Below are 212253 nucleotides of genomic sequence, written 5' to 3'. Positions count from 1 at the left end.
GACCAGCTCCTTTGGCGGTTGACCAGGTGGCATCCTTCTTGGTTGCCGGAAGCAGCTCAGTCGACTCCATTAGACATTAATGGCAGTGTGTTTAGTTATTTTGAGGGGACAGCAAATTTACACTGTTATACAAGCTGTACACTGACTTCTTTACATTGTATCAAAGTGTCATATCTTCAGTTTTGTCCCATGAAAAGATATAATAAAATATTTACAAAAATATGAGGGGTGTACTCACTTTTGTGAGATACTGTATATACATATATATATAGCCTATATATACATATATACACACACACACGCACGTATATGTGGCGGCGCTGAAACGAGTGTTAAAATGTCGGTGCAGGAAAACAAAAAACTTAAGAGAATTCGACTGTCCCTCACAAAAACTGTAAAGTTTTAGTGGTTAAATTGCGTTTTCTACGCCTTTTCAGACAGGAGGAGATTTGTTTGGCTATGCCTAGAAAACAACGTTGTTACCAGTGTGGAGACCGTCAGAGTTTTATCAAGGACAAAAATTCCACCTTCAGCTGCCAGCCCATCTCATACCTTTCTGTTGTAAAAATTACAGTGTATTGTCTAAGTCTTCTAAGTGAATAGGGTATAGGTTAATCAGTGTGCACGCACCGTCTTTCTAACAATGCGTCCATGAATCCGGGTATAGCCCATTCAAATGTCATGTAGCCTAACTTTTTATACAATTTAGACAGCACAGAATAATTAAACTACTTTAACGCATTTATTTATACAACCACATATTTCCCACATTTTGACATCAGTGATGCAGTGAAGATACAGCCTCTTCATTTCTTGACGCCAACCCTCCCCATTAATTCGGGCTTCGTACAGGTGTTATGCCGAAAAACGCATCCCTGCCGTAGAATGCACGCCTGTCTCTAAATGACCAATTGGTCGCTGATCTGAAACGAGTTGAGCTACTTTGTCTAGTTAGGCTACCGTAGTGCTAATCGACAGCCCTAACCCTAACTCTTACCCTAACCCCCTAAAACTTTTACCCTAACCCAACCCCCTAAGACCCGAATCCCAAAACGGTGGAACTGCGCATGCGCAAAAAGGCTCGACAGTACGTCTCGATAGGTAGCTCACCTCGTCAGAACACCGGCACCTAGTTGAGCTGGCTTGCTCCCTTAAGTGGCTGGGTTAGGCTAAACTATATACATATTTACAGACTACAATAAAACATCCGGAAATATGTAGTCTGGCGAAATTGCAAACAAACAAATTTAAAGGCTCACGTCATATAATCGGGCTATATACAGTCGTCAGGCGGACAAGGACGTTAGGCAGCCTTTAGATCCTACCCATTATGTAGGGTGACCAGATAATCCATGTCAGGGAGGACACTTTGAGCTACTTCGGGTTTTACTTTCAAATTAAAAGGCTCCTGTGCTCGGCTAAATAGTTCAGCTCTTCTTGTGCTTTGACTGGTTTGTTTCCTTGACTGAAAGACTCATCCAGCTGTTTCATATCAACATTAGTGACACATGCATGATTATAGGAGACTGACCAATCAGCACACAGCAAGAACTCAGTGCTCAAGTCAAATCCAGGTCCGTTTAATTGAAATGGTAATTTACAATTCCTGTCCTAGCTCAGAGTGTCCTCCCTGACATGGATTATCTGGTCACCCTACCATTATGCACTGCAGTTTTTTGCAAATTCCTCAAACAGAAAACCATTAAATACAAAAGGAACAGCTTAGTTTGACTTCAAAACATTACTATGTATTACATTTTAAGTTTTTGTAGGGATTTTACAGGTTTTTTTTCTAAAAATTACACCATACACCCACCATAATAAGAATGTATACCAAAAATGACCGATATATAAAATCGCAAGTCATTGGTAATATATAAATAACATATTCTAGCTGTCAAAAGCTACGGAAAAACTTTTATAGTGTAACTTTATGTGCATTTAGTATATGGGATGGTCCTCTTTTGGCTGGGGGGAGGGCCCGGGCCCAGAGGTGGTGGCCCCGCCCACCCCGCCTTTAGCTCCGCCCCTGCTTCTATCAGAAATAAATACCACATTGAAAACTGGCTTAAAAGACATATAGCATTATAGACATTATTGCAAGTGCCCAAAGAACATTATTACTGAGGTCCTCCAACGTACGTTTTGATTCATGCGATTCGTATTATCTCCCTCCTCCTGTTTGAAAAACTTTACTGTGATTACACAACGCAAATCAAACCGCTATTAATAGTGCTGTGATCCAATGGCGTTGAGCATTGTTAAATTTACAGGCGACGATTGACAATGTTCTGATCCAACAGAGTTGGGCATTGTCAGACTGACAGTATTCCAACCCAATGGAGTTGGGGGGGGGGGGGCAGGTGCCATCCGGTGCCACCCCTTTGGACACACCCCTGCTCCCCAGGGTTACAGTCCCTTCACCTGTGACTGGCCAAATTCAGAAGCATTCAATCATTTGTTGACGGTACTACACTTATTGAACTCGTCACCAGTAATCATGAACCTACATACAGAACTTATGTAGCAGAGCTGATGGTCTTGGGCCACAACAGTAATTTCATCCCAAACATCAATGAAACAAAGGGATTGTCGACTTCCAAAGGTGCAATAGGAGTCATGCAGCAATCGCCACTAACAGCTTTTCAGTTGAGACTGTGAGCAAATTTCAAGTCCTGCAGTTTAGAGATCTGAGAGGCTAAGGTAAATAAACACAAAATAAATGCCTCACAAATGAATCAGGACCTTCACTTTAGGCGTCTAGGAAAGTCGGACATGAGCAAGGTCAAATTCAATTTCTTTTACAATACCATCGAAAGTGCGCTTGGCAACAATTAGGTATGATGGGGGAACAGCTCAAGGCAGGAAGATTGGGCCAAAAGATCATAAGGAACAAAAGTACCCTCCATCCACGAGATATACCAATTAGACAGCTGCTGTAACTACTCAAATCAGCCAGACCAAAAGCTGTTCTCACTCCTACCAGATTGAAGAATGTCTTCCCTTAAGCCATCTGCATCGTCAATAAATGAATCCGCTCTACTGCAGTATTACAGGCATCTGCACTGCATGTGTCCTGTCTATTATGTTTTTTTGCACTGAATGTGGCTGATCAAAGACAATGCACTTGTTGCAGATAATAAAATATCTTCAGTTTTGAAACTCCAGGAGATCACTGATATTTTCCAAATAGTATGCATTAGTTGTGGTGCTGTATCTGATTTGCAAGTATATAGTGTATATAGTATATAGTGTTTGATGTAATATCAGGATAAAATGATTTGATACGACTTTCAATGTAAAATTGATCATTAAATGTTTTGAGAGCTTTGACTTTGCCATGAACTCTTGAAAAAAAATCCACCTTGAACAAATTACCCATACAGGAGAAAAAAAATCTCAGTATTGTTTTTGATTGTTTTATTATAAATACGACAAAAAGGAAACCATGTTCTTTTAATTTACAGTTATTGATCTTTATATATTGGCATCAGTTAATATTTAACCGATTCTGAACAAACACTTCGTGTAAATTTAAGTTTCGACGTACACATAAAACAGCAGATAGAGACTTAACTTATGCAATCAGAAGTATTTTCCAACCAAATGGAATTAATTACAAAACAAAACAGTACTTTAAGATAACAGAAACAGTGCCGCTCTTATATTAGAATATATCCCAACCAGTGCACCATTTAAAAATGAAATGCAGTGGGATTGCATGACTTTCAAATTATAAAGCAAAAATATATAAATAAACCAAATTAACTGTACAGTCCTGACCCATCAGCCTCATTACCATGCAAAGACGCCACCGTGTTCAGTCTGGGATGACCTCTGTACAAATACCTATGGCAAAAAAGGCGAATCATCAGGTACTTTGCATATTTTATTTGTCTTTTTTTTACTTTGAATTCACACGCCCTATTTTACATCTTTGCAATAAAACATGGTTACAATAGCTTTAGGATTATACAGATCCAAAAAAAAAAAAAAAAGTTCAGTTCATCACTTTTGGATGCGATCAACCATCTTCAAGTGTGGTTGTGTGTGTCCACGTACATCTGAGTGTGGGTGCAGACATGTTTATCCAGACCACACCATCGACCCACCCCCCCCCCCCCCCATGAACCATAGACCCAACCCTATCTATGTCTGCACACCCTACGCTACAAAACTTGATATTGCTTACCATCCCATGGTCGTATTGGGCTTCAGTTCATCCAAACGGAAGTGTGCTCTGCCCAGGACTAACCCTGCTAACCCCAGCATCCAGTGTTGTTTTTACATCCAAAGAGACTAACGGCAATGAAGTAGATCTGCGAAGCTGATATGAAATTCAACCAGCAGTTTCACCGAGTCAAGGTCTGGGTCGTTACTCCAAACTCAGAACTTTTAACCTGAAAACCTTAAGGAGCCCTGGGCAACACTGGGGGACTGACAGATAACTAGCTGCGTCAATTATTAATAATATATTTCCAGACTGTCAACCGCCAGTACCACTTCATCAATTCACTGGGATTTCAACTCACTTGTCTTACTGTATGCAGATGAGAAACTGGCTATAGGTGTACCCCAAGTACAGTACTCCATGGCAGCTGGCTATAGGTGTACCCCAAGTACAGTACTCCATGGCAGCTGGCTATAGGTGTACCCCAAGTACAGTACTCCATGGCAGCTGGCTATAGGTGTACCCCAAGTACAGTACTCCATGGCAGCTGGCTATAGGTGTACCCCAAGTACAGTACTCCATGGCAGCTGGCTATAGGTGTACCCCAAGTACAGTACTCCATGGCAGCTGGCTATAGGTGTACCCCAAGTACAGTACTCCATGGCAGCTGGCTATAGGTGTACCCCAAGTACAGTACTCCATGGCAGCTGGCTATAGGTGTACCCCAAGTACAGTACTCCATGGCAGCTGGCTATAGGTGTACCCCAAGTACAGTACTCCATGGCAGCTGGCTATAGGTGTACCCCAAGTACAGTACTCCATGGCAGCTGGCTATAGGTGTACCCCAAGTACAGTACTCCATGGCAGCTGGCTATAGGTGTACCCCAAGTACAGTACTCCATGGCAGCTGGCTATAGGTGTACCCCAAGTACAGTACTCCATGGCAGCTGGCTATAGGTGTACCCCAAGTACAGTACTCCATGGCAGCTGGCTATAGGTGTACCCCAAGTACAGTACTCCATGGCAGCACGGCCACCAGATACAGCAAAAAGACATTATTTCAGTTGACCTCCACTGAGCGTTCGTCAAAGTAAGACACAGTCTTCCATTATCGTCAGTCACCATCTTTTTCACCTTCATCACAACAGTAAAATATTTTACTTATAGTAAATGAGTAATAAATAAAGTTGGACAAGACAAGAAGAAATTAACAAGAAAAAAATCCCACAAATAATGCTATGTTGAAGTAGAGGAACAAATGTTTTTCCTCCAGACATATGTTTGTTTTTTATGTCACAGAGGTGACACTCTGCCAGACTATTTCACCTCAAAAACATAAGGAACCAAAGTAGATTGGCTTCTTTCACTGTATATTTGACCATTGCGCCCACAGTGATGTGTGAAATCGGTCCCCTGAGTAATCTGCCCTCAGAATCTCAGTATGCCAATCCGAAGGATGTCTGTCAAAACACAACTTTTCTACTAAAAGGGGAGTTTGACAGACATCTCTTCGTGTTCAGACGTGATTCAGGTGTCCAAGGGTACAAGGGTACAGGATAGGACACCAATCACGGGGGAAATATTTGAAATATGAACTACGACTAGATAAGACAACAGGACAGGTGTCTTTGGTGAAATTCTTGCACACCTGTAACATTCACTTTCGTCAATCTCATATGTACTTCTGTCACGAAATGACCATCCTCCTCAGGTTTGAAACCTCAAGGACCACGGTGGTCTGACCACGTTCCCTGTGAACATGCAGCACTAACAGAAACGCAGCTGGTGTGAAGCTGGGGAGAGCAGAAATAAACACGCAGAAAAGAAAAGGTGGAGCCGTTTAGACCAGATACCTATTACCGGGCCCTAGAGGACGTTAGCTGGGAGGGTCACCGAAGTCTTGGTAAATGTCACACTTCGTTAAATGTCTTTTTTAAATGTGTGAGTTTTGTGTTTCTCGAATATTCTTCTCTCTCATGTCAGTTTCTTTCCAGGTTGCCCGGGGGGTGGGGGTCCACTACCCACCCGGCCATGGCCCCCAGAGGTGTGAGGTGAGTGGGGGGTTTATTAAGGGGGTGAGCTTACAGTCCAGCATCCTCTGCCCCTCCATCAGTATCGGTTCTGGTGCTCGTAATGCCATCGGTTAAAATCGATGTTAAATGCCACGATGCTCCCAGAGGCCATTCCTGTGATCAGCGTCCTGCAGTAGGTGAAAGCAATGGCATCAGATCACACCAATCAGAGACGTGACAACATGCTGACAACATACTAAAGGGCCAATGAGCTGACACCATGATTCGGAGCTGTGTCAAACGTTTATATACTGGGTTGTAATAATGCAGCCTTACATAGCCCTGACAAACACATGCACCAAGACGCCTAGTGTTACATTAGTGCAATTTTCATTACAACACCCTGTTAGTCACCCCACACAAAGCCTGTTGAAATCAACAGGGCCTAAATGAATGAGTGAGTGGACAGGAAGTGGAGGCAGGAAGTTGAAGCAATCTGACCTTTGATCGTGAGATAGGTCCATGGCACGGATTCCGGCGTCACATCCAGGGTAGATGTAGAGTTGCTTAAAGTCGCAGGCTTGCCACACTTCAACCACCCCATTGTCTCCTCCTGTCACTAGATTTTGTCCATCGCTACTCAGAAGGACGGCCTGCAGGGGGAGGCAGAGAATAATTTCAAGGGAAAGGCGTACCAGTTGAGTACTCTGTGTCTCTGACTCTTTATACTCAACTGGTTAGTTGAAACAAAACCTTGGTCTATATTTGTACTTTCTGGACCTGGACTTTCCACCTCTCTCTGTTATAGATTACTTTTGTGAGTAACTTCCCCATAACTGCTCGCCAGAGGGGAGCCTTAGACTGGAGGAAGCCCAGTTGGGAAAAATACATCAGGGTAGCCAGAATTCTTTGCTACGCCCTAATCACAGCCACTGCTAGAAACACATTAGTATGAGAAACCCTTCCTGGAGTCCGAGCTTGTGCTTGACTGCCCCTAGATCGAGTTCCGTAAGTGGTAACATAACACACTGCTGCCGGTGGAGGACGTACCCGAGTGCAGTCGTTAATCTCCATCTGAGCCAGCAGCTTGCCATTGATGCTGAAGTTGCAGAAGCGGCCTCGCTCATAGTAGATGATGCAGTGGCCCTCACTGGACACGGCGATGAGACGGGGCCTCACACAGTGCTCAGGGCCCTCAAGGGCCCTCAACAGGTCCCCTGTGATAGTGTGCACTAGGCAGGGTCCCTCTGTCCCCACACACACACACACACACACACAGACACACACACACATTACTCATGTCTCTTCAGCAGGATTGCAGCATCACATATAAACTTGTAAATATAGTTATTTTCATATAATGGTGTACTGATGCATTTAAATGCATTTTAACGCATTTTACAGCAATCAGGTTGCTAAGCAAAATGGATACTAAGTGAAAATCACTGTAGTCTAGGCATGACTGCGACTGCTTACGACTTTACTTCAGCCTTCCATACTCAGTTTCTTTTATCTTTCATGAAGTGGACATTTTTAATGACATTTTGTACATTCCACAATTTCTGCAATGCTAAGCACTTCTTGTCCCATTTGAATAAATGTGACTGAAGAGGACAATCGGACTGGTTCTGCCGTCTGACCTTTGGCCCCGCTGATGACCAGACCCAGCTCGGCACAGACAGACACACAGACCACCTCATGGTCATGGCCAGTCAGGACCGCTCTCGGAGCAGGGTAGTCACCTGGGGAATAAAGTACAGGGCATGAGGTTTTATATTAGCTGGTAAACATTTGAGTTCTTACACAGCCATGAAATTATGTTGAAGCTTAAATTTGGTATTGTTCTATGTATCCGTTGGTAGTACTATAATTAGTTTGTATACTGAAAACTTTACATTTTAAATTAAACCTAGTGTGTATTTTAAATGTAGTTTATGCTCCACCACTTCAGTTCAGTGCAATACAAACTAAAGTAGTAATTAAAAGTACAGTGGCAATGCACTCCTTGGCACCTGCTGATCACTCCACTAAAAAGATTATTTGTATACGCAAATCAGAAGTTCTCCACTAGAGGGCACCAATCTGTCTTTTATTCAGCACTGATACCCAGTCATCACGCAGCGTGGACCAGTGAACCACAGGAAACATTCTCAACATTATTCCAGCAGGGTTCAATATGTTTTATACACCCGCCCCCCCCAAAAAAAAGAACCTTTAGACAGCATCACTGGATAATCATTCCATTAGAACAAGCACTGGAAAACATCAGCATAAATGGACAGAAACATGTATCACAGCAATCGCTGATCAGTATTCAGGTGCGGCAGCTTGTTTGCTGTCCGTGGTTCTCCGCTCCTCACTGACGTGTCCCCTGGCAGCTACTGCTCGCTTACTTTCCTTCCTTCCACAGTGCGCAGTGAGCAGTTAACCCGCATAGCCGGGGGACTCCGATTAACTCACTTCTGGAAGCAAGACAAAGGAATCGTGACCCCCCCACCCTCACCCTCCCCCCACCACCACCCCCACCACTAATTGGAGGCAACCGAGCTGAAATTCTTAATTAACTAACAGGCTGTTCTTCTGTTAATTTCGTTAAAAAAAAAAAAAAAAACATAATGAAATGGCGACACCTCAGCCTTTGAAGCTGACGTGTCTGACACCAAGTAACACAAGGATCTCTCGCATCTCCCCAGTGCTAATCCTCCTCACCTCCATTACTACCAGTGCGCAGTCAGCTGCTGTTCACGAACCGGCCGGTGTTTCCTCCACGCTAACTTTACACAGTGTCCCTATTGTGTACTTGTGTTCGTGACGCTGTTTCACAGTGTTTTCACACTGTTTCACACTGCAAGTTAGTGGTACGCTTTTCAGGGTTGATTACCTGACTTGGCATCTATTAGGACCCGTGCAACATTATGGTCAGCAAACAATGTGTTTATAAGTGTACAGTGCTGTTACAGTTTGGTAGCAATGTCTGGTCTAAGTTCAGGGCCTGGAAAACGTGGCCCGTGTTTGTAGTCCTCTGCCTTTCAAGGCCGTGACCAACTCACTGTTGTTGGGGTTGTCCCCGATGATGTGGTGTCTTCCGCTCCAGTACCACAACAGCAGCGTGGCATCCCGGGACCCTGACACGATGTAACAGTCGCCCCCGATGTAGGACTCGGAGCGGGCCAGGCACGTCACCACATCCCAGTGGCCGAACACGATCTGGGTCAGCTTCCCTGAGGGTGAAGAGGGGCACAGCCACATGAAGGCTCCGCCCACCATCCTCAACCAGTCACAGCTGAAGATCGCTCTGCCTGACATCTACATCCAATAGCAAGAAGATCATTTAATGATACTCTGCTGCCCCTTAACACCCATGGGGCATGGAAGCCTGAGAGTCAGTCTCCGTGCGGCTTTCCCAAGAGAGCAGAATTCCCAGAATGCCGTCTCAGCTGCACATTAAACATGCTTTTCTCAGAATGGCAAAAAAGACGCTCATTTTATCTTTTTAATTGTATTATGCCACAAAAATAGCCCAAATACCTTAATCCAGTGTTTCCCAACACAGTCCTCAGGGACCCCCAGACGTCTGCATTTTTGCTCCCTCCCAGCTCCCTGCCAGACAGTCTAGCCCAGGAAAAATGTTGACCGACTGGGGGGTTCTCGAGAACCGGGTTGGGAAACACTGCCTTAATCGGTACACAGAACTGGTTTACAGAATTTGTTCCATTTCCCCCACCAGAGTGATCAATTCCATTTGTGCAACCAAGCCCCTGTTTTGCAGTGGGGTCTGGACGGGGGTGGGAACACCTCAGCGTACCCGTCTCCGTGGAGTAGACGCGGAAGCTCTTGTCCCAGAATCCGCACACCAGGATGTAGCGGTTGTCGGCTGTCACCACAAAACAGTGTGTATTGATCTGGATGCTCTGGTCCACCAGGTCTGTGATCTGCCTTTTGTTGATCCCAGAATTATTAGCTGATGATGAAGGGAGAAAGATTACTGAGTGGGTCAACTGAGCAGAGGCTGGAAATTATTCAATCCAATGAGAATGCAGGCATCACTTCTAACCCCGCCCCCTACTCTGGTACCCAATGGGGTACATCACAGACTCACCAATCAGAGGGTCCATTTCAATCGGCAAATGATGAGCCTGTTCCAGAGAGTATCCTGGAGCTCCCCTGAGACCTACCAGCCAATGAGGACACTCATTCAGTGTCTGTCACACACACACATACCTTGTACCTATCACATAAACATGTAGTAAAATGCAGACACTTTTGTCCAAAGCAACTTGCAAGTGAGGCAAAAAGCATATAATCAACATACACACTGTCAAGGAGTCGACTAGGCATGAGTGCAGCTATGATGAGCTTCCAGTGAATGCCATACTGGAGCAAGAACGAACTATACATCTTCCAAGCAAAGCAAAACCTAGTAAGACTACTATGCAATGAGTAGAAAACACAACAGTAAGACCATTAAGGGGACACTGTGCCAGAGTAATATCAGGGTGGGAGACATATTCCGGCAACAAAAACGGGTTTCAGTCGTGCAAAAAGCCTTGTATGTATTACATGCATAGTCAGTAGAATGCACAGTACCCGACATGCATGACCGAGACCCCTTCTTTGTCGCACACAAAAATGCGGATTCCCACAATACACCACTCCTAGGGACATTAGTGTTCACTAGTGTTAACGCTGGGGTAGACAAAACAAGGTGGCCCCAGTGACAAGAGCTGAGGAACTGCTGGTCCAAGGTGTAGAGCCCTCACCACTGGCGGCACGACCCTGAACTCACCCACGGTGTTGTGCCAGCGGTTGACGGCGAAGAGGCGGCTGCAGGTGACGGTGACGGCAGCGGGGACGCTGAGGTGGGGCAGCGTGTTGGCCGCCACGTGGGTGACCGGCGAGTTGGACGGGAACTTGAGCACCATGATGACGTCCTGCTGCATCTGGTCCTTGAACATGAGGGCACTCTGTGGAAGGAAACACTGTTGAGTAGAAGAGAGAAAGGAAGAGCATGTGTGGGGAGGGGGGGATGAAGGGAAGAAGAGGTAAGGAGAGAGAGGAGTGGAGCGATAGGAGAAAGGGAGACAGAATGGAGAGAGGCAATTAGTGTGGAGGTTTTGAGGTAAAACAAGGTACAGACACTGGGGAGGGCAGCAGGCCTGGGGGTGGGCTGTGGCATGAGTGACCTACAGAGTGGTACCAGCTCCGAGTCCGGTCCACCTTCCGGCCCACGGTACCAGGAGGGCCAGAGGGGATCAGGTGGAGCGGAGATGGAGAGTGACAAAAATCAGGCTGATAACGAGGTACGTGCTGGGCAGGACGACTCGGCACTCACGAGCTGGGGACAGTCCGTGGAGCCAGATGCCCAAGAGCAATGCTGAGTGTGAGTGAGTGTATGACAGAACAGCAGATATTAACTACATTTCCTACCACAATCCCCTACATCACCTCATCCCTTACGCAGTGTTCACTGGCTCCCATCGGGGAAATCCAGTCACTATATTGTATTTGCAAGTGAGTTTATATTACATTGGCTTTTGTTGCACACTTAAGATCTCTACTTAACGTTAAGATCCATGACTCAGCGAAAAACTGCAGAACTCTACGGATTCTTGCTTCTGTTTGCTGCAGTCATGTGACTCAGCCCCTCCCACCATGAAACACGAAAACGAAAGTGTGGAATGAAGCACAGTTTTAGTTTACATGAGGCATGAGGATGGGGGGTGGTGGGTGGTGGGTGGTTGGGCATTCAGAGGGGTCTCACCAAGTGCATGGCAGAACTCCTGGGTGGGTGGGGCTCAATTAACAATTGAGAGGGGGTCTGTCCCAAGGTCTGGATCTGGATCTCCATAGCCTGTAGAGAAATGGGGAGAGGAGTTGGAAGGTACATTTACATGCACACTAAGGAAATCAAATTATTGTGTTAGTCCAACTAAAACTGGACTTTTAAAGTACATGAAAACATGTTAGTCCGACTGAAATCGTACTAAACCGAATTTCTCACCCAGGTAATGCAACTGTCAGTCGATTTACTCCCGCATGTATACGATCAATCAGACTCATACTGCCTTAAGCACTCTGCACATAAGTCTGTCCTGATCTTGTTGCATCTGTTCTTCCGACCGGATCACAATTAAAGCTTGTGTTACTTCATTTGCACCCATTTTTAATTAGATTTTTTTTTTTTTTTACGTGTGTGACATAATAGGTCAACCGGAAAAAGCCCAATACTAACAAGCTGAGCGGAGCCATATCGCCACCTATCGTAGCGGAGTCAGACATACTTCAGTCAATAAATCGATTCCCCTCCCATGCATGTATACTGGGACAAGGGCAGCAGTCCAATTAAATGCCGTCATTGAGCTTTAACCGTAGCTTGACTTAGCTGTGCATGTAAACGTACTGACTGAGGGAACGAAAGAAGGGATGGAAAGAGGAGTGGAATGAATCTGTACACACAGTCAATACACTTCAACAACATCAATCGAGTGCCATAGGCTAACGCACCCCCCAATTTCATCCAGGACTAGCGGTGGGGGAGAAGTGCGAGTGAGGGTGTGTAGGGGGACATGCTGGGTCGGGTCACCGGGCTTCCCGCTCCCACAATCTCCCATCTGGCAGGCAGCAGAGCTCCTGTCCGTCAGTGTTAACAGGGAGGAGAGGAGCCAACCCCCATTAGTGCACTTCAGCTGAGCAAGGCCCCACCAACAGAAACTAACCAGGTCTGACAGGACGGCGTGGACCAAAACAGGCCACTTGGGGGCAGGGCGTGTTTGACAGAGAGGAAGGATTCTAAGGAAAAGAATGTTCCCGTGGTGCATTATGGGTCCGAAGGGTATGGGAAATGGGGATATGGTGAAGCAGAAATATTCTGAAAAACAACAGGAAAAACATCTGTCAAAGAAAGTGTTTATGTGACTCTCAGACTGTAAACGCTCCTTGTAAGGCGAAAATACTGCTGTGGGTAAGGAACAGGGCAAACATAAAGAACAGAAAGTAAACAAAAATACTGTTGTAGGTGTGTGTGCATGTATAAGTAATTCAAAGGTATACAATACTGTGCCAAAGTCTCAGGGAGTCAAAGAAAATGTTTTGATTATTTATCAGGGTAGTAAGTGTATATTTGCTCAGAAAAAAATAACATTAGATCATATACAAATGAAAAGCAACACAACTTCTGTTCTCCAGAACGTTACTGATATCTTGTTGGATGGCTAGATGACATAACATCATAGTTTTACACCAACATAAAGATCAGTTAAGAATCATTTTGTGGGACTACCTAAGACTTTTGCACAGTACTGTATTAATATGACTTGCACACCCTGGAAAAAAACTCGATTGCTTAATTATCTTTGGCCATTTGTGTATTTTCATTTTCCTTGACTGCCTCATTTCTACGAATGTCTTTTGCATAGTACTGTGTGTGTATGTGTATATATATATATATATATATATATACACACACACACACACACACACACACACACACACACACACACACAACTAGCCGGTCAGGGTCATAATTGAGTGCCAAGACCTATACCCTGATGGGGTGCCAGTCAATTACAGGACAACCCCCCCCCCCCCCAATTCATGGCTGAAATACAGTGAACCCATCACAAGATCCAAGGCCATATGGAACCAATCAGCAGTCATTTCCTCCACAGACGGGGGGTGGTACTCCCTCTCACTCTGGAGAGTAACCTTTCCATAGGTTTGGCGGCTGATTTACATCCGGATAGCAGGCGGAAGCCAGGTGCCGGGACCCATGACGACTTCAATCACTCAAACACCTGAAAGCAGGGGCTGAGAGCGGAGCCCTCCAGTGGGTGGGGGTGGGGGCTCTCGTCTCAGTCCCCCAGGACACAAAAACCATGCGAAACTGTGACATCGTTAACACCGCTGAGCTGGGTGCCGTCGGGCTTCGGAATGAGGGTGGCGGCAGGCAGAGGTGTGATTCCTCGCCTTCGTTAACCTCCAGAGAAATGTCATCAGCTAACGGGCATGAATTTTAATGTGAGACCACAGAAACACATACATCTGCGTTTCCCCAGTTTAAAACATTGCAGGTTCAGGAGAAGACATGCATGAAAACTACCTGCTCGATAGCAGTGCCATTGCAGGAGAGGTGGCTTTTGTCTGCTAAACAGGGCGAATTTCCCATCGTTTGCTTCAACATATTTCATTCACATGCTCCCATATACGATTAAACACCATTTTCACTTAAGGAAACCCATCACACCAGGACAAACTCGGCAGGGTGCGGCCCACAGGGCCGCCACAGTCTGCCATTTGACAGATGGCTCCACCCACTTAATTAAGCCATCATGCAGTGAATGGTGTACCACCACTGGGCAGGAAATGCAGCACAAACACGCATCCATCTCACATATATGTTATGTCACATGCTGATCTGTCTAGAGGAGATTTTGTCAGACTTTGCACACACAAATGTCACTGCACAATTAGACTTCCTGGTATGTAATACAGTGAACACTGCAAATATACATCCAACCATTCATCCACCTTCCATAACCAGGTTAGGGTAAGTCTAGACAAGGGAGACACCCTGGATAGGCTACACACACACACAGATGCAGACACACCGACACACACACAGATGCAGACACACCGACACACACACACACACACACACACACACCATTTTTTGTTGTTTTGAGATGAGACCTCCAACAGCCTAAAGTCAAGCTTCCTTATCATCATGTTACACTACTGGGAACCAAAACTCACTCAGTCCTCATGGAATCCAACAAAAGAGCTTTCATTACATTTCTAAACATTTCTAACATTTTTCTCAAATGCCCACAGATATTTTTTTGAAAATGTTTCCTATGGAAAGAATGAGTTTGGGAAATTTGCTCTTAAATTATACTAGATTGCATAACTGCATCTTTTTGAATGTAGGAGGAAAGTCACGCAAACATGCAGAGGAGGTGTAAACTCCATACGCACAGAACGAGGGAGGATTCAGACCCCCAAAGAGAGGCGACCCAACGTAAGTGGTACCCACCTATCACACAACCCCACCCTGGCAGAGTGGACTCAGGGCAGCCTACCTGCCTCTATGGGGCCTGCATGCTGCTCGCTGGATAAAGATAGTAGTGCGGCTGGCAGGACATGAATGGTTTGTTATAGACGGAGCAGATGGTGAGTGTCACCGGGCGGGTGGGAGGAGCTGAGAATGGGCCCAGTGCTGCAGGCCAGCTGCTGTAGGCTCACCGGCTTTGGAGCCTTGGCATTAACGGAGTCCGTGGAGGACTGGGAGGGCAGCAGCCTGCCTCTCAGAGCTTACCTGAGGTGGTCAGGCCCTTACAACTCCGCAGAGGATATGATGGGAAGAGCTTCTGTTCTACCCTGCAGTAACCTGCCTGCAACCCCACCCAGGTACACCGCAACCCCGCCCAGGTACACCGCAACCCCGCCCAACACCACCGCAACCCCGGCCAACACCACCGCAACCCCGGCCAACACCACCGCAACCAACACAGGCCTGTTCACCGCTGGACAGTGAGTCAACTATCTCAGTCGCTCCCTGTAATGAAACATCTGACACTGAGAGCTGCTTTTCTTCCAATGAATGACTGTGTTCAAGCCTCACTTGTAACCAGAATGATCCTTTTCTCCAAACCATACTTATTATCAATGTTATTTATACAAGTAACTGTTGTTTTTCCACATGTTGAGTAATTCTGGAATCCCCCATATGACTGCCACTTTTACAAGCAAATGAAATTTCATGTGGCACCCAGACCGAACCATTAATTAAGGTTGCGGGGGGGGGGGGGGGGGCTCACCTCTCTCATCAGGGAGTCAGTGATGCTGTCCAGGTTGATGGAGCCCTCATAGGTCATGTAGTGAAAGACGTTAAGGGCGCGCACCGCTTCAGGGCCTCGCTGCTTGTAGCCGAAAATCAGGTCAATCCACTGATGGAGCTGACAGGACACAAACTCGCTCTCCAGGGCCTGGGGGCGGGGGGAGGGGGGGGGCAATTAAGTCCAAAAAGAAAGACAAAAAAGCAGGGAGCCATGAACAAGTGAGCATCTGGGCAGAGAAGAACAGGGTTATGCTGTAAACACAGGGAGGCGGATGCGTCCAGCCTCAGGAACATGACACGCAGAGGCTGAGGTCATCACCATGGCAACCTCTGACATGGAGGGCGCCATCGTCAGACAAGCTTGCTAGGCTTCCTGCACTGCCGGCCCGCTCGGCATAACACGCTGAGCCGCTCGCCCCTGTCTCACCCTGCCGGTGACGGCGGTGCTACGGCTAACACGGCACGGGCCGAGGTGCCCGTGGGGCACGTCGCCATGGCAACAGATGACAGACAAAGAGATGGGAACGCTGGGGACCACAGGAAGCAGAGAGTGGATTAGGGGGGGGCAAAGGAGAAGGACAATGAAGAGAAAAATGAATATGAAATGAAAAGAAAGAACAGTAATAGGGTGGGGGGGGAGAGGAGAAAGGAGGAAAGTACGATGGAACAATGTGGCTTTGTTCTTTTTCAATGCTGTTTATTTCTCTCCTACTCCAGAAGACACAATACTGCAGCTCGACACACATACAGACACACACACACTCCGGACATTACAGCCTCACTGTCGTCCTCACATAGGTCTGCACCTGAACGACAGCGGCCAGGTGACTATCGGGGTACCAGTCCCTGTGAGTCCTCTGCCTTCGTGTGACACTCTAATAAGTCAAAACACACCCCTTCCACATCACACCCTGGATCTGTGCCTTTGGTCTGCGCTCGTTTCAGGGTTTGCAAGCAACTGGCCTCTGGGTGCAGTGAGTAAAGGCAGCGAGTACAGGGAGCACTGGGAGTGAGTACAAAGACTGATTACAGACAGTGTAAGTACTGAGTATAGGCAGCAATTACAAAGAGTGTAAGGACTGACTACAGAGAGTGATTACAGACAGTTTAAGTACTGAGTATAGGGAGTGATTACAGAGAGTTCCAAACGATCTTGATGCGCCAAATGGCCTCCTCTCGTTTGTAAATTTCTTATGTTCTTATGAGTGTAAGAACTGGGTACAGAGTGATTACAGAAAGTGTAAGGACTGATTACAGGGAGTGATTACAGAAAATGTAAGGACTAAGACTATAAGGACTATAAGAAGCGACTACAGAGTATAAGTACTGAGTCCAGGGAATGATTTCAAGTAGTGTAAGGAAATATGCATAGGGCTTGAGAAAAGGAAGCGGGCATAATAAGGAAGTAAAAGGATATAAAGACAGTACAAGAATGGGGTATGTGGCACCTAAGATGCATTCTGTAGAGCCTGTGAGATCTACACCTCCCTACTGCTCTACCCCCCTGACACGATGAGATACATTCCCAGCATGTCCCATGAGCTGTCAGGCTTACAGGGCAGTCCAGTCTGCATCATGGCCCTGTCATCTTGGGCTGGCCAGGGTGGCACATAGCTTCCATAGGGGCTTTGTGGATCAGTCAGAAGTAGCAGGACACAGTGCCCATTCAGTCACTTGTTTCTTTAAAGACACGGGGAGCGATTCCGCAGGAGCCCGACAGCACCGATCACGGCCATCCCTACGGCCGGGACACTCACCATCCGGTTGATACGGACAAAGTCCTCCGGCTTCTTGGCCCAGGGGGGCAGCCCCACGTCGCCCGCCACTGCCCGCTCCTCCCTCTGCCCCAGGTTGTACGCATTGCTGTTGACGAACATTTCCGGGAGGTAGTAGAACTCAGGGATGAGCTCCTGTTAACGACAAAGAAAAAACATCACAAAGGATTAACTGACCTACTGACTAAACACCATTCCAGTTCATCATTTTAGCTGAGCACCATATTGACCTGACAACCTTCTTTTCTTGATTACCATGCAGATTACCAACAGAGTTCTTGCCAGCAGCAATTCTAACCCCACGATGTTCCACCTGGCAGCCATTATGGCTCTACTACATTCCTGCTGGTATCCATTGCAAGCGGGAATGTTGGGTGCCATTCTGGCTCTATGACACTGTACGGCATTGTAGCTTCAAGGTGTCAGAGCAAGATTTCTGATAACACAGAATCTCAGTAAGGAGACCCATGTGTCCATACAGGGTTCAGAAAACCCCATTACAAATAAGTGCTGAAGATGTCCCAAAACCCTCAACTCATGGTGCTCAGCAGCCTGCTCTAGGAGGTCTTCTACAAATATGCACCCAAAAACTTGAGAAGGCGACTTTAATGGGTATTGAAACCCTGAAAAAAACCTAGATTGCCTCACCACAGCCCCTCTAATCTGCCTCATCCACAGCTCCAACCCCATCCCCCCTCAGGAGATTTTAACCCGCAGAGAGCCCATTTCTGGCCAGTGGTCATTAAGTGTATCACTTTACATTATGTCACCTCTGTCAAAACGTGTCTCTGCTGAGCTGTGGGAGGTCTCCCTGCCAGCAGTGTTTAGATGGTTTAACAGAAGGCGGGTTTAACAGAACCCTGCAGAGGTGGATAGTTCAGATCCAGAAAGTAAAAATCCAGACCAAGCTTTTGTTGCAACCAACCAGTTGTGCTGTTAAGTAAGTGTTAGAGAGTATGTGACAGGTTGGTTGAAACAAAATCTTGGTCTGGATTTTTACTTTCTGGACCTGAACTATTCACCTCTGGTACTCTGAATACACAACTAGCCCACATCCAGATTGTGTTATCAACGAATCTGGGAGAAAGAACCACTGCAGGATTTTGAGGACGCAAATTCAGCCTGGAAAGACTTTCTGCAAGCGGCGCTGGGATGCCTGGGACAATGATCAGTTCTGCCCTGACCTCTGTCCTGCTGACCCAACTTCTCATGGCAGCTGGCCTCACATACGATATAATTTAGCTGACACTAAAAAATGCGTTATTATCTTAAATTATATTTAGCGAAGGTGACACATGTAATCAGAAAATTCCTAAGGAATTTGTCCTTCTGTTCATTAACTCTGATATTCCCTCACTAGGTTATTAGTCCGTATAATAAATTTTAGGAATAAGACACTATCACTGTGGTTCTTTTAACACACTGTAAATTTGCCCAGTTTTGTTCTCCTCACCTTGACATCAGACGTGTCCCGCTGGCAGGTTCTCCAGGAGCGGGAGATGGAGGAGAAGGTGCGGTCAGGATGGTCAAACTTGTTTTCGTTGGCATTGAGGAAAAATGTGGTAAATGGTTCCTGTGCAGGAGAGAGAGGGGGTTTAGCGACTATAATACACGAGATCCAAAAAGTTGCTGATAATGGAGGGGGGGGGTTGGGAGTCCATCTTCTTACTGGAAATTGAGTTTAATGCAGATTTACACAGCAATTAATTTCTATGGCAGTATGGTAGAAACACTATCAAGTGCGGGGGTTGGAATTCAATTTTAAAAATTCAATTTGTAGTGATATAAATAAGCTTCTCTGTCAGGCGTTCAGCCTGCCGTGCTGCATGAAAGGTAACGAACTTCCCCTAAGCCGCAGAAATCAGGTTCCGCTACAGTTTCCAGCAGAACTATTAAAATGAGATTTAAATTCGATTTAAACTCCAGTAACTCAGCCGATCAAAGTCGCGCTAAATCAGCCCTTAAAGGATTCCAGCGATTAAAACTCCGGCTTGTAAGCTGTAACCAAGTGACAGTGATGAAATAAAACGGGCAAATATGCAGACGCATTTACATAACGTCAGCCAGACAGACAATCAGTGTTTACATACAGCCAGATGGCTAATTCATATTGTGGAATGTGCCTGACTGACGGGGGGGGGTGGGGGGGGGGGACGGCAGCGTGGCCACTGGAACACAGAGGAAGGGAGAGTATTGGTGTGTCCGCATCATGTGTCTCAGTCGGGTACAAAATAACAACAAAACAAGAGAAAATGTATCTCTTCTACTGTATTTCTTGTTCTGTGACCTTTTACTCCCAAGAGAAAAAAAAAACACAAAACACAAGAGCCTCGACAGCCCCTTCGCCTCCTGACGGCCCCTTCGCCTCCTGACGGCCCCTTCGCCTCCTGACGGCCCCTTCGCCTCCTGACGGCCCCTTCGCCTCCTGATGACACGCCTGCAACTGTGTTCATTATCACATCCACTCCCTGCTCGGAGGCTCTGCATATCACTCCTTTTAATTGGCTCCCATTTTCCCTTCCTAGAAGAAGCGATTCAAATCAGGGCAGACACCTCGCCCAGTGTGGGGTCCGAGGGGGGGGCCCAAGCATGGCGCTCTCGCACCAGTCATCCTCATCATCGTCAACTTCCTCCTCATCATCCGCTCTTAACAGAAGCCATTCCTTCCTACAGCTTGAAGATTGTCTGGCGTCTCAACCACCAAGTAAAGGGACAAGATTAGCAGACAGAAAACCCTATCACCCACTCCTCCACGGCTGGGGGGCCAACACACCGTAGCCATGACAACATATGGATCTGTCATACTTGGCCTTCGGAGATGTGAAGCACACTGCAAAACTCCACTGGATTCTCAAAAAGACTCCAGAGGTTGTTTTATCATACAAGTTTCAGTCAGGTATATATTCTGGGTCTACATCTATTGCACTGAATGATATGTAGGTTTCTGTGCCGGTTTAAGAAGTGGATTAACTTCAGGCCTGACGATGGGATGGATTTGGTTTGGGACCCAGCGGATTGCACTCACTATCCTGACGAGCCAGTGCAGTGTGGTGGAGGCTGTAGAATACAAGGAGATGTACTGGTAGGGAGGGCTCTGCTCGTCCTCCCAGGTCTCGTATCGCTCTGCGTAGAAGACGGCGCGCTTGGGGTTCAAGGCCCCAACCGGCTGCAGAAAGAAAGAGAGAGAGAGAGAGAGAGAGAGAGGGAACAATAATTCATTATCACATCTGGTTCCGCTGGATGGATTCACACATTCATGATTTGTTTGTCTGTGATGGGTTGGTGCTCTCTCCTGGATTTCCTGCCTTGTGCCCTCAGCTTTTGGGATAGGCCCCAGACCCTGCATAGGACATGCCAGTGTAGAAAATGGAGGCATGAAGGGATGGATGGATGGATGGATGGATGGATGGATGGATGATTTGTCCAAAGAATTCAAAAATTCCATATTTGTGTTACGCAACGGCATATTCCTTGGGAAAGGGAGTTCTATTTATGGCTGCACCCCCCACCCCACCCCACCCCACCCCCCTAGCAATTCTGAAGCTGCAATCGGTGACTCACCAAAAGTGCCACCTACAGTTTGGCCCAGCAGCAGAGCTGTAAACTGAGCTCGCAGACTGACATCGCTAACCTCTGCGTGAGGTGCCTCTCGGTCCCGGGGTGAAACAGGGAGGCGGAGTAGGCGCTATATGCTGACCTAAATTCAGCAGAGTCACGCTAGACGTCCAGAGTCTAGCCTGTCTTCCCAGGCCCCTAATGGCTGCAGTGGAGACGGGAGGGTTTAATGTGAGGATTTGACTGCGAGGCCCCAGTATGCTTGCAGCAGCCCAAAAAAACGATCTCTCCGGGGGTATCTGCAGGGACATCCTGGGGATTTGGCTATAGGGGCAGAAGGTAATCCACCCAGCTTAACCCCAGATTGTTTTGTCCATTTACAACAACATGTTAGACGATGGGGGGAGGTGGGGGGGCGTTTGATGTCAAACACAGCTCCAGGTCCATTCTGACAGCGGGAATGGCGGATAAGGAGCGCCTGCTGCACACCCAAGTGCCCCCCGCTGATGATGTCATTCGCAGCAGACGCAGCTCGACTGTTGGAAAACCCAGAGGCGCCAACCAGCTTTTCCCAGCATTTGCAGGCAGACAAAAGGTGGCCATTATCACTTCATCATGGGCCCTGGCTCCTCCGAAGGCTTTATGGCAGCCATCTTGACCCAGCACTGCCAGCGAAACCAAAACAGGCCGCACAAAACCACTACAGAACTGGGTGTATCGCTCAGACTGCTTAGCAAAAATGGAATAAAAACTGGAACAAATAGTTTCAGCAGCACTGAGTAAAACACTCAGGCGAGTATACTGAAATGAAAAGAAACATCCACAGAGAGCTCCATGATGGGATTTAAGTGAGTATACTGAAATGAAAAGAAACATCCACAGAGAGCTCCATGATGGGATTTAAGTGAGTATACTGAAATGAAAAGAAAGAGCTCCATGATGGGATTTAAGCGAGTATACTGAAATGAAAAGAAACATCCACAGAGAGCTCCATGATGGGATTTAAGCGAGTATACTGAAATGAAAAGAAACATCCACAGAGAGCTCCATGATGGGATTTAAGCGAGTATACTGAAATGAAAAGAAACATCCACAGAGAGCTCCATGATGGGATTTAAGTGAGTATACTGAAATGAAAAGAAACATCCACAGAGAGCTCCATGATGGGATTTAAGTGAGTATACTGAAATGAAAAGAAAGAGCTCCATGATGGGATTTAAGCGAGTATACTGAAATGAAAAGAAACATCCACAGAGAGCTCCATGATGGGATTTAAGCGAGTATACTGAAATGAAAAGAAACATCCACAGAGAGCTCCATGATGGGATTTAAGCGAGTATACTGAAATGAAAAGAAACATCCACAGAGAGCTCCATGATGGGATTTAAGCGAGTATACTGAAATGAAAAGAAACATCCACAGAGAGCTCCATGATGGGATTTAAGACCTCTGCTGTTTAAAAACAATCGTCAGAATTGGGGAAGCAAATTTATATCACAGTTTTGAGAACTGGGCCCAGGGGTCCAAGGGTTGTGAAGGCTGAACTACCTTGAATAGTATGACCTCCCTTTCATCTCCCTTTAAGAACCATCCTCAGTGAGGCTAACACGATCAGACTGGCCCGGGGGGGGGGGGTGGGGGGGGGTTATTGGGATCCAGGGCAATTTACGAGGTGATAACAGCCCAGACTAACAGCACTGAGGCCGCTTCTGGCTGGACAGGTAGCCGCAGAGAGTCTCAAATACTGTGGGGCCGGTCAGAGTGCAAGCCTGGCGCTGCGCTGTCGGGCCAGAACCTCAACTCCAGATCTGAAACTAAGGCCCGTTCAGCACATATTTCAGTGTCAGTCCTTCCCAGGTCAGTGCAACGAAAAGCACAGTAACTGAACCTCTGTATGTAGGCAAAATGTTGAGAGGACAATGACAGCAATAGAGTTACACAATTTTTGGTGGTGATAAATAAAAAATGAGGATGGGGGGTGACCTGGGGGTGTTCCATGAAGCAGGATTTCTCATTTAACTTAAGTTAGAAAGTCATGATCACCCAATAAGAGTTTAGGTAAGGAACATTCCTACTGGACAATCCTTCTAGCCTAAGTTAACCCAGCTAACTGAGAAATCCTGCTTTGTTTAACACCCCCCTGGTTCTACAATGGACAGCCCTCTACTCACCTTTCTCAAAAATTACCTCTTTAATCATACATGATAAACAGGAGTACAGTGGGTATCTGCTGGAAGCGTCTAGGATCTAGATGTTTCTTTCTCAGGTTCAGAAGCAATGATACTTCAATCTGGGCTGTCTGACCTCAGCTCAGTCCAATAAACCAGAGCCATGAGATAACACTGCGGTAATGAGAGCTATCGAGCATCCAGGATGTGATGCACACAGCTCTAGATAAAGAGCATTGTGGTCACAACCAATCTGCTGTCTCAGAGACTGACAGCATGGACGAGAAGTACCTCTTCAATGTGAACACCACCCCCCCATCCTCCCCCAGGTTCGGTGATTCTGTCACTTGTACACCAGTGACATTCATATTGCCATTATTTGCACAGTACTTTCCAGATCAGGAACGCGGCCCGTCTGTCATTTGGTGTTACCGTCACAACGGAGGCCGAGGGAGACGTGTGAAACGCCTCCGTGCGGCAGGTGAACTTGTTCTGAAGGAACAGACACGTCTGCGTGCTTTAATTAAGGGTAGGTGGGAACCACTCACAAGGAACAACAGAGACTAGGAAATGACACTAATACCCAACAGAAGCTGAACGTTGCATTTTGTCATTCTTGTAAAATATATTTCGGTTGACTTGATTTACTGCGTCCCTCCTTTTTTCTTGCACTTCTTATGCAGATTTATGAGACAAGAGGACACGTGTACATGGAGTGTGAAGCAGATGACCAAGAAAACAGCTGCCACAGGGTGGACCTACCTTTGAGAGATCTCTGAAGTTCCCGGGCAGGGTGAGATCCAGCTCCTCAGACTCGTAGTTGGTGAGGACCCAGGGAAAGACAGGGTACTGGTTCAGGTCATTGTAGGTCCGTCCTGGGGGGGGGGGGGGGAGAGAGAATGGTGAGGGTAGGAGGGGGCTGTAGCTATGAAGCGAGAGGAGAATGTTGGGTTCACGACGGAGAGGACTTGAGCCTGATATTGACCCTGTCATCTGAGATGCTGTCCTCACAAGTGAATCAAAGTGAAGGCATGGAAGTTAATATCTGGGAGCCTCACAACGTGTACAGCACATCTGTACAGCCAGTCATGTTAGACTAAGTGTGGTCAACCATTCGATAGGGAGCTGAAACTGAGGTTTTAGCTCAACTGGAAAATATTCCTTGGTGGTGTGCAGCTCCTTTTAAGTTTATTTCATAACGGTCCTACAGCGCCTGACGGGACAGCCGTGGAGGTTACCATGGAGATGTCCCACATCGACAGCTTTGCCTCTCCATCTCAAGCCATTGTAGCGTTTTTTTGTCTTAATTGACAATGTTTTTGGTTTTGCCCATGTTTAGTGCTGCAAGAGCTTAAACTATCGAATACGTTCTCATATTCGAATACTGAATTTTATTTCTGGAATATTTCCTTCCACCACAAAGGTACTGAAACGTCATCTGGAGAATTCTCCCATACTGTTTGGGTGAGTGCGATCAGTGCTTGCACCCACCATCTACTCTGTTTACTTGGTCGTATGTTATGTGTGGTTGTGTTACAAATGAGAAAAACTATACTGGTGCCACTCCGTGGTCAGAATATGAACTACATGTGAATTTTGGGTATTAATGAGTTATTCATATGCAGATTTTTCTTCAGTTTTTTTTTTCCTTTTTTTTTTTTACTGTTCATTCCCTCGGGGTTGAAGTCAGAGGGCTTCCGTCCAGGGACACAGTGATAGACACGTGACTTCATTCTCACAAAATGTGCGAAGCCTTTCCTTGGGTACGCACCTAAGCTAATTACACGGCGTTAGCATATTAAAAGCGGGGAGTGGGTCCCTCTGAGGGAGGCCGACGGAGGTCAGAGTAGGAGGCCTGACAGGAGCAGAGACGGCACCGGGGTGACGGGGACGCTAATGACGGCGAAGCAGCGTTTAATTAGGGCCCCGCTGCCCGCATGACAACACCCCCCACCCCCAACCCCATCGCGCCCGTCATGACGAGACAGCGACACCCTGACACCCTACATCCCTCCCCACCCTGGGGGTTATTAGACTTTTTTTCCCAGCACATTTGCAGTGCGACTCCAGAGCTAATTAGACGACCGGCGGCCATGGATTTGCGATCACATGGCGAGAAGGGGGGCGGTGAAGGCGTCTGGCGTCCGCAGCTCACATCTCTATAAATCTCTGCCTCCGATTATGGAGGACGTGGGCTCACAGGTCAAAGTAAATGCAGAACAACTCAAGGGGAACGATTCAGGGGATTCCATTGCATGCTGGGAAATACACAGGGATTGACATAACTGGTACGCAAGTACACATTCACCTTTAAAAGTGATGCGCGTGGCAATCGATTGTTGTAACAGTATGTATCATTTTTAAAGGTGAATGCGTACCTGCATACCAGTTATGTCAATACCTGGAAATACGGTATGCCTTATTAAAAAGGAATCATTCAATAAATAGTGATGCCACGGCAAGTGTGTGAAAGTGAATTCTGAAGCTCAGGGCAGGCGTGATAAAGCTTAATTTGTAAAAACCATGCTTCTAAGGACAATGTGATTATGAAGACTCCTTCGTATAAGTGTGGCCTCCACTCCGCTGGTGTCGCAGGTGTAATCCTACCCTGAGGGACAGCCAAACCCCCCCAGGAGCGTCAGGATGGGGTGGGGTGGGGGGTTCACAGCTTGCTGTCAACCTCTCCTATTGCCAGGCGCTTGATGGCAGAGCCACGAAAATGAGGTTTTGTTGTTATTGTTTCCAGACACAGAGGGAAAACGCCTTGTTGAGTGTAATAAAGTCTCAGCTCCAGATGGGGCTGTCATCGGTGGCAGTGATGGGGGGGTGGGGGTGGGGGGGGGTGGGGGGTAAAGCACCTGGGGACAGCACACGCAGAAGGGAATCAATCACGCAAGCATGCACACACACGGGGGTGGGAAGGGACCGCACTCACCTGCAATGGTGTTGAGGAACATGAGATACTCAAAGTTGGAAATCTCTCGCCTCTGCCAACGCTGGGTCATGTTGGAGGACTTAAAGAGCTGCCGCGGGGTGGCTAAAGAAATCCGTCTGTGAGGGAGGAGGGACAATCAGACCAGCATTGCCCCCAAGCCATGCCTTCTCGCTCGGCCAGAGGACAGTGGTGGGACAGTAGGGGTATGTTACAGGGAAAATGCCGAACACATACGCAAGAATAGATGATGCTATATTGTTGTTTCAGGCAGAGCCTGATACATACGCCCACTGAAACAAGCACACGGAGTGGATTTTAATAGGTTTGTGTCAAGTATACCCTACCTGGCTTGGGGAAGGCCGTAGCTGGTCCCTACACCCACCCTCGGTAGGCTGTAGACCACCTTCTTTACTGTGGCCTGGTCAGGGAAGTTGAACATGACCGAAGCTGGGAGGGGGGAGGGCATACCAAGGATAGTTAGTTAGTTATAGTGCAAAAATCAACACCGACGACGAAGATAGACCAAATTGGAGGGTCTAGACCAGATTCTCTTACTTCTGTTGGCCATAAAGACCTCCAGGGCCGTGTTCTGCAGCAGGTAGCGGCGGGAGAAGACTGCCCGGATCTCGCTGAACATCCACTTGCCATGCAGGCCCTCGGAGTACGCCAAGACCTGCAGAGGCAAGCACAGGGGGACCGTCGGTGCCATGTCCGCGCCTCCCGGTTTGACGTCCGCGCCATGTTCCGACCCCCGACATGCCAGGCGGGGAACACGAAACACGAATAGCCTTCTGACTCTTCACCGGAGTGAAGTGAGCGCAGTTTGACACGTGGTCGCCCCGGCCGGCGATCGGATTTCAGTGAAATTAGCCATGATTACTGCGTGATTACCATCACTCAGACCATATGTTTATATAAACCCGCAGTTAGACTCTTAGCAGTTACTCAAAAGCAGCATTCTTTTCAACTTCAGTTATGCTGGCAGTAATGCGATACTGATGGGGAGCTCTGAGAAGCAGATGACCTGGACCCTGTTTTTTAAAAATTGCTTTTAACTGACCCCTGCTCTCAGCCAAGTTTTCGGGCTCCGTCGGCACGGCGACTGTGGTAATGGCGTAGTTCCCGAGTTTTAACAAGGTGCAAATCTCTGTGACTCTGGCAGAGAGGCAGACAGTGAGCTTGCGGAGAGGAGGGGGCGGAGTGGGGGAGGAGTATTAGTCAACTGCCATCGCTCACGGTTGTCGACATCCTGGACAGAATTCCTTGTTACGTGCGGCTGATCCGACATATTGCCCGTACCTCTTCATTCTGCACTGTACCCCGCACGCACGCACGCGCACACACACACACACACACACACACACACACAGATGAATAAATCATTACCAACCAGAACGGTGCCCGACAAAAATGTGACTTGACAGGACGAGGCGCGGGGTCATTAGGAAGCTACACGGCTTCCTGACTGCAGCTTCAAGGGAAGGGGGTCGTGATGTACGAGACCCCCCCCCCCCCCCATACATATACACAATCTCTCAGAGAAAAGAGCGAATTAAATTCTGTCCCAATAGTCACATGACAGTTCATCAAACTTAATCAGAATTCTGAACAATAGATCCACAAACTCCTGGGGTTAAACAGAGTGCCTGGGGTGTTACGGGTCAGAAATGCCAGTGTTATTGTCCCAAGCCAAAATGCTCCTGCTCAAATAGCTGCAATGGTCACAAGAGGACAGGAGAACTGGGCTGACTGCGGCACAATTGTTCTCTGAGGGAGTAATGAAGAACTCAAAGTGAAAGTCAAGGTTTGGCCTACAGGTGCCCCCCCCCCCCCCCCAACCTACAGCTGGTTAACCTTACCCCAAGCATCAGGTTCTAATTAAGTTCTAGGGATCAAGGTGCTGTGTCCAAGACATCATTACAGAACAGATCTCTCTGCAAGCTGCCCCTGTGGGTCACAAAGTCCTGCTGTAAACTATGACCAGTGGTATCTGTTTCTATCCCGGGAGATGGAGCTCCTGCAGGACAACTGAAAGGGGGGAGGATGATGTTTTTCTTTGGGGGGTGGGGGGTGGTATTTGGATTGTTCTCGCTACTAAAACAGGCCATAACACCATGGGGTTAGGCTGGTCATCCAGCACCTCCAGAACAAACGGTGTTGAAAGCTTACAGTAGTCTAGGGGAGTTCTATGGAGGATTTGGGGGGGCTGGCTACCCCCCCACCCCCCATGCTGAAAGATGGGAAAAGGCACGCTTCCAGAGGACACATTCCCAGCAGCGGAGCCCCAGTCAGAATGCCTTCCTGCTGATCTCATACACTGTCTCATTTCCATCCAAACGAAAGTAACATCATACTCACTGAGGAAGCTCAGGCAGCCAGACAAGCGGCACACAGGCTGCGGGGCTGCGTCCCAGCGGCAGGACCGGCGCTGTACGCTCAGCACACAGCGCAGAACCGGCAGGGATTCAGTGTAAATGGGCCTAAGCGTGCGAGTGTACCGTATGCCCGAGTCCGGGCTGGACACTGAACAGAAGCAGCTGATGCAGAGAAGAGGGATCTTGTTGAGAGGAAATGGACTTAAACACAGCGAGGAGGTATGAAGACAAGAGCAAACCCATTCAGCAGCCACATGTGGGAAAAATGCACATGAAAAGGGAAAAAATGTCACAGTAAACCCTTTAAGCATAGCAGCCAGAGGTCAGGGTCTGGGAGTAAAATAACAAAACAATCAGCCTTGAATAGGATTCTGAAAAAAACATGTAATTTTAATGGTCTGCTCACCTGAGTTCCACTGGCACGTTCACACCCCTCACAGCATGTAAATGCCATTTTTACCTACTGGCTTCACTGATGTTCCTTCACCGCTGTGTGCAACTTCTGTGACGTTATAGGGCCTGACTGCTAAGTGCACCTCTGTCCTGGAATGGGGCTCACACGCGTGCTAGTGCTGTATCTAAATACGCACCTTCAAACAATGTCCAGATACCTATTACAGGATAGTTCCCGAAGCCCTGGATCACACTGGGCATTGACTTTTTTTAATTTTTTAAAAATATATGCATGAACAATTAAAACTCTGAAAATGTGTGGCCTTCACCTGCTGCCTAAAAGTGCCTTGGGGGGGAGGGTGGGTGTTTTTCCCTGCTTGGTCACAATGGAGGTCAGAACACACCACAATGGATGGGATGAAAATCTCATTTTCTGGTAGGCATTAAGAAAAGCCCCCTTACAACACAACCCCCCTGCGAAATTTAGGGTACCCCTCTACTGGTGCTGTCCGAGACCAGTCGAGCGTGTCAGGGGAATGACTAGTGCCTCCAGCACAGCACCCCCCCAAGACGGGCCAAACAGCTGGATTAATCAGCCCCCAGCAAGGAAACAGACACACGACTAGCCTGTCACTATGGCTGATATTGAAGTGGGGACTGCCGACCAGTCCTCTAAGCCTGAAATTGCTGTTTGCAGCAACATGACTTATGCTCATCATCATCATCATCATCATCGTCGTCATCATAATACACCAACAGCTGCATAACTACTGCAGCAATCTGCTTAAGAGGGCCGTTTCCGGCACCGGAACCCGTGCTCCCCCAAACGCTGGTGAGTTCGTGCACGGTAGAGAGATGGCGGTGGCTCAGCGGGCTCCTCAAAGCCAATGAGCCTCACTTGTCCTTCATTAATTCCCCCCCCCCACCATCCCCCCAGCACCTTTGTTTTGACTGTGCCCTCCACGAGAATGTAACACTGACACTGCCATCCATTATCCTTTTGTCCACATGAAACGGCTCAATATGTTACAGGCTCCTCTCATAATTCTTCCTGCCGTCAGCAGTATATCATCCAGAAAACACCCCCCCTCCCCCCCCCACAGACCACAGTCCATAAAGATCATAGACACCGCCAAAAAGAAGAGGGTAGGAATCACTGGGGTGCTTTTTTTCCGTTTCCCTGGAGCTCATCTGTCATGGGTGTCGGTGACCAGCACAAACATAGAAAAGTGGGAGGGGCTTTCACTAACCAGTAGTGTGACCCCCCCATGCTACCATGTAATGACCTGAGGCAAACCGATTAAGCCATACCTGCCACGCTGCCCATGATCGGCCAATGGGTACCAGTGCTAACCAGTACGCCTCGGGTGGTTGGACTGCACGCTCCCAGAAAGGGCATGGATCACATCCCAGACAGGAGCAAAACAGATCAAACCCCATACAATGAGGAGACCAAGGAACTGTCATGTGGCTGGATAGATAAACAGATACACTTTACTGATCCCAAGTGGGAGATAGTGGACTGACTAATCTGGCCAATCACACCAAACACAAGGCAATCAAGGCAATCCAAGCAGCCTCCATCAGTGCTGGAGACCTGATTGGTACTCTCTTCTTTGTCAAACTATAAAAAAGAGAGAAATGTAAGCTGTTTCCAAGGATTTTGTATAAACAAACAATTTTTTTTCCTAGTGGTGAAGTGAATATTACAGGAGAGTAAAATAATCCCCCCCCCCATACCTGAATAACAGACACAGGTGTTATCCCATCATTCTCTGAGGCAGAGTGAGTTTAGGACAAACTTTGAATGAAATGATGTATTCAGTCAAAACACTTGTGTGGGCCACACAGCGCCATACTTGGGGATCCACACTGACGATTAAAATCTTAGCTTAAATCCTGCCCATGACCCCAGTGTCTGGAATCTGCTGACGGTTCCCACTGATCCGGGGTCAGCGTGAGGTGGCAGCTCTGGAGCTGGAGGTCGTGTTGACTGGTTAGCTAGCTCCTCAGCTTCAGAGCCTTTACAGGAACTACTGGCCAACTGCCAACCGAGCTCTATTTTGTTACATAGGTTGTTAAGCTGAGAGTCCCAGAGGAATGAGAACTCTCTGTACATTGCTTAGACCATGGCCAAGGGTCTGAGGTCTGTATTCCGCTGAATTCCATCAAGCAAGCAGCACATTTTAAACCAAAGCTCCTTCGATTTCATCCCACGACATTTCAGACTGCAATCACCTTCTTTCATTGCTCAGCCGAATTTCCTAACCCACTGAATGAAGAAATTAAAGGTTGCCACCAACTACATAAGGAATTACTTGCTACATTTGTTCAGGGAAGTGGAAAACGACTATAGTGCCATTTGTTTGCTTGTTTATACCCCCGAAATGAGCATCATGTGATTCCCCGCTATGTAACCTGCCCCCGCCTCCTCGCCTGTCATCAGGAAGTACGCTGATCTAAGATTCAGGTGGAGCTTTGGTGGGCATGGAGACCAACAGGGTTTTTGAGGGGATGGTGAAGGTCTGCTGCCATCGCGTCAAATTAACGCCTCCACGGCAATTCAGCTACAAAGCCCCGAGCTGCAAATTCACTGGCAAAATTGGAGGTGTGACCCCAACCCGTTTCGCAGGTGGCATGCGAAAGCAGCCTCTACCTGAGCCGGATGACACACGACAGCGGCAGGACTGTGACAGTCATAAGTCCGATCCAAAAGACGTTTGCCCTGTTAACAAACACAAAGATCGGTACACCAAGTGCAAACAACAGTGTCTCGTTTCAGATCAGCCATTTCACAAGAGAGTGAAGGAGCATTGACGGGATACAGAGGGAGCCACACTTTGGCACCAACAAGCCAGTAACAGGTAAGGCCTCAAATTAGGCCTGGGTATCAAGTTAGTTGCAACTGCCCTGCAGATGTGCCCTCCTTAGGACCTAAAATGCATTTTATCTTGCCTTTTCATTGAGCTGAAGTCTCTAAGAATAGCTATGAACAGAAAAATTTTTTAAACTTGCTGGGAGAGTGTTTTATGTGTACAGTCAGCATCCCGGGTGACTGTTAAGCATCATATCTATATGCTGCAACAGCAAATTACATAATCTCAAATAGACTCTAGTTAGAACTCTCAGCATCTCCTAAATGGGACAATTACTCATCATTCCCAACAGCATTTAAGCAGCATGCAGCATATTGGTGAATGAAGTGTGTGAATCCGACACTAGAGAATTCTGTTGTACCACTGAAAAAAAGGCAACAGTGCATATTATTGTGCCAGTATGCCCACAGCTGTGTCAGTGTTTACAAGGAGGTCAACCTGGCATAAAATGGGAAACCCCCCCCCCCCCCCCCCCCACCGCACACACTTCCTATGCCTCTAAACCTCCCCAAGATAAACAAACAAATATACAGACATCTATTGCAAGAAGATCAATCAAGTTAATTGCAAAACTTGCGGGAGGGGGGCTAATAACAACAATCATGATAATATCTAATTATGTTGGGGGGTGCGAATGGAGGATTAATAGCAGACAGGTGGAGAATGTGATGCAATTATAGGATCCGAAATTAGTTCATAGCCTGCAGGCAAACCTTGGCAAAGTGAGGGGGGGGGAGGCAGGGAGGAGGGGGGAGGGGATGAAAAGCCAGCAGAAAGCTACAGAACAACACAAAGTAAGCGCTGACTGTTTAACTGAGGAACGTGAAGAAGGTACTTTGCTGAGCCCAGATGAAAGGAGAGCAGAAGCCACACAACCAGTCAGAGGGTCACCGCCCTGCCTCCTGTGGCATTTAGTAACGGAAAGTCAGCCATTCTGCTCAGCCTGGCTCTTCCTGTTGTCCCAGACCCGTTTCTTCTATTGCCCTTCGTAAGAAGAGTATGGGGGCAAGTAGAAAACCTAATAAATTACTGGTTTAGATTTCAACTCATCTGTTATTTGGGTATAACCAACCAGGCTTCTACAGACAAGCCATCTCTCGTTTTTGATCGATTGTCTCATACTCTCAGCCTGCAGAACTCTAAGGCAGGGCTGGCCATATCTGGCCAGCTGTTCAAACCCAGGTGTGAGGACTCTTCTGCCAACCAGTCCTCTAATTAGTAATTTAGTTAGCAGTGAAAACCCACATATTCAACGACTCTCCTCTAAGTACTGGACCAGCTCTTGGTAATAGTAACATGGGGACGCCATGTTGGTTGATGAGGTTTGTGGACCTGACAGACCCCACTCTTCCACGTGTCTCATGCGGCATCCCATCTGCTCCTGGCTGTGCTCTGCCTCTCCATCCCACTCCTCACGTGCACAGTGACGATAAACCACATCATGGGAATCAGGGAGAAACGCTGCAGGTTCTGAAGGTCCACAGAGCCCAAGCCGGCCAGCCCCGAGCTCCTCTAAGTGGCCAGTGGTAAACAAGACCCAGGGCCAAAAACACGACCCAGTCTTCCCCAAAGGAGTGTCAAACCGAACCCCTTCCGTATCATGGGCTGAACACGCATTACAGATCTGTCCAGAGGGCTACCCCAAAATGAGCCACAGATCAGCCATCCTGCCACTCCTGTCTTACGCATGATGCCGTGTCACCCTGAACACACACTTAACCTCCAGTCAGAGACACCCGCATTTACTGGGGCCCCATAACAAATCGGGATTCACTCACACTATTTATCTCACTCCCAATTTCAAACCCACCACCTCCTCCCATCAAACTTTTCATCAATGTCACCAAGTTGACTGACGAGGGGGAGGAGTGGCAGGTGCAGGAGATGGGTGGGCGGGGCCATGGAACATCCCACATCCCATTTGCTCATGCAACAAGCAGCCGCTGATAGTGAACAGCACGTGTGTGACTGATTACCCATCAATAGAACACCCGTCCTGCAGACGGCGGTAAAAGAACAGGGAGGCAGCAGTGTAGGCCTGCAAATCATTGAGAAAACAAGCCAGGCCTCAGTGGCCTAACTAATGAGGCTCCGCCCCCTACATGCCAGGTCCCGCCCTCGGCCGCACACACACCAGCTGCCCAGGGCACACAATGAGGCGTGAGCACCCTGTTCATGAACTCCCACCGCTACTGCGGAGAGTCCATAAAACGGCCGGCAGGCATGACAGGGCGTGGCGGGGGGGATGGGGGGGGGTCAGCACCCCACAGCACGGACCAGCAGATGACACAGATGGAGCAGAAACCGCACACAAAAGGCGAAGTCTTTGTTCAAGCCGGGACTCCTTTCAAGAGCCACTCAAGCAACAAATTAGGGAAATGGGGCCAATAGGCGTGTGTGTGTGTGTGTATGTCTGTGTTCTCTGCTCTTTTCTCTGGCCCAGACCCTCGACACAGTCAGTAAAATCAGATTTACGCCCGGCTGCTGCAGGACTGCTCTCCGACATGCTTGTTAAAGGCAAGGCTCTCAAAAGGAGGGCAAACAATTAGATGAGCACGGCTGCTACTGAAACGAGGTAAGCGCTTTGTTACGGATCAGTGGACTAGAACAGCCCCAGCAAAAAAAAGAAAAAACAAACAAAAAAAGACTTGCAAATCTGTTACATTTCTGTTGGAACAGTTGCAGGTTATGGTCAGGTTTGCATTAGGCCCATCGCTGATGGTGCTTCTGTAACAGAGACAAACGTTTCAAATTCAGAACAAAGAGGAGGCAGATCAACAAGCCCAGACAAGCTGTTTTCAGATTTCTTTATATTAAAAACTTGACCTGTGAGCGATCTATACTTGCTTTACTGGATGGCACTGCGTAGCTCCTGCCCCAATACCGCTTACACTCGTACCTGGGCTTTCACTGGAAGCTCAGCCTATCTGCTCTTATGCCTAATCGACTCTTTGACAGGCGTATGCTTGTAATACGCCATTTGCCTCACTTGTACGTCACTTTTTTATATAAAAGAACCTGCTTACAATACAGATGCTCCTCATGTTACAATGTTGCAACTTTTCAATAGAGCGATAGTGAAGCACATTAATGGCAGCATCCACCCAGCCATGCTTCCAGTCTCTGTAGCTACAGAGTTTAACAATGTATCAGTGTATAAGGTGCTTTTTTCTGTTTAACCAAACTTTCCCAAGCCCATTATGTCTACACAGTTTCTTCCCCCAAGCCATCAGACTCCTGAACAATTAGAGACTGGACTCATACACACACACACACACACACACACACACACACACACACACACACACACACACACACACACACACACACACACACACACACACACACACACACACACACACCTTTATACAGTCCACTACCTCAGTAACATTTTGCACAACCCATTGCACTGTTGCACTTTACACTTAGCTTGTCTTACCTACTACCATCTCTTCTATTTCTTCTATTGCACTTTTTGTCTGGTGTAGCACTGTTTTTGCAATGTCTGCACTTTTTGCACACTTGCACTTTATGTAGTATTGTGCGGATGTAGTGTTATATGTAGCACTATGGTCCTGGAGGAAGGCCGTCTCGTTTCACTATGTACTGTATTACTGTATATGGTTGAAACGACAATAAAAGCCACTTGACATTCCAAAGTGTGTCATATCATATTATATTCATATTCCACCTATGATATTTTCAACTTATGATGAGTTCATCGGAATGTCACCTCATCGTAAGTCGAGGAGTATCTGTAAAATCAACGTGTAAATGAATATGAGACCTGAATGCAGACATTTGCCTTCACACAGACCGAGCGTTAGCAACCCGCTAACATTCGTGACGCATGCTCCTCCTTCCCTGCTCGTCCTTGTTCCTTCGTATGTGTTTGTCTGTGATGATCCAAAACTTCTTTGGCACACGCCACAGACAATTAAGACTCAGATTCTTTTGCATTTTTAAATGACATGAAATTACATGAATTATGAATTAGCCAAAGCAGGACAACGACACATATTCTTCAGTACGGTACCCAAGGGGAAGATTATGAAAGGCACGATCTTATTAATCCCATTTAAAGCCAGCTTTCGGTTTTCTCCACATGACACACACGGGACTGTCTGAGGACACCCACAACCTCTCTGCTGCAAAGCGTCAGCCTGCTTCACCCCTCCCCCAGTGCCTGCCCACTAAGAAAATCTGCATACAGAAGCATTTGTCATCATTACCTCCAGCAACGACAGTTACCACTAAGCATCTCTGATCCCGAGGACCAGCAATCATGAAGCAGTCACCATTCATTTGGGCTCATCTGCAGGCACATGCGTGCACACACACACACACACACACACACACACACACACACACTGGCATCTAGCCAAGAACACTGGTTATCCCTAACCTTCTAATTTCATACAAATTTAAGCCACAGCAATCACAGACACATTAGCTACTCAGCAGCAACTAAGAAGAATGTGACAATGAGTGTGTGTGTGTGTATGTGTGTGTTTGTGTGGAGGGTCAGGCAGGTAAATGATGGTGGTTTAAACAGTCCTACCCAGACGCACAGATTAATCACCCAGTCTTCAGGGACTCTTTCATACTTTCACACAATCACTTCGATCCTGGCGCTGAGACAATGGAGCAGTAAAGCGCTTAGGGAAGCTGTCACAGGATGACCCTCAAAGCGCAGGGACACACAGGGACCTCGCCAGCGGCAAATTAAAAACAAGCCAGGGGTAGGGTGAGCATGGAGGGGCCTCAGCAGCCTCACACACACACGGAGAAGACAACAAAAGACGTACGACGAGACTCGCACTCGGTTACCATGCCCCCCCCCAGGCGGCATATCTATGACTCTCAGCCCTAACTGAGCAGAGAGAAGGCATCTCTACAGAACAGGTGAGAACCAGGGGAACATCTGCCCACCACCTTTATCGTTTAGCCATTTATTTACTTTACCATGGATTTCATCAGCCACTCTGATCACTGCCCAGCTCCCGGTGCGAAAAGAAAACGAATAATACAAAGAAAACAACAAGCAATAGACAAAAACTGTGAGCATATCAAAAAGTGCATGCGGCAGGGGGTGAAAAGTTTAATCCCGCACCCTCAATAGTGTCCACTTCAGCGGTGACGGCTCAGATCTTGGGAACAAGTGGATTTGCTTTCACGAGCTGCACCAGACGCCCCTAAAGCCCCGTTCTTTCACAGCATTAGGAAAGCGGCTTTAAAATAATCACACCACACATGAGATCGTGATCAACAAGCCGGTAATCGGCACTTTGACCCTGCGGATGATCCACGTGCTGCTGTCTGCAGCCTTCTGAGGTCCCACTCGCACACAGCTAGTGCAGTGTGGAGGTGAGGACACCCCCAGAAAGGTGAGCTGTGAATGCAGAACTGCCCCAATTTGCCATCTGGTATGAAGACAGCTAAGGGAAGAGGGTGAGCGGTATGGCAGAGCCCTATTATCTAGGATAACTGAAGACCATGACTCAGAGTTCCTGAAGTCAGGTCCCTGCTTTCTGTAGAGCGATAATGACACGTCCTTCATCTTTGATGGGCATAATACGCGAGTCTAAAATGGGCTAAGTACGGCAGAACCTGGGACATGGTCTTAAATGTACCATCCAAACCCAAATCAAAAGTTTTTAGCATATTTTAACGATTGCCAGAGTTTTGAAAAGCCAGAAGTCTTCTGGAAGAGAACGGCCAAAAGTAAGAAGGTTAAAATCCCAACAAGCAGCTGACATCCCATCTCGCACCTTTCGTGCAAGAACGGAGCCCAGCCTGACCCCATCCGGACCGGACCCATCTGTGCCAAGTCTGGATCACTGGCACCTCTGGGCACATGACTTTGGTTAGCAATCAACACTCTGGCCCTGAGAGGCCTTCTAGGGTCCCGCATGACAAGGGAGAAGGAGGAGATAGTTAGGTCAGGAGGAAGGGGGATAAAGGTTCCCCACAGTAGGGGGGGGGGGGGGTGCAGGCCTGCACAGCGTTTTTCGGATATCAGCGTCTGAAACAGATACTGAACGTCCAACCTGGTCTGGATCTAATAAAAGATGTTACCTGCTGAGAATGCAGAGACGACAAAACCAGTGAAAATCAGTTTGCGGAATGAAGAGGGAGAGAAGTAAACCTTTTACTGCTATTTCTATGTAGAGGAAAAATCTAAATCAAGCCAAAAGCAAGCCAAGAGAAAAAAAGCAAAATAAGAATATTTTTGGTTATAAGCATGTATTTACAATGCGGCAGTCTGAGTCTGATGTTTTATCTTCATGGAATCTAAGAATCTCAAGAGAGCCACCACAGACTGCTTTATGAAGCATTACATCGCGGCAGAATACAGTCAGTCACACTGTGAAAGTAACAATTATTCATTGGAACAAAGCAAATTAAAATGGGTCCAAACTGCCTTTAAGGACACCCCCCTCCATTTCTGCTCAGCTTTCTGGCGCTCCGGAAAATGCTTCAGCCAATAACCGACATACACTAGAGAAAATTGTTAAAATAATGAGGATAAATTAAACCACGCAAAAGGAGAAGGGGCAACACCCCCCCCCCCCCCCCCCATTTTTTAGTGGCTATTGGGGATACCCACACAACAGTCCAAAACCGGAATCAAACCACGTTCCAATGTTCGAAAACGGGGGGTGCTTTTCGGTGTGCCTGACTGTGCATTTTCCTTATGAACATTATTATGACATAATGAATAATATTAGACATTATAAAGCAGTATTTAACATGTACAGATTAGCACAATATGGTTTTTTCACATTACAATACTAAAAAAAAAAAAACAAATATAAAAAATATCGCTTTATTGTTTTTTTATGTGCGATTAAGAGCACATAACTGCTAAAAGCTTTCTCTGGGTAAAATAAATACAAACAAACCGTTCGTCTTAAAGATTTAAGACGCGTCTTTAAGATTTAACGCGCTCAGATTTGAATTGCGTTTAAAGTGCATCTTATAAAAGACATTTGAATCCGAATAGGGAGGCGACATTCTTAATGCCTATTCTTTGATGTAAAAAAAAAACTACGCACAAACCAGCAATAATCCATAATACGATGAACATCGGGAGAACCAGCCATCGTTTAATAACGAAATTTATTAAATACTCAGACATCTTAGGAAATGGTTATTTGAATAATGTAGGCCGACAAATATATATTTTACACTAACTGTTGTACAATACAAGTAGTTTTATATAGATTCAAAAATCAGGTTTACGAGTAAAAGTACATCGATGATTGTTCTGACCAATTGTGATCCAGTAAACCAATTTATATTTACAAGACAGGAACAGTATTTTATTGTGTTTGTGCCTCTTGTATTTTGTGAATTGTAGATAAACTATTTTATTTTAACCAGTGAAGATCGCAAAATGAAAACTGCCCTCTAAGCCTCAAGATAAAAACACTAAACAGATTTTAAATAAAACAAAACACAGTATGAAGTAGCAGCTACAATAACTGAGAAGTTAAACACGAGTGCTGTGTCACTTCTTCACAATCAGACAGCGACAGTTTACCTAGCTGCGAGTAGGGTGAGGTGTTACGGCGTGAAAAGGCCGAAAATAAAGGTACCATATGATTTAAGCGTAGACAAGTTACCGTCAATACTATACAACAAAACTATATAAAACAAAAATCATTAAAAATCTTACAACAAAATAATTTTAAAAAATCTTTAAAAACGATACCTGAAACATCACAAAATAAATACTAATGAAGAATTTAAAAACACTCATTACCACAACAAACTGGATTTCAACCCTACATACATGTTAAACGAATTTTTCTATAATAACACGTCTAAGGTGAAAATTAAATGTTTTTAATCAAAAGCAAAACAAAAAAGAATACTTTTACTATAACAACGGGGTAAAGAATTTCAGAAATATATTCTGCACGTAATTCAGACGAGCCCATAAATGTGACCTTCTATAGTTTATAATTACGCTGCTCCGCATCCGCAAACACACGCTTAAACTGCCGCTCGTCAAATTGCATGGGCGTGTTCGCGCGGATTGATGCACTCCTCTCCTTAAGAGTGATTATGTATCGAGAGAAATTATTAATTTAACGGTCGATAAACTACACGCAATGACGAATGCGAAGCCGATTGGGCTCCTCCTGCAGTACCCCTCCCTTAATAATCTTGCTGGCGCTCGTCCCCGCTTTTAAACACAGCACCACGAGCGCAAGCACGAGCGCGATGCTCTTCCTCTTCACCAAGTAGCAGAGCGGTAAGCACAGATCATATAAACAAAACAGGAAGGAAAGGCTGTTTTTCCCACTACTTCAAATTATGCATGGGTCCAGTTGTAATTCTTGTCGCCTCGTGATTAACTTCTAATTACCGCAACTCAGAATTAAAGGATTTACCTTGAAAGGCTGTCTGTGGTAAAGGCTGATGGATTTACAGCGAGCGCGATCTGAGTAGGTTTGCTTTTATTTTAAAGACTCGTTTTTTAAAAAATTGTTTACTTTGTTCTCTAACATTGGCCCCAGTGCGCAACAGCCGCGTTGGATCCCACAAATTACTGCGAGACTCCGGTGTACAATCCGGATCTCTGCCCAAACATGATAGCGGCTCAGGCCAAGCTGGTGTATCACCTGAACAAGTATTATAACGAAAAATGCCAGTCTCGGAAAGCCGCGATCTCAAAGACAATCAGGGAAGTATGCAAGGTGGTGTCGGACGTCCTGAAGGAGGTGGAAGTTCAGGAGCCCCGTTTCATCAGCTCCCTAAATGAAATTGAGAACCGTTACGAGGGTCTGGAGGTAATTTCGCCGACTGAATTTGAGGTAGTCCTTTATTTAAATCAAATGGGAGTCTTCAACTTCGTGGACGACGGTTCGCTTCCAGGCTGTGCGGTGCTGAAGCTCAGCGACGGCCGAAAGCGGAGCATGTCCCTCTGGGTCGAGTTCATCACCGCCTCGGGGTACCTTTCGGCCCGTAAGATCCGGTCCCGGTTTCAGACCCTTGTGGCGCAGGCAGTGGATAAATGCAGCTACAGGGACGTCGTCAAGATGGTGGCTGACACCAGCGAGGTAAAATTGCGGATCAGAGACAGATACGTGGTGCAGATCACCCCGGCTTTCAAGTGCACCGGAATATGGCCGCGTAGCGCTGCGCACTGGCCTCTGCCCCACATCCCATGGCCCGGACCAAACAGGGTGGCAGAGGTCAAAGCCGAAGGCTTCAACCTTTTATCCAAGGAATGCTACTCGATAAATGGGAAGCAGAGCTCGGCCGAAAGCGATGCCTGGGTCTTGCAGTTTACCGAAGCCGAGAACCGTCTAATCCTTGGAGGGTGTCGGAAGAAGTGTCTGTCCGTTCTTAAGGCTCTGCGCGACCGTCACCTTGAACTTCCAGGACAGCCGCTCAATAACTATCACATGAAAACGCTGGTGTCGTATGAGTGTGAAAAGCACCCCCGGGAATCGGACTGGGACGAAAACTGCCTGGGAGACCGCCTGAACGGTATTCTCTTACAGCTCATTTCGTGCCTGCAGTGTCGCAAGTGCCCGCATTACTTTCTGCCAAATTTAGACCTATTCCAAGGCAAACCAACTTCAGCCCTCGAAAACTCAGCTAAACAGACGTGGAGATTGGCGAGGGAAATACTCACCAACCCCAAAAGCCTGGAAAAACTCTAAACTGAAATAAAAGTATTTTTAAAAATCAGAAGATGCGCCCGCGTACATCAGTCGGTATGTCTTGTGGCCTGCGTATTTTCAACTGATAGCAGGGAATTATTTTGCCAATATTTCTGTTAGTAACGTGAAGTGAGCCAAACATATCATCCGTGGACTACAAAAACATTTAACATTTTTTTGTCCAGATAAAACCAACCACGGCTACAGCAATCATATACTAACAGATGGGTCGATGTCGCCATACATTTGCCCGGTCTCGACACGCTTATTTTCTTTGTACAAAACCTTTTGAGAATTTCGGAATGATTCCGTTTATACCGTATTCTTAATTGCATAGATTGTGTTCCAGTTGTTTAAAATGGTGGATGTTTTGTGGCATACATTGAAATTAAATATTCGCTATTTCAACCGTTTTATAGTTGCCATTAAATCAATATAAAAAGTAATAATATTTTTAACTTTGCCTACATTGTCCTTCAAAAGTGCTTAAGAGTTTACATTTCTATGCTAAAGTTGTAACATTCCATGAATATACTTGAAATTTTATTTAAATATATTCGAACATGAATTTGTCTGTTTATATGATTATGTCTGAATATATTACCATTTAATATTTGGTAAAAAATGCACTTGAAATGCACTGGAGTATTACATTGTGATTTTTCTTACATTTTCTGTGTTTGAATTTATTTAAAAACAAAAAAGTATTACTTGTGTCCGAAATCGATATTAAAATTGCTGCGTACTTTGATGATTAAACAAAAACCACACTTTTAGTTGTGTGTGTCTGTTTATCTGTAGCTCTGGCAAAATTGCAGCAAAATTAAGTTGGTAATATTTTATTTTTTACTTAAACATAGGAGTAAAGTTAATATTGGTAAATTCAATGTTAACAGTCTGAGAACCGAGTAGAACCATACATATTACATCACACGCCTAGAGTTTTATAGAAATACAAAAAAATCATTTAAAAAAATTAAGAAAATCCTACTTAATCTATTATTTTAATACTGCAGACCTAAATAATGAATGTAGCCTATATTTTAATTAGTGAAATATTTTAAGAAAAAAGACGAAATGCAAATCAAAATATACTGACTTTTCCTGTAAAAATTCAGTAGGTATGACCGAATATGCGATGAGCCCGTTAAGCAGACGTGCCATTATTTTTTATTTCCGTCTAACTTTTTTTTCTGTGCAAGTGAAAATACACACAAAATAATGACTTGTTCCAGTTCCCTACAGGTGTCAGCCGGTCATAAACACATACAGACAGTACTTAAAACAGTCGCACTAGCTCGCGCGTCCCGTTTTCGTAAATCCAGAAAGATTTTTATGAGCGTACGGTCCCCCGAGACAGCCACGCTGTTATTTCTGCTCGCCAGAGAGGTTGTTGTTCAGGCCTATTACTCAGATATTTATTACGATACAGTAAAATATACGGGTCATCGCATTTATTAACCTTGTTTATTAGGGATGACTGAATTGGAACCATTCTGTTTATTCGGGATTGATGTTTTTGCACAGGCTGTCAACACCTTCGCAGTAAATGTATAATGAATCACCGGGAAGGGAAGGATATCTTCAGCCTATACGTCGCGCAAGTACAAAACAAAAATAATTTCAACACAACGGCATTAGGTGATGGGAGAAAAATGCAGCGAACACACTTACTTTTGCGTCGATCTTCTTGAATGCGGGATCATCTTCGTCCACCTCGAAATAGATCTCGGTTGTAGTGATGGAAAGCGTGCCGCGAGCTACTACGACTGGGGCCACGAGCTGAGCAGGGGTGCTGAGGACCACGGGCCCTGGAAAGTGACAGGGCAAAATGAGTAAGATAGTGCGCACGCCTGCAATATGGCTGCAAGAACGGATGCAATTCAAACTCTGGGTTAATAATTTTTAAAGAAATGATAAATGTTCTAAATATAAATACAATAAAAAGAATATAAAAAAGGTCTAAAATAAGTTATGCACATGAAAAGGTTATTATATGAGAACAATTCTGCAGCAGAGTAACAACTGAAATTCAAAGTTCGACAGAACCATAGGTCCTAATATAACGGAACTATATTCATCATTGATCGTGATGTTCTAAGAAGCAACAAAGTCAAGATTAAAAGACAGTTAAGCTACCCCGTATGAAACACGTTTATTCATTCACAAGGCATACCCTATTGTATAGCAAGTATAATAATTATACTTAGATACTTTATAATTTCATACTTTGTGGCTATAAATATGTTATAATTGAAAGACAATCGGTAAAGCGCATTAAACCTATCAAATATGTTCTTAAATCTCTGAACATTGTTTTTCCCCCCAGAGACTTCAAGATTACTTTCTGGAAAAAAAATCCATAACCGTTTGGTTCGTGGGCCACGCTAAGTCTATTTTGAATATTTAACGCGAATATGTTAAACTATCTGTGCACGATTAAGGCAGCATACGTAAACATTTTCCACTTTCTGGTAGGCTGTTACTATACAGTCACGAGGCTAGGAATCCCGAACCGCATACCAAAAGCTCATTCTGGGCCACCAACCCCAATACTGCTGGCATGTTTAAGGTCCACTGTCCACGTGTGGACCCCCTAAATCATACAGGGCATCGACCAAATTTACAGCGCCCTCGCTGCTATACTGTGTTACAACCACTTCGGTGACTTAATAGTAAGGAATCTAACTATGCGCTTTAATAATAGTAAGTTACAATGTTTTGCGCCGTACCCAGCAGGCTAACGACAGTAGTCATTTGATGACTATTCCCTGTTGGTTATACGTTCTTTAACCCTCAGTCTTCTGGCATGTTGCACTAAACAATAGAGATGCATACAAAATAATCGTTATCTTAAAATTAGTGTATTTATCGATCTAGACTTTTAAGAGCAAGCTTGTCTCTTTATGTAGGTTACTCAATCATTAAACCCGGAACGTTTGGTAAATTACAAGTGGGTTTGGGTTTCATCTCCCACAGGAGTCTTTCGCGGCGGCGTTGGGCACGTCCCCGTCGCCTTCCACAGATCTTTCTCGTATTACCGTGATAGGCAGACGTTCTCTTGCGTCTTCCACAGTCTTTTTCAACTAATGCTTTGTACAATTAATCATTATATAGTTGAATATCTTATTTAATAGAAGATGAAAGGACCCATTTTAGAAAAGTTCCATGTTATTTATCAGATAAGATTACGGTCGCTTTAAAAATCACACAGCCTAATATTTTACGCAACCATTCAGGATAAATACATCAGTAAAAGAAATGTGAAATGAACACCGCTTCGAATATATAATTATATATTTTCCTTCATTCAAATACAAAAAGTTTCATATTAGAAAAAACTAAAATGATCAACCATTTAAAGCATCTATAACATTTACGACAAATTACACGGGTAACGTTTATTTTTATTTTGTTTAAATGTGTCACTTATTCCGAAAACATGTAGGCCCAGTACATGCTTTTCGATTTTACTAACTTATATTATTGATTAATTCCTGTTAGCGTTTAAATTATAAGTTTCCGTACTTCCCAATTCTACTAATTCTACTAATATCTTACAATAAATTTTGCGTTTCAGCTCCCCCTTCCCGTTTCATCCATCGACGCGTTTCAGCCGCATAGAACTGGGGCCGCCCCGGGGATTCCGTGCAAGTATGAAATAGTGCATCATCTTAATGGACTTATCCCGCCCAAAAAGAGATTCGGTGATAATCGCATCTGGGTAAGATTCTCACAATTAGGATATACAATTAAAATGTTAACACCGAATTTAACAAATCAACCTCGATGTCCCAAATTCTGCGCTTTGTTCATCTGCGTCCGAAAATTATCCATCTGGCTCAAAAACCTGCAAAATCATGAAATTAAGGAACCTTTAATGTCGTTAAAATACTCAACTCCAGCAACCCAAAGTCCAGGCCTAAATAATCGTACATTTTTAAAATGACTAGCCTGATAATCGAAAAAGAACATTTGTAACAGAAATTGGCTAAAATAATTTACCGGGACAACATGTTGCGGGAACTCAAAAAAAGAAAAAACACCACAGGCACTGAAATCGAAGTTTTAGAGTGTGACGCACAGCGATCAAATTTTAAAATAGAATTCGAAGCGTTCCAAAAACGGTTCAATCCCGGTAAACGATGGTAGGCTTATTATTTACATATAAACCAGTGTATGATAATTTTACTAGCAGGAATAATATGAGAATTTAGTCGTTTGTGTCATTGTGTCAGACTTTATAGAGTACTTTTTAAAAAAATAAAAGTTAGCCTACTTTATTACTTTAATACAACCACAGGGCTGATATAATTGCGTTTTACCCTCATTTCAAGCTGATTTTAATATAAACATGTTAATAGACCTATAGCTATTTGCATATAATCCATAATCATTGGTATGCCTAATGTTATTATTCAATTTACTGTTAAAATCAACTTTTCAAATTGAAATTTTTTATTGAAACATACTGAGGAAAATGCGCCAAACGATCGCAAAATAACATTTACTTAATTACATTTAACATCTGTTGTAAAGTCAACCGGCATGGGAGGAATTTTTCACCCCCCACCTTACCCACCCAGCCCCCATTAGAAGATAGCATGATAAACAATGAAATTAGCTAAAACAGGTGCTGGTCTGTACCTCTCCACCACGGAGTCGCATGTTAAATGACAGTCATCTGCAGAACAGACCGCAGCCGTTCAATCAGCCACTGCAGCGGTGCCACCAGTGCGCCCACAGAACCGCACTGGGAATGGGAGCTGGGCGTTATGGGAAACAGCACTATTAAACAAAGTGGCCAGAAAAGGCTATTTAGTCTTAAAGATTTTTTTATTTCTGTTTATTTAAGAATATATGAAAAATTAAATGCGAAATTTAAATTCCAAATATGTTTTTACATTGTACATTCATTTTGTACTCTAATGCATCACAGCATTAGAAAAAAAAAATCTTTCAATGCCACCAGGGTCATAACCTGTTAAAGCTGGTTTTCTCCAAAGAAGCTTAAAAATTCCACCAATTTATGCAGTGAATGATGAAGCAAAGTATTTCAGATTTAGTGCTGTTCTCCAGGAAATATCCTTTGGGTCCCTCATGATTTAACCCAGCTACATTTACCTTACAGACTCCTTAACCTCCATTCCATTACATGCAGACTTTGGGGAGAGTCTGACATGCTCCTGGACCAATGGCAAAATGTGTAAAGGGAACCAAGAGCCCAGCAAGCCTGAGGAGTGGGATCACTCTGCTGATTTGTAGGAGTATCTGAACTGCAAAAATATTAAGTCAGTGAAGAACTCCCAGAACGGCTCTTAGAAAGCTCAAAGCAGCCTGTTTTAGCTTCTCACTGCTGAATGGCACATAGATGTTAATGCCACAAAAAATACTACTGATCATGGGTCATCACTGTGATGAATTCTGTAAGACATTTTGATCAAAATGCAATATATATCATGGATATGGTATTTAAAAGCATAACCTACAAAAATACGAGTGTATGGACAGGTTGACGATCCTTGCTAATGGCTAAAAGTCACCATATGTTTTAATAAGTTTGCAGGATCCTGATAAGAATGAGAGGGAGGCACGAACGAGCAATGTCAAATAACCATAACCATTCAGTCAGGAGGCTGCCCTCTAGTTCTGTTTCTCCCAGTTCGGGGACCCTCAGACGGTCCATGTTCGGTGGGAGCAAAAAACGTGGACTGTCTGCAGGACCCCTAGGACCGGATTAGACTCCACTGATCTAGTTTAATGTACAAACAAGCCATCCTCAGTGTCAACCAGGAAAGCAACCAAACTGACATGATAGTGCTGGGCTGAGGCTCAGCTTCCCACAGCCATACCCAAAAGAACCTGCAAATCGGCAGGAAGGAACAAACTATGGGGTGCGATAGTAATGCTCTACATGCAGAGGATGAAAAGAAGCATACGTCTAATACCAGGACAATCGAGCCCAGCCACGGTCACAGGGCTTCACTGTCCCACGCATGACCCTAAACAGTGAGTCTACCAGTACACAGCTGCAGATTCCTTCTCTCAAGTGGCTGTTTCCAGACTCTGCCGTGACTCCCCAGCTGCCCTGCTCGTTCCCTCATGTCAGGCGAGAGCAGCCGTGCGTCTTCATACCCCCCAGGCAAAATCTAAGGTAATCCTTGAGTCACTCAATTCCCAACTCCTTGGCGTCCGACGTCATTCCACGAATGACTTCCCTTTCAGTCACCCAAAGCACAGCGCTCACAGTGGTGAGAAAATGAATCACACACAATGCAGCCCCAAGCGCAGAAAAAAAGTTTAGTCAAATCCCAAAAGGCTAAATCCAGAACATAAGTACATACAAATGTTTATCGGTGTCTCTTTACCACAAACTTCTAAGGCTCATAATTATTTAAATTCCCTGGGAACTGTGTAAGTGATTCAGATACTGGCTGAAACAGCTCTTTCCACATTAATTCATTAATGAATAAATAAAATTGTTAGTTTCTGGTGACATGTTCTCAGCGGTGGTTTGGTTTTCGGAGGCTGAGATTTCTATCATCAATGGTGATAAATCATTTAGTTTTAAACAGATTAGTTGATCAGGATTTTCAACTACTAATAGGATCAGTTAATCAACGTGACTAAAGTATCTGGACTCTTCAGACATTATGGCTGCAAATCAGGTGGTCTGGTCAACTAGTTCCAGATACTACAGTACATCCATGAAGTGGACTGCTTGATTGAAATTGTTAGTTTATTTCCAAAATCTTCGGTGTCCAGTTTCAAAATTAGGGGACAGAATGATTCTTGTCCAAATGTTGTGCATCGACACAAAGAAACAACTTGCCTCTGGAGATAAACATGCGGGGATGAAAAGGCACTAAAACAAAAAACAAATAGATACTGTTACTGTGAAGTACATCAGAGTAGCACTGCCTAACTGGAAGAAGCCAGCAGGGGCTGTAGCTGAAGAACAAGGACCATGAGGAAGCTGATTTAGGCTAAGGGGGGGTGGGGCAGAAGAAACACCACAACACTATCTCACCAACTGCCTCCCAAATACTGCAAATATTGCAACATTACCCTATTATTATTATAATTATTTTTATCGCCATTATCATCATCATTCAATTTGTTACATTCTGTTGAGTAATTACATAATGCGGCATTATTACATAATGTTTTGTTACAGGGTGTTGAGTATGAAGTTGGAATAGAACAAATCTTTAGTTTGGTGTAGGACCTCTCACCTGCTAGATTGTCCATCTCCTTTTCCTGCAGCAGACTAACAGCATCGTCATCCCCTTCCAGCATAAGCTCTGTATCCGGATTCTGGTTGACCACCGTCTGGCTGCGGAAGCCCTTCTTGGACCGGACTACATCGTCATCCTCAGAACCTGCGGCATTCAGGAGGGAGGAAAGCTTTGAGTCAGACACAGGACAGTGCAAGAAGGTCAACGAATAGCGGCTGAAACCCAAAGTGAGTATAAGCATCACAGAGGTCATTGTTCCACCAATGAAAAACCCATGTGAATCTTTGGGGTTGGGGGGGGACAACAGAATATCATAAAACATGTCTATAGGAACATAATAACTCAAATCATCTCACAAATATATTTGGTCATGCTTTCCATTAAGTGCATCTTCACATACTTACAACATACTCTGCTTATTAATGTTCTAGTACAAGTCACTATGAATGCATTATAAAGGTATTATGAAGGTGCACTTAATGTAAAGCATTACCATATATTCTCATGCATCTCCTTAATCGCCAATAAAAGTAGATTCTCCCAGGGATCAAATTACTATGTGGGATCTTATGTACATTAGGGAGGCCGAGTAGCTATTGGATCAAGAGCTGAATGGGGCGACAGTCTGGACAGGTGTCTCCAGAGCCCATTAGAGAAGTGCATGTAGGAAAGAAGAACCAGGAATACTAACTGCAGCACATCTTACAGCTCACAGCTCATCTACCGCACCCGGATGCCTTTGTCTTTAAAAGTTAAACTTGTAGAGCAGAACAATTGAGTAAAACAATCCTGATAAGAGCTACAAACACCCCCAGTGCGCCCGGGGAATATGTCCCTTGTCTTAAAGAGGTTTTTTTTTCTCTTTTTGACAGCCACCTACACTGTAACCTGCCAAAAGAACATGGATCACAAACCGTTTCATCAGATGAAATGGAAGAAGCTCCAACATTTTGGAAATGAGTCTCACAAACCGTAGCTTCAACTAGCGGAAGCGGAGAAAACGGGACGTTGTGTAAGACTGCTGTTACGGAAACTTTCAAGCAGGAAAATTAGATCTGTGGAAATGTAACCCAAATAGCTGCTGCAGACTGTCATGTCGTAAAGTGAAGAGGCCACGCAATATGAATGTGACTGTCGGGGCTAAAACCAACACCCAACCAAAGACGGGTAAAGATACATCAGTGTTTAGCATTTATGGGTTTTCTGCATGTTACTAGGCAAATAAAAATGATCTTTAACCAATATCACCCACAGAGAGAAAAAAATTAAAACAGACACAGGATAGAGATTACACAGAGAATATGCAGATTTCCTATTTTCAGACAAGATCTGAGCAGAATAGTGGATAAGAGGGTTAGGACTGATCAGCAGGTTGCCAGTTCAAATCCGTTCGGATAAAAACACGTGCAAAATAAAGAACATAAAATGTCTAAATATCAGGTTCTCGTTATGTTTGTAATGCATTTACATAGCTTATGCGATTTTTACTGGTCATTTATGCCTAGTTGGCTCCTTGACAGCTGCATGCCTGTAATGTGCCAAATTTGTATCTCGCTTTCGACAAATGATACTTTTAAATAAATAAATGTAAATGTATACTCAAGCACTTATAAGAGAGGCTTTGAAGTAGCAAAGCCCAACTCCGCCAATCATCACAAAGCCTAAGCATAACAACACACACACAGCACTTTGAATTATTTTATTCCCATTTTAATATTGAACATGCTATTGGGGGGGGTGGGGGGGCTACTGGAAGAGGAAAGAAAAATGGTATGAGGACCTGAAAGACTTGTACCAGATATTTATCTCTGTTTGTTTTTTGGTCAATGTGTGGTTCTCACAGAGGGAGACGTCCAAACGTGTGGGTGGAAGGGTGATGTTTGTTCTTGGGTAACTTGGTAGCACAGCAGTTCAGTGATCTCATCACCACAATAACAACATGTCTGCCAGCGGGGTAAATATTATGATTACGCACACGCAAACACAGACACGCATGCGTGCGATCAGTGCCAAGCTCAGGCAGCAGCTTGGAGCAGTAGCAGGAACCCAACAGGGCCACCCAAATCTTGGATTACCATGGACAGGTTTGTGGTTTCCAGAAAATTCCATAAAGGCTTCCCCACTCCTAATCCATGTTACAAGTCAGACACCAGAACCATTATAGCCCATCAGGTTCAATTTACACTCAGATAAAGCCATATACAGACATTTCAAGGGTTACATTCCAATAATTGTAAGGTGAAAATATCGCAAGGTGAAAATGCATTTTAATACAGTGCACCTAACCTAACACCATAGCCTAGCCTAGCCTAAAACATGCTTAGAAAATTTACAATACCCTACAGCTGGGCAAAATCATTAACAGACAGCCTATTTTATAATAATGTGTTGAATATCTCATGTAACTTATTGAATAATATACTGAAAGTGGAAAAGCCAAAATGGAACTGGAATACCCATCGTAACGTCAAAATATAACACAGACCGTCGTAACCCAGGGAGAGTCTGTACACAGAAAAGCAAATTGTTGGATGGGCAAAGAGTCACGCCCTCAGAAAGGGAGCTTCATGAACTCCTCTATGGAGAGAGGGAGAGCTGAATTACTACAGACGCAGCCAAGACAAACAAACATACAAAGATAAAAATCAGTTCTCTAAACTCAAAATTGTTTACATGAAAAAAGCATTAAATAGGGCATTAAATAAACACTCCCTCCAATGTCCCCTAACACACTATAATTAACCTATTAACTGAATCAAGCTAGAAGAGTGGTCTTTATGTGGATCCTCATCTCCACTAATAAAATAAGCACATCGTGTCACATGGTTTGGAGGTGTGTATAAGCCCCAGGTCTGCTTGTGTGACTCTAGCAAATGGTTTTCGGTTTTCATAGAGTCACATCGAAGAGGTTTCCCTGTTCTGTTGTGCATGAATGGGTGGTGGTTATGTGGAAGGACCAAGTTTCATAGCCCCTTTGCTTCTCCCAGGCCGAGTTTACACTCTACCCCCCACCGCTCATCTCCATGATGACATGCTTTAATGCTGGAGCACAAGCCAGGAAATGTAATCGGTGGAGTTTTATCACAATAGTACTTCACAGAACAAGAATAAAGTATAAAAAAAAACATCTGTTTTTCAAGATTACTCAAGGCCCTGCTTTTCCCATATTAAATGACATTAAATCAGCAAAAAAAAAAAAAAAAATTTAGCCACCCGAGAAGAAACCAAACTGGATTGAAAAATCACTATAATTGAAAAGTTTGCACTGCGAGGTGGCACGCTCACTTGAGCAAGGGGGCTACCACTGCTGCCTCACACCCCCATGCCTCGGGGTTTGAATCCATCCTGCTCTGCATGAGTTCGCATGTTCTACTCGTCTTCACTGGGTTCCCTCTGATTGGTGTGTGGGTTGCCCATGGGGTGACGTACTCTGATTGGTGTGTGGATTGCCCATGGGGTGATGTACTCTATCACAGACTGGTGTTCCCCTGCCCTGTGCTCTATATTCCCTGGCCTCCAAGGGTCCTACATGCAACCTTGTATAAACTACATGCTTTTCACTGCATGCTATCATAAGAAATAATTTACACCCAGCATATTTTTATAATCCCAAAATAACCATCTACAAATGCATAATTATTTAAAGAAACAGATTGTGTTCCTGACACAGAGGCTCACAGCACACTGTCTGATTAAAGAATAGCCCAGACTCTTCCTCAGTTACGCTACTCATATTAACATATATCCAGTTTCAGCTTCCATTTCCTGACCAGTGTGGAGTAGTCGTGTTGACGGCCTTATCGTTTAATGTATGGTTACGGGGTTAGGGGTGTGGGGGTAGGTGGCCCACCCAGAGTAAAATCACAAACCAGACAGAGAGAGCATTCAACAATATTCATTCTCACTAGACAATCAGCCAGGGTTTGGGTACACCATAAAGCTCCCTTCAAAGGTTAGTGGTCTAAGATATCTAACATAGAAACCAAGTCATGTCAAACAACCACCTGCATACTATTAACAAATTTATCAATAAATCAATTAAAATGAAACTGAAGCATACTGATAAAGTGCTCAATAACCTTTACAGTAAGAGCTCCTCTAGATCTCAAACTGCAAGTATATTCTTACACCTTTCCCACTTGGACACATGCCTGTCCTGGGTTGGGCTGCTCCGCTGTCCAAGGGGCCCGACATGGCCGTAAAGCTGCCTTATGTCATTGATTTCCTCAACCAGCTCTGAACCATTACATTTTTTCCACTTCTGCTCAGTTTCTAACAGCGGAGGAGCAAAGGAAATGGACAGCTCACTCCCCGCATGACAGAACGAAGCAGATCATCTCCTCGCTTTTGAAAGAATGAAGATGTAGTGAAAATGGAGAGGTGACCACTTAATCATCTGGAGGACTTCAGAGGAGACCCAAGTAAGATCAGAGCAAAGCCAATTCCGTTGCATGACAGGCCTATAAATTATTCCTCTCGTTAGAATCGCCAGGAGGCTACAGGATTTCAGCAAGTTCTCAATCATCGATGCTGTTGTGCTGCTTGCAGGCAGATCTGCAGACACATGAACGTAAATGGTGGAAATGACAATCAACATACAAGAGTATATCTCAAATTGCATGCCCTGCATATGGAGTCTTTTTCTACCCAAAACAATGAGCAAAATTTCCCTAACCTAGTATGTCCAGCTATCATCAACAGATGGATCAAGTATTTGAACCTGTGGTTCAGGCACTCAGAAAACTTTGGCACCAAATATCTTAAGCCATATTTACCACTTTGCTTCTCCAGCACACAAGCCCATAAAGCAGGTGTCAAAATCCTGATGGATACTGACGACCATCAACTCGTCTAACTTTCCCTAACTGGGAGCACCGAGATTAACATCTTCTTTAAGCATGAGAGCTTCAGTCATCCATCTCACAGGAGACCACAGCGTCAGCTGATGACTCAGACTTTGGAGAAAAGCACGCAATTTGAAACCTAAAAGGTTTTAGATTTTCTGATTGTACTGAAAGGTCACTTCCTGATCAGCCGCGTCACTTTCTGTGCTCTGAGATCTCAGAGAGACTCCAGGGCTCAAACATTTCAAAGCTGCTGTCCCAGTGAGAGGGAAAAGGAGCATTTAAAGCTGCATTCAAAAAGAATTTATGTATGATGGAGTGCTTTTGGCTGACCATTACATGAGCAGGTCTTAAGGGACGTGTAACAAACATCTAAAAGCATCCACAACACTTCTCCAGCAGGCTTTTAATGTCCCGTATCATGGAAGACTGTGGCGTAAACATACACGCACACACATGTTTGTATGCATATGTTTACGGGGACTCTACATTCATTTCCACAGGCGTAACCCAACAATGACATCCTTAACTCCTACCTATTCCTAACCTTAACCATAAGTAGCCAAACAAAATAAAAGAGCATTTTTAATTTAGCGATAGCATTCACAGATTTTTATAAAACTTAGTTTCCCTTTGTGGGTACCGAAAAAATGGTCAAAATAACAGTTTTTTTATCATATTGTGGGGACATTTGGTCATAGCCTAGCCTAGCGTACCTTAAACATGCTAATATGCTTAGACATTTGGTCTCCACAATGTAATACATACATACATAACCCCCCCCCCCCACACACACACACACACACACATGCACACAAACACACACACATGTAGGGTAAACATATCCTTATGGGAACTGCTCATTCATTTCAATGGGAAAAATGCTAACGCTAACTATGACAACCTTAACCCCCACCCTGCCCTAACCATAACCATAAGTAACCTAACAAAATACAAGAGTTTTTGCATTTTTAGTTTTTTCATAGCAGTAACTGATTTTTATAAAATAGACACACACACACACACACACACATACACAACAACTGATGACAGCAGTTTAAATTTTCTCATTTAGTGCATACTACATTAATGGGAATACACAGATTCACAGACAACAAATTCAGAACAGAAAAACAGAAAATACAAAAGAATCCTTTGAGGGGAAGAACACAACACATTTTTTCCGGAAACACTCCACCCCCCATGCCTTAAGCAAATGTTTCATCTCTGAAAGTCTACAATTTAAACAGTGAGACCGAAAAATCAAATTATTTTTAACAATGGCATCTGTCATGGCGGCCAGCTGACCTCCGTCATAGACAGCAGACTGATCACGCGTGTTGTCATGCTTGGGTTTGCAATTGTTCCTACATTCCACATGTTACATTTAGGCTCAGTTTGCAGGGCGTTTAATGACCCTAAAATCAAATGGGCAAACAAAGTCAGCATCAGAAGGTAAAATTGTTGCGTATTATTTGTTATCATTGTTGTTATTGTGCATTGTTGTGTTTTTGATTTTTATTATTTATTTACCTTTCCACCATATTTATAGCTGTCTGATGCTCTGAGGAATTGAAATTTCGTTTCATGTGTGTGAAATGAGAAAAACTTGACTTGATCAAGCATTAAGGAGCACTCCATGACTTCCCTCCCTGATTTCTGGTGTTGGCAGGGTTGGAAAAGTTGTGTGTTGGGTTAATGTTTAATTAATGTTGGCTGGTATTTGACAGCCATTATGGCAACAAATAGGGGAAAATTGCAGTAGGCTATTGCATGGAATGAGGTAGCACAATGACATGACACTGGTGAACACAGGATGAGGGCGGGAGAGATTCTCATTCAGGAGCAGAATGGAAAAAAAATAAATTGCTTGTTAACACTTTCTATGAATGCCACGTCTATAAGAGTTCTGGCGTTGAAACATGATGCATGACGGACCGCATAAAACAGTCTTACTTTGAGACGTCTTCTAAGTGGTGAATGAGCCGATAAAAGTGCTGACTGTCCAGTGCAATAACCTCCATTATTTTAGAAGTTTAGTGCCTTTAGCTTTGCTGCTTTTGAATATTAATGAAGTTTAAAAATTGGCAGGCATTATCGGTCAAATTTGACCCGTTGGACCGATGGTGATATCTTGATTCTTAAAAAAATATCGGTCAATACTGATATGTTAACGAAATATGCCACACGTCTCCAACTATGCCCACAGAGGATGCAGGCTCTCACCAACGTGGTAAGAATTCTCTCACTTCTCTGCATGAAAAGCTACCGTGAGAGCTTCAGAAAGGGCAGAGCGCAGCTGGGTATTACAAGGGTACAGATGGACAATGTGAACGTGCTACTGAGGAGAGAGCCTGCCAGACGGGCGGAGACCGGTTACCGCGCACGGAATCTGAACAGTGGAACTTACACTCCACTTTTTGGTATTACCATGGCAACGTAGAAATCCGTAGCACACTGTGGTATTTCTCTGATGACAGTAAGCAGGTGAGAGGGGTTGCCAGGCAGAGACACTGACCATAATCCTCCAGGGCCTTCAGCGTGGCGTCGGCGTGGGTGGAGCCGAAGGCGTTGCGGACGAACCGGCGCCGTCTCCGCAGGTCGTCCTCCCAGTAGTCCAAGCGCCAGAAGTCATGTAGTTGGCTGCAGAGAGAGGAAATTGAGGGCAGAGGTTAGGGATGGAGTTGGCCCCACATTCAGGTTTCCATAAGGGTACGTTTCTGTTTTTTTAATTGACCACCTAACCAGGGAATGTAACTGTAATTGGAAATACAGATGCACAGAAACTTGTGGACTATGTAATATATGTTAGTGCACCTCCAGGACATGACTGGTGAGGTGGGGGGGGGGGGGGCTTCATTCCTTAGGTAAAACAGCGAACCTCAGTTTTGATACATTACATCATATTATAACCTGTTTTGAAAGACTTGCAGTTATCAGTTACCCAAGACCCAAAGATGTATTGGCCTTTTTTTTTTTTATACCACAGAGGCAACCAGTCCTGCACCAAACTGCTAGGGAAGGCATTGCTACACCTTACTCCACCAAGGGACATCCAGCAGAGGGCAGTACCCATTCACTGCCATGCCGCCATGTACTGTAACAGGGCCAAACCGGGGTCAAAGGTCACATATGAGAAGCAAACAAAACCCCCCCCCCCAAGGAAAAAAGCAGAACCAAACACAGTCAACAAAGAAGGAAGGTGACTCGTTATGTCCTATGGACAGAGTTGATCTACTCAGGCCCAAAGAACCACTCTCCTGACTCTCATCTGTGACTCAGGTTAGGCCTCTGAGTCTGCGGCAGGAATGTTACTGGTTCGAATCAGCAGAATTGTCACATTGAGCCCTTCAGCAAGGCCTGAAAAATGCACTAGGGACACCGGATAAAAGCTTAACTCTGTGCTCGGACCCCCAAGCTATGCTCCCAGCTGTACATGTGTGTGCCTTTATGTCTCAAAGGAGAGTGGGATGAGATATAAGAAATAAAGCATTTCTATATACCTGTACAACAGGCAAATAAAGCAGCAAATCAAACAATGAAGCCTGAATGCAGACGGCAGAGGTTAGCGATCACAGCAGGGGACAAAGGTTTCACGTGGAAAGGTGGAAGCATAAAACACAAGCCAGTCCCACCTCCTTCACGAGGAGGCATGATTAAAATAACCCGCTGAAAAATTCATCGGATCGACTCCCAAAGCTCCCAGAGCAACTCGTGGAAAATTGCATTTTTATTCATTATTAATAATGCAGAATTGGGACAGCTGGATAATAAAAAAACACACACAGACACAAGAACACAGACGGCTCCATGATTGCAGCAACGACAGCGAGGAGCTGCGTGATGTTACGGCTCGCAGCTAATGCAAACCATTAAGCACCAGCATGGGCGTTCAGTTACTAAGTGGTTTTCAGTTTCGGGGGGGTGGGGTGGGGGTGGGGGTTTACCAATTTCAAAGGCCTGCACCATTTCTGCACAAATGGGGGGGGCTGGACAAAACTGCAATTAAGCAACACCCCCTCTGAAATTCAGTTTAGAAACAGTCAAAACAAGAGCAGTGATTCAGATCAGTGTTAGAGCAGATGACTGCAGCAGAGAGCAAGAGAGAATCTCCCAGCAGTATGGACACGTGCAGTTCGTCTCCGTCACAAGCAGGCCTTGAGGGTGGGGACTGGAGAGGGATCTGTTAGCCACCCCCTCCCCGTTTTGCATCTTCAAGTTTCATTAATAGGAACATTGACATAATGAGGACATCTATCCTTCATCCAACAAACCAAACAAAGACAATGGGATGGTTCTTTTACAGATGAATCTCCTAACCACACACATTCAAACATAGCAACACGCACACAATATACACTAAGCACAAAATATAACACAGATGGTTAAAGATAATTAAGCTATCAAGTTTCTTCAGGGTGTGCCAGTCAATTTACACAGCAGTATTCAAAAGTCTTAGGCAGTCCAAGAAAACAACGTTTAAATGATCTTCTTGTTGGCGTAACACTATGATATTATGTCTGTAAAAGTGTGTCAGCTTAACCATGTGGAGCTGGTGGAGAAATTTAACAAACACTTAGAATGGCTGAGATGCCCCTGAGGAGAGGTTTGGGAACCAATGCTGTGATCAGTAATGTTTTGGAGAACAGAAGAAACTGTTTTTGCTCTTTTAATTTTTTATTGTTAGTGCTAATTTGCATTTGTTCCAATGTTAAACTGTGTTCTTTTTGAGCATACACACACACACACACACACTTGCATGTCTACAAACTGCAGACATTACAGCAACACTTGGATCAGCCAGTTCACAGAGCACAGTGCCAATCCCAAGTTCGTCTGTGGGTCTCTGGTCAGGATTCTCAAAAACGCTCAGCTAAGAAATAGGAGAAGAGAAAGTGAAAGAGAAAGACAGACCTGGGACTGTCTGGAAGCCAAAAGGCCAAAAGCCAATCATACCTGTATAAGCAACAAGACAAACGGCCATTCTCGATAGGGAAAGACTGGGCAGGCCTCTCTGTTAAATGACATCATTTTCCATTTCCATTAGAGCAGCGGGGTTTAACTGAACCAGAACACTTGCTAAGAAACTGATCTCTCGTCTTTAAACAAAATTAAACACTCCAGAAACTGCCAACACAAAATTACAGAGAATGATGAACAAACTGATTCTAATCCTCTCGTCTTTATCCAGTACATGTGTTTTTTTTTTGTTGCCAGTGGTTATTCAGAGGGGGAAAATATAAACGGAGCTTTAAAAATTAAAAATTCAAGACTGACTGTGACTTGCACTCAAAAATAAATAAAAATAAATCTCCAGACCTATGCAAAGTTCGCCAATGCCTGTCCTGTGTGTCTTTGAAAGCGTGAATGTGTCTATAGGTTTCCTCATTTAAATAATAAATTAACGTAATATAGATGCCAAGAATGGTTGCTATTAATATTCAGATGTTTTTTATATTATCTGGACTGACGTCAAGCCATTTGTTGCATGTGTTTGTGCGTTTCATCTCAGAGCACCTCGACCGTCATTACATCAGGCCTGGCTGTGGAACAATCAGCCAGAGGCAGGGGTGTCAGAGGGGCATGGATACCCTGGCAGATGGGGGGGGGGGGCAACACATTACAGGGGCACCTGAACACGAAAAATTATGTATATGCACGGAGAATATCAAGTCTACGCTCTGCAAATAGCATCATGGGGATTCCCCCCTTTTGGTAAATTTAACAGTGGGGTCCCCCCTGCTTGGTATTTCTTCAGACTGAAAGTGACACCCCTACTGGGGTGCCCCAATGTGATATTTTGTCAGGGCCTCAGAATCCCTGGCCATACGATGACCGAAACTGCTTCGAGACTTGAGGTCAGAGACTCCCAGCATCATCTAAAATCCTCAGTCTCTAAAACTAAACGATTTGCAGGGAATGTAAAGCGTGGGTGGCAGTGAAGCGGTTAAAGCCCCAGGAGCCTGCGTTGTATCACCCGTGTCCCCTCCTGCGAAGGCAGATCCGGCCTTGAGCCCCGGAACGTGGTTCTCATTACTCTCTCCGATTTTCGGCACCAACTGCCGCGGCTGCATTTCATGCGGCAGCCGAAAGGAATTCTGCAAGCTGACGAGGAACAAAGAGTGTATGGGGGGGGCGGCGGGGGCTTGGAAGGTGCTTTTTAAAGCTTTTTAAAAATGGAGTACCACAGACACGCACGCACGCAGCCCCCACCGTCATGTGACCGTCTGCCATGATTCGCACCTCCGACCATGAGCACACCCGTTACATAACCACAGTCACCCCATTCAGAGCCAGTGTACTAAACGGGAAACTGGCTGTTGAACGCATGGTTGATGGAGTAGACAGTGTATCCCGCTAATCTAACTTCCTCCAAGAAGAGGCAGTGACATCATTTTCTTGCTAAGATGGGCGGCTTGCTTAACTCTCTGAAGCTCCTTCATATCTATGTCACAATACATTTCGGAAAGCTAAGCACGATTCAGGTCCCAGGCATGAAGGGCTGGATCCCGCTTGTCTGCAGGTGACCTTTCCTTCTTTGTTTTTCATCAAAAAAAATTACAATACTGGTAAAATTCCCCGCAATAAATGAGCAAAACCAAATAGTCACCAGTGCCGTCAAATACCCACATGAATTTTCAAACAGCATTTAAAATATTCTGTCACAGATAACCTTAAAAGCACATGACCGAGTGGAGTAAACGCATCATCAGCACTGCACAGGACTGAAAAAAAACATTTTAACAGCCTGGATCGGCTGACAGGGCTTCCATCAATAAAACGAGTATATAACAAGTTTGTTACAATTAACAGTTCATATTAAATAGCACAAGTTTCAGTAGCAAAGTTTATTTTCAATAAGTGAAATACTTCAAAGTATAAACAAGAAAACTTTATGTCTTGTTCAGCCAAAAAGAGCAATATATTTAAAAAAAAGCCACTCAGCACTCCAAACTCCTCTCTGAGCCTCACACTTCTACGCTAGTTGTGAAACTATTTCTTAACAGACTAAGAAGGGTATCACTGCCACTCTGACCTCTCACCTTTGACCCAGGTCTGAACATGATGACACCTATGGCTAAATCCTACTCATGCAGGGCATGGTGCAGAAGGGCCACCCCCCAAGACACTGAAACATCAGCCCGAGGAGAAAAGGAACACCTGTCACCACCCAGGAGGGTCTTCTGATTCACAAAGAGGAGAAACATCCTCTTTGATTAAGAATCTGGCCACAGAACAGAAACTGTGAGGAGTGATTAATCTCCATCCCCAGGAAGGCCGCTGCAAGTCAGGTGGCTCCAGGCCAGGTCAGACTCGCAGACACCAGAACCCAAGGGACACAGTGCACAGTTAATCCTCATAGCAGAGGAAGTATTACCTTTGGCTGGGCCACTGAAGCGTTATGAGAGCCTGCACGGGCAGGAGAGCGAGAAAAGGAGAGCAAGGAAATCTTAAGGAGAAACAATTACATGGCCTTTAAGTGATTCCATTCAAGGGATAATGGAAATAAATGGTGCTAATCAGTAGCTGGTCTGTTAAAAGGGCTCCGCAGGCCTGGCTTTCATCAGGGCTATGATGAACCCGGGGGGGGGGGGGGGGAGAACACATGTGTCAGCGTCTGCATGCCAGTGGAACTCAGATAGAAAGCGTGTAATATCCCGCTCACAAAGAAAGCATCAATTCAAGACCAACAAAATGCAACAACCCACACTGCGTCCCCACAACTCCAGACACGGAGCAGAAAAGGTGTTACCCTTAGCAAACAGGCCTGGGAGTGCAGGACAAAATCCAGTGAGGCTTGAACTGATACCACAGGAAGTGACCTCACATAAAATGTCACATCTGTGCTTTTGAATAGCCTCTACTCACTTCCTGCTCCATGATCAGCCAGAATCAGTTTACAGACATGTGAACCCTCACTATTCTTAAATTTTGTCATTTTTGAGGCAATTTTCCCTCCTAAAAAAGAGGCATAGATGAGGTGGTGGTAAGGATATATCAGAAACCATCTGTCTGATTATAGGAGACCCCATTTTAATGCATCCACTCTCATCCTCATACTGTCATAGTGAAATAGGCTTGTCTATATTGAAGTCAGGCTCACACAGGTTTGCTAGTATACATCCCTTTGACTACTTTTGTCAACTGCAGACTAGGGCTGAACGATTTATCGATTTCAAATCGAAATCGCGATTTGAAACAACGCAAATAGCAAATCTCAAAGGCTACGATTTAGGAAATACATTATACGTGCTCCCTGTGCGACAGTCATGCTCACCAATCAGAAGTGGTTCGAGCCGAGTATACGCCCACAAACAGCAAACACATGAAACCCGAAGAAAATGTTGCATTCACGGTGCGGAAAAAATACTGATTCCGCTACTGAGCTGAAAGTGAATCGCCTTCCTATTTCATGGTCCGAGATTGTTCCAGAAAGGTCCTATCATCAATAAAACCGATGACCTCCTTTTAACCACCAGCAGCGACAAACTTCAGCGTATCACACTTTTTATTTTTGTTAATGGGAAATTGCATTAGCATAACCCATCAAAACAACAGAGACAGTCAGTAATCCCCACAGCAGCGGAGTCTGTGACCCCAGAAAAGCCATAGAACCCATAATACAGTCGTGTTTATGTCATATGTTTTTGAGCTCATTGATTTAAGTATTGATTTCCATAGATTAATCTTGTGAAATTAATCTAAATCCCACAACAGTAATAAAATAAAAGCCTCGCTTTAACATAAATACTAAAAGAACAGATCGCTTTAAATCGCTATTACAGTTGGGTATGGGCACGGTCTTATTATTTAGAAAAGACATTAAAAAGTGACGCATATAATGTTTTCTCCTTCGTTTTGTATTCGTCAGAGCAACAAGGCAAAGGGATGATAAGGCGCTTCAGTCGAAAACTGCATTTTACGAGCTAATTTCAAATAAAATGCAGGGTTGCCAACTCTGGTCAGCTGCCTGAAGTGAGGCTTTCTGTTTAGACGAGTCTGCACATACATTTACGAGTTTTATTACATTATTAGGGTTTGCAAACTGCCCTAAAGTTTTTGATGCAGCTAATTCTAAGTTCATAATGGAATAATTTAGATTTGCCATAAGATTTCTTGTGTGAGAATTTGAAAGCATGTTACCCAAACCTGTGAGTTTGCAAAAAGGCGGTTCTAGTGTTATTAGGGGACCAAGCTGTTTGCTGCAAGATCGCTATTGTTTTTCTTTTTGCTACAATTGTATTCATTATTACTTTATTTAACTTAACACACCACATTTTTAAGTTCTTATCCTTGCATTAGAATATAGACCAGTTCATATTTTGACGGTATCTCATGTGGTAATGCTGCGTCATATGTTTTAAATTTATCACACACTTAATATTGAACTGAAGCTTGGCGTATAAAAAATTATATCGCAAATGAAATCGTAATCGCAATGTCTGTCAGAAAAATCGCGATTAGCTATTTTCCCCAAATCGTTCCGCCTTACTGCAGACCATCAAAGACATTTTCCCTCAGAACAACAGGACCCAAGGAGGCTGCTACCACACTGCTTCTCAGTCTCAGCAGTGACATTTCCAACCCCAAAGGACAACAGGCAATACACAGTCATGAATGAGAAACCATTCATGCAGCTCACATGTTCACCATATTTGCCTTTTACTTCACTCAAGGACAAAATAGCATATCCTTTACTGGGACTTGGACCTCAAAAATGTAGCTATTACTATGCTGCCTGCTTCACAAAGCTCTCATGTCAGGATAAACAGAGTTGGCATCAGAAAATCAGGTGTGAGTAATGTTGAACCCCAGGGGTTTTTCTTTCCCCCTACTTGGGAGTTTTTGGCTCTCTCCTCCTTCTCATCAGGCTCTCTGAACAGCGCTATATAAAAATACACTGAATTGGATTGGACTGGTGGTGAGGGACAAGGAGACATCAATAGACTGCCTCTGTCAACCTAGCAGCAGTGGAGCTGTTAGTGCATCTGTGCACTGAGCTCACCAGCACACCCACTGCCATTCAAAAAAAAACAAAACAAAAATCCCACCTCTCATCAGGAGGTCTAGGGCTCAGGGTTAGGAAGACAGCAACCAGGAAAAGAGAAAAAAAGTTCTTTCCTAATAATAAACACATATAAATCCAGCTGTCCATTTTCAATGTGATTTATCAGTAAAAGGCAAGAGTGGCAGTCATCATACGGTAGGAATTAATCCAGAAAAGTACCAGTAAAACCAATGATTTTAATCAAAGGTTGGGATCAACATTTCTCTACATATTGCTGATTTTCTGGTGCCGACTCAATACAAAGCACATTCATCACCAAGCGATCAAAAAAATAATAATTCAGAGAAACACTCATCATGGAGAATCCAGCTACTTTGCGTTTTGATGCTGTTGATAAACGTGGTGCCTGCATATCACGCATGAAAGGCTGTGTGTTTCTGCCCCCATCCTCTGTCCTCCAGAAACACCCAAAATGGCATTCTTCTGAGTGGTATCATTAACAGCCTGCAGATGTTTTCTTCTGGATCTTTGAGTAAGAATACTACCATGAAGGCTAAATCAAGGAGTCCACCACCCTCCAGGGGAGCCTAAGCTGAACCAGGGACAACGACATTGCATGCTTGACCTCCAGGTTTTATGGTGTAGGCGTGGTGATTAAAGAGCACAGCGACCAGTTATCCACACATATGAAGTACTAAGAAGAGACCTCTACAACATCACATGGGAATGCTGGGTGCATTCCAGAACATTAGGGGCATTCTGGAACATTGGGCATGTTCCAAAACATCAGACACCAATCACATCTAAGCTCTAAGGGATAACTGCTTGGAGCCTGCTGCTATTCCCTGCTTACGAAGGCCAGGAGAATCTTTTCCAGGTGAACATGCTGTCCATCATTTTTCCAAAACAGTTTAAGTTATGCTAGCTCAGAGCATGGACATAATTGCTTTTGGAAATAAAAGAAGGGCTCAAATGTGTTTCCCATCAATAAGAGTCTCCGCGACAGAAACAAGTTGCCCACAGATGACCCTAAACAGGAAAACAGACCTACAGAATGAGGCAAAAATAAACCTACCCCAAGTTCCTAAGCCAGATTCAATCGACAAACACAAAAGCCTAAAACGAGGTTGTAACTTCTTAAGCTAGGACATACCGATCACAGTGGTTTCTGTGGCTACAGCAATTTGCTTCATCCACTCCTGGACATTGTCAGAACCCAGCAGTCCCATTAAGCCGCTAAAACAGCACAGTTTATGTCCAGAAACAAGCACTTTGTGGAGCGTCTAAAGACGATTCCTGAAAAATCAACACTCAGCTGTAGAGTGGTCATACCCAGCACCAATCCTGCCTTTGCCCCTTACCACTGAGAAAGGGAGTCCGACCGCCTTTGCCCCTTACCCCTGAAAAAGGGAGTCCCACCGCCTTTGCCCCTTACCCCTGAAAAAGGGAGTCCCACCGCCTTTGCCCCTTACCACTGAGAAAAGGAGTCCCACCGCCTTTGCCCCTTACCCCTGAAAAAGGGAGTCCCACCGCCTTTGCCCCTTACCACTGAGAAAGGGAGTCCCACTGCCTTTGCCCTTTACCACTGAGAAAGGGAGTCCCACTGCCTTTGCCCTTTACCCCTGAGAAAGGGAGTCCCACTGCCTTTGCCCTTTACCACTGAGAAAGGGAGTCCCACTGCCTTTGCCCTTTACCACTGAGAAAGGGAGTCCCACTGCCTTTGCCCCTTATCACTGAGAAAGGGAGTCCCACTGCCTTTGCCCCTTACCACTGAGAAAGGGAGTCCCACTGCCTTTGCCCCTTACCACTGAGAAAGGGAGTCCCACTGCCTTTGCCCTTTACCACTGAGAAAGGGAGTCCCACTGCCTTTGCCCTTACCACTGAGAAAGGGAGTCCCACTGCCTTTGCCCCTTACCACTGAGAAAGGGAGTCCCACTGCCTTTGCCCTTTACCACTGAGAAAGGGAGTCCCACTGCCTTTGCCCTTACCACTGAGAAAGGGAGTCCCACTGCCTTTGCCCCTTACCACTGAGAAAGGGAGTCCCACTGCCTTTGCCCCTTACCACTGAGAAAGGGAGTCCCACTGCCTTTGCCCTTTACCACTGAGAAAGGGAGTCCCACTGCCTTTGCCCTTTACCACTGAGAAAGGGAGTCCCACTGCCTTTGCCCCTTACCACTGAGAAAGGGAGTCCCACTGCCTTAGCCCCTTACCACTGAGAAAGGGAGTCCCACTGCCTTTGCCCCTTACCACCGAGAAAGGGAGTCCTACCGTCTTTGCCCCTTACCACTGAGAAAGGGAGTCCCACTGCCTTTGCCCCTTACCACTGAGAAAGGGAGTCCCACTGCCTTTGCCCCTTACCACCGAGAAAGGGAGTCCCACTGCCTTTGCCCCTTACCACCGAGAAAGGGAGTCCCACCGTCTTTGCCCCTTACCACTGAGAAAGGGTCCCCCATGCCCCGTGCTTGTTTGTCAGGATATTGAGGATCTTCTGCTTCAGCTGATTGGCCGTCACATGGTCCCGGTGCTTGGCGGCGCTGATCAGGTGATCGCACATCTTCTCCTCCTCCTTCCTGTCCGCTGCATACTGGGCGCAGTTGGACTGGTGGACGGTTCATTGAAGAGACAGAGAGAGGCGAGACAGAGATGTGAGGTCTCAAGCTTATCATACCAAAGGCTGATCCACACAACCTTTCACACGCTCTTTAAGATGGACCCGTAGGAAAAACTATTACCAGATGATTCAATGGACAGCTACAATTTTCAGGGAAAAAAAAACAGCAGATCATTATTTGTAGTCTAGGGTAAATGTTGAAAGGACTTTATTATATAATGATGTTAGAATGATCTTAACAAGACAATACATGGACCCTAGGTCATGATGTTAGAAAGTGCGATATCATACCCATTGACTTAATCACAGAAGACCATGGAAAGATGGTCTCTCCTTACTTAGGACAGCATCCCCACATGCACTGGCGTGTGATGTACCCATGATGCAAAGGGGGCGGGTGGGGCAAGTTGTGAACAGCAGCCCCATGACGGCACGTATCCAAGCTGTCAAGGTTAATGGACCCAACAGGAAGCAGAAACGGGCACCCTGGGACAGGAGGGCAGGCGATCAACTGCTCACCACTGAAGTCATTTATTTGTCCCCACAGAAAGGGAACGGGAGGGGGCACTAATTGTCTGTTATTAGACCAGCTCATTAAGTACCATGTGGTTAATGACACCCATTCATCACAATATGTGTGCACTGGACAGTGCTAATTTATTAGTGATGCAGCGCACCGTATGTGACCGATGCGTGAAAATGCCGTGGGGGCCATTTCCGCTCCACGATAAAAAAGAGGGACAGAGGAAGGGTGTTCTCCAGGCGTGAGACCAGGCTCAGCCTGAAGGGCACAGCAGTGTCTGCACAGGAGGCCGGCCTACTGCCCCTATGAGCCGGCAGCACTGATCTGGAACGGCACAGCGGAAACACAATAATAAAGAGAAACGTCCCCCAATGGCCCTGCATGATGGAGAAGACGGGGTGGGCGGCTCAGCTAATATCCCAAAATCTAATTTGCTAACAGAAGCAGAGAGCTGATTGAATTTCCTGCTTTTATATTCGAATCCTGTCAGATATTGTACCTCAGCGCTACATCCAAAAGACACATAACTCAATCTGGCTGCTTGTCATCTCCGCTTAATGTGTGCCAAGCTGACGGGACAGTGGTGTGTTATTCATCAGTGTGCAGGAAGAAATGGGGAGGGGGGTGTAAACAGGTTGCGAGATACAGTATCCACTGGACGTCCCGTGCCAGAGTCTGGTAACAAGGAGACAACGGTTGCCAGGTGAGAGCAGTCGGTTGGCTTCAGTTCCATGCACAGATACTTCAAGGGGGGCAGTTGTTCAAATGTAGGGGCGTGAATTAAAGTACAAATATGGGGGCGTGGCTTAAAGTGCAAATGTGGGTGTGTGGCTTAGGGTGCAAATGTGGAGGCATGGCTTAGGGTGCAAATGTGGAGGTGGAATAGAATCTTGCGGGTGTGGATGGAAGCGGGACAGAATCTTGCGGGTGTGGATGGAAGCGGGACAGAATCTTGCGGGTGTGGATGGAAGCGGGACAGAATCTTGCGGGTGTGGGACAGATTCTTGCGGGAGTGGGACAGATTCTTGCAGGAGTGGGACAGATTCTTGCAGGAGTGGGACAGATTCTTGCGGGAGTGGGACAGAATCTTGCAGGTGTGGGACAGATTCTTGCGGGAGTGGGCAGAAGCGGGACAGATTCTTGCATGTGTGGGCGGGAGTAGGACAGAATCATGTGGGTCTGGGACAGAATCTTGCAGGTGTGGGCAGAAGTGGGACAGATTCTTGCGGGTGTGGGACAGATTCTAATGGGTGTGGGACAGATTCTTACAGGTGTGGGCAGAAGCGGGACAGATTCTTGCGGGTGTGGGCAGCAGTGGGATTATAAATTCTATCTTGCATAGACCTCTAGGTCTAAGAACTACTCAGTTTCCTCTCATGATGTCTGTTCAATTGATTGATTAAAGTCCGAGGTTAAAAAAGGAAGAGAAACCCCAAGACCGACAGAGCAAGTGGCTCCACCTGCTGTATGACAGTGACACTGAGATCCTCACTGAGATGTTTTGTACTTGATCTTTGCATAACTTACTTCCTTATCTGGAAAAGAAAAGCTTGAATACCACCACTGCCAAACTGTGTATACTAGAGCATAATTTACTGCAAAGTAATGAGCGGGGCTATTATCCCCCCCCCCCTCCCCAGTACAGGGCACAAGAGGGCAGCGTTAACAATGCCTAGTGAGTGTGTTTCTGATGGAGACTCTCCCTTCTCAGTTCTCCTCTGTTTGCTGGAATGGTTGAGCGCATGGAGACACAGGGAATTCGGAAAGATGGACAGGACACTCCCGCAAAACGTTCGGCGGTTGGGCTGTTAAAAGCAGAGCGTGCAAATGTTAGCGGTGTAAACAAACACAGAGAGGCCTTCTCTGGGAATGGCATGTGGCTGCGTAAACCTAACATATTACCGTGGGGGGGGGGGTTTACGGGCTTGTAAATTCAGGCAAGCCTGGTGTAACACCCATTAAACACAGACATAAATCCTGGCCTGTGAGTGCTGGCCAGTCTGGAGGGAGGGGCCACAGGGCCTGCGGATTTTCATAGAATGCCAACGAACCAGACGATACCCTGACAGGTTGATCTCTTACAAACTCCACCCCGCCACCCCCCACCTCAAACACAAGGCCCTTCTATGCTACCTCAAACTCGGCGTGCTTGTGGACGTCCTCGGCTCGTTGCCGATTGAGGATGAACTCGGCCTCATTGGCCACGCGCACAATGTGGTCCTTCATGGCGTGGCACAGCAGGCTGTGGGCACAAAGGGATGGGAGAAGGGCACACAGTCACACTATCCTGCCCCCTTCAGATGCAATACCGCCCAGCGTGTATCTACATTGTCAGCTGCCCATGAGGACAGCTTCCCGAGGGCCGTCTGTGTGCTGGTTTTCATTACAACCAATTTCCCCAGCTTAATTGGCCCAGTTATTAGTTATTTATAACTCCAACCCCCCAAAAAAATGGCAAACCCCCCTCCCCTCCCCCCCACACTCTCCTCATTGCCCCAGGGATCAGAATCCCACTCGCTTTTCACACCCAAACCCATCGCGTCAGCCCGCCATGAGTCAGGAGAGGTTCCAGACAGACGTCAGGTGGCTGAAGCAGCGATTTTCTGGTCTCCTGATTTTATCATCCAGAGCTAAACCAGCAAGAGGACAGATGCAGGGATGCTAAGGCTTTGTTTGGGGGGGGGGGGGGTAAGCATAGCTCAAGAACATCTGAGCCTGGTCAGGTAAAATCAGCCCAACAGAATCTGCAGTAAAAAAAAAAAAAAGATTTTTCTCTAATCAGCTCGCCACTAAATGAGCGTAATGCAGCCAACCCAGTCACCTGTCCCATTAATTCATTTGTGCCATGTAACTAAAGCAGATACGAACCCAGGCAAGAAGGCACACCTTAAGGGCTTCCTCTGCCACAGTGTACCACCCAAGAGCCTGCCAAGTGGGGGCAGACTCTTGAAAGGGGGGTGGCAAGGAGCAGCTTGAAGAGGCCCATGAGGATAGGGGGAGGGCAACAGATACAAGCGGGTTAGGATGGACGTACTGTCCTTCAAACCAGCACTCTACTGAGGATGACCCCAGTCAGGTTGCTTAGTGGGGGTGTGCAATAACAGATGGGGAGGCAGATGGGGGTCTAAATTGGCCCAGCCCAGATCAGCACACAATCCAGGGGTATGAAAGGCAGGGGTGGGTCACTGAAACTAAATTAAACAACTTGCCTAATAAATAATTGGGGTTGGTTAAACTGGGGAAACGTTGGACTATCAGACACAAGTACAAGTGTCTGCATCAATCACTGGGCAGTCTTTGGGAGGCCAAGCGACTGACTACGGAACAAGCCAGCACATTTTTAATTAGTCACTGCTTTCAATTTCTCTTTTGGAAGAAATTCTTAGCGGTCAAAAAAAAGTTACGATTATGCGTGTTAAAGAAGTGTAAACACTCTAAATCAGGAAGACATGAAAGGGGTGCCAGGGGAGAGAATTTATCGCATTTTTCATGAGTGGATAAGAGAGAGTGCCTAATTACCGCCCCTCGTTGATGAGCTCAATGAAGGCCAGGCCTGCATTCTTCTGGATGGAATTCTGCCACTCCTGAAAGACATGAAACAAATCAGTCAGCAAAAAACAAAATTATAACCCTGTACAGCTTTCACAGTGCAAGACCAAAGAACACAGACCAGTTAAACAGCAGGAACTGCAAGAACACAAGAGTAATCACTCATTGACAGCATTCAAAATTTCCATTCATCTTCCATGTCTGCGGTAGCACAATGAAAAATCCACAGCTGCCTCAAACTAAGGAAATCCGGTGCCGAGAAGAGAATGAAAGTGGCAGTAACACAGAATCACAGCCAGGTACATAACTGTTCGTCTAAAAAAAAAAAAGAAAAAGATGTTAGTGTGGAATAAGGGCATATAACCATGTCAGGAATTGGTGTTCTTTCTAGAAGCTGCCGGTTCCTCCTGCTCCCCACACTGCCAGGAAGAACCACGGCTCTCCTGTTCCCCGTCTGGAAGCAATGAAAAGCCAGTGGGTCTGGCCCTGTTATTGGGGCCCCCAGGGTCTAAATTTCACTGCCCTCCTACAGAAGTGAGGGTGGTGGTGTTTCGAGGCCCCATAGGAGGACAGGCGCATGAGGAGATGCACAGAGACAGCAGGTCTCACAGTTCCCTGACATCTTCATCCTCCCCAAGCAGGGAGCCCCCTGCAGGACAGTGCGGGCAGCGTTTTTGAATGACACAACATGAAAGAGGCAAAACACCCAAAAGTGGAGACCTTACAACTCAGACCTTACAACCATTCTCAGCCACAGTGTGCATTTCATACAGCTGAAAAAGCCAGTTCTTTTGTACCACAACAGTATCAAAAATGTACTATACGGTATTTGTGCAAAAAACAAACAAAAAAAAATGTTTGAATAACCTTAATGTTGGTGTAAAACTATGACATTATGCCTGTGAAAGTGTATCAACTTAGCCATTTCAAAATCTCTCCTAAAGTCACCCCAGTATTTGCAGCAGCTATTAAATACATGCATGTGATTTTTGACTTAACCACTCCCCCTGCCTCATTTGGCTAATCAATACCTCATTGTGTTATTTTTTTTAACTAAGTTAATTAATTAAGCTAGTGCAGAAATTTAACAATTACATGGAATGACTGAGGTACCCCTGAAAAGAGGTTCGAGAACCAAAGCGGTGTTCATCTAGCCATCTGGCTAGATATCACTAACATTTTGGCAAAGAGAAGAAATTCTTGTTTATTTTTTTATTGTGTTCCAATGTCAATTATGCATTTTTTTCCTCTGAGCAAATACACACTTACTACCTAGATAAATAGCCTTAAACATTTTCTTTGACAGCCTAAGACGTTTACACAGTACTGCATTCACCACCGTTGCGGTTTCCTCAAGAACCAAATAAAGGCTGAGCAGCGACTTTGAGGAGAAAATCACCAGAGCAGCTCAAATGTGTTGCACCAGGGGTGTGATCACCGCCCAGCATCCCTGAGCAGCGATCCAGCTGCTGCCCATATGGTCAGAGACACTCCCGCCCTGCGTTACAGTATCTCCTCAAACAAGGACCATCTCGCTTCAGTCATGTCACCAAAATAATCATGCATCTGGCGGTTGCGCTGCATCCAGGAAGCTTGTGACCAGGATGCAACATGGCAACAAGGTCTGGCACTTAGCGGCATTTAAAACGTCGTCATTCGACTGGAAACTCTAATCCCCCTGAGGATGCCGTCTGGGAAGTAAGCCCATATGACAAAGGGTAGCGCAAAAGTGTGCTGCCCCACCAGCGTAATGCGATACCTCTCGTAAATGTGGGCCGCACATGGGACCAGGCCCCTTGGCCCGCAGGGCGTTCGAATAGCCATGTAGTGGCACAAATGAGGTTTTGGGGTGTGGATTCTGACATACTCAAAACGCAGTGTAGCTGGAGAGTGTGAAAGGCCTGCTTGGTGTAATATAACAATTCCTCGGTTTTCGACCATTCGCTAATATGACGGTATTCATTCAAATATTCATTCTTCGACCAATGTGTGCAATTATGACCAAAAGTCATACGCCAGACAGCAGCGCACGCCGAAGTGATAGAATGGAATGTACAAAATTTTGTTAAAAATGTCCACTTCGTGAAGAAGCTTATCCCAACACAGTCGCGTTCACGCCTAGGCTATGAGGAGGGGATGTACAACAAAATCAGTCAATTTACATACAGTAGAAGTCTGCATGATCTACACCAAAGCAGACCCTCGAGGTAAAGTTCACCACGTCACGCTACATTTCATACTTGCAGAAACCCAGGAATGTTAAATACGTCGTCAAATCATGTACTTCCAATCACTGCAGAAAACGAGGCTGTAGGCAGCCTCCTGAGCATCACTGAAGGGAGGGAAAAGACGGCAGGGAAGGGTGACTGAACAGCACTGAGGTGTCGCGGATGCAACCCTCAAGTCACTGGAAGTCTTGATTTTATCTGGAAAAATCTCAAATGGGAAACTATCACACCAGGATAGTTAAGGTCTCATTGGTCTCGTGATGCTTTAATTTAGCCTTTAGCATCGTGTAATATCCATAGATAAAATTCCTAGTTTTTACTCCTGCATTAAACAAAAAAACAGGACAACACAGCAGAATGGCCCAACTGCACCCAGAAGGTTCTGGAAGGACGTAGGCCAGTGGATCAAGTTACATTCCCCTCTTGGCGGATCAATATTTCAGGCAGAGTTTCAGCCCCACGGGGGAGCCTAATGGCCAGGAAGTCTGGAGCAGCGGTAACGCTATCCTTCTGACTAGAGGATGAGTCCACCAATCAGAGGGAGAGGACCCCCAGCACAGCGAGGGAGCGGATGGACTCCTGATGTTACGGAACGGGGCTGTAAGGACCGAAAGATGACAACAGCCCAAAAATACCTCTCTGAAGCTGATTAAATATATCTCTGTTGAAGCAGCAAGGGTGGTAAGGTTGTGACCTGGGGTAGAGAAATGAAGAGCCGATGCACTTCAGGAGGACATAAGGTGACGGTAGTGAGCACTGTGGAGAGAGCCTGTTCTCTTTGAGCGATCTTTCCCCTTGCCGGACCAGATGAATAGGCTCAGTGGAGAGGATCGTGGCTGGGTAGTTCTTGGAAATGCTGTACCTCCTTCTGAGGGCCTCTTCCAACTCACTCCACTGAGGAACCCAGAGAGAAGGAAGCTTCCGAGTGACACTCTTTTGGAACCATGAAGCATGGGACGCGATGGGAAACCAGGTATGCCATATCTATTCTAAGAGCGACATCTTGGTGACCACAAGCTCCATGTAAAGCATGTTTAAAAGCAGTAGATTCTGTTTAAAACTGTCTGAGGGCACAAGAGATAAGCATGGGAAACGACAGAGCTAGTGATTTTGTAGGGTGGGGGATTTGGCAAAAAAAAAAATGGCTGTATGATCTTGCAAAGTCATGTTTAGCGCATGGCTACTGATGATCATGAAGATTCTAACTTGCCCTTGCAGATGTTCTCTTTCGAAGGGGATTGATGGTTTTTACATTCTCCGACAACACGGCAGGTTTGAAAATATTTGCTATTAATAATTAAAACGCAATACTAATCTGAATGAAAATTTAGAATATAAATTTAGGAAACAAACAAAACAGATATCAAAGTCATTTTTGGTGCTGTGTGTCCTCGAGTTTAGGAGTCAACGTTAGGTTAGGTTTAAGGGACAATGAGTGTGCAATTGCGGACACAGCTGTGAACATACACCCCGACAGACTCATCTGAGGCGGCCATTTTGAGAATCCAGCCCTGTACAGAGGGGAAGTGCCTGTAATCGGACTCCCATTCTTACAGATCCAGGATGAGAGTATCAACCAATCAGCAGCGAGCATCTCTGTGATAGCCGAGGATATGACAGAAATCAGGTATGTGGGCAGAATGACTTTGAGGTAGCAGGACAGTGACAGAGAGGTCACCTAATGCCCACCCGCTAAAAGCATACAGCAGGCAAAATGCATGGAGGATAATGCCGTTATCTGGAAGCTGTTGGTTTTAGGGTCTCCTTTTACACTGCTTTTTCCCTTTATTTATTTATTTGGGACAATGCACATTAATGAACAAACACTACAATGAAATAATCAAGTAATGCTTGTAAATGAGCCAGATTGTAGCACAATCGCTAGTTTACATCTGCTGAGCATTAAAACAGTCCATGTGCAATATCATGATAATGAAAGGGTAAAGTATTAGGGTGCAAGTCAAATAGCAATATAAACGAAATGGACATAATTGTAATAATCCACATTCAAAACTTCAAGGACCAGAATCAGTAGGGTGTGTGGGATAGAGATAGGGATTACCTGCGAGCACAGCAGCATGACCAGTTCAACCACCGAAGTGCTGGACTTCATGCATACCAGGCCTGTAGGGATAACGCGGAGCAGAGTCAGAGTATACACATGTCAAACACAGACACACAAAAACACCTGACATGAACCAAGTGGACTGTATTTCACAAACAGAATCACAACATGTTGGCCCCTGGACACACAGGTAGAAGTCAAAGACCTTGACAAATAACATATCCGCACAGAGACACCAGCACCACACAACCACCCCTCTGTGCTCAGTCAGGACTGGCAGAGTCCACTGTGGCAGTCAAACTTCATCTTAATCACAGACTCATCGCTCATGTGGCTTTTTGAACTAAGAAACAAAACGACAGCCGTTGGATGCAAACTTTCACGGTGGCCTTCAGATTCAGAGACAGCTTAAGCCTCAGCGTGCTACGTTATCGTAAGGAAGTGTGTGCCGAGCAGAGAAACCCGCCTTGTATCTGTTTACTTTTGGGCTGTTTTCTCATTCGGCCTGCTGGTCTTGCTAAGGATTAGCCGGTATGTGGTTTTGGCAACAGGTGGGATTGGCCTGCGAGATCTGGGGTGGGACATCGGATTAATTTTCTGTATTTTGGTGGGATTTATGACTGGGCTGCATGTTCCTGGCATGAATGTGGGATTGTCCTGCTGTTTCTGAAGTGGACAAAGGCTGCCAAGCAAGCGGGATCATGGGAAAATATTATTTGAGAACATATAGTCATGTGGGCTAGACTAGAGGAAAATCAGGGAAATAATTAATTACCTCAGTGATACTATTCCTCTCGATACAAACAGTTCACTCTCACTGCAGACGTCACGTGCAGACGTGCACTGCACAGCTCATTTCCTCTCAACAGATACAAGGTTGATTCGTACTGTGCCAGCAGGAGGGAAAACATTCCAGACCGTTCTATCTAATCAGTCTCGCTTAATCAATCCCAGAGCCTATACATAATCTGCTTCACTTAAGGCTAGAGCAGTGAGCTGTTCATATCTATACATAAATGATTCTGGTATCCATAATCATGATGGTATCATGCCCCATTACAGTCACATTAATCTTGTTAAACTCAAACCATAAACAAACCATTTTAGATGAATAATAAATTATATGTGATTGTCTACCAGAGCTCAATTCTGCTCCCCACGGTATGCCATAGTGTCCTTCTGTCTGACCGTAAACACCTGCTACTTCTTGCACTGACCTAGCCTAGCCAAATGCATTTAGAGGGGTCACACTTGGCAGGTCTGAGCCTGTTAGCAGATAAAACTGCCACTGCATGGCTTAAAGTGCTGGTATGACAACCAAATATTTGGGAAGGGGGTTGGCTGGGACAGAGAGGGTCTGGCCCCGATGTAGTTGCCATGGTGACAGATGAGGGGCCATTAGTAGACTGGCTTTGTACCATGAGCTGCACAATTTGTCCGCAGGACCAGACCAGGTGCAACAAGGGAATTTCTACATGTTCACTAATTAGTGGTGTGCAGGTTGATTCCTTTTACTCTCCCCAGCAGAACAGAATAGTGATACTTTATTAACTGCATGGGGAAATTGTCTATTCACCCAAGGACATAACTTTGGGTTGAGCATTGGAGGGGTTGAGGTCCCCACCCATTTAAGGGGGTCCAAGGGGTTGTATTGGCTGGTTTTGATTATTGGGGGATTATAACCCTCCCCCCCATAATTTATGTCCATGTAGTCACCTTTTTTAACTTTCTCTCCATGAGACACACAGATAAAAATTGGTTAAAGCAAGCTTGGAGATTACAGCTCAGGGATTAAAACCAGCGACAATCTGATCATGGGGTCCTAACCCGCTGAGCCACACAACAACCCCTGGGTAGGGGTACTAGTGTTATGCTAGAGCGACAGAGGACTACAGGACGTATGAAGGGTCATAAACCAGCGGGATGTAAGCCAGACAGAGTGTCAGTACTCCTCCTGCTCTCTTTCCCTTTGTGTTTTAAGGATATAGTTAGGGGTGTGTCTCTGTCCCCTGTACCATACACACTACCAAAGTGTTTTATGGGTGGGGTTTAATCCTGGGTTTTAAAAACCAATCTCTGTAGACTAGCCATTCTTCTTTTCTGCAGATTTTCTTTTTTTTTTTTTTCCTTGGATGAAAGAGGGATTCAAGCCTGACGGACCAAGCAACAGGGTTGCAGTTTTGCTTCTTTGTTTTGTCACAAAGTTGTCCCTGCATGTACTGTGTTATTAAACACAGGGGCAGGAATGGTTAGGAGACTGTGGTACATCCCTGAGCTCACAGCATGCAGAAATTTCTGGAATGTTTTTGGGTGAGGTCTCCTATCAATGGTTAGTGTTGGACCTCTTTGAGGATTGGACCTCCACAGGCACTCCGAGCGGGGCGAGACCTCCACAGGCACGCCGAGCGGGGCGAGACCTCCACAGGCACGCCGTGCGGGGCGAGACCTCCACAGGCACGCCGAGCGGGGCGAGACCTCCACAGGCACGCCGAGCGGGGCGAGACCTCCACAGGCACTCCGAGCGGGGCGAGACCTCCACACGCACTCCGAGCGGGGCGAGACCTCCACACGCACTCCGAGCGGGGCGAGACCTCCACACGCACTCCGAGCGGGGCGAGACCTCCACACGCACTCCGAGCGGGGCGAGACCTCCACAGGCACGCCGAGCGGGGCGAGACCTCCACAGGCACGCCGAGCGGGGCGAGACCTCCACACGCACTCCGAGTGGGGCGAGACCTCCACAGGCACTCCAAGCGGGGCGAGACCTCCACAGACACACACGCTGACAGGAGACGCCAAGTGGTAGAGGAAAAGAGCGGCGTACAGCACCTGTACCTTCTATGAGCAGCTCCTGGCCATGGCTCCCCAGCAGGGTGCGTGACAGGAAGGGGGCAAAGTCCACAAAGATCTCCCTTAGCAAAGGGGCCACCTTCTCCAGGGCTCGCTCCAGCTTGGTGGTGATGCTACGTAATAAGAAAGGGAGGAGAACAAAGGGAAAGGAGGAGAGAGAGAGAGAGAGAGAGAGAGAAAGGCAATGTAAAACAGTCAAGTAAGTTCAACGTAACTCATTAGTATAGACTGTGGTTAAGACCATTCTATGCAACCTGAACAAGCAGTGCAGGATCCTGGGAAGGGCAGTCCAGTCCCAGACTGCTGGCAAAGCTCCGGCCCGTGTGGTGGTACTGTGTTATTTATGGATTCACCTTGCTCCGTCCCACTTCTTCTCAATGACATTGCAAGTATAGAACCGGTTTATGATTTGCATGTGCATAGTGCACTGCGTCATGTCTGTGACTAACATCTTACTGTGATCCATCACCTATAGCTGTGTTTGCCAATCCGGTTCGCAGGGACCCATAGATGGTCCATGTTTTTGCTCCGTCCGAACTCCCTGCCAGACAGTCCACACTTTTGCTTCCTCTCTGATTTTACTGGGAGCTGGAAGGTAGCAAAAACGTGGACTGTCTGTGGGTCACTGTGGACCAGATTGGGAAACACTGACCTATAAGCATATTCATCACCAAATGGTTTACTGTGAGTCTCTGTCCCATGCTTATAGCACAGGCCTACAAAACCAGCTTAATGCGCCTGATCATCCACAAAACCACCCCTGAATATGCTGCCAGACTAGCTGTGATAAATTCCATAAGGGCAGGATCATTTCCAGTCCCAAAAAGCAGAACAGCAACTTAGAGCACAAAAGAAGAAAAAGAGTGGGCTGTAGACCAGCTTTGATGCCTTCGTTCTGGCAGTCACACGCCATTGGATGGAAAATGAGTGGGTCTGCTTTGACAGACGGAGTGGGCGACCAATAGAAGTAGCCTTGCCTAAGATCACCCTGCACCTGCTGCCTGGAATCCTGTCAGAGGGTTAAAGGATTTCGGATCTGAAGGAATCAGGCCTAGCGTGAATGGATACTGGTCCACCTCACAAAAGGCACTGAACTACAAATTAAAACCACAGGAATGATTGTACTGGTATTATTACACAGTCCCTACAGTAAGAGCTATGAGTGAGACAGGATGAACAGGTCTACCCGCAGATTTTCTTGTAAAGAGTTTTCCAGCCATGTTAACATGGACAAAAAGATAAAAATGTATTTCACAGCGATTGTGGTCAATGCCATAGTCATCACCACAGCCACAGCCATCAGCGGGAAGCAGGAACGCAGTTTTCTTCAAAAAGAAAAGGCGCTGAAATGGCTCAGTAACAGTCTCTGTGTCCTTAAGCCACTTCTGAGATGGCTACACAGAAGCGCCTTTCAAGAGCTGTCCTCTTTGAATGCATGTGAGATTTAGGGTAGCAAACTGGACATGAAGGGGGGGAGGTGGTACAGTTACCCAGAGGTGCAAAGTTCAGGTCCAAAATGTAAAAATCCAGACCAAGATTTTGCTTTAACCAACCAGTAAACTCTGTGACTGACTCCTTAGATTCAACTAGTTGGGTGAAACAAAAGCTTGGTCTGGATTTTTATTCCTGGACCCGAACTTTCCACCTTTGCAGTTACCTCATGTTCTCCACAGTGTCCTCAGGCATGGGTGCTACAGTCTGCACAGCTGGTAAGTTCTTGCTGGTGGCGCCATTTACCACGAAGCTGGAGGACGAAGAAGAAGTGGAGGCAGAGTCTGTGGCACCTATAGGAGCAGGATAGACAGGAGTTACAAAGGGTGGCCCTGTATCTTCTGCTGGACCTCTCCAGAACACCCGATTTAGAATATATACAGATATCATAGAAAGTGCCAATCTGACAAAAGTTCTTTTCGTAGGTTCCCAGAAAGCTGGGTATTAGTTTTAAGATCAAAGGTACATCAATGTTCATCTAAACCACATTCAACATTTACAGATTCTTCTTCACAGAAGTAGGGTTAGCCAAAAACTGGCTTCCTTTTCAGAGTATTGTACATTAGCTTGTGCTACATAACCACTATACACCTGGGGGGGAGTTTAGCAGGTAAGGTCAAAGGGGTTAGCCTGCAATCACAAAGGGATGGTCTAACACAGGGTTCTTCAACTCTGGACCTCGATTCCAAATCCAGGCCGCGTTTTCAGTTCTCCCAGGTAGTTGTCTAATAATTACTGATTCTGATTGGTCAGAGGCTTCACACCTGACTGACAGGTAAAGGAAGGCTGGAAAACCAGCAGTGCTCGGACCTCGAGGACCATGAGTTGAATAACCCTGGTCTAACAGAACACACAGCGGCAAGAACATATGAGCCTGATAAGACAGAAATAGAACAGGGAGGAAACAGGTCGGCACTTTTATTGCCGCATCAGGCTGCTCATTAGCAGCGAGGCTAAAAATAAACTGAATAATCCACCCTTGTTGTTTCTTGTGACAAAATGGCCTCTTTATAATCGAGCAAAGCAGAGATTTGTTAGAGTGGGGAGAGAGGGAGAATGTTATCGGATTTAGAAGAAGGATTTTGCCAAAAAATTAATCGGAAGACGGAGGCTGGAGAGTCAGCTTTCAGATTCACCCATAAGACTCAGCCTTGCGTGCTGTGTGAAAGTTGCCTGTTACTTGCTTAAGAGCTCAAGCTGTATTTTCAGACATTGAGACACTCCACAGACTTCTGCATCAGAGACTCAACATGATTGATTGATTTTTAAGAGTAATATGAAAAACTATACAAAGACTTTGTCTTTCAGCGATGATTACTTTATTTAAGAAATGTGTTGCTTTGACTTGTCAAAGGGTGCCAAACATACTTTACAAATATATTGTGGAGATGTATTACATACACAAACTCACAATTCACAAGATTTCACCCTCATATCCAGATTTAAAATGCAACAAAAAAGCTAATGATGCAGCACTCAATTTCAAATGTGGCCATAGTCCTACCTCTTCTCTGGACAGCGCTAACGGTTCTTCAAATACAATGAGAAAAGGGCCATCTAGTGTTTGGAGTGTGTCACTGCAAGTGGCCTGAATGGTCCCCGGCTTCAAGCAGACCAGCTGGGAGGGGGTGGGGGTACTGTAATGCCCTTGACTTCCATTAACACTCATTAAATGCTTATATAATTCCCTGCATGTCTTCAAAAGGGAAATAATTTCCACTGATGATTCAATTTTCCATTGGTTATTCAAATTAAATGATGATGAATTACCACAAGCGGGAGTGTGTTCAGAAATAAATCTCCATATAAAAACCTTCTATTAGACACTGGCGCTCAAATCTATATTTGACACAAAGAAAAAGTGTTTCAGGAAACGACTTGGACATGAAGAGCAGTCTGGTCTGGCCTCCTGATGTGCACTCAGGATTCAAACAGTGCTGGTGGCCATTTCCCAGCTCCAATAGAACTCAAGTATGAGGTGGAGAGCTTTGCAGCTGTTGTGCCGATAGGAACATCAGGTGTCAAACCTAACTAACCCAGCCATAAATTGACTGCTGTTTTACCAGCTGTTATATAACAATTTATGTACATTATTGTGCAAACAATGCATAACAATGCTTAAGGCTATTTATCAGGGTAGTAAGTATATATTTGCTCAGAAAAAAACACAATTTTACATTAAAACAAATACAGATTAACAGTAACTCAATAAAAATTAAACATTTTTCTTCTGCTCTTGAAAATATTGCTGAAATATTGTTGGATGGTAAGAAGAACCTCTCCTCCGGAGCACCCTGTTAAATTTTATCACCAGCTCAATAAATTCATTGACTTAATCAAATAACTCAATGAGGTAATGATTAGCCAAATACAATGAGTTAGTGGTGGTGTCAAAAAAATACTGGACTGCTGTTTGGTGAGGTTTCAAAATGATTTTGACAGACATATATCAGTTTTCATCAAAAAAGATAATCACTTGAACATTGTTTTCTTTCTCCTAAGACTTTTACACCGTACTGTATAAGTAAATTTGAAGTCTATACTGGAAAACCAACCTAGATGTGTGACAAGCTGACGGCTCACCTGTGGTGTTGATCATGCTCTTGGGCGTGGCTGTGGCCGCAGCAAAGATGTTGGGGGTGCTTCCGGAAGCCATGCCCCCACCAGCGGTGGGTGTGCCCACCGTGTTGACAGCCAGGCTGCCAGGGGGCGGCTTCTTCACCGGCACCACCACGCTCCTGGGGGACAGGGCAGACCGCAGTGTCAGACACAGGGATGGGGGCCAAGTACTATGGGACAGACTCCACACTGGGTTTTAGTATTAAATCAGTCATTGAGTTTGGGGGGGGGGGGGGAGCAGCATGTCATTCATCACAGAGGGCTAGATTGCACATTGTTGTGGAGTCATAAGGCTTTGGCCAACATACACATATTCAAAATTTTAGGGGTACTTCATCTAAATCCTGTAAACAATACACACAGTATGGTCCATGCATTCTGCTTATGTACATGGCAACTACAGTACAGTGTTGGGGAAGTTCCTTACAAAAGTAATCCATTACAGACAGTTGAGTATAAAGTTGGAGTACAAAGAGTACTCAGCTGGAGTAAGCTGGAGCAAGACTCCAACGAAGGAACAGACTGTGGCACTTTGGCTAATCCCCCCCCCACCCCCCTGCTCAGCTCCCTTTTCCCGAACCTGCCAGGATGATCTCACTGCAAAAAAGGTTGTGGCTCATGGAAGCAAATTAATTGAGGCAATGGAGCAGTGAATGTATATATATCGTGCATACTGGCTCATTAAGGAAGCAGGCTGGCATGTTTATTTATAGATTGACACACTGTACACTTGCCTTTGGGGGGGGGGGGGGGGGTTGGCAGGGGTCCCCAGACAGGTTCCCTGACAGGGGTGAGGATGGGATTGAGAGGGGGGGGGCTGTCCTACTGCAAAGGTGAAGGCCCCACAGACAAATGGACTATATGGTTGGCTTTCTTGAGAAATTCCATTGTGATTTTATCTGACTTTGATCCACAGAGAAACGCTGATGCCAAATCAAGCCAAAACCATAAATCACTTCCAGAACTGCCGTGGATGTTCAGCTGGCGTTTCAGAGGTGACAGCCGCCTCATTTATCTATAGCCTACCGTACGCTTGGAGACATCCAACGCGGCAGACAATCAAATTAGGTAATTCAAAGATAAAGTTTTATCTTTCACGTTTCTTTCAGTTGGTATCACAAACCAGAACCTCCTGGATATCTGGTCCATTAAAGGTTCCATTAAAGTAACAGATAAGGGCCAGTGGCAAAATGTTAATTCTTCCCATTAATAATTCATTGGCTGAGCGCTCATGAATGATGTATAGATTATCCAAGGCATATTTTATTAACAATGCTGTCCTAATTGAGTTGCTATAGGGAAGTCAAGGATTAATCTTAAGATTAATAAGCGTGTGCTGAGGCGACTGTACATGATGATCACGTGACTTCAGATGAGGCGCCCGCAGTCCAAAAAAATACCATCTCTGACTATAACACAGTAAATAGTAAACCATTTACGGCAACCCATCCTGCATATGGAAAATGACTTTGTGAGAGAGATGCCCCACTACTGTCCTGCAGCAGAATCAATTTATACGTTTTTTTATATTTTTGAAATGCATGGGAACATATCTTTCAAGTTAGCAGGCTAATTGATTTAGATTGACCCTAACCAGCTCACTATAGCTTATGCGTTAGCTGAAATTAATGCTTTAACTTAAACCTGTGCCACAAGTATATATGCTTTAGTTCTTTTCCACATCCATCCCTCCATCTGCTTTTCCAGGTCAGGGTTGCAGTAGGACCTGGGGCCTATATCCCAGGCAGCATAGGGCACACGGCTTGGCCTTCCATGGTTTTTCCAGATTGGGGGCGCTTGCGCCTCTAACGCCCGCAGTGTGGAAGGGTAGACGATACTCTTAATCGCCATAGACCATGCCTGATGAGACCCCACCACCTACCGGTCGAAGGAGTGGAACTGCATGGGAAGGGCGGCCTGCGCCTCCCTCTTAATGGCAGGATCCGGGTAGGGCAGAGGTTCGGGGCCCGCCTCAGGGCCCTCCATAGGGGCCGCCACCAGGCTTTTCAGGATCTCCTTCACGTTGATTCCTTTGTTGGCCTGGGAGATGCTGGAGATGGACGGGGCAGGCTTGAGGGCCTCCATGACTGCCACACCCACGGCGGGCGACTCAGCCAGACTCTCACGAGACTTGTGTACTTCTGAAGACAGCGTGCCCAGCAGCTCACTCATGGCCTCGGGGCCCCCGACCACAGACCCCACCAAGGTGACAGAGGTGGCCATGGCCGACGGGACAGCAGCAGCCTGCTCCATGTCTGAGCCGTTCAGCATGGCGGACACCTGCTCCTCGCCGATGCCAGAGTCAGTGTGCGGCAGCGAGGGCTCCAAGGGCACCTCCTCCAGAGGAGGCCCTATCTCCTTCTCCTGGCTGACCTCTGCTAGGGCTGATGGGTTCTCTGTAACACACACACAAAAATACTTGTATTTATATCTGTGTGGGGACCGTCCATTCATTTCTATGGGAAAATCCATAATCCCAACATGACGACCTTAACCCCTACCCAGCCCTAACCTAAACCATAAGTAACCAAACAAAATACAAGACTTGGCGCTTTTAGTTTTTTTGATTGCGGTCAGATTTTTCATCGGGACCAACCAATCAGATGTTCTGGTTCCATCTCCTCTATAATCTGATTGGTTATCTCTTTGAAACAATCATTTTAATGCCCTCAGAACATTTTTGTGTAAGTAAATCTCCCACGAGCCGTTTTCATTCCGTGATAAAAGGCCCTGCGTCAGTGCTTTCTCAGCACCCTAAACAGCAGGCCTAATTTAGCTCTACCAATTAGCAGCGCTCATAAATCACACTAATGAGGTGGCGAGACCCCATCTCCTGCCGATCACATCGCTATGTTCTCTGCGTTTCATTTTCGGTTTGCTTAGAGGAACAGGTGGCGGTTTGGCACAAGCGTTGAGACAGCAGGGCAGAGCCACGCACCCGTGCTGGTGGGCGAGTTGATCTCCTGCCGAATGCTTCGTCCGGACAGGCTGCTTGACCTGGTAATCTCTCTCTGGGGCTCCAGAATGTCCCGATATTTGGACACCATCAGGACGGAGATAAAGTAGACCACAGCCAAGGCCAGGAACTGGGCCTGCTTGCTATCATCCTGAGAAAGAGACAGGAAGGTAGAAAGAGACAAAGAAGTAAGGGAGAAAGATGGACAGACATCATATCTTCAGGCGGTGGCTCAGGCTCCCCAGAAGCGGCACCATGACCGTGCGCACACTCACCACGTCGCGGAAGACGACAGCCCGGAGGCGATTGATGTCCACATCCTGCAGAAGTCTGTCAGGGTCCTTGATGGGAGAAAGGTTACTGGGGACATTCTCTATGGCAGTCTAAAGCAGGGAATAGCAGAACAGCGGAGTTTTCAAACCCACCTGGCTTCAGCACATGCCTAACGGCTCCTCACATGCTAATTCATACTGACTGAACAGATGAATGGACGGACAGACAGAAAGATGGAAAGGGCCACCCTGACTGAAAGCGACAGGCCACTATGTCTAGCTATTCCATAAAACATCTGAAAGAACGAGGCAATCATAATAGGCTAGGCTAAATATACAGTACTGTAGAAAAGTCTGTTTAAAGCTATTTATCTGCTTAGAAAAAAAACACAATTTAACATTTAGAGCATATGAAAATTAAGAGTAACTAAAAACTGACAACAATTTCTTCTGTTCTCCAAAAATATACTGATATTGATCTCACACCTCAGGGGCACCCCAGCCATGCCATGTATTTTGTTAAATTTCACCACCAGCTTGCTTAGCTAACTAACTAACTAATTAATTACTTTAACTGAACAAATAAAAGAAGCTTTAAAGTACTGATTAGCCAAGTGAGGTATGCTAGTTGTCAGTTTAAAAAAAATATATGGGGTTGCTGCAAATAAGCTAACACTCTTTGATAGATGTAATATCAGTATTATACCAATGAAGATCATTTAAACATCTTTTTGACTTCCTAAGACTTTTGCACAGTACTTGGCTAACAAGCACATATGTAATCTATAAGTTTATTTCTGTAGTAAGATGTAACACAGAGGCATAAAAGCATTGCTGAAACAGTCCACCTACAATTAAAGTATATATATCACAACACAATAAGTCTGGAAATGTAATCAGCATTAAGTAATATTTTTGACTGTACGTGATTTTTTAAAACACTGTATTATGTTGTATTATATGGTGGCAGTGATGTTGTAATTCTTCAAAACAGTTTATTGTGTGTGAAGTAATATTATTAACATGAAGAATGTGGAATGTGGTTCCAGAATAATCAAGGTGGACCATGCATTTGGGGGGGGGGTCAACGTGTGTACCTTGCTGGCGGGGGGGAGGCTGGGATTGTCCTGGGCCTTGTTGTTGGACAGAGGGGGCTTGGTGGTGCGGTCCCGCTGCCGCTGCCTGCACTCCAGGCAATTACGCACAGCCACGCAACACACTGGCATCATGGCAAGAGAGAGAGAGAGAGAGAGAGAGAGAGAGAGAGAGAGACCGCAATGTCACACACACCAGCAGGCATGCATACCCCCATGCAAACGCACACACAAGCAGGCGTGCAGGCCTGCATTCAAATACACACACTCACATGTGCACACACACATACCTGCAGCGATGCACACACGCATGCAAACGCACACACACGCACACCTGCAGGCATGCACGTCCATATGCAAACACACACGTGCGCACACACACACGCTCACCCAGTCGCAGGCATTGCCGCATAAGTCCCCCGGAGGACATGTTCTTTTCCGCCTCGATCTCGCTGAAGTTCAGGGAGCTGGCGAACACCAGCACGTCCACCATGGCCATGAGGCGGCTGAGGAAGGTCACCGCAGTTTCGGGGGACATGCCCTGTGTGGTCTCCATGTTCTCCAGCTCCGTCTGTGTCACAGCATAGGGGCGGCGGCGGAGGTGTGGGGATTAACGTGAGACATTGGAAAATGGCAGCTCAGTCAACAAACCAGCCACTGTCAGTGAACCTAGGCCAAGGTGGACGAATGGACAAAACACTGGCTGGTTTGGTCGGGATGTTGCAGGCGTGCAAACACACACAGATAAATAAATTTGTTCACTGTGTAATTTATTACCATTACAGACATTAGGAAAGAAGCAGGAAGTCCAGTGAAACCCCAATCCACCATCTACACCTCCCAGAAGTATTTTACTGGGGTAGGTAAGGGACAGAGCAGGAGCCACACCTGCTAGGACAGGGATGGGGGACCTGATCCATGGAGAGCCGGCATAGCTGCGGGTTTTTGGGATGACCTCTCAATCAACGAATCACAGTGGGTCCCCAGGCCTGGAGTTGAGAACCACCATTTTATTAATGACTGAGTAATTATTGACCATCCCAAAAACCTGCACCCACACCGGCTTTCCATGGATCAGGATCCCCACCCGTGTGCTACGATCTCCATTATTTTACATTCTAAAATGCTTTTGGAGTTCTGAAGTGTAAAACAACACCCGATTCTAAGGAAACTGGCCTGCTTTGCTGACAACGCTGAACATGTTTCTGGCAGATAAACAGACAAACATCACAGAATACGGTAAGCCACAAGCTATCAATAGCTGGAAGGACCAATCAAAATGCAGTGGGCAGGGCAACGTGAGAAACAGTGGACATTGATTGGGGCAGAACACTGAAGGGAGGTGAGAGGACCGATAGAAGTGCAGTGAGGAGCCACGCAAGAAAGCAGACTGTCCAGAGGACGACCAAGGTGGCACTAGTGTTGTTAGCAGTGGTATAGATGGTGAGGCCCCTTTACTGCAGGTACCCACCTCGCCCCCCGTGGCCCCATCCCCAGGCATGGGGGCGGCCTCTCCACATTTTGCCACTTTTTCAGAAGAGGATCTTCCATCCCTCTCCCATGTTGAAAAAGAGGGACAGACCAGCAGAGGAAAGCAATCATGGAAACCTCAGAGCAAGGGTCCCCGTCTCCTTACTGCAGTATATAATCAGGTGTGCCCTCTAGTGGCCATTATTGCCATCACTTGGCCATGACTGCATGACTTCTAAGCTACACTGGGGCACTGTCATTTCAAGTTCTTATTTTTCGTTTCAGCCCAAGTCAGTGAAAATTTCATTGCACAAAAACATTCATAGCACGGCACACACCCCAAGAGAAGTCTGAAACGTTTAATCTTAGATAAATGTAAAGAAACTGAAACTTACAGCATCCGTACTAACCTTTGAACTCTGTACATGCAACAGACAAAAGAAAAACAGACGAAAGTACAACAGAAAAAAAACAACACAAAAGAGGATTAAAACCAAAGAAAATGGCAGTTTGGGTAGAACCAAGTGCAGTCACTCAAGATTAAAAGGTCTGTTGAAGCTCTAGATTTACAAAGGAACTAAGGAACTGCACCTCAGGCAGAAAGTGTGTGACAGATATGTGAAAGGAAATAAATAAATATGAGTATTTAAGGAAAGGTGCTGTTTGTTAGGGGGCCTTAAATCCATGCTGGGCACGTATATATGCCATCAATGGCCTGCAATGCAGGAGAGGGGTCTAGCTGGAGTTTTGTAGACCTCCAAAGCCTTGGAAGACCTCAGGCACTGTGCAAACCACATGCACGATGAAATATGGTACTCTAGCACAAGCATTCGCAATAATTCTATTGGTGACATAAATCCGAACAAGTTAAATAATAGGACTGTAACAGTAAAATATCTGTTTTCTGTTTTTTTCTCTTGAATATTGCAATATCTGCAAAATTACATCTGCTGACATTTTGAAAATGTTTCCATACTTTGGAGCTTCTTGGGCAATCTTTCAAATATCTCAAATATTTGTTGGGGCACTAATGAATAATATATAAAGATTTTATGTAAAAATGAAAAACAGCTTTTATTTAAAAAAACAACCCAGTTTCAGGTGTGTGTGGTACATTTTTCATCAGGTGTGACATCCTCAGATGGCCTGGCACCTTAAGACCTGGCCACAGGGGCTATGGCTGAAACCGACGCTCGGTGGGGTGTAGGGACCAAAGTCTGCCACTGGGTGGCAGTAAACTCCTACTTACAGAAGGGGAGGTGGCAGCAGAGAGCAGCGGAAGAATGCCTCCACAAGCAATGATAATGTTGTCCACCATCTGAGAGATGAGGTGGATGGTGTTGTGCACGAAGATGATGTTCTCATTGCTGTTCACAAAATCCATGACAGATTTGGTGGAATGGCTGCAGAGAAGCGAGAGAATCTGTTAAATTGACCACTTCTTAAGGGTTCAATTACTTATATAGCAGAAAGAAATCTTTCCATTACCAGCTATGCACCTGAAGGACAGAATTGGCTGCTTGAAATCTCTATATCAGTTCTACACCCAGTGCCAGCTATTCTCTTCATTGTTATGAACATATCTACCTCTCAAAGAAAACAATTTGTTTTCTCAGGTTAGTACTTGGGTACTAGCTAACGGTTACTTCCCAAGCAGCTGTGCTTGCTGAATAAGGACCGGGGCCTCATCCCTTAAGGAGTCCACGCACACGCAGGTAGTCCTAGTTAGATGCTGACCTCCGCCACACATGCACGTCTGTCTCCAGGGCGAAGAGCAGGTCAGTCAGTAGCCGCTGGTGCATAGGTGACCACTTGAATTCTGGGATGCGGAACATGGTAGTCCGTGGGCCCGGGCTGAACTGGCGTCGCTGCTCCTCGGTCATCGGCATGCCCCGGAAGCCCAGGTCCACCCGCAGGTCCCGCTCCATCTGACTGGCCATGCGGCCGTGGAGGGCCTGGGGGAGTCAGACCCAACAAGCCGTCAACGAACTGTAGATCTCTTGGGGAGGTCCCTCAGGAGGACTGTGCACTTTCTGCTCAGATTACTAGGTACATTCATCACAGCAATATTTACCCAGTGGACCAGCTGATTGGCCTCCCTAGATATTTATAGGGTTCTACTTTTACACAGTTGGGAAGCCCAGAGTAGATACAAAGACAAGATAGAAACCATAAAATAATCTACTCTACTGCCACCACCGCGGCCTTGATTTCATGTCCTAATTCAATCCATGTAAAGTCTTCTCTTAGATCCTTCAAAGACATTTCAGTACTGCACTGTCATTCAGTTAAGGTTCTAAACACATCAACATGGCGATTCGTTTTTGGCACCATCACATACATGCACAGCTTGGTTCAGTGCCCAACAGTCTGACCCAGGTTGGAGCGCTGACCTGCCTTATATTCCACCTGCCCTCCCAGGACCTGAGTGACTCACCACCTTTGGGTTACGATAACACCTGATCTGATCTGACCTGGAGACATGGAATTCAAAAGTGGTCAAGGACATTGAGCAGGGTTACCCAACTTTTCTGCTCTGCCACTAGACCCTCAGGTCACATTTGTTGTGTGACACTGAGCTCATGTTTCCTTGACTAAAACACTATAGCTATACATTAGTGATGCGCGGGTCGACCCATGACCCGCGGGTGCGGGCGGTTTTAGGGCAGACATTTTTTAAATATCGTGGGTGCGGGCGGGCGGGTCAAAAAGTTACAAAACGCATTTCATTATCAATCAAAACATGTTGTAAACGGGGTCGGCGTATAAATGAAGTTTGCGTATATTTTTCAATTTTAGAGTTTTTAATTTGTAGGATAAGCTACTAGTTTGGTGAAGTTAAGTATGCTCTGCTCTACTTCATTTTAGACAAAATTAAGTTAAAAGAAGACCTAAGTTCTACTAAGTTCATTCGAATCTGATAAGAGTTCTCAAATCTGATGTTACAGTTTTGACAACTAGTGTTTTGCATACATGTGCGCTTGTGTGTGTGCGAGAGAGATGTCTTTCGTGCAATTTTCCGCAACCCTTCAATAAATAACGACGTAAAAATCGATCTTTCGGTTTATTTGTTGTTGCCTGGTACACAGTTAATCTTGCATAAAATTGTGTCATCATCTTCAATCAGGGTACCCGCGGTGATGGAAAACCTGGAAAAGTTTTGGAATTTTGAAATAAATTTTCCAGGCCCTAGATAAATTTTGGAATTCTTGGATAGAGTGGAAAATTTAGGGAAAAGTTTTGGAAACTAGCCTTGTTCATTTTTGTTTCCCGCTTCATTCCGCAACGCGCTAACAGAAAGATACGAGTGGAAGTCGCGCAGATTTCGCGTATTTGAGATCGCTGATTTTTTGCTCGCTATTCCGGTTTTTATGGTTTTATTTATTTTTTTGCACGTATGCATCTGTGTTTATTAGGTAAGCAGATTGGCTTTTATTAGGGTGACCAGACAATCCATGTCAGGGAGGACACTTTGAGCTACTTCGGGTTTTACAAACTACTTTCTAATTGAAAGGCTCCTGTGCTCGGCTAAATAGTTTAGCTCTTCTTGTGCTTCGACTGGTTTGTTTCCTTGACTGAAAGACTCATCCAGCTGTTTCACATTAGCATTAGTGACACATGCATGATTATAGGAGACTGACCAATCAGCACACAGCAAGAGCTGAGTGCTCAAGTGAAATCCAGGTCCGTTTAATTGAAATGGTAATTTACAATTCCTGTCCTAGCTCAGAGTGTCCTCCCTGACATGGATTATCTGGTCACCCTACTTTTATCGTACCGAAAATTGTAGTATTACTGTCGTGCCGTATGCGGGACGCGGAGCGGAGACAGAAGAGCGGCAGTCAGGAAATCGGGGAAACCAGGGTTTTTTTTTTTTTTTTTTTTTTTTTTTAAAAAAGGGGCAGGCAAGAAAACACGCACTGATATTACAATGACCGGACTGGGGAAACAAACTGAAACGCGGACTAAATACAGAGGACTAATGACAACAACCAGAAACAGCTGATCACACGGGGATTCCACACTAGGTTAACGAGGGGGCGTGGCACACGAAAGGAGCGGACGATCGGGGCAGGACAATTACTATCTGAAACTGCATGATCATCAAATCAAAGCAAACTTGTGGGTTTTTGAAAATTTTCTTGTGGTACTGTTAAATTTTTTGGAAAAGTCATAGAAATTTAATCTGCCAGAACTGGGGGAACCCTGTTCAATGCGAATCTAGCACAAACCTATGTCATCTATGGGTTAGTGTCACAAATGACACTTCATTGGTAGGTTCTATGTCAATACAGGCTCAATGGTGTTTTTTTTTTTCGGGTCGGGTCGGGTCGGGTCGGGTCTTGGGTCATTATCCACGCGTATTTTTGCGGGTTAGATCTCCTGACGGGTCGGTTTGGGGCGGGTGTTAAATAAAGCCGACCCGCGCAACACTACTATACATAGTTTCTGTCTATCTCAGTCTTCACATCCTTTGGTCTTGCAGGCCTTAAACCTAGCTAAGAAAGGTGAGGCCTTATTACTTCAACTGTGCAATTTGGCTTGTTTACTTACATTTTTAAGGGCAGTCCACCGATGATGTCCTAACTAACCTAATTTAATTATTTTCGACATGCCAATACTACTCCTGTACGGCTAGGCAACATGGCCAAAAATGTTATCACAATAAAATAGGTAATATTGATAATTATCACAATACTTGTCAAATATTTAAAGACTGATTTTTGCTCCTGAGTAAAAGCTGAAGAAACCAGGCGTGGTTTTAAAGTAATCTTTAGCAACATAAAGTGAGAAGCACTTGCCAAACAGCATTTCACATTTCACAAATCTTACGTAGAAGTTGAACAGGGTATTTTAGTCAGCTGCTCCCACTTTTCCTAGCGTTTCTGAATTTTCTGTGGATTATTACTGTGTGGATTTGTCACGGGCTGAATTGTATTGTGAACTTTGGTTTTGGATTTCTCTGGATTATATATATTGGATGGGTTGCTTTGGACTTACCTGCTCTCCCGGTGAGTCGCCCTGTTGTTTTGACTGTGTGGTCTTTTGTCTGCCTGCCTGCCCTATTGCATTCTCATATTTGTTCAATAAACCCTCTGTGTTTTTATGGCTGTCTGCGCTTATGCTCCATTTCTGGTCACAAAGAAAGTGACATCATGTCATTGTGACGCAAAAGATGTCGCCAGCGATACGTTGGGTATTCAATTATATCAAACTTATCGAGCATTTGTGCTATTGAGAATGTGGAAAATTATACCACGATAATTATTGTTATTTTGTCAACCACTCTTCTGCTTAATATTTATGGAGCACTTAACTGATTCTACCAAACTTACAGAGCAGCAGCAACATTAGCTGCACTCAATGTACCTGTGTGGTTGCCGTGGTTTGGATCTTCTTCATCTCCTTGTCCTTGCCATCGTCTGACCGTTCGGTGTCAGAGGTGGTGCTGGCTGCGTCGATCCCACCCTCCTTCCTAGAAGAGGAGGGGTCTATTTCTGTGCCCAACTCTGCATGTTCGGATCCCCTGGAAGTGCCTTCGGCCTCCACGATGGCACTGATGTCTGCCAAAGCTGCCGGCAGCTTGAAATCCCCGTCCTCTGGGAGGCTGGGAGTCGTGACGGCTGCTGATACTATGTCAGAACCAGCCGTGGTCATATGGGCCAGCAGGCTCAAGTCGTCACTGGCGCTGCCGGTGTGGACCAGCGGCTCGGCTGACGCCAGCTCAGGAAGCAGCTTCCCGTCGGAACCGCTGGGTACCCGGCCGAATAGGAAGCCATTACCGCTAGGGACACTATCCTTCTCATCGGCTAACGTGATTAGCGGGGCCGAGTCGTCGCCATCTACCACACTCTGCTCAGGCGTCAGCTGGCCCACAGCGGCACAATACACACTGTCCAAGAGAGAGTCTACACCCGTCAGCGCCCCATTTTCAGCCACCCCACTTCCTGCCACTGTCTCTGGGGACATGTCCAGGTCATCCAGCTTAACTTCGGTGGCCTCTACCTTCTCCGCCTTGATGTCCACCAGCAGATCGTGCACCTCGACACGCACCCCGGCAGCGGTGGAAACGACGGCAGTCCGCTCTGCCCCGCCAGCTGCCCCGCTTGACCCCTTGCCCTCCGCCAACAAATTCCGCGAGTCGTTGCTCTCGGGGTAGTCCACCTCGCTCTCGGGAGTCTGAGTCTGAGAGCCGTCGTCGTTCTCGCGTATCTCGATGCCGCCATTGACAGCGGGGGCTTGGGCAGACAGGCCAGAGATGGTGCTGACGGAGCCCTTCTTTCCCTTCTTGATATTCTCCTCCTCCTGCCGCTGGTACTCCTCGTACATCTTGGCCAGGTACTCCTTGTGAGCTTCATAAGTCACCTGGGGGCAACGCAAAAAATTATGACCTTGCTCCGTAAACCTCTAATACAAGGCTCTTCAAATCTGGACCTCGATTCCAAATCCAGGCTTTGTTTTCAGTTCTCCCAGGTAGTTAGTTCAATAATTACTGAGTCTGACTGGCCACATAAGCTTCACAAGTAAAGGAAGGCTGGAAAATCAGCACGGCTCGGACCCTGAGGACCGAGATTTGAACAGCCCTGCTCTCAAAATTGGTTTAAATCATGGACAACAATTTTTTTCAGAAAAACAAACAGTAAGGCAATAAGACACATATACAATCCAGAAGATGCTATAACACATGGCATCTGCAGTGAGATATGCGATATGTGTCTTTGCATGCGATTTGCAGCCCACTGTCACTACCAAAACTTGAGCTTCACTGGAGTTTGCGCATAGATGCCAATCGCAAGGCCATGGCTAATGAGCCTATATAATGCTTGGCTGAACACTTAATAGCATATAATGTGTTTCTGGGTTGTGTGATGACACGTGTATCTGAATCCTGACGCCGTTGAAAGGACACGTTGCCATGACGCTCCAGAGCAAATGTGTAACTCGTTCTGCCAAAAATAAGTGGCAATTTGAAAAAAGCTATTAATAACAATCTTAGTTTATATAACTGGATAGATAAATTAATATCCAGCCTGAGGCGGACATAATAGGGATAAGGGCACTTGCCAAGGTACCAGTAAGACCAGTAGAGGGAGGTGTTCTTCACTATTCTGTCACACTCACCTTGGAGTGCGCAATGGACAGCGTGTCCACCCAGACACGCCAGCCACCCCACTCGTACTTGATGGCATGGTACAGCAGGATGCGGAAGATGTTGTAGACCATCTCTGTGATCTTCTGCTCCTCAGAGTTCTTGGGGTTGATGTAGCCCAGGGAGAACATCCAGTCCTGCCAGACTGAGCACTGGAGCAGGCACCTGGCTCACAGAGACAGCCAAGTCCTAATCAACACTCAGGCCTTAAAAAGCCCCCCGCTGTGGTCACAAAAGGGCAATGTTCTACCTTAACAAAACAGCTGAACCATAATCTCCCGTAACAGGCTTCTAGTGAGTTTCTATTATTAAATCTCTAATGGTCTATGACAGAAATGAGGATCTGGAGGCCCAGACTCTGAGGGCTATAAACTTAAGGGATCATAAATAAAAATGGTGTGCAAAAACACAATAAAGTCCATTTAAAAGTGTGACTAATGCCGTCTTTTGCACAAACTCTGGCAACAGTGGGAGTGACACAGCACCCTCCATGGAGAGACACATACAATTCATGTTCTGACAAAAGAAAGCAAAGTAGAAAAAATAATCATTTGTATGATTAGTGAAGAAGGTGAAAGAGATCATCTGGGGAGGCATTAAAAATAAAATAAAAAAATTTTTATTCCCCATGTGCGAATTGTTGGACTGGATAGAACAATTAGGTGGAACTTCACCCAAAACATGCGAGTGGGCAGAAGGTGCCAGGGGCTACATCTGTGCTTGTGGGAGACTGCGAATGTGCTTTTACAGAGGTGTAGATGTGTGTGAACTCTCACCGCCTGTTCTCACGGCTGTTGCTGAACAGCTTGATCATGTCAGACAGGAAGAGGCGACGGACCTCCATCAGGTCGGTGCTAGGGGTGGAGTTCTTCAGCAGGGTGGCCACAACCTTTAGGATCACTGGTATGAGATGAACACAAGCAGCCAGGACCTCTAGTTACTAACCCAGGCCTCCAACAGCTTCTCACACAAGGTGAGGGGTGCAACAGAGCTGATCATCCAACCAGAGGATCACTGGCTCAAATTGCAAAGCCCTACTGCTACTCGAGCAAGTCACCCCAAAGTTTTCAGTAAGAAGACCTAGCATTGCTAATTTAAAAACTGCATGATTGCTTTAACTGTAAGTCTCTCTGGATGACATCATCAGGAAATAACTAAATTAGACTGATAAAGAGATAAACAGAGGAATTCCACACAAGTGTGAACAGAAAGAAGTGAAGAGCCACCTATTATGTGGCCTGTTCCATTTAAAGTGGACCCCCACGATGCTGTGTGCATATGAGAGAAAAGGACAGAGAGAAGGATTGCAGGGAGGGAAGGAGAGAAAAGGGAGGGAAAGAGACAGAGAGGGAGAGGAAGAGAGAGAGAGGGAGAGAAAGAGAGAGACAGACAAAGATCAAGAGAGTAAGAGAGGGAGGAGGGGAGAGAAAGACAGAGAGAAAGAAACAGAGCGAGAGAGACAGAGGGAGAGAGAGAGAGAGAGAGAGAGAGAAGTTAGAGAGGGAGAAAAATAGAAAGACAAAGGAGAGAGGGAGAGACAGAGAGCGAAAGAGACAGACAGATGGGGGGGGGGGTGATTGTGAACTGAGGTTGACCTCAGCTTGAGGAAGGAACGCACTTGGGTTCTGGATCTTCACAGTGGAGTCGGGTTCCGGATGCGGCTTGTGGACTACCTGGGTACACACCTGCTCTGTAAGAATCTGTGGGAAGGGCACGTGGGGGACACAAAGCAGGTGACAAATCTGCATGCAAACACAACAAGCAGTTTCACCTTGAATGTTGGCAAATGCTGCAATTATAACAAAAACTGCAATAACATCATTCATATTTAAAAGGCTATCAATGGCATTCACTGAAAGCTTTACTGTCAGTCATCACAAAGCAGGAGAGATTTTGTGTCACTAAGGCTGCAAGCACCTCAAACCCCACCTTTCGTTAGACAGAACCTTCCAGTTCTGTGGTCCTGGTGACAGCAGCAGCAACAGCAACAAAGAACAGCGCAGATTGTGGCCCATACCTCATAGAGCGTGTTGTAGGTGGTGACGGAGACCGTGTTGGTGTGCATCATCAGGCGCTCACCCAGAAGGGTGAAGAGGCTGTGGGTGTGCATGATCTCCACCTTCCTCCTGTGGGAGTGGTGGAAATGCGAGGAGGGGGACAGCATTTCAGAAACCGGGGAACGGTCTAAACACGAGACTGAAAATCTACGTTGGGGGGGGGGGAGCGCTGTCAGACGGGGTTTACCCGCTTCCCATCAGCCACTTGGAGCTGTGCAGTGACTGGCAGCACACAGAAACCTCCCATCAGGACTAAAATAAAGTCACTCTGGGTCTCAACATCTGACCCAGTGGTCTCCAACTTTTTCTACAGTGCAAGCTACTTTTACAGGAAACAAATTCTGTGGAGCAACTGAATCACCACAGTATCCCCCTCTCCCTTTGTTAAATGGGGGGGGGGGGGGGGGCTGACAGAGTGTGTATTGGTGACTGCTTGGCGACCACTGATCTGTTTCATGCTTGACATACTTATCCCATTTTAATCACATAGTTATTCCATTTTACATTACTATTGTCTTTAGTAAATCCACATTAATTGGAAAAAAACTTCAAACACTCTGCCAAGTCGGATGATAAATACCATCAGTTTGTAGACACTGCAAAGCAATCAAAATAAGGGAGATGGGTTCTGAACCCTGATGGTTTGTATTCTACTAAAGTCCCAAATTGGGTTCCAGGCACAAAATCACAATGGGTTGTGAGCACAATTGTTTTGTCTGTATAAACAACCGATTGTGCTTTTGAAATCACACACTGATGAAGGAATGTCGTCGAAACATTTGTACGTGGAACCCACACTAGTAAAATACAAACCAGAGTTTGGACCTCATCCCCATTATTATGTAAATCCACATTAATACACAAGGTGGCATAGTGGTTAAAGTCACTTATCCCAAAATGATATTGGTCTCTAAGTATTTAACCTAGTTTTCTTCCCTGAACACAAGGGCTATAAAAAATGTGTAAAACTGAGTGAAGGTAGCTGCTCTGGATCATGGTTCTTCATATTTGTCACTTTGTATCGCAGCCACACTCACACAGGCCTGCTATTATCCAACCCTCCATCTTCCAACTGCGTGTCCTGAGCAGCGTCACAGAAGCACACACTGTTATAAATGAGTAAATTAGCCCAATTATAGAGATAATGAGTTCATTCCCTAAGACTGGAGGTCAAAGTATCAGGTAGTGTCAGCTATCAAAAAAACAATTTTGAGCCTTTGCGAACCTCATTCTGAGAAGAACAGGAGAGTAACGATAACACTAGAGCTCACTGTTCATTTGGCGATGCTGCCGTTTTGGACGGCAATTCGACCAGCAGGAACTGAACCCGTAAAAAAAAAAAAAAAACAAAAAAAAAACTTATTGCAATCGCTATCATGATCCATTATTCACTCATTCATTCTATTTATGTACAGCTCTGCTGCTCCTGTCATTGCCTGAATGCTAAAATTGTACCATTGTTTACATTACCATGGTGCGTTAACTTTGTCATACCTTGATTTTTTTCTGCACTCACTTTGTCTATTCTTGCACTTTATGTATGTGTGTAGCAGCGCAGTTTTGTGGGAACGTTATTTCACGTCACTGTATGTTGTGTTACTGTATATGGTTGACGTGTCGATGAAGCCCTTCTTGACTCTTGATTAAAACCGTGCAGTCATCCCTTCCAAGGAAGGCAGAAGGAGCAAGTGCTCCTACGCTTGCAGGACAAGGCAGCAGTTCAGGCAGCCCCTTCCCTGCAGGCCAGGCTGCCTTGCCTCGTCTTTCCAAGCGAGTGGCCACAGAGCCCATCTCAGCCGTACACTGCTAGGTCGGGAAGAACTCGAACGGCGTTGCCATCGGCGACAACAAACCGTCCGCCTGTCAGCGTGAAAGTAGGCCGACAGTGCCGGGAAACCTGGGGGAAGGCATTTAGCGATGTGTCGTCCCAGTCCGTAAATAAAAACAACGCCGCCGTTACAGCGGGCTTCCCGCGGAGTGGGAAACCCAGATCTCTTTGCGCTTTCCAAATTCAGCCTTTCCGTTTGCCTTTTGGATCATTAAAAGGACAGCGTGTTGGCAGATCGTCACCAATAGGGGGCCTTTCACATACACACACACACACACAAGCACAAATGTACACACTACTGCCTGGAAATGGGCATTTTGCTAAAGCACCGCTCACAGATAATCTGAAGCCATCATGCGCTGGCTGATTTCGCATTGCAGAAACAATGTTATCTGACCTGTATTCATGTCAGAATGGCTAATTAACTACAGTATACTAACTGATGAAGCTGATGCATCACAGCACAGAATACAGTTCAAGGCAGCTGTTGTACCATCTAACTGCAAGCAGTCTGTGGTTATAATGTTTCAACAATAAGTTTATAACACATGTGATGTTTCATGTGATAAAACTAAATATATTCTTTGCAACTAGCTCAGTAGATGTGATGAAGTCAGACCCCAGCTTCTGTGCCAATTGCATGTCTGGAACAGTGGTTCAGGTGCTTATCATGTTACCCTGGCCACCTCTGTCGTCCCCCCCCAAAAAAAACAGGAAACAAACTGCTGACATTGCCTGCACAAAAAACATGCTGCCAGATTCACACTACTCTATTTGTAGCCTGTTTACTTACTTTGCATATTTTTTTTTGTTTTTGTTGCTCTTTGAAGTGCTTTCAATGCAAATTTCATTGAAAAATAGGAAGTTGTGTACAGATATGATTAGGATCCCCACGTATGACAGCAATGAAGGCCGTGTGACACTGAGACAATGGCAGTCTTACAGCATGGGACTGAAGACTGGGGGGGAACGACACACTCACTTGTGACCCAGGTGTTTGAGGAAGTAGCCGAGGACTTTAAGTGCCTGGACCCGAATACTCTCACTCTTAGAGGCCAGAAGCTTGTACACAACCCTGGAGAACAGACACACAGAAACCACATATCAAGCAGGTCTGCCTGGTATTATATTCTACATATACTTGTATTTCATATTTCATAAACACACACAAACAAACGTATACACATATATGCATCAAATATAAAACAGAAGTATGTGTGTATGTATAGATGTATGAATATATATCCTTCTTTTTGCACCCACCGTATCCCATTCCTCTGGTCGAAGGCAGGGATCATGGACGTGGGATGTTCAGACATGAGCGCGACTAAGAGCTGCAGCACGTCATGGATGTTCTCGTCCTGCGGGTCGCCAAAAGAGGTCAAGCACTACACCACTGATAAAGGGCAGCGGGGGGGGCTATTTCTGGGAAAACCAGGGGATGATCAGGGTTTCTTGGCAGACTTGTACCCCCCCCCCCAAAAAAAAACATCAATCAGGACTATACAGACTCAGTTGCTTGACAAATCAGGCTCTGTGTTGAAAACAAGCAACCCAGTGAGAAACATCTTCAAGCACATGTCGTCGCGGTGCACTTACCTCGTGCATGGTTAACAGGTAGTTGAGGATGCTCTGCAGTTCGTCCTCCTTCACGCCTCGATCCTGCCAAACATTTAAGAAATTCTCCACCAGGTCTTTACATACACCGTGTGCCATACATGCGTCTTTAAGAAGGATTCCGTACTACCAAGAAAACACTGATTTCCTAAGATACTAAGGTTTACCACTGCTCATTCACCATTTAAGTAAAATAGCACCTGTATTTTAAAAAGTCTTTATGTCCCTTCACATTAGTCTTATGTTATTTTTCTTTGTGTAAATGGTTATTACAGCAAACGTCATATTTAACGATCTGATCGACAAGGGAAAAGAGAGCAGAGGGTAACGCTTGTTAGGGTCCAGACTCATGATGTGATTTGGCACTGAAATGTGTTTACATTTCAGCATTTAAAAGCACATTATCTCCAGCATGCCCCCAGGCGGCCCACGTATCTCTGTCATGTGACAAGTTGGGGTTTGGGGGGTGGGGGGGGGGGAGGTTAGGAGCAGCCCACGCTGGGAATTCAGTCTTGTTTAAGAAAAAACAAGATGCTAAGCAACCAACATTGTGCCTTTCAAAAAAGGATAAAACAGCACAATAGGCCCTGGTGAAAATAAATGTCTTGGACAATGACCCACAGAACAAACAAGACAAAAAACATAAATGGGGGGGGGGGGGCAAATGGTACAGCAATTGTTCCCCATAAACGTTTAAGTTCACTGGATAAAAACAAAGACAAAGACAAACAGGCAATAAGCAATAACATAGGAAAGCATGAGAGAGATTGTGGAGGCCTACCTTCAGGATGAGCTGTTTGAGGAAGAGCAGCATAAAGGCTCGCAGTGATATGATCTCTTTCTGTGAAGGTCGTGGTCCACCTGCAAGGACACACTGGGTTAGACAACAGGGGGCGCTCTGCCTGCCCAACACCTGCACAGAAGACCTAAATTCAATTCAAGGTCAAATAAACCAGGATGCAAGACCCCTGACAGCTCTTCTGATGTGGGTGCTACATTTGCCAAAACCTACTCTGAGATCTGTTGCCCCGTGCCCCCAACAAAGGAATGCATCAATGACATCTATTGAGCCATTGAAATTCCAGCAGAGTTCCATTTGGAATGCTCAGACGTATCCAAGCAGAGTTGGGGAAAACAGCATCACCCTCGTCAGAGCCACAAGCTTCCCTCCGCATCTTCTTGACGTGTCATCCCGGTCACTGGCGGTCAACCGATTACGCGACATGGGCGGCTACCTAGGGCGCCATCTTCTGAAGGGGCACCACCCTAGCAAGTCAATTCCACTTTGTCTTACATGGGGGGCGCTGTTGGTGAAGCTTGCCTAAAGCGCCACATGCTTCAGTACTGGTTCCGGATCCATTTTAAGACCGTGTGAAGCGGAACTCGGTCCCGTTACTGTGTCATAATTAGCCAGAACACTAGCCTACTTCTGTTCCATTCCTGTTCTCCATGAAATGCAGTCTGAAACTACAAAGACTCTATTAACATCCTTTGATAGTCAGTTAATTTAGATACAGAATATAGAATGTAACACAGTAATGTAATAATACAGCTATTATTACCATTTTAAGTTTTACTTTTGAGGAGCAATTTCAAGGCATAAAAGCAAAGGAAGCTGCAATCAGAAAGTCGCCGGTTTGAATTCAATGGGGGAGGGCAGCTGATCCCACACCCAAAGCCATCTACTCACAAAGAAAATAATCAAATACATTAGACCGGTCTTTGCAAAAGGTGGAAGACACTATTGCACAGTTCTGATGAAACTCAGGGAGGCCAAGCCAAAAAAAAAAAAAACACACACACACAGGCTTGCTCCCCCATGGCTTTTGCTAATTATCCACATTCATTAAGCTGATGGAATGATCAGGCCATTGAGATGCATGGCGTGACCTTGCACGAGTCTCCTTTCCACACACGATAGCTGCTGTGTCGAGCTGTTTGGATAGATGAGGAATAAAGTGGCTTCTGATGGCCTATCAACAAAAATAAAAATCATAACAATAAACACACTCCGCCTGCCCCTGTCCTTGTTAAAACATACCTGTACCCATACATGTGCGTGCGAGTGTCTGTCTGTCTCTGTGTGAGAGCAGGGTAATTTGAATGATGCATGGCTTTAATTCAAAACCATTCTCCAGAGTTGTACTATTTGAAAGGTACAGAACATGTTACACAAATTGATATAATGGAGGCTGCTCCCTTAAAAATGCCTCACCATGATCACTTATTAATTTATTTTTTTCTATAATTGAACACTTCATTAAACCTCTTCTCGCTCCGCTCTTTCACTGGCTCATGGACAAATCCTCCATTCTTGAGACAAAAAGAGGAAATGCATTGGGGGGGGGAGGAGGGGGGAGAGACAACGCATATGTTCAAAACAGCTAGGCTAGGAATAGCACATAGGCGCGCAGAATCCAAGAGAGCTGACTGTCACAGATTTAAAGACCTATCACGCCATCGCCCACCTTCCTAAGCTGAGAGTAACAACCCATCCAGTTTCCATCAAACACGGGTGAGCATCCCATAGACTCGGTGGAAGCTTCCAGGATATTCATGTGCATGTGTGACAGCTGGTGTGGATGCTGTAAATCGTCCCTTATCGGTGTGCCTGTTCTGCGCGTGTACAGACAATTGCCAGAGCAAAATCCCTCGCAAATGTGTGTTACTACGGCAGCGCACGAGCCAAACAAACCACACCACCTGCTATAAAATGGCTCCTTTAGCATAAAACTGGCATTCTGATGGTTCGAGAGAAGTCGGACGACAAGGATCAGAGGGGCTCCCATACGACTGATATGCACCAGTCAGACCGAAGTCGCACGTGACATGGTGCCAAAATCAAGCAGCCCGATGGCAGGATCGGATGTTATGTGATTTCTCCATTATAGTCGCTGCCCCCAGCAAGCCGCATAATGCAGTGTGTAAATAAAACGGAATGCAATGGAAAATAAACTTCACATTGAGGCCTTTTGATCTCGTAAAGGATCAGAGGTCAGACAAAAGAGCTATATGGTTGGAAATCGCACTGGGGGAATCATGGCAATGCTCTGACTCAATCGTCGATCATTAGCACCGTACATCCTTCCACCAGACTGCGCACGAGAGAATGCAAATGAGTTTTGTATTCCACAGGTTCCCATGACGTCATGGGATAGATGAGCAGTTGAAGCATGTTTCCTGGTCATAAAGATGCTGTGGAAGAGGGGTGACCTGAGTATGGTTCTCAAGCAGCATGGTACCAAAGTAATACATCCTTCTGGAAAGAAGGGCATCCCAGTTCACCCTACAGAAGCCAGAAAAACTTGGCACGCAACCTGTAAGGAAACCACTTTTGGCCAAGACACCATCCTTTCAATTTAAAGTCTTTCTACCACCTTTTGCACCAGAAGATATCTGATTCGTTGGTCCTGCCTCCTCTAGTTTGCTTGGACCCACCTCCTGTACAATCTGATTGGTTATCTCTCGGAACCAATAATTTTTCCTTCTGCGTTCAGAACATTTATGTGCAAGTAAAACTCCTATGAGCCAAAAACTACTCACAGATTCCAGTTCCAATCCCACACACCAGTCAATTTTGATTTTCAGCTACTATGCCTATTATTATGAGCCCCATGGAAAGATTTCCCCCAGGGTCATACTTCCTCCCTGCGGCAGGCGATTTCCACGGGTGTGGAATTCAACTTCAACATTGACCTTTTACCCACTGTCGCCCGGGAGGCATTGTTAGCGATGGCTTACGTGAACAAGAGCGTTGTCAACAGTAATCTGGCAGACAGTGAGGCCATCAACAACCCGGAACGTGCCTTATCACCAACAGCAGCCTTTTAGTGGTCCGATTTACTGTGGCTCAAGCACGTCAATCAAAATGATCTTCGCGGTAACTGCCTCTGACTTTGCTGAAGGCAGAAGGAATTTTTCACCCCTTCGCATTACGGTCATAGCAAATACAGATTAATGTTTATATTTTCTCTGTGTCGACCGAGAATTGCTAAACCGACTGACCGAGGCAGGATAAGGCATACAGATGCATTTCTGCAGCCACCAACAAGTACACAGACACACACGGACATACACACATCTTTTCACTCATACATCGAAGTGTGTCCATCAACAGAGCCACTTGCTGCAGTCCGTCAAGATTCTGCCACCCACTGTTTCACGCCAAAGGAGGTAACGACAATCAGATCAAGAGCCTAGTTTATTCAAACTGACCAATTAGAACTGTGTCCAAAGAGGAAGATGGTACAGTCCCCAAGGTCAGGGCCTTCTGCCAAACCAGAGGGGTGCTAAACACTCACCCAGGCCCTTGGGCGTGATGCCACTGCTATCCAGCGGGTTGACAGCCCAGTAGTAGTACTTCAGTGTGTGCATGAGCTGCAGAACAGTGCCCACCCGGCGGATGGTGGAGTAGATGGTGGCTGTACCAATGAACTCCGCAGAGAGGTAGGTATACAGAGATAGCTGGACCTGAGGGATGGAGAAGCAGTGAAAACACACACAGGGACAAGATACAGACATTCAAGGACATCAATTACACAAGAAACGATATAAATAGCAATTAAGATGGCTTCTTCACACCATCAGGCCATATCTGTGAATTACGAAGAAACTGCCTGATCTGAGAAGATCATTATCAGCTTGCCAATTAGCACATCCATCATAGCTAGGCCACTTTTAACTTCGCTCGTAGGTTGGTGAAATGTCAGCCTCGCGCAATTAAACTCTGCGTGATATCAGGAAATGCCCGTGCCCGGGCAGGACTCTGCTGAAACTCTGCATTATACAGATTCCAGCGACGCCAGGATGCTAACAGATATACTTGGACACAGTGTGAGCACCAGAAACAATGTCTGAACATTGTACTGGACCCAAAGATATTGGCTGTAGTCATACTTGAACCCTAACAGCACCTGCCGATGGGTCCTTATTTATTCTAGATATGCCCGAACATTACCGACCAACACCAGATGGATTCAGCCTAACACTGTTTAACCCACTTGCACCTGGACTGCAAGCAGTACAAGGTGGAGGCTGACGGCTCAGGCTACAGATCTTCACCTTGGCCGGCGTATGGATCCAGATGGCAGCGTTGAATAAGATGTGGTCGCATAGTTGCTTTAGCAGGGGCGCCCCATGGGTCAGGCCATCCAGGTATTTGGCGAAGGACAGGAACTGCTCTAGAACCGCCCTGGTGATGTGGACCCTTGACGACTAGAGGGCCAAGTCGTCAGAGAAGTCAGGAAAACAGGAAGTCAAACAACCGATCACTGTTCCTACCAGGTGTGCCATCCGCATAATTCAACATGCAATGTGTCCCTGTTTAGTAGAGTACCTTCTCCAGTAGATAGCCGATCACCAGGAAGCCCTTTCCTCCCAGCATCTGCTCCTGCATCGCCACGGAGCTCTTCAGCAGCTCCATTAGGAAGGCTAGGAGTGTGGCACTGCAGAGCATGCACAGGTGTATACACACACACACACACACAGGTTTGTAATTACATCTTTGCAGGAACTCTCCATTGGGGAAAACTCTAATCACAACATGACGACCTTAAACTCTACCCAGCCTTAACCCTAACCTTCCGTAACAAAATAAAACTTGAGACTTTTGACATTTTTACTTTTTTGATTGCGTTCCCAGATCTCTATGGGGACCTGAAAAATGGTCCCCACAACGTAAAAAAAAAGCAGGTTTTTATTACATTGTTGGGGGCACTCACACAAACACTCTAAATCGACCATCATATTCTTAATCACCAGTACAAAAAGAAAAATAAATAAAAGCTCTGAAGAATTTCAAAAATAGAAATATTAACTGACTCAAACATAACCGATGAATAAAAAGCAAAATCAATGTAAAAATTTTTAAGTGTGAAAGCAAAGAATCAACTGAACAAACTGGAAAGTGAAAAATAGAGTACTAAAACACCGTTCTTATACACAGTCATAGAGAAATTTAATACTTATTACCCACTGTTAGTCTGTAAAGAATTTATAATAACCACAATTAAAAATTTCTTTGGGGGAAACTAAATGGTTTTTCTGTTTGATGCCAAGGCAGTGATTTTAATTAGGCGCACTTTGGTCTTAAATATTTAGATCAAAAGTGTTTGTTTTACAAAGCAAACACACTCGATCCTCTAATACGAGTAGTACCCTTCCTATTACCGAAAATTAGAATCATGAATTTACTTTTTAGGCCTGACATGAGACAAATATCAAAACATACTTTACAGCATTCTCTTGATACAGCTCTTGTACAACCACTTCTTTTCTTCCGATCAAAAAACAGACCACTTGTCTTTAAGGATGGGAAATCTGCCTTTCATTTCATAGAGCTCCCTGGCACCATTCGGGGCCCGCAGCTCAATTGAGAGAACGTACAAAATTGCTCCCACTAGGGCTACAATGCAGCAACAGTCCAAACAGGACAGCAGGACAAATGGGCACCAGAGAACTACCCAAACCCACTAGGGTGGCTAGTATACTGGGGCACTCCCTTATTTCATTATCAGCCAGCAGCACTGTGGTGGGGGGTAGGATGGATTTATTCCATGGTAGAGCTGCCATTCCCATGGGTCCATCAAGAATTTCAGACTGAAGAAGAGAGCGATACAACTGCTTCGCAAAACCCTTAAATCCCACCAACTGTCTCTGATCACCCCATCCACAGTCTGCAAAAACCCCTCCCCACCCTCTGGTCCGTCACTTCAGAAAAAAGCCCTTCACAGACACTGCAGAGTCTTTGTGCGGCATTCTGTGCTTATCATCTTCCCCTGAGGTTCACAGAGAAAAGCTCTCCCAAAAATCAGAAAGCCACCTTCTCAATGCATATCCTCCAGTGGGTTCAGGGGCCTATAAGGCCTGTCCATTTGTGGGACTGCACACATCTTTCCTGCCAGATCATTCAGCTGTGCAGCACAAGCCAAATCTGTACCTGACCATACCCCATACTCCAAGGGTCTTCAGACTCTCATTACAAACAGGCACATGGCACAAACAGGGATGAGTGAGCCCTAGAGATGGAATGCAGACACGGAATACATCTGCCTCACAACTGGATCCAAGATAGTATCCTGAACAGGTGTGCACCATACAGACAATAGTGATGCTTCCATTATCATTTTTTTGCATTTCGAAGATGCAAACTGAAAAAACATTAATGGAAACACTCAGATTCCAAAGAAGCACTCAGATAATGTGGGGGAAAAATCATACGTTGGCTTGAGGTGGTTTTTGGAGTCAAGAAAGAAGTAATTTGGAATTTGCGAATTAGTACATATGTAGCACATGACATTGAGTGTTTGACTTAGGTACTAACTTGAGGAAAGCCCACTCCACGTTAAAGTACGAGACATGGATCTTAGCAGGATGACCAATAGCAAGCACAATTCACATGATATTCAATAGAATCACACCCTAGTCACAATTTAACGATGTTGACTTTTTGCTTATAATTTGCATGAAATTTGCCTATAATTTGCACAAAACTTTAATGGAACATGGCTTATGATACCCTAACATCTCACCCACTTGTCTCCATGTTGCAAGCCAGTACACAAAAGTCAGAACTGGCTAATTGACCAAAGTTCCCCTGAAATCACTATATATCTATTACCAGCAAGTTTCTCTTTAACTGAATGATGCTATGGGCGGCAGAACCTCAGTGACGTTCTGAGCTGTTGTGCTTTTCTTTTAGGCATAGTAACTCACCACACAGTGGTCTCCACTTGGCTGTCGTTCTGCTGGCGGTAATCCAGCTGGGCAAAGAGTGGGAAGAGCACCTGGATGCCGCCAATGGAATGAATGGCACTGTGGATGGAATGGGTCACTATGGCCTTCACATCCTACCAGGAGAGAAGGCAAAGGGAGGTTAGGCCAGAAATGCACAGAGCGAAACCAACCATCATTGTCCAGCAGCCTGATTCCTATCACCCTTTCAGTTAAAAGGAAATAAATAATAATAATAATAATAATAATAATAATAATAATAATCTACCCTTTATTGTCCCTGTGGGGAAATTCATTTTTATGCCTCCCTCAATTTGCTCTTTGTAGAGTAAGCTGTCCGTAAAGGGCAGCAACCTGTTGGGGTGCTCAGGAAGCTGGGGGTTAAGGGCCTTGCTCAAGTGCAGACGTGCTGAGGCTGAGTTTGAACTGGCACACAGGCTTAGCCCACTGAGCCACACGCTGCCCCCACCCAATAAATAAATAAATAAATAAAAATAATTGTAATAAAAATAAATAAATATATACACACACAAACATATAAATATAAATAACAGCCATCCAGAAACACAGCAAAACCCATGTGAGGAGAATCATCCAGGATTTGGATAAGACAGCTCTGTCATATGGGAAAAAGACTATACCTTAAATCAGTTTTAGACTGCCTTAAATAATGAAAAACTAAAATCAAACTGACCTGTAGCATGAGGGCATGGGGCGAGTGCACGAAGATGGAAGGATTCTCCTTGGGCGAGGACTCCAGGCAGAGCTGGGCATCGGTGGCCTTGGCATTGTAGGTGAAGGAGATGCTGCTGGCCAGCTTGCCGTCATACAGAACCTGCTTGTGGTGCTCGGCCAAGTGGATGTCGCTCTCCGACTTGAATTTGAAGGTGCTCTGGAGAAGGAGGAGAGGCAATGCATAAAGGGGTTGAGACAAATGGTTGAGACAACCATGGGGCTCCCAACCTAAGGAACTATGGAAGAAAGGAGAGAGGGCCAATTGGCTCATGAAGCCAAAATGCATGCTGACCAACAAATAGGCTGAGTTGAGTACAAAACATCACCAATAACCTAAACCATGTAGACCGTCTTCATCGCATGTATGCCCACATTCTCCCAATGACAATGCCAAGGAACCCCAATGATTACGATTATCTCAGGCATTCATTTAAAAAAAAAAAAGACCTTTGTCCAAACATTTTTCAGCTCAACCTTGATTTTTATTCATTGATTCCTGAGTCCACCGGCTATTAATAATCAAAGACTTAAGAAAACTTGTCAGCCCTGAATCTCTGACCCATTATTGAATTAACTCTTCCACTGGCATCATGTTAATTAAGATAAAGTAGCATGCATGGCTTGTGAAGGCGGGCTGTAGAGTAATTAGAAATCTGTTTTCTTGGATAAGATGAACAAGACTAACAGCCTGTAGAAGTCTGTAGAATCATTAAAGCCAGCCAATGAATTTCATACCAAAAAAATTAGCGCACAAATCTGAGCTGGTGTAGGCAGCAGCCCAGAAGGTACCGCCCCCCCACGAGAGAAACAGGAAACATCTGCGCTACATACCGCCCACCTCGTTACCTGTTTTACTTCATCTGGGTCCTGCCTGGAGAAGACACTCACCATCTCTTCAACACTCTGATCCATTCCCTGCTACCCTCTTACTCAAATGCTCAATTCCTCAAATGGACCTAAACCACTTCAGAATGGATTTACCTCAGCTGCCAACCATCTTACTTTGATCTGAACAGGTGGATATTTATTTCAAGAGAGACATTCAAGTCCAGATGGTCCACAATTTTGCTCCCTCACAACTCCCAGCCAGACAGCCCACATTTTTGCTCCCTCACAACTCCCGGCCAGACAGCCCACATTTTTGCTCCCTCACAACTCCCGGCCAGACAGCCCACATTTTTGCTCCCTCCCATTGCCTGGTAGGAGCAGGGTGTCTGGGGGGTCCCCGAGGAGCAGGTTGAGAAACACCAGCATAAACCACCACTAAGCCCTGTCATCTCCACTGTGAAATTATATTTGTGAAGCTACAAGATGAGGATTTATGTTTGTCCCGCACTTCACTTCAATGTTAGAATCGGGGCATACATCTCAAAATTCTTTCGACATTCTTGTCTATTTCATATACAACTTACAGAATGGCAACTAAAGCAAAGAAAATCCTGAAGGGAATGAACTCACAGTACCAATCATCGTTACAAAGTTTGGCTTTTTATTTTCCATGTAGGAGTCCTATCATGTTTATCCATTCTAAAAACTCAATATTCAGCTTACGAAAAAAACACCCATGCCTTGATGCTGACAGACATTTATATGATAATGAACAGCTCTGGTAGTTTTGGAGCACATGCCGAAAAAAGCATTTAAAAAAAAAAAAATATATGACCCTGGGGCCCAGAATTAACCAACCCCCTACGGGAAGAGCATTAAAGTCCCTCGAATATGCAGACAAACCAAAGCCAGTCAGCTCTGGCTCTGCATCTTTGCTTCTAAGCAGTCTTTCCAGCTCCCTCAGTATCTGGAACTGGCCGTCAAGTATACCCACACGGGTCACAAGTACAGGAAATGCCCATGCTGCAGTGGGGCCTGCAGGCTGTTATTCACCTCAAGCATTTCACCCCATGTTTAATTTATTATTTTTTTTTAAATCACAGCGCATTGTTATGGGCATTTAGGGGGAGCTTTATTTCATGTTGTTTCGCATATTTTATGTTATCTGCGTGAAATTCAGCCCAAAACCGGAAAATATTCACAGCTAATTTCAGGTGCGCTAATCCCTAAACGAGACCTCCAGGAGGATATTACAGTCAAGTGGAAAATGCTGGCAGAGATGACTGGGGCTGGTGCTTGTAAAATGAAGCCATGTTATATTAAAAAAGAAGCCCATTACAGCCCAAAAGCTTATAGACTCACGGGTTACGCCTGCAACTTAAATGGTATTTGCAGCAGCCAAGAGCATAATGATGCTCTTGACCTGCTCCTGTAACACGGTGCCATTATCTTACTTTTGAGATTCTTAACCTCCTCCCCCCCCCCCAACCTTGAGTAACTTGACCCCGGAGTGGGGGCAGGAAGGGACAAAACTGCTTTTGCCGGTCCACCATTCCCACCCACCCCAGCACAGTGATAACAGTGCACAGTGAGTCATCGCACCACTTCTGTTGACACACTCTGAAGCAGCATTCATGTTACGCGATTCATGTAAGACACCTTCCACCTTCGTCAATGATATTTCCCAATGACCGCTGCAATGCTCGCTCACAGCGACGTGAAGAACGGCCTCAATGACCCCAGGAGAGATACCATGTGTCTTCTGTCAAGGAGGGTAAGGTAGAGTGAATAGCAATAGGGAAGGGTATTAAAATCCATATGTTTATACATCTCTGACACCTGGATTACTCTGGTTTTGGCTGGTTCCTTGATAGAGCCTTGGAGATTCACTGACAGAGACAAAGTGCAACATAAATCGTGGCTGACAGGTAAGCTTGGAGACGCCCACATTTGAAGGCGCCCCATGTTTGCAAATGGCTGCTACCTTTTCGCCGTTGTTTATCCATAGGAAACCTGACGGGCGAACATAAATCTGCCCCACTCCCAGTGTTATCTCTGCCCCCCACCAAACACACAACACTGACATTCTTAGGGAGAACAGTAACCTTGGGCATTGGGACAATACAGCACCAGTCAGAAGTACATGTCTTCGATGGTAGTTCCCAGTGATGCGAGCTATTTGTGGGTTGCTTTGTTGCTTTGGATGTGCAGATTGATACAAAAACATTGATTCTTTCGATCTCAATGTTTCATTTCGAGAATTGATTCTTTCCTCTTTTTTTTTACTTGCTTAGTGAAAGGGAAATACATATAATAAGTGAAAGCTAAGTGAAATACATATAATACTTTAGGGAGCAGGACGTGAACTACTGCCAGACAGGGCCACCCATAAGAGAGGAGAAAAGTGAAGAGGCCATGCCGGGGCCATTAGTGAGCAGATACTAGTGAATAGGGAAAAAGACTGAACAGACGCCCCCACCGCCCACCCCCCCACTCTGCAAATTTCATCAGCCCCCCGCTCAGTGAATTCTGCTGTCAGGTTTGGGCCAGCACCAAATATCAGTAAGAGGTATTGGATGAAATGGAAAAGAAAATCAGTGGTATCACCAGTCCCTATAACTTTGCTTTGACTCTTCTGTCCAGTTCATTCCACACAAGTTGAAAGTGAAATTAAACTCTAACTCATTAGACCAGAAGAATGTGCAGATTAAAGCATAGATTATGATTCCAAGCAGGTGTACTCAAACTATTGACAGGTACCCTGGCATGTTCCTTTGGTTTCCATCCCAGAAGCCGCATGCTGCCTTTCTGTGGGCTCAATTTAGCTGAGAAACACAACCCCCTTTGCAAATATCCAGCACTAGGATATTTCCAGACCTACCAACCAGAAGGACCCCCACACAGCAAGCACATGACAAAGACAATTAAGACAAACACACTGCTGGCTATGCGCACCAAGATGAGGCACTCTCCAGAACATCTGGATGTTTCTGAATGAATAATGAAGGGGTCTTTCCTAAAATATCCTATATTTAGTAGGAGTTCCACTCACAGCAAGAACAAGAGGGCCAGTGCATCTCTTATCACACAGTCCATCAATTTCAGTTTTTGCAGCTGTATTCAGTGTAAAGTGAAACTTCCCAAAATATATGTTGGTTATTTCCTTACATTATTGCAAGACTCAGTATATTTAGCATATAAATTACACAATGCATTTTGACACAAACTGGTGTATCACATGATAACAGCAGATGTTCTACAACCTTCGATTCCATGTCATTATGTTACGCAGTATCATGCTGTATTAAACAATTAAAAAACATGAATTTCAAATGCAATGGACAGCAACATTTTTTTTACCAGTGAGGCCAAGAAAAACAGGCAGTGATCACAGAACAAACAGTATGAAAGAAACGTAAAGAGCAAAATTTCTCCCAAACAGATGGTTTATTACTTCCCTGTTAGAAATTTACAATGGAAGTGAGTTCGCTGAGGTCATCGGGGCATTAAAGTCAACCATATGAGACAGGATCCGGAAAACTAGGAGCTACATCCCCACAATGCATTAGGAGGGTTGTTCTGTGGTTGCCATAGACCCCAGAGCTGTGGTCAGTGGTCTGTAAATAATCCAAATTCAGGACCCAACGAGCCATATACAGTAGGCATGATGTTCGCCATTTGCGTTAGGCAGATAACGATTCCCTGAATTAACGACAAACCCAAATTAACTAGCACTACAGGTCCTGAGGTGCTGATACCAGAGTGGAATTTCTACGTTAGCATACTAACCACATGGGCTAAATTCTGTCCTGCCAAACAAATTATGTGTCACAAAAATTAAACCAAGAGATGCTACAATGCCAGCCTTGGAATCTAAAATTAAAACATTTACGTCTATCCCTGATGTATGGAGAGTAGAAAGACACAAAGACAGCAGAAGATAATGTAGCTGAGAGCCACAGCACAGCTAATAACATTACCTACTTGATACGGGATGCCGTATATAGCTTTTGCGTGCACAGTCGCGTCATCTGTGAGCCCTGAAAAGTTATGCCTTATGAAAGCATTAAACAAAATAACACCCCCTCTCCCCAATTGTCATGTGTGTTTGTTCTGCTAAGATAAACGGCAGCTGGCAGAGCATCGAAATGCACCAGATGCACGGCGCTCCAGTCTCCCTCCTGCCTGTGCCCCCCCCCCCTCCCCTCCCCTCCCCTCTCCCCCTTGGTCCAGCAGCGTGAAAAATGGGGGAGATGGGGGGAAAATCATCTGCTCTCGCTCCCCCTGAAACCAGCAATCCACCACGGCATACAGGCACGAGGTCACTCCACATTATGTGGCTTCCGTCTGTGAGGTCACCCGAGTCGGGTAACTGGGGGCAACAGAGAGAAACTGACACCCCTGTGAGATGGCCCAATCATAAGCCCCACCCCGTGGCCCCCCCAGCAGCACAGCAAAGTGTTTCAGAGCAGCCAAAACGAGGAACGCACGGCAGTGTTTGTGTGTGTGGGTAATATAAGCACCAGCTTCTGATTCCCTCCAAAATGCACTCAAAAGCCATCGCCACCACTCTTCAAATATAATGATGTTTCATAATATACTTTTGTTGCCAAAAGCTGCACCTATCTCCCATCGGAGGTAATTAGTGGGAGGCATTCAGAATAAGGAGAGCGTCAGCGGAATTACTACAATTCTCACAATCTGAATGTTGCACCACCTAACAGAGCCAATGGCACGAGAGACTGATCACAGTCTAACTTCGCGTGGTGCCACAAGAAAATGAATTGGACTTCATCCCATTATTCTAGAAACTACAATAACGTACTGGATAAAATGACTTTAAGACGATTGTAATTGGCACTCAAATCAGCATCCCTCAAAAGATATAGATGATGGTGACAACCAGATTTTAATGGTTAAATAAAGATTACACAAGATGTTGTTTGCAAAATGGTTTCCAACCACCCCCGTCACACCAGGCAGACGCGGCAGGTGGTCGGCCCAAGAGCGTACCTTATACCCAGGTCCCAGCTGATGGATGGCGAAAATCTGGGCGGGATTGAGTGCCTCGCTAAACACATAAATGGCCCCCAGCTGTCCGCAGAACACCCGGTTCGCGTCTGCTGTCTCTGACGATCCTAGGAAGCATTTGTCGTAGCTCTGAAAATCAAAATGGGGAGGAGGGGAACATTCATTTACAATTTATATGGTCGTGAGGAAGTGAAGACCAGAGACCAATCATCAGCAGAAACAGGAAAGGCAAATGGGTACTTTTATTTTATTACAACCAGGTGAAATGAGGTTTCTCCACAGCTTCACCCTCTGTGATAGGGTGAGGAGTACTGGAATCCTTTAGATGATCTGGTGATGGTGGGAGGTTCCTTACATCATTGGTGTTGACGTGCCAGGCCATGTCACCGTAGGAGACAAGCTGACCGTTGACATAGCAGCGGATCTCACTGTTCCTCCAGCGGTTGTAGATGTGAACGATGCTGATCATGTACCACTGGAAAGGAAATGAGACCACAGTTAGCAGCGTCGTCAAAGTTGGTGCCTGATCCTGATGCAGTTGCCAAGATACGTTGGCCTGTACCTGTTCCATGTGTCCATTTGGAGCATTATATACTACATAGCAGGAGGGACAGTGACCAAGTGGACTTCTGATCACTAGATACGCACATGAGTGTAAATTTAGGGGTGGGGGGGGGTTGTAAGTCCCCCAGAAATCAAAACCAGCTAACCATAAAAGATGTCAGACTATCAGCATTTTGACATTTCAATTTTAACAAAGAGGCCAAATAGTTACTGCCCAAATTTCAGGTGCATGGGTCACAAAATATTGCATAATTACTTAATGTGCCCTGAGCGGGAAAAAAAAAATATGTCGGCATAAAAGAGAGACAAACTGCACCAGCAAAGATTAATGGTGCTCGCAAGTCAAAGCTCGCAGACAGAAATGGACACTTAATGGAGTGCTTTCTAAACACCACAAAAGTACAGCTTCAAAAATTACCTAAGCGCTGAATCAATGCTGGTGTGACCCTGTCTGAACAAACACTGTACATGGTGAGCTTCACAAAGTTGGTCGTTTTTGGTGGAGGTGGGGGCCCCACCTACAGAGGCTGAGTAGGGGCATGGATACCATGGCAGATTCAGGGGGAAAAGCACTTTACAGGGGCTTCTGAATATGTAAAATTCTAAATATTAATTATTTAATATTAAATATTAAATAAATATTATTGGGGGGGGGGGCATTTTCTAGCTATGAGCCTGCCTAGCTACAGCATCAAATGCTGCTGTAAAAATGACAACTAGGGGCCCTGGGCTACCTCCCAGATTAACCCAAGCAGAAGCCTGGCTTACTTGCATCTAAAGCAATGCACAAACTTGCATAACATGGTACAAGGAGCACAAAACTTTGACAACACAGCAATGGATAAACTAATTCACAGAAATGCAAAGGATGCTTATTCGACCCTACAATGTTTCTGCCCCCTGCATATGGCTCTGTGTGTGTGTGTGTGTGTGTGTGTGTGTATGTATGTATGTATGTATGTATGTATGTATGTATGTATGTATGTGTATATATATATATATATATACAGATGTAAAAATATGCATATCAATAACTTGCAAAAACCACAGACAAACTAAGCAAAGTCACACCAACTGTAATTGATTGTTTTTCCCCGAGTGTGCATAATCAATTCACAAATTCACAGAACTCACATTCTCCTCATTTTCACTTCTTAGTTGCCATGAAGGTTAAAAAAAACAAACAAAAAAACATCAAGGAAGGGACCTTAATTATATTAATTATTAATTATAGATCAGACCGCTGAGGGAAGGACATTGCTCGAACCTCGATTTTTGTGTATAAGTAGCTGTGGGATCCAGTGATACCCATCAAAGCATACAAGCATATATACAGACACTAAACGTTCGCAGTGTCAGGCCCACAGACTGACAAAGTAACAAAGGGCAAACTTAAAATCACCGATGATGGAAATGGGATAGGGGAGGAATTAGTGTGTCACTGGTCACTGCCTGGCATGACCCAAAGAGAACTGGCAAACTGACCGAGCAGTGGCATTCAAAGTTATCTTGATCCCCCACTACCCAAACACCCCAAATAAATTGTAATTATTAGTTACATTTTTATACATTTTATTAATATATATTTAATACCATCATGCAATGTATCCATATTTTTCTTAAGGTTGCAATTTCAAAATTCAAACCTCAGTTTTTTCTGTTTTTTTTTTCTCCTCTCACCAGTCCCCCCTCCCGCTAGCAATTCCATCATACGTCACCCATGCTTTAAGCATTGGGGTGGGGGGGTTGAGGTCTCCATCCATTTAAGGGGAACCAGGGGGTTGTATTGGCTGGTTCTGAATATTTGTGGAGGTTACAGATATTAACCTAATAGATATTAAGTGCATTTCAAGGCTTCAAAGAACAAATTTAAATATAATGTATAAGCCCCCCCCCACTCTATTCAAAGCAGCTCCAGCTCAGGTTCCATGACAACTAGGTAAACATACTGTAAAGTGTAATAATGGAGGCTAAGGAAACAACTGCTTTGTGCAACCTCTTTGGGGGGGGGGCTTATACAGGGCCATAGAATCAGCAAACCGAATATACAGAAATCAAATGGTCCCCCCCTGCCTCCCCATGTGGATCAGGCTGCCACTCCCATAAAGAGTAACCCAGTCTCAGTGTCCGTGGTCAACCGCTGGCTGGGCACCAACCCTGCCATCAATTTAAGGCAACCAGCGATACAATTAGTGGTATCTGGTAACGAGGAATACACCGTTCATTAGGCATCATCATTAGCGTGTTTGCTGAATGGAGCTGGCAAATGGCACGCCACAACTGTCAACTGGGGGCAGAAAAACAAAGCACAAAGGACTCCCCCTGCCCCCCTGCCACTCCCCCAGAACCCACAGCAGAGGCTGACAGACATAGCCTGAAGTGCAGCACCAAGATTATTGGCTACAAACACAGTAGAACCAGCCAATATATCACCAACCTTGCGCTGGCACTGAGCCAGCCGGCACCATTTGGCAGTGTATGGCTCTGCAGTTTTTATGCTCAGAATATTGGTGGTTCAAATCCCATAGGCAGAAAAATATTTATATTACTACTTGCACCTTGAGCAAGGCCTTAAAAACTCAAAAATTGCTCAAGTGAATTCAGAGAAATTGCCGACCTTGAGGTCTCACCCCAAGCATTGGTCTCTCCTGTGTCTCTCAGAGAAGAGAAAGACAGGATACGTGGAGACTGAACTTCGTAATACTAGCATTTTGTTGTTAAATAATAAAAAAGGAGATTTTTTGGTTTTTTTTTTTGCAAACACACATAGGCAAGTACAAAATAGCATATAAATAATAGTTTTGGGGTTTGCCCTGCTGTCACAACCCCAGGAAACTATAACCCAAGCAAAGCATTATGGGTCCAGGCCTTGGATGAATCAAATGCGTGTCGCATTATGCTTTCTCACCACAGCACATATAATCATGCTTCGGTAACATCACTACTGTTCGTCGATCAGGTTGGAAGCCGTGACCCCAAACCCACCTCCCATCTCCCTTAATCTGAAAAGAACTTCAGAAAGACTCTAGTACAAGCAGGTGTGAGTGGGTAACTCTACCATGAGACGCGGGGAAGTGCCAGAAAATCGATATGGATTACAGCAGAATGGAATCATGCAGAAGTTCAGAAATTCAGAAAGTTTATTGTGTGTGTGGATATTTTCATTTTCTTAAATGGATGCCAATCCCATAACAGATGTGGCTACATGTCACCTTATCAGGGCTTCTCCCCCCCCCGTTTGATCGTTAGCATATTTCTGTCATCATTCTGGCTCCTGGCAATTTCATAAGCATGTCATCCTTTTCTTGACACGAGGGCATGAGCAAGATAAATACTGCGGTTAATAATTGCGCTATTTCATTAGGAAGCTTCATTACTGAAACACTCATTCAGAGTTTGCATACAAGTGATGCAATTTAATCACTGGGCCTTCAAGTGGCATTTGCAAATCCTCCTTCCTACTCCCCCCCCCCCTTTTCAGTTTTAAGCTCCTGTTTTCCCATCTTCCATTTCTGTTTTACAAGGTCAAATGCAAATAAGCTTTACTTCCGGCCAGGTAAAGACAGCTGTGAATCAGATGGGGGGGGGGGGGGGGGTCCAAATACTGGGTGCTTTTGGGATTTTTTTGGGGGGGCTGCTAAAAGCCAAAATTCAGCTGGATTTCTTCTCCAGCCCCCCCCCCCCCCCCCCAAAGGTGATCCACCACTGATATCAGTTTTCATAAAAAGAATTCTTTGTCTGTTCTCTCCTTGTTGGCATGAGCAAACTCTGGCAAATGCTAAAATTAACCGGCGGAATAGACAGGATAAAAGTGTCGGCGCCCATGCAGCAGTTTGAGGCGCGTACCTTGCGAGGCTGGAAGTCGTACTTCACGCAGTGCTGGAAGCCCTTGCCCTTCGACTTCAGCGACGTCACAATCAAACAGTTCCCGACGAAATGCGCAGAGTAACCGATGCCCTTGCTGGTCCGAAAGCTGTTCAAAGAACGGGGGGGGGGGGGAAACATTTGCATTAGCTGTCACAGATTAAACGTGCAGAGACATCATAAAGGCTATATTTGTCACCAAACACAAAAAAAAAGAGACAACTGTAAAAAAAAAAAAAAAAAAAACTAATTTGGTTAAATATGGATTTCAGTCCCCAATAAAAAAATATATACTAAAAATACACTCATTGATGTTCAGATTCAACTTAACTATTCATTGCCCTCTGTATACATAGCAATTAGCACAAATAAATATCAAATATGGTTACACATTAACATTCAGGAATTAATCTGTGGGGATATCCGTCCATCCATTCATCCATCCGTCCATCCATCCATCCATCCATCCGTCCATCCATCCATCCTCTATACCCACTGGTCCAATGCAAGGCTGTGGGGGTCCAGGTCTCGGAAGATACAGACTAAAGGCAAGGGATAACCCAGGACGGTGCGCCAACCCATCACAGGGAACACACATACACACAGACACACACACACACAATTCACCTCTGCACTGTTTTATAGAACACATATCGCTGCTTTTGACTAGTCAGTCAAGTGACAGACTGATTGTCACTCTATGGCATCCGTCTCAAAATTGTCAGCTGTAGACAGATAGAATTAAAACCCGCAACAAGCCTGAGGTACGGAGTTCTTAGCTCAGCCACTAGAGCTCGCCACCAGTCAGACGTTACAGATGTTCAGCGTGTCAAAACACCTGCCGCCACAGGCCATCGCTGGACATGCGTCTGGTCTTCCGGTTTCCCAAGAGGCACTGCACTGAGTCTCATTCTGACCCGGTTCCCATGTTCCCCCACCACTGGCTGAGACACTGCCCTGGTTGGTGTGACCAGCTAGACACCAGACTGCTACCTTCATAATGCCTTTATAATGCACTCATAGAACATTCAAAAGCAGCATCTACAGTAAGTATACCTTAACATCCTAACATACTTTAACAGCATTAATATACATTAATAGCAAACACTATATGATAAGAAACATTATAATTGTTTAATCATATAATGTTTGTTATAAATGTATAATAAAGCTGTTAATGTATATTAGGATGTTATGGTATACTTATATGCTTCTTATGAATGTTTTATGAATGCATTATGAAAGTGCACTGAATGTTCTATGAATGCATTAGTAAGGCAATATGAAGGTGCAGTCAAACATTACCCACCAGATTTTGGGAATCAGAGTTTGGCCTTAAAACCATACCAATGACTTAACCGGTGACCCCACTGCCATAACCTTTGACCCTGCTCATCCAATCAGCAACAGTGTCAACATGCCATCCCTTCAATGTCACCTTTCCTCACACTCACTCTTTCTCCGGACGTGTATGTGATGGCATCGATATCCATTTACCCACTCGGTGGTTGTACCGGTGCCCCCCCGCGCACCCACCCAGTCACTAAAATTACACAGTGTTTTATTTCACTCTCACCACCTACATCAAAATGCCTTCTTTGGTGTATTTAACCACTTTATATGTTGTAATAGTTGCAGTTTAACAGGTCAAATGCCATTTTAGCAGGTTAATGGCTAACAACGGTGGGAGTGAGCCAGGCAACCTAGATGATCTTTAACACATCCCACGTTCGTCGGCCAGCACATTTGCAGCTGACCCACATAATGAGAAGACAACTGGACAGAGAGGATGAGACCCCCCCCCCTTCTTTTCATCGTCTGTTCTTGTCAGTTAACAAAATCTTCGGCCACCACAGATAGGCCCACAGTACGATTGTGGTTTTAAAGCTTAACGATAAATTAAAACGAAAGACTGGGACCATGAGCACACTCTATTTCAACACCTGGTAAATCAATACTTGGGTGTGGGATCAATGGCTTTAAAGGCATTAACAAAAAATGTGTTAATGTAAACTGGTACTGAACTTCATGGGATGATCAGAAATACTGATCTGTAAATGGCCAGAAGGGTAACTTTATCTAATGCATTACGCATAAGATGTCTGATGACAGGTCATTAAAGTGGTCAGACAAGTAAATGGCAAGGAGCAGAATTAAATCGATTCTATAATATTAAATGACTCAGTTAATAACCTCCATTTTGGCAGAAAAATTATGTCTTTGTCACTCTACAGCTATTCTTTATAATTTCTTTTTTGATTGTTAACTAAAACATAAGGAGGAATAACTAGATACAGTATTCAGAAAGTAAACCCCTCTCTGTGTTTCATAACGGTTTTGCGATTTGAAAGGCCGTAATGAAATCTAAAGGTCACCGCTAACGGCTCGGTGCAGCCCAGCTCAGCGGTGCGTTTCCGGAGCCCGCCTCCATTTGCTGCGTCTTCCAATAAATCGTTATGATATTTGACCATAATTAACACCTAAATTATGCTACCTGTACATCCCATCCCAGATTCATAACCCCAGAAGCCGCTACCCTCATGTCTCGTGTTCACACAAAATGAGTACTGCATCTGAAACATAGCTGCAGAGTTGGGCATTTCAGATCCAGAAGCTACAAATCCAGACCAAGATTTTATTTCTACCAATCAGCTCACTACTCTGTGACTATGGCACTTTACGCTCAGTTGGTTGGTAGAAATAAAATCCTTGTCTGGATTTGTAGCTTCTGGACCGTAAATGCCCAACACTGTTCAGATACAGGATCTTTTCTGCTTTAACCAACTAGGCACAGGTTAAGATGACATTCTGGTTGGATTTTCCACTCCTTAGGCTTACACCTCATGTTGGCAGATTGCCTAGACCCACCAAAAGGTCTCCAGATCCCTTCACCAGTAGCCATGACATCCGTGGAGGCAAACTTACCAGTACAAGTACGGTTTATCCTTGTCCACATTGATATTGTTGAGAGGGTCCATTCGGAACCAAGTGTTGAGAGTGAAACCATTCTGGTAAGGCCACTTTGCAATGGGAGGTAATGCAATGGCCTGCGGAGACAGGTAAAAGGGGTGATAAATCAGAAAACATCCTAGCCAATCAAGTCATCTAAAAGGGACATAAGACGTTTCAACCAATCAAGTCATCTAATAGGGACACATAAGACAACATCTCAGCCAACAGAGTCATCTAGACTGGCCCAAGATTGATCCCGGGCAGATGAATACATGTGACCAAGCAGGTTCAAATCGAATTACGTTAAGCTACTCAGAAGCTAACAGCCTTGTGAGCCAGACTTGTTAAACTCTATTAATCCATGAAGCCTCATGCAGAATTACAGCTGACATAAATCAGTGAAGTACTGTATTTATCATTCCAACAAATTAATGCCAGAGTTCAGGGAGTATTCTCAAAATCAGAACTAAAGATCCTAACTCAACCTTTAAAGAGGCAAACCTACTAGGAAGTCTGAGGTTCTAGAATGAAGTTCATAAAAAGTAAGATATTCCAAATTTCTGATTATTTTCTTTCCATAATCAGCATAAACTACAGAACATCTGTTTCATTCCCTGCTGCAAGTGGGCAGACAGGGAATGACAGGTGGGACTTACTGCCGCACTGCGTCCTGGGAAGTTAAAGAAGGTGTCGGGCCCGTGCCTCTGGGGCATCTGATTCAGCACTGATAGCAGCTTGATGGCGTGTCTTGGCTGCAGAGGAGGAGGAGGAAAACATGCAGGGAAAAGATGGAGTTACTCATAAGAAAACAGGAGGTAAAAGGGGATAAAAAAAACCAGGATAACACCTTCACGGCTCCTCCTGCTACAGATCAATGTTGTGTCAAATCAGATCCAATCAGATCTACGCCTCCTTTGCCCACTCCCACCACTGTCAGTCAATAATCAGGCCACAGCAAATGGATGGGTCCCTCGAGGGACTTTCTCTGAGCTGGTTAATGCTGCTCCATCGAGGGACCAAACCGTTAAATTGCGCATCAGCCTGCACGCCCCGGCTCCCTGTCCAGGCTCACCCATACTCCGTTCTCCCCACGCAGCATGCTGAAGAGGAGTTTCAACTCCTTCACTGTGATGCTGTAGCTGGCCAGCACACCCAGCATGTCCACCAGCAGATCTGCGCCACAGGGAAGGAGAAACAAACTGTCAGACACGAAATAGGGATGAACCCCAATGAAGAGACACAAGGAACCCTAGACCAACAGCAGATTAACTGTTACTATGTCCATATGAGGCAGGATATGTGGAGACAGGTGAGCTTTCGGAAATATACCAAATATTCAGACATAAGTCTGATCTGTTCTATGGAAAGAAGCCCCCAGTCATCCGTGTGCCTGAATACATATCTACATGCACAGCCTTATCCAATGTTTACATATTATGGATGTTATCAAACTGTTCGGTATGCCCTCTTCTGTTGTATAAAGTCATTTAAATTCTATTCCTAGAAGATAAGACAACCCTAGTTTGTTAGATGTATTTTTTTTTGGGAAAGAAGACTCTCATATTCCTGCCAGTACGTATAGGAAATGACAGGCATATCGTAATGCCGTGGTTCACATGTATGTATTGAACCGTGGGGGGCGAACCGAACGGTTCAATAATATACCGTATACTGGTACACGGTTAAGTGAACATAACCTAAATATACGGTTATTTGGAAAAATAAAGAGTTCGTTGTTTAAGTAAAGGGTGACGTGTTTTTTCTCTTTAAATATAAGGATACAGAAACCTTAGGTTGCCATGGCCCCAAAACCACGATAGATACCGAACTGTGGCCAAACAGTATCGTTACACCGCTATTACATATACATTTCTTCTGTTAGTATTAATACTTCTTATTTTGTGCTCGACATTTGTCGGTGTTGTTCAACTGATTTTTGTTTATATAATACCCTGTCTTGCTTTGGCACTAACTGAAAGGCTCTCACTGCCAATAAAGCAGCAGAGTTTGAGAGAGAAGGGAGAAAAAGAGATAGAAAGTATTGGTACTGTAACAGAGAGAATAAGGATGAGAGAGCAAGTGACAGGGAGCGTGACTAACAGAGAGGAGGAGAGCAAGAGTGACAGGGGAGAGAGGGAATGAAAGAGAAAGATGTGGCTTGATATCCTTTCAAAGCAGAGAGCTTTTATTATTGTGAGCATATCCATCTTTCTATTGCTGTTCATCGATGCTGTTTACTGTCAGGCCATGAAATCGTTCGGGGAATGTGATAGAAAGCAAGCCAGGCAAGACCAAGAACCACCTGACCCCGATGGCACGAGCGAGTAACTGAGGAATGTCCTGCACCAACCATCACACGGCTTCCCAGCAGCCCAGCAGAACCTGAGATTTCTGTGTATGAACCTTTTCCCAGGCCTGTTCACGCATCCAGGGGAAAAAAATCATATTATCCTGTCCTTTCAACCCAGGCAAACAACATTCGCCACAGCATTCTCGCAGTGAGCAAACTGGGAATGTCCCCTTTATGTCTACATAAAACCAGTATGGAAACAAACAGTTTCACCAATCCTTTTCTTTTGTCTGGGGGGGGGCAGTGATCCCACAAAACATCTCAAGAGATGTAGAGCCACAAAAATCCACAGAGGTGTTTAGAGAAGAGCTGGTGTCAGTCTGAGAAGGTCCAAACAAGACCAAACAGGGAATGGTGACCCGTGACATAGCGCCAAGCACTGACAATAATAACTTAACCAAATTTCTAATATTGCTTTTAAAATATATTTCAAGGTTCTGTTATGAAAATAACCCTGACTAATGAGATTTTTTTTTCAATTTGTTTTCCTCTCAACACTCGAACTCTTCTTCGCTTTTGCCCCTGTACCATCGCTTGGGTAAATGAAATTGTGTTAATCCACTGTGAAAGACTGGAGCGTGGAATCATAGGAATTTTGCTAAATGGTTCAGGTGAGTGTGTCAGGCTTTGAGCACCCACCCAACCATGCACATTGGCATCCAGCACAGAAAACAAAGAACCTGAGACAACCTCTCAGCATAAAAAACACTAGTGCACAGCAGTACTTCTGCAAGCAAGCAAGGTCAAGCTATTGCTATGTTTGTCAGGTCAGGCTGGAAACACATTAAATGTCAGTGAGAGCACTGGCATTATCAACCATGTTTGCATAGATAGGCTGGAAGCACACTTAATGCCTGCGAGACCACTGGCAACATCAGACGTGTCTAAGGTCAGGTTGGAAGCAAGTTTAATGCTTGTGAGATCATTGGAAACATCATACATGTTTGGGAGTATGTTTAATGTCCATGAAAGCATTAGAATCATCAGCCATTTTGTAACATTTGATGTCTGGTCAGTCACTGGAACCGGCAAAGATTACAGTGCCATATCTATGGATGTTTTACTAAATCTGGAGGGTATTCCACAAAGTAGGATTCCTTTATCAGTTGTCTTGGACCCACCTCCTCTACAATCCAATTAGTTATTTCTCTGAACCAATATTTTTTCCTCCTGCTCTCAGAACATTTTTGTGCAAGTAAACAGTAAGGTCCATAGACCGTGGACATACCTGCGATCATATCATCAACGGCACCCATCCTGGTGAGCACCTGCTGGATGAGGCCCACCTCGGTGCTGGTCTGCAGGTTACGCACGCTCTTGCGCAAGATGGCTGTGAACATGCTCCACATTTCGGCCTGGCAGGGCAAGTCGCAGTGCTCCAGCAGCTCCACCATGCAGCCGATGCTCTCCGCATCCTGGATGATGAAGTTGGTCTCCAGGTCAAACTCACCGCCCACGAGCTGCATGACACCAAAAAGGAAAACAAGCAAGAGCTCAGGAAATGAGTCTCAATTCCAACAGAGTATGGCTCAGCCTGTTATAACCCAGGAAACACTACCAAGACTGGGGGGTGCTGTGTGGCTCAGCAGGTCAAGCCTCTATGCCTGTGATCAGGTCACCAGCTCAAACCGTGGTCTCAGTAGAACAGTCACATCTCCACTGGGCCCTTAAAGTAAGGCCCCTAACCCCCTGAAATGCTCCGGGGCCATTGAATAAATGGCCCAACCCTATGCTCAGACAAATACATAAAAGCTCTGAACTGTTTTTATGTATCTGTGTGTGCATATCTCAAAGAAGAATGTGATGTGACATGTGGAAAAGGATTCCAATGTTCTTGTGCGAATTGGCAAGTAAAGCATCGTGTCATTTCACCAAATGACCTCAGATAAACCCTTATTTCAAGTGTCTCCAAAATTTGGACCAGCCAAGCACTAGCTAAAGATATTATCACTATTAACTCATTATAGTTACTGCCCATTTACCAAAATAATTATTGCTACTTAAATGGTTTGCTTGTTAGACTGTCAGAACAGACGCGCTTCCTTGACAGCACCAGGCTTGACAGCATTTACCGTGTGTATTTCCTGTCAGCTTCTGAGCTGAACTGAACAGACAAAAGGAAAATGGGAGACAAAGAACTTCAGGAGAAGAGAAGAGGTGACAGGTGCAAAAAAAAACATCTAGACTGGTAGAGAGAAGAAAGGATAAGAGGGGCAATAAACCATAAAATCATACAAGAGAGATACCTTCTCTGTATTTCTATACACATATGTGTGGACTTGTTAGTGTCCTGCACAGAAAAAAGCCCTCCATTCAGCCTCTGGCTTCTTTTACGCGAGTAAACAAACAAGCCCCCACACTACTGTAGAATTATACACATTATAACTTCTGCTTGGTGGTGCTTTTTTGGAGCTTCAGAATACGCCTTTCTTAAGTGAGGTACTCTTGGTGTGAGATGGGCCGCGCACTCTCCCATTACGTGCTGTACCGGCGGGCGAGCACCAGGGCAGCAACTCCTCACGTGGTGGCACTGCTTGGTAGCAAAAGCACCCAGGAGATGAAAAAGCCATGCAAGGCACCATGGCTGAAGCAGACGCAAAATAAGGTCCCAGTAATGACAGCATTGGAGGAATTTGTGCAACTAACATTAACTTGGATCTTGGTGTCTACATATAGAATTGTGTGTCAGACCCATTTTCTTGTGCTTGTGGCAGAGTCTGGAGCAGTATTGATGATTTGTATAGATGTTATAAATCTCTAGGGTATTGTACTACTTTTAGTTTTGGTGGAGGTTTCAGGGGTTATTTTACCTCAAAAAGCATTCATCTTTCTCTGTGTTATGCCCTCACAGACACAATAATCATCCAGATTAATGCAGTCAGTCGTCATCACCTGTCACTGACGACAACCTTGCGAAACCCCACCCACACTGGCCCATGGGAGTGATGGGTAACATAGCTATTTATTCCTAGACTGAGGCGCCGGGTAACATGAGACTCGTCAGCCTGAAGCTCACAACATGTCCTACATGACAGACTACTTTGAAGAGGCACAACGTTCCTGTTGGCATGCGATCAACTGAGACAGACGATCACTGTAAAATGAAGAAATGATGAAAGCTAGATGGGATCACATGACCCAGCCTGGTGGATTACAACCAGTCAAGATCACATCACTGATCTTGAGATTTAATGACTTGGTAATATTTTTCTGAACTTCTGGTATGCATCTAAATCCTTAGATCTCCTTGTTTGTGGTGTTTTTGTTGAGAAGAATGGTTTGTAACCGTTTTTAAAGTCCTTTTCTGTGTTCATGAACCCGGACATGGAAGACAACGGGGAAAGCTATCCACCATCTTCTCAGTATCCAATACCTTGTTTGAACCTCTCTTTTCCTTAATAAGTAATCACCTCCATCAATTATCTAATATTCTAATAACAGCAGTACTAGTTTTAGTTTTGTTACTATTATGGTGCTTGTACAGCCAATACTTTATGTAAAAGTTAAGTCCTTTAGCTTTACAGTGTATAAGAAAAGTAAATGGGGGAAAAAGCAAATGCTCCAGGGCAGTGGTTGTCCAGTCTCTCCAGAGACCTGTAGTCTTCCATATGCTGATTATATCCCATCAGCAGCACACCTGCAGGCTATAAAGCTTTTGCTACGGTTTATCCAATGAGCGGTTTCATCTACATAGTGCTCAAACCCCACAAAGTCCCAAACGTACGTGAGCAGAAAACTGATTAGCATCAGAAAAAACCAGAACAAAGTGGATCCGTTAAGCACACTTAAAAAGAACACAGTCACCCCGTAGCACATGGCCAGACCCGTTACTGTCTTAAATTTCATACATTATCCAATTTGTAGCTCATTACGTATTTTAAGTGTTTCCGCGGAAAAAAATAATTGTGTTGCGGTGGAGGACCACATCGTTATTTGTGTTTCATATTAGTTCCGAAACTATAAATGGCTTGTTAAACATAAATTAGATGTTAAAACGCAACTTTCCATCCGAAGCTTGCGTTCAGGAAAAAGAACAATATGCTTGTGCCTTTTATCTTCCAAGCGCAAAAATCATTACGCGAAATTAGGGCAGAGCTGGGAATAACCAAAAAGCTCCATTCTTTGGTTTTAACTGCCTTACACCGAGAATCCCAACGACGGCCGATGCTGTACCGACGACGTGTGTAAAACCGTTCCCACTTTTCCCCCTACTATATTACGCCGCATTTTTCTGCAAGGATTAGCTGTTACTTTTTATGGACGTTTACACGCCTACGAAAACAAATACACGATGTAACGAGGTAACAGATGCCTTGTATACATGTCGCGTAGCCAGGGGACCATTTTCAGCACCTGTTCCCGCCGAAGCTCTTACCTATTTTATAAATGACGCTGCACGAGACGTACGAAATTCAAGCAGCAGGATCGCCCGACAAGGCATCATGCGCCAGAAACGGCGCCTTCATATTTAGGCTACAGTAAAACTGTCCAATTTAACACCGTTCCAGCGAAATATTAACTTTTTTTGTTAAAGCCTCAGAAACGGCAGATTCATATTTAGGCTGCGCTAAAACTGTCCAATTCAACACCATTCCAGCGAAATGTTAACTTGTTGTTAAAGCGTTAAATGATTTTTTTTCCCCGGCTAGTTTTCATTTGGAGATAGTGTCCAAACACACGTCACTATATGGATTGTATACACCGCACAGGATTTGAACATCCTTATCTATAGAGAAAAGACACCTGCTCGGCCTCCTTCCGACCATTATGTCACGTTAATATCACGTGACCCCGCCATTGTCTTATCAGGATTTTACCTTCCCGACAGGTGGTCTCTCTGGAAGGTACACCTGACAAATATTGTGGCTGGCATCATGCCCATCCCCCACGGAACGGAAACCAATCCAAAGTGTACGGCTGCTATTTTTAAAAACCTTTTCATTATTGATGCATTTTGCATTTGCACAAAAGTATTTTCATTTACATGATTTCAGTATGTTCATCCTTATGCAACAGACTATGAAGTAAGCCCAGCGCCATACACACTGAAGCCACCTGTGGTACTTCGCTTCAGATGGTGAACTCTGCAGAAAACACCTGTCCACACCAGTCCACTCATCGCACTTAGGCGATCCTCTCAGAGGGCTGTCAAAATGTCTTTGGCGAATAGCAAAACATCTGAATCATCAAGCATATCCACGTCAATGCAGGAAGATTGGAACCGTTTCTGCTGGCCTAGGACTGATTTGCTTTGTAATGCTCACTGCCAACTACATTAAGGGCCTATTTATACTAGAATGAAAAGGAAAAGCATAGAGTTTTTCAATTCGAACCATCCTATTTAAATTTCTGTTTCACTTCCATATTTCTGCAGAACATCTTTTTGTTATACAAGATGACTTGTTTGCAAGGGGGAAAAAAGTCATTAGGAAACCAAAGTGATACTGGGCCTGTTTATCTTTCCAGGAGAAGCAGCAAAATCAACATATCCACAGCTTTGAGGCTGGAAGGGAATTGATGTTGGGTTGGGGGGGGGGGGGGTGCAGTGAAAGACTCCACCCACACCTTTGTACTGGCACAAAATGGGCAAGCAAAGTATTCAACAAGATCAGCCCTGTCAATTAGAGCTCTGCTGCTTTAAAAGGTGTGACGACCCCGTCCCATTTGCGGGTGTGTTTGTGTGTGCCGCTCGTTGATGGTGTATAGTACACCTCAGCCAGTGTGCCAGTGAAGCCATCTAAGCCAGTTCGGGATGGCAGTGAGGAGGCCCGCCATCTAAGCCATTTCGGGATGGCAGTGAGGAGAACCGCCATCTAAGCCATTTCGGAATGGCAGTGAGGAGGCCCGCCATCTAAGCCAGTTCGGAATGGCAGTGAGAAGGCCCGCCATCTAAGCCAGTTCGGAATGGCAGTGAGAAGGCCCGCCATCTAAGCCATTTCGGGATGGCAGTGAGGAGGCCCGCCATCTAAGCCAGTTCGGAATGGCAGTGAGAAGGCCCGCAGGAGAAATGGCAGGCAGGAGTGATGGGTCTTGCTTTTTTGGCCCATGAAGCTTTATTTAGCCATTTTGTTTTTTGGTTCCCCTATGTAGCTTATTTTGTCCACTTTAAATAAATTACGTAATAATTGTAGTGCGTCCCTATGAGAATGCCTCTGTGTTGTCCCAGTCTGGAGCCAGACTGTGACCAAGGTCACTCTCCTTTAACAACACACAGGGGCCTCTCCTGACCACAGTTATCGCACACCATTAAGCCACCATTATCCCAGATGTCTGGGAACGCGACCCTCATCACAAGACATGCGGTCTATATCTTTCTATAGTTTAGGTCCCACTGACTCAGTTTGGTACTTAATAATTTAAAGTCAACATGAACCAAGACGGGCATGTACACATTTTACCCCACCAATAATAAGGCCATGATTAAAACCAACAACCTGACTGGTGCAAGCAAGATTTCTTCTGCTCAATCCCAGACAGGTATCACAGAAGCACCACTCAGAACCCTACTGTTCTTTTCGCTGTGTGAGTCTCTTGAGGGATTACAGTGTGCAGCGGGTTCTGTCTCAATTATAATTTCTCTATCAAATTCACTCAATCACATTTTATTAAGTTTATCGCTTTTTTACAGCTAGGGTTGAATTGTCAGTCTTGGTAAATTAGGTCTTTATCTAATGCCACGTCAAAGGACTAAGTTGCAGGGCTGTGGAAACAACCCATCGATTTTCCCGGTCTTTGAAATGTAATCTCAACACTCAATTCCCCAGAAGGTCATGTGACGCATCCCAGAGCTCCTGCAGTGGCACAGATTTCGCCACCGACAGCTGTCACAATCAACCGTGGTGAGCTTTGGCACACAAGATTTTTCTCTACCTCTAAGACAGGGGGCACCTTGGATGTAATGCCAGCTCATTACAGGGCATGCACACATGCAGTACCAGTCAAAAGTCTGGACACACCAGCTTTTAATGTATTTGTCTCAATTTTAGCTATGTTATTCACCTTATAGTAAAAGGCCTTGTGGCAATGAGGTAATACATGACAAATATTGCAACTTTTTCTCATTGCATTTGTTCTACCAATATTGCATTCATTCCACCAGTTTCCTGGAATGCTTCTCCAAAGGTCAGCTACCTTGCTCTTACTCTTCAATCCAACTGATCCCAAACCAGCTCTATAGGGTTTAGGGCAGCGAGGGGTGGGGGCAGGTCATCTGTCACAGCACTCCATCTGTTTCCTTGCTCACAAGATAATACAGCAGTTACATAACCTAGAGGTGAGCTTAGAGTCGTTATTTTGTCTAAATACAAACGGTTCTAAGTAGGTGTGTCCAGACTTTTGACCGTTCCACGATTACCAAATTGGGGGTTACTAAATTATCTCAGGACGTGTATTGATAATGGGAGCAAGTGAATAGTGAATCTATGGTGCAAACACAGGTTAACTTAGTGAGAACAGAGCAACAAACAGACATAAATGCAGCTAGATTGAGAGATAGAATGAAACTGTGAAACTATGGCGACGTAAAGGCATAAAAAGGCTCACGGGTCTGTGAAGGAGCAGGTATTGAGCCTAGACTAAAACAAATGTAAGTGGACGTTTGGAACACAATAATTAAATACTTTTCTGTTCTGTGAAGAAAGGAGTTGAGTCAGGGGGTCCTTGGGATCTTGATCAATAACCACTAGCCTTCTGGGTAATCTCTGAACTGAACTAGAACAATGGTCTTCTGAGGGCTGTGCCAATGCACACAATGGGTCTTTTCAGGCCGTCCACACGCCACTCTCCACCCCTCCAGCTCACCGGCTGAATAGGTGGCGCAGTGCCACGCCGGCAGTGCCGGGTCCTAATCGCAAATCGGGAACCCGGGGATAATCTGCACCCATTGTGCCGGCAGAGCCAAACTGAGACACGGGGTCACATATTAAGCAATTAACACGTGAAGGGAACCCCCCCCCCCCCCACAAGCTGCAGATTAAAGCAGAGAGAGCTAATTATACAGAGTCTAGGTTCTTTCTTCCCGCCCCCCCCCCCCCGCCCCCGCCCCCCCACCTGAACCTCCATACAATTTTAACCTCTCATTGATTTACTCCTTTGAGGAACGTGATTGAAAAGCAATTTCATTAATGCAAAAATCACAGTATTTATCTCAGAGGAATACCTAAACTATTACATATATACACAGAATTTAAAATATTACTTCTTTAACACGGACCACACAATATACATCATAAACCTATTAAATACAGAAATTAATATATTCTTAAAATACATTCTTGCACAGAAACTAATATACTTTAATATTCAGATTCTGACATGCAAGCGACATTACTATATATTATTTTAAATTATTGCATGTAATTATATATACACAAAGAAGAAGGAACAGGAATGAATAAAATTCCCAGTCTTTTTAGTGAGAAATTGCTCACAGATCCAAGTAGTAGCAACTGGAATAACGATCAGCAAAATTATACAGAACCATTCACTTGTTACACAATACACACACTCTTATACAGGCATAAATATATCACATAAAGTCGAGTACTAACAAGTAAATCCCTGAGAATCACAACACTGACGAGGCTGCTGTGGGAGACAGATGAATCTTCAGTAGGTCCTGTCAGGAGTAGCTTCTCCAGGACTGACCAGCATGGCCCCAGGGGAGCGGCCAGCATAGGGCTTCCAATCTGCTAGGCACGACCACAGATGAATCTCTGCTCCCAAATCAGCAGCTGGTGCCCCAGCCCTACAGTCCCTTCAGTCCCAGTGCAGACCCCCAGTTATCACACCACCAAACCCCACCCCCACTATCACATGCATCAGCAAATTCAAACCCCTCTGCCTTTGTTTCTTTCTCTGCCCTTTGACACGATTGCCATCTGCCTTGCTAGTGGCACCCCAACGCCTATTGGGAAATGTAGTTTCTCTGTCCCTCTGTCTCTCCCTTTCTTTCTCCCTGTCTGGACCCTGCTTATCTCTACCTGTCTTAATGTTGCTTAACAGTGGCAACTAGAAAAACTGACAGCAGATTAGTAGTTCAGTAATGTTTTAAACTTAAACAAATAAAATGTAGCAGGCACTTTTATGCAGCTCATGGGAGTTTTACTTATACAAAAATGTTCTGCGGGCAGAAGGAAAAATGATTGGTTCAGAGGTAACCAATCAGATTATAGAGGAGGCGGGTCCAAGCAAGTAGAGGAGGCAGGTTCAAAACATCTTATTGGTTGGTCCTGCCTCCTAATTGCTTGGACACACCTCTTCTACAATTTGATTGATTATCTCTCTGAACCAATCATTTTTCCTTCTGCCCTCAGAACATTTTTGCATAAGTAAAACTCCCATGAGCATTTATCCAAAGCTACATACAAGTCTGAGAGAGCAGGGTCAGACAACCCCTGGAGCAATTAGGAGTTAGGGCTCTTGCTCAGCGGCCCAAAGGTGAAATCACTCCAAACACGGGATTTGAACCGGTGACCTTCTGATTACAGCTACACACCACCCTCACATTTGTGATTCACATTTACCACCATGTGCCACATCAGTCCATTTCAGGTTCACAATAAATCGATAAACAGCCTTCACTACCAATGCCTGCGCAACACCTTCACAGCTGAGAATGGAAATTAATATTAATTAATACACAGCTAAAATGCTGGGAGCAGTTCCTGAATGTAGGAAATGTATTCCTCTGCCTTACAAAATGTACAATAATGAATGGCAGGTAAGTTCCAGAATGACCTAGTAATCCACTTACAAATGTGACAGCACTGTATATTTTACACACACATATACCAGGGTGCGAGTCATTTACAGCGGTACCAGGTGTTACAGGGGAAACACACACTCATATATCCCCAAGCAGACAAACCCTCACCATCATTCACCCAGAGGCCTCATGTGTTAGTTATTATCCCACAAAGAGTCATTACATGCCTGTTTCACTCACTCAAAATGCAGTATAAGGGTAACAAATGTGACATTACGTGTTGTATGTCTTTGTCATGTTCCCATTATGACATCATCGGGGGAGGGGGAGTCACACACACACACACACACACACACAAATTGAACCATCAGCCTGTTTTCATTCTTTCAGCTCCCTAGGTAGCCTATCAGTGCCCCTCCCCCGCCCCCCCCCCCAATTACCACGGCCTGGAAATACATCAACTTGCTGTCGTCCTTTTCATTTCTGGGGGAGCAGCCAGCTGTGTCCTATATATTTTTCTTTTTTGTTTTTTTCTGTCCATCATCTGATCGTCTGCACCCTCTCCAGTTCCCTAGAACTTCTGCCAATGATGTATTCATTTGATAGGGAGCATGTCAAGCTTCCTGGATGTGCTTGTTTATTTACTTTTTTCCCCTTAAAGAAAGGCACTGTGAAAAAGGAGGAGATTACACAACGGATGGCTGCACACTCAGCCATTTTTTCTTCCAGACCGAGAAATAAACAAATAAATGAACGATCGAAAACCTGCGGACTGAACCTCCAGCGAGTAAGTAAATAAGACCCTTCATTGTTTCTGGCGGACTGCACCATCAAGACGTTTCAAGGTAGCCTCCACTGTTTTTTGTTGTTTTTTTTTAAAAAAAAAAACACTAAATATCACTTCATCACTTTTTTTCCCCCAACTGACCAGAGGACATGAGGAATCATAATTGCACAATTCAATGGCAGCCCAATAAACTTTGCACATAAAAAGATCTATCCACTTTTCAGACTGGTAGTATAGCCCAGAAGGCAAGGGGGGGAGGGGGTGTGCTTCCTATCACAACAGAGCAATACACAGAATTACCCACAGGGCATTGCTGCTTTTCCCCTTTTTGTCAGAAGAAAGGGAGAGAAAAACTGAAATTAGAGCACAGTCTGTAGCAGTGGAGCATCACTCTGTGCAAGCTGTATGTACCTGCGCCTGACAAAAAGGACTGCTCATTCAAAGTTAAGGGAGCATTAGGATGCTGATGGGGGGGGCGGGGGGGCTCAGAGGGTGGGAGACGGAAGGAGGGCTAAAACTAAGCTGAAAACCACAGGAGCTGCACCACTAAACCATGCCTGCGAGGCCACCAGACACATCGCTAAAATGCCTCATTCTGTGTGGTAAAAATCAAAAGCGTCTACAAGCCTTCAGTGTCTTTGTTACCTGGGGTGTGCAATTAGTTTCCTGGGGGGGCTTAATCAAAGCTGTGGAGGCCCTGAACCCTTGGGCCATCCTACCCTAATATCCAGCAGCATCTACCCACGCGAACTCCTGGCAGAATAGCTGGTAGCTCTACCTAGCAGACAGTGCTGCAAGACATAGAAGTGCTGGTGTGAGAAAAGGAACACAGACCTAGCTCGCTGCGTTAGAACAACTGCAAGCAGAGAGAGAAAAATAAAAGCCGTACAAGATTTATGGCCGAGTGTCCAGCGCACTTCCGGTCTCTATGATAACAGTCATGCTCAGCTTGATGTAATCTTTGGCCCACGACCGCACGGCACAGAGCGAGAGAGAAAAACACAGAGCCATCCTTCATTGCAGATGCTGCTGCTCGCAGGGAGCTGCCAGGGGAGAGGAGCACAGAAACACACACACCCACACACACTTGGGGGGGGGGGGGGGGGATGCTGTACGATTGCTGTCGTTCACACTCGCACATTCGCCTGCCAAGACTAACAGTCTAGCTCACACATACCCGCATGGCACGGAAAAAAAATCAGCAGCACTGTTATGATAATCCCGACAAACCAGGCCGGCACTCGGACAAGCCCTAGTTACGAAGTATCGTCTGTGTTTTGACAAGGCCTCCTCAACTCTCCCGTCTTTTTCCAAAGTCCGCAAGTGGCCTCGAGTTTACTCGTTTCATAGTTCTCCTCTTTTGATGGTTAAGAAACTTTATTTGGGAGTTTAGACCGTGGGAAGGGTAGTCGGCCTATTTCACATTATGACCTATATTTTATATAAAGATAGTGATGATACACCTTAGTCTCTTCATAGTGCAGAATGATGGTTCCTTGAAGACTGGTATCAAAGGGCTTAGTGGGAAATAATAAATAAAAGAATGAACGAATGAATGAATGAACAAATTAATGAATGAGGTTATAAAACCAAAACTGAAACTTAATACTGAATTGAAGTCATTTGCTACAATTGGTTGGGTATGATGACTTTACAAATGTAATACCACATAAACTACTGGTATGAATAACGTTCAATCATAATCAGGACAGATGCAGTATTCCAGAACTGAATTGTGAATGACACAAGTACTCCCATCCGGGATGTCAATGGTCAGTACCTTCCTGGGTCCCTGTGCTACCTACAGTAGGTGATACAGTGCCATCTTTATGAGAATAAATGATGAGAGTGTAACGGGGAGCTCAAGCGTGTTACTTCACACCCCACTGAGCATTTGTACAGAGACGGAAAAGTTTTTCGTAGCACTCCTCTGCCTTGTCTCACTCTCTCTCACTCCCGCCCACACGAAGCAGCGGCAGCACCTTTAAATAATTAGAGATGAGTCATTATTTTGAATGCAGAAACCAGCTCAGCATTACTTTAACCACATATTTGATTTACTGCAATAGTAACAACCCAGATGCAATTTGGCAGCTTCTGTATTAGAAATCCTTTGTGGAGAGGGTAAATCTAAATAAAATGAGAATCTCTGCTTTACCAAAACCCATGCCCACCACAGGTATGGTTTAAGTGTGTGGAAGGGAGATCATGTAAATATTAAGGCATTCGGTGACATTAGCGGCTTGGCCCATGAACTCACAGGAGTTCAGCATCGAGAGGCTCAGCATGAGATTATCGCCTATGGTTTTCATCCTCTTTACTTTGTTCCTGTTTACCATTACTTTTTGTCTTATTGCTTTTCACTGCCGTTACTCTTTGTCTTATTGCTTTTCATTAATTCTTACTATGGCAGAGTTGACCACCTTGCATTTCACTCTAGATAACTGCCTGACTGTGTACCACTAATGTAACAACTAAAACACTTGAATCCTCTTCACAATGCTATGAGGGCTCCACAAATCGCCCATCACCAGTATGTATGGCATAACCACAAGCTCTATTTGTTTCATTGCATATTCAGTCTTTAAGCGAAGGTGGTGGAGAGGTGTGTGGCTCAGGGAATTATGGATTTGTGCCCATATCGGGATGGTCACTGGTTCGAATCCCACCATCAGCCAAATCGTATCATCATTGAGCCCTTGAGCAAGATACAAATGCAACTGCTCCAGAGATACTAGATAAACCTCTTTTCTAATAGTGCATGTTGCTTTGGACTTGATAAAAAGGTAAATATGATATATGAATAAATTGTATTTGTATCTTATATGAAGACATTTCTCATTCATCGCCAAAAAACCACAAACCAGTTTCAAATTAGCCCATTTCGACGACCCAAAAGACAATCTGAGGTCAGGTAAACTGGACTGCTGATGATTGATGCATTTATGAAAACACCATTTTTTTTATGCGCTTGAGTGTAATTTGAAAAATGAAAGCCAGTTAGTTGAACGATTTTGGCAGCTAGGAGTGCTTGTTGAGATAGTGTCAGCTTAAAGCAGGAGAAGATCGAGTTTTCTATTTTTATGAGAACAGTGGTGGCATCTGAGAAGACATTTCAAGACACCGCCCATCCACGTCACTGCATTACAAAATTTCTCACCATCCTCATTCATGCAACAGATCATTACATTTTTCCACCTAACCTCAAAGCTGGAAGAGCTCACTTCCACTCAGCAGTGCCTGAGCCCTTAAGACCTTCTTCAAGCTACGCTGACTCAGGAGATGAGGGTAAAAAACATATATACATTTAAAAAAAAAAAAAAAAAAAAAAAAAAAATCAAGAGTCCATCATCAATCATGTCCAGCAGCTTAAACCAAAGCAAAAACCTATTTCCACTGAACTGTGAGGCCGTTCAGCCGCTGAGAGGGACAGATCCGATTAGAGGTACTAGACAAAACATTTAGGTGACACTCAGCAAGGTCCCAAGGCCAAGGAGCTTTCAGCTTCTTCCTTCACGCTAGCTACACCAACAGAAGATCGAAGTATGGAGCTGGCACTGAAAAAGCCAGACAAAGAGTGAGGGTAGGAAAAAAAAAATCCGTGTGGATAACAAGCAGAGGCTCGTTTAGAGTAGAGGGAGGGAGAAAAATTCTTGCCTGGTCCCTTATGGCTTCCAAAGTTCACAAAGGGGAAGTGTCCTAGATTGAACATCTGCACCACAGCAGCAGGAAGGGCTAGTGCTAATGTGCTAACAGGTTCTAACACTATTAAGAGCTTCATGAGTCACACATACAGCCAAACTGGTGACTTCCCAGGTTCACCATGCTATGGAGAGCAAATGTGCAACAGGTCATTGCCTCAAACCAAAGAATACCAAAAGGACCTATCCATTGATAAACTTTCCCAGAGCAAATGTTTGCAGGGTACTAGGAGGAATAAATTAACTATATCTGAACGCCTGCCAGCCACTTTGCAGCAGCCGATGCACCAAGTGTTATGCTGCAATTTGCAGCTGCCACATGTTCTAGGTCAGCAGATCAGGCTCACGCTCTCATTGGCCGCCGGTGTGAAACCTGCATTGCCATTGGACAGCTAGTGTTCTAGAGGGAGGCCAAATGGCTGAGCAAAGCCGAAGCAGCGGGACTTTGTGTAACTGGGGCAGCTCTCTCGGCACAACCTCTCACGCCGAGTCCCCAAGCTGCGCATAGGAACGAAGCACCGCCCCATGTCTTAAAAATAGAGTAGGTCCATTAGCACCAGCACTTGCGCTGGCGGGTGCTTTGAGAGGACTGGCCCATCAAACAGGCCCATTTACCTGATAATTCCATGGTGCTAACAACCACCCACTGTCAGACTGGAAAAAGCTCTGTTGCTCAGCAGGGAAGGGGTGCAATGGCTCCGCTACGTACCACTGCAGGCTGGGGCAGCAGAACAGCCAGCTCATCTTGTAGAAGTGGTAGGGAACCTGATCCATGAAGGTGCCGGTTTTTGGGATGACCTCTTAATCAGCCAATAGTAAAGCAGTGGTTCTCAACTCCAGTCCTGGGGACCCATTGTTATTGGCAATAGCACCCCCCCCCCCCAATAGGGGTAAAATAACTATCCGATCATGGGGAACCTGCCACCCAGACAAAGAGAAAGGCAAGCTGACATCCACAACACGTCCATCGGTCAATCTGAGCTGTGGATGATGGAAACAAACACAGAAACGCACTGAGGAGCACACACTAGTGATCATGTGAGCATCCCATTCCATAACAGCATGTATGCATCCTTTCAGACTATGGGCAAGAGTGTCAGACAAGAAGCAAAGCTACGGAAGACACGCCTCTGGATTCCAAAGTTTGCTGGTCAAGGTCCTGTGAAGTGCTACGCTTAAGCAGAAAAACATATTCAGTAAAATAATTCGACGTTAAGCAAAATGTATGTTTCTGTCACTCTGCCATGTGGCTTAGCAGGTAAGGATGCGGTACCAGTGATCAAAAGGTCACAGGTTCAAATCCCATTGTTGGGCAAGACCCTTGACCCTCAATTGCTCCATGGACCAATTAATCCTGCTTCCCCAAAAATGTATTGCTTTGGATAAAAACATATGCAAAATAAATGTAAAACGAACACAGCAAAAGATCCAAGGAGTCATGTGATCAGTCATGTGATACCAAATGAAGGCAGCGGACCTAACCGACAGCACTCAGCAGGACAGGAACGAACACAGACTGGATGCTATACCCGGGGAAAGTGGCTGAGCTCGTAAGCACTTGTGACTTCTGCTCCGTCCATGTCTCCAGTGGACCAGACGACCTTTGTTATAAAGGAACTGGCACCTGTTAGGAAAATACCATTATGCTGAGGCAGATAACTAATGGACCCATGGGGAAGAATAAACAAAACATTCTGTTTGTATTTTTTTTATTCGTTTACCAGGTTATTCATGACATTAAATTATTTGTTGTGGAAGTAAGCTAGTTTAATCACAATCATGTCTGGTTGACATAAGGTCCATTATATACTTCCTTTCTGAATGTTTGTTCTGAAGGCTTATTAAGTCCCTAACTCATCCATCCACTCATTCATTCTCCACCTCAGTCACGAACCTCCTAGCTACCTCACGCACACAGTCATTTGAAGGAACCTGACAGCGCACACATTTCCCTGGAAGCATGCCTATTGAGACAGGAAGCCGCAGTTTGGTAGGACAACAGTCAAGGAATCTCCCAATGGTCCACTTCACCCACCAAATCACAGCTACATAAGAGTACATACAGCACTGTTATTTGATCTTAATTCAATGGTATTGCTCGACATAGCTTGAGATTAATTATTCAAAAGTTCTTCTGGGAAATGTAAACAAGCGTTTAAAGATCAGACCGAGCATAAAATGTTTCTGACTGGCTGTTAGTCATGAATCAGAAAAGACCCATTTAAATTCAAGCAGACCAAACGGCCACTGCGAGGGATGGTGTGAATCCTGCTCGGATTGACGCTCCCATGGCTCGCTGACAAAGGCTCGGTGCGGAACATCAAGTATCATACATTCCACCTCCTCCTGAGAACAACAGCGACGCAGTAAGTCATTCTGGAGGAATCCGGGCTCGGAAAACACCGATCAGTCAGGGTGACGAGGAGAAGCAACAGGGGTTTGCACGGAAACACAAATGAGAAGCACCCTGCAACACTGTGGGGAACAATCCTCTCTTAAACGGCAAGACGGGGATTCTGAACAACACAACTGAATCAGGCAATTGTACCTACTTCATAATCAGGTACAGAACTGTGCAAATGTCTGCAGGGTACTAGGTTTCTTTTGACCCTCTGCAGTCAAAAGAAATGATTAAAGCTGTTTATCTGGGCAGTAAGTGTACTTTTGCTCAGAATAAAAAACAAAATTTAACATTACAAACATATGGAAATAAATAGTAACACGATAAAGACTAGTAAGAATTTCTTCTGTTCTCCAAGAAGTTACTGACACCTTGCTGGATGGCTAGATGAACACAGCTTCAGTTCCCAAACCTCTCCTCAGGGGCACCTCAGCCATTCTATGTATTTGTTACATTTCACCACCAGCTCAATTAATTACTTAGCCATTTTAATTGATTAGTTATACAAGGTGTGCTTAATGGTCAAGTCAAAAAATACCTGGGTGTATTGGATGGTTGCTGCAAATACTGGGGTTTACTGGTTTTTAGCAGAGGCTTTGAAACGGCTAAGCTGCCACACTCTGACAGACATAGTATCGGAATTTTACACCAACATGAAGATCATTTAAACATCATTTTCTTTGGCTGCTTAGGAGTCCTGCACAGTACTGTACATGAGACAACATTTCACTTAAAAGTAGGAAAGTTCCAGAACAAACCGGCAGCCCTCATTATCAGTGCAGTATCTGGGTGCCCGATTACTACAGAACAGCTCAAAAATGGAGCCATTTTAAGGAAAGTCGGACCATAACTCAAAGAAGCACAGTGAGGAAAACACAAAAAAGGCCAAAAACTAAAGATGAAGAAACCTTTCACTAAGCTTCCATCAGAACTAATCCAGTGCTCCTCTAGCAACCTCCAGTGACCCCATTTAAACCCTACCAAGTCAATTACTTCAATAAGGGCCAAGTGGCTTTCGTTAATTGAGCAGGCCATAGCCTCAGCACTGGTGATCAGTTGTTATAGAAAAGTAAAAGGTCACTCCTGCCCACTGACTCATAACACCGAAAGCAGCTTTCAGCCACAGAACACGAACAGAGCCGTCAGCCAATCTGCCTTTTCTGGAAGAAGACTGGCTTTTTTTGGAAGACCGAAAGACATTTAACAGAGCCGGCCACATTTCTCTTTTCATTTCACGTTCTTCATTCTGGAATTTTCAGTTGCCGTCGTAACATGGTGCATTGGCAATCGGGTGCAGCGCTCCGAGGGAAAACTCCCGACAGGACTGAATGGGTCGCTAACTTATTGGCTGACAACAAGGGTCTCTGTGTACAAGGAATTTAAATCACAAGCATTTATGCTGGTACTACACAGGTCAGGAACGGATGATTAAGCACGACAAGGATCTGCCTTCCACTTCTGCCTGTTCAGCTATGAACCAGCTAGGACACTATAGCAATATACAACATCTCACAATGTCTGTTTTCATTAGAAAGGCTGCATGTTTCCATTTAGTTCTAAAAAAGGTCTGGAAAAATGCTCCATTTAACCACTCAATACAAACACCGCAATGATCCAGAAGACAAAGCTTGCGAGTCGTTTCTGAGAATAAACTCATCACCAGGATTCCTGGTTGGAATCCCAGCCTGAGGACCTTGCTGAGGAATGAGGATGGCTCCAAAACCAGTCGGGGTGCAAATCGACCCCATTCACAAGGAAACCTAAAATAAGACCATGTCCGGGGTAGACTAGGGAGAGCTGTGGCATGATATTGTGCTGAACAGCCACACCCCCAGACAGCAAGACAACAGCACCCTAAATACCCAGTAGAATACAGCACATCCTTCCCCCATGGGGCCAAGAGGTCCAGGCAGCGCCGGTGATCACTGCCGCAGCGAGTTCATTAGCGCCGTGTTGAAGAATGGCTTCGCGCTCTTAATAAAAAGCTAACCCGATTGCAGCGCTCGAAATAAAGAGCAACATACACCGATGCCGTCATTAAAGCGACGGGGGGCCATTTGTTCTGTGGAGACAGCGGCATTTGTTTGCTCACCCCCAAAATGCCAGAGGTTTGTCTTTGTGCTGCCTCCGTATTTACAGGGGCGGAGGAGCTTGTGGGACGTCGGCTCGACGGCGTTAGAAAAGAACGGGAAGTAAGCAGAGAAGTACGCCGCATGGCGGTTCTAGAATACAGCTTTCCGAAGTGACTTAAGCCAGCTTACAAGCTGACTCTGAGTGGGCACTTGAATAAAAGCTGGAAGGTTATCAAAATAACTTTACGAAATACGAGGGAAGCAGGTCACTGACTCCACACGGGTTTGCTTGACCTAATGCAAGCATACTGCCCCACAAAGGCAAAACACCGTAACTGCATATTTTATCAAAAATAAGTTATGACCGAAATCAGGTTTCTTCAGGTCCATTTTATCTCATGACAAAATATCTTAGATCAGCTATGCTATGGTTTGAAGAAAACACTATTTACCTACCTTTTACAGTACCGTGCAAAAGTCTTAGGCAGTCTAAGAAAATGTTTATGGCTATTTATCTTGGTAGCACGTGTATATTTTCTCAGAAAAAGACAATTTAACATTATAACAAACAAATAACGGCAATACAATAAAAATGAGTATGAATGATCTCCAAAAGGTTACTGATATCTTGTTGGCTGGCTTGATAAACTCCTGGTTGGTTCCCAAACCTCAGCCACTATGTTTTCGATAGATTTCTCCACCAGATCAATTAATTGATTAACTAGATTTATTAAATAACTCAATGGGGTATTGATTAGCCAAACAAGGTGGGATAGCGGTCGAGCCAGAAAACACACGGGTGTGTCGGAGGGTTGCTGCAAACACTGATCAATTACTGCGGCTGCCTAAGACCAGTGCACAGTACTGAACACATTCTGAACACTCAAAAAACTCTGAATCCCTTTTTCTCAGTTTCAGCCTCAGCGTACTTCCTGCGTTTTGCCTTTGTAGAGCAGTACAGCAGAACTACTAATGTCACATTTCCAGCCAAGGCACCCAGCACACAGACAGCCTTACAAAACATTCCAGAGGGCAAAGGAGGAAAGTGAATGTCGCACTCGGTCCGCATGGTCATTTCAGTGATTCACCGGGGGACCACAACACAGGACACTGATGGATGTAACAGCTTCTCTCTCCACAGGATCTGCACCCATGCTGTCCTCCCAGCTGTAAGCAAGCAAGAGCAAATCTCTAGTGTACTAATGGACTTGGAGGCTAACGCTACTGAGCAAAAGCTCCAAAGCTTATTCCAGAGAATGGAGCCCCAATAATCAAAAGTAACATATATCACATTTATGCCATATACCTTCAATTACGGAAGACCCCTGCAGTTTACACGGCAGCCAAAGAAAAGGTTTACAGAAAGCAGGAAATGCTAATGGATAAGCAGCTATTTGAACTGACACTTAGCATAGTCTCCATAACCAAAGAAGGGGACAGACCGGTTTTGCTCTAGACCCTTCCTCACTCCTAGAACAGCACAGCTGCCTGGAACAGGCCGCAAGAGCATCTGCAGGCCATCCTCAGGTGCAAATCTGAAACCAGCTACTCCAGAAGATGACTGGGTCAGACAGGAAGCCACAAAAGATCTGTATCAGATTTGAACCTGTGCACCCATAAGAACATTGTATTTTTGGATTAAACCATCTTGACCAAATATGTTCAGATTGCTCCACCTCCCTCACAAGTGACCTTCCAGACAACAGCCTCTGACCACTCCCACACAATGGCAGGCTTGAAGCAGATCCTTGCAGGAAGGAAAGTACCATCTTCTGTGTCCATGGGGGGGTGAACTTGTGCTTTCCAACCTCCATATGCAGACTGAATTAAAAGGCAAACAGCTGTTAAGCTGGGGCAGAAATAAGCACCCCTCCCCCCCAGCTTAAAAACAACATCCAACACTTCCGAATAATTCCAGAGCTACATTGGGCTGGAGATCCATTAAGCACATGCTAAATAACCTATAAGTGCTACATTTTAAAAAGGAGGTCTGTAAACCTAAATCTGCGTATAGAGCATCACCCCTGTGTTGAACAGAGCTGTCTGAAGGAGCAAGAGTTCAGGGGTCTGGTCATTATTAGGAACCAAAGACGAGGAGATGCTACACACATGATCAGTCACAGTGAGGCTGATTGGGGTAACTAACAAACAAGGCCGGAAACAGCAGCTCCATCAGAAGCAGCGAGAACGCAATGGGCTGAGTGTGGCCTTCAGCACCATGGACAGCTCCCTTCTGACACGGGATGGAGCAAGTGAAGTTAGCCACTGTTTTTAGCTACAACATGCTAACACAGGATGGCTCTTGAATCGTTATACAGTCATTGCAAGTGGCAGCTGTTCCCACCTATATAATAAACACATTTTGCGTAAAGCAGTCATACATTTTCACATTCCCCTTTTACATAGCCCTATTTAGCAGATGTTTTTGCCCAAAGTTCCAAATTTCAAAGTTTTATTTGTCACATACACAATTATACTGAATACAAGAGACGTAGAAGTGAGGCAAATGGCACACTGCAAACATAACTGCTGTCAAGCAGTCATCTAGGCATAGGTGCAGCTGGGCGGAGCTTCCAGTGAATGTGCAGGTATGTGTGTGAGCAGTACTGCAGCCGAGTTACACAGAATCTTCTAAGAAAACAAGATCACAATAAGACTATTCAAGGACCAGAGATGCTGCATAAGAACATTCAGGGAACGTAGAGAGCCTTTCATCCACAGGCCCAGGCATAGAGTATTACTCGATCTACCTGAGTATAGAGTAGAGAAAAAAACGGGCCGTCTGCATTCAGTCTGCGATGCCGACAGAGCCACCCCCCGCCCGGCTCAGAGCACAGAGAGCGAAGCACGTCAATTCGGATGATGTATGGCTAGGCCGGCTGGGGGACGGGCGCTGACAGATCTGGACCACTGGGCCTCGGCTGCTCGCGGTAACCACGGCACTGGGGGGAGGGGCTGGCAAACTGGGCGGAGCCTTGCACTACAGAGACCTCCAGCTGGAGAAAGAAAGGGAACTGCTTTTTTTTCCCTTTTGGATGAACATTGAAACTGCAATACTACAGGTACTTTCCTTCAGAGGCATAATCTGTTTCAGAGACAGAAAGGGAGGGAGGGAGGGAGAGAGAGAGACAGAGAAAGAGAGAGCAAGCGAGGGAGAAATAGAGAGGGGAGAGAAAGCTAAAGAGAGGGAGGGAGAGAAAGAGACAAAGAGAGAGAGACAGAAAGAGAGCAAGTGAGGGAGAAAGAGAGAGGGGGAGAGAAAGAGACAGAGAGAGAGGGGGGGCAACAGAGGGGGAGAGAGAGAGAGAGAGAGAGAGAGAGAGAGACCAGCTGACTATGGCTCAACACTGACACTTAGATTACTCGTCTTGCATTTTCCTGAAGGGGTGTCAAGGGTGGATGAGGTTGCTACCAGGGCCTGACATCACTGCCATTATGGTAGATGAAGGCTCATCAATGTAAACCAGGCCAGAATGGGCTAGTAGGCATGGATTCAATCTCAGGACTTGCAGACGCAATAAACAAAGGGGAAGCGAGATACTGCGCACTCTTGCATCAACGGTGTAATCCTGAGCATCACTCCCAGGCCAGAAAACTGCCGACACGGCTATGGGTGGCAGGGAGTCTTTCCCGCACTGCTGGGGAGCAGCCTGACAGCCGGCCCAGGCATATTCTTTATCTGCAGGCCGTGGTCCATGGCCCTGTGAGAGGAAGCCAAGCAGCAAAGCAGGACTGTCGCTTCTGGATTATCACATTTCTATCTGAGCCAGGCATTCTGGGTGCAGAGCACGCCAAACCGGCCGACCGCGAGGAGAAAGGCTCGCACAAAACGGCTGATGGCTGCCTGCGACTCAGGATGATGGGATATGGTGGTTTGGTTATCATTCCAGGCGAGGCTCCATTTAAATGCCATTTCTTCATAGCCGTTCCTACCCCCACCAGACATCAAGGACTCCCAAAAGACTTAAAGGATCAAAACGAAAAGTCCTGCTAAAATCAGGACTTTGGGTGACACCTGTTCCATCCTGTGAGCCAGCCCACTGCTTCCTGCCCCCCCCCCCCCCCCGAGCACCAGGGACACAAGAATCAACTCCCACACTTCACATACACAGCAGCAATAACCCATTACCCACCAATAACACCCCAGGATTAAACACCCTGCAAAAAAAAAAATTTAGGCCACAAAACTACTCGAACCAGTAGGTGATGAGACCAAGTAACCGACTGCTCGTGAATGAAGGAGATTTGATGCTTGGAGGATTATTCAGCTAGCAAACGATGACCTGATTTGTGGGCAGACATTTCCATCGAGATGAAGCAGATCAGACAGAAACCATGCAGAGACCATCAGAGCCACGGCAGTACAACCGCAGCAGTGCTCTGCTGCCCAATCCGGATTTACTCTTAGCAACGTCCCCTCCCAAGTGACAGAGAGTTATAAGCAACTGGCAAAAACTTTGCGCCAAAGCAAGACGCAAAAATACTCCAGAAATTATTCTTCAACCTTGCACTAAACCATTGCTATGACCACATGTGCTTAAATAATTTAGACGTGTTGTGAGATTCATGCATCACGTTAGGATGCTTCTCTCTCATCTCTGGCCTGGTTGGAGGCGTCCAACACGCTCCGGCTTCCTTCAGTGTTTGCGTGACGTACACAGGGACGAACCGCGTGAAGTGGTCGCATTTCATTTCTAAGGTTCTGAAGATAATTTTTTTAGAAAAGCAAAATAAATCTGGAGATGGAGAGGTGTGTGTGGTCTCCTCGGGCAGCCACGTCGGGGTGGCGGGAGACGTGCCAGTGCAGAGGTTCTCAGACATTACCCTTCAGCACGTCTGTGGGCTCCTGCCCTGGCCAACAGAAAAAAGGTTCTTAAGCTACATGACGGAATGAGACAGAGCAGGTGTGAGTGTCTGGTTCAGGCTGCAGAATAGAGGTGCTTCTCAAATTCTGATGGGGTTACATGCTGATGAACATGATGAATGTAATATGATCAGTGCTGGGGAAGTTACTCACAAAGGTAATCCATTACGGAATGCTCAGGTCCAGAAAGTACAAATCCAGACCAAGGTTTTGTTTGAACCTCAGCCAGTTGAGTATAAAGAGTCACAACTCAACTGGTTGGTTGAAACAAAACCTTGGTCTGGATTTGTACTTTCTGGACCTGAGCATTCCGTAATGGATTACTTTTGTGAGTAACTTCCCCAAAACTGAATATGACAAATAAGTAAATAAATAATTACTGTCACTGGATAAGTAAATTATTTAAATTACTGTATTTAACTAATTACCAACAACTGAAAAAAAGTAAATAAATTAATACATGTCTATTGGGTTAAATACAGAAAAACGGTTCAATATGTTAAACGATATATGAGATGTTTACAGTCACGGTCACTACAGAGACTGGAAGCGTGGCTGCGTCGATGCAGCCATTGTCAGACATCAGTGCAAAGTATCGCAGGGCAAGTCGTCGCTAGGGCACGAACAGATCAGAATTCAAAGTCAGATGACTACTGAAAGTCGTTCGCTATCGCACCACCGAAAACTCAAAATATTGTACATCAAACCATCATACAACGTGGAGCATCTGTATGGTGTTTACATTCCTGACAATGGGGAAGGAAAACAACGTCAAGTCAACTGTTTAAATTAAACAGGAGGCAGTAGCAAAAGCACTCGGTGTTAGCAAACAATGCAACTGAGATTCTTGGCAAACACAAATAAAACTGTTACTTTCCTTTCCTTGATGCTTTGCATAGCTCACGGGGGGGAATTACCACATCCTCACACCATTTGGCTAAATGTCAGAAACCTGCAATATGTTCCTAGCCTCTGATGTTACACCCCCTGATCTTTCCCCAACCAGAGGAAACGTAGAAGGAACAAGTTCTGTGGCACGGTCCCCGAGATCTAATGACGGTGGGGTGAGATCACACAGATGGAGTTGCCGGTGCAGAGAGACCCAACTGAGGCCGCTAACAGAGTGGCTGCTAACACAGAATTAGTGCATGGAAGCCATTAGTGCAGAGGGATCATACAGAAGAAGCTGGAAGTGCAGAGAGAGCTGGGCCAGCCAGAGGTGGCCAATGGGATGAGATCAGAGAGAGACCGATTACACAGGCATATCAAAGGCCTGGACAGCAGGTCTTCCAATGTCTTACCCTGCAGATAAATATAGAGGCAGCTCTGGGGGCAGGGGGGCCTGGCGCTGCCAGCGATGCTGAGGCGGTGTGGTTTTAGGGGCAAATCCCAAGCTGTGTCATCAGCTTCCTCGTTCACCCTCCCCTCCCCGAGGAAGAGAGAAATATAACAAGGATGCTGATGAGAACAGGGAAGACAAAGGGGGGAGGAAGGAGAGGGAGAGAGAGAGAGAGAGAGAGAGGAGGTGAACATGCAGTGAGTTTACCATGCTGCATTGCAGAGAGGGACAGGCAGGTGGGGGGAGAGGTGGAAAGTCAAAGAGAGCCCCCTCGCTGCTATTGACTCGCCCTCTGCAGAAAAGGCCCACCTTGTCTGGTCGGCTCTGCATTTCCATCTGAATGAGCGTGGCGCACTGTGCCTCAGGTATTAATATGTATAAGTATGCAGGTAAAGGGGGGGGGGGGGGAGGAATACAGATGGGACGTCTGCTTCAGAGGGAGGAATGAAATCTCACAGGCGTACACCGACAGACATACAGCCGCACACGGAGCGGATGTCAGCACTCAGTCTGTCCCGTTCATTTCCAGACGTAGCAACACAAAGGCGGGGCGTCCGAACTGAGCACGCTCAGCTACACCCGGGACAGGACGCGGAGGACTGGAACACAGAACCAGGCAGGGCAGGCGGCTGAATGAGTGCACTGATTATAGGCTGCCCCACACTCAGGGTTATGGTGGGGGAAGGAGTGGGGCAGAGACTTGGTTTGTAATTAAAGTCTACGGAAGATTACATAACTGACAAGGCGTTACATTACTAACAGTCACAAAACATGGTTTTATGTCCCTAAACTACCTTTACTAGCCTGATGCCTCTATGTTCCCTGAATGTTCTTATGTTGCGCCTGAACAGTCCTATTAGGCTCTTACTTTGTTGGGTGATGTTGTGTGGCTCTTGCTCCAATACTGCTCACACTTGTGCCCATACATTCACTGGAAACTCAGCCCAGCTGCACTTATGCCTAGTTGACTCCTTGACAACACATATATTTGCCATTTGTCTCACTTGTACATCACTTTGGACAAAAGCACCGGCGCAAAGATGTGAAACGGAAATGTTTCAGAAAGGATTTATGGCCAAAAGTACCTGGATTCATTATATAAGCCTGGATTTCCACATGAACTTATGATGGACTGGCTGAGTGGAGACTGTGATACTTCACTATGGGTGCAGGATGGCAATGTGCCAGCAGGACAAGGCAGAGGCAAACTGATGCCTGCCAGGTGATTTGACTGCCATGGTGGTATTGATAGGGCAGGTAGGACATGCAGGATCACACGTTTCCCCGTCAATCCCATGACTGTCTGAAGCAGCTTCACACAGCAGCACTTTGTAAAAACTTGCGGCATCACACTCAGGTGCGTCAGCCGCTTCATTCCCAGCCTCGAGCTCGTTAACCTCTGCCCCCCCCCCCCCCGTCCAGCACAGATCGCAGCCAGACCTGCTGTCATGTCTGAGGAGACACCTTGCTTCTCCTCTGACAGAGTGTGAAACACACGCTCATATACCTCCCCACCCCCACCACCACCACCAACAACCTATGACAAATTTCCACCTGGCCCACAACAGCCAGAAGCCCCATGCAGGACCGGGGGTGTGAGTCACCCAGAATAAGAGGCTCAGCCACAAAACACCCCCATTAATCCAAGGGTACAACATTTGAAGGGGTGTCAACCTCTTATGAACCATGGACCCCCACATTGAAACAGACTGGAGCTACGAATCCCCAACCGTCAACGCATGATCACATAAGTGTCTAAGAACCAAGGAGGAGGACAACTTCACCCCAAGGGATTGTGGACCCCAGAATGGAAACTGCAGCAACAGAGCAAGAATGACCAGTCCTCTAACTTGTCCAACTACAGTGCCCAAATGCTAAAGACTGCTACTCCCTTCCAGGTGTTGAGGGCCATCTCAGTGTTACGCCTTATGAACACATAATAATTTGTGTGATGTTATTCATAACATTTCTTCTCTGAAATCTGCCTGTCCTCACCTAGGTGAGACTGACAGTGATTTAGCCCCAGTATGATGTAGATTTACATACTTGGGGTGCTCAGACCAGACATGCAAGTCCTCTAAGATGAAAGATACTGCATGCAGAAGTCATAAAGGGCCAATGGCAGCGGTCGCTACCGCGGAAACGGTGAAGGGGGTGCCACTGCCGCAATCTAACCCTCCTCTCATTCCTGAGCCGAAGTTACAAGCTGAACTTCCTGTTGAAACAAGCCGCTTTCCACATGAGCTGATAATACGCCTATAATTAATCTGTCCACCTGGGAATTGGGCCAATTCAGCATCTATTTTTCAAAACGAGAGGCATGAAAATGACTCCAGAGCAAGTGAACAGAAAGGACTGCACTAGCTGAGCAGGCTTCCGTTAACTTGAGCCATATTTGGCCGAGTTTGCCAGCAAACGTCGCTATAAGTCTCCTTATCAACACTCAGGCCACGGCCTAGTGACCCTCATTGCTTTCTCCCTGCAACAATGGGAATAAACACATCTGGTTAGCAAACCTATGCCTTTCTACACCTGTACATATCAGGAGAGGCATGTTAGGACCTCGCAGCATACTCACTGGATACTCAGTTTGATCATATCTTCACAAGATCATTCCACTCATTTTGAGTGGGTCACAATACATAGCAAGTACATTATCTTCAGAAGCTACACCGTGTGTGTGAGCGTCATACATCGTTGCTTGGAAGGGGGTGCAACAGAAGGACACCTGAAAACTCTAGACCAGCTAGTGTGATTGCACTGCTCAGTCCAGCATGGGAGCTGAAACCAAAATGCATGTGCATGTGTGTGCCCAGACACAGCGTGAAAGAACTCCCTGAACTGGTTGAACACCGTCCATAGGACAAAGGCAACCTGCTTACAGGGGAATTAGCCGTAAGCTCAGTCACACCAAGCAGGTCTGCAGGGACGTGTCAGCAGAAGCCACAAAGCAAGGCTTTTTGTAACCTCAGCACCGGCTCAGTCCCTGGCCTGGGTCACATGAGAAGGACCTCTGAGGAATCGGGGGGCCTGTCTGCACCCCCACCTCACTACCCCAATCAGACAAGCCCTACTTCCAGCTCAACACTTCTACTCCAGCGAAGGTTTTCAATGGGCAGTCGGCTCATTCAGTCCACGAGTGGTGCTCGACCTAACCAACTCTCCTCAAGCTCATTATCACAGATTACATCATGACTGCCCCCTCCCCCCGAATCTCCTTCTTTGAGCCCCCTATGGAAAGTGTTTCAAAGAGACCACCTCCGATTCACACACTCATCAGTTTGCCAGCATTTGGAGTTAAGCAGACCCTTTCTCCCTGGGATAAGTGGTCCAGTTCTAGCGGAAATAATAACTTCAAATAGCCCGCAAACAAGAGAAACATTGTGTAACTCAGTTTAAGGTTCAGAATGGATCTCCTATGCCATCAAACTTTCCACAGTCCAGCACCTTGTCCAGGCACCCAAAATCCACAAAACTCTTCCCTGTTTGACTTCTCCATGATCTCATAGCTCAAGAACAATGACCAGTGGCTGAGTGGACCCTCACGAACCCGTCTGCCTCTACTCTCTACCACACTACAGTTCTCCTACAGTGAAAAACACAACTGCAAACCTCTACTTTTTCTCCCCCTCCGAGGCTGAAAACTCTTAACAGCTTGTCTGCTGACAGGATTTACATTCCACTGACTGGAATTCTTTAATACATCCTGACAGGCTGGTGATATGTAGCCATGGCGATGATATTAACTGGGGTCAAAGGAAAGGCACGTGGCATGATTGAAAACCTCACGGGATGGAGCAGGCGAGTGTCTCGCTTTCTGGGGGAGGGAAACTCAAGAAAAAAGACAGGAGTTCATTCATTGGCCCTAAGTAAAGGGGATAGTGAGGGATACAGCATCTCACTTGCCACCAACTGCAAAGCTGTACGAAATATACAAAAGAACAAGCGATGAATAATTTACTTTCAGTCACTGCACATGGCAAGAGAGACAGACTCACACAGACAACCCCGCACCACAGTTACCTGTCACTCTGCTTAACCAAGGCTATAGTTGCAGCCTCTCCTCCTGGCTCTGGAAATAATGCGTCTCCCTGTCGTGGTGCAGCTTGGATCCTGGTACTGGAAAAATACACCCAGCTGGGGGAATCTGGGTAAGGCAGTATTTTACACTGGACAGGCACAGGGGTTTCAGACATTTGATAGACGGACCAAAATGAGTTCTAGCCAAGCCAGCACCTTCTCCTATACCAAATTCTTGCTTGTCACAGGACCTGGTGATTCGCAGCAGTGATGCCTGACACAACACATGACGAATCGACATAATGCTCCTCCAAAAGGAGCATTCCTCATGAAATACTGTTCAAATTATTTGGCAACCTCTCTGTGTTGGCGGGGGGGGCGGGGGGGGGGGGGGCGGCAGTGAAGACTAGGCGTGTAGGAACCTGAGGGGAGGTGGGGTTGCAATTTACACCCCGACCCTGAAAGAAATAGACATTGCATTTAAATTATGAAGAAGTGTGCTGCCCCCCACCCCCCCAGTACCGATTGTTATGAGATTAAACACATGACTAACAATCCAACAGAAAACACAACAGGAAAGGTAGCCAAATAAAGTTACACAGAATCTGCCCAAATTGCAAAAGGTCATACAGAGGATAAGCGACTACTATGTCCAGAATCCAATGGAAAAACGTCTGGAGACGCACAAGCAGCTCAAGTCAAAAGGAAATACATACTAACCCACAGCAGCCATGCAAACTAATGTGTCTGCACAGGTGGGGAAAATGTCATTCTTTCTGAGTAGATATGAAGAGCATGGGGATGACATCATCGAGTATTCCTCTCCATCTTACTGGTGTGCCTGATGCAGGTGTAAGCAAGCCGTTTTCAAAATCAGTGGGCAACCTCTCCCTCACAGCATCACCTGCCGTCTGCCGCTGCGAACACACGGCAAGCCCAATTCGCAAACGAAACCAGGCAGAGATGGGGAAGATGGCGCTGTCCTCCCAGTATGACAATGTGGGCCACAACGCTCACCACATGCCAGCGTAGTCTATTGGCGTCAGATAGCGATGGAGTTACGGAGCTCCCACGACAATAGCCAGCCTTTCCGGAGGAGATGGAGGAGAAGAATGGGGGGAACCTACAGGAAAGGCTGGCTATTTATTTACAGGAAAGTGCAGAAAATAGAACAGAGGGATCAGCTGTAGAGCAGCAAAGGATTTCTTCCAGGTAGACAACATCTATCTTGTAGTTCATACCAACCGTAGTCAAGAGGGTAATGTAAGTGCAACTTAAACCCAGCAAACCAGTGAGAAAATATCTGAGAGCAGAAACCAAAACCTCTGTGGAGCCAATTGAAACACAGCAGCTTGTACAGGCAAAGGCAGCCCAAAGGCCCACCAGAGACACGGGAGCAGTTCCATATTGGCTCAGCTTTCCACTGCAACAGAACAGATCCACGAACAGCTGGCCCATCAACTAGGTATCCCAGCATGCATCCGACGACAGAGCAGCCACCTCATCAGCAACTGAAATCCCTTGAAGCTCAACAACATCTGAGAATAGCCATGTGGAATGTGAGCAGTATCATGAGCCTGAAAGAAGCACCTCCAAAAATCTGCATATTTTCATTTCTGGACCTGGAAGACCCGTTCCCTGTTAAGGAGATCTGTCCACTGTAAGTACCATGTTGTTTTATAACCAATTAATGAAACCTGATGGTTTGCCATCTAAGATTTGCATCATCCAGAAAACTCAAGAGTAGAAGGGACCAAAAAATAGCACTTAGGTCATATGATTTCCTTCAGCATCCCTTTTTAATTCCACAAGAATGACACATCTTTAAACTTCCCATGGCCAAAAATCATCAGCAGCAGAGAAAACAAAGCTAAGCAAACCCTGCGAGAGGAAAAAGAAGAGAGACCCAAGTACAAACATTAAGATAAAGAGGGGAGAGCTTTTCTATGTTTTACTATTTATATTTTTCACAACCCAGACCAAGAGTAATGGCAGAAAGGCAAATCATTTTTGGGCAAAACACTGCTTTCTTTGTTATTTATAATTCACCAACATTGTTGGAATACCATTTAATTTTGCTTACGGCTGCATTAATAATTTGCGCACGCACTTGGATGAAACGCGTGCACGCTTGGCTTCCAAGCCGAATATAATTCAGTTTAATATAGACAAATTCAATCGGGGCGAAGCAGGAGACTGAAGGAGAACAAGGGTGACGAAAATAGCAAACGACGAGGAGGGGAGAGAGCCTGAGAGGAAGAAAGCTGGAAAAGAAAGGAGGATGGTAGAAGGATGCAATCAAGAGGAGGAGAGCAAGGATTTCGATTTTATTAACTCAACTATGTATATGTGGGTAAGGGAGGAAGGGGTGGTTGCAAGCGGTGAGAAATTTTATTTTAATTGTATGAAACTAATAAAAGTATTCATCCTGAAACAAACAAGCCCAGTTTCTCCCAGGGAGCGTGGCTATGGATCATCTGCTTAGCCACCACACCATCACCCCCCCACTCGACAACTTTCATTATCGCCCCCCCCCCCCCCCCCCAAACAATTGGGATGTGACCGAAAAGGGCTCGGCACCAGAGACCAGGAATAATCACAGTGGGTCTCAACCTGCTACCCCTTATTTCTCCAACCACCAAAATACTTTCCCCTTTGCTTCACAGCTGACAGGCAAGACAAATCATCACTCTCCTCAAAAATAACCAAATAACCCTAACCAATCAGCCCCCCATGCCCAATACCCATCCTATCCAACAATCATTTGGCTCACGCTTTCCAGGCAGAGCCCAAATAGTCACACCGGGCTCACTGACACGAGCAGCTGATGTTTTCAGCAGAGTCGACGTGGCTGCATTTATGGCCGAGGCCACGTCTGGAGCCAAGGTACTCATCTCGGTGACGCCGCCATCTCCGTTCACAATTTATTGCCACTCTGTGCTTCCTGTGTCAAAACGATGGCCCAGCTCACACCGATGACCCAGCTCCGAGCAAGAAGCACTGAGTCACCACAGCGCATAGAGCCAAGGAGCACAGGAAATGAAAATCACAGTCATGGGAGTTGAATGACATCCCACATTAAATACCCCATATAATACCAATTAGGGTTGCAAAACTCTGGGAATTTTCCATTAATCCGCAATACATTCCCAGTAATTCCCATGGAAAGTTTCTAAATTGGAACATTTCCAAAGTTCCCCAGCTGAACTTTCCACAGAATGGAAAGTTTCTGGAAAGTTTCCGTAAATTTCCAGCCACTTTGCAACCCTAATGAAATACACTTTCTATATCGAAAATAGCATTCATTGTTCAATTTAACAGCAGATACACACAGCTGTGTACAACATATGCAAGGAAAGTACTAATAAACAAGACAAATCCAGACAAAAACAAAGTCAACTACTGCCCTCTGTTTTCTGGGATTTGACAGATATTGCCTGCTAGACTCGATATTGCCTTCTACAGTCTGACTGGTTATGATAAGGAGCCAGGCTTTCAGTGAGTATTCAGGGACATCACTATAAGGCCAGGAAAAGTGCTGACTCGTATAGTCCCACAGAGTGGAGTCATTTAACCCCTCACAGTTCATTCAGGGCTGGTGGGAGTGGAGACGTGACATCTCATCAAAATACTGCCTGTAACACCATTAGGAATAAGCACTGGGTCAGGAAAGGCAAAGATGATCCAAATATTTTTCTTTTTATTAAAGGGAGATCTTTATATCTGCTTCCTGAGGAACAAAGGTTGATGATTTCAGCAAACGTTCTAAACAATTTAGTGCCAGATTAACATTTTAATTCCAAGAAATGTTTATGAAAGTTAATGTTTGCGTCTGCCAGCTCCCCACCCACAATTACTCCTATTGGTTTCCCATGAAAGGGGAAAAAAAATAAATAAATCAGCATTTTGGGGGTGGAACAAAACTTTGACCAATATCCCCTGTTCATGATTATAAAAAGATTCACCAGCTCCCTCCGTGACTGACGGCTCGTGCTTGTTTCTAATAAAGGGACCATGTCCTCTGTGTAGGCAGCATGTCACACGGGGTTGCCCCATAACAGCAACTCATGGCCATTTAGCAGAAACTTAACATAATGCAAGAGCATTTAAAGCAGGGGCTACCCAGTCGAGCCCCAAGGAGCCGTGAAGCATGCAGCTGCAGGTCAGCCTGACGGAGTCACAACTCTCATTAACTGTCAAACAGACTGCTGCCAAAATGTTCACTGATTAAGAGCCAACTCCATTCCTCCTGAAACAGGGTCATTCATAGTATCACATGGACTGCAGTTTGCTTGGAGCTAGAAGCTAAGCCAGAATGTTACTTTCAACCGGCAGGATTTTCCAGATCTGCTCTCCGTGCATCACGGTCATGTGACCTCACGTATGAAGTGAGCCATTGACCTCGAGTTTGTTACCACTGCTCAATACACAATTCTTCCCCACCCAGTCACTTATAAAATGCCAGAAGTGGCAACTTTCTTTATGTAGTCAATCCAATGTGTTCATTGCTTTCCCTAAAACTGGTGGCATAAACAAGTAAGATTCAGAGCAATGTTTTGAAAACACACCAGATTTGTTGTGGAAGTGATTTTAAAATTGATCAATGCAAGTTAAAAACTTAATTGGTATTATTAATTAGTATCAATATTGGTAATCAGTGTTCATTTTGATTACTTGATTAGTCTTATGTGTGCATAACTTATAAATAGGGTATTTTGTATCAATGGGTAAAATTACACAAGTGAACAGCATATTGTAACCATCAGTTACAATTCTGTATGTATTAACCTGGCAGTGGGAATTTACCCAACTGTAAAAGATGATACTGAAACAAGAATGTGAGAAATGTGCGATATGGGCAAGGACACAAAGCCTCTTTCCCTACCAAACCCCAACAAAGGGTCCAGTCCAAGGCGGATAAAGGCCATCTGGTAGGATGTGTGGGGGGAGTGGTTCCCCTGATCGTTGCCTGGCAACCAGAATCATTTCTGATAAGTTACGAAGTTAGGAGCACAAAAAAACTGAAGGCTGAGAAGAGACTGGGGTAGAAACTCAGCAAAGGAATGTTGGCATTGGTTAGTATGCGAGCTTCCTTTTGATCACGATTAAATACCAAATAGCTTCATTATAAATCTTCTCCTGCCCCCGTGTTCCATTTTGCAACCACAATGTTGACAATAACACACTTTGAAGAAATTCCACAGACCTGAAGCTGTAAACCGAGGTTCTATCTCTCTGGCTATAGCCTAACTCTACGTCACTGACAGTGCCGAAGGCCCCAACGCTTGCAGTTTCAGGCCCCAACACTCTGGCTCTCTCTACCGCACACAGCCAGAGGTCAAGGTCATCTCTGCTGCTCTTACTTCCAGACACAAGCTCCTGTCAACTAGATTGGCATCTCAGGCACCGAAAGCAGCTCTTGGCTGCCCCTGCCAGGCCCCCAGCCCGTTAGCCCCGCCACTGACTGACCCCATCTCAAGATCATTCTTCAAATAAACGCTTTCCTCAATCCCACAGGATTTCATCTTTCTTCTCTAGTTAACAGAAACAAACAGGAATATAGAATGTGGCAATTCAGCAGATTTGTGGAATTAGGCTCCTGCTCGTTATATGTAGGGCACAGGTTCCACATAAACAGAGCGATTATTGGCTACCTAGTGCTCAGCAAACACTCATTCTGTTGAAGTTCTTCTACCAGTAAACAACAGCCCATCTTTGTACAATTTACTGTGCCAAGTCAAAAATAGTACAGGATTGTGTTCAGCTCCCTGATATTAATCAGGGGTAACAGAACCAATTGTGTTGTACTTTAAAAGACCCCTATTGACACTCTCTTGCTCACTGAGGCTGAAGGCAATCACTTTAGTGTATTAATGTGTGGTTACGTAAAGCCTGCAGTCTATGGGTATCTTGGATAATTTAAGAGAGGCCATTTTCATACAGACAATGCGAACTGCGACCAGGCAGTTAAGTCTACATGAGGAGCTTGGGGCTTCCCACAACTTTAGGAATGAGAAAGAAAACACAAATACTAGGCAGGGTACAAAATGGATACATCATAGAAATCCTTCTTTAGGCAAATGTTGCAGCTGTACCCCCCCCCCATCCCATAGCAGCCTGTCTATGACTAACATGAAAATTCTGGTTTGCGCAAACAATTGTTCTTGCTTTCCAAAATTCACTAAGAAGAAGAATCCTTTTTAACAAAGGTACAACCCCAGGCTACAGCGAGGCTGTAATCTCAGTAAAAGGAAATGCTTTCTGGTTGAGTAATGCTTCACTCTGAATGAGACCATGGGCACGGGGGTGACTTTCATATGCAGCTCGTTCACAATGCCTTCAAACCCTCATATGTCAAAAACAAGCAATCCCATTGGCCCTTCTACAAAGATAGCTGGCTCCCATTGGCAATATCGACAACCAGCCCGTTATGTGTCTGTTGAAGGAGAACCTGCATAGAGATCAACACAGGAGGCAAATTCTGCGGACAACAAAGACGGGCCAACTCAAGTAGCCTGCTAGGAAGGTCTTACGGCCTAAACCCCCTTTATATACAGAAACATGCACATGCATCCTTTTTAACTTCTCTATTATGACACCCTACTATATTGCACAAAAAAAAATCCTCACTGTAAAGTAAAATCCACCCTCATTAACACGTCAACTTTGAGAAATAGGCACAACTTTTAATTTTGTTTAAAATCGATGACACATTAATACAATTAATACTCTATTCTAAACAACTGAGCAATTAATGCAATTAAATAGAGAAACAGTTCAGACCAACAGTGTACCGATCAATGAACTTAACAGTGATATATAAATGCCTTTTACAGAGAAAGACAAATGGATTCCATTGTTTGCTCCTAATGGCACCGAATGGGCAGTATGAATTCAGTGTGTTCACAATCAATATTCTATCCTCACCAGCTGTGGACATGCAGACAAGCAAGCCACAATTTATACTTAGGCATGTATAGCGTGCGTGTGCGTGTGTCAGAGCAGTTTTGGAAATTGCAAACGGGTAATAAAACAAACATAAATAAATAAACACACAGGCAGAGAGATGGGTATGTTTGAGCTACAGAACCACAAGTTCTCAATGAGAAAATACCTTTGTTCTTGGTGTTTATGAAAAATAAGTAATGAACTAATAATAATAATAATAATAATAATAATAATAGTAATAGTAATAATAATAATAAAACTCCTGCCATGAGCGATTACCTCACTTCACAATCGATAATGCAAAACTAAACTGCTGCCTGGTTGCTAAGCAGTGATGCTGCCTTGTTTGGAAAGATGATGTCATATTCTGAGCTGAATTGTTTGCATCCCCCCATGGAACAAGACTGAGTATTCCCCATGCCACACCAAGCAGGTCAGGAAAACAGTGTCTCAGAAAACTCCCTGCTCGAAAAGCTAGGTGTGAATATCAGAGTGTGGAACCACAACAGACGCCATCCCCCGACAAATCCTGAGCGGCGTTTTTTCTGAGCTTTTTCCCGGCACTCGCCGAAAAAGGCACGGCCTGCTAATTCTAGGAATTATCACAACATCCTGTAATAGAAATGAGCCAATTATTTTCTCGCTACTTTCAACCATTCAAACGGCTGGATTTTAGCCACATGTTTGGCTAATTGGAAGAGCAGGTCTCCCTGTGGGAACAAAGGTCCAACTCCTTAGCTACGCCTTGTGCCGTCCATCCGTTATCGCAGATCAATATTTGCAGAAAATCCCCCTCCCCACCACCGTCAGCTGCTGATGATTCCAGGAAAACCACTGCAGCTCTCAGCACCATCTTAGTCTTCCTCCTGTCACCCCCCTCACTCCCTTCCTTCTGTGTGGTGTGTTGCCTTCTCCAACCAGAATACCCTCATCCCCCACCCACCCCCTCCGCAGAGCAGGAGGACGCCGGCGTTGTTAAAGATGGATTACATTAACCTTTAGAGAGCAGAAGGCATAGCCAGAAGCAGGGGAAGAAGAAGAGGAGCAGTACAGATTTAAAGGAAAACGTCAGGTGTGGGATTGGCGATGCCAAGCCATTTCGCAAACCTCAAGAGCACCTCGAGGTGTTAATCAGTTTTTGAAAACAAAAGACCATTTCCATTGTGCTCTCCCCACCGCTAATCGTCACAGGCTCACAGAACGCACCAAATGGTGGTGCACATAGATTGGCCGTGTGCTCAGTTTGCGCACGCATGCTTCACGAGGGCGAGGGAAGATTATCATCATTACGGCTATTGTTACCGGCTTTCAGCATAAGTGACTTTTTTTTTACCATTTAATACTGCTGGATATTTTACGGTAGAAATTCAGGTTACGTATCACACCTTATTGCAATAGCAGTACCCCCCCCCCATCACAAACAACTATTTAAGTTGTCGGTGATGTCTATCATTCTGTCACTCTGCTGCTCGAAAAGTGGGGATTTCCAACTCGGGCACAGTGGGCACACCTAAACTTGCCCACGTCAAATTCACTTTCCATTTACTCGGGGCGGCAGGGGGCAGAAACCACCCCAGGGATCCTATTCCTGTTGCTGCTGGACTGGCAGGCAGCCGATAACGGGAACCAGGGAGTTTAGCTTCTGCTGTAAAGGAAAAACGGATCCAGGATGCAGGTCGTACGACGGAACCACAAAAATAAGGGTTAACAAAGCTCTATCTCCAGCCTCACCGCCCCCGGTTCGCATTCAGGTACAGTCACGCCCCCTGCTGGCAGGGCATCAAGTTCCAGGTCATCCTCCTCCATAAAGTACCACCATGTTCCAGGATGCAAGCTTGGAGTTTAAATCTGCTGCATCTTAATTAAAGTAACTGAACACTGGGAAGGGCTAGTAATTACGCAAGCCCTCCCCCATAACCCCCCTCCTGTAAATTTCCATGTAAAAAAAAAAAAAAAGGAGATTTCCCGGGACACCGCAGTCAGGAGAGCCAATCGCAAACCCCTCCCCTCCAGGGCAAAGAGTGAGAGATGACCGGTGGAAATGAGCCAGTCTCGGAGAGTTAGGGTGAGAAAAACTGTTTAAAGGAGGGAATTATTTTCAGCGAGACGCAGGGGCGGAGGCGCTCTCGCCCACTGGATCAGTAGCAGCGCAGTACATTAAGTGATTAAAACCAAAGATCCACTCGGCACCGATAGCAAGGGCCGGAAAACCCTCTCTCACACACCCCCTCCATGCACAACAACATCAACATCCCCCTGCTGGAGGTGCTGGAAGCTTCCAGAATTCCCCCTTGCTGAATTCGCAGTGGGGGTTACACCGGGGAGGGGGGGGGGGGGGGGGCAGTACTAGCGGATATGCAGCATTAAATGTGCTTGCTAGTTAAACCAGTGGAAAAACCAATTCATCCAGGTATGTCTTATCTAAGGCTTATGGACAGATAAGAAGGCCTTAAATAACTATCCATTTTTTAAAAGCCATTTTTTGCTCAGTGATATAGCTGCTTGCACTCAGGCATTTCAATCATATTAATGAAGCACAAAAAATGTGTCTCCCTCCTGCAGTGCCAGTTGAAGCCCATGTGAAGTCTTCGGTAAGCGTCACCCGCTTGCTAATGCAGTGCCCTCTCAAAGATGCCGCCCTAGGCGACTGCCTCGGTCGCCTCATATGCTGACCGGCACAGCCCTTCAGAATGGGCAGGCCCTGAGCTGGTCCTGTACAGAGGTGCATTATGGGAGGAAATACTTGCCCCTGGGGAATACCACAGTGCATTTCATTATCAAATCAAATCTTTTATTCATCATCCCCTAAACATAAAATCAACCCATTTATATTCTTCCATTTATAAGGCGGCAGACCTGTAGACATACATAATTCAATATTACACGCTTGATGCCAGTGCCCCATTATGGATTGGGGCTATTTTGAGGGACACCACATGTGTGTGCGTGTGTGTAGTGCTGTGTGTGTTGCTCCTCCCCCAGACTCTGCAATACTGAAGGGAGAAACGAGGTGGGCGGGATTGCCAGCACCGTCAATCACTTACTCGTTTAACTCATAGGAGTTTTACTTACACAAAAATGTTCTGAGGTTCAGAGAGATACATAATCAGACTGTAGAGGAGGTGGATCCAAGCAGCTAGAGCAGGCAAGACCAACCAATCAGATGTCTTGGTCCCGCCTCCTCTAGTTGCTTCCACCCACCTCCTCTAGAATCTGATTGGTTATCGCTCTGAGCCAATCAGTTTTCCTTCTGCCCCCAGACCATTTTTGTAAAGTAAAACTCCCACAAGCACTGGTTTAATCTAATGGGGACTAATAAATAAGTCCCGTAGTTCTCATCCCAAACTTCACCCCAAGCTTTTTGCTCTGTCCAAACAAACAAGACAGCAAATTTTGTTAGTCAACTAATTATCACGCCTGGTTAATTTCCCGGCTCAGGTGTGCAGGTGGTACAGTATAGCAATATTGTGGGCTGAGTGGGGGAGGGGAGCTGACAGCTGGGTTTGGTACCACTGAATTAACCTGCAGGGAGTGTGTTAGACCAGTCAGGAACTGACAGAGCATGATAATCCCAGCCACCATGGATTTCAAAGCCATATTTTGTCTGGCTTCCATCTCCTACGTACAGCCCCCAATTACCTACAGGTGCATATCCACACACACTCAGCCATAACATTTTAAACCAGTCTTACTGACCCACAGCTTCCTTTCCTGCTAAATCTAACACATATTCATCAAAACATAATATAGTGGTACCTCGGTTCTCAAACTTAATCCGTTCCGAACTCCGGATCGAATCCTAAAAAGTTCGAGTTCTGACCGAATTTTTCCCATAAGAAATAATGGAAAACCAATTAATTGGTTCCCGGCCCCCAAAATTACACCTAAATATGTTTTTTTTTTTTTTTAGCATTTAAACAGAAAATGAACAGGATAAAACAAGAGCATTTTTTTCTTAATGGCTTCCAAAACGATAAAGAACCTTTGCTCTTATTGGCTGAAGAGTTTAGTTACATGCATGACATTTGTATCCCAGGCAGTTCTGATGCGTAATCTGCTATTTCTCCCGAATATCACGTAAAGCAGTGAGAACTGGTTTTCAGTTAATTTACCTGGTAAAATAAAGTTTAAATAAATTATATAAATGCTCTAATAGTACACGTAAGTTAGTGGTTTATTTATTGTTAGTTACTGTAATGTTGCACTGCTTTATTTGGTTAATTGTCCAGTCTGTGAAGAAGGCATTCAAGTAAGAATTGCATTGTAGTATGACTCATTTCCTGGCGCGTACAATTTATATTAGGTCAGCGTTCACGGTTCGACTTCTGATATTCAGATCGAGTTCTAGGTCAAACTGGTTTGTTCGACTTTCAAGAAATTCGAGTTCTAGTGAGTTCGAGACCCGAGGTACCACTGTATTTTCTTTTTTTTTTATCTGACCCCATTGGGCTGAGCGTCATTGATTCAGTTTAATGCAATTCAATTTCATCTATATAGCGCATTTTCACAACATTACATTGTCTCAAATTGCTTTGTATTATCCTAGCCCAAAGCCCCTAGACAGCAATCCAGTGGCAACTGTCTTAACCACTGCACCACCTGCTGGCTGTGCTCACACTGCAAGTGAGGCCCAGTGGTGCCTTCAAGCACAACTAGACTGCTGGATTCTGCTTTGCCGTTTTCTACTCAAGGACCCGGATCTCAGATGACATTAAGAACTCAGCCTGCCCCGCTGCACTAAAGCCTGCTCTCACCAAAACATAGTGGGACACAGTGTGTATATTTTAATCTCACCCCCGGCTTTTTTCTCAGTACAGAAAGGCTGCAGTGAATCACCGGCAAAAAGCATTTTGAGCATTGAGAACTGGCATAAACTCAGAGCACTAAGAATCGTGGGGTGGGATGAGGGGGGTGTGGAATAACTCCTCCCTCCACTGTCAGACCTACAGTCGAGTCCTCATGTACGCCCCCACAACTCAATTTAGCCCAAGTTGAACAACCTGAGAACCTGAAACCATGGCACTCAACACAAATGTGTGAACTTCACCAGCCCCCTGCCCCAGCCTGGATCTATCTGGTATCCTTTGGTTTTTGTTCTGCAGATCACACATGCTGACAGGCACAAGTTAAATCCCACAGAACTGAAGTACAAAGTGAGGCTTTAGTTGCTCCAGCCCCGCCCACTTAAGCCTGCCCTGCATCACATGCCAAGCCCAGCGACTCCACCTCCAAACAAACACATCGCATTGCAGGCCCAGCGACTCCACCTCCAAACATACACATCGCATTGCAGGCCCGGCGACTCCACCTCCAAACATACACATCGCATTGCAGGCCCGGCGACTCCACCTCCAAACATACACATCGCATTGCAGGCCTGGCGACTCCACCTCCAAACATACACATCGCATTGCAGGCCCGGCGACTCCACCTCCAAACATACACATCGCATTGCAGGCCTGGCGACTCCACCTCCAAACATACACATCACATTGCAGGCCTGGCGACTCCACCTCCAAACATACACATCGCATTGCAGGCCTGGCGACTCAACCCCTAAACATACACATCACATTGCAGGCCTGGCTACTCAACCCCCAAACATACACATCACATTGCAGGCCTGGCGACTCAACCCCTAAACATACACATCACATTGCAGGCCTGGCGAATCAACCCCCAAACATACACATCGCATTGCAGGCCTGGCGACTCAACCCCTAAACATACACATCGCATTGCAGGCCTGGCGACTCAACCCCTAAACATGCACATCGCATTGCAGACCTGGCGACTCAACCCCTAAACATACACATCGCATTGCAGGCCTGCCGACTCAACCCCTAAACATACACATCGCATTGCAGGCCTGGCGACTCAACCCCTAAACATACACATCGCATTGCAGGCCTGGCGACTCAACCCCTAAACATACACATCGCATTGCAGGCCTGGCGACTCAACCCATAAACATACACATCACATTGCAGGCCTGGCGACTCAACCCCTAAACATACACATCACATTGCAGGCTTGGTGACACCTCCCCAAACATACACTGACTTCCTGACTCTATGTTTGTCTATTACATAGTTCCTTTGTAGACCACTTTACAAACGCACAGGTGTTCTGTGAGGTTGGTTATAAATACTGCCAGAAAGTGGGTAAAATAAAAGAAACACTGGGAAACAGCAGCACTGTTACATAAAGCACATCAGCACCCAGGCACAAACACTGTCTACCTTGGTTTCTAACTTATCTACCACAGATTACCCATTCAACTAATAAACTGCTTATTTGTCCCCGATTTGGAATTTCAAGTTTCCCCCTAATCTGCTTAAGCTGATTAGACCAATGGCATGGTGCCCTGAAACAAGGTCTTGGCTCAGATGGAAAGGGGCTACACTCTCAAAACAGTACAGCCTCTGAATAAGCAGTATGCAGGTGATTTCTTACAGCTCCTCTGGAGGCTGGAGGCCAGTACTGCAACATATGATTATATCCTTCTGAATATTTCCTACTACATTCCTTCTGTATTAACATTCACTGAACACATTAATAAAATATACTGCCAGAAATCTCCTCCCAAGAATGCTAAACCAGGAATTCAGCCAGAACACTAAAAAGAACTGGTTTATTTCCTGAGAATCATTAAAGGAAGAAAAATGGGAGCACTTTACTAAATGATCACATTTGTAGAATGGACCTTACAATAAATACACAGCCACCTGAAAAAAGTCGGTTACATTTACTGAATTGGTATTGCAGTTACAGTTTTTTTTAACCACCGTCGATTAATTAAACGGGACACCCATTTACCTGACTTACACTTTCAAGCCCAAAAACAGATTTCTACATTGATTGTACAAAGTAGCAAAACTGCATGCTACAGGCGTGGCATCTCACCTAATATCTTTCTTCTTTAACCCATGGGCCGGTGCTTAGAGTGCCAAAAATGCAACATATATACTGTCTGCGTGAAAGGTATGTATAACATCACAATAGCAACATGTGATAATGGTAAACAAACATCAATGCTTAAACTGGCTGTGAGTCTTAGCCCACATAGTTCTCATTCTTGGCTCTCTCTCTCTCTCATCTTCTGCCACAGCCTTTCGCGTTCTCCGCAGGCCCATCCTCCCACGGTCGCACAGCCTGACACAGGCCACTGCAGAGGCATCTCCGCTCAGCATATCAGGATCCACCATAACTCACCTTAATCCATCCTGATGCGATTTCCAAATGAACATCCTCCCACAACATTGGGTCCCATTAAGGAGAAAAAAAAAACACTCAATGTCTGACAATCTTTTTTCAGCACACCGGTTTCGGATTGTGGGGGGGGGGTGGAACCGAGACTGGCGTTCTTCAGATTTTAGGGAGATTAGCCCCATGTCAGATAAACAGCGTCTGTTAACACACCACCGATACCTACTAAAGGACACCCTTCTGGTGCAGCCTAGGTTTCTTAAAAGCATCTGGATGCAGGTAAAGCAGATCCACAAGGATCTGTGGTACACCCTCCGAAGTAGAAATCCCGTGGTCTGGTTTCCCCGCACCCCTCGTGGCCACCGACAAGCAGCCAGAAGGTCTACGAAAGTGGGGCAGCGATGAATTTAAATAATACCTGTGAGGCAGGGAGGACGACGTGCATTCACCAGGAGTGAACTGGGAGGGTTGGATCTGGAGGTGGAACAGACTAAGGGTTAGGGAGACGGCTGCATGTTCCCAGCGCTGCACTGAGCCGACTGCCAGGGCGTCACATGACCCACATATGTCACATGACAGCTCATCACACGATCCAGCCACAGAGAGTAGGTGGGAGAAATAAATGAAAAGGGAGGAGGCGGCAAGTTATGTGGAGAGACAAGGCTGGAGAAGGAAACTACATGCCACATGTCCGCGCAGAACAGAGGCTTAACGTGGCTGCTAGGGGAGAAGGGTGGGCTTCCACTCAAGCAGAAGGTCTCAAGCAAAGGTTGGATCCCACTACCAAAGACATTTCATTTAGACAAGCATATGCTAGAGCTGCACATGTAATTGTCACATCACAAGCAGGGGATATGTGCAAACCAAATGTGTGGGAGGGACCGTTTCAAAACCACACATAAGACATAAATATACACATACACTGATATCAATGTCCTTGAAACTATGTAACTATTATACATTCAAACATGTCCAGCTAACCGTGTTTACTGCCAATGAGATGTACGTCGTGAATGTCACGATATGACAGCTCAGTAACGATGGGTAGAGTCATCGGCAGAATATGGGAATGGTGAGGGACGGGGGAGGGGATTAAGATGTGATCTGTCGGAGGAAGCTCGCTCATTGGGCAGATTACCCTGGGAATGAGAAGGGGTGGGGGAGGGGATTAAGAGATGCGATCTGTCGGAGGAAGCTCGCTCATTGGGCAGATTACCCTGGGAATGAGAAGGGGTGGGGGAGGGGATTAAGAGATGCGATCTGTGGGAGGAAGCTCGCTCATTGGGCAGATTACCCAATTCTGTCCAGGGGAATAGGTGGAGATCCCTGGCCTTTCAGTTGCTCAGTTGATTTTGCCGAACAGGGGGGATTTTGGGCCCCCTGAATTTGTAATGGTACCCATGTCCCTCCACCTCCCCCTGACTCTGTCATAGCAAACAAAATTTAGAAAGTTTATCTAGTATGTTTAAAAAAAAAAAAAAATCAGTTTAAAGTTTACTTCCACTAAGTTAGCACGAGTTCTGCATGCGCTCTCCAAACAGCTAATTTGACGGATTCTGTTGGTGGATAACAAATTGTAGTTAAAACAGAACTTATTTTGGACAAATTTCAATTATTTTTTTAATAGATATCACAATATTAATTGTAAATATTTCAAATATCACAATTTTTTTTTTCCTTTATCGTACAGCCCGGCACCCAAGAACATCATCCCACGAGCATTAAGACGCCCATCTCCATCCAGCTGACGGTATCAGACATGTTTGCCCCCTTCAGCATGACTAACACTTAGGCTAGAAAACAGTAGCAGGCTCCTATCCCCAAAGACCAAGCTGCCCCCCCCCCAGCACCCCAACCCCAATCTAACCACCTGCCTAACTGCCCCTTCATCCCTACGCGCCTCCCTCTGCTCTCCACCGGTTTAGAGCTCTAGAGATACCTATGCAGGCTTCTCCTCCACTGTAACTCCTTTGTTTACATCTCCTCTGGTTCACCTATTTCCCTTCCCCATGGGGTGCCACCAAAGACTGCTCTGAACCCGCCCAACGGTTGGGGAACATTGGTTCTCCAGAAAGTGCTCATTAATAATTAATGAGGGACTGTGGTCATTACACCCCAGACATGCGCGCTAGCATGCATGCACCCAGTCAGGCGCATCAGCTCATGCGGCACAAATTAATAAATTAATCAATGACTCAGAGACAGAGCATTCGGACAACTTTCCAAGAAGCACTAACCCTCTCACCCTCTTCTGAAGGAAACGCAGAGCCTCTCCACGCTAGATCAAAGGTTGACAGGTTGCACTAAAGCCACGGATGGATGTTTCTGGAAGTCTCTGTATGCAAGGGCCCCACATTACTCTTATAATGCAAAGAAATCAAACCGTTTGGCTTCAACCAATCAAAATGGATGACAGAGCTCAAAATTTGGGATAAATTTCTGTTCTGGGGTGCAAAGTTGAGATTTACTGGACTTTTTTGGCCGGAAAGAACAAGAATGATGAAAGAATGTTTTCCCACTGCAGAGGTCTGAGTCAGTCCCAGCAGGGCCAACAGCAAATCCCTCAGAACTGTAGACAATGAGGTAAACAAACCATCAGACCAAGCATGGACACAGCCTGGCACACTGAAGAACTACAATATTTATAATATTTTATTATCATCAAAAAAAAATAAAGATGATAAGGTGATGGTGAAATAAACAAGGTTGAACACACTACAGACAAAACAAAAGCCTCACAAGAATCTCACAAGAATCGTAAAGGACAGGGACAACGGTAAATGGAAACGGTGTTTTTTGTGTGTTAGTCTTGTTTTTTGTTTTTTTTGCTTACACAGAGGTATGTGTGCTCTTCTGTTAGCCAAAGCAGCACAGCTAATCTAAGCATGCATGCCAAAGGGAGGGGGGGTAGGTTTGGAGGGGGTGGATGGAACAGATCCAAACCTCATTTTTAAAATGCAGCAGAAAAGTCCGACCTTGAAGATATGGCACCTCGACCCCACTCTGTTCTCCCTTTAACGAGAACAGATACGGCTAACAAAATATATAATAAAACGCCATCTCATTACATTTCTCCTCTTTCCTGAGGTGTTGTAAAGAAACAGGGAAAAAAGTAATATTGTTAAAAAAAAATGGGGTCAGGTTAGGATTTTGTATCACCTTCGATTTCGTCACCCGACAGCCTGACGCTCATCTCTAGCCGTCTCACTCCAGGATGTAATTTATTTTATCCGCTTTTCGAACGTCCTCTACCCAAGAGCCATGAGCTGCATGTGTCGTTTCACTTCCTGTGACCCACTTCTAAAATTTGTTAACAGAGGTTCACGGGGCCGTGAGACTGTTCTTAGGGGTGCGCCCGCAGCTGCCTGAGGCAGGGCTGTTCAAATCACAGTCTTCTACGGCCGAGCCTTGCTGATTTCCCAGCCTTACTTTATCCATGAGTCAGGTGTGAAGCTTCTGTGGCCAATCAAAATCAATAACTATTAAACTAACTATACCTGGGAGAACTGAAAACAAGGCCTGGATTTGGAATCGAGGTACAGGTTTGAAAAGGCCTGACCTAGAGGATAAGCAGACCAGTTATCTATCGCGCAAAGGTCCAGCTCTCTAGGTTCAGAACCCAACACTGGTCAAACCAAACCGCCAGGAATACTCCAAACCAGCATCCACAGCCGCAGGGGCTCCAAGACACTATCATAGGACGAAGCCCAACGACCGGAAAGCTATGAGCAGAGTCAAAACAAAGGGCTGAAGACAAAAGTCAAAAGAAGTTTCTACAGAGGGTCAAAGTATGGGGACTTTAACATACAAGTAAAAAAAAAAAAAAGGATCTTTGCTTCATTTATCACTTACCGCAGGCGCTCAAACATCTTATTGTCAAACAGAGGTAATGTATGAACACGTCAGCCATGGGTGTCCTAAATTCCAACTTTCCTTTAATTGGGGCCGAGTTTTACTCTTCTGACCTACAGAAGCAGCTACATGGCTGATTCTCTCAGGTGGTTTAGCGTTCTGTACAAGACCGTCCTCTCTGGGTTCAATAAAGTCTGACATGATGTTTGTTTCTTTAGCAGGGACATAAACCCTAAGTGGTGTAGAATTGAGTAACCAGGGTCAGCCAGTCCCTAGAGCAACTGGGGTTAAGGACCTTGCTTCAAGGGCCCCAACGGTGGAATTGCTTTGCTGATGCTGGGAATTTAACCAGCACCTTCCAATCACTAACACAGCATTCTAACCTGCTGAACCACAGACCGCCAAGAGGTCCACGACATCTCTCTCCATCTCTTCTCTGCTTTTTCCAGACTGAGCACTTACGACTGGCCTAAAAATGAAGTCTCTGTGATGAGAGGAGACACCCACACGCAAACTTCAACTGCGTCTGTGATGGCTAATCTTTGATTTTCATATCAACACTCCCCTGATCAGCCACTGTAAGAGCCAGGAAGGCGGGACATGGCGTCAACGCAAAGGCCCACCCTTCGACGTGACTGGGTCCCAAGATGAATGACAAGCACCTTCTCCTTTCTCATTTGCTGCTTTGGTATAAATAGACGGTGCAGCGATATCCCACAGAAAACACTGCCCTTGCCCCTAAACTGCCTCACCAAGAATCAGGGTGAATAAATAAAATAAATTTATTTGTACAAGGAAGATATTCAGGCCACTTTCAAGACACATTTGTCTTTATTTAGATTAGATATTTCCAGCACCTAAATAGCTGCTCACAGCAAGCCCCTCCCCCCAGGCATCCATTCTGTTTCAGGTGCAGAGCAGAGCAGACAGGCGCCCATTTAACGACACGGCACAGCCTCACGCCCTCCTCGCCTGGGAAAGAGCTCCGACCACCCAGAGGTCACCACCCACGGCTCGTACGGCTCTGCTGGCGCTGCCGCATTATTCAGGATGAAACCATCGCAGTGCAGTTCCTGCTTCAGGGGAACATATTCAAATGACAGAACAGCAAGTGCGAGCAGAGAAATGAGAGATGGGGAAGCAGCCTGGCCACCCCCAGCGCCTTTACAGAAGCCCAATACCCTGTGTGGGTGAAAGGGGGGGTGGGGGGCTTGAAATTTATCAAGGCCCCTCAACCTTCCAGTAGCAGCAAAGTTTCTGTGATACTGTTACATTTGTAAGGCCTGTGACCATTGGGCAGTGGTGCAATTTAACAGCGTAACAAGACATTATGCTGAACATCTATAGCAAATATCACAGTAACACAAGTAACAATAACAAGAGTAGAAGGAGAACTGAATGTTACAGCGGAATAGCGCAAAAAAAAAAAAAGCTCCGCAGCAAAATTCATCATCGCTATGGTTACGAAATGCAACGGATTAACAATTTTTAATGCTCTGTTAGAGTGCAGCACTAACGCAGCGTAAAAACGAGATCGCATAGATCACAGTGTGTAGACTCAGTAAATGTACAATGTAACAGTGAGATCACAATGCTACTGGCCACAACACAACTGGAGGTGACAAGAAAAAAAAAAACACAAAGCAAAGCGACCTACAGGAGCAGTTATTCCAGTAATTATGGCTGTAACAGCTAATTATACTACTTCAAGGTACGGATATGGAAGACCTAAGCGTCAATACTAGGGCCTCATATTGACGTCCCTCACTGCGCCGATAATGATATTTTAAAAGTTCACTCACGTTTGTGTATGTAAGCGTTTCTTACAGAGTTCTGTAATTAAATGCTTTTTCCTCCAATTTCTGCTGAAAATAAATGAAAGCAGAACTGTTTTCATATTTTTTGGGGGGGGGGGGGGCTATAAAGCTAGATACTTTAATTTTAATATTGGACAGCCGAGTCTGGCTATGACTGGCAGCCAGATACATGCCAATGTTTTAGATTTGAAAGGTGCCTTTCAAAAGACGAGACTTTTTATATAGAGTCTCAACAACCATAAAGTTTTATGTTTTTTTTTTTTTTTAATTCACACAAAAGGCTGAGCTATTCGCAGAAACAGAGGCATTAAAACCTGCAACCAAAAAGGATCAAACTGTCCCCAAAGTGAAGTTAACAAATGAAAAGAAACTGTTTTCATTTAGTTCACATTGACAGTAACATGGGCAGATTCTCTAGGAGTCAATGCTGATCCACGTGTTTGAGCGGCACTCCACGTCTACGTGCCAGTCCTGGTCTATCTGCGACAGACAAGAGAGAAGACGGTTCCTTCCGACGTTCCTCTCGTGGTAATCCAATTACATGCGACGGGGGAAGCTATTAATCACGGCTCGAGACGGCGACGACACACCAGCTGCGTTTCCCCCTTGACCGCGACCCTTTTTCTTCTCTCAACCGTCGCTTCTATTCTTCTCGCAGGTAATCGGCAGTGGCCAGCTGCTCTCTCCTGTAAGCCGATCTAACTGCTTCACAGAAAAGAACCAAAAACCTAATAAAAAGTCCCATCCTGCCCCAACAGCCTGGGAGACCCACCCCCTAAAATTCCCACCAAAAGTACGGACCTACATCCGACCTAAACCACCTGAGAGGGTCTGGAAACCCTTAAGAATCATCATTCTGAAAGCGCAATAATAGAATGTAATCAAAGCTGGATTGAACAATTTCTTTTTACATCTAAAGAACCTCTATTGTACTCGAGAGGGATGGTGATCTATTTCAATTCAGGCTTGTGGTAAAAACCCAAATCAGGATTAAATGAAAATGTTTCTCCGCTCTTCATCTGTTACATAAATATTAATAACCCATTCTTTTTCCTCCACCACAGAACGGGGGCCTCTCGCTGTCGCTATGGAAAACGTGCATTTCTCTGGAATACCTTCGGGATCGTACTTTTCCCATCTTGAATACACTCCACCCAGATATGCTCTCACCACCCAACCTTTTGCCCAGTTTGCTAAGCTGAGAATAGGTGTCCCTGTGCATCTTACTTCTCTCTATTTAATACTGTGCGTTACCATGACCTTCGCACAGCTGATGCATTCTGGGAGAGCCATCTGACGTAGTGACGTTATCGTTTTTTGCGCTCTGACAGCATCTGCGGCAGTGCTTGTGGTTGTGGTCATGCTGTGCCGGCCCCCCCCCCCAGGGTAACAGTAACACATGCAGCTGGGGGACGGCTAATCAGGTGAACAGAAGCTGCTCATCTCACCCAAAGCGGCAACATCTTTGAGGTATCAGTCTTGGGGGAGGTCGGGTTCCACTCTGCCAAATGTATACGTCTCCCCCCACAAAAAAAGCCAAACAAAACAATAATAAGGAGGAAACAAGTCACTCTCAGGCCTGTTTTTCCAGACCCTCTTTAAGTTTCATCTCGGATACAGCAGGAAAACAGAGCAAGCACCAGCTGGTGCTATGGGAAGCTCGCAGGAAAATCCCAGGGCGTCGTTACCATGGATACAGCAGCACGTTGCTCCGGGAGAGGGGAGGCGCCAGTGGGTCAGGTTCAGCTACCCCCAGGGGCCACTGGGTTTGGCGCCGTGATTGGAGGTGGCTGGGCACCCCGGCAGACGCGTGCTTCACGGTCAGCTGACCACTGGCAGAACAAGGGAGGGGTCATCGCAGCGAGTGCCGGCCACGGCAATTGCCGGAGCAGCGGTGCTGCAAATCTGCCTCGATGCAACACAAACCGCATGGGTCATGACTTGCTTGCATAACACCAGCAAGAAAAAGCTGATCTCGCTAAATTTGCTATGTAGATGGCAAATAAAAGGTGAAAAACACTGTAATGCCACCAAAAGCAGCGCAAAAATAAAAAAAAATTTAAAGTTACCATTGCAATGTTTTCAACATTCATTACAGTAAGCCACCAAACTGATAAATTATTTGAAATTGAGGTAGAGGCACAGAGCTGGTTTGGATTCAGTGCATGCTAACAACAAGCTAACACATGTGCATGCGGCAGAATCACCATGACAGCCAATTCTCTGGAAAGTGCTATCCACGCCAGAAGGACACCTCAGCACCAGGGGGATCCACGGGCCGGATTTATAGTCTGGCATCACGCATTAAAAGTCACAAGACAGGCAGGCCCTCCTGCTTTGAAAAGCCTTTTTGTGAACCTATTTGTCAGCTGGACGTCTGAAAAACAAACGAGTCACCGTTAATTACACAATCTGGCCTCTGCTACTCGCGCCTCACATTCGAGGCACAACATACTAATCTGCCACTAGAACTTTGTAATACAAAAAAATGCTTGTTACATCCCCCTCCTCTGACAAACAAACCTTAAAACAAGGAATAAATCCCAAGATTTCTTGAATCAAGTTGTTCATGAGAAGTTTGAGTTTACAGATGTGCTGCATGTTTACATTTGCCTGCATTTGATAGATAACAATTAATCATCCACATGACTCACTCAGAGACCGAAAATATGGTCATTAACAACTTATAATTACTTACAAAAGAAAAACACCTTAAGACCAGCAAAAACTAGTCAGCATGTAGACCGGAGAAGGATGAAGTAGATCAGCACCAGCTCCACCTCATTCATTTCCAGCCCGGCACTGCGATCGCACTACGAGCCCCAAGGCCACCAGCTGTGGAGAGCAGCATGGGCGAATCTGCTGCTTCTCTTCCAGCAGACTGAACCTGTCCTTGAGGGACCCTGTGTGGTTCTAAATGTATGGAGTTTTTCTCCACAGTACTGAATGTCCTTGGGTCACACCGCAGGGTGCATACGTGGACATTCACACCACGGGTGGAAACAGGGTGACTTCACATGCAGTGTGAGAGAGGGACAGAAGCAGCCCGGCCACACATTTCTACTGTCTGATAGCCCTCCCATCCCAGCAGAGTCAGATGGGCGGCGAGGACAGCCATGAAAGAGCGGCCCACTTCATGGCCGTGCCTGGGCCAGCTCCTGCCAGTACTCCTCCTTTTCACATGCTCCTATTCAAAGACCTCCTTCTCCTCTCTCATGCGAATCTCCCTTCAACTACTCAACTACTCTTGGTGACCTCTCAAGGGGGGAGGGTCATCAATTGGGGGGCAGTGTTACAGCTTATTCACAGATAATGTGCGATACGCTAACACACTACCACTAAAACACTTGTCCCGCCTGGTTAATATTTACAAAGGCAGGAAAATAAAAACAAAAGATATGTTTTTTGCTGGGCATTATCTTCTAGAGTAAAACAGCAAAAATCTTTCGAAAATGATTTTTTGAAAAGTGGTTTTGGAATATATGAATTTTCATCCCAGCTTCACCTCCCGTTTAATTTGGTACGCATACCATTAAAACTATTGATTAATGCTAGTCTATCAGTCCGTGTCTTTCCCCCGCATAATTCCCCGGGGTTATTTTCGCCTCAGTCGATAAAGCAGTACAGGCGGTTTCTGCAAAATGTGAATAACATATCGGTGTGCCGTGGGCCGCCCGTCGCTGCCGGGCCGGTGCATCGAGCGCACTTCCGCTCAACTTAACCGACGATCCGCTCCTGGGCTCCGCGGCCTCGATGCCGCCCGGACCGCCGTCACAGCGTAGCCGGTAAATGCTATAAAAGGCACATCTCGTAAAAACACCATTGAATCACCTGCGCATAGTCATTGTTTTGTGGTTTTAAGCAATATGACGTAAGGTCTCCCTTCGGGCCTTGGAGCATCTGTAGGCTGCTGGAAACACGCCTGGCTACCGCTTCTATGATGAAAGCGACATCCTGAGAACATACACTTAAGCAGGGCAGGAAAGGGGGGCTGCTTTGACTACGATCCCATCTCCCTACCCCTGCATATGTCCAAGTCGCCGTTCATACGCCCGGACATCAATATTAAAAGGCGTGATCTTTGTCTACCCTCTTTGGGCGCAAGGAACCTGGCTCCCAGGTGCGAGACGAATCCGGCCTGTCAGCCAACGGCAGTCAAATGTTAAATAAAAATTGTTTATAAACCTAGAGGCGAGAGCACGAATCCACAAAGGAGCAGGTGACATTATTCTCACGGCCGGCACCAGGCCACCTTGGAAAATGCCACTGAAACGAGGCTGCGCTGACCAGAATAAAATAAGCAAGCACGAAAATAACATTCAAAAAATAAACCCGAGACACGGCCCAAGCAGAGACAAAACGGCGATCGCGGTTCAGCCTTTGTTAAGATAAACCCCGGCGGTGCCCGCGGACACCGAGCACCATGCTAGCTAAAGGGAGACGGGGAGAGCGAGAAGCCGAACCCGTTAAGTTAAACCGGCAAGTCCGCCACTACAGCCCGCTGAAACCCGCAGATAACGGCGCACCAGCGGCGGTCGCTTTGATATCCGCCCGGGCGCGTGTCAGCGCTGCCGCGAGGGGATACAAAGTAACGCGGCGCTGCCCGCAAAATAAACAGCGGCTGGAAGGCAGGGGCACCAAGACGCCTGATGATAGCCCTCCGATCCCGCTATAGCATCATAATGTCGCGCTCTGCCTGCGTTTCTGCGCCTTCTGCTTAAATATACAGTCAACAAAGGAAGTATCGAGGAAACTAAACCATGGCACTATAACGTAGAAAGGACAGGCATCGCAACACGTCTGCAATAATTGTGTTTTCTGCTACCACAACGACAAATATCCATAGAAACGGCACCCTCTAAAAGCACAAGGGAATTCGTTGAAAAACACAAACATACAAAAATCATCAAGTAATTTGTGGTACGTTGTGTCATCCTTACCAGATTCAGGACTGTCTCGACGATGTCTCTGTTGCTAACCTCCCCGACCTGGATCAGACCGATGAGAACGGCGAATTTCATCTTGATATTCCGGATCGGAACCGACGGGTTGATCACCCCGGCCGGCAGAACCATCGAACCCGAACCGGACACCATCATGTCCCCGGTCACAGAGCCCGTAGCCACTTGCTGCCCATGTCCCGGAGGTGGTTCGCGGTCCGAGAGCGAGACCGAACCCGGTACTGAAACCGGCTTCTCGCTCGACATTTCCACCCAAATCGGAAGGAGCGGCCGCGATCTCACCTGCTTTATATCACCCCCGACTAAGCAAAAGCATCAAGTAAAAAATAAAAAAGAATTTTCTGTAATAATTATATGGAGAAAAATCCCCTCTTTAATAAAATCCACACTGTTCCGCAGAAGAAGCATAAGACGGCGTACAGCTTGCGAACAATCTGAATTTTACTGGATGAACGGAGCGGCGTCCTTCTCCTGCTTAGGATTTCTTCCTGATGTCAGCCAGATAGCGGCGCAGCCCGGAGCTTGTGCCGTTTCGAGGGCGACGCGCTTCTCTCCGCCATGATGACGCCCCCTGCCTGCAGTACCGTCCGACACGCCTGCGTGCTGCGCCGCGCCGGGAAGGAGGGGGTGCGCGAAGGAGAGTGTGCCTCTCGGTGGAGAGGAGCGGGTGGAGCTCTGTCATTTTAAACTCTGTTCATATATCAAACACTACGCTTTATTATGAAAAGAGCAGAATCACCTCTTTCAACACTATCGTTTGTTTCAGTATTTACGTGAAGAAGCATTAATTCTCTTTATTTATTATAAGATTTTTCATATAATTTATAGGAAGGTTTCGTCTTTCAGAATAGCGAGAATTGCCAGAGCAAAGTCCACGGAAGCCACCATCGCTGTTTTGCTATCCCATCAGAAGAGTGTAGATCTTTTGGTGTTGGGTCAGTCATGTAGGGCTGTAAAATGTTCAACAATGTCGTATGCTGTCAATTATACTGTTTATCGTTTTGAGAAGTGAGCAGAAATATAAATCATGTTGGTAACACTTAACTTAAAGCAGTCATGTATAATGCGTTATAGATACCCTCATAATGCATTCAAAAAGTATTGTAAAAACAGCCATACCTATTTATAAAAAGGCATAACACATTGTATGTGTTAATGCATTAGGTACTTATTATAGATGAGAGTTACCAAAATATTTTTATTTTTCGGAATAAATGGAACCTCTAGTGTCCCAAGCAATATTACATCACACCTTTTCAAATAGCTGTATATTTACCATATATTGCAGCCTCTATTCTGGCTAGCTTGCCCTTCAAGAACAGTAATAATTACTACCACAGTATTGCCAAAACCAACTTGATCCTTGGGTTGTATTATGGTAGTTTGGGGCCCGAGGGCAGGGTCACCCATTTATCCAACACTGCTGGAGTAGTCAGGGAGTAAGGGCCTGGAACAGTCTTCCTGTCAGTGTAGCGGAAGCTAAAACCCTGGGTTCCTTTAAATCAGAGCTAGATAAGATTTTTAACAACTCTGAGCTGTTGGTTGAGTTCTCCCCAAACAAGCTTGATGGGCCGAATGGTCTCCTCTAGTTTGAAAATGTCTTATGCTCTGAAGGGCGCCATGGCAGCATTAGGGTGCTGGACCCAGGATTCACACTGCAGACATTCTGATCAGGGGTACAGAAGCCCAGCCTGATTCACAAGCTGGGGGCCAATAAAGGGAGGGTAAGTTAGGATGATTCCAAGGGCCCCCCAGTGACAGGGGCCCCTAAATATTTGTAACATAATTGGATCGGTTTGAGTTGAGGGCCCGATATGATATGGGGGCCCAAAATCTCTAACAACAGCCCTGTCCTTAAGGATGACAATGAAAATAAGTGAAGGTGTCCCAGATGCTGAGTTTGTGCTTTCACTTACATTTCAAACGGAAAAGGCAAGATTTGTTTATTTAAATTAGGTAACCAGTGAGCACTGATCAAAATCTAAGCACTGATCAAAATCTGAGCACTGCCAACGTTATTTTATACTTTGATACTTGTCAGTTTTAGCAGTTGTAAATTCCGTTACTATCAGTCTCAACTAGTCACCTGCTTGTTAATGTTAATTATCAGCAACAAACTGTCTAATAATAGCAATGAACAACCACAGTAAATACATGAAGTTATACTTAGGAACAAAGTTGTTATATCTTGTGTTCCAATTATGGTCAAAATATATTTTTTTTAAAACCCAGCACAAGGCTAGATTAAAAAAATAGCAGAATAAAATAAAAGGAGGTGCCTGCCCCCCCCCCACACACACCTATACCCCACCACTACAATGCCCTTTAATCTTCCCCAAGCAGCGGTTCTCCTTAGTGAAAGACCAGGCTTTCAGGTGGGGGCACTGTGAAGAGACTTAGACTGGGGGTGTTTGGTGACAGCCGACCCTCTCTGCATTCATTTAGCAGCATGCTTTCTGTGCTCTGGATGCGTCTTTAATGTAGCCGAGTTGTAGGGATCATACAAGCCTGTCCATCTGTGAATGGGTTTTTTTAGCGTACTTCAGTGTATTTGTTGCCCTCTCCCTCTTTATCACTTCTTGGCCTCATTGGCTCTGCTGATCCACGCTTTGTGCAGACCACATTTCCCACGGCTGCTCTGCTACTGCTGATCTCCCTCTTTATCACTTCTTGGCCTCATTGGCTCTGCTGATCCACGCTTTGTGCAGACCACATTTCCCACGGCTGCTCTGCTACTGCTGATCTCCCTCTTTATCACTTCTTGGCCTCATTGGCTCTGCTGATCCACGCTTTGGGCAGACCACATTTCCCACGGCTGCTCTGCTACTGCTGATCTCCCTCTTTATCACTTCTTGGCCTCATTGGCTCTGCTGATCCACGCTTTGGGCAGACCACATTTCCCACGGCTGCTCTGCTACTGCTGATCTTCCTCTTTATCACTTCTTGGCCTCATTGGCTCTGCTGATCCACGCTTTGGGCAGACCACATTTCCCACGGCTGCTCTGCTACTGCTGATCTTCCTCTTTATCACTTCTTGGCCTCATTGGCTCTGCTGATCCACGCTTTGTGCAGACCACATTTCCCACGGCTGCTCTGCTACTGCTGATCTTCCTCTTTATCACTTCTTGGCCTCATTGGCTCTGCTGATCCACGCTTTGTGCAGACCACATTTCCCACGGCTGCTCTGCTACTGCTGATCTTCCTCTTTATCACTTCTTGGCCTCATTGGCTCTGCTGATCCACGCTTTGTGCAGACCACATTTCCCACGGCTGCTCTGCTACTGCTGATCTTCCTCTTTATCACTTCTTGGCCTCATTGGCTCTGCTGATCCACGCTTTGGGCAGACCACATTTCCCACGGCTGCTCTGCTACTGCTGATCTTCCTCTTTATCACTTCTTGGCCTCATTGGCTCTGCTGACCCACGCTTTGTGCAGACCGCATTTCCCACGGCTGCTCTGCTACTGCTGATCTTCCTCTTTATCACTTCTTGGCCTCATTGGCTCTGCTGACCCACGCTTTGTGCAGACCGCATTTCCCACGGCTGCTCTGCTACTGCTGATCTTCCTCTTTATCACTTCTTGGCCTCATTGGCTCTGCTGACCCACGCTTTGTGCAGACCGCATTTCCCACGGCTGCTCTGCTACTGCTGATCTTCCTCTTTATCACTTCTTGGCCTCATTGGCTCTGCTGACCCACGCTTTGTGCAGACCGCATTTCCCACGGCTGCTCTGCTACTGCTGATCTTCCTCTTTATCACTTCTTGGCCTCATTGGCTCTGCTGACCCACGCTTTGTGCAGACCGCATTCCCCACGGCTGCTCTGCTACTGCTGATATTCTTTCCCACCTTAAGGGATTCACAGAACCGGCCAAAAGCATGACGTAGTGGTACCGGCACAATTCCTCATTGTAGTGTTCTGGATTCCCATTCTGAGCTTCAGGTGTCTTGGGGCTCTGCATTCTGATTTTTACTCACTGGATCAGGGGTGTCAAACTCCAGTCCTGGGGGGCTGGACCCCGGTGTAGCTCAGTTTTTTCCTGTTGCACCACAAATGATTCAGCTCAAGAGCTGCGTGGTAATTAGAAGTTGAATCAGGTGTGTTAAACGAGGGGAAACCCAAAAATATTCCGGGCTCCGGCCCCCCAGGACTAAACTTTGACACCCCTGCATTAGATTTGAAGTTGGAAGCTTGCTAAGGTTGCTTTCAGGTGTGTATGTGTGTGTGTGTGTGTGTGTGTGTGTGTGTGTGTGTGTGGGGGGGGGGGGGTTGTGGTATATTAATGCTGAGTAAAATCCCAAATAATTTGAGTGCATTGTTCCCCCCTTTCAGTGACACCCCCCACTATAAGGACGAAGCTGTATTTACTTGCAGTCGACAAAAATATACATTACAGGCTACAGTGAATCACCCTGTAAATGATAACAATTGTGAGAATAATAATAATCCCACCATATGTCTGCAGGATTGAACCTTTACTGTAGAAAGTACCAGCAACCTATTTAAAACAGAGGATTTCATTAAAGATGACATCATGACTGAGAAGAGGCTCCAGGATGTTTCACCTATTTAGACACATGAACAAGCAGAAGGTATTTGATCTTCTAATTCTATTTTCGTAACTTCATCACACCGTTGCATGCTGGGAGAAAAGGCGGGGTGGGGGGGGGGGGGGGCTAAAGGCCAAATCTGTCAAAGGGTGAGCACTTCAAAGATTTGATTCATCTAAGCCTCAGAAGGAACACAGTGATGAATGACACGTTCCAGGCCGCATCCAGTGACGCTGCTGCAGTGTTGAAGTGCTCGGAACTGGGGATGCTTTGAAAGGTATCATGCCAAGTCGGCGATGCTTGTGTTGGCCTGAAGTCTGATTGCAAAACTTCCAGCAAGAGAAGCAATATGACAGTCCCCACCTGTCCCGCCCCCTCTCTGAGGCTGCAGAGGCCCTACCCATCAAAGTGTGATGACTTTAAAGATCAAGCTCAGCTCAGAATCCGATATTCATGATTAGGGATGTTCTGGGCTCATATGCAGTGCGGTGGGCCCCTCACTTCTGACCTTCCTCCATCAAACACTCTTTCACAGTGTTTCAGGTAAACTACCTTGACAATAAAAATCGTGTCAGGCGTAATCCTCTTTATGTGTCATGTGAGGTCTGACAGGATCAAGTCTAGAAGTGTTCTGTCACATATGAGATTACAGGCCATCGGTGATCGATTCTTCATCAGGCCTGTCAGTCACTGGAGAACTGTGGGCAGTCAGCTTTACTCCTGTTGTCACGGATACGGGTTTTTTGGGATGTTAAATATAATGCACTCTAACAGTCGCGTCGCCCGGGAAAAGCACATCCACGAAACATATAAACAATGGATCTGATAGATACTGCAGGAAGGTTTATTTTCACAAAGAGTGGGTTGTTGTCCCAGACGATCCCTCAAGTCAGGGATCTTGGCTGTGTCCATATACAAAACCAGCATCAAGGTCAAAACGCAACATCAAGCCAAACTTGCAAATTTTGTTGATTGTGAAGGACAGGTAGAGGACATCTGGTCCTAATCTGTATCTCAGCTCCATTCTTGATCAGGTTGTTATCATCTACTGCTAACTGACATCTCCCAAAGCCTATTTGAAGAATGTAGGAAAACAGTAAGTTCAATTTGATCTGAATGGTTTCAATTACACATCAATGGGAATGGAATGGCAAAGGTGATTTTAATGCAAGCTTTGCTGTAACGCTGAGTGAGCCCATATCATTGTTCAAAGTGGAAAGTACATTGGAAGATTGCAGCTGATAAATAGCTACTGCTCGGATGAATTAAGCTGGTGGAATGGTTTGGGATAAAAAAATGGAATAACACAAAGCCCTCCAATAAGAAACTGAGTTATAGATCTGTGGTTTATCTTTTTCCCATGTTCTCTAATATATTTCTTGTAAAAGGTGCCTGGAATTAAAATAGGCCTTCGGTTGACCTTAGATTTATTTTAAGGTCATTTGAAATAATAATTTAAATCACGTTGGTATATAAAACAAGCGGCAAGTGGCATAAATCTTGCGGGGAGCAGACAATCAGTTTCTTGCATCTTGCATGCATGTGCACAAAGGCATGCACGATTATAAGATCAGAAATCGAAACAATCCCATACCATGCACCCCCAGATAGGCAGAGATGCACACTAACGTTACAATAACTAGCCAGCGGCAGATGTGACGTGGAGCCACACTTTTTGTGTTGTGCAGCATCACAAGCAGATTAAGTCAGATCATTGGAAGGCAGCTGATATTGAGCCATCGCAGATTTTTAACTTGCTTCAGTAGTTTATTCACAAATATGCAGTCGTACACAAGTATCCACTGACAATGTGATATATAGCACTTCAGACAGGGCAAGATTGACCTCTGATCTGTGACCATGGCAACAAGTACCAGAGACACATTTGAATTTGGATTCAGATGTAAAGCTCAGTATCTCTAGAAACATTTAGTGTTTTAGGAAGTGTCGGACTGAAAACATGGACAGAAGTGTAAGCTGAGGCATCCCAATTTAGCGGGTCTGCCATGCATATAGAAAATAACATCCAAGGTCATCTTCAAGAGCAACCTGGAGGCCAATCGATTAAAGAACGCAATAAGGAATTTCCAAATTGCATACACTGTGCAATATTGCATTTGAAATATCTTATATGCAGTATATTGAACAGGTAAGAGCAGTGGACCTCTTACTCAGCTGCTGGGAAGGAAAACTTGTTTCACTGCAAACAAACCCAAGAAACTCCCGACAGCTGGCTGGGCACCAGTGACCCCATGTTTCAAGCCATCTGATTGGCTGCCCTTTTATTCTACCAAACAATGCTGGAGGAGAGAGAGAGGTTTGAAAGCGTGAAATGGAATAACAAAGAGAAGCCCGGAAGACCCTCTGAAGAATGGCATTAATTCCCCTGCGTGACTCCTTGCGTTTATATTCTACCTGGTTTCAGAAGCCATTGGCTGGCAGTAGCAGCTCAAGTGGACAGAAAAGCCAAATAATAAGAGCAGGAAGATCCAAATGTTCTGGTAACAAATAGCTTAACCACTACACCAACCACCGTGCGGTGTATAATAAAATCAGAAATTAGGATAACTATCATCTGCATGTAAGTATAAATAAAGAAAAAATAAAACATTCCCAGAAAATAAAATGATAAAATGTACGTTTGAGGTTGGAGAGGCTATAGAGGATTCTGCACGGCCTTGAGGCGAACTGCACAGATAATGCAATCAGATAAATAAAAAGAAATCGAAGACTCGGCAGTGCACATATACAAAGACCCCTGAATGAAAAAAAATGGACAAATACTGAATAGATAGATGCTCTTTCTAGCGGTAAAAAAAAAGGCATGTTAGTGTCATCCCTGTCACGCATCTTGAGATGTCTGCGGATGACAAGAGCCAGTCGCTCTGTTAAAAGGCAAAGAGCATTAGCTATGCCTGGGGGGGGGGGGGGGGGCGGCACTCAGTCCCACATCCTGCACCAGACTCACATCCCTCCCACGGAAGGGGATGGGGGGGGGTATCATCAGCCTGCCTGCCTGCTGCTATTGTTGTGGCCTGGAGGGACACAAAGACCCCATCAGTCCCACAAACAGAAAGGGGCTGTGACTCCTGTCCTTTTGTGTCACAGGTTGACACCATTTGTTCTTCCTTTATCACTGTCTCTTTTGTAAAATGAAGACGCGGACAGATAAACGATAGATTGGGCTAAAATACATTTTTTTTTCTAAAAAGACGCTACTTTAACAGGGTCATTTTTTCAACGCTACCATAGAGTTGACAACCCCGGTTCCTCGTCTCTGCTGATTATGTGTTAACATAAAAAAAAATTAATTGAATTTGGAAGATGGTACTTGCTAAGTAATTGAGGGAAGAGCAGAAATCTGCATTAACACGCTTCTGTCAAAAACTGAATCTCCCCCAAATGTGTGTCGCTATTAATATCAGCCGGTTAGCCCAGCAAGTTCGGGACATGAGGATGAAATCTAGTGAGTATTTGGTATATCTGCATATGCCAGGATGAACAGCATTTCTCATAGGTTCGTCCACCCTCCCAAGACAAAGCCGATCATTCTTAAATCACCAGTAAGTGATGTCAACAAGATTTACATCCACAGGTCAAAATTTACATCCACACCACTCAAATGGCTACATTTTTGATTATTAGATTTCCGTAAAATTACCATAAATTATCCTAAAGATTGTCCTGACTCTGCATATTGATTGTGTGATATTATTGATATCAATTATTATATAATTATTATTAATTTTCAATGTTAGGGCACAGCCCCAAAACTCAACAGCCCTTTCGTAGGTTTGTAGCCTGGATCCAGTTGCCTCTCAATATGCATCCTATTATCTTCCATTTTCCCCTGTGTCGGTGGACTGTGCTTCTGGTCATTACTGAGACTAAATACAACAAGAAAACTTCGGCCAACTATGTGTGTAATTCAGGTTCAATGAGTGTAATATTAAGCGCAAGATGCTGGTTTTGACTTGTAGCTTCTACATTGGTATAATCTACCATTCTGGTTGCCTCTGTCAATCACTGTCATTCAGCAGTTGCTAATTATTTACTCCATGTTCTATAAGTGCTATTTTCTAAAAGCACTTTTAATTAACACATGTGCCATGTCAGTAAATGTCCTGACAACTGAAAGTTCACTAACAGGAGAACGAATTCAACAATTAATGAGGAAACCATAAGTGGACTATATGCAGCCATCTGGCATGGATGTCCCTCTTGTTCATGACATGCCACCAAAATGCCACTAAGATGAATGCTGGCGAAAGCGGAAGTCAGATGCATCCGAAGGTCCAAAATGGCTGGAGCTGCCACCCATCCCATATATTATAGCAGGGCTGTTCAAATCACGGTCCTCAAGGTCTGAGCCCTGCAAATTTTCCCGCCTCCTTTCACCTGTGAAGCCTCTGTGGCCAATAGGAATCAGTAATTATTAAACTAACTCCCTGGGAGAACTGAAAACCAGGTCTGGAATTGGAATCGAAGTCCAGATTTCAAGAGCCTTGTATTGAAAGGATCGTCCTACATTGAAAGACAAAAAGTTGTGCCCTGTTTTGAACCGATACAGGATACAATTTGTCCCATATTTTTTTTTCACATTGTATTCCATCCTGTAATCCTTCAGATAGAAAATGGTATCGCTAATAATGCCCAGCTAGGCTACACCTGCTTCTGTGTCAGGCACTGTAGTCTGAGACAGCACAAGACATGTGAATTCATATTCATCTCATGACCCATTTCCAGTTGCAGACAGGAGAGAGCAAAAAAAAAATGCACTAGTGTAGGGATTGTACTTAATGCAGTGCCGAATCCAGTGAGAGTTTACAGCTGGGGTGGAGAAGTCCAGACTGCAATGTCCACACTCCTGCAGATTTACGTTAGACTTAGATTTGATGACTTATTGTCCAGAAAAATCGCTTCAGCCACACCACTGAGCTCGGAGATTAAATGAAGACCAGTGCAGCGTGAGGTCCTGGAGGACTTGGTATTGGTATTTGATGTTGCACCTAGTAACGGGGCAGCACTCGTGCACGTAAAACACGGTCACACACACGTGCGTGTGGCTGCATTCCAGAACAACGGCTCTCATATGCTTAAAACTGATGCAAGAGGTAGGACATAAACACACACACAAACACAGCAAGACCTAAAGATATAGCGATGGATGCAGAGATAGGTCTCTAAGGCAACTGCTGCAGGATCCTGCATCTTCTCCTGTCTCCCCCCCTCCCTCATTCTGTCCTACCCCTTACATTAAGCTAGAAAACGCTCCTAACCTACAAAGTGACATTCTGAGGCCATATTGCAAATGCCACCTGTAAGAGCTTTTTGCTAACAGACAAACAGGCCCTCCCCTCCTTTTCTGCAGTGACACACCTTTTGGTCAGTGTGTATACTTGATATCACAGTAATCTTGTGTGTTTTGCATAGTAGTAGTATAGTACACTTTCAGAAAAGGGTTAAAAAAAATTGTACCTTTGCTTGTTATTGGGGCTGTACCCTCATCCCCAAGGTACAAACAACATTAATGTATCCCCAATGGTACAAACATGCTCCTCAGAGTTTCTGTACAGTACCTTAAAGGGTACAATTACCTACAGCCATTGAGTACAACTGGCAGACCCTTGAGGGTACAGCCCCAGTGACAAGCAAAGGTACAAATAAGTTTTTAACCATTTTTTCTGATCGTGTAGCAGTATTATTATTATTTATTATTATTATTAATAATAATAAGAATACATGGATGGATGGATGGATTAAAGTATTGTGGCTATGGAATACAAATACTTGTTTTTCGACATCATAAAATATACTTTAACAATGCTGCTGTTTCTTTATGATTCTATGTTATTTAACTTGACAGTTGTCAATGGTGCACTGGATATGTTATATTTTTTGCCGTTTGGAAGTCGCTAAGGCTGCCAGTGAAATATATGAAAGGTAAATGAATTCCACCGGAGACGGGAGACCTCGCCGTGTCGCTCCGAACACCATGTCTCCTTCACGTTTTGTACGCTTCAGCCGCATAATAAAGCGCATCCAGAGCCCAGACATTACTGCGCTTCACAGGATCGTCACATCGCATTTTCCGGGATCTGCACCCATATTGTCGGCACGGTGAGACCGTTTGACGCTAACGTGCCACACTGCCAGGCTGTCAGACGTCGGCCTGCAGTACCAGGGGAGGGCTGCTGTACGTTTCAACTGACGAGTTTAAAATGGCACGGACAATTAGTGCAATTACACAGAAAAGGCAGCAATTATCTTTCAATTTCAACTATCAACAGACTGGCTAATTGGTGTGATTAAAACATATCACACTGAACTTTGGCTTTTATAAATCAAAAAAAAAAAAAAAAACAATCGGCATTTAACCTATACAGACCTTCAATAACATAGCCGTTATTTAGCTGTTTCAGCTTTTTGTGGTCGTCCTTCACCGAAGCCCTGACACTCGGCTCCCAGGGACCACCGGAAAGGGCAGGCAGAACGATCAGGCTCACCGTGGCTCATCACTAATTCATCCATTTAATCTTTTATTTATTAATGACCTTATTAAAGTCATGTGTTTTTTTTTTTTTTTTTAAGGGGCTTGTTATGTTTTCAGCAGGGGGTGGCCGATATTGCTCAGGGTGCTCCCCAGAGTGCGGACAAAGGGGCAGCTTTCAGCCGGCACTGATACCATGGGCAGTCCAGGTCTTTTCAGCCGGCACTGATACAATGGGCAGTCCAGGTCTTTTCAGCCGGCACTGATACCATGGGCAGTTCAGGTCTTTTCAGCCGGCACTGATACCATGGGCAGTCCAGGTCTTTTCAGCCGGCACTGATACAATGGGCAGTCCAGGTCTTTTCAGCCGGCACTGATACCATGGGTAGTCCAGGTCTTTTCAGCCGGCACTGATACCATGGGCAGTCCAGGTCTTTTCAGCCGGCACTGATACCATGGGCAGTCCAGGTCTTTTCAGCCGGCACTGATACAATGGGCAGTCCAGGTCTTTTCAGAGATTCAGTCGTTTGGCTCAAGTCATGAGCAAGAACCCACTCATTTTGTTCCAAAACAGCTCCTTCAATGGCATTTCTGTTACCACTCCAGCTGTTTAATGGAATCTTAGGCCTACTCCACATTCTGTTTACTAGATTAACATTAACATTACTGCTTATTCTAAAACCAACATCAATAAGCGTAGAGATTTTTTTAAAGTAGTTAAATTGAATGATAATGAACATAAAGGAACACAACACATCTAGATCACAACAGAACATTACTAGAACTGATTCATATAACTAAAATTACTACCATAATCTGCACTGAAAAACGACAGATACCGCAGTAGTGGGGGATGATCCTGCTTCTTCTCTCTGTAAGCTCATCTCAGAAGCGACTGATGTTGCTGTGATGTTGCTCTTTCATAACTTGAGTAAGTTATGGATAGGTAGAGCTTGCTCTCCCATGGTCTGGAAATCAGCAAATCTTTGAAGGGCCTCCTCTAATAGAATCTCTTGAGGGATTTCTTCTGCTTGCATCTCCAGTCCTTCCAGCTCCTCGACCAAACTTTATAATGGCAGGGTTACGGTTGGATTTGGTCATGTTAGCTGCACACTAACGCATCACATCTCTTTGTTATTGATTCTCCATTGTCTTGCAGGTCTTTGCAGTGCCTCTGTCAGGTTCTCCAAGCACTGATCTCAAAACAGTCCAGAAGACAGGATGTATTTTTCAATGAGGACGCAAGTAAACAGGCATAAATGAAGTGGTGGTGCTGGACAACCAGCAGGCAATTGTCAGGTCATCTTTTTCTTGCTGTAAAGCCCACACTCTATCATATAGACTTGGATTAACCGTTTCACAGAGAGTTTCCTAACTAGGATAACATACACTGGAATGAGAGCATGGCTGTTCTTTCTAAGAAGCGCTGGAAATCACTGACAGTCAATTCCTCCTCAGTTGTGTTTTGTTGTGTGGAAGTCATTGTCTTTCACATGTACTGGCTTGTAGAGCCCTGTGTTGCTGTCGGACATGATGTGGTTGTTGCATGAGAAGTGGATCATGCAGTAGCAGACACAGACATTGCAGTACTCTGAGACGTGGAGGCACTGGCTTCTTCACCATGTTCAGCAGAAGGCCACCTTGTCTTAGCTGTACTAAGTGCACAATAGGAAACGCAGTTCAAGTATGCCTATGATGGTTGTAGGTTGATGGGCGGCACAGTGGTGCAGTGGTTAGCACTGCAGCCTCACACCTCTGGGACCAGGATTTGAGTGTCTGCCAAAGTTCCATGTGTGTAGAGTTTGCATCTTCTCTCCCTGTTGTCATGGGGTTTCCTCCAGGTACTTGAAACCGTGCTGAGGTTAACTGTTGTTACCATATTGCCCATAGGTGTCAGTGTGCCCTGCAATGATTTGGCACCCCATCCTGGGTTGTTCCCTAGGATAGACCCCCCCATGACCCAGAACAGGCGAAGCAGTTACAGAAAATGGATGGATGGTTGACCATCCTCAATATTAAATTCTATGCAGGATCCCAGGAATACAGAGCTTATTGGGCATAGATGGATGGATGGATGGACTTTTACATTGTCTGCGTCATTAAAATGCATCCAAAACCTACTGAATTATTGTTTGCTTCCTGCTGTTGCAGCTTATTTACCTTCTTGGTCTTTTATGTCTGGCGAGTCAGTCACATGCCCATGGACAACATGCAAATTTAAATGTTGCAGTAGGACATCAGGTGTTATAACTTTCTCTACTTTTGCAAATCTGATTGTTGCAAGAAATAAGTAAATAAGATTTTATTTCTTCAGCAATATGTGTTTGGTCAAAATGGTAAAAAGCTTTCAAGAGCAACAAAAAGTTAAAAATTAAAAAGAGGAAAGAGTCTATGGCAGTGTTTCCCAAGCCGGTCCAGCTCCCAGTCAGCCGTCAACATTTTTGATCCCTACGGGTGCTGGGAGGGAGCAAAAACATGGACTGTCTGCGGGTCCCGGATTGGGAAACACTGGTCTGTAGTAAGAACAAACATTCTAGCTAACAATAACAATATTCACATCATATTCTTATAACCGCCTCTCCTTGTCAGCGTCACGAGGAATAGTTCTACATTATGTATATATCTTGCAGTTTAAACAACGATTCTTGATTCTTAAAAACTTTATTCACCTCCACCAATGTATGCGTGTGCAATGATTGATTCATTCATTTAACCATTTTTTGCATCATACGATTTTCAGTTGAAAACCAGTATCGAGAATAGGTGGGATTCATCATGTTAACAAACGACATTACACGTCACTCTGCACAAAGAGGGAATAACTTAAACGTCTCGCCATTCGTGTGATTTGACAAAACATCAGCGATCAAGTTATGTCATATGACCGTAATTAGTTACAATAAGCCTACAAATACATTAATAAATTGAAACCGTTACAGAAAGAGCTACTTCGGCAAACGTACAATGTGAACAGAATAAAAAGTAGCCTTATGTATCATACCTATGCTTCTCTGTGTTCTACTGCAGTACGTAAAGGATCTGGAGACGGACACAGCGAGGCGTGCAGTTCCTTTATTGTCCAGCAGAGGAGGCTTCAGCCTCACGCAAGTCCCTTTGATTGGGTCATTCAGACCCGTCTGGCGATTCGGGTTCACCTCTGCAGTTGACCTGTGTTCAGCACGAAGACCTAAAATATATATAGCGGCCTTATCTTCAAAGGCAGAAACTGCATGAAAACTGAATCAATCCAAGGTTCATTAAGAAAACAAACAGCGACAGTCTGCATGTCACTTGCTTTCACGACATTTACCCACTCCGTGGAGTTACTTAACCATGCCAAATACATATCAGTTTCATAGCATAAATGAAGATGCCCTGCTGTCGCCGTGCGTTCTCCTTATTACAAAGTTCTGTTTACTCAGCCACCGGTTGATTACATATTGATCTTTTGCTTTGATAGATCCTTGGGAGAGCAACGCGGACTTCAAATTAGAGGTATGTCCGCAATGTATTTAAAGCAAGTGCATTGACTGATGACCTTTGGGTGTCTTTTTAAAATCCCGCTGTATCAATCTGTTAGAGATTTCGGGGAATATGGAAAGCACTAATTTTCTGTCTGATGCTCCCATTTACAGTTTGGTGGTGAAACGGGGCCACCTGGTGGATTATGATTTGTATATTAGAAGGAAAGACATTTACTGCCGCTTATCCCAAACAGGGTCACGGGGCACATATGCATGTGTATGTAGGCACAATCACTTCCATATAAGATTTGTAAAAGACTCGTTTCGCATACAACGTTTATTTTAACATTTCAGCTGTAGTTCCAGTGTTAGGTAAAACAGGGAAAATAGTTCATCATATCCTACTGTATGAACGTCCGAAATGTTTCGATGGGTTAGTTTGAATGAAACGTCGAATAAAAAAAATCTACTCATAATATCAAGTGCAGGCATAATTATTTTAAACGATTAATTAAAATACTGTCATAAACGTAACTGAAATAAGTACAACTAGCCACATTTTGGTATTAGATTAATGTAGGAAGTCTGAACGACCGACATGTATGCAATATGAAACGGCTCAATTGCAACCCAGTAAGAACCATAACAGCATGTTTCTTGGGCTATTTTGAACTTGGTTATAGAAGTACTGTTTCACTATTTGCTACTTACGTTGATATTTCTCAATTCAGCACACAAATCCTCTATCACAGTGGCTACGGTTCTTTAATGTTCCAACCAACCTAATGATATATGACTGGCCAGCTATGAAACGATGACTCGGCAATAAATACGTAAAATGTTTCCTGTTCATTTGTAGTAATTATAATAATGTGATGCTAAACCATGCCTATTCTCGTATTACGTAGGTTTTTTTGTCAGCGTCAAATATAAGACCGTTTTGCGTCTGCGGCGGCCCCTCTTGTGACTCGGGAAACGCGGATATTTGCCCAAGAGTATATAGGTGTCGATTGTACTGTCGCCACCTGGCGGCGCCACCAGAATCCCTTTATGTTTTTTACACCCTAATCCTCGACCTACATTCTGGCTTGCACCAAATACCAATACTAATACTACAATGCTAATAATAACAACGAAGCATGGCCATCTGAAAGAAATATACGGCTGGACTGAGTTACAAACATGCCAAAAATAATAGCATTTTTCGCAAGTATGCATGCTGATGTTCTCAACCTGCTGCCTGTTTCAATACAGTTTTGCCCGTAAATGGCAACACACGTTCCTGAGTTTATAAGCAAAATAACTCCACAAAGGGGCCATGTGGATTTAAGAGATTTAATTTAAGGTACTTTGGGTAAGACATTTTTAATGATGCCAGTAGTACCACAGCTACCGTTATTAAAATACCAAAGAACCGCATTTCATGACATACGGCAGTATCACCCTTCCTGACATGTTATTGGAGAGAAGACCGACACAGAACATTAACTGTGGTACCCTTACCACCAAAGTAAGGCCAGACTGAAAGTTTAAGGCTCCATTAAAAATACTGACATTTTTGTCTTTTATCCATAAATTTTCGGTAACCAGTAATCCTATGCAGGGCTGTGGGGGGTTTGGAACCTATGAGTATAAGGCAGGGGACAACCCAGGATGGAGCTGCCAAACCATCACAGGGTCGCACACTCACACCGTTCACACCAACGAGGAATTTGGTGACTCTGTTCAACCTCAGCATGTTTTTGGACCGTGGAGGGAGACCCCACGAGGACACAGGGAGAACATGCACACACACAGGGAGAACTCCACACACACGGAACCCGGCCAGAGACTTGAATCCAGGTCACAGAGATGTGAGGGAGCCGTGCTGACTACTGCACTGCATCACCATCCAACCCCGCAGGGAGAGTCATCTGTGATGAATTTCCATACAGATTAGCTATCAACATATGCGTACAAAAAAGACTGCAGCTGTATACTTTTTGCATTTTATATTTGTTTTAATCCTCTCAGTGAAAACCCTGTTGTCCGCTAGGTAGCACGTCCAGTACACACCAGAGCTTCAGTGTTCAGTCCAACCTGCTTCCAATTGACACATAACAAAACAGTACGAGAGAATGGGCTCACAGCGCTGCCCTTGCGTGCTGCTTTTGACACAGCAGTGGGCGTGGCTTACTACAAACAGGAAGGAGGGGCGGGCGAGGAACCCCTACCGGTATGGAGCACATATAGTCTGGTGTGCATGTAGCCACACACCTGCACATTCACAGATGCACACACATATTTTATTTATATATTTATATATTGTTTTGTATTTTAAATGAATTAAACAGAAATGCTTCTTAGAAGCTCTGAAATGGCCAAATGTCCTAGACATCATAAATTAAGATTACAATGACAAGATCTATAATTACAACAATAATATTAATAATAACATTAATAACAACAACAATAATAGTAATAATAATAACAACAACCATATAAATGTTGATAATGAACTGGCGATGACTGTCAAGCAAACAGGGGGCGCTACTGCAGCATGATGGTGAATGGCTCAGCTCCAGCGAAGCAGCGTTGTTGTATGGGTCAGGCTTTTCGGGGTCCCCTTCCAGCAGCAGTTTTGACCCTGGGGCCCATGGGACCCTGCCTCAGAATGTCCCCCATGCCTCAGATCTTGGTTTCGGGGCCATCGGAGTCCAGCGGCTGGAAGGAGTTGCGCAGGCGGGCTGCGTCGGCTGCGCACAGGTAGCCGAAAGCCTTATTATACCACTCCGGAGACCTGCCCCTGAAAGGGAACACGCACATGGTGAACCTGTGCTGACATACTGAATAAACCCATATTTTAATCGCCATTTGTGGGGGGGAGCTGGTGTGTGGCTCAGCGGGCTAGGATTAGGATTAGGGTTAGGATTTCCCGTGATCTGAAGGTTACTGGTTTAAATCCCAGGACTGGTAAACTGATGCTGCCTTTAGGCCCCTGAGAAAGGCCCTTAAACCCCAGCTCCTGGGGCGCCACCTGCTGGCTGACCCTGTGCTGTGCCCCCCCCCAAGCGACCTCTCACTTGTCTGTGTGTCTCATGAAGAACAAGAAGGAGTAGGCGCAAAGAGAATTAATCCCATGGGGATTAATGAAGTACCGTGTTTCCCCAAAAATAAGACCTACCCAGAAAATAAGCCCTAATTACTATCCCACGGATTGTATGGTAACTAGAATGAGATGCGATTGTATGTAAACAGGAAATAATATTTTGACAAGACGAGTGCAAAAAGAAAGGAAATTCTGGTTCTAAAGGAAATTGAGTTGCGAGATATTCAGGATGGAATTTGGAGCTTGGAGATTTACGATGATGTTCCAGAAGAAGATGACATGACGACTATATTTGAATAAATGTATACACAGTAGATTTTTGTTCATGAATAAATGTACCATTAGATTGTTTACATGGAAAGATAACAGTTAGAAGATGACATGATGTCTGTATTTGAATAAATGTGGATTTTTGTTCATGAATACCGGTAAATGTACTATAATTTGTTGTACATGGGAAATTAAGACACCCCCTGAAAATAAACCCTAATGCGTCTTTTGGAGCAAAAATTAATATAAGACCCTGTTTTATTTTCGGGGAAACACGGTATTACTATTCTATGTGCAGGTGCATAGGAATTCTTTGGTTTTTGCCTATTCACACAAATATACAGGTGAGAATAAAGCTTGGAGTCTTAGCACAGATTTAGCTATTTATCCACAACCCCAGGAGCATTTTGAGAGTGAAGGGCTTTGGTCACATGCCCAGCGGTGCTGCAACTACTCTGCCGACCATGGGATTCAAACCAATGACATTCTGATCACAGACACAGAGGCTAGACCCACAGAGACATACTGCAGCATGTGGAATTTGTTAGGTTAACAGACATTTACTCACAGAATTCAATTTCTTTCTGCTGACATATGGGAAATGAATAGGTACCTGAACTTTGAAGCACTCACATCAAAATGTATTGAAACAGTGAAGCACACTGGTATTTTTCACCGTCACCAGATCATGTCACTGTTCGTATGAACTCAACGGTGCGGTAATTTTCACCAAGGAGTGTAGGTGAATGAAGGGATCAGGTTGAGTCATAGCTGTGCTTTGCAGAGGCCAGTAAACCAAGGTCTACTTACTTCAGGTCAACTCTGCAGATATGCGTAAGGCGAGACTTCCCCGTTCCACACGGTTCCAACAGGAAATGCGAGTCCAGAATAACGCAGCGGACCCCACCCATGGCCGGGCAGTCCTCGAGATCCACAGACATGGACACCAGAGCACATGCTCCCTTAGGCATGCCCGTCCGCCAGGACCTGGTACAAACAATGAGGTTTGCATCAGTAACGAACAGATAAGGTTCTGGGGCTCCAGTAGTGATGGCTAAATGAAGCTTCATGAACCATTTGCTGTATTTTGTGAGCCCACTAGATGGCACACTTGATTTGCTTTGGGGTATACTTTGAGCCCTTTTTGAGCAGAGAGCACGATCTAGCGGAGTCAGAAAATACAGCAAGTTGTTCATGGGGCTTCATTTGGGCATCACTAGGCCCTAGTCTGTGCTCATGTGCCGTTCAGTGAGCCTCCAGCCGCTGACTCACCTGAGTACCACGAAGTCACGGCTGGGGTGTGGGGGCATGCTGTTGATGGCGTACTGGAAAACCTCCGTCTGCCTGTCCAGCGTCTCCCTCACCTTCCACTGCAGAAAGTCCATGTCCCATAGGTGGCGCTCACGTAACACGCGGTTCAGCACCACAGAAGGTGGGGCCTCCACTTCGACCATGACCCGCCAGCGCCGGAGGGGATTACCGTCCCCTACCTGGGAGGAGGGTGGAGGAAGGGGTTGGAGAATGGGAGTTAGAGGGTGGGCTGCAAGGAGGGGCGTTATGCTCTTAAAAGCATTGTTGGAGAAGTTACTTTCAAAAGTAATCCATTACAGAGGTGGAAGGTTTAGTTCCAGAAAGTACAAATCCAAACCAAGGTTTGGTTTCAACTAAACAGTTGAGTACTCTGTGACTGTGACTCTTTATACTCAACTGTTTATTATGCATTCTCCATTATAATGAGACTGTGTTAATCTATGTTTCTATGCCAGCATGTTAGTTTTCAATCTATGCAACCATATAAAAGTTTATAATCATTAAAACGTAACAGAAAAAAATAAGGTAAACCTTAAAACACACAGACGGCAATGATGAGATAATTGGTGATGGCCAAATGAAGCTTCATTAACCACTTGCTGTATTTTCTGACTAGATGGTGCTGCTCTCTGTCCATAAAATGGCTCAAAGCATGTCCCAAAGCAAGCCAAGAGCGCCATCTAGTGGGGTCAAAAAGTACAGCAAATGGTTCATGGAGCTTAATTTGGTCATCACTAGATTACCTAAAAATTATACAATTCTAAATAAGGTGCTTTATGTTAGTTTTAGTTAAAAACCCCAGAACTTACAAAACATTTGTATTCCAAATCACAATATGGACATGACTGGTCCCACTCTAAACCAAAGTTACATACTCATACTCATGAGCTTCCCCTAGTGTCTGGACCCCTGAAAGCCTAGCTCATGGGAGTTTCACTTACATAAGAAAGTTTGGAGGGCAAAAAAAATGATTGTTTCTGAGAGATAACCAATCAGATTGTAGAGGAGATGGGTCCAAGCAACTACAGGAAGCGGGACCAAGATTTCTCATTGGCAGGGTAATTTTCCCTTCTGCCCTCAGAACATTTTTGTGTAAGTAAAACTCCCATGAGCTAAAGTCTTCCCCTTTCTCCCCCCTTAAGGGAGGCTCTGGCTGTGTATGTGTTTTTCCACATGGTCATTTTGTCACACGCCGGGACAGAGCCCCACCTTCCTGTAGGACAGCTCCGTGCCGTCGCTGGAGGGGCAGGACACCCAGACCTTGGACCTGTCTCGGGCCTCCCTGAGCAGCTCCTGCAGCAGGATTTCCATGCGGCCTTGGCAGCAGGCCTCACTGCCCTCCCGGGGCCCACACAGCTCCTCCACGGTGGGCAGCGGCATCTCCGCCTCCACGTACGAGTTACGCGACTGCGCCACCATCTCATGGGGCACCTGGAGAGTGGTGGGTTACAAAGGAATGCTACATGTATGCTCATTCGCCCATTCCCTAGAGCAGTGTTTCCCAATCTGGTTCTTGGGGACCCACAGACAGTTCATGTTTTTGTGAGCTGGGAGGGAGCAAAAATGCAGCACGAACACAAAATGTATTCCATGCAACAAACTGAACAGTTCACACAGATTAGTTCAATAAATGTTCACCTCATAGCAGGGATTCTCAACCTTTCCAACCATAAGGGCTAGCTGTGGACCATTATAAAGTGTCCCGCTAGGTATCTCTCGCCAACCAGAGCAGGGGTGAGAGGTTTGGTTCACTGCAGACCAAACCGCACTTAGCCAATATTGATCGGTGGCCCACTAAAGGCCAATGGTAGAGGAACCTTGTCCGAGAGATGGTGTTAGCTTTCTGAGGTTTGCAGGCATTTCTCCACCTCCATAAGAACACCACCTATGTTCATTACAGCACCACCAGGAACAACATTTCTGTGCTGCCTCTGCGATGTCTCAGTGTATTTGCGGTGTTTTGCTCTGTGACTGTGTGTTGTGTTGCAGGACATTCCAGTGACGGCGGTGGTTAATTGTTCCTGTTCCTGCCATCGGTAATTGGGTGTATGGCTGTATAAAGGGGTGCTGTTCCCTTGAGAGAGGAGGCTGCGCTTTTCCATTAGTGATGTTCCGCCTATAGTCACGCTTTGTCGTCATGAGCGCTTTTTGCTTGTGTGACAGACAGGCATGGCTTCGGCGTTGTGCCTTGTTATTTTTGTCATTTTGTCTTGTTTTTCCGTCTTTTGTTATACAAGCCATTATTTGTAATAAACCTTTTGTTTTACTGATTATTTTGTTCGTCGTGTGTTGGAGGTTTTTCGCCATCTCTTTTTCTTTGTTAAGGTGTCCTATCCCTAGACTGGAACTTAACACCTCCAGTGGAAGATGCACACCAACACACTCACTCACCAACACACTCACCCACCAACACACTCACTCACCAACACACTCACTCACCAACACACTCACTCACAAACACACATACTCACAAACACACACACTCAGTCATCTTCTTCATGGAGATAGCTGTTTCACCCCCCCACTACCTCCATCCTCTAGACCAGGGTTCTTCAACTCTGGACCTCGATTCCAAATCCAGGCCGTGTTTTCAGTTCTCCCAGGTAGTTGTTTAATAATTACTGATTCTGATTGGTCAGAGGCTTCACGCCTGACTGACAGGTAAAGGAAGGCTGGAAAACCAGCAGTGCTTGGACCTCGAGGACCGTGAGTTGAATAACCCTGCTCTAGACAGTCCCAGCATCTTCAGGTTCCCAAGTTTCCAAAACTCACTCAGTCCACAGGATAAGCCTTTGAGCAAAATTTCCAAAACTCACACAGAAATTAACTGACGTTCTTTATCAGGATATGTGACGATTGATTGGTTATAGTTCCCAGCACTAACAATGAGGAAGCCTGACTCTAGGTGTCAGGCGATCTCATCACAAAAACAACAAAATATGGACTGAGTGAGCTTTGGATATTTGCTCATCAATTCTCTGTGTGGGTCACGGCAGTTTTCTTCAACCCAGTCCTCCAGAACCCCCAGACAGTCCACATTGATGCTCCCTCCCAGTTTCCAACACACCCATAGCAGATATTTAGTGTTTTTGGTTGGCTAGAAGCTGGGAGGGAGAAAAAATGTGGACTGGGGGTCCCCACAGACTGGGCAGGGGTTCCTCACCTCAAAGAGGCGGACACACTCAGTGATCATGTGAGCCAGCCCTTGAGTGGCAGCCATGTTCTCATTCAGGTCCTTTTGGTCCGGTCGCCCTGTGGCATACTTCTTCTGCATGGCTCTGAAAAAAGTGGAGTTGGGAGGGGGGAGGGGTGGTTTGAAATCAGTACAGACGCTCCTCTACTTATGAACATTTAACTTACGAACTTTCAGTCATGCGAACGAAGTCCAAATTGTGTTCGTTGGGCTCCCGTTTCCTGTCCGCAACATAATTTTTTTTCTGCACGCCAATTCCACCTAATCTTCTGCCCGCTACGTAGCGTAGCGTGCGTACTCCCAGCGTGCAGCAGCGTAGCGTGCGTACTCCCAGCGTGCAGCAGCGTAGCGTGTGTACTCCCAGCGCGCAGCAGCGTAGCGTGCGTACTCCCAGCGCGCAGCAGCGTAGCGTGCGTACTCCCAGCGCGCAGCAGCGTAGCGTGCGTACTCCCAGCACCCTAGATCTTTCTACCCTTAAATGATGATGAATAACGACTTACGAACATCTCAAGTTACGAACGGCCGTTTGGAACGCAACTCGTTAGTAAATAGAGGAGCGTCTATACTCCAGAAAGGGGGGTGCATGTGTATTCCAGTTACATCAACATGTGACCCCCCCCCCCACACACACACACACACACACACCTGACCTCTGTTCATCACGGCAGCATGCGTCCTGACTTTGATCTCCGTCAACTGCCCCGCCCACCCACCCAAAAGCAAAACCATCAGCAGCTTCATTAGTGGTTTAATGATGAGTTTGTTTGCACGCAGCATGACCCCATAAAAGCCGGCGTCTTTAAGGAGCAGACTGCAGCTGCAGCAGGAGGTGTGCTGGGACTGCACCTCACGAGAGCTGACCTTCATTAGTGGCTGGGTACGGCGTGCTGCTTTGCTCTACACGAAAGTCTGAGGCAGTCATAGAAAATGATCTTTAAATGATCGTTATGTTGGTGTCAAACTATGCTATTATGCCTGTCAAAGTGTTCCAGCTTAGCCGCTTCAAAACCTCCCCTAAAATCACCACAGTATTTGCAGCAACCATCCAACGCACCCACGTATTTTTTTGACTCGACCACTAGCATGTCATGTTTGGCTCACCGATACCTCATTGAGTTATTTTAAGTTAATCAGTTAATTGAGCTGGTGGAGAAATTTAGCGAGTACATGGAATGGCTGAGGTGCCTTTGAGGAGAGGTTTGGGAACCAAAGCGGTGTTCGTCTAGCCATCCAAGTAGATATCAGTTACGTTTTGGAGAACAGAAGAAATTCCTGTTAGTTATCATGTTACTACTAATTTGCATATGTTCTAATGTTAAATTGTGTAAATACACACTTACTTTCAGGATCAGTTTAATAGATAAAGAGAGCAGGTCTGGGTGACTGTCTTGTATTCGGGGTATTACCGTGGTGACAGGTTGTCCTTCTTCAGGATGTTGAGGTGAAAAAGCGAGGGCGCCAAGCACACAGCGATGTTCATGGGAGTCATCTGGTTCTCCCCCACAGAGGAAGTGACATCACTCAGGAAGCACAGCAGGGCTTGCAGCACCTCGCGGTTCTCGTCCGACATCAGCATGATGGCTGCCTGCACTGCCTGAAGCCGCTGCTCCTTGGGTACGTCTGGATGGGGGGGGGATCAGGGGGTGGGATGGGAGTGGAATGTGAATGGTAGTGAGTACGCGTTAGCGGGGGAGGGGACAGGATGAAAGCGGGAGGAGATGAAAGAAGCCACAGGTGGTTGTTATTACGATCCCTGCGAGACGGCCAAGTGAAAACGCACATGCTGAGCACCTCCTCAGGCACGCTCTTTGTCCTTAATTATGCGAGCGTGCACGAGGACCCCAGACAGACTGGTGATGGTGATGAAGTGACTCACACCAAAGGTGTGAGAAAATCACCTGGGAGGCAACCCCCCAAATTAAAGACTGCATATGTTGACTGACTGAAGTTTATTTAATAGATGCTGGTCTCGCCCATGTATATTTCAGGCGTGTGCTGTTTTTGCACTGGCGAATGCACAGAAAAGTGTCTGCCCTAAATTATCCACAGCCGCAGATCGTTCTGATGCTCACACTGGTAGATGTGCAGGAAGGTCTCGCCCAGCTTGCTGGTCAGCAGAGGTTCGGGTAGGTCTCTGAAGAACTGCTTCAGCATGTCCGCCACATCATAGGCCGACTGCTCCTCATAGTCCACGTGCTCGGGGGAGCTCTCGTTCATCTGCCTCAGTGCCTGGATCCGCGACTTCACCCCCGACTTGCGGAAAAGGCCCACCTGAAAAAAGGCGGAAAGACAGGGTTGACGGTACGGGGAATGCTGGTGATCCATGTGTTAGGGTTAGCATGGGTTTACATTTTCTAAGACCTCAATCCTGGGCTTGGGATTCAGGATGAGAGCTCATTCACAGTCTACTGTCTCATTTCCAATTTACTCTGCACAAACACAAGCTACATCATTTCTTTGTTGTTCCCTGTCCACTTAATTAAATGGAGCATAAAAGGAGTATAAAGATGAGTGTCAAAGGCACTGTAATGCATGCAGTTTGACTTAACTAGTTCACATTCAGGGGGTTGTACTACGAAGCGGGATTACTGGCTTATTGGGGTAACTTGTCGGATTTAAGGTAGTCTGAGCAAAATGTAAGCGAACGAATATGAAGTCCATTTAAACTGTGGTACCTTAACTCCAACAAGTTACCCCGATAAGCCAGTAACCCCGCTTCACAGTACAGGCCACAGGAGTGAAACAGTGTAAACAAATGGAAAAAAAACCAACCCTTCTGGAACAGCCCAGATGGGAAATCTGAATCCTAGAGGCTTCCCTCCAGATTTAAGGCAGACCTGTGATCTGCATACCTCCCTCAGCACCTGAATCACCTCGGTCAGCACCTGAATCACCTCCCTCAGCACCTGAATCACCTCGGTCAGCACCTGAATCACCTCGGTCAGCACCTGAATCACCTCATTCAGCACCTGAATCACCTCCCTCAGCAACTGAATCCCGGCTCATCGACCTCCAACCAACCACTGATTAACCCTGTGTTTTCTTGTTGTGTTGTTAATTTCTTTAATGTTCTTTAACGCTCTGCCGCAATATTTAATACTGCTGTCCAGGGACGTAGTTAGAAATGGATGGATAGGGGGGCTGAGTCTTTATTGGGAGGGGTGTTGCAACAAATATAATATAAAAAAGCTACTCATGTCTTAAGGCAACAAATACACACCTCCCTTAGCACCTGAATCACCTCGGTCAGCACCTGAATCACCTCCCTCAGCACCTGAATCACCTCCCTCAGCACCTGAATCACCTCATTCAGCACCTGAATCACCTCCCTCAGCACCTGAATCACCTCCCTCAGCACTTGAATCACCTCGGTCAGCACCTGAATCACCTCGGTCAGCACCTGAATCACCTCCCTCAGCACCTGAATCACCTCATTCAGCACCTGAATCACCTCCCTCAGCACCTGAATCACCTCCCTCAGCACCTGAATCACCTCGGTCAGCACCTGAATCACCTCGGTCAGCACCTGAATCACCTCCCTCAGCAACTGAATCCCGGCTCATCGACCTCCAACCAACCACTGATTAACCCTGTGTTTTCTTGTTGTGTTGTTAATTTCTTTAATGTTCTTTAACGCTCTGCCGCAATATTTAATACTGCTGTCCAGGGGCGTAGTTAGAAATGGATGGATAGGGGGGCTGAGTCTTTATTGGGAGGGGTGTTGCAAAAAATATAATATAAAAAAGCTACTCATGTCTTAAGGCAACAAATACACATTTATGGGGGGGCTAAAAACATTTTATGGCAGCTAAAGCCCCCTAAAATAGGCATAATGATGCCCCTGCTACTGTACATATAATGTATTTTGACACCACACTGCACTGTTACTCTCTTTTTGTTATTTTTCCCTATATGCTGCCACTCTCTTTGGGTTTTGTGACCCCAGGAAAACCCTCTTGTTCCTTTGTCCTCTTGTATGGAATGAAATGAAAAGAAAATTGAATTGAATAGAACTGAACTGAACAAAGCTAAACTGAACAGAACTGAATTGAATGGAACTAAACTAAACTGAATAGAAGCTAAATTGAATTGAAATGAAATTAATTGAATTGAGCTGAAATAAATTAAATTAAACAGAAATGAAGGAGGAGCCTGCTGCAGCAGTTCTGTGCTGGACACGGGACTCACCTGGTCTAGACACTGGCTCCTTAGGTAATGCAGGGCTTGCTGCAGGCTAACAGGCAATGGCTGCCCAGACCGCTGCACATGGATGATCAGCGGGACCCCAAAGACAATTTTGTCCTTGTAGTCCGGCACCTTCATCCTCTTCATGAACTTGGGCACCGACCTAAGGGTGACGGAGGTCTTTAGAGAATTATATCACAGTGAGCACTAGGGCCCTGTCACGCTCATTCTTCCTCTTGTGTTCTCTCGCAGACGGTGTCACGTTTAAAAGACTGTGTTTAACTACGTGAAAGTGTGTGTTTATGGAACTCAGACAGCAGCCCTTCCATCCAGGGCCGGCGCTCCTCCCCACCCTGCCTGACCCCAGGCCTCCAGATAGCCCCCTAGGTGTCCAGACAGTCTGTTTTTATGAGCCTTAATGAAAAAAGATAAAATGGAAAACGAGGCCTGTAGGCCGTCTTTATGTGGCGTTGGGGGGCCTGACAATCTCCCTAATACACATACTCAGGCAGTGAGGCACTGACTCACAGCCACTTCCCCAAGTGTTTACAGACGCATGCCAAACAACAGGCAAAATAAAAATAACAGAAACAGGCATACCCGGGGACAATGGTCCGTGTTATGATATTTTTTTCACGACGGGCAAATTATTGAAGATATTCAACACTTTATTATAAAACAGGCTTTGTGTTCATGATTTTGCCCAGCTGTCGGGTATTGTAAGTGTTCTAAACATGTTTAAGGTAGGTTAGGCTAGGCTATGGTGTTTGTTAGGTTAGGTGCACTGTATTAAAATGCATTTTCACTTTATGATATTTTCGCCATACGATAGGCTTGTTGGAACGTAACCCCATCGTAACCTGGGGAGTGTATGTATATAGTGTGTATATGCACGCACACACACAGGCAGGAGGATCCACACACCCACAGACACACACACACACACACACAAGCTCCCTGTCTGTCGAGTCAGAAGGTGGAAGCTAAGCTGCGTGAGGCACTCCCAACAATCTCCACAAGAGGGCATCAGGTACAGAATGTTCTGTTGGATGATGTTAGCACAACTGCAAATGTTCATCAGTGAATGCACGGGGGTGAGATGTGAATCAGAAGCTAGATGAGGTCAAAACCCCACACAGAGGGAAACCTTGAAATCCTTCTATGTTCCTGTATGGATAATTAACCCATTTGTCTCTCTCCTATTCTCCTGTTAATTCCAGCCCGAACTCTGCCCTGCCGCAACTTCCAAATATTTAGCAGACGGCTCAGCCAATCCCTAGAGTAACTGGGGGTTAAGGACCTTGCTCAAAAGCCCAACAGTAAAACCACTCTGCCAACTATGGGATTTAAACCTGCAACCTTCTGATCACAGGCACAGCGTCTTAACACACCGAGCTACACATCACTTCACGTCAATCACACTAGTCTGACTCACCAGGTCCATCCATGTTTGTTGGACATGGAGTATTTCTCCATGATGGCAGTGAGGCGCAGGAGTGAGAACTTCTGCAGCAAGCAGAGCTGGCCTACTGATTGGCTGTTGATCTGCAATGAGGCACCGGATTGGCCGAGGTGGCAGGAGATCCTGAAGCTGGGCCACCGCAGGCTGCGGACATGGAAGGGGGTTGAACTTCGATGTGTGCATGTGGGCGTCAAACAGGAAATGACAACACTGACAAGTGACATGTCAACATGTCAGTTAGGCAAGTGGATCCATGACTGACCACCACTCACCGGCTAGGTCTGGTGAGCGAGGCCCCGACGCCAGAATCCCTCCTCTCCCTCGTCCCACTGGAGTCCGTGTCATTAAGTGAAATGGCGTCTCTGTCCAGGTCACTGGGTGTGGTCCGGCCCTCCAACGCCGAGCTCCCCTCGCCGTCCAGTGTGACCTGGCTAGCAGAGTTGCGCCGGGCCTCACCATCAGGCAGGACGCTCCGGGACCAGTTGTTGACCAGCCTCTGCAGGCCGTTGACATGCTGCAGGATGTCGTCCAGCTGTGGGAACAAGTCCTCCTTCTCCAGGTCCATCAGGTCCCCGGTACTGGCGTATAGGTGGGAACTGGGGACGTTGTCGTAGACACTGGCGCGGCTGCCCCGTGGACAGAGCCGGGAGATAGGAGCCAGGTCCCGGTGCTGCCGGACATCGGGCCGCCAGCCGGAGCTCATGGCGGTGCCAGGGGTGGGCGTCAGGCTCTCTACGGAAAGTGCCTTGGGGAAGGTCCCCGGCTTGTGGTCCTTGGGGACGTGCACCACCAGGTCCTCATAGGAGCGGCACTCGCTCCGGCGACCTTGCTCGGCAGTTTTCCTCACGGGGGCGCCAGCGAGCACATCCAGGTCTTCCAGGTAGACGCCACTGCGTTTGTGGAGGGCCCGCTGTGGTTTCAGGCTGGGTGTGCTGCTGGTGCTGCTGCTGGACTGGGAGTGCAGGCCGCTGCTCCCGTTTACCTCCGGCGCAGCCACGTCCCCGTTGGCAATCTCTACGCACTGCAGTGCACGGAGGCTTTCAGGCTCGTACTGAAGGACAGGCCCGCTGATGGTCAGGGTCTTGCGGGCAGCCTTCCCTGACGAGGACCGCCGGGAACGCAACGTCTCCATGCGGCGCAGGAAGTCTTTGGCGCGTGTCCGGCCATGCCGGCTGCTTTTGGAGGGCAGAGAGCTGTACCGTAGCCGGTCGTCAGACATTGGGGACGGTGCCAAAGAGCTGGGGTCGGGCATGATGGAGGCCGAGGCGGAGCGAGCAGGCCTCAGGGTGGCCAGATCTCCACTCCTGCTGCCGCCGCTGCTCCCACTGTGCAGTGACGACACCTCGGGCTCGCTCAGGTCTGTTAGCACGCTCTCCCGACTGCCTGCCCCCTGTAGCTCCGCCTCCAGGCCTCTGGGACACGCCCCCTCCTCGCCTTCCAGGATGCAGTCGATGTCCTGCAGCCTCGACCACCGCCGACTGCTCCACTCAAACGTCCATCGGTTGCTGATCGCCAACTGATCCTCTTCATCTGAGTCTTCGCTCTGTAGGTTTTTTCCAAGGAAGGTGAAAGAAATGTGGTCAGATGTAAGCTGAGTCGATGGTCATCTGATCCTACATACCTCAGTCACATAATTAGCAGCAACAATATATTTTCCAACCGCTGAGTCAACAACAGAAACAAATAACGAGCTTAAGAGTGCAAAGTCAAACTCAAACTAGGCTAAGGGTCAGTACAGTTTCTCCAGCGGCTCCTACTGCACAGTCAACATCTACTGCAACCCCATGGGTCTGGCGGTCAAGGTCGTGCAGGGCTATGAAATACTGATGGGAAACGTTACCATGGTAACTGCTGTGAGTGGCAGCACAGTGGTCAAAATGCTTCCCTCAAACGGCCAGTGGTTATGGGAGTACACTTTTCACAGAGGACTTCCATTAAGCACTGTGAACCGACTATGACCCACAGAGAGGCGACATAATGAAAAATAAGCAACAAATCATATCCCAGCTCTGGCTGTACTTAGACAAGAAAACCAGAGTCAAGCCCTGTCTGTTTTTGTATAATAAGGTATGTGGTTGTGGGTAATTTCAGACTGATCGTTCTGCTAATTGGGGTTTTAAAACTATGTGCTGCATTACAGCAGAAATGAAGGAACAGGGCATCCTTACATAAAAGATCACATCCTTTGTAATCAGTGTTTCAGGTCCCGAAAGATTTTGTTTCTACCAACCAGTTGAGTACTCTGTGACTGTGACTCTTTATGCTCAAATGGCTGGTAGAAACAAAATATTGGTCTGGATTTGTAGTTATTGGGTCTGAAATGCCCAACACTGATTGTAATACACCCACCCAAGCATTGTAATAAATCCAACCAAACCAACATTCTGCAGCCAAAAAAAACAGAGGCAATGATCACAAAATCAACTTAGACATAACAATGGAAAAATTCTTAAGTGTCCTCCAAACTGGTTTAACAGGATAAAAGGCCCAGGGGCCAAGATGTCGCCCTCCCCTCGTCCCCCCCCCACCACATCAGAAATGAAACATGGCCAAAGCACTTGTTTTAAGAACCTTCAGAAGCCCGACAGCACGTTAATGTTCCAGAACTTCCCAGGAGGCCAGACATCAGTATTCCTCTCTAAGCCCGGCCATCACAGCTGCGGCGGAAACCTGACACTCAAATTAACCTCATGAAGAGCAAGCCTTTCTGGAGAAAGAACCAACTTCAGATTGCAGAGATAGCAAAGAGGTGGAAGGACATCTGTAGGCCTAACTGGGTAACGGGCTGGGCTGCCCACTCTACCCACAACAAATCTCTCAGCAAGAACAACCACTATATTTACTTTCCAAACTGGAGAAGAACACATGTTGTTAAAATCACAGCATGACCTCTTCAACAGGACCATAAATCATTATGCAGTACAGTCAGGTAGATCTGCACTTACTTTCTTCTTGGGAAGGCTGACGTCCAGTTTCATAGAGGCGCACTTGTTCAAGGTGTTAAGTCGTCTGGAAGAGAGACAGCGAGCATGTTCAGCCTGGTAGACGATCGAGCCCATTCCTGTCCACTTCGCTCGGTTCCTTGCATAGTCCTCCTGCTTTCTGAAAAGCCCCCTAGAGCAAGCCAGGCCCTCGTAATGCAGGCTCTCTGTGTTCTGCTGCGCCTAAACCCGACAGAGGCGGCTAAGTGGTCTGCCGCCCTGGGCTGCGTGCCATCCGATTGGCTGCCGGCAGCTTGGCGGCTGGGGTTCAGTGACACTGTTTATCCTGGGGCCCAAGGACGACAGGGGAGGCAAGGTTCCGCCCCCTCTGTGATGTCAACACCGGAGAATTCTACTCCAACATTCTGCTCAGGCTGCCTTACACGACGGGAGTGAAGTCTGGCCCCTCCCCCTCCCCCAAACCATCACACTCACATCACAGTGACATCACAAGTCGTTTAAACTCATCAAAAAACGCCCATGATTCGAGGGGCACAAATCCCAGGTGGCATCTCTCTGGAACAGCTGCTTTTCCTTAAAACACGCCCCCTGGCAAACCTCCCCAGTGAACTCAGTCAACTCCAGCCAATCCCCCACCCCAAAATCTCCTACAACACCAACAGCAATTTCCTGTTGTTATTATTCCTTGTAACATGTAAGGAAAAAAAAAACACATCATCCCACGCTAATTGAATACAAGAACAGTGACTGACTGAATCTGGCTAAAGTACTGCGTTTGCTGGTCGCACTGTGTCCTTTTACCATTGCAAATTTCATTCAACTGCCGAAAGGATGTTCAAACTGAAAATGTGGGGTGGGACACAGAGGGGAATAACTGCACAGGGCAGCCCTGATGCAGAGGGGCAGGGGCTCTGTATAGATGGGGGGGGGGGGGGCTCCTGCCTACAGGCTCGACATCTGTTAAACTCCTGCCACGGCTTCCCTGGGGCCACATGGTCCTTTGAATCCCAGATCAGAGCGTCAGGCAGAGGGAGCAGGTTGAGATCAAAGAGAAAGATGCCATGAGGTGCTGGGGGTCACAAATCTGGCTTGGGCAAGGGCACTGATTATGTCAGTAAGTGGACGAGGTAGGGACTCTCATCTCACACCTCGGGGGCAGCATGAAGAGAGGAGTCACACCGATAAGCTGGAAGTGCAGAGCCTTCCCGGCCCCCTGCCCAGTCTGCTATGTGCGGAACTCGGGGAATGGCTAACGCAAAGGTAAAGTGTGCCCCCTTGTGGACCGTTTCCTCAAAAACCTTGGCCACTTCACCCTGTTTTCACATTGGGAATACTGATTTGGATTCTTGCCACAGAAATTTAAGCTCCAGATAAATGCCTTTAAATGTTTTATTTCTCTAACACCGCAGTACTCTGTCGGCAGATACAGACGTAATAATGGGCAGAGAGAAATTAGTCATACAGTAAAAGGGAAAATATACATTCCTGTAACATAAAAAGATCAAATTTCTCACAGGAAAACAAATCATCTAATAGCCAATTTCCATCCTCTGGTTACCTTGGATTTCAGTGATAAGCGTCATATCCTGAAAAATGTCACTGATTAGCGTCATATTTGTTTTAATATACGCAATAACAATTACAATTACAGCCCCCACTCCACCCTCCCTTCCCCCCCTCACGACCCTGACCAGCATAAGCAGTTAGAGGCTGGACAAATGGAATTAATAGAACAGTCCACAGTCATTCGGACATTTATTCACTTTGAATTCTGATATCTTTTTCGAGAATACTTTCAGCTAATTCTGCAGTAATGGTTTCTAATGAAATCCACAGCTGTAAAATTCTAGTTGGGTCGTGGGAACGGGTTCGAATGACAGCCGGCACATACATGGCACTTGAAGGAATGTGGGGGGACATCCACAAATCCGGCACCCCCTCCCACACCTCCCACCTCTGTCTCTTAGCCCAAAACGGACGCAACCGACGCTGACGCACATGAGCTCGTAACCCTTGTTTTGCTCACATCCTTACCGGCAGAGAGGCTCTACCAGGTCCTTGTCCAGGAAATCATGATCTCTTTTAACGGAGGAGATGTCGATGGGGAGCTGGGAATCTGAAAGGAGAAGACAGAGACACTCTTCAGGGGGCTGTGCTTTTACACGCATATCTGCTGAGGGACTCCTGTCGTCAGAAAGTCCGTCTGCGAGTCAAGAAGGACGAGCAGCGGGCGCCGTTTCCGAAAGGCTCCAGCCGAGAAGCAGACAAGCCAGGGTGTGAATGACGTCGGTTCTGAGTGAACGGACACCAGGCCCACGGGTCTGATTCGCGCCCTGGCCAACCGAGAAACCGTCTAAGTTGGAATTGAATCGTGGAAGCTGCGGACGAAACATCCGGGCAACACCCAACACAAATAAATATCGTAAAGGCAGCAAAAGTAACGACCTGGGCTATCCTGTGGTTTTTCATTGGAGCCCTTTAATCCCTCGTGGCCATTCCGGGAAGAGGCGAGATTAGTGGATCTGTTTTGGATGCAAGGCACAGCAGGGAGCCAGCAGCCTTGCTCCGGCAGCGCGTGTGTATGGACAGGCCACGCCCCTCAGCCGCCACCTTTTGCTTACGTGACAGTTGGTGGGAGGGCAGGTCCACAACTGCCGCCACTGGCATTCCATTGCCTTTATAAGGCACCGCTAATGCCATCCTGCAACAGGCCCCCGTGGAGGTCTGTGGGTACGCTCGCTGTGCGGGTCTAGCCTTTCCCAGCATGCCTGAGTCTGGGACCACTGGGCCTCACAGCCTCTAACCCATGCACAGTCATTTTTAGACGGCTGTCGTTCTGGTCATTGTGGTTCCGGATCTTTTCCAAATACGTCTCGGCTTAGCTAAACACCGTAAATGCCAGTTCAGTCCTTCGCGGGACCTCTTAAAAGCTCAACTCCCCGGAAATTTTAATTTTGCATGGAAATATATGTTCACGTATACAGACAGACATGTAAATGAATGTGAGCATGGATGAAAACTACTGGCCATTTTTACCCATAATTCCTGGCGGAGAGACTTATAAACCCATGACCCACTGACCAGCCTGGGCATAGGAGGTCAGACTGGTCTACAAGGAGGGCCTGCGGTCAACAAAGGCCTTTTCCCATGCTCCCCTCCCCCCCCCCATTGAGTAGTAACTCAAGCCTGGAAATAGCTCTCGACACCCCCTTCCCCAGGCAAGCTGGAAGCAGGCCCAGCTTGCAGTCAGCCTGTACGCAGCTGTGTAAATGCAGTGTACTCTGCAGCAAAGTGGGTCATTCCATTCCAGAAAAGGCAGGG

At 45.6% G+C, this 212253-nt stretch overlaps 3 protein-coding genes across 14 annotated transcripts in view; 1 reads left to right on the top strand and 2 right to left on the bottom strand.

The window, feature by feature from the left end:
• Positions 1-4113: 4113 nt before the first annotated feature.
• nbeaa (neurobeachin a) lies at positions 4114-178224 on the bottom strand. 10 transcript variants are annotated; one of them, XM_072702183.1, is made up of 59 exons: positions 177958-178224; positions 125530-125761; positions 123024-123124; positions 122608-122703; positions 121925-122046; positions 118982-119108; positions 114927-115046; positions 114554-114700; positions 108672-108869; positions 107960-108093; positions 105582-105690; positions 105308-105460; positions 104548-104716; positions 101028-101107; positions 100229-100291; positions 99893-99990; positions 99612-99704; positions 96762-96870; positions 96363-96444; positions 95521-95644; positions 94717-94909; positions 92965-93960; positions 89332-89549; positions 88844-88997; positions 87990-88013; positions 87596-87679; positions 86515-86695; positions 86128-86249; positions 85034-85141; positions 84741-84909; positions 83685-84198; positions 81767-81921; positions 79350-79476; positions 77672-77805; positions 74840-74901; positions 70520-70584; positions 69134-69242; positions 66299-66465; positions 56376-56500; positions 49011-49157; positions 48608-48640; positions 43450-43586; positions 27007-27124; positions 26796-26898; positions 26452-26567; positions 24279-24391; positions 20819-20959; positions 19247-19366; positions 17776-17928; positions 15999-16166; positions 11945-12034; positions 10970-11162; positions 10283-10354; positions 9989-10144; positions 9234-9404; positions 7824-7925; positions 7234-7430; positions 6685-6836; positions 4114-6371 (listed from the first exon to the last, which is right to left on the bottom strand). In XM_072702183.1, the coding sequence occupies exons 1-59, from the start codon at positions 178222-178224 to the stop codon at positions 6281-6283; spliced, it is 8904 nt and encodes a 2967-aa protein (XP_072558284.1). In that variant the 3' UTR covers positions 4114-6280. The 10 variants fall into 10 exon arrangements, with proteins under 10 accessions (XP_072558284.1, XP_072558276.1, XP_072558278.1 ...); XM_072702175.1 differs by lacking the exon at positions 87596-87679 and having other exon boundaries at positions 77678-77805; XM_072702177.1 differs by lacking the exons at positions 48608-48640; positions 87596-87679.
• Positions 40311-42551, top strand: LOC111840445 (putative nucleotidyltransferase MAB21L1). The gene has a single exon (XM_023805267.2). It carries the CDS (start codon positions 40696-40698, stop codon positions 41773-41775), a length of 1080 nt encoding a protein of 359 aa, XP_023661035.1. The 5' UTR covers positions 40311-40695; the 3' UTR covers positions 41776-42551.
• A 15594-nt stretch (positions 178225-193818) lies between the features above and the next one.
• The window catches only part of stard13a (StAR related lipid transfer domain containing 13a), a 67609-nt gene continuing 49174 nt past the window's right edge, over positions 193819-212253 (bottom strand). For 2 of the 3 annotated variants that reach the window (XM_072702027.1, XM_072702026.1), the window contains exons 3-14: positions 210967-211048; positions 208936-208999; positions 206263-207533; positions 205964-206134; positions 204532-204691; positions 202416-202614; positions 201750-201963; positions 200314-200428; positions 198360-198581; positions 197112-197329; positions 196650-196826; positions 193821-195266 (exon numbers count right to left, since the gene is read on the bottom strand). In XM_072702027.1, coding sequence (XP_072558128.1) covers positions 195149-195266; positions 196650-196826; positions 197112-197329; positions 198360-198581; positions 200314-200428; positions 201750-201963; positions 202416-202614; positions 204532-204691; positions 205964-206134; positions 206263-207533; positions 208936-208999; positions 210967-211048 — 3011 coding nt within the window. In that variant the 3' untranslated portion in view covers positions 193821-195148. Of the gene's footprint in view, positions 195267-196649; positions 196827-197111; positions 197330-198359; positions 198582-200313; positions 200429-201749; positions 201964-202415; positions 202615-204531; positions 204692-205963; positions 206135-206262; positions 207534-208935; positions 209000-210966; positions 211049-212253 lie in introns of all 3 variants that reach the window. The other variant, XM_072702025.1, reaches the window with a different exon arrangement.

The sequence above is a fragment of the Paramormyrops kingsleyae genome, chromosome 18, assembly GCF_048594095.1.
Source record: "Paramormyrops kingsleyae isolate MSU_618 chromosome 18, PKINGS_0.4, whole genome shotgun sequence".
Classification (NCBI taxonomy): domain Eukaryota; kingdom Metazoa; phylum Chordata; class Actinopteri; order Osteoglossiformes; family Mormyridae; genus Paramormyrops; species Paramormyrops kingsleyae.
Note: the sequence above shows the minus strand (reverse complement) of the source record. Positions and strands in the feature narration are given on the sequence as shown.

Coding starts and splice junctions, on each gene's coding strand:
- LOC111840445 (XM_023805267.2), top strand. CDS start 40,696: ATGATAGCGGCTCAGGCCAAGCTGGTGTATCACCTGAACAAGTATTAT.
- nbeaa (XM_072702183.1), bottom strand. CDS start 178,224: ATGTCGAGCGAGAAGCCGGTTTCAGTACCGGGTTCGGTCTCGCTCTCG. Junction 95,645..96,362: donor TGTGAAGATCCAGAACCCAA/GTGCGTTCCTTC, acceptor ATCTCATACCAG/TGATCCTAAAGGTTGTGGCC. Junction 56,501..66,298: donor TGGGGGACCCTTTCTCAGTG/GTAAGGGGCAAA, acceptor CTCTCTCTGCAG/CCAACTACATGACTTCTGGC.